Source organism: Oncorhynchus kisutch, linkage group LG11 (assembly GCF_002021735.2).
Source record: "Oncorhynchus kisutch isolate 150728-3 linkage group LG11, Okis_V2, whole genome shotgun sequence".
Classification (NCBI taxonomy): domain Eukaryota; kingdom Metazoa; phylum Chordata; class Actinopteri; order Salmoniformes; family Salmonidae; genus Oncorhynchus; species Oncorhynchus kisutch.
The window spans coordinates 72,892,275-73,180,632 of record NC_034184.2 but is presented as its reverse complement, the minus strand read 5'-3'; the positions used below and the strand labels follow the sequence as shown (position 1 = coordinate 73,180,632).

The 288,358-nt window shown below is 42.6% G+C and overlaps 5 protein-coding genes across 27 annotated transcripts in view; 2 read left to right on the top strand and 3 right to left on the bottom strand.

Moving 5' to 3' along the window:
- LOC109899284 (ras-responsive element-binding protein 1) overlaps window positions 1-38,574 on the top strand; it is a 71,482-nt gene extending 32,908 nt beyond the window's left edge. For 3 of the 5 annotated variants that reach the window (XM_020494357.2, XM_020494361.2, XM_020494362.2), the window contains 11 exons: window positions 15,200-15,328; window positions 15,439-15,671; window positions 18,213-18,302; window positions 20,070-20,233; window positions 28,483-28,627; window positions 28,718-28,860; window positions 31,237-31,426; window positions 32,340-35,058; window positions 35,394-35,579; window positions 36,112-36,912; window positions 37,023-38,574. In XM_020494357.2, coding sequence (XP_020349946.1) covers window positions 15,200-15,328; window positions 15,439-15,671; window positions 18,213-18,302; window positions 20,070-20,233; window positions 28,483-28,627; window positions 28,718-28,860; window positions 31,237-31,426; window positions 32,340-35,058; window positions 35,394-35,579; window positions 36,112-36,912; window positions 37,023-37,690 — 5,468 coding nt within the window. In that variant the 3' untranslated portion in view covers window positions 37,691-38,574. The remainder of the gene's footprint in view (window positions 1-15,199; window positions 15,329-15,438; window positions 15,672-18,212; window positions 18,303-20,069; window positions 20,234-28,482; window positions 28,628-28,717; window positions 28,861-31,236; window positions 31,427-32,339; window positions 35,059-35,393; window positions 35,580-36,111; window positions 36,913-37,022) is intronic. The other 2 variants (XM_020494358.2, XM_031836296.1) reach the window with 1 other exon arrangement.
- A 7,590-nt stretch (window positions 38,575-46,164) lies between these two features.
- Window positions 46,165-52,953, bottom strand: ssr1 (signal sequence receptor, alpha). 3 transcript variants are annotated; one of them, XM_020494363.2, is made up of 9 exons: window positions 52,751-52,930; window positions 51,818-51,951; window positions 51,619-51,709; window positions 51,012-51,274; window positions 50,628-50,704; window positions 49,394-49,472; window positions 48,599-48,692; window positions 48,044-48,058; window positions 46,165-47,609 (listed from the first exon to the last, which is right to left on the bottom strand). In XM_020494363.2, the coding sequence occupies exons 1-9, from the start codon at window positions 52,818-52,820 to the stop codon at window positions 47,542-47,544; spliced, it is 891 nt and encodes a 296-aa protein (XP_020349952.1). In that variant the 5' UTR covers window positions 52,821-52,930; the 3' UTR covers window positions 46,165-47,541. The 3 variants fall into 3 exon arrangements, with proteins under 3 accessions (XP_020349952.1, XP_020349953.1, XP_031692155.1); XM_031836295.1 differs by having other exon boundaries at window positions 46,706-47,609; window positions 47,957-48,058; window positions 52,751-52,931; XM_020494364.2 differs by lacking the exon at window positions 48,044-48,058 and having other exon boundaries at window positions 52,751-52,953.
- Window positions 52,954-57,403: 4,450 nt separating this feature from the next.
- Window positions 57,404-168,993, bottom strand: LOC109899286 (LIM zinc-binding domain-containing Nebulette). 14 transcript variants are annotated; one of them, XM_031836281.1, is made up of 82 exons: window positions 168,527-168,837; window positions 162,737-162,831; window positions 128,832-128,916; window positions 119,949-121,474; window positions 113,399-113,988; window positions 113,193-113,267; window positions 111,719-111,787; window positions 111,337-111,438; window positions 108,450-108,560; window positions 108,029-108,139; window positions 107,730-107,840; window positions 107,240-107,350; window positions 106,745-106,852; window positions 106,400-106,510; window positions 105,822-105,932; window positions 105,320-105,427; window positions 104,907-105,017; window positions 104,689-104,799; window positions 104,455-104,565; window positions 104,231-104,341; window positions 103,961-104,071; window positions 102,152-102,262; window positions 101,421-101,528; window positions 100,941-101,051; window positions 100,480-100,584; window positions 100,060-100,170; window positions 99,046-99,156; window positions 98,777-98,887; window positions 96,070-96,180; window positions 95,649-95,756; window positions 95,222-95,332; window positions 94,775-94,879; window positions 92,235-92,345; window positions 92,023-92,133; window positions 90,962-91,072; window positions 89,632-89,742; window positions 89,038-89,145; window positions 85,743-85,853; window positions 85,282-85,386; window positions 84,971-85,081; window positions 84,692-84,799; window positions 83,662-83,772; window positions 83,369-83,479; window positions 83,003-83,110; window positions 82,247-82,357; window positions 82,002-82,112; window positions 81,756-81,866; window positions 81,079-81,183; window positions 80,720-80,830; window positions 80,504-80,614; window positions 80,112-80,219; window positions 79,640-79,750; window positions 79,372-79,482; window positions 79,083-79,193; window positions 78,549-78,659; window positions 78,309-78,419; window positions 78,096-78,206; window positions 76,052-76,159; window positions 75,680-75,790; window positions 75,485-75,595; window positions 74,356-74,466; window positions 73,598-73,699; window positions 71,260-71,358; window positions 70,535-70,648; window positions 67,874-67,978; window positions 67,640-67,744; window positions 67,177-67,284; window positions 66,803-66,913; window positions 66,475-66,588; window positions 66,213-66,323; window positions 64,325-64,429; window positions 64,119-64,217; window positions 63,890-63,994; window positions 63,461-63,553; window positions 62,607-62,696; window positions 62,095-62,199; window positions 61,327-61,504; window positions 60,967-61,008; window positions 60,762-60,854; window positions 60,407-60,556; window positions 59,631-59,752; window positions 57,404-59,383 (listed from the first exon to the last, which is right to left on the bottom strand). In XM_031836281.1, the coding sequence occupies exons 5-82, from the start codon at window positions 113,975-113,977 to the stop codon at window positions 59,207-59,209; spliced, it is 8,985 nt and encodes a 2,994-aa protein (XP_031692141.1). In that variant the 5' UTR covers window positions 113,978-113,988; window positions 119,949-121,474; window positions 128,832-128,916; window positions 162,737-162,831; window positions 168,527-168,837; the 3' UTR covers window positions 57,404-59,206. The 14 variants fall into 14 exon arrangements, with proteins under 14 accessions (XP_031692141.1, XP_031692142.1, XP_031692143.1 ...); XM_031836282.1 differs by lacking the exon at window positions 62,607-62,696; XM_031836283.1 differs by lacking the exon at window positions 76,052-76,159.
- Window positions 168,994-178,222: 9,229 nt separating this feature from the next.
- On the bottom strand, window positions 178,223-189,484 carry hus1 (HUS1 checkpoint clamp component). Of its 3 annotated transcripts, XM_020494377.2 has the most exons (9): window positions 189,294-189,483; window positions 188,417-188,544; window positions 181,081-181,257; window positions 180,138-180,245; window positions 179,893-179,967; window positions 179,563-179,662; window positions 179,284-179,412; window positions 179,041-179,104; window positions 178,223-178,866 (listed from the first exon to the last, which is right to left on the bottom strand). In XM_020494377.2, the coding sequence occupies exons 1-8, from the start codon at window positions 189,343-189,345 to the stop codon at window positions 179,049-179,051; spliced, it is 825 nt and encodes a 274-aa protein (XP_020349966.1). In that variant the 5' UTR covers window positions 189,346-189,483; the 3' UTR covers window positions 178,223-178,866; window positions 179,041-179,048. The 3 variants fall into 3 exon arrangements, with proteins under 3 accessions (XP_020349966.1, XP_020349965.1, XP_031692140.1); XM_020494376.2 differs by lacking the exon at window positions 179,041-179,104 and having other exon boundaries at window positions 189,294-189,482; XM_031836280.1 differs by lacking the exons at window positions 179,041-179,104; window positions 188,417-188,544 and having other exon boundaries at window positions 189,294-189,484.
- Window positions 189,485-193,989: 4,505 nt separating this feature from the next.
- Window positions 193,990-228,157, top strand: LOC109899014 (receptor activity-modifying protein 3). 2 transcript variants are annotated; one of them, XM_020494052.2, is made up of 4 exons: window positions 193,990-194,320; window positions 210,803-210,832; window positions 211,247-211,409; window positions 226,735-228,157. In XM_020494052.2, the coding sequence occupies exons 1-4, from the start codon at window positions 194,227-194,229 to the stop codon at window positions 226,988-226,990; spliced, it is 543 nt and encodes a 180-aa protein (XP_020349641.1). In that variant the 5' UTR covers window positions 193,990-194,226; the 3' UTR covers window positions 226,991-228,157. The 2 variants fall into 2 exon arrangements, with proteins under 2 accessions (XP_020349641.1, XP_020349642.1); XM_020494053.2 differs by lacking the exon at window positions 193,990-194,320 and having other exon boundaries at window positions 210,625-210,832.
- Window positions 228,158-288,358: the final 60,201 nt, after the last annotated feature.

Sequence of the window (288,358 nt, the reverse complement as noted above, 5' to 3'; positions counted from 1 at the left end):
CTGCATTTTCCATCAACGACCCTACATTAACTTGAATTAGGCTATTGCATTTCTTAAACCTTACACTTGTGGGAATTGGCCTATAGTGCCTTCAGAAAGTATTCATACCTCTTGATTTATTCCACATTTTGTTGTTACAGCCTGAATTCTAAATTCTACACACGATACCCCAATAATGACAGTTATTGTAAATTTTATAGAAAATAAAATATGAAAATATTTCATTTACACCCGAGTCAATACTTTGTAGAAACACCTTTGGCGGAGATTACAGCTTTGAGTCATCTTGAGTATGTATATCAGCATTGTGCATCTGGATTTAGGGATTTTCTCCCATTCTTGCAGATTTTGTCAAGCTCTGTTAAGTTAGATGGGGAGCAGCAATCTTCAAGTCTTCCACAGATTTTCAATGGGATTCAAGTCTGTGGTTTGGCTGGGCCACTCTAGCAGACTTTCACATTCTTGTTATGAAGCCATTCAAGCGTTGCTTTGGCTGTATGCTTGGGGTCATTGTCCTGTTGGAACGTAAATCTTTGCCCCCAAAAGGACGTTTGCACTCTAAAGCAGATCCTTTTCAGTCTCCCAGTCCCTGCCCCATAGCATGATGCTGCCACAAATTTGCAAACATTTCTAAAAACATGTTTTCATTTTGTCATTAATGTGTATTTTGTGTAGATATGTGAGCAAAAAAATAGATTTATCAATGTTGAGTTCAGGCTGTAACAACAAAATGTGGAATGAGTCAAGGGGTACGAATACTTTCTGAAGGCACTATATGGATAGGGCTAAATTGAAATGTTCTTACAGATTAATTTTGAAAAGCATATGCATTATTACACAGAGAAAAAAAATCCTATTTGTCACATGCTTCGTAAACAACAAGTGTAGACAAACAGGGAAATGCTTAATTATGCGTCCTTCCCAACAATGCAGAAAGCAAAAAAAGAGAAAGAATAGAAAACTAACACAACGAATAAATACACAATGAGTAACAATAACTTGAGTATCACCGGGTACCAACACCGAGTCGATGTGCAGAGGTACGAGGTAATTGAGGTAGATATGTACATATAGGCAGGGATAAACTGACTAGGCAACAGGATTAGTAGCAGCAGCGTATGTGATGAGTCAAAAGAGTTCGTGCGAAGAGTCAATGCACATAGTCCTGGTAGCTATTGGTTAACTATTTAACTACACTGAACAAAAATATAAACGCAACATGTAAAGTGTTGGTCCCATGTTTTACGAGCTGAAATAAAAGATCCCATTTGCACAAAAAGCAAATTTCGCACAAATTTTCTGCACAAATTTGTTTATATTCCAGTTAGTGAGCATTTGTCCTTTGCCAAGACAATCCATCCACCTGACAGGTGTGGCATATCAAGACGCTGATTAAACAACATGATCATTACACAGGTAATTTAATAATCATGCCAGATAATTGAATATTAATTTCTTTACCATTCATTTCTTTACCATAGGCTGCGTCCAATGTCAGTAAGTCACACCGGCCTCACAACCGCAAACCACGCGTATGGTGTGTGGGCGAGCGGTTTACTGATTTCAACATTGTGAACAGAGTACCCCATGGTGGCGTTGGTTATGGTATGAGTAGGCATAAGCTACGGACAATGAGCACAATTGCATTTTATCGATCGTGACGAGATCCTGAGGCCCATTTTTTGGGGGTCGTATCTGTGATCAACAGATGTGTGTGTGTGTGTGTGTGTATATATATATATATATATATATATACACACACACATATATCTGTTGATCACACATCTGTTGATTATATATATAATTTATTTAAATGGACCGATTTGGCATGCTTGTATGCCATCAAAGCGGTATTTATTATAATACTCAACGTCTCATCTTTCCAAATACATTGATTCTCACATTCCCAGTGAGTCAGAAGTTTACATACACTCAATTACTATTTGGTAACATTGCCTTTAAATTGTTTAACTTGGGTCAAACGTTTCGGGTCGCCTTCCACAAGCTTCCCACAATAAGTTGGGTGAATTTTGTCCCATTCCTCCTGACAGAGCTAGTGTAACTGAGTCAGGTTTGTAGGCCTCCTTGCTCGCACATGCTGTTTCAGTTCTGCCCACAAATGTTCTATGGGATTGAGGTCCGGGCTTTGTGATGGCCACTCCAATACCTTGACTTTGTTGTCCTGAGGCCATTTTGCCACAACTTTGGAAGTATGCTTTGGGTCATTGTCCATTTGGAAGACACATTTGCGACTCATATTCCTTCCTCATGTTGTCCCTCCTGCAGCAAAGCACCCCCACAACATGATGCTGCTACCCCCATGCTTCACGGTTGGGATGGTGTTCTTCGACCTTGCAAGCCTCCCCCTTTTTCCTCCAAACCTAACGATGGTCATTATGGCCAAACAGTTCTATTTTTGTTTCATCAGAAGAGGAGATTTCTCCAAAAAGTACGATCTTTGTCCCCATGTGCAGTTGCAAACCGTAGTCTGGCTTTTTAATGACTGTTTTGGAGCAGTGGCTTCTTCCTTGCTGAGTGGCCTTTCAGGTTATGTCGACATAGGACTCATTTTACTGTGGATATAGACACTTTTGTACCTGTTTCCTCCAGCATCTTCACAAGGTATTTTGCTGTTGTTCTGGGATCGATTTGCACTTTTCGCACCAAAATACGTTCATCTCTAGGAGACAGAACGCGTCTCCTTCCTGAGCTGTTGGATGGCTGCGTGGTCCCATGGTGTTTATACTTGCATACTATTGTTAGTATAGATGAACGTGGTACCTTCAGGCATTTGGAAATTGCTCCCAAGGATGAACCAGACTTGTGGAGGTCTACAATTGTTGTTCTGAGGTCTTGAATCAAAATCAAATCAAATTTATTTATATAGCCCTTCGAACATCAGCTGATATCTCAAAGTGCTGTACAGAAACCCAGCCTAAAACCCCAAACAGCAAGCAATGCAGGTGTAGAAGCACGGTGGCTAGGAAAAACTCCCTAGAAAGGCCAAAACCTAGGAAGAAACCTAGAGAGGAAGAAGGCTATGTGGGGTGGCCAGTCCTCTTCTGGCTGTGCCGGGTGGAGATTATAACAGAACATGGCCAAGATGTTCAAATGTTCATAAATGACCAGCATGGTCGAATAATAATAATAATAAGGCAGAACAGTTGAAACTTGAAACCCAAATCCAGACAGATGTTCTGAAAGAGTTTCAAAATCTGGACCCCTACAAATCAGCTGGGCTAGACAATCTGGACCCTCTCTTCCTCAAATTATCCACCGCCATTGTTGCAACCCCTATTACTAGTCTGTTCAACCTCTTTCGTATCGTCTGAGATTCCTAAAGATTGGAAAGCGGTCGCGATCATACCCCTCTTTAAAGGGGGAGACACTCTAGACCCAAACTGTTAGACCTTTATCCATCCTGCCCAGCCTTTCTAAAGTCTTTGAAAGCCAAGTGAACAAACAGATCACCGACTATTTCGAATCCCACCGTACCTTCTCCGCTACGCAATCTGGTTTCTGAGCTGGTCACGGGTGCACCTCAGCCACGCTCAAGGTCCTAAACGATATAACCACCATCGATAAAATACAGTATTGTGCGGCCGTCTTCATCGACCTGGCCAATGCTTTCAACTCTGTCAATCACCGTATTCTTATCGGCAGATTCAACAGCATTGCTTTCTCTGAATGCCTCGCCATGTTCACCAACTACTTCTAGGAGTTCAGTGTGTCAAATCGGAGGGCTTGTTGTCCGTACCTCTGGCAGTCTCTATGGGGGTGCTACAGGGTTCAATTCTCGGGCCGACTATTTTCTCTGACTATATCAATGATGTCGCTCTTGCTGAGGGTGATTCTTTGATCTACCTCTACGCAGACGACACCATTCTGTATACATCTGGCCCTTCTTTGGAGACCTTGGTGTTAATACCTTGGTGTCTGGCTAGACTGTAAACTCTCCTTCCAGACTCACATTAAGCATCTCCAATCCCAAGTGAAATCTAGAATCGCCTTCCTATTTCGCAGCAAAGCCTCCTTCACTCATGCTGCCAAACATACCCTTGTAAAACTGACTTTACTACTAATCCTTGACTTCAGCGACATCATTTACAAAATAGCCTCCAACACTCTACTCAGACTGCATCCAATTTGCTATCACAGTGCCATCAGTTTTGTCACCAAAGCCCCATATGCTACTCACCATTGCGACCTGTAGGCTCTCATTGGCTGGTCCTCGCTACATATTCGTCTCCAAACCCACTGGCTCCAGGTCATCTATAAGTCTTTGCTAGGTAAATCTCTGTCTTATCTCAGCTCACTGGTCACCCACTTGTAGCACGCGCTCCAGCAGGTATATTTCACTGGTCACCCCCAAAGCCAACACCTACTTTTGCTGCCTTCCAGTTCTCTTCTGCCAATGACTGGAACAAATTGCAAAAATCACTGAAGTTGGAGACTTCTCTCTCTCTCTAACTTTAAGCGTCAGCTGTCAGAGCAGCTTACCGATCGCTGCAGCTGTACACAGGCCATCTGTAAATAGCCCATCCAACCAACTCCCTACCTCATCCCCATATTTGTTATTTTTTCTGCTCTTTTGCACACCAGTATTTCTACTTACACATCCTCATCAGCACATATCACTCCAGTGTAAATTGCTAAATTGTAATTACTTCACCACTATTGGCCTATTTATTGCCTTACCTCCTTACTACTTTTGCATACACTGTATACAGATTTTTCTATTGTGTTATTGACTGTATGTTTGTTTATCCCGTGTGTAACACTGTTGTTTTTGTCACACTGCTTTGCTTTATCTGGGCCAGGTCGCAGTTGTAAATGAGAACTTGTTCTCAACTGGCCTACCTGATGAAATAAATAAAAGAACGATAGGAGGGAAGGTTGACTTCTCTTGGTGTCAAGAGAGAGACCGTTAGGACGGCAGGTAGCCTAGTGGTTAGAGCGTTGGACTAGTAACCGGAAGGTTGCAAAATCGAATCCCCGAGCTGACAAGGTAAAAGTCTGTTGTTCTGCCCCTGAACAAGGCAGTTAACCCACTGTTCCTAGGCCGTCATTGAAAATAAGAATTTGTTCTTAACTGACTTGCCTAGTTAAATAAAGGTAAAATATATATATATTTTTTAAAGAATGGGAAGTTGACTTCTCTTGGTGTCAGGAGAGAGACAGGAGGGGGTAATAAATAGCCAACATGTGGTCATCGGATCTCTCCCTCCCCCTCCCCTTCTCTCCTTTCCCCCAAGTCCCTACCTAACCCAGTCTGTGAACTGACAAGCCAGCCTTGATAAAGATGGCTCCTCTCTCTCATACACGCACACAAAAACACTCTTCTACGTAAGACAACTCCCCACAACACCCGGCTGTAGCCACCAGTGGAATGCTTTGAAAAGGCATCCTTGCCACCTCCCTCTCTCTCCATCTCTCGCTCTCTCTCATATTTAACACAACGCTAGCTAGTTAGCGTGCTAACGTCGTGAGGGACCCAAAGGTGAACGGGTTATAAACAACACTGCTCTGTTAGTGCTGGGTGAGAGCAACCCCCTCCCCCCACTCCCAATGTTTGCTTTGAAGAGCATGTGTCAGTTTTGGCAGTTTGGCTCAGGGCCCATTGTCTCTCTATCTGCCTAGCTGGTAGAGGACTCAACTTCCTTATTTAATGTATTACTCATTGAACATAAAGCTGCAATATGTAACTTTTTGACGACCCGACCGAATTAACATAGAAATGTGAGTTGTAGATCTGTCATTCTCATTGAAAGCAAGTCTAAGAAGCGGTAATCTCTAGATCTGTTCTGTGTGCTATTTCTATTCTTCCCGTTCTTAAGTTTCGTTTTTGCGTCTTATACTTTCGGTTTTGTACACCAGCTTCAAACAGCTAAAAATACTATTTTGGGTTATTGAAAATATATATTCAGTTGTTTAGATTGTACAATGATTCTCTACACTAAAATTGCTTGTGTTGTCACAAACTGAAATTATGCGAACTATTAGGAAATGGCAGAAAGATTTCTGCATATTGCGTCTTAAACAATAGTTGTAGTTTTGAGTCTAATACAAGTAGCAAAGTTGCTCAAGGTGATGCAAAGTTAGCCCTGGTTTAAACAATGCCTTCGGAAAGTATTCATACCCCTTTACTTTTTCTACATTTTGTTACGTTACAGCATTATTCTAAAATAGATTTTTTTTTAAAGAACATCCTCAGAAATCTACACACAATATCCCATAATGACAAAGCGAAAACAGGTTTTAGAAATTTTTGCAAATGCATAACTTTTTTACATAAGTATTCAGACCCTTTGCTATGAGACTCTAAATTGAGCTCAGGTGCATCCTGTTTCCATTGACCATCCTTGAGATGTTTCTACAACTTGATTGTTGTCCACCTGTGGTATATTCAATTGATTGGACATGATTTTTAAAGGCACACACCTGTTTATGTAAGGTCCCACAGTTGGCAGTACATGTCAGAGCGAAAACCAAACCATGAGGTCGAAGGAATTGTCCTAGAGCTCCGAGAATGGATTGTGTCGAGGCACAGATCTGGGGAAGGGTACCAAAATAATTATGCAGTATTGAAGGTCCCCAAGAACACAGTGGCCTCCATCATTCTTAAATGGAAGAAGTTTGGAACCACAAAGACTCTTCCTAGAGCTGGCTGCCCGGCCAAACTGAGCAATCGGGGGAGAAGGGCCTTGGTCAGGGAGTAGACCAAGAACCCGATAGTCACTCTGACAGAGATCCAGAGTTTCTCTGTGGAGATGGGAGAACCTTCCAGAAAGACAACCATCTCTGCAGCATTCCACCAATAAGGCCTTTGTGGTAAAGTGGCCAGACGGAAGCCACTCCTCAGTAAAAGGCACATAACAGTCCGCTTCAAGTTTGCCAAAAGGCACCTAAAGACTCTCAGGGCATGAGAAACAAGATTCTCTGGTCTGATGAAACCAAGATTGAACTCTTTGGCCTGAATGCCAAGCGTCACATCTGAAGGAAACCTGGCACCATCCCTACGGTGAAGCATGGTGGTGGCAGCATCAAGCTGTGTGGGTGTTTTCAGCGGCAGGTACTGGGAGACTAGTCAGGATCGAGGCAAAGATGAACGGAGCAAAGTATTGAGAGATCCTTGATGCTCCAGAGCTGAAAATATCTGTGCAGCAACTCTCCCCATCCAACCTAATAGAGCTTGAGAGGATCTGCAGAGAAGAATGGGAGAAACTCCCCAAATACAGGTGTGCCAGGCTTGTAGCGTCATACCCAATAATATTTGAGGCCGTAATCGTTGCCAAAGGTGTTTCAACAAAGTCCTGAGTGAAGGGTCTGAATACTTATGTAAATGTGATATTTACATTTTATTTATTTATAAATTAGCAAACATTTCTAAAACCCTGTTCGTTTTGTCATTATGGGGTATTTGTGTGTAGATTTGCTGAGGATTTTTTATGTATTTAATAAGGTTTTGCAATAAGGCTGTAACCTAACAAAATAAGGAAAAAGTCAAGGGGTCTGAATACTTTCCGAAGGCACTAATTTTTTATAAAGTAAGGGAGACTGAATGGTGGCTTTAAATCTATGGAAACGTGTCACAAGTGATTTGTCACCAGCGTTTTGTCCTCACACTGGTGTCCCCTCTAGCCCAGCAGGAGGGCTGTGGTGCGACCACCCGTATGACCTTGTCAGCTGACTCATGCGGTTGCCAGAGTGGTGGCAGACTGACTGTGTGTGGAAGGGGATGGTGTTGGCGGTTGCTATATTTAAATCAATGTCTTTGGCTTCTGCAAGTTGATTGATTGAGAGTATTTTCACATAGGACTTGAAACCTAAAAAAAATGGCTACAGTTTCCAATAATCTATTGAAATAGTTGATTGCATAGCCTAATACTTCCATTAATCAATCCAACTTCATGAACTTAGCTGGCTATATAAGTAATATATATGAGCACCTTGTAATTAATTGAACACGATTATAAAGTTTTGCAAATAAAGTGTAACAACCAATACAGATGTGTTGTTCAGATTGAGGTTAAAAGAGTTACAGAAGTTGACAGGAGTTACAATGAAGAAAAGGAGAGAAGCCGAGAGAGCGAGTGTGAGAGGATGGAGGGAAGGACCCAGCCAGGCAGTCAGACAAAACAAGATGGAGAGAGAGGGAAGAAGAGGGAGAGCAAATGGAGGTGGGAGGAGTCTGAGAGGAAGGGAGTGCGAGCTGCAAGGGGCCCAACGATAGATGAGGGGAGGGGACAGGACAGGATAGGACAGGACAGGAGAAGAGAGGAGAGGCGTGGAGAGGCATTCTTGTTTGCTGCTCTTTGGCACAGTGTGGAGACTTTTCCATCCACACACACACACACAGTGTAGTGTCTGTGTGTAGGATGGGGGGGGGGTCAAAGCTGTAGTGAGAGTGATGGCTGGGAACAGATGTAGTAACAGCAGCCACTGCTGCCCCTCCTCCCCCGCACCATCTACACGCATGCACACACTCCTCTCCTGTAACACACAGCACTTTCTCTCCATGAGAGTGTGTTGGAATCTCCAAACAAGTGCAACACTCTCCTCCAGTTGCCTGCTTTGAAACATCACAACAGAAATCTGGAAACCTAGCACGGCCCTTGTGCAATCTCTCTCCTCTCCCCACACCTTTTTTTCCGCTTGGCCTTCTTTCGTTTCTCCAACTCCCCTCTGCATCGGTATCTCTTCTCTCCTCCTGTCTCTCCTCCCCCTCTTTCTTTCCTCCATCTATCCCTCTTTCATCCTTCCTCTCCTCTCCCCTCTCCCTCTTCTCGGTTCCCACCATCTGTTGCAGTTCATTTTAGCAGGCCATAAAAAGTGCTGCCCAAGCGTTTGATCCACCAATCAGAGTGCGGGATGGAGGGAGGGGGTAATACTCAGCTAATGAAAGAAAACAAATCCACGGCTAATCTTGAGATCTGTGGTTAACACACACACACCCCTTGGCCAACCCCCACTATTCAACATGACCATATTACTTAGTCTGTGCTTTGTATTGCTAGTTAGAGCTGCTACTCCATTAGCTACATACTACTCCACAATACTTTGGTAGTTGTAAACCAGTGGCTTTCATTATTTTTTTGCATTATTTAATAAGGTAGTGAGTTTTAATGACTCGGGTGGTCTGGGCATGGTGCTACTTGCAACACCAGGGAGTTTATGGTTTTTATATCCTGTGTGCGAGTGATTCCTCATGAAAACCCAGACAAAAACAATGTAATCCATAGAATAGTACTTTGGAGGAAGGATTGTTGACATATATTTGACATTTGTATCTAAAAGCATAATTAAGAAATAAGTGATCAAGTTGGCATATTTATAACATTTTGGCCTTACCCAGGCCTCCTTCAAGACTCCAGTGTTTCATCTGTAGGTGCTATAAGGCATTGTCATATGAAGCTTTACAGCTTGCTCTGTAATATGAGTACTAGTAGTGTTTTGTCCCCCAAAAATGATACAGTATGTAAGGAAAGTATTCAGGCCATTGACTTTTTCCACATTCTGTTTCGTTACAGCCTTATTCGAAAATGATTTACATAGTTCCCCCCATCAATCTACAGACAATACCCCATAATGACAAAGCAAAAACAGGTTTTTAGAAATGTTTGCGAAAGTATTATTTTTTTTTTAACTATCACATTTACATAAGTATTCAAACCCTTTACTCAGTACTTTGTTGAGGCACCTTTTGGCTTGAACAGCCTCAAGTCTTCTTGGGTAGGATGCTAGAAGTTTGGCACACCTGTATTTGGGGAGTTTCTCCCATTCCTCTCTGCAGATCCTCTCAAGCTCTGTCAGGTTGGATGGGGAGCGTTGTTGCACAGCTATTTTCAGGTCTCTCAGGGATTTTCGATTGGGTTCAAGTCCGGGCTCTGGCTGGGCCGGTCGGACATTCGGAGACTTGTCCGAGCATTGTCTTGGCTGTGTGCTTAGGTTCGTTGTCCTGCTGGAAGGTGAACCTTCGGATCAGTCTGAGGTCCTGAGCGCTCTGGAGTTGGTTTTCATCAACGATCACTCTGTACTTTGATCCGTTCATCTTTCCCTCGATCCTGACTAGTCTCCCAGTCCCTGCTGCTGAAAAACAGCATGATGCATGATGCTGCCACCACCATGTTTCACCGTAGGGATGGTGCCAGGTTTCCTCCAGACGTGACGCTTGGTATTCAGGCCAAAGAGTTCAATCTTGGTTTCATCAGACCAGACAATCTTGTTTCTCATGGTCTGAGAGTCTTTAGGTACCTTTTGGCAAGCTCCAAGCGGACTGTCATGTGCCTTTTACTGAGGAGTGGCTTCCGTCTGGCCACTCTACCATAAAGGCCTTATTGGTGGAGTGCTGCAGAGATGGTTGTCCTTCTGGAAGGTTCTCCCATCTCCACAGAGGAACTCTGGAGCTCTGTCAGAGTGATCATCGGGTCCTTGGTCACCTCCCTGACCAAGGCCCTTCTCCCCTGATTGCTCAGTTTGGTCGGGCGGCCAGCTCTAGGAAGTAAATAAGAATTTGTTCATAACTGACTTGCCTAGTTAAAGGTTATATAAAAAAATTTAAAAAGAAGAGTCTTGGTTCCAAATTTTGTCCATTTAAGAACAACGGAGGCTACTGTGTTCTTGGTGGATCTTCAGTGCTGCAGAATTGTTTTGGTACCCTTCCCCAGAACTGTGCCTCGACAAAATCCCACCAAAATCCCTCTGACAAAAGTCTCGGAGCTCTACGGACTGCGCTGACATGCACTGTCAACTGTGGGACCTTTTTATATATAGACGCGTGCACCTTTCCAAATTATGTCCAATCAAGTTGTAGAAACATCTCAAGGATGATCAATGGAAACAGGATGCACCTGAGCTCAATTTCGAGTCTCATAGCAAATGGTCTGAATTCTTACGTCTGTTATTTCTATTTTTATTTTATTTTAATACATTTATAAAAATTCTAAAAACCTGTTTTCTCTTTGTCACAATGGGGTATTGTGTGTAGATTGCTGAGGATTTGTATTTATTTAATCCATTTTGGAATAAGGCTGTAACGTAACAAAATGTAGAAAAAGTTAAGGGGTCTGAATACTTTCCGAAGCCACTGTATATGATGTTGAACATAATATACTCTACTGGCATATCAAAGTTCCAGTGTGGGATCTTTGCTAGTTTTAAAGTTATGATCCGATTTGTAAGCACTACTGACAGAGTGAACGTGAAAATGGATTCAAAATGGCGGTGATTTGCAAGATATTATTTTTATGTGTTTAACTAGATAAGTCAGTTAAGAACAAATTCTTATTTACAATGATGGCCTACTCCAGTCAAACCCTAATGACGCTGGGCCAATTGTGCGCTGCCCTATGGGACTCCCAATTATGGCCAGTTGTGATACAGCCTGGAGTCGAACCAGGGTCTGTAGTGACGCCTCTGAGATGCGGTGCCTTAGACCGCTGCGTGGAGCCCGGGAGCCCACGTGATGTGCAGTGATGCAAGTAAAGGACATAGTCTACTATTGGTTACATTGCCTACTATGCCAATTTCTCAGTTTAAAACAGTTATGGGCCATTTTATACAATCAGGGATCCCACTCTGGAACTTTGATATTCCTGTAGTGTAATTTATGTCAATGAAAAAAGGCAAAATATTTTGTACATGGGATGCAGTAGCTATAAGACTTGGAGTGAGACATGCACACACCCCACTCGCACTCTGACAGAAGGGTTTGTGACACTGCACCTGCTTAGGCCGTGTTGCTGTTTGTAATAGGGGTGTTGATGAGTAATCGTGTTTTCATTTAAGAAAATACATAGTGTTGGTATTCTGTGTTGGTATGCCTTCATCATAATAACTCCTTATTATACAGTACCAGTCAAAAGTTTGGACACACCTACTGATTCCAGAGTTTTTCTTTATTTTTACTATTTTCTACATTGGAGAATAATAGTGAAGACATCAAAACTATGAAATAACACAAATGGAATCATGTAGTAACAAAAAAGTGTAAAACAAATCCAAATATATTTTATATTTGAGATTCTTCAAATAGCCACCCTGACAGCTTTGCACACTCTTGTCATTCTCTCAACCAGATTCATGAGGTAGTTACCTGGAATGCATTTCAATTAACAGGTGTGCCTTGTTTAAAGTTAATTTGTGGAATTTCTTTCCTTCTTAATGCGTTTGAGCCAATCAGTTGTCTTTTGACAAGGTATGGGTGGTATACAGAAGATGGCCCTATTTGTTAAAAGACCACGTCCATATTATGGCAAGAACAGCTCAAATAAGCAAAGTGAAACGACAGTCCATCATTACTTTAAGACATGAAGGTCAGTCAATACAGAACATTTCAAGAACTTTGAAAGTTTCTTCAAGTGCAGTCGCAAAAACCATCAAGCGCTATGATGAAACTGGCTCTCATGAGGGCCTCCACAGGAAAGGAAGACCCAGAGTTACCTCTGCCGTAGAGGATAAGTTAATTTGAGTTACCATCCTCAGAAATTGCAGCTCAAATTACTGCTTCACAGAGTTCAAGTAACAGACACATCTCAACATCAACTGTTCAGAGGAGACTGTGTGAATCAGGCCTTCATGGTTAAATTGCTGCAGAGAAACCACTACTAAAGGTAACCAATAAGAAGAAGAGACTTGCTTAGGCCAAGAAACACGAGCAATGGACATTAAACCGGTGTAAGTGAACAGATGATCTCCGCATGTGTGGTTCCCACTGTGAAGCATGGAGGAGGAGTTGTGGGGGTGCTTTGCTGGTGACACTGTCTGTGATTTATTTAGAATTCAAGGCACAATTAATCATCATGGCTACCACAGCATTCTGCAGTGATACACCAACCCATCTGGTTTGCGCTTAGTGGGGCTATCATTTGTTTTTCAGCAGCACAATGACCCAAAACACCCTACACAGGCTGTGTAAGGGCTATTTGACCTGGCCTCCACAATCACCTGACCTCAACCCAATTGAGATGGTTTGGGATGAGTTGGACTGCAAAGTGAAGTGAAAGCAGCCAACAAGTGCTCAGCATATGTGGGAACTCCTTCAAGACTTTTTGAATAGCTTTCCAGGTGAAGCTGGTTGAGAGCATGCCAAGAGTGTGTAAAGCTGTCATCAAGGCAAAGAGTGGCTTCTTTGAAGAATCTCAACCAACACTTTTTTGGTTACTACATGATTCCATGTGTTATTTCATAGTTTTGAGGTCTTCACTATTTTACAATGTAGAAAATAGTAAAACTAAATAAAAACCCTTGAATGAGTAGAAAAAATTTACCACAGTAAATAAAAAAGTTAAATGTTGGCATTTCAATTCCCTGTGTACCAAAATTGAACCTTGACCCCACAACCGCAATACGTACCCATCCGTGGGTTTGGCGAACCATTACACCCTTAGTCTGTAATGTCACTTCTCTACTCCCTCCCGGGACTCACTAGAATAAACACAACCAGCCGTCACCAGTCTGTTCAAGCTCACCTCTTTCACCCACTCTCACCCCTCTCATCTCCTCCTTTTCCTCTCCTCCATCTCATCTCTCTACTTCTCCATTTCCAAGGCTTCCCCCCCTTCCCTTTCTCTCTATCACCCTCAACTCCTGTCCTCCATCCCTTTATTTCTCTACCTTTTTTATTCACTTTGGTTAGGGTGAGTTGTTTGGAAAGCCAATGTAGAGGAATGTAGACACTAAAACACACACACACACACACACTTCAACCCTCCCTCCATGAGGAGGAGGAAGTGGCCTGGACCGGAGAGGAGCTTCCTGTGGGGCTGTGAACGGGAATCTGCAATTAACGGGGTGGGGGGGGGGGGCTCTTATTTGGGCTCTCTCTCACCCCTCTTCTCTCCTCTTTCTTGCTTATTCTGTGTCTGTATCTCTCCTTCCCCCTTCTTTCTTTCCTTTTTCCATCTACCCCTCTCCTGCATCCTTCTCTTTTGTCCTCTCTCTCTGTCTGTCATTAGTCTGTTTTTCAGTCACTGTCTGTATTAGCTGGATCTCCTGTGATACTGTGTCATAGCATGTTAGCTGGGCCAGATAACAATAGTAGGCATAGTTAGGGATGTGTGCTGGATACAGGATGGGCCTGGGGGGATGGTACAGAAAGCGCCAGTCTAGCATGGAGTTAGAGATTAGCCCCCCCCCCCCCAAACCCTCCCATCGGAGACTGGCCCGGGTGCGGAGAGTGGATAGGGAAACCAAGGGCTTGAATCTGTGTGTGTTTGATTGGGTAGTGGCTGGGGGCCTATGGCTTTACTTGACCATGGACCATAGACACTATTGGTGGCCTGCTGTGATTGGTTTCTTGTTGTTATGCTGAGGATAGAAAGAAAGGGGAGGATATTTCATCCTCTTTCTCCCTCCCACCCGCCCTCTCTTGTCTCATACGAGACAGGTTTAATGTCATAAAACACAGGCTATCATGTCTAGCTAGTGACATCAACTCGGCCAGTATTCTTTCGCTCTCCCTATCACAATCCTCTTCCTCCTCCCCTCTGCATTAACCTTCAGCCCCCTCAACCCCTCTAGGCCCTCCTTCCACTCCATAGCCAACGTATGCGCTAGTGCACACTGAAGTGCACTGCATACTCACTTCATTTACCATCTGACTCCTCATGTTAACAAGTATGTACGTATGTGGCATCAGTATCTCTTTGCGCATGCCTTGTACTTTTTACATTTGTTGTAGTGAAAAATGCTAATGCTAGTAGCTAGCTACAGAACATTGTGCTAATGCTAGTAGCTAGCTACAGAACATTGTGCTAATGCTAGTAGCTAGGTACAGAACATTGTGCGAATGCTAGTAGCTAGCTACAGAACATTGTGCTACGCTTGTAGCTAGCTACAGAACATTGTGCTAACGTTAGTAGCTAGCTATGGAACATTGTGCTAATGCTAGTAGCTAGCTACGGAACATTGTGCTAACGCTAGTAGCTAGCTACGGAACATTGTGCTCCCGCGAGTAGCTAGCTACGGAACATTGTGCTCACGCTAGTAGCTAGCTACGGAGCATTGTGCTCATGTTAGTAGCTAGCTACGGAACGTTGTGCTCATCTTAGTAGCTAGCTACGTTATCCTTACATTTTTTTGGACTGGCAACATGTTGCTAGTAAACGTTAATGTAACTTGCTGAATTTAAATGGAATTGACCCCAACCCTGCAAAGTACCGACGCCTTCTTAGTTTTTGTGTATGTTGTGTTCCTGCAGTGATGGAGAGCGCCACAGAAGACAAGCGTCCGGGGGGAGGGGTGAGCGCTGAGTTGAGCACTGTAGAGACTGAGCACTCTGAGGGGCAGGAAACCCCCAACTCCACACACACACAGGACGAGCACACAGGTGAGGGTGGTGTATGTGCCTGTGTCCGTGTCCGAGTGTTCCTGTGTGTGTTGCAAAGCTGGTGTGTGTTAGTTTGCTTATACTAACTGCGGTTTCCTCACTCTTCCCAGGGAGTAATGGAGCTATGGAGGAAGGAGAGGAGGAAGATGAAAATGGAGAGAATATGACAGAGGGCGTGGACTTGTCATCCATCAATGCCATGCTGTCAACGGTGATGAACGCAGGCCAGCTCAACGGCGCCATGGAGCCCTCCTCAGCCCCTGCCTCAACACCTTCCATCTCAATTAGCAAGACCACCCCACCCAGACCCACTAGTGTCAATCGCAATGCCAGGAGAAACACGGTACAAACACACACACACACACACGTAAAAAAAAACGAGCCGAGGAACAGGGAGGAGACTGAGTCAGTGTGGCATCACATAGGAAATGTGTCAACTGGTTGAAGTAGAAGAGAACAGTACAGTAAAAGCTAGTTTTTCATTGATGGTAAACACCCATTTCTGCAGTAAGAATACGAATCACAACCCTCCCCTGTATCACTATCTGTAATATGTCATTAATGCGTGATATCCTCTCTGTGTGTGTGTGTGTGTGTGTGTGTGTGTGTGTGTGTGTGTGTGTGTGTGTGTGTGTCAGTACCGAGGGATGGGGGGGTGGGTTGTAGGGGCAGGTGAAGAAGCATCCCCCCGTCTCACTCCACAACTCTCGCGTCCCAGCTTCAAACGAATAGCGACAAATGGTCCTTGCCTCTCAATTCCCCTTTTGTCCCCCCGGCCATGGGTTACGTGGCTCCTATTAAAGCATGGGATTGGGGGCCATAATGCTCGGGTGTAGGACAAACAGTTGTCACTTATGACGCGAGCACACACACACACACAGCCTGGAAGAGCCATCCAGGACCAGAGTTGTAGGCCGACCTACCCCTGACATGCAGAGTGTACTTCACATCCCTTTACAGGAGTGAACAGGTGCTCACCTCTTGAGGAAACCGGCTTAAAGCCTATTACGTAATTTACCAGATTGTCAGCTCTAACATAGGCCACACACAGCTATAGCATCAACGCATGCTACCAGGTGAAGAGGTTGTCACTAGTGGCCAGCTTGCAGGGTCCACACTGTGCTGTGGTTTGGAAAGAGCAGCAGAAAAAAGGAAATGGGGTCACATATTTTGCTGAAAACCTAAAACTCAATTCAGTTCTCGTGCACTCGCTGTCCATCCTGCAGTCTAGACACACACACACACACACACACACACACACACACACACACACAGGAGAAGGAATGATTAAGGATGTTTCTTGACCTCTGTTGCCACACACTATACAGTGGAGTTGAGCACCAGATCACTTGAGTCAGTGTGTGGAGAGAAAATGTCTACAATGCACTGGATGCCAGCGAGACGAAGGGCTGTGAAACAGACTTGAGCCCAAGCCAGCGGTGCAAAGGAACTGAACAATTCCTTTACTAGGCCTCTCCAAGAGAGGAAAAGGAAGTGCTTCCTAGAGATTGTTTTTGAAGATTCTCTCTGTCTGTGTGTGAAAGAAAGTATGCATATTTGTGTGCAAGTCGGTTTTCTGTGTGCATGCATCTAATTTTGTTTCTGCCACCTTTACACTTATACAGTGTGTGCGTGCATGGGGCAATCCATGGCAGTCCAGTGCTATGTTCAGTCAGTCCGAGTTAATTATCAGCTGTAGTGTCAACAGGAGAGAGAGAGAGGAAGGTGGGACCTGGGGTGTAGGGTTACACTGAGCTCAAGGTGAAACATCCCCCTCACCATTCTCCACAAACAACATAACACGCATACATGCAAGAAGACAAACGCATCATACCGCACTCACTCGCACACACACACCCAGGCTACAGGCGAATGAGTGTCAGGGTCAAATCCAAAACTCGCTGGGACTAGCAGGTGCAATTCTCTGTCTAATTTCGACCGCAGAATACAGATCATCAATGGGGGGGGGGGGGGGGGGTCTGCCAGACAAAAGCAAAGTACATTTTTCACCTATATTATTTTGCCCTGACCATTCTGGTCTTTATTATCAAAAGAATATAAGTAATGACATTGCTGTATATCCCTCCACTCATGCAGAAGGATAGGATGGCAGACCCTATGGTGAATGAAGTCGCCATCAGTGCTTCAGGCCCCACCAACCACAGCCCAACTATACAATAGTTATGAAAGACCAAGTGTTTTTATGGTATAGACTGGTTGGTTGTTTAGCAACAAAACCGATGAAGGCGCAACTGTGGGGCGAAACAGATGGGGTTCGGCTTAGATTGTTAACTATTTCGTCTCCAATGTTTACTGAAAACGTCAATACATTTGCACAATGAGCAATTGTTTCTCAAATACATCGTTAAAGTTGTTGGTTAGCTAACTAGCGAATTTGAGCCATATTAGCATTGACATGAAATCAGTTAAAACACCTCAAAACAAGACATGGTATCAAGAAAAAGATTAAACAAGCTGAAATGAGCCGCTTACGATTCCCCACATGACAGTTCTTTGTCATCATTGCTAGCTATCTGGCCATGCAGAATTACAACAACACACAGACATTTGCCCCATTTGAAGCTTGCACATCGTTTTTTTTTACTTTGTCAGCCATCCCATCTATTGCCAACCCTCTCAAACTTCTCCCAACGATGAAAGCGTAATAATTTCTAACATACACAGCGATCCACAAAGTTTTTTTATTTTCATGCATCTTTTATACTTTCCAATATCAAATTTAGCCGCAGTGGAAAGTTCTTATCTCACCTGTCAATGGGATGAATCCCAACGCGCATAACCCAGATCCTCCATTGACACAGTATGCTCCCATCTTGCCTCTCTTATTAGTTGTAACTTGTAGTCTTGTGTGTCTGCTTTACAGGAAGCCAAAGACGTCAATACAGATTTCATCTGTCCGCTGTGTGACAAAGACTGTATGACCCAGCACCAGCTCACTATGCACATCCGACAGGTAACACTACTATTACCATTACTACTTCTGCTGCTACTTCTACTACTTCTGCTGCTACTCCTACTACCACCACCACCACCACTACTACCTCTACTTCTACTACTATTTCTGCTGCCACTCCTACTACCACCACCACCACTACTGCTTCTACGACTGCTACTTCTACTCCTACTACCACCACCACTAACTTCTGCTACTTTTACTCCTACTACTACTTCTGCTGCTACTTCTACTCCTACTACTACTACTAGTACCACCACCACTACTACTTCTGCTTCTATTTCTACTACTACTGCTGCTACTTCTACTCCTACTACTACTACTTCTACTACTACTTCTGCTGCTACTCCTACTCCTACTACCACCACCACTACTACTTCTGCTTCTACTACTACTACTACTGTTGCTACTTCTACTCCTCCTACCACCACTACTACTTCTGCTTCCACTAGCGCTACTACTACCGCTGCTACTACCACTACTACTACCACTGCTACTATCGCTACTGCTAATAGTACTGCTACCACTACTACTACCACTAATACTACTGCTACTACCACTACCGCTGCTACCACTACCGCTACTAGCACTACAACTACTGCTACTACTGCTGCTACCACTAATACTACTGCTACTACCACTACCGGTGCTACCATTACTACCGCTACTACTACGGCTAATACTGCTACTACTACTGCTACTACCGCTACTACTGCTGCTACTACCGCTGCTACTACCGCTACTACTACTGCTACTACTACTGCCACTACTATTACTGCTACTACTACTGCTACTGCTGCTACTACCACTGCTACTACTACTACTTCCACTACCACTGCTGCTACTACCGCTGCTACTACTGCTACTACCACTGCTACTACTGCTACTACCGCTATTACTACTGCTACTACCTCTATTACTACTGCTACTACTACTGCTACTACCGTTACTACCGCTACTATTACTACCGCTACTACCGCTACTACTGCTACTACCGCTACTACTGTTACTGCCACTACTACTGCTACTACCACTACCACTGCTACTACCACTGCTTCTACCGCCGCTACCACTACTACCACTGCTACTACTACTGCCACTACCGCTACTACTACTACTGCCACTACCGCTACTACCACTACTACAACTGCTACTACCACTACTACAACTGCTACTACCATTGCTACTACTGCTACTACTACTGCTACTACTACCGCTACTACTGCTGCTACTACTACTACTACTGCTGCTGCTGCTACTACTACTACTACTACTGCTGCTGCTGCTGCTACTACTACTACTACTACTACTGATACTACTACTGATACCGTTACTACTGCTGCTACCACTACTACTGCTACTACTGCTACCGCTACTACCACTACAGCCACTACTGCTACTACCACTACTACTACTACTACTACTACTACTACTACTACTACTACTACTACTACTACTTCTGCTGCTGCTGCTGCCGCTACTACTACTACTACTACTACTACTACTGCTGCTGCTGCCGCTACTACTGCTGCCACTACTACTGCTACTTCCACTACTGCTGTTACTACTACTGCTACTACCGCTACTACTGCTATCACCACTACTACTGCTACTACTTCTACTGATACTACTACTACTACTACTACTACTACTACTACTACTACTGCTACTACTACTACTTCCTCTCGCTCTCTGACATTCAGTAATGGAAGTAATAATGTATAATGTGTCGTAATAATATCTCTTTCGCTGTCTCTCCCCTCCCAGCACAACTCGGACAACGGGGCGACTGACCACTCATGCAGCATCTGTGGCAAGGCCCTGAGCTCAGCCAGCTCGCTGGACCGCCACATGCTAGTGCACAGCGGAGAGAGGCCCTACAAGTGCTCCTTCTGCGGCCAGACCTTCACCACCAACGGCAACATGCACAGGTCAGACACGCACACACACTCTGACTCATTCTCCACCTCGCTCAGTATTAAAGGGCTACCTACTAATGTTTAGGCATTGTGGTGGGGGCGGATGTGATTTCTGCATTTGGCGTTGTTTTTATTTTTGCGCATCACACAGAGGCTAGAAGAAAACGTCTCATTGCTAATGTGCGCCTGTACAGCACCTCACAAAATGGACATTAAGAAATTTAGTGGACAGTGTTAACTTCTTGGTGACGGGGCAGTATTTTCACGTCCGGATGAAATGCATGCCCAAATTCAACTGCCTGCTACTCATCCCCAGAAGATGAGATATGCATATTATTAGTGGATTTGGATAGAAAACACTCGGAAGTTTCTAAAACGGTTTGATTCATGTCTGTGAGTATAACAGAACGTATGTAGCAGGCGAAACCCCGAGGACATTCAGATTGTTTTGTTTGTTTGAGGTAACTCTCTTTTCAATGGGTTTTCATTGGGAATCCAGATTTCTAAGGGACCTTCTTGAAGTTCATCTCGCTTCCACTGGTTGTCAACAGTCTTTAGAAATTGGTTGAGGTTAATCCTTTGTGTAATGAAGAAGTACGGCCATCTTGAACGAGTGTCACTTGAAGTGTACTGTTAGAGGCGCATGACCAGAAAGCTAGCTACAGTTTGTTTTCTTCCTGTATTGAACACAGATCATCCCGTCTTCAATTTGATCGATTATTTACGTAAAAAAATACCTAAAGTTGTATTACATAAGTAGTTTGAAATGTTTTGGCAAAGTTTACAGGTAACTTTTGAGATATTTTTTAGTCACGTTGCGCAAGTTGGAACCAGTGTTTTTTTTGGATCAAACGCTCCAAATAAATTGACATTTTGGATATATATCGACGGAATTAATCGAACAAAAGGACCATTTGTGATGTTTATGGGACATATTGGAGTGCTAACAAAAGAAGCTCGTCAAAGATGAGGCATGATTTATATTTTAATTTCTGCGTTTTGTGTCGCGCCTGCAGGGTTGAAATATGGTTTCTCTCTGTTTACAGAGGTGCTATCTTCAGATAATAGCATATTTAGCTTTTTCTGAAAAGCCTTTTTGAAACCTGACATGTTGGCTGGATTCACAACAAGTGTAGCTTTAATTTGTTATCTTGCATGTGTGATTTAATGAAAGTTTGATATTTATAGTAATTTATTTGAATTTGGCGCTCTGCATTTTCCCTGGCTTTTGGGAGGTTAAGATTGTATGCCGTTGAAAGGCCCAGAGTATTACCAACACTAAAGCTTTGGTCTTTAAGCCTTTCTGTAAATGGTTCCCTACCCAGGTGTGATAGCAGCACCACCCAAACACATGTGGAGTACTGCTCCCACATAAAGCCAGCAAAATCCAAGCGTTAGCACCTGTCGCTAACTGCAGACACGCCCTTTAGAATAGCCCAGCAGTTGTTATAAAACAAAATAATCTGAAAACAAACAAATCTTTTTAGTGCTCAGTTTTCCCCGGAGATAAAGCATTTACAAAAATTATTACCGAAATATTCTGCTTTTACAAAATGTTATACTGTTTGTAAATGAACTAAAATGTCTTGCTCATGTTATATCTTTTAGAATTGACACGCTAACATTGGTCAGGGCAGACCGTTTGCCTGGAGGGGGATGGGGGACTGTGGCACAGAGATAAATATATAGGCGTTGTCGGGGGTTGGGATGCTCTGGGTAAGGTGTGTGTGTGTGTGTTGACGCTGTTTAGGCAAAGCAGAGTACAGGAAGTAGGAAAATGACTTTCCCCACTTCAACACACACACACAACAACAACTGTTAGGGCATCTGCTCCCAGCATACTTGACTGATGGCAGGGTTAAATACCGACTTCCTCTCTCTGCTCTCTTAGGGGTTTTATTGTGGGTGTGTGTGTTAGAATTGGGGGCTTGACGTTTAATTGATGTGTGATGTGAGAAGCTCCATCCCTTTTGAGTTGGCCAGCCCTACAACATAAGCTTCTGAAGTTATCCTGATAAAGTGGTGTTGTAAAATCTAAACGGTTGGCTGTTGAATCTATCTGCATGAGAGGGATGCACCAGGACAGTAGTCTGCCTGCTCCGTCGTTGGAGCGCTCATCTTTTCACCCTCGTGTGTATGGAATGAAGAGGTGTGGGCAGGAAGGAATGAGTGTAGGCCGAGTCAATCTGAGAGAATACGAGAGTGTGTTTATGTGTTGGTCTCTAGTGTTAAAGAATGCCACTGAATTCTGTGTAGAAGATACTAGGCGATACTAAGATTGTTGCATAAAAAAAATAAAGTTTTCTTTGCCTATTCGTGTTCTTTTTCACCATTCTGTTTAGCATTTTCTCAACACTCCAAAAAGAAGCAATGCTTTGGGGCAAGAAAATCAAAGCACGGGTGTATACATCAGCGAGATGTAACATTCAGAAATTGAGTCTCTATTCATCCTATCTGCGACCTTCCTTGTGAATGTTCCACGGTACTGAATTGATCCAGCCCTAGTCTGATGTGATGGAGCTGTCCATGTGGCTGGCAGGGGAGCAGCCATTTTGTTGCCAGAGCATCACATGAAATGGGGCCTGCTGTTGTGAGCCTGTTGCCAAGGAGAGGCATCCTAACCCTACGAAGGGCCTGGCGAATAGACTGATCCAGGGGGTAGTGGATGGGCACTCTGCTTAACTCTTTACAGGACAGTGAGGACACTAAAGGGTAGTGGGGAAGAGTGGGATAGAGAAGGTGCGATGGTAAGGAGAAGTGCCCTTGGTGTGACATTGCACAAGAGCAGGCGGCATCATTTTGATGCTACAGCGCCCCCTGTCCACCCACTGTGGTGATGCAGTGGATTTTTTTCAGTTTGGATGAGAAGGGAGCTGTTGAATCATCAACCCCCACTGTCAGTTTGAGTCTCTCTCTCGCTCTCTCGTAGACTTTGTTGACATGGCAAGTTAAATTACATACATTGTCAAAGTATACATATAACAAAAAATGGTGGGACCAACAGCAATAAGGCATTAATAGTAGTAGTGGAAATATTAATGAGAATAACAATACATTAAAGCAATAGTAGTAGTCCAGTCTCTCTCGCTCTTGATAATGACTTTTGTTGTAACATTGACACTGTTTGAGTTGTTTGATGTCTGAGTGCCTCTCAGTAAAATTACCTCTTCAGTCCTGAAAGTGTTTTTGCAATTTACAGACGACTGCATTATTGCAGGTGTGCGTCAAACCATCAACCAACTAGATAGACTGATGGGAAATGTTTTTTTAGGCAGGTGAATTTAGGAGGATGGCTGAGGTGACACAAAGACAAGTTGGTTTCATCCAATCACGCTGTGCTGACATGACAGCTTAGCTCTCTCGGGATTGGCTGACGCAGTGGTCAGAGTCCAGAGGATGCGGCTGCAGCCTGTCGGGTCCCCAGATGGGTGGCCAGCTCGCTGCCTGCCTGCTATTTCTAAACCAGGCACTGACGGCAGAGTGAAAGCTGAGACCTTTGCTGCCGACCCAACACTGGCTGACCTTTCCTCTCCCATGCTGGCGAATGAGCGCACACACACACGCGCACGCACACACACACACACACACACAAAGGCGTGCACACTCACACCACGGACATACAGTTTTACACAGACAAACACACTTATTGACGCGCACTCACATGCTCGCAGTCACACTCACACAAACACACGTATACACAGATATAGCTAGAATACAAATCCATGCATACACACACTATCAAAGTTACTTGCCAACAAGTTCACCCACACAATTGCACAATAATGTACCCACCTTTATTAAAGCAGATGCGCAGGGACAACTTGTGAAGTATGGGTGCACAGTCGCGCACACACAGAAATGTTAGTACACTCAGAGGCCCTATGACTGACTACTGATGTAGGGCTCTGTGGGCTAGGCCAGGTCTGTCAGGGATGTACTGATGTAGGGCTCTGTGGGCTAGGCCAGGTCTGTCAGGGATGTACTGATGTAGGGCTCTGGGCTAGGCCAGGTCTGTCAGGGATGTACTGATGTAGGGCTCTGTGGGCTAGCCCCAGGGATGTACTGATGTTGGGCTCTGTGGGCTAGTCCCAGGGATGTGCTGATGTTGGGCTCTGTTGGCTAGTCCCAGGGATGTGCTGATGTGTTTTCCAGGGTCCTAGTCCTCTTGTCCTCCCTCCCTTCTCACACACACACACACACACACACACACAAACACACACACACACACACACACACACACACACACACACACACACACGTGTCCTTAAATCAACTGATGGCATTTGACCTTTCACCAGAAAGAGTAGAGGGGGGAGGAGTTCTGTATGGTTTAGCCCCCCCATTCATTACTCTTCTCCTAGCTCTGCAGTTATCAGTGACCCCCTCTCAAAGTTTAAACTAATGTAATCAGCTTAAGAAGGACACACTCAAGTCACGTACACCTTTGCCTCTATCCCCCTCCCGCAGCTACATTGTCCCCTCCTTTTCCTCCTACATCCTTCTCCCCTCCCCCATAGATAACTCAACCTCCTGTCTTGAGTGTCAGGGATAGTCAGGCCTCATAATGCCTGTGTGACATTATCTCCTCTCTCTTCTCTTTTTCTAGCATCTTTCCATCTCACATCTCTATCCATTCGTCTGTCTTTCTCCCTCCCCTTTCTCTCTGTACACTCCTCCCCGTCCCTCTCTCTCTCTCCCTCCCTCCCCCTCTTGATCTCTGCCTCCATCTCCCTCTCTCCCTCCCTCCCATTCTCTCCTCCATTTGACTCCAGCCCGACAGCTGAATGTTGTGTTGTGAGGAGGAGAGACGGGAGGAGGAGAAGGGGGAGACAGAGATTAGCAGCAGGAACAACAAATGCTTCCAGAGGACTCTGTCTCAACAGGATTATTTTTGTGTTCCAATCATCCACCACAGTACTAATAAACATATTCTATGTCCAACTGTATTACTATATCTGAATGCCATGAATAGAGAAATAAATAGCTGAACTACCCCTGTAAACGTTACTAGAGAAGGCAAATTTGATAGACATAATATTACAGGGATGGAGATGACTGCCCTTCATGGTACCCTCGGCCCTTTTCCCTGGCCCGGAGTTAGGTCCTTACATGGACCTGCTGAGCCTGCTGGATAATTGGAGCAACTTAGACTATTACCGCCTTCCCTGCCCTCCTCCCAAGTGTGTGTGTTTGGTGTGCTCGCGGGCCAGAGTATGTGAGCGGAGCTGGATCAGCGAGGAGCGGAGCATGCACAATTTGACTAGTGCTTAACTTCACAAGCTCAGGACATGCCTGCCCAGCATGCATCTGTAGTCTACTTGTGTGCTGCTATAGCTCCTGTCATGAAGTTCATTAATATCTTCATAAAGAAACTAAAACACATGTGCAAAATCAAGGTTACTTACAAAGATGAGGAGGAGCAAGAGCGGGATTGCGGTGTCCACAACTATAGAATCATTGTAGAATCTGAAAAGACGCGTATCCTGAAAGCATAATGGTGTACTAGATTCACATGCTAACAGAAAGGAACGAGGTGGGTAGCTAACTAAGTGTGTCATTGTAGCAAAGTATTAATCAATCAAAATCAGATCTCTTAAGTTTCCTTCATTTTGGTTCTATTTTCTATACAATAGGCTATCATTGATTTTGGCCCAATAGGCCTGACCTCTTTCAAGGAGCTTTCTGTTTTGATAAGGTTATTTTACCTGAAAACCTTTAGGCCTACCTATATATTTAAAAAATAATAACTCTGCATCCCTACACAGCCTGGCAAGAGTGACCCGAAGGGTGTTCAGCATCCGCAGTGCCTGTGCAAGAGGGGAGAGGGTATTCTCCCCTGCTGACCGGCTCACATGAGCCTGAAGCCACAGACCAAACTTGTGTTTCTAAAAGTGAATTCAAAGGCATTTTTTATTTAATTCTAACTTAGTTTTACTATATGCACTATTAATAGACTAATGATTTAACACAACAAAATGTTGTTTAAATGCTGAGCGTTTAATGTCCCTGCCAGGCTAGTGTGTCGCACACGCAAGTGCTTCACAACGTATTTCTTTGTAGACTATAGCCTTGAAATAATAGGCTAGTAATATGGCCTAAATAATTCATTTTTGTTCCTTCTCAGGCTACATGTCTGGCTCCTGTACAGTGTTGATATGCTGTTTAATATGACATGTGGCCTATTTGAAATGATGAGCGCTTCTTACAGTCACCTTTTCCTGTTGTTTTAAGAAATACTTTTCATAAAAATTATATGGTTTGGTTTCAATACTTCAAAATCAAATGGTAGGTTCAGGTAGTCACAAAAATAGTGTTGCTTAAATGGGGATTCTAATGAATGGATGGAATTCAGAACAGCATTTTTTTTCTTCTGTGAGCGAGAAGCGGGATTTCCGACCGCTCAACCCCGCTCACATACTCTGGCGTGTGCGTGCGGAGATTATTGAGCCCAGCTCCCCAATCTGGCAACCCTCCAAGCTCTCTTCAGTAGATCTGAAGTTCTGGGAATTAAATAAGTGGTGTACATCAATCCAGCATTTGTTTTTAGGATCTTTACTGTAATACACCTTTCAAACCATTCTGGTGGCAGAATTTGTTGTAACTTCTCAAGGGATATGTTTTGTGTTGGACTGTGATGTTATGCCTTTTCATAGACTCCTGCTGGCTCATCTATTAGCACTGGGCAGAACATTTTGCCTGCATGTTATGTGGCTTAACAAGTGGATTATTTTGTTGTTCAGTTGCTTAGTAACCTGGGCCTATTGCCGATCAAAAGCCTGTGACTTGTCTTAATCAACCAATGGGATTTTGGTTCACTGAATCTCCGTCTATATATTTGGTTAATTCTCTGGCTGGGCAAAGAAGTGGAGGTGGTATAGCTCATCTATCACTGATCAGAAACATTTAGAAATGCAATAATGTGGCCTAAATGAAGAGTAGGCCTATTATTTTGCTCGATGGCGTATAGGCAACTCCAAAAGCCTGCTGAGGTTGTGAAGTATGAACTCAAGTAAGACCCAAATCATTTGGAAAATATAGACTGCTGTTATTTTCAATAGGTGTCATGATGAAGATACGCTCAATGTAAGAACCTACGCCTGCTCCCTAACAAGGCAGAGTGAGGGTAGGAAAGAGATGAAACATGATGAAAAGCTTCATGGGCTTGCCTTGGGCTCTGTTTCAAAATGTATATATTTGTTTATATGACCTCAGTTCCACACGTTGCCATGAAGTTGTGTGGGAAACATATTTGTTGTCTTATTATGTTTCATAATATTCTTAGCCTATTATAAAATGTGTGTTGACTGTGATCAGGCTAAGTGTGTCTCGTCTGTTTAATGAACATAATAACTATTGATTGCATGTGCATGCTGCAGCCAAATGGGCTGCACAGACCAGTAACAAATTAAACTCAAAATATTTGATTAGTCTTAGGTTTCTTAGGACCTGCCTAAACGTGATATCCAATTGGTAGTTAGTCTTGTCCCATCGCTTCAACTCCCATACGGACTCAGGAGAGGCGAATGTCGAGAGCCACACATCCTCCGAAACACGACCCGCCAAGCCGCAGTGCTTCTTGACACACTACCCGGTTAACCCGGAAGCCTGCCGCACCAATGAGTTGGAGGAAACAACAACTGGTGACCTGAAGTCAGCGTACATGCACCCCGGACGCCACAAGGAGTCGCTAGAGCACGATGGGACTAGGACATCCCAGCTGGCCAGACGCTCCCCTAACCCGGACGATGCTGGGCCAATTGTGCGCCGTCTCACGGGTCACCCGGTCGCAGCCGGCTGCAACACAGCCTGGGATCGAACCCAGATCTGTTGTGATGCCTCTAGCACTGCGATGCAGTGACTGAGACCACTGCGCCAGTCGGGAGCCCATGGATTTATTTTTTATGGTATATTCTCAATGGATTTATTAAAATGGACGCCCACCCACATCTTCACACCACTACTGCCACTCGTCCCCAGCATGCCGACACGCGCACAGGTCATATACAAAAGGCATGTTCAGGCAAGAATGTGGTAAAAATGTGTCTGTTTGTAAAGGGGTCATATTAAAAAATATGACCCTATATAATATATATATAGTGCCAGTCTTTTTCTGCTCTCCTGCCAACTCTTAATGGAATTGTCATGCCAAATAGCTTGCCAATGGAACCTGGCTATAGGAGTTGGCTTTAAAGCACAAACTGATCTGGGACCTGGCTACTTGTTCTGTTCTGATGTCTTTTCTCCTTCTCTCCTCCCTGCAGGCACATGAAGATCCACGACAAAGACCCAGCCGGCGTCATTCCTATTAGCCCCCCCTCGCCCACCAAGAGACGCCGCCCCTCCGCCAAGAGGAGGTCAGCCATGGACGAGGACACAGAGCGAGGCGACGAACTGCCCAACAAAAAGGTAATGCACACATACACACACACAGTCCACTCCACCGCATTACATTCCCAGTTAAGTCATTGTTATTGTTACCGGTGTGTGTGTGTCCAGGTGCTAGAGGAGAGTGTGTTGGAGGAACTGGGATCAGGCCAGGGGGATGATGAGGTGTTGCCGTGCCCGATCTGCTTCAAGACCTTTGGCTGCAAATACGACCTGGAAGTCCACATGGACACACACCCTGACACCACTCTCAGGTACTAGAGCCTAAAACACACACACACAGTGGAATTACATTGATGGCATAAACGCAATACAACACTCTGCGTGTAGTTGATGTAAGAGTTAATAAATTGTCACCAAAATATCGAGCAAATCAACAGTTAGAATTAATGACAGAATGTATGGTGATAAATCCTGTAACAGTAGTGGTTATAAAGCCCCCCCCCAATGTCAGGGTTCAATGCTAGGGTCACAGGCCACAGGTCACAGGTCTGCCCTCTCTCCACCCAGGTCCTAAAGACATGGTTCTCCATCACACTGCTAAAAGCCACCTCTGTGGCATATTACTCATTGGGAAGACATTTGCATTTAAAATAGTTTTAAACGCTTTGTTATCGTGGATTAACCCATCAAATCACCTTCAGACTAAATGTTTCACTTGACAGAGTTTAACTTCAAAGCACTGTGCTGCAAGGCCAATTTTGACCCCTCTCTTCAGGCCCTGAGGCCTAAAAAGTGGGAAAAGTCGGCAGGAAGGCTATCCCCGGAAAGGGCGGGAGGGATGGAGTTGGGGGTTTAATGAGTCAGAGGGGAGGCGTCGTGATGCAGTTGGCTGGACAACGGAAGGGGGGAGGGGAGCGGTTTTCCATGGACAAATCACGATCTCCAGATCACCATAGCGACTCAATTCCAAACTCAAACCCCAACTTGGGTTGAATGGATAGCCGCGCATAACTCACACATAGGAATGTATTTGTCTGAACTGAAAAGGAGACAGATGCAGCTTTCTGTAGTTGAGTTGGGCAGCAATCTGATTATTGTAGGAAGTGCTGCAAATTTAGCCCTAATCCCAGTTAATCACAAGAGTTGAGAGGGCCAGTTAATAGGATATGGCTGCACTGGCTGGCTTGGGTACCCCGGTGTACAACGATTTCTAAGAAGCTGAGAAACAACGCATTTGGCATGCAGTAACACACCGAAGAGACACACACACACTTTCATTCTATCCTATTGAGCCATTTACTTTTATCTTTGTATTGTTATATTTTATTTCTTCTTGTTGCGTTGTCGAGGAGGAACCTGCAAGTAAGCATTTCATTGGACGGTGTGTATACCATGTGTATCCCGTACATATGACTAATAAAACTTGAAACACAAACGTACACAGACTCACAAACGCACACCCTTTAGTTGCAGCAGAATTCTCTGGGCTTGAGCCAACCTCTGAGATTAGACGGCTCTCGCAGACCTGTGTGAGAGACCGAAAACACACAGTCTTTCTCACAGGTATACACAAGCAAGCACAGGCATACACAATGAATGTGTACACAGAGTACCCACCACATACCCACAGAGGTGTGAAACCACAGGGAATGGAGTAGGGGGCTGGGTGTGTGGGATGAGGGGTGGCTGGGCAGGTGTGTAGTGCTGGGGGACCATTTTCAATTTGAGAATACACGGAAAATAAATTCTGATCCATTCTAAATCAATTATATTTAATTACCACAAAAATTCCATGAGAAACGATAGAATGACAAACCAAATAAATACGTAGGCTACAGCAGCCTAGATGTAGGTCTTCTGTCTGGTGGTGGCAGGAATGATGAAGAACTGTAGGCTACATGTGTGCACTACGATGGCCCGCTGGAGGCTTGACAACTTTGGCCAATCAGAATGTTGAAAATAAAATCTAAATTCACCAACCCCCTCTTGCGCAGTGGAACCCCGAACGATATGTGAACACCTGGTTATGGTGACACCGTTCTGCGAAGGACACCCAAACCAGAGTGGCCACCGCAAAGCCTGACCCTCTCTGATTGCCTCATCTTTTTAAGTGGGAGAACTTGCACAATTGGTGGCTGACTAAATACTTTTTTGCCCCACTGTACATACATACATACATACACACCCCTCTGTGCGCTGCTCCTAATCTGCAGCTTTTTTTGCAATGAGAATGTGCAAGGAAGCATTTTGTCAACATCTACTTAGGCATAAATAATTTCCGTTTTTACGGATCACAGGTATCAACTGTGAATTTACGGATACGAGTACGAATATTATTATGGCCATGTCAGGACACCCCTAAATCCCAACCCTGTTCCTGGAGAGCTACCATCCCGTAGGTTTTCATTCTAATAATTAGCTGGTGTGTGTGTGTCTCCATGCGCACGCCTTGATAAAGCTGTGTGTAATCCCCCTCGGGCACCTCGTCACAGGGTGGCCGATAAGAGGGCTGGCCCTAGGAGACACTGAGCAGCTGTCCCTCTTAGCGCCTAACGAGGTCCGCTCCATCACTGCCACAGGACGTGCTGAGAGTTATCCACACACATGATTTAATTTAAGTGTGTTCTTACACCCAACTACAACACAGCACTACAACATAGTATCATATTTCTGTGTCTTGTCTCTAGGTGTGACCTGTGCTGCCTCTCCTTTCGGACCCACCGCGGCCTGCTGCGGCACAACGCCGGCATCCATAAGAAGATGCCCACGGACCCCGGCGGACGGCCCTTCATCCAGAACAACCCCTCCATCCCCTCTGGCTTCAACGACCTGGCCTTTATCGACTTCTCCTGCCGCAAGTTTTCTCATATCGCCCAGGTCAGAGGAGAAGTTATGGACAGAATAATGTTGCTGATGCTCCCAATGCTACTGATACTACTAATTAATATGATTATGAAACTGATACTACTAGTATGTTGGTCATCTCTCACACAAGCAGTTATGTAAAGTACTTAAGTAAAAATACTTAAGTATTAGTTTACTATTCATATTTGACAACTTTTACTCCATGCATTTTCCCTGACACTCAATAGTACTCATTACATTTTGAATGCTTAGCAGGACAGGAAAATATTCTAATTCACACATATATCAAGAGAACATCCCTGGTCGTCCCTACTGCCTCTGATCTGGCAGACTCACTAAACAGAGAACATCCCTGGTCACCCCTACTGTCTCTGATCTGTCAGACTCACTAAACAGAGAACATCCCTGGTCGTCCCTACTGCCTCTGATCTGGCAGACTCACTAAACAGAGAACATCCCTGGTCATCCCTACTGTCTCTGATCTGGCAGACTCACTAAACAGAGAACATCCCTGGTCATCCCTACTGTCTCTGATCTGGCAGACTCACTAAACAGAGAACATCCCTGGTCGTCCCTACTGCCTCTGATCTGTCAGACTCACTAAAACTAATGCTTTGTTTGTTAATTGTCTGAATGTTGTGCCCCTAGCTATCTGTAAAAAAAGAAAATTGTCGTTTGCTTAACAAAAGGAATTTGAAATTATTTATACTTTTTATACTTAAGTACATTTAAAACCAAATACTTTTAGACTTTTACTCAAGTAGTATTTTACTGGGTGACTTTCACTTTTATTTGAGTCATTTTCTATTAAGGTATCTTTACTTTTACTCAAGTATGACAATTAGGTACTTTTTCCTCCACTGCACACAGGGCCTCAGTCTGTTCTTCCACACTCTAACCTCATCTGTCTGTCTCTCTCCAACAGGTCTGGTGTGAAACCAATCTCCGCCGGTCCACCAGCAAGTTCCACCGTTTTGTGTGCGAGGCCTGCGACAAGGCCTTCCCCCTACACTCGGCCCTAGACCTGCACAAGACCACCATTCATCAGCAGCAGCAGCCGTCGCCTGTAGGGGGCGGCCAAGAGATCCCTGCGGTCCAGGAGAAGCCGACAACCCCGCCCCCTCAGCAGGCCAGCTTCCTGGAATCCCTGGGTCTGCAGCACATTTCCCAGGTCAAGCCTCAGCCTTCTGAGGATGAAGTCCGTCAAGCCCAGCTGGACAGTATCCGGGTCATCCAGGTGGGGCCTCCGGACTCCACCCTGCCCCAAGAGGCGGCTTCCACAGCTTCTGGATTTCTGGGCGGCCTGGGCTTGGTGGCTGCTTCGTCTCTGCAGGGCCTGTCCCAGAGGGAGGCCCTCAGTCTGTTCTCCCTGCAGCCCTTCCCCACGGGCTTCCTCTTCCAGCCGGACAGTAGCACTGCTGTCAAGCCTGTCTGTGGCGAGGCTGGCCTGATTGAGCTGTCTGACATCCAGCAGATCCTGAAGGTGGCCTTGGCCGCCCCCGGTCAGATGGGCCTCCTGCCGACACTGGCCAAGGCCCCGCACCAGGGAGTGTCCGGCCAGGCCCAGGCGGCCAGCTGCAAGCCCATGCCCCCGCTGAAGCCAAAGCCTATGGTGGCACCGCGTTCCAGCCCGGCTGCCTCCACGCCACCGCCGCTCCAGAGCACCCAGCAGGCTTCCCTGGGCTGCATCAGCCCCAGCCTGCCCCCGCCACCCAGCCAGCTGCTCAATATGCCCCAAGAGTCTTCATCATCATCATCATCCTCCTCTTCCTCGGGCAGCCAGGCCTCCCTGGAGAAGATGCAGATGGAGGCGGACTGCATGGGCGATGCCCTCATGCCCAACGACTTGATGGAGCTGCAGATCAAACAAGAGGAGGGCCAGGCGGCCGGGGGAAAGAAGGGGTCAGGAGGGGCCAACCGCGGGGGTGCTAAGGCATCCTACCCCTGCCGTTTCTGTGACCAGGTGTTTGCCTTCTCCGGGGTGCTGCAGGCGCACATGCGCTTCCACCTGGGCATACTACCGCACCAGTGCAACATCTGTGACTACGTCGCACCCGACAAGGCCACACTCATCCGCCACCTGCGCACGCACAGCGGCGAGCGCCCCTATGTGTGCCGCGTCTGCCACTACCCTTTCACCGTCAAGGCCAACTGCGAGCGCCACCTGCGCAAGAAGCACATGAAGAACACACGGAAAGAGATTGAGAAGAACATCAAGTACGTCTCGTCAACCACCACCCAGGATCCTTTGGAGCTGGTTGCTGCCGGCGACACCGCCTGCCGCTTCTGCGGTGAGGATCTAAAGAGCTACCGGGCTCTCCAGATCCACCTGCGCACCCACAACGGCTGCCAGCGCAAGCCCTTTGAGTGCCGGCGGTGCGGGGCGGCTTTCCTGGCCAAGAGGAACTGCATCCACCACATGCTCAAGCAGCACCCAGAGGTGCAGGAGCGGGAGATCGAGGAGCACATCGCCACCCTTCTCCCCGTCATCACAGCCTCCACCTCCAGGGCCAGTCCCAGCAACCCTCTGGCTCTCAACGGCCTCACGCCCAACCCCACTGCCACCCTGCAGCCGGTCAAGGTGGAGGATCTCAGCATCTACTCCTCCTCTGGTGACCTGGATCAGCCCTTGGACTTCTCCAACAAGAGCCGCGGGACAAGCAGCACTGCGGGGAGCCTGACCGGGTCTCCTGGGATCAAACTGGAGACGGTCAGCCCAGCAGCTTACGACTGCTCCATGGAACCTATTGACCTGTCCATCCCCAAGAACCCCAGCAAGAGGCTGAAGACAGACACCACCGCTGTTGCCCCGGTGAGCGTGGAGCGCAGAGAGATCAAAAAGGAGCTGCCCTTCCCCAGCGTACTGGACCACCTCCCCTCAGCCCTTCAGCTGGACAAGAGCACTGAGGAGAAGCTGACGACCCCCCAGTCTGGCTCTTACCAGCTCCCCCCAGTGACCCCCTCCCCGTTCCCCATTGGCACCACCACAGGCCGGGCACTCCGTCTCAAGCCCCTACTGCCCAAACCAGCCTCTACCTCCTCATCCTGCTCTCTGAAAGAGCTTCCCCCTTTGGCTTCCATCGCCCAGATCATCTCCTCTGTCTCGGGGGCTCCAGACCTACTCAAGAGGGAGCCAGATAACAAGGCTCCTGCTGCCCTCAACGGCCTCCAGACAGAACCGGACCGTCCAGCTGGGGGTGACAACAGCTCAGAAACATCGATGGAAGAGCTCCCCCTAGAGGGCTTGTCCAGAAAGCGCACTAGAAAGAAGCCAGTGAGCCAGGCCAAGACTATGGCACCTGCCTGTGTGTCCACGCTCGAGCAGAACACAGGCAGCGGCTTGGACCTGGAATCCAGTGGTGAGTTCGCCAGCGTGGAGAAGATGCTTGCCACCACCGACGCTAACAAGTTTAGCACCTACCTGCAGACGGGGGCGGCGGAGCTGGGAAGGCGAAACGAGGGGAGACAGAGCCCGGGAGAGGAGAAGGAAGAGAAAGAGTCACCACCTCAGTCTGTGCCGCCCCAGTCCAAAGGAGGGAAGAAGAATGCCTACTCCAACTCAGTGCAGAAGATGACCTGTCCCTTCTGCCCCCGGGTCTTCCCCTGGGCCAGCTCCCTGCAGAGACACATGCTCACACACACTGGTGAGCCATCGGGAAACACACACGTGCACACACACACATACACACACAGCTGGCTGAGACAGATTGGATAACTCCCCAAATACCCAACACACAGCTGTCATAATAAGTCATGTTGAAATACTGCGTAAATAGACAAGTCACAACGATGCAATGATACCTGGAAGATACTGTTCAGTAATGTAGAAAAACGTTATACAAGATAACTCATTCATTTCTTGGAATTATACTATTCATTTGACAGGTTTTTCTAAAGGGTCTAACTGCGTGCATTTTGCATATTTAAAACTTCCTGTGGGTCCACAACATGTCCCTAATACTTCTTATGTGACGTTCAGTCTTCTCTAATGTGCTGTCGGCTACAGGTCAGAAGCCCTTCCCCTGTCCCAAATGTGACGCCTTCTTCTCCACCAAGTCCAACTGTGAGCGCCACCTGCTGCGCAAGCACGGCGTGACCAACCGCTCTCTGCGCCGCAACGGCCAAGTATCCAAGAACGGCGATGAGGGTTCACACGACAGCGCAGGTACGAAACTGTATTGTACTGTATTATAGTATGCGGTATTGGAATATACGGTATTGTACTGTATTGTAGTATGCGGTATTGTAGTGTACGGTATTGTAATATTCGGTATTGTACTGTATTGTAGTATGCGGTATTGTAATATACAGTATTGTATTGTAATATATGGTATTGTAATATACAGTATTGTATTGTAATATATGGTATTGTAATATTCGGGTATTGTAGTATGCGGTATTCTAGTATGCGGTATTGTAATATACAGAATTGTACTATACATTATTATAATATATTTTACGGTATTGTACTGTACTGTATTGTAGTATACGGTATTGTACTATACAGTATTATAATATAATGTACGGTATTGTACTGTACGGTATTGTAGTATACGGTATTGTACTGTACGGTATTGTAGTATACGGTATTGTACTATACAGTATTGTACTGCACTGTACTGTAGTACTGTACTATACTGCTATTCTGTAATAATCCATTTGTAATTTGACGGTTCATTTTGTGTGTTTTTTTCTAGAGAGTTCCGAGAATGAGCAGACTGCAGGAGAGGTTTTGGATCTGAGCAGCATGGACCCTGATCAGAAAGGCGACGCATACGAGTCGCCAAATGCAGACCAAACACCAGACATTGCTGAGCAGCTGCTAGGGGAGATGGAACCGCAACCTAGCAACAACAAAACCAGCAACAATTATGAAAATGAAGACTATGATGACAATGATTCACAGAGCAACAAGAGCTTGGACCTCAACTTTGCCAGCAAGCTCATCGACTTCAAGTTCTCGTCGGATGGCGAGCAGCCTCAGACCTCCCTGGGCGGAGAAAGGGTGGTGGTGGCCGAGCCGGAGAGGGTGATGGACGTCCAGCAGCAGGACCAAGAGTCCTCCAAGTACACCTGCAAGAACTGCAAGAAGAACTTCCGCTACGCCGCCACCCTGGCTCGCCATGAGAAGGCTCACCTTTGTGAGAGTGCACCCCCCGAAGAGGCTTGTGGAACGGAGGGGACCGGGCCAGGCACAGAGCTCCCCAATGCTACTACAGCCACCACTGAGGAGGAGGATCAGGAGGAGGAGGGAGAGAAGGAGGCTCCGGAAAGCGAGGGAGCGGAAAGTGTGATGGACAGCGGCTCAGAGGAGGAGGAGAAAGAGAAGGAGGAGAGGAGCGATGAGGAGGGGGGCTTGGCAGAACCAAAGAACGGAGAAGGAGAGGTGGGAAGAGGGTCGGGAAGCAAAGCAGACAAGAGGAAGAAGATCTGTAACGTGTGCAGCAAACGCTTCTGGTCACTGCAGGATCTGACGAGACACATGCGCTCGCACACAGGTACTAGTTAATTCTATTGTTGTAGCTTTACTTTCTTTAAAGATATTCATACCTGGCCCTGCTCTTGTGTATGTGTGACTATTGATCTACCTGTTTATATTTTTATTAAGGCGAGAGACCCTACAAGTGCCAGACGTGTGAGCGCACCTTCACCCTGAAGCACAGCCTGGTGAGGCACCAGCGGATCCACCTGAAGCCGCGGGGCAGCGATGGAGCTGATGCCAACGGGGCAGAGGCCCCGGCCGGAGACTCGGCTAGCGAGGAGGGAGAATGCACCCCAACCAGCACATGTCCTCCTTCAGAGAATGAGAGCGAGGGCACTGGAGTGGCCAGGGAGGGAGCTGAGAAAGAGGCCCCTCTACCAGGCTCCACATCTCCGGACCAGTCCCTGTCCACCACTGAACCAGCCCAGTCTGAGTCAGCTACAGAGGCCGTGGCTGAGCTGCTCATTAAGCCAGCCTCGGAACCAGGCTCGGAACCTGTTCTGGACCCATCTGTAGAACAGGCCTCGGACAACGTCTCTGAAATAGCTGTAGAACTAGCTGCTGTAGAATCAGCCTCAATAACAGCTAGTAATACAGCCACTGAACCAGCAACAGAAACCCCCAAAGAATCCTCCACAGAGTCCCACACCCCACAGCCCTCTGATGTAACCCCAGAGAAAGACCCAGAGGGCCCATCGGAAGGCTTCATCCAAGGCCTACTGGAGATCCACACCAAGCCTCCCCGGGAGTTCACCCTACCTGCCGGCGAGGCTCCCTTGGTGGGCGTGGAGTGAGGGAGCCCCAGTCTCTGGTTCTCTTTACGCAGTGGACCACTGTATGTGCCACAGTGCCATAAGATAGAAGTACCCCTCCCCAATAATGCAAGACGATGAAATCAAGAAGAAACACCTTGTTTCTAAGTGCCTTACTACTTCTATTTTTGATTGTTTTTGCTATATCTTTATCTACATTTATCTACGGAGGATCTAATTTTATAGCTTTTTATGATGATTACATAATTGTTTTTGGAGTCTATATAGAAATGACCTTTGAATAAGCAATAAATGAAATCTCATTTACCATGACCGATTTATGACATGATCAAGTGTGTGACAGACGTAAAATAACTGTTATTGTGTATTTAAACCACAGTCGTACCTTAAAAACAATGCAGAGACTGAGTCAGTTCACAGCAGTGGAGATAGTCACTCATGTAACTGGAAACACCGCTAAAGCAGACAACTGTCAGGCTGTCATAAAGGTGTCCTGAAAAAAGACTGGCGTTGTTCTCTCTCCTTCGTCTTGATTTACTCCCTCATCCCTGATTACCAACGTCTACAGTCTCTCTTTTTGTTTGCAGAATACATGAATGAACTGTGACGTGATTTGGTGTGAGGGGACAGGTGACTCATAGAAAACAGACTTGACAATGGATAACCTGGCGCAACCGAGAACTCTGCTTTTGTCTTTGGTTTTTAACATGCCCTCTTCCCATAGGCTCTCTATCTTTTCAGAAGTAATATGGGCAATATTTGCCTGAACAGTGTGTTTTTTCAGAATCATTCTCATTTAATTCCATGTGCGTTGACCATGTTGCATTTGGAGTATTCTGTGTGTTATTCGTTCAGGTGTTGGTGGGGGGATATAAGGTTTTTGCATAAATTGAGCTTTTCCTGAACAAAAGGGCTTGATATGTGTATCTCCCCCATCTCTCACCGTCACCCTCTAGCGTTCCTAGAAACCTCTCTCGGAGGTCCCATGTTGTCTGTACTACCACCAGTGTGTCGAGCTTGTGTCCACTTTCCCCTCTTCCCTAGTGGCAACTCATTTTCTTGCCGCTAATTTAGACGTCTTCCAAAAGGACTGTCACTGTGTTCTTAAAGCCTTACCTGGGGTTCTGCTGGGTTATTTTATATGCAGAACTCACCTCGTGCTCTAGGTGGAACACTACTCAGTTTTGTCTACTTTAACTTTAGTCTCCCTGCTGCCTCCCGTTTGGGCAATACCCCCCTTCCACCACCCACCTCACCCCCTCCTTCCACCACCCACCACCCACCTCACCCCCCCCCCCCCCCTTCCACCACCCACCCCCCCCCCCCCCCTCCACCACCCACCTCACCCCCTCCTTCCACCACCCACCTCCCCCCCCTCCACCACCCACCTCAACCCCCCTTCCACCGCCCCCTTAGCCCAAGAGTATATTTCCGAGGTGGGACTCAAATGTCAATCATGTCACCTTGCAGGGCTGAATTTTATAGAAATGTATTTCCTTTTTTCCCTTCTAATTTTCTATAAAGAAACCTCAGAAGCAAACATATGAAACCTCATGGCGCACATATGAACTGTAAGACGCAGGCAGCATCGGCTGGAGGCTGACGGACAGCCACAGAGCAGAGCGCACTGGACTAGTCAGGCGCCGCCGGACAACTACCCATCTGGCACTAACATACAAACAAACCTACTACTACTACTACTACGACAATAAACGACTAAGCAATCAGAGAGAGAATGAACCGAAGTGAATTTCTGAGCTGTGTTTGGAACTTCAACGTAACACAGAGTATTAAGTGGGGGGGTGTTGACAGGTGGCGAAGCTCCAACTCCATGCAGAAGACTGTCCTTTAGTGGCTGTACCCCGGTATCTCCCCCATCCCAACCCTGCTCTCAGGCACTGGGAAAGTATTGGCAGACTAGAATGCAAAATGCAATCCTGTCCTCAAAAAACACTGTCAAGGGACTCTGCTTCTCTCATTTGTCCCTGTGTGGGTGTGTGATTATGAGTCCCATAAGAATGCACATGGACTGTTTTTATTGTATTTATTTGGAAACCCAGTGAGGGGTGAAGAGATGTGACTTGAGGAGAAGCCATTTATGATTACGACATTGATGCTGCAGAGAATAATGGATTCAAATCCACAAAATGGTCGCCCAGCATCGGCCTGGAACTTCGATTATCACTATTGATTCTAAAGCTTTATGTACACCATTGTACGTGTTTTATAGACTATGTGGATCTATTTTCGTTTCTTTTTTAGTTTGGCAAAGATTTTTTTTTTTCAGATATATAAATATGTATAAAACTGTGAAATTAATTGTGTATAATGGGTGAGTTTTAGGTTAGTTTTGCATGTAAACCTTTTGTTCAATTAAGGATTTTCTTTTTTTTCTCTCGCTCTCAGGGTCTTTATAAAATGCATATTCAATACTTCATTTTCCTGAGTTGCAAGAAGTTCTTCCAAGTCATGATTTTATTTGTAATGCTTAACTGTCAATCACTACATTTAGCACTTGATTGTGAACTCAAATCAGGAGAACAGAGAAAATGATGTGCGCAAAAAATGTGCTCAAATCCTCGTGGTTGAAAGCGTAGTCAAGACTATTTTCATCAGCATTCTTTTTGAATGGTATACACATAAACAAGGTGTTTTTCCTTATTTTTTTGGTCTCCTTTTGATTCTTAATTTTTATCCCTCACTTCAAATTTCTGTCACCCTTGACCATATTATCCTCTCTCGTTTTGAAGAGGAAATCAAGTCGTGACTCTGTAAAAAAAACAAAATGAAAGTGGCTGTCTGTGTCACTGTCTGACGTTCTGACCCGTTGTGAAAGGGAACTTGGCGTCGCTGCTACGGCCACACCAGAACTGACCAGATAAAAGGACCTGGATCAGAACCTTCAATGTTAGCTACACTGCTCCCTCCCTTCTGGTATTACGGCGCTTCAGAATCAGAAATGTAAGCTGTTCTGTATTGAAAAAATGAAAGCAATAAAGATATATTAAGGAAAGGTGTGAATCAAACTGGCCTGGTGGTGTTTTTTTTGTCTAGCCCAAACTGTTTGAGACACCTCACAATGATTTATGTATCACAAAAATATTGGTTGTGTCACAACCATGGTGTCAAGTATGTGTACAACCTGATTATTTGGCGTCAAGGTTCAAACTGAGTCAGGCCGAGGTACTATGTGTTGGGCTGGCCTGCTTACACATCCACCATAGTTGCTTGAACAGTGTTGGAAAGCATGTGAACAATGTGAAAATAAAATATCCAAGCCAGCCAGCATATTACAGTCGAGTTAGCCCTATCCTATTCTGTGAATCAAGCGTGTGTGTCTTGTAATCATTAATCCATGAATGTACGGCGCAAAGTGACCATACTCAGTCAGCATATTCACCCAAGCCCAAGTTGTTCCCAAAAATGTATTACTCTGTCTAGGGTCGTTCCACAAAATGAGTCCCTTTTTGGGTAGTGTAACTTTTTTGGGTAGGTCAACAAAATATTTTTCTTTCACCTAATTTTAACATTAATTCATGACCAGCATATGTTCAACTTAATAAAATGCATGTTTTCCCATCTCAATAGGCAAAATTAAAGAAATTATATTAAGTGCCTATTATTTAAGGTAACAGGGTTGACGCTTTTATCTTAAATCAGTCATGTGTGGAACACGGAGGGGCAAATTAATGCAAGCTTAACAATCAATTTTTTTGTGAAAACATTTCTAGCCTATCTGGGTAACAGGGTTGACGTGATATGCTTGACCCCCTCAGTTTTTTTACTACAAAACACCACGCACACCTCCAACTCAATCATGAAGTTTGCAGACGACACAACAGTAGTAGGACTGATTACCAACAATGACGAGACGGCCTACACGGAGGAGTCGAGGGCCTTGGAAGAGTGGTGCCAGGAAAATAACCTCTTAATCAATGTCAACAAAACAAAGGAGCTGATTGTGGACCGTAGTGAAGAAGGTGGAAAGCTTCCAAAGTTCCTCATCTTACACACATCACTGACGGTCTGAAATGGTCCACCCACAAAGACAGTGTGGTGGAAGCGCAACAGTGCCTTTTCAACCTCAGGCGGCTGAAGAAATTTGGCTTGGCCCCTAAAACCCTCACAAACTTTTACAGGTGCACAATTGAGAACATCGGACTGTATCACAACTGCACCGCCCGCAACCGCAGAGCTCTCCAGAGGGTGGTGCAGTCTGCCCAACGCATCACCAGGCGCAAACTACCTGCCCTCCAGGACACCTACAGCACCCGATGTCACAGGAAGGCAAAAAGGACATCAACCACCAGAGCCATGGCCTGTTCTCCCCGCTATCATCCAGAAGGCGAGGTCAGTACAGGTGCATCAAAGCGGGGACCGAGAGACTGAAAAACAGCTTCTATCTTAAGGCCATCAGACTGTTAAATAGCCATCACTAGCTGGCTTCCACCCGGTTACGCAACCCTGCACCTTAGAGGCTGCTGCCCTATATACATAGACTTGGAATCACTAGTTACTTTAATAATGTTTACATACTGCTTTACTCATCTCATATTAATATACTGTATTCTATTCAACTGTATTTGAGTCAATGCCACTCCAACATTGCTTGATCTAATATTTATATATTTCTTAATTCAATTATTTTACTTTTAGATGTGTGTGTATTGTTGTGAATCATTTTTAGATACTGCTGCGCTGTTAGATACTACTGCACTGTTGGAGATAGAAACACAAGCATTTCACTACACCAGCTAAATATGTATGTGACCAATCAAATTTGATTTGAAGAGTAGAACAGGGTTCACCTTTTGAGGGTTTCCCAAAGTCGGCCCTCAGGACCCCAAGGGGTGCACGTTTTGGTTTTTGCCCTAGCACTACACAGCTGATTTAAATAATCAACTAATCATCAAGCTTTGATCATTTGAATCAGCTGTGTAGTGTTAGAGCAAAAACCAAAACGTGCACCCCTTGGGGTCCTGAGGACCGAGTTTGGGAAACGCTGCCTTATAGGGGCAGGATGTTTGTCAGTTTTTTTTTACCTTCAAATGCAACACTAATCACGTTAAATAAATAATAAACTTACGGAATGACCTTCAAAGTAACAAACTAACGAGGGCTTTACAATGATGGTGAAAACTTGGGAAAAATCTTGGGGTAAAGTGGGTTCAAAATCTTCAGAGAAGTCGGTGCACAGAGGGACGCGTCAAAATGCTGAATTTTGGCACTTTAGCAAGTCTTTAATTCATATTAACAATATGATTTATTGAGTATTCCATGTGGTCTATATAAGGGCACTTTAATTTATAGCAGGCTTTTAAAATCCAATATTGGTGTACAATTTCTACTTAAAATATCAAAAAGGGACTCATTTCATGGAACAACCCTCTAACCTGAATTGTTTGGTGATTTCTTGGACTAACAACTAAACAAAAGCGATACTCCAGGTTTTCCAACTCAGATCCTGTAAATATATAAATTATATTTGTGTGGTTTAGATATCATGCATATTAAAATATGTACATATTTAAATTGTATTTCTTAAATACAGACAAGATATACGCAAATACACAACTCACTTTATACACACACACCATCCCACATGTCCAGAAAGATAAAGTACTGTTGTTGATGGGCAGAGGTGTTTCTTCGGGATGCGTTTGAGCGGATCATTTTGATCACTTTCAAAAGTGTTGCATTATGGGGATAAAAATTGTCCGACTTGCGTCTTCACATCGACTGCATGAAAAAATGTGCTCAAAGGTCATGAAGTTTTGACTGCAGTCGCTCTTCATCACCTTTATCCTGCAGTCATCACCTGCATGGTGGGAGGCTTTACTGTCAACCAATCATTAGAGGGTTTTTGTGTGACCCACGCAAACATGACTTGAGACGTGACTGAAACAGGAACTTTCCCACAATTCATGTATTTTTTATGTATTTAACCTTCACTTAACTAGGCAAGTCAGTTAAGAACAAATTCTTATTTATAATGACGGCCCAACCCGGACGACGCTGGGCCAATTGTGTGTCGCCCTATGGAGCTCCCACTCATGGCCGGATATGATGCAGCCTGGATTCAAACCAGGTACTGCAGTGATGCCTATGGCACTGAGATGCAGTGCCTTAGACCACTGCGCCACTCAGGAGCCCCTGAGTTTTGTCTACAGTCGGTTGCTTTCGCCTTACCACTCAAACGAGCCCACTCTCTGCCACAGTTTGAAGTGTGACCCTGCAGAGTCAGGATGATGGACAGATGCCCGGCCCCCTAACAACCAACCAGAGACCAGGGCCCCAGGTAGAAAGTTGGGGTTTCTCTCAGAGAAAGGTCTGTGAGATGGGGTGTTAGTCACCGACGGAATTCGTAACAATGTTCAGTGTCGGCTAGTGGGTGATGTCCTCCAGTACATCTAGAGGTATACATTTTTGTTGTAGTCCTGGACAAACACCTCAATCAGCTTAAGGGCTTGATGATAGTTGAATCAGATAAGCTTGTACCCCCAACAGTATACATTTTTATTTTTGCCCAGACAACACATCTAATTCAACTACCATCAAGCCCTTAAGTTGAATGAGGTGTTTGTACGGGGCTCCTACTCTGACTCTTTGAGGATACGGCCCCTGCCTTTACTGTTACTTCACTGTAGCTGGTGACTGGTCCCTGATCTTGCTTGGTCCGTGAATCTATAATTTAGTTTTATTATTTTTGGAAGAAAAAAATAACATAGCTGGGCATATTAATGTTATAAGAAATTTTACATTACTTTTCTCACAGCAAATTGTTTATAATAAGCCTTTAACGTTACATTCACTAATAAAATAGACAAAATTTCAACTCTTAGAGCCAGGCCCGGTAATCAATCAAAGATGTCACACTTTTAAAAGGTTATTTAATGTTTGAGCAATGCCAGAGCATTGCGGTTTGTTTGAATCCAGGCCCCTATGCAGTTCTTACTCTACTAATTATACACTAATCAATTACTTATTTAATTGATCAAATCGGTCACACACATGGTTAGCAGATGTTATTGCGAGTGTAGCGAAATACTTTTTCTTCTAGATCCAACAGTGCAGCAGTATCTAACAGGTCATATCTAACACATTCCACAACAAAACCTAATACACAAAATCTAGTAAAGGAAGGGGATAAGAACATAAGTATAAAATATATGGATGAGCAGTGACAGAGCGGCAAGATGCAATAGATAGTGAAGGTGTCCTGGAGGGCAGGAAGTTTGCGCCTGGTGATGCGTTGTGCAGACCACACGACCCTCTGGAGAGCCCTGCGGTTGTGGGCGGTGCAGTTGCCGTACCAGGCGGTGATACAGCCTGACAGGATGTTCTCGTGTACCTATCAAAGTTAGTGAGGGTTTTCGGGTGACAAGCCAAATTTTTTCAGCCTCCCGAGGTTGAAAAAGCGCTGTAGCATCTTCTTCACCACACTGTCTGTGTGCTTGGACCATTTCAGTTTGTCGATGATATGTACACCAAGGAACTTAACTTTCCAACTTTCCACTGCTGTCCCGTCGATGTGGATAGGGGGGGTGCTCTGCTTCCTGAAGTCCACAATCTCGTTTGTTTTGCTGACATTGAGAGGATATTTTCCTGGCACCACACTCCCGCGGGCCCTCACCTCCTCCCTGTAGGCAGTCTCGCCATTGTTGGTAATCAAGCCTACCACTGTTGCCGTCTGCAAACTTGATGATTGAGTTGGAGGTGTGCATGGCCACGCAGTCGTGGATGAACAGGAAGGGGCTGAGAACACACCCTTGTGGGGCCCCAGTGTTGAGGATCAGCAGAGTGGAGATGTTTCCTAACTTCACTCCCTGGGGGCGGCCCGTCAGGAAGTCCAGGACCCAGTTGCACAAGGCGGGGTCTCAAGCTTAATGATGAGTTTGGAGGGTACTATGGTGTTGAATGCTGAGCTGTAGTCAATGAACAGCATTCTTACATAGGTATTCCTCTTGTCCAGATGGGATAGGGCAGTGTGATGGCGATTGCATCGTTTCTGGACCTATTGGGGCGGTATGCAAATTGGAGTGGGTCTAGGGTGACAAGTAGGGTGGAGGTGATATGATCCTTGACTAGTCTCAAAGCACTTCACGATGGCAGAAGTGAGTATTACAGGGCGATTTAGTTCAGTTACATTAGTCTTCTTCGGAACAGGAACAATGGCGGCCATCTTGAAGCATGTGGGGACAGCAGACTGGGATAGGGAGAGATTGAATATGTACGTAAACACACCAGCCAGCTGGTCTGCGCATGCTCTGAGGACGAGTATAGGGATGCCGTCTGGGCCGGCAGCCTTGCAAGGGTTAACACGTTTAAATGTTTTACTCACATCGGCCATGGAGAAGGAGAGCCCAGTCTTTGGTAGTGGGCCGTGTCGGTGGCATCGTATTGTCCTCAAAGCGAGCAAAGAAGTTAATTTGTCCGGGAGCAAGACATAACATATGTATTAGTTCACACTGTAGTAAATAAAAACCGACATAGCATATTCTCATCTCCACTTTAATTTTTCTGTTTTCTACATCAAGATGTACCAGTCTCCAAAATGAACACTTCACTTACATACTCGGCAGAGAAAAAACAAATAATCATTCAAGTTTGCAACAATATCACAGAGAAAGAAATCTACTTGGGATCCATCCATTCTCAAATGGTCATTAAAAAGCTCAGTGAAAGAGGGGGAGGGGTGCGATTTATTTGCAAAAATGTTTTGTTTACATACATTTGACAGTCCAGAGACCATTTAATTGCCTAACTGTGTCAGTGCCTAACAGTTAGTCCAGAGACCATTTAATTGCCTAACTGTGTCAGTGCCTAACAGTTAGTCCAGAGACCATTTAATTGCCTAACTGTGTCAGTGCCTAACAGTTAGTCCAGAGTCCCTCTCATAAGTTACTATGAACAGGCTATGATACAGTAGTAAATGTACTGTGCTTCTAAAATGCACAAGTAGTAATCCCAGACAAGTCAAGAAATGCAGTATAAAAACCCATTAGCCAGGAATAAATGATCTTTGCAGTTCACTCATCTGTATTCCCCAGTAGATACTGTACACCAGTGCTGGACCTTTATTCAGATTGCAGTCTTACAAAAGTAAAAAAAATCTAATCCTGAATTCATACTTGTACTTGATGTAAATCGATTTTGGGAATATGAAGAATGCAAATGTAAAAATAAAAAAGGCACATTGAGGGAAAACTTTGACAGTCCACCATATCCTCATTATGTTCACAGAATCATCAAAGATGGTTGAACGTTGCAGTGCACTACCAATAACAAGACTTGAAGCCAGGCCTCCTCTGTGCCACCATGCAGAGGACAACAATGTGACAGAAACCCAAATGTGCAGATATTAAACGGTGCAAAACATAAAGTAAAAAGGGGCGTGTTATGAGTTTTCCAGGACACCAAAATTAACAATCACTATTCTGCCTCAAAAGATATTCACAGGTGAAAAATTATGACAAGGCAGTCGCAACAAAACAGAAACCTAGAACCAAAACCCAGAACTGTATCATCTCCCACTATCATCTACCCAGCTCTAAAACCAACCACTTCGGTCCACCATCCCCATCCTCCCTATGCTTCAAGACATGCATCTTCGCAAAAGCACACTCAAACTGCATAAAATGTTTCTTCATCACAACACCTCTGTGATAACGCTTCTTTTGACAGAACAATTAACAAATGGGACCGTTTTTTGTGATGTTTTGTCTAGTTTAGTGGTAGAAACCAGTCTCTTGTGAAGAGGACGGCACTTGGTTCCGTGGTGAGAGAAGACTGTTGCCTTTCCACGGCTAGCAAGGGGAGGTATGGCTGTGTCAGGTGCCAAGCGCGAGTGACAGAACTGGGCAGGGGCCTGGTCACTCGTCCGAACCAGCCGTGCGCTTTTGTGTCCTCTTGCGGGGAGACCGTTTGGGGGAGGCCTTGTCTAGGGAGAGGAGAGTTTTAGGAAATGTTTGGAAATGGTTTTAAACGTCACTCTTTGGATCAGATAAGCAGATCAACAAATACTTTTTTCATAGGCCAAGTCTAAAATCAACAACTAGCCGCACCCTGTAGCTCTTTAAGGATTGGATGAATTTAAGCAATATGGTTGAAGCTCCACAGACCTCGTTGTTATTACCCTATTGCTTATATCCAACTGATCCTTTCAGACCTATGAGGAGTATCTCAGGGTAGGAGCTAGGGATTTGAAGTCAGTGACCATAGCTATTACACCCAAGGCTAACATGAACCAATGATTGAGATTGCATATTCAGAAGCACTAATAATTACATTCACTGATGATTCAGAGGAAACGTAAGAATTTCGCTCAACCACTACTCTACAACTGCTCGCTCCTGAGAGAAATGGAAGCCTCACCTCGCCGACTCTGCACTGAAGACGCAAGGAAAAAGAGAGGGAGAGAGAAAAGTGTGAATGATCCCATGCAGAGAGAGAACAGCTAGTTTTGAAAACACCAGACAAACACAGAAAACTCAAGAAGCGCCTTTAGCTAAATACACCCTGAGATGAACAGGCATCTATGAAACACTATAAAGCTATAGAGAGAAACATAGCAAGGAGGGGGCATAGCAGCTAGGATGCGTGTTACTTCTGTCCTCTTAAACACACACATTTCATGAGACACTGTCACTTAAAATAGATTTTGAACTTGTACTCAAGCAGGCCAATCTAAGTTAGACCCATATATTTAACTTTACACTATTAGTAACTTAGGCAGAGCTGTTGAAGGTGCTGGCACCCCTGGAGCTAATGGCTAGCATAAACAGCTAGCTTCCCCGTGGCTACTAGCTAGCATAGTGTTCTTTGGTTAACGGCTAGCATAAACATCCTGTGACTAATGGCTAGCATAAACAGCTAACTCCCCCGTGGCCACTAGGTAGCATAATGTTGAGTGGTGTAGTGAGGACTTACTGATCTGATTAAGGGTCTCCTGGGGAATCCAGCTCATGTCCACGTCGTTGTGGCTGGACGTGCCCATCTCCACCTTAGCAGCTGGCCTCCTCCTCTGCACGGGACACACACACAAAAGGAAGTTACTAAACTGACTTCCACTAGACTTCTACAGAAACCAAACCCTAAAACAATCTTGTATACCATAAACCCCTTTTCAGCATTTTCCCCTCAGTCTTCTGAAATGCTCTAGCGTGGGTTAGAGACAAACTTCCTCCATTCAACATTGAAACATAATCCTCAAAACTATCCACCACCCCCATAACCTTTTCAACAGTCTTTTTTTCTTAATTTGACCCAGTAGTAGTAGTGGAGCACTAAATAGCTGAAACTGAACTCGCCAAAAGTCGTTAATTGGCACTTAGAGTCTCCCTCTTTCCCTGTCTACCTCAATGTTCATCAGAAAACTGGTGTATTATCTCAAATCCTTTTCTGGCACACATTGTGCTCACCCTGAAAGAACATCAACTCATTAAATAACAACCACCTGAACTGAGAGAATCCCACCATTGAATATGAACAGGCATCTCCTAATTAATTTCTCTCTGGACTGCTATCTACTGTCATCTCTGCATTAGATGACACTTAGTGCTGAATATTCTATGCAAATCTTGTCATGGAGCATTGCCTCAGCAGAAGTACATCTCTCTCTCTCTTTCGGTATTCGTATCATTATCAAGGAAATAACACAAACAAAGGAATGATATGCTTAATTCATCGTCTTTCCATCCAGTGGCGTGGGCATTGTAGCTTTACCTTTCTGGACTCCAGCAGCTGATGAAGGCCTACCACCACTAGCAGGCCCAGACCAGACAGGAACACATACATGAAGATCCTGAGGATGCAGAAGAGAGAGAAGAGTTAATTAAAACCTCTTGGTGCTAGGGGGCAGTATTTTCATTTTTGGAGTTTTTTTTTTCTCCTGTTTTAAACCGGGATATTTTGTCAGGAAAAGAAGCTAGAATATGCATATAATTGACAGCTTTCGATAGAAAACACTCTTAACGTTTCCAAAACTGTAAAGATATTGTCTGTGAGTATAACAGAACTGATGTTGCAGGCGAAAGCCTGAGAAAAATCAAATCCGGAAGTGCCCCAGGTTTTGAAAGTGCTGCGTTCCAATGACTCCCTATTTGGCTGCAAATGTACCATCAACGAGTTTACGCTTTCTACTTATTCCCCAAGGTGTCTACAGCATTGCGACGTAGTTTTACGCTTTTCTGTTGAAGAATAGCCGTAGGCGGCCATATTGCGTAAGTGGTCACATGGTGGCTCCGAGAGAGATTCTCGCATAAAATACAGAGGTAGCCATTACTCCAATCGGTCCTACTGAAAAACGAATTGTCCGGACAGATATATTATCGAATAGATATTAGAAAAACACCTTGAGGATGGATTCTAAACAACGTTTGCCATGTTTCTGTTGATATTATGGAGCTAATATGGAATATTTTTCGCCGTTGTGGTGACCGCAATTTCCGGGTGATTTCTCAGCCAAACATGAAGAACAAACGGGTCTGTTTCGCCTACAAAAATAATATTTTGGGGAAAAAAATGAACTTTGGCTATCTACCTGGGAGTCTCGTGAGTGAAAACAGCCGAAGTTTATCAAAGGTAAACAATTTAATTTGATTCCTGTTGCCTGCTGCTAGCAAGGCATAATGCTATGCTAGGCTATCGATAAACTTACAAATGCTTGTCTAGCGTTGGCTGTAAAGCATATTTTGAAAATCTGAGATGACAGGGAGATTAACAAAATATTTTATTTGTAATTTTCATGAATAGGAATATTTTTGGGGGATATTTATGTCCGTTGCGTTATGCTAATTAGTTTCAGGCGATGATTACGCTCCCGCATGCGGGTTTGGGAGTCACTAGAGGACACGCTGCACCAACACACCGCCCTGGTATGACAGCCATTCCAAATAGAATGGTTTCATTTAACACTTCTGAATGTCTTCCAACACAGGGCTAGTTCATATGGCCTCACGTCTCTCCATCCAGTCCATCCTCTCTCTCGGTGATGGTCACTGTCTGGTTGAACACAGCATCCTGGAATGTGTTACCCTGAAAGAGAGAGAGGAGTATGAGAGAGAGGTATGAGAGAGAGCGAGAGGATCAGATATCACCTCCAGTTGGTGAACTACGACCCCCCCTTTATCTTCTTCGGGTTAATCTGAAAGTTTAACCTCGCATGCAAATAGTGGGCAGACTTCAACCACACACCATGAGTTAAACTAATTTCCTAAGATAAAAACAATTGCCTAATGAAATATAGATAAGGAAACTGAGGAACCAAACCCATGACCATTCTTGACATGCAATCATTTGTGAAAAAGACAAAAAATGGCTGACTAAGCTGAGGCCCACTCACGTTGCTGTCTTTGTAGTTGAGGTTGATGACCAGGCCGAAGGGGCGCCCGCCCATGGGCTCAGCTGGGATGAAGGAGTACTCGAAGGTGGCCTGGCGCCCAGCTGGCACCACTATGCCCAGCTGCAGGGCTGTGAAGTTCTGGATGTAGAACTGGAAGTCCTGTGGGTAGCGAAAGGATGCGTCCAGGGACTCCACCACAAAGTTGTCACTTCCCTTGTTGGTGAAGCCCATCAGGAACTTCACAATGTCGTTGGCTGGGAAGTCTGGAGGCAAACGCCAGGAGGAAGAGCAACAAAAGACTATGAGTGGTGGCGTGATGGGGAATTTGAAGCATACACAAACTTGTCAGAATATTAAGAATTCCTTTTCATTCAAGTAATTTAGCACATACTTGTTCTTTGCAATAAATGCACTCATATGGAGGTTGAAACAACATATTATAGACTAAGCACTGTTGCTAAGTAAATCCATCTCCAAATACAAGTCTGTCTTAGCATTAAAGTGAAAAAAAACAGTTCAAAACAATCATAATGACAAAAATGAAGTGCAAATTCAACATGCAGATAGATATGTTGAGACGAGACCCAATCTGTGCCCGTACACCTACCGTCTCCCTTGACAAAGAGGATGGTGGTGTCAGCATTGGGGGAGGCATTCACTTCTCCTCCTACGGCTTCCTCCTCTTCTTTTTCTTCCGTCTAAAATATAAAAATTAGACACTATTTTTTTTGATGAAATAAGCAAGGACTGATAGGGCCCATGTTAAAAAAACTAGGAAGGCGGCTAAAAGTAGCCCAATCTCTTACCAATTCTGTGTTTTCATCATCTTCAACTTCGGCCTCATCATCCTCATCCTCTGTGTTCACATCAACATCATCCACAGCATCTTCATCAGCTGCCTCCTCATCCTCAGTAGCATCCTGGGCTGCCACCAATGGCCCTGGATTGATTGTAAGGAAGTACATTGATTAAAATCTCACCAAATCATTATTTTTTTTGTAAAACAAACTTGTGTCAAAATAAAATATGTTATTATTTCCACACCAGGGCGCTTAGTTACATAGTTAATATTGTATCAAGGGATTAAAACTGAGTTTGAACAAATATTTGATTAATTACAGTTACAGGCCTTAGGCCTAACAAACGTAATTACATTTTTTTTCTCCTGTTTCATATCGCAAGCTTCTAAGACACACAAGCAAAACACTGATATGATTGCCAGGCTTTGCCAACAATAGAGGGCTTCTGTGGCAAAGTTCTGAGGCTGCTTCTCCTAGCCCAATAATGGACGTAAAGGAGCCTAACGTTACTCCTTATTGTCCAAAGAACATACATGATCTGTTTATAGGCAAAATGGCCCTGGAAGCCAAATCAGCCAAAAACTCAACCTAAAGGTAAATCGAGTCTTAATTACGGTTCTAGAAGGCAAGTAGGCTGGTAAGGAAGGACACGTCAGTCTAGTTAGGTAGCACACCGTTAAGTATAAGCAAGACTCACTATTAAATAATATTTGCAAGGAATAGTTACTAAAAAAAAACGTGTAGCCAGTATCAAAATCAATAAAACTACTAATTGACAATGGAAGTAGCTACAATGTCCTACTAGCAGAAAATACCATTTGCACAAGAGCATGGAGTGGCCTTCCAAAGCTAACTTAACTAGCTACTGTAGCTAACTGTGACTGATGGCCAATGCGGTTTCTCTTCATCTAGTTAACCTAAATTCAATTCGGTACTCACCTTTCATGATAATCGTTGCCGGGAAAGCTAGTAATACCAGCAAAAGCACTTTAGGTAGAAATTGTACCATTTTGAAGCGAAATCCGTACGCCTCCTTCCCGGTGAAATATTGCTTCACTAAATCTTACAGCTCCTTCCGACTGCTAAATTGAAATGCGCTTGTCCACATCCGGGTAGCGTGCCAGATTCAAAATATACATGTTCCGTCAGAGACATTAGAAAAGGAGGAGATAAGAATCCCGGCTGGTCATCATTTTATTTCCATGAATTTACAAGCTGCAAAAAAAAAATCAAAAGGTACTCGATGATATTGCATATTAAACAACACAGTTCTTAAAGATCCTATTCTCATTGGAAACATGAGAAAGATATTTTTGCAAGAAAAGACTTGGGTCATGGAAGTAGATGGGATTTGAGTAGTCATTAAATGTGCCAAAGAGCTGATGCACCTAAAGAACCTTAGAGAAAAAATAGTTGATGAGAAAGCTTGACCGTTTTCTAAAGAAAATATAATCTATCTCAAGAAGAGGAGTGTATTTAAATCTTTACTAGAATTAGAACAGCTTTACACAGACCTGGCAAAGATCAAGAGCAAAATGGATTGAAGAGGGGGAAAGAAACACTCATTATTTTTTTTCACTTGAAAGAGAAACTACAAAAGAAAATCTATAACTGTACTCAAAATGAATGATGTGTTATGCAAAGATCCCATTACAATATCAACATTTGTCAATTCCTTTTATGAAAACCTTTACAACTCACAATTTCAGGAAGATGGTTGTGAAAGCTACATTTGGAAGATGGTTGTGAAAGACACATTATGTCCCTGTAATTGAGGATGATTTCCACTCAGTTTGCGATTCACCTGTGTCTATTGAAGAAATTAGAGAGGCTCTGAATTCAATGACAAATGGGAAATCACCTGGCCCTGATGGCATGTCAGTTGAATTCTATAGACAGTTTTGGGGGATACTAGAATACCCTATTTTTAATATGTTTCATGATTACATTGAAAAGGGTGAAATGATCTCCACTATGAAACAGGTCCTTATTTCACTGATTCAGAAACCTAATAAAGACCCTTCTGTCATTGACAATTGTAGACCAATTACTTGATTAAATATTGATTACAAATTGATTGCTCTGGTTTATGCCAAAATATTAAAGAAAGGAATAGATTAAAGAAAGGAATAGATATTATAAATGAGACTCAAACAGGATTTATGAAGGGCTGCCACATAAGCTCTAACATTTGTTTAGTCTAGGACCTTCAACATTATTCAGATGCAATTGATGCGGTTGTCTTATTTTTGGACTTCTGTAAAGCCTTTGACACAATTGAACATTAATTTCTCTTTCTGTCTCTTAAACTTTTTGGTTTCGGTGAACATTTTATCAAAGTAATTTGCATGTTTTACAAAGATATAAATAGTTCTGTGTTACGAAATCTTAATACATCCAAAAGATTTAGTATCAACAGAAGTGCACGACAGGGATGCCCAATTTCACCATTTTATTCATTTTGGTTGTGGAACTTCTATCTCTAGATATTCTAAATAATGCAAATCTGCATGGCTTAACCATTTCTAACAAAGAAATACAAATTTCCCAACTGGCTGATGATATTACTCTTTTTTTAAGAGACAAAGACCAGGTCGCCCATGCACTTAATACGATCACTGCATTTTCTATTGCCTCAGGACTAAAACTGAATGTTTCTAAATGTGAAATCTTATGTCTCTGATGACAAAGAAATAGAAAATATTCCTGTAAAAGACTGTGTTGAATATTTAGAAATACATCTGTCAAAAAAACACTTAGTCAGACAACATAGGAATTTCTCTCCGAAAATTAAGAAAACCAAGAATATATTTCATCATTGGCTACAAAGGGATCTTTCTATATTTGGGAGAGTGCTTCTGTCCAAGGCAGAGGGACTGTCTCGCTTTGTGTACCCCTCATTATCTTTATTTGTAAATCCCTCTACCTTGACTTCATCTGGAAAAATAAGTCACACAAACTAAATAAGTCAGTCCTTTCTAATAAAAGATCTGAAGGAGGTCTGTAAGTGTTGGATTTTGTTGACATGAATAACACTTTCAAGATCAATTGGTTGAAAAGATGTTTAGTCAATACTAAATCAATTTATTTGGTATTTCATTCCAAACAATGTGTTTAATACGTTGGGAGGTCTTCAATTTTTACTGAAATGTCCTGAAAGATTACCCACTAAATTGGCGAGGTTTCACCAACAAGCTTTAATGGCCTAGAAAATATGTTTCCTGCACAATTCTTCCCCACATAAAGCTATTTTGTGGAATAATTACAAGCCTGAGTCTGTAATACCTACAAGTTTCAAGCAGACCACCATAGTCCCTGTGCCCAAGGAAGCGAAGGTAACCTGCCTAAATGATTACCACCCCGTAGCACTCACGTTGGTAGCCATGAAGTGCTTTGAAAGGCTGGTCATGGCTCACATCAACAGCATCCTCCCGGATACCCTAGACCCACTCCAATTCGCATACCGCCCCGCATACCACCCCAGATCCACAGATGACGCAATCTCAATCACACTCCACACTGTCCTTTCCCACCTGGACAAAAGGAACACCTACGTGAGAATGCTATTCATTGACTACAGCTCAATGTTCAACACCATAGTGCACACAAATCTCATCACGAAGCTGAGGACCCTGGGACTAAATACCTCCCTCTGTAACTGGATCCTGGACTTCCTTACTGGCCGCCCCCAGGTGGTAAGGGTAGGCAACACGTCTGCCACGCTGATCCTCAACACTGGGGTCCGTCAGGGGTGTGTACTTAGTCCCCCCCTGTACTCCCTATTTACCCACGACTGCGTGGCCAAACATGACTCCAACACCATTATTAAGTTTGCTGATGTCACAACAGTGGTAGGCCTGATCACCGACAACAGCCTATAGGGAGGAGAACTGGCAGTGTGGTGACAGGACAACAACTTCTCCCTCAATGTGAGCAAGACAAAGGAGCTGATCATGGACTACAGGAAAAGGCGGGCCGAACAAGCCCCCATTAACATCGACGGGGGCTGTAGTGAAGTGGGTCGAGAGTTTCAAATTCCTTGGTGTTCACATCACCAACGAAATATCATGGTCCAAATACACCAAGACAGTCGTGAAGAGGGCAGGATAAAACCTTTTCCCCCTCAGGAGAAGGAAAAGATTTGGCATAGGTCCCCAGATCCTCAAAAAGTTCTACAGCTGCACCATCGAGAGCATCCTGACCGGTTGAATCACCGCCCGGTATGGCAACTGCTCGGCATCTGACCACAAGGCGCTACAGAAGGTAGTGCGTGTGGCCCAGTACATCACTGGGGCCAAGCTTCATGCCATCCAGGACCTATATAATAGGCGGTGTCAGAGGAAAGCCCAGAAACCCTACATTTGTTTTATACACTGCTGCTACTCACTGTTTGTTATCTATGCATAGTCACTTCACCCCTACCTACATGTACAAATGACCTCAACTACCCTGTATCCCTGCACACTGATTCAGTATAGAGAGCCTCGTTTTTATTGTTTTTTACTTTTTATTATTCAGGTAAATGTTTTCTTAACTCTTCTTGAACTGCACTGTTGGTTAAGGGCTTGTAAGTAAGCATTTCACAGTAAGGTCTACACCTGTTGTATTCGGTGCATGTGACAAAGTTTGATTTGGAATTGATTTGGAATTGATGTCTGTGCGCAGTGGGTGGGATAGTTTTATTTTTCAGTGGCACAAATACACTTGAATGACTTTTCAGTCCTGACTTAAATTAGCTTGAAAATCAGAAACAAAGTTGGAAGATCCCTTTCATCTTTGATTCTCAACCAAATTTACTGAGCTTGAGCAGTTTTGACAAAAACAATGGATATACACTGACTGTACAAAACATTAGGAACACCTTCCTAATATTGCATTTCACCCCCTTTTGCCCTCAGAACTGCCTCAGTTTATCGAGGCAAGGACTCTACAAGGTGTCGAAAGCATTTCACAGGGATGCTGGCCCATGTTGACTCAAATTCTTCCCACAATTGTGTCAAGTTAGATGTCTTTTGAGTGGTGTACTTTTCTTGGTACATACGCCAAGCTGTTGAGCATGAAAATTCCAGCAGCGTCGCAGTTCTTGACACACTCAAACCGGTGTGTCTATCACCTACTACCATACCTCGTTCAAATGCACTTAAATCTTTTGTCTTGCCCAATCATGCTCTGAATAGCACACATACATACACTATTCATGTCTCAAGGCTTAAAAACTTAAAAATCTTAAAAACTTAACTTAAAAATCCTTCTTTCTCCTCCACTTAATCTACAATAGATTTAACATGTGACATCAATAAGGAATCATAGCTTTCACCTGGATTCACCTGGTCAGTCTATGTCATGTTGCTAATGTTTGTACACTTAGTGTATGTTGCGCTCAGAGTTGTGCAAAGTTCATAGAATCTTATTCAAAATGATTCACAACTAATGGCTGCCAAAGGTGCTTCCAACTCTGGGCTGTGAAGACATACACAATCAAGACATTCATTTGGAAAATGTTATAATTGTTCTTTGACTTTAAACGTGTATAAGGTATAATCCTTTGTAACAAATTAAAATTAAAAAAGTTTGAATTAGCCAAATACAAAATCATTGTTGACAAAGCGTTTTTATTTTTAACACGTGACACTGCAGTTAATGACAAAAAAATTAAACAAATGGTTAACTCAGGAAAAAGTGGCATCTCACTAAAACTCTGTGATGGTGTATAAACTGAGTAAAACAATTTCTTTTACAGAGACATTTCAAAATGGAACTACTCGAAGCAATGAACCACTGGACAAAAAAAAATCTATGATGTTTCTTGCTGTCCCATTATTTTCTCAAGGCCAATAAATATTAAAATTTTATAACTTAGCCATTTCTGTTTATTAGCTACCACATTCCATGATAACATGTCATCTACAATAACATGTTAAAGAGATCCCCAGCTACCATGTATCCAGAAACTATGTCATTGAATGGCCACAGTAGGCCTAGTATTCAATAATCTTTGCACCCCTCAAGATATTACAGTATAAACCATTTATAACATGCACCAATACATGCACTGTCATTAGTGTCTGCAATCCTGAAGAGTAAAATAGGATCATTGTATACTTTATAGAAGCTTATACATCACAATACTGTTCACAATAGTTCAGAAATGTCAAGATTGCAATCCAACTTCATACACCGTTATTGGGTGTTACTTGAGACTGTGTACATAGCGAAATATGACAACCATGTTGCCAGTTAGCTCTAAGTTATGTGGACATAATCTAATCAAAGCCTGTGTGAGGCTTAACTGGTACATGACATGTAAATAACCCACTAAACTCACAGAAAGAGGTGAGATTGTGTGACTTGTTGACTATAGATTGTATCAACTATATTTACTTGTGGAGCTGGTTTAAACCAAGCCCTTATGTCCTCAGACAGAAACAGTACGAAGCGAAGTGTTAATGAGATAACAAAAGCTAAACAGCTAACTTTCTGGCAATCACTGTCAGGATTTTATTGAAACATAGATTTCTCCTCAACTCCTTCTCCCCTTCCCTCCTTTGTACATAAAACTCAGTTAGTGTGGATGTCTAAAAGTGAAACATAATAATAGAAATGAAATACAAAGGAGTATAAGAGCCCCATTCTGGTCCTGGAGGACTATGTTGGGCTCTATTCAAGCAAACCCGCAAAGCACTTTTCCAGGACAAGTCAAAAACATTATTGTTGTTGTGCTGCAAAACTGCACTTTTGGAATCATGAAGTCAACACAACACTGTTACCTGTGTGAAACGAAAAGACACTGCACTGCCTAACAAATTCAAATGTGCTTTCTATTGTGTGAAACATGTTTTCAACTGCATTCCATTGAATATGTCTTTTTGTCTGCTAATGTTGTCTATTTGAGGGTTGCAATTCTCTGATTGAATTATATAAACAATTTTCATGAACTCTGATCACGTGGGGCAAGCCACCAATGCCTTAAATGAAACCAAAAGCATAACGTACTACATGATTACTTTAAACATAATTTTCAGCGGATAGTGTGGCTATGATAGTTGGTGCCTGTAGTCTAGACAAGGTAAATTGAACAACTCATTCAATTGATGTATCTTACTGATGCAGCTCTCCAGGACCAAGCTTAAAACAGACACTTGCGGAATGGACTCTGCCTACACCATGGTAAGGCTAGCCCTTGGGTGCATCTCAATAATCTAGAGTAGCCTCCTTTCCTCATCTCCTCTTCTTCATCTGTACTGACATGAAAAGAACTGGACTGGTGAAAGTCAATTTCCCAGTAGGCATCCAATCCACCTTATCCCTTCCACCCCTATTCAATCACTGCAGATGGAGGAGAGGAGACAAGGGGAGAGGAAAGAAAACCACTTGAAGACTATTGAGATGAATCCCTTAGTTGAAGCACTCCACGTAGTTGGCGGGGAGCATGCCTGATTTGCCGGTCCTCTGCACGGTGCCGTACATCCAGCCCTCGTCGATGGGCTGAGCGTTGACGATGACGTCACCGTCGCGGAAGGACACCTCGTCGTGGTCCTGCGCTGAGTAGTCGTACAGCGCCCGGTACACTCTCTGAACGGGAGGAGTGGGAACAATGTTAATCATGTGGGTTTGTGTCTACAACATTAATAGTACAACATAAATATCACGGCACACAAGTAGTTGACTGTGTTAATATTTTTTTGTTTATTTTCGTCAACAAATATTTGACTGACATATTTTGGATAATTTCCTAATTGAATTGACCAATGGCATACAAATAAGATCCCGTAGGAATTCCAAAAAACGACAATAATAGACTGCTTGCATTGGAACTCACCATGGTGACAGATGGGGGGGACTGCACAGACCTCACAGAGGACATGCTGGTCTGGTGCATGTAGCCATACCCATGCTGCTGCTGCTGAGCACTCTGATGGTACGCCCCAGGTAGCACAGGAGCTTGTCGTCAAAGACAGACAGGAAGACACATAGACATTGATAACAACATTTTGAGACCTTTCATTTATTGCTCAAAACAGTTTTTTTGAGCAGGAATACCATCTCCTTTGAGTCGCACTGCGCATACTAGGTGATTGTTAGAACATCACAAAGAAATCTAAATGGAACCATGCCATCCCCAGTTGACCTGGAAATCAATCAAATAGTTACTGACTGTTAAGTACGTCTGTGGGCAGGGAAGAGAACTGTGAGTTAGAATTAAAACAGTTAAACATCACAACCATCGTCAAAACCCTCGGAGGCTTCCAAACATTGGATTAGGGACTCCTGTGTACCTCATGTCAATGGGCTGTTGGTCAGGATGTATAGAGAAGGGCGAGGGAGGCATTCTGTTGGTCAGACACGTGCTGGGAGAGGAGTTAGGTAAGAGGGGAATCAGGAGTCACACTGATAGTCAATGGGTGAATGAATGATGTCTACTCCTTCCACCATATGTGTGTGTATGTGTGTATGTGTGTGTGTGTACGTGTGTACGCACGTGCTTGTTATTGGTGTGTTGACTCACAAGTCCTAGCATCTGTATGAGCTAAAATGTCAAAAATCTCATTTCTAAGTGTCTATATGTTTACATTTTTCTGACTGAGCTCTGACTACCTCTGTCCTGGGACTGCAGTGCGGAGCTGCTGCTGCAGACAGACAGGCTTTTGTCCCACAGGTCAGAGGCAGAGGCCAGTGAACTCACGGACTGGGCCTGCGAGTGCACCGACTGCTGAGACTGCTGCCGGGTGAGGCGGCTCGCACGCTCTGATGCACAGCCACAAGAGGGCGACAGAGACAGTAGGAAAAACAACAGTGAGGAAAATAACAGAGCGAGGCAATGGAAAGAAAATAAACAGAGAACGTAAGGAGGAGGAAATGAATGTAGAATGTAGAAGAGATGAGTGGAGCAGGAGGAGGATACAGGAAAGTGTGGAGGGAGATGAAAGCATGTTGTAGGGTTTTGCAGTACCAGACAGTCTGTGGAGACTTTTAGACTGAATGTTATCCTCCACAGGGTCAAAGTCAAAGATTGAGCCTGGGTCCGTCCGCCACACCTTAAGGTCTTTGACAGGGGAAAGGTCAGGAAAAGGTCATTTAGACTTACAGAGAAAAGACAGGAAGACAACAGAAATCCACAGCTTAAGTCATGTAGATTACAGAGAGTAAACACATACAGTTTCGGGCCAGGTGAGTAGAGTCCAATGTGGAGCTTCCGTCTGCAGAGTGAGAAACTTGTCACAATGGATCTTTTCTGTTTCCACAAATGTAACGTGGACACATCTGGGCTTGGATCCTTGTTGTCACTGACACTAAACAACCCCTAATTGCTAGACACTAGACAGCAAATGTAACGTGGACACATCTGGGCTTGGATCCTTGTTGTCACTGACACTAAACAACCCCTAATTGCTAGACACTAGACAGCAAATGTAATTGAAAAACCTTGTTCAAAGGACATCACAAATTCCTCGGACTCTTTAAGGTCAAATCCTTTTTGAGGACGTGTGGTGCCTGCCATTGTGTGTGCTGCTCACCTACGATGATGCCTCCAGGTCTCCTGTCCATCTCCACCACCTGTGGGTGCACTCCCTTGTAGGCTGCCTCGCTCATCATCAGCTTGTTCCGGTGGTGCATTCTCTCCATGCTTTGGTCCTCCATCACTGGGGTGCAGCCTCGGCCCCTAGTCCGCTCAAAGTCCTCGTGGTATTTCGCCTGGCAAAGCAAATATGGGGGGCACCTTTTCAGCTTCACGATAACAAGTCAGAGTTTTATGTGGCAGCTTAATGAGAGGAACATTATTGATGTGCATTAACACATTTATGAAATTATGTCACACCAGGCAAATCCCCTGTCAAACGCATAAAAACACATGTGCCAATGCCCAATGCCCATACACACACACACACACACACACACACACACACACACACACACACACACACACACACACACACACACACACACACACACACACACACACACACACACACACACACACAAACACACACAACCACACACAACCAGTGTGCATTTTGGTCAGACAGAAAAGGGTGCATTTTGGTCAGTATGCAAAAAAACTCCACACAAGTAACCATGTACAAATATTTTTATTAGTAAAACACACACTCACAGACACGCTCACAAACACACGCTCATTAGGGCTCCATCATTAATGGTAACAGCCATGCTGTTAACTCTTTAGCTCTGTGGGTTAAAAGTGCAGCAGTCCCACCCGCAGTGTGCTTGACACGTGTTAACTCGCTCCATGGTCTACGCAATCGCCATGGTAACCTGAGCTCTACCATGGAGATATCGTTCTGGGACTTCCTGACACGCCTCAGTTCGGGCGTGTCCAACTCGTTGCAGGACCGGCCCTTCATCTCTTTCATCCCGCGCTGGTACTTCACCTGGAACACACAAAAGATAAGCATGGTCATCCTCACCAGCACACTCCCACCTGGGTTTTGTTGAATCTAAAATGTAGTGCCATTTCCACGACATAGGGCACAGCTTGCAGTCAGAGCCCACATACATGTTGCACAGGAGGTTACTGACCGATTTTAAATGTGACCCCACGGACCTCGGTGAAGACCTGATGCGGCCCACAGGCCAAAATGAGTTTGATGCCCCTGATATGAAAGCTCATCTGACCAGAATCAGTGGCACCTTAATCAGGGAGAACGGGCTGGTGGTAATGACTGGAGTGGAATTTGTGGAATGGTTTGATGTCATTCCATTTGCTACGTTTCAGTCATTATTATGAGTCATCCTCCCCTGATAGGTTGTCATTTCAGGTGCATCCTATGTGACTTGCCGAGCTGATGTTCTCCTGGTTCTGACGGACTCTCTCCAACTCTGGGGTGACTCCCACACTGGTGGCCTGCAGCTGCTTTTTATACTTCACCTGTGGTCACACGACATTCACACAACATTAAAACAACATTCACAAGTCAGAGTTTATCTGTCTCCACAACCATAAAACCAGTTTTCAACCAGAATATTACATTATTATGACGTCCCATGCCAGATTTAGCCTCCTAGGTATCATTAGTGATTGGCAGCTGGGTGAAAACAGTGTCCCAGTTCAGTTGCCATGGCTCCAGAGGTCCTGGGCTGCCTGGCTGGGACCCTGTGTCCCTCCCGTCTGCTCTGCTCCCTCAATGGGGGATTGTTCAGCAGGGTCCACTAATGGCTGTAATGACTTAGACTGGACCAGGACCAGTGTGAAAGGCTGTCTGTGTCAGGCGGGACAGGACAGAGTTTCAGACCAAAATAGTGTTCAATAACAAACCAAGGGCCTGTATCTTTTGAGGAGTTTAAATGTAATGCCAGGAGCAAATTCAATGGTAGGCATTGTATCAGTAACTAAATGGTTGTTCAGTGTGTCTGCCGTTTGTCATTTTTAGTTTGCAGCAATGAAGCTGTAGAAAACCCAAACAAAACCAGATGAAACCAGTTTTCAAAACAAGCCCTTCCTGTGAGGTCAAAGGTTCTCACCGAGCCATGTTTCTCAGGTCTCTCTCTCTCTCTTCCCCTCTATCTCTCTGTGCCACAATTCTCTCTGAACACATCGCGCTGCACGCTGGTCTCAAAACACTCTAATGTAAAGCTTCCAATCTCTTCTCAAATATAACCATTGGAACTATCTACCTAAATGATGGTTCTCACCGAGCTGATGTTCTCCTGGTTCCTGCGGACCCTCTCCGTGTCAAGGGTTTCCATGACTGCCGTCCCGCTCCCCACCCCCTCTCTGTATTTCACCTGGACATGGAACAGAGCCGTCACACAATCTTACAGTGGCACTGTTAACTTGCTCACCGTACAAAGGTCATAAAAATTATTCCCATCAACACTCATCATAATATTGAAAGTAAAATAAGAAAGCCAAGTACATAATAGAGCTAGGTTCAGATCTAGATACAGATCTAGGTTCAGATCTAGATACAGATCTAGGTTCAGATCTAGGTTCAGATCTAGGAACAGATCTAGGAACAGATCTAGGTACAGATCTAACTTACAGCAACATACTGTAGTTCATAAGATCCAAGGACTATATGTACAGTACATGGTTGTGTAGAACAAAGGATTACATCTTACATCACTGATTTTCTTTGTGTTCTCTCTGGCGAGGATGATTTCTGGCGTGTCGGTGACAGAAGACATCAGGCTTCTGTGCAGCTTTGAGTCCCAAGCATACCGACACTGGAGGTTTAGAGCAAAAGGGCAACTGTGTAGACAGATAATACTGCAAGTTCTAAAAGTGTGTGTGTGTGTGTGTGTGTGTGTGTGTGTGTGTGTGTGTGTGTGTGTGTACTGTGTCCCTCACTGAGCTGATGTTTCTCTGGTTGTTCTTCACTCTCTCCATCTCGGGGGTGTCGAACCCATACGAACCCTTCAGCTTCTCTGCTTCATCCTTGTACTTCTTCTGCATAAAGCCGAGAGATTGACACTCCATTAAAGCACATGTCCCATTCATTAGTGCAACATAAAGGGCTACTCATGGTGGCATGCAGTACTGAGAGGTAGCCCTACCTGACTGTAGACATCTTTCATGTAGGCGGCGTGCAGTAGTTCTGGTGTGTCCGTCACCGTACCGTACGAGCTTTCCCTCAGCTGGGCTGTCTGCTTGTAGGAGGCCTGAAAAAGTCCAACACAGACTAACACTTACAGTACACGAACAGACTTAGGTTAGCTTAGCAACAACAGGATATTAAAAGCATCATGACAGTAACACTGGTTTCCTGTTGCATAACGTTTGCTACTGTGTGCCCCAAGGAACACGATCAAGGTCTCAAATGAAGGTTTTGTTTTAGAGTGAAACTAAATAGACACAATATAGTCTGTAAAATTAATGTTTTATGAGGTGGTTTCATAAGACAGCGATGCAGACGGACGATGCTTAGACTCATCTATAAGTGATGAGGGAAGACCATACGTTGTCTGTGTGCGTTGCGGTTATGTAATGGAGCCCTGAGGCTGGACGGGTCCATCTGCTGCCTGTTATTTTACCTGATTATAATGACTGTGGAGCTGATTAGTATTACTGTGGGCAGGTCTGTAAAAGAGAGCAGGTGTTCTCAGATGGAAAAAACTGCCACAAAGCAGATGTGATACTTTACTGCTGCGTCACATTTGAAATATTGAGAATTTAAAATATGACAAATGTGACTGGTTCCATTTCAGCCTCTAACCCTTTGTCTCTCCTGTCTAGTTCAGAAGAGGCTGGTGGGAGCAGTTAAAGGAGGGTGGGCTCATTGTAATGGTTGGAAAGGAATTAATTAACGTGGTTTCCATGTGTTTGATGCCATTCCATTTGTAACATTCCAGCCATTACAATGAACCCATCCTCCTATAACTCACCACACCAGCCTCCTAGGGTCTACATATACCAAAGGCTTTGGATAGTTGTAAGCAATATGATGATGGCTCTACTTAGACTCCTATTAAGACTAAGCAGAGCTTCCACCATAATGCTTTTACCTATGCAGACCAAAGTTGTAGGGGCTAGGTAGAGAAATGGAGCTGGGCCTAACTAGTGATATGGGTTGGGCCCTACCTGGCTGGTTAACTAGTGGTATGGGTTGGGCCCTACCTGGCTGGTTAACTAGTGGTATGGTTTGGGCCCTACCTGGCTGGTTAACTAGTGGTATGGGTTGGGCCCTACCTGGATGGTTAACTAGTGGAATGGGTTGGGCCCTACCTGGCTGGTTAACTAGTGGTTTGGGTTGGGCCCTACCTGGCTGGTTAACTAGTGGTATTGGTTGGGCCCTACCTGGCTGGTTAACTAGTGGTATGGGTTGGGCCCTACCTGGCTGGTTAACTAGTGGTATGGTTTGGGCCCTACCTGGCTGGTTAACTAGTGGTATGGGTTGGGCCCTACCTGGCTGGTTAACTAGTGGTATGGGTTGGGCCCTACCTGGCTGGTTAACTAGTGGTATGGTTTGGGCCCTACCTGGCTGGTTAACTAGTGGTTTGGGTTGGGCCCTACCTGGCTGGTTAACTAGTGGTATGGGTTGGGCCCTACCTGGCTGGTTAACTAGTGGTATGGGTTGGGCCCTACCTGGCTGGTTAACTAGTGGTATGGGTTGGGCCCTACCTGGCTGGTTAACTAGTGGAATGGGTTGGGCCCTACCTGGCTGGTTAACTAGTGATTTGGGTTGGGCCCTACCTGGCTGGTTAACTAGTGGTATTGGTTGGGCCCTACCTGGCTGGTTAACTAGTGGTATGGGTTGGGCCCTACCTGGCTGGTTAACTAGTGGTATGGGTTGGGCCCTACCTGGCTGGTTAACTAGCGGTATGGGTTGGGCCCTACCTGGCTGGTTAACTAGTGGTATGGGTTGAGCCCTACCTGGCTGGTTAACTAGCGGTATGGGTTGGGCCCTACCTGGCTGGTTAACTAGTGGTATGGGTTGGGCCCTACCTGGCTGGTTAACTCTGTCGCCTTCTTGGCCCTCTGCATCTCCAACACGTCACCACTGATCTCCATGCCTTTACCCATGATGTCATTCTCCAGGTCCTTGCGGTACTCTTTCTAGAGGGACAGATTCAACACTGCTTAATTCTCACATAATGTAATGATGGTGTGATATTGTGCGTCACAAAAGTGAAGTGTGTGTGTGTGTAAATTCCAAGAAGTAAAAAAACTGTGAAAGTGAAAGATGAGTTTTGAATCAAAACTGTACCTCATTGAGGATGTGGCTGGCGTTTTTAGCCCGTATCAGTTCTGGTGTGTCCTCCAATCCCAGCCCTGAGAGCCCCCTCCCCTTCACCTCCAGTCCTTCCCTCCTGTACTCCTTCTGTAGGCACCAGCCATAGAAATATCATTACTAGAATGGACATTCCCAATCAAGGAAATGTTTTTGAATTCTAACTGAATGTATGTGTAGATGGTGCATTTCAGCAGATGACAAAATGGACTCAGACTTAAGACAACATTTGAAATATAGAGACATGTGATTTTGAGATGAACTATCCCTTTAAAATATCATAGAGGGCTATGTTGGCACAGACCTCACTCAGGACGTTGCTGGCGTGGCGGGCAGTCAGGTATCCAGGGGTCAGGTCAACATCCACTAGGGCCTTGCCCCGGATGTGGTCATCATATTCCTTCCTGTACTCTCTCTGATGTCAGTGGGGGAAAAAAGGCACGCCATCACCCTTCTGTCATTACCACACACACACACACACACACACACACACACACACACACACACACACACACACACACACACACACACACACACACACACACACACACACATACACATACACATACACACACACACATACACACACACACATACACACACACACACACACACACACACACACACACACACACCAGCATGTTACATCATTACAGTAAAGACAGGTGTGTCACCCACCTCGCTTTGCATTTTCTGAGCCTCCTTGGACACTCTGTAAGACTGTGTGTCCACAAACTCCATCTGGGACTTGCCTTTGTTTCTCTCATACTCTTCCTTGTATTTCACCTGTTAGGGAAGCACATCCATTAAACCACAAGAGGCAGAAACATCGACGATCGATAACGTGTGTGGGAGTTATAATATACAGTATAATATATGTACCTTACAGTACAGGGAGTGCATACATTTGTTGTGTGGGTATGTGATCACTGCAGGAGGGGAACCTACAACCTTGCTGCTAACGCCACCCTTATCCAACAGAGCCACACAGGCCAGTTAACTTTTTAAAAAACATCCGGGAGATCCACGCCGTTCCACCTCAGGCTCATTTAGATGTTTTGGCCCTCAGCGTTGAAACATTGTTTCAGTAAACCCCATGGTAGTATAGACCACAGCGTGAGGAGTCTCTTACTATACCCACCTGGCTGTGCAGTACCGCATTCTCCCTGTGGTGGAGCTGTTCTGCTGTGTCCAGTGCTATATGGTAGTGTCCCTTAGACTGCTCGTACTTCTTCTTGTACTCTATCTGAATAGACAGAGGACAGGTGTTTGTTAGAGCAGGGCTGGATCAAAAGCCTGCACAGTGCATATTCGGCGGCTCTCTAGGAGGGTTACTAGACGTTCTGATCTGTATCAGGGAGAGGGAAACATTTACGTTGCTCTGCAGCTTGCTGGCGTGTAGAGCGTGTTTCAGCTGTAGTAGGTTGGGCAGGTCCATGGATCCTTCGATCACCTGGTTCTGGTTGATCTTATACTTCACCTGTAGAGAACAAACCAACACAGATAGAAACCTTCCTGAAATGAGTGTTGTCCTTCACATGCGGGGGGTTGCAAGGCATGGTCGAGGAAGCAATGTGAGGATTCTGTGAGGTAAACAGAGGATTCACCTCACTCATCCCCACGGGAGTGGTACAACTGGCTTGGGGTCTATTCTCGTTTTAATTCAAGTCAACAAAAATGGCCCATTGTTTTTAGTGAGGATGCTTTCAATGTCAATTCACTTCCTGAATTGACTGAATTGAGATGACAGTAACACCAACCCTGGTAAATACACAGGAAATCTGTTCTCAAATCCTAAGACGTCTGACATGGGAACTTTCATCCTCACAGCGCAGGCTACAGCTTCTCATCCAAAGGGCCCCACTCTCTTTAGTTTCAACCAAACCCTCCATTTGCCTTTAAAAGGTTCCCATGGAAACTGCTAACACGGCAGCCTGAATTTTAGCTAAGTGCACGATGAAAGCAATAAAACATAGGAACCTCAATGGAACAAACCCAGGAGACTGGAGAGGAGCTGAGGGGGGTGTCCCATTGAGGTTCCATTTACAGGCTGTTTCTGAAGGGACATTGGAGGAGTGTACTGTAATACCCAACTACTGAGCCGAGCACAGCTGAGCTGCCACATTCAGTAGCCAAACGTTGTTGAACGTTGCAGATAGAAATGCTACAAATAGAGCCGGCGTGATTCCTTATTCTACATGTCAGAGAGGCATGTAGAAAAACATGACTGTTCTACATAGCTTATTTCTATCTGAAAGTTGTGTCCTGCTGAACATGCCCCAGGTTACGCATCCGCCATAATGGCCAGAACTGTGTTGGAAAGGACAATGTGGGAAGAAAATCAGAGTCAGCACAGCACAGTTAGGGCCGGTGCAATAGTGTGAAAAGGGTATATAGTTGAAGTCGGAAGTTTACATACACTTAGATTGGAGTCATCACAAACTCGTTTTTCAAACACTCTACAAGTTTCTTGTTAACAAACTATAGTTTTGGCAAGTTGGTTAGGACATCTATTTCGTGCATGACACAAGCAAGTCATTTTTCCAACAATTGTTTACAGACAGATTATTTCACTTATAATTCACTGTATCACAATTCCATTGGGTCAGAAGTTTACATACATTAAGTTGACTATGCCTATAAACAGCTTGGAAAATTCCAGAAAATTATGTCATGGCTTTAAAAGCTTCTGATAGGCTAATTGACAACAACTGAGCCAATTGAAGGTGTACCTGTGGATGTATTTCAAGGCCTACCTTCAAACTCAGTGCCTCTTTGCTTGACATCATGGGAAAATCCAAATAAATCACCCAAGACCTCAGAACAAAAATTGTAGACCTCCACAAGTCTGGTTCATCCTTGGGAGTAATTTCCAAATGCCTGAAGGTACCACGTTCATCTGTACAAACAATAGCACGCAAGTATAAACACCATGGGACCACACAACCGTCATAACGCTCAGGAAGGAGCTTCTCTCTCCTAGAGATGAAAATACTTTGGTGCAAAAAGTGCAAGTCAATCCCAGAACAACAGAAAAGGACCTTGTGAAGATGCTGGAGGAAACAGGTACAAAAGTATCTATATCCACAGTAAGACAAGTCCTATATCGACATAACCTGAAAGGCCGCTCAGCAAGGAAGAATCCACAGCTCCAAAACTGCCATAAAAAGCCAGACTACGGTTTGCAACTGTACATGGGGACAAAGACCTCTGGTCTGATGAAATAAAAATAGAACTTAATGACCATCGTTATGTTTGGAGGAAAAAGGGGGAGGCCTGCAAGCCGAAGAACACCATCCCAACCATGAAGCACGGGGGTGGCAGCATCATGTTGTGGGGGTGCTTTGCTGCAGGCGGGACTGGTGCACTTCCCAAAATAGATGGCATCATGAGGGAAGGAAAATTATGTGGATATATTGAAGCAACATCTCAAGACATCAGGAAGTTAAAGCTTGGTCGCAAATGGGTCTTCCAAATGGACAATGACCCCAAACATACTTCCAAAGTTGTGGCAAAATAGCCTTATAAGGACAACAAAGTCAAGGTATTGGAGTGGCCATCACAAAGCCCTGACCTCAATCCCATAGAAACTTTGTGGACAGAACTGAAAAAGCGTGTACGAGCAAGGAGGCCTACAAACCTGACTCAGTTACACCAGCTCTGTCAGGAGAAATGGGCCAAAATTCACCCAATTTATTGTGGGAAGCTTGTGGAAGACTATCGGAAACGTTTGACCCAAGTTAAACAATTTAAAGGCAATGCTACCAAATACTAATTGAGTGTATGTACACTTCTGACCCACTGGGAATGTGATGAAAGAAATAAAAGCTGAAATAAATCATTCTCTCTTCTATTATTCTGACATTTCACATTCTCAAATTAAAGTTGTGATCCTAACTGACCTAAAACAAGGAATTTTTACCGGGATTAAATGTCAGGAATTGTGTAAGGTGTATGTAAACTTCCAACTTCAACTGTAAGTGCACCACGTGACTGGGGTTTGTGTGGGGACGGACAGGGCGCGTTGGAGACCCACCTGGCTGGTGAGAGCGTGGGCAGCCTGTGTGTGTTTGAAGGACACACAGTTGCTGGGGTTGTACTGGGGCTTCTGACCCTTGAACTCCCTCTCAAACTTCTCCTTGTAGTGCACCTGATGTGTGTTATGTGTGTGTGTGTGTGTGTGTGTGTGTGTGTGTGTGTGTGTGTGTGTGTGTGTGTGTGTGTGTGTGTGTGTGAGAGGGAGAGAGTGAGACAGAGATATGTGAGTACACACAGCGACAGCAGAAATGAGGCACACACACCATTACCCCCTTATCCTCCCATCTTTCTCCCCCTCAGCATTCCACCTCCCCCTCCTCCCCATTCAGCTCTCCGCCCAGCAGTCATGACAAAGCACATCTGTGGTGCTAAACCAGGGGACCCAGCAGGTCTGGGACCAGGCCAGGCATGAATGTCCTTTCATTAAACAGTGGCCGAAGGACAGAACACTAAAAACTACATGGCCCCGTCTCAATAAAATTGTCTCCTTCCCTTGTCTCATTAACAGTGGCAGAAGGGTGTGTCAGAACAGTATCGAGATGCATGGTTTTGTCGCAATACACTTAAACCATCTCTTTTCATTGTATCCTTTCCTTAGCTCCTTCCCTTTATGGTTGGAGACAAACTAATTCTCCAGTCAATGATACACACACACACACACACACACACACACACACACACACACACACACACACACATATATGGAATGTTTTATTATCTTACCAAGCTAGCGAGTTTGGAGGCCACTTTGGCATGCTCGATATCAGATCTTCCCAGGACATCATTGTAGATTTCATGCTTAGTTTTACTCCTATAGGACACCTGTGAACCAGAGGAACCAGAGAAACAAGGGCAAGCAGAGATACACTATGAAAGGGCTTTGCTATTCAGTATATATTCTCTCCGTGTTATGTTCATGGGCTTCTCCCTAAATGAAACAGACTGTGTGTATGAGAGAGAGATCCCAGCTAGGGACCAGGACTGGGACTGTCGATGTGGTGGTAGAGCAGTGGAGGTGTTGAATATTTGATGAGTGCTGCTACCCACACACTGCCTCACCCACACAGCACAAGAAAAGTTGTGTGTCCCACTGTAAATGAACTGCTTAATAAAGCCTTCATAAACCCTTCATAAGAACTATAAAGATGTTTCATACATTATTCACAAGCAGTTATCATATGCTATATAAAGGGTGACAATAACATTTATGGCAGAACACATGATGTAAGGTCCTTTTATCACCATTATGTAGTCGGACTTTGCTTAGATATGAATCGTTAACATCTATCTAGTTCTGAATCTAAAGTGTGACCCTCGTCTAATCTTGGGACTAGAGTGAGGTAAATCAACACCATGTCCAACACCTTTTCATAAAAAAAACGAAAGACTAAAAAATATAATATATATACAGTTGAAGTCAGAAGTTTACATACACCTTAGCCAAATACATTTAAACTCAGTTTTTCACAATTCCTGACATTTAATCAGAGTAAAAATTCCTTGTCTAGGTCAGTTAGGATCAACACTTTTTTTTAAGAATGTGAAATGTCAGAATAATAGTAGAGAGAATTATCTATTTCAGCTTTTATTTCTTTCATCACATTCCCAGTGGGTCAGAAGTTTACATACACTCAATTAGTATTTGATAGCATTGCCTTACATTTGTTTAACTTGGGTCAAACGTTTTGGGTAGCCTTCCACAATAAATTGGGTGAATTTTGGCCCATTCCTCCTGACAGAGCTGGTGTAACTGAGTCAGGTGTGTAGGTCTCCTTGCTCACACACACTTTTTCAGTTTTGTCCACAAATGTTCTATAGGATTGAGGTCAGGGCTTTGTGATGGCCACTCCAATACCTTGACTTTGCTGTCCTTAAGCCATTTTGCCACAAATCTGGAAGTATGCTTGGGGTCATTGTCCATTTGGAAGACCCATTTGTGACCAAGCTTTAACTTCCTGACTGATGTCTTGAGATGTTGCTTCAATATATCCACATAATTTTCCTCTCTCATGATGCCATCTATTTTGTGAAGTGCACCAGTCCCTCCTCCAGCAAAGCACCCCCACCACATGATGCTGCCACCCCCGTGCTTCACGGGTTGGGATGGTGTTCTTCGGCTTGCAAGCCTCCACCTTTTTCCTCCAACATTATGGCCAAACAGGTCTATTTCTGTTTCATCAGACCAGAGGACATTTCTCCAAAAAGTACGATCTCCGTCCTTGTGTAGTTGCAAACCGTAATCTGTCTTTTTTTATGGCAGTTTTGGAGCAGTGGCTTCTTCCTTGCTGATCGGCCTTTCAGGTTATGTCAATATAGGACTCGTTTTACTGTGGATATAGATAGTTTTGTACCTGTTTCCTCCAGCATCTTCACAAGGTCCTTTGCTGTTGTTCTGGGATTGATTTGCACTTTTCGACACCAAAGTACGTTAATCTCTAGGAGACAGAATGCGTCTCCTTCCTGAGCGTTATGACGGCTGAGAGGTCCCATGGTGTTTATACTTGCGTACTATTGTTTGTACAGATGAATGTGGTACCTTCAGGCATTTGGAAATTGCTCCCAAGGATGAACCAGACTTGTGGAGGTCTACAATCTTTGTTCTGGGGTCTTGGCTGATTTCTTTTGATTTTCCCATGATGTCAAGCAAAGAGGCACTGAGTTTGAAGGTAGGCCTTGAAATACATCTACAGGTACACATCCAATTGACTCAAATTATGTCAATTAGCCTATCAGAAGCTTCTAAAGCCATGACATCATTTTCTGGAATTTTCCAAGCTGTTTAAAGGCACAGTGAACTTAATGTATGTAAACTTCTGACCCAATGGAATTGTGATACAGTGAATTGTAAGTTAAATAATCTGTCTGTAAACAATTGTTGGAAAAATTACCTGTGTCATGTACAAAGTAGATGTCCTAACCGACTTGCCAAAACTATAGTTTGTTTAACAAGTTTTAATGACTCCAACCTAAGTGTATGTAAACTTCCGACTTCAACTGTATATATTATATTGTATTTTCTGTAAATGCACTTCAGAAAAAGTTTGATTTGACAAGAACTCACGTCGCTGGCCAGTTCAGTGGCCTGTTTGGCGTTCAGGATATCAGGTCTGTCCGCCAACGTGGTGAAATTGTGGTGTTCCTGTTTTCCTGTCCTGTAGTTGACCTGAAGGCAGGGAGGAGGGAAGGAAGTGTTAGGATTATTTGCAGAGCGATTCATTTTTTCATCATAATTTGTGTACTGTAACATTCTGTGTCAAAATGCAATGTCTCCTCACTGGTTGATATTTCTGTAACAGAGAGATTAAGCCTAGTGATAGACATTAGAACGATCAATGGGAACAATCAGTCGGATCCTTTGGCCCACTTTTCCCTGGGTGATGTTGATGCATACTGACAACTCTCAAATGAGCAACGTGGCCAGAGGGCCCTCAGAATCCATTATGGGATATTGGCACACAAAAATCCCTGACCTCAACCAAGCATGCAGAATGTGGATCAAATCTGCATTTGTGTGCACTTCATTTTTCCATGGATTCATATTCACGTTGACTAAAACTTCAGACAAATGTATTTTATACAGCACAAGTGACAACAACTAGCTAGCCTAAACCAGAACATTTCCCATGATTGTAGCTTGTGTGACCTACAGCAATATAATAGTTACCGCTGCTGCCTTAGAGTACATGTAACCAGGTTCAAATCTGGCCAACTCCCTTCTAACAAACCCTCCTCCTTACTGTCCTGTCTCTCTTATTCACTATTTCTTCATTATAAACATAAAACAGTTTGTATCAGGGGAATTGCATTGTGGGTAATTACTTCGCTCTGCTGTTTGTTGACTTCCATAGCGTGGGAGACCTCTGGTAAGGTCTCCATGGTGGTGTAAGTGGACAGGCCTTTCTCCGCGTTGTACTTCTCCTTGTACAGTTTCTGGAGAGGACGACAGACCAGAGAGAAGGGCCAGAAAACCATTACTTATTCAACGTGCTGATTACATGAGACCCTGGAATGGATACACCACCCACCCACACACAGTACACAAGATTCCCATCTAAGCGTTAATCATTTAGCAGGAGGGTGAACGTTAACAATATGCAGCTAAAGAATAACAGCTCGTTATCCAGGTATGATACCTCTGGTATGAACCAGTCACAGGGCACTGAGAGGTGATGGGCGCCAGTGTTATAGCTCTTTGGGAAATGGAGTGATGGAAGAATAGATCAAGTGGGTTGTGTAGAAATACAAATCTGAATAATACACTAAGCATTTGTTGATCACCTCAAACCTCTGATCGGTGTTAGGGAGAGAGATACAGACAGAGACAGAGACCGGACTGAGAGACAGAGACATAGAGCGGACTGAGCCAGACCGAGACTGGGACAGAGAGAGACTGAGCCAGACAGAAACAGAGACAGACAGAGACAGAGAGACTGAGCCAATCAGAGAGAAACAGAGAGAAACAGAGACAGACAGTGGACTGAGACAAAGAGTGAGACAGAGAAAGACTGAGCCAATGAGAGAGAGACAGAGAGACAGAGCCAGACTGAGCCAGACAGAGACAGACTGAGCCTGACAGAGAGTGGACTGAGACAGACAGAGGAGGTGTGTCTGGGTCAGTGGGTCTGCCTGCAGAACAGTAGACATCACAGCTGTTCCCCTCAGCCTCACGCCTGGTTGGGCACCTTGATACCCACTCCCTTGTCCAATCCATTGGCACTGAAGAGTGTTAGGGGTAAGAGATTGGTTGGGCTGTGTGATCCACTCAAATTACAGGGCATTCCACCTGGACTTCTGTATGAGCACTGATCCAGCACATAGTTATGCTATCCTCCTTTAGCAGGTGTCTCAGACTTGATGATATTCAGGTATATCATAGCATCAAGCTGGACACAAAAAAACCAGACAGAAACATGGACTACAGCTGTGGACCAGATACTGGCATGCTTACATCACTCTGGTGCTTTGACACTTCTTTAGCAAATGCAGTCTCAATGGTCTGGGGCATCTGTGAGTACAGACTGTGGCCTGTGTCCTTCCTACCCTCTTCTTTGTAGCTTTTCTGAAACAAGAAGGGAACCTCATGGCACATACTGTTTGACAATATGTATTATAAACAACGCACCCACCCACCCACCCAGTATACCTGGCTGTAGAGCTGGGAGAGCTCTTTGGCATGCTGGATCTCACTGGTCTGGGGCATGAGGGAGTACAGAGAGTTGCCCATCTCCTTTTTCCCAGCTTCTTTGTATTTCCTCTGAAAACAACAACAACATTGTGAACTCTTCATGGCTCTGATGATCCTTCCTCTCAACTCCACCAAGAACCCATCTAGAAACAATCAGCTTTAGAAAAAACTCAGCATAGAAGCAACAACTGGAATATTTGAGCTATTTGATGCTGGCTGCAGTAGTTGATATGGTAAGTCTATGACTAACATAGAGCCATTCTGCAGGAGTGTGATTGAAGCTGCTGGTTTTTCATCACACAGTTAGTAGAACAACGCTGTGAGCCGCACCTGAGACATCTCTTGAGACATTTCTTTAGCAAACTTAGTCTCCATGGTTTCAGGCAGTAGTGCGTACAAGCAATTGGAATGTTCCTGGGTGTCACTTTTGTAATTTTGCTGAAAATCAAAAAGGATACCCCCCCCAAAACCCAACCAGAATGTTTGAAAAATATATACCATTCTATGTACACTTGAAGTCGGAAGTTTACATACACCTTAGCCAAATTCATTTAAACTCAGTTTTTCACAATTCCTGACATTTAATCAGAGTAAAAATGGTCAGTTAGGATCACCACTTTATTTTAAGAATGAGAAATGTTAGAATAATAGTAGAGAGAATGATTTATTTTCAGCTTTTATTTCTTTCATCACATTCCCAGTGGGTCAGAAGTTTACATACACTCAATTAGTATTTGGTAGCATTGCCTTTAAATGGTTTAACTTGGGTCAAACGTTTCAGGTAGCCTTCCACAAGCTTCCCACAATAAGTTGGGTGAATATTGTCCCATTCCTCCTGACAGAGCTGGTGTAACTGAGTCAGGTTTGTAGGCCTCCTTGCTCGTACACGCTTTTTCAGTTCTGCCCACAAATTTTCTATGGGATTGAGGTCAGAGCTTTGTGATGGCCACTCCAATACCTTGACTTTGCTGTCCTTAAGCCATAACTTTGGAAATATGCTTGGGGTCATTGTCCATTTGGAAGACCCATTTGCGACCAAGCTTTAACTTCCTGACTGATGTCTTGAGAGGTTACTTCACTATATCCACATCATTTTCCTTCTTCATGTTGTCATCTATTTTGTGAAGTTCACCAGTCCCTCCTGCAGCAAAGCACCCCCACAACATGATGATGCCATCCCCGTGATGATGCCATCCTTCACGGTTGGGATGGTGTTCTTCGGCTTGCAAGCCTCCACCTTTTTCCTCCAAACATAACAATGGTTATTATGGCCAAACAGTTCTATTTTTGTTTCATCAGACCAGAGGACATTTCTCCAAAAAGTATGACGTTTGTCCCCATGTGCAGTTGCAAACCGTAGTCTGGCTTTTTATTGGCGGTTTTGGAGCTGTGGATTCTTCCTTGCTGATCGGCCTTTCAGGTTATGTCAATATAGGACTCGTTTTACTGTGGATATAGATACTTTTTGTACCTGCTTCTTCCAGCATCTTCACAAGGTCCTTTGCTGTTGTTATGGGATTGACTTGCACTATTCGCACCAAAGTACATTCATCTCTAGGAGACTGAATGCTTCTCCTTCCTGAGCGGTATGATGGCTGCCTGGTCCCATGGTGTTTATACTTGCGTACTATTGTTTGTACAGATGGACGTGGTACCTTCAAGCATTTGGAAATTGCTCCCAAGGATGAACCAGACTTGTGGAGGTCTACAATTTTTGTTCTGAGGTCTTGGCTGATTTCTTTTGATTTTCCCAATGATGTCAAGCAAAGAGACACTGAGTTTGAAGGTAGGCTTTGAAATACATCCACAGGTACACCTCCAATTGTCTCAAATTATGTCAATTATCCTATCAGAAGCTTCTAAAGCCATGACATTATTTTTTGGAATTTTCCAAGCTGTTTAAAGGCACAGTCAACTTAGTGTTTGTAAACTTCTGACACACTGGAATTGCAATACAGTGAATTATAAGTGAAATAATCTGTCTGTAAACAATAGTTGGAAAAATTACTTGTGTCATGCACGAAGTAGATGTCCTAACCGACTTGCCAAAACTACAGTTTGTTAACAAGAAATTTGTGGAGTGGTTGAAAAACGAGTTTTAATGACGCCAAGCTAAGTGTATGTAAACTTCTGACTTCAACTGTATATCTTTTTCAAGAACACATACATTAAAATCTACAGTACATATCATCTGAAAATGCATATATTACACAGCATATATTTTCTTCATAAAATGTTTTGTAAAATATACCATTTATATATTTTCACACAAATAGAAATATAGAGTACATTTGATTTTTAAATGCATGTACAAAACGTATACTGCAAATACTCAGAGTCAAGACATATTGACACACGTGCGCGCCTAGTTTACCTCGCTCTGCATTTCTGAAATCTGTTTGGCAAACTCTATCTCCTTTGTCCCCGGCAGCTGGGAGAAAATGCTGCTGGATATCTCCTGTTTCCCTTTCTGTTTGTATTTATTCTGAAAGACACAACAAGTTCAGAACAAAACTGCCATTTTGATCTTGTATCAGTCCATTATCATAGCCTGTTGTACTACAGTAACATCCATCCATCCACCCACCTCACTCTGCAGTTCTGTCACTGTTTTAGCAAACTGAATCTCAGTGGTTTCTGGAAGCTGAGAGTACAGGCAGGTCAAACTCTCCTTTTTACTGCCTTCTTTGTACTTATTCTGGAGAAGAAGAGGTGTGTGTATGCTTCAATTTCAATGAAAAATGATTAAGAAATGCAGTTTTATTGGGAATGCTAATTCTGTAAAACTGAGGACACCTGAGACTGATAACATTGTTGACTTGTCTACCTCACTCTGTAACAGAGAAGCCTCTTTTGCGTGCTGGGTTTCCATAGTCTCTGGTAACAGGGCGTAGAGACAACTGGAGGCCTCTTTCTTCCCTGCTTCCTTATATTTAGTCTGCGATGCAATGAAAACAATCATGTTATTTCTGAATTTCCTTGTCAGCACACTAACTGTTATCAAATAGAGATGATATCTACCATATCTATTTATCAGCTGTGTTTTCCAACTCCGGTCCTCCAGCACCCCAACAGCACACATTTTTGTTGTAGCCCCAGACAAACTCACCTGATTCACCTAATTGAAGGTTTGATGAGTAGTTGACAAGTTGAATCAGGTGTGCTTGTCCTGTGCTACAACAAAAAATGTGTACTGTTGGGGTTACTGGAGGACTGGAGTTGGTAAATACTGCCATACAGTGTAGTCATTGGAACTTGCCGGAACATAACTTTTGTCTGTAATTATTATTGTTCAGTATACTTAAGACAGCAACTAAATAGAAAGGAAGTGGCAAAACAATCAAGAGCATCCAAGTCTAACCTCACTCTGAAGTTCGGTCACAGCCTTCACAAACTGGGTCTGTTTGGTCTCTGGTAGTTGAGAGTAAATGCAGGTAGAGATACTCTTCTTACCTTCCTCTTTGTACTTGTTCTAGGACACCAATGGGAAGAAACCAAGAATTGGACTCAGTTTGACTTTTGGATTTAGACACTGGGGATCTGTTGTTAGTCAGGTGTTATTGGGGGTGACTTAGAAATAATCAATAATATAATCAATAATAAAAACCTTCACTGTCACTAGTGTTAAGCCCAAGCTGTTTGTTCTTTACCTCGCTCTGTAGGTCAGAGACTTTGGCAGCAAACTGGGTCTCTGTAGTCTGGGGGAGCTGAGAGTACAGACTACTGGACTGGGTCAGTTTCACATTCTCCTTGTACTTGTTCTGGAAAGACAACCAATTGGAGCCCTCATTAAGCCCTAGGATGATATTTTCACTTAGCACAGCATTTATTTCAAAATGAGTAAGTACGGTTAAAAACACTGCCTTTATGTGTATCTTAGAATTGGTGGAATATAGTATGAGGCAAATAGACCTTTACCTCACTCTGTAGCTGGGAAGCCTCTTTGGCGTGCTGGGTCTCCAAAGTCTCTGGTAAGGTGGAGTAGAGAGAAGTGGAGGCCTCTTTCTTCCCTGCCTCCTTGTATTTAGACTAGAAGACAAAATACGACATGATATTATCCCACATAATAGGTAATGAGTAATTTCTTATATCAACATTGACATACAACTTATGAATTACAATGTGCTGAATAAAATGTTCCCTCTTTTCAACGACTTGCTAAATGCACTTTGCTTAAACTTTGCATAAACATTGTCACTGTATCTTATCACCGTCTCTTTCACCACTTAAGAAGAGAGCGTAGAGAGACATGCTTATCAATAAGGCAGGTTGTCTAGGTCTATTTAAGAGAGGAGATAGAGGAGGCATCTGCTGTGATACCACACAGGAGTGTGATGGAAGCTGCTGGTTTGTCATCACACAGTTAGTAGAACAACACTGTGAGCTGCACCTGAGACATTTCTTGAGACATTTCTTTAGCAAACTTGGTCCCCATGGTTTCAGGCAGTAGTGCGTACAAGCAATTGGACAGTTCCTGGGTGTCACTTTTGTAATTTTGCTGAAAGGTACAGAAAGTGTTGACAAAAATGAATAAAGTATTTTTGTCAGGATTGAAAATCAAGATGAAACTGTTTCAGTTGGTAATGAGTGAATGCAAGGAGACACAAACAAAGGATTCCTATAGTAAGATGATCAAAATGAAGAACTACATGTTTCAGCTAGACATTAGAAGGAATATTTTACAACATAACTTTTATGGAACAGGTATAGATAGACATTCTACATTGACTAATCAAAATGAAACAGTAAAGTCATCTGAGCAACAACAACAAAACACTTTACCTCACTTCGGAATTCTGATTGCTGCTTGGCAAATTGTGTGTCCACTGTTTCTGGCAGCAAGGAATACAGGCTGTTGGAAAGCTTCTGTTTACCATCCTCTTTGTATTTCACCTGAAAAACACATCTCTTTGATTTCTGTGGATCCAGGTAATGTGTCTTTTCAATGGATGTTTTTGCAAAAAGGCTTGTTGACATACATTTTTCATGATGCCTTACCTCACTATAAATATCACGGTGCTCTTTGGCTAGTTGGGTCTCTGTCGTTTCTGGAAGCAGGGAGTACAGAGAACTGGAGGACCCCTTTTTGCCACCTTGCTTGTATTTCAGCTAGAGAAGGAAAAACAACGTCTATGGTGATCATGATGATTACGATCAGAAAACACATTTATTCTGAGGGATACTAGAGGATCTGAATAGATGAATATATCTATATGAGCCATAACGTCTTAATGTATGGAATACTGTATCAGTGTAATAAACTATACCATAACCATATTTGTACACTACATATGAAAGTATACTGTATATAAGTGTACATGTGACGGTAGATGTGTAAAAGTACACTGTTAATCTACCTCACTCTGTAGCAGAGAAGCCTCTTTGGCGTGCTGGGTCTCCAAAGTCTCTGGTAAGGTGGCATAGAGAGATATTTGCTTCTTTACTGCCTCTCTATACTTTTTCTAAAACACAAAGTTATGTTTTTTTAGTTTCCAAGGTCTGCTACATCTTTACGTGCTTCCTAAAAGTTTCCCACTCAAATCTTGAAAAAGTCGGTTACATTTTACGTAGACCATCCGTCATGACATAACAGACCATCCGTCATGACATAACAGACCATCCGTCATGACATAACAGACCATCCGTCATGACATAACAGACCATCCGTCATGACATAACAGACCATCCGTCATGACATAACAGACCATCCGTCATTACATAACAGACCATCCGTCATTACATAACAGACCATCCGTCATGACACAACAGATGTCTTAAACAATCATGACAGTTGATGTCAGTTTATTAAAACGTACTTTACACTGTCATTACACAATACATTCGTTTGCGGCGCCATTTAGCTGGTATAAACATCGTTGGTGTCATAACAGTGTAAAATCAGTTGTCATAATCCGACACCAGCTGTCACGACTGTATTAATAATCTGTTGGGCAACATAAAACATGACACTGTTGTTTCGCCCATGATGAAGGGTTCAAGTAGTGTCACCAAAGTCTGTTATCTAAAGTCTTACCTCACTCTGGAGTTGAGAAACGGCTTTCAAAAACTGCGTCTCCTTGGTCTCTGCTAGTTGAGAATAAACGCTTGTCGAAAGACTCCTTTTCCCATCTTCTTTATACTTGTTCTGATGGACATAAAAAAAGCATTACACTTGTTCCTTTAGATGATGTAACCAAATGATGACATGGATTGCATTGGTGCAAATAAGCTTAGTAGACAGAATCACAGTAAGATGATTTGAAGTGTTCTAGCTAGCTACCTCACTTTGGAGCTCTGTAAGCTCTCGGGCAAACTGGATCTCTATTGTGTCAGGAAGTTGAGAATACAAGGAAGTTGACATGTCCTTTTTGCCTCCCTCTTTATAGATATTCTGTCAAAAAAAAGAAGTACTGAATGTTGTAAAAGCTCATTATCAGCCAGAAAAAGGCATGATGCAAAAAAGCACTGGTAGCATATAAAGCACTCGAATACAGACCCCATGAATTATGTGTGTGTGTGACTCACCTTGCTCTGTAGCTGGGAGGCCTCTTTGGCGTGCTGGGTCTCCAAAGTCTCTGGTAAGGTGGAGTAGAGAGAAGTGGAGGCCTGCTGCTTGCCTGCCTCCTTGTACTTGGCCTGCCGCCCACACACACACACATTAATTTGCAAATCTCAGTTCTAGAGTCAGTGGCAATTATTGACTGTCATTGAATGTCATTGGTGGTTGTTATCAGTTCCATACACATGGGCCTCGACTGTCCATCCTCCCTCTAAGTGTCTCCTCTTATCTCTCGACCTGCCTGTCTTTAAACTGACCCCCACAGCCCAAGCCAAAACCCTACCACCAACCTGCCTGTCTTTAAACAGACCCCACAGCCCAAGCCAATACCCTACCAAAATAGACCGTTCAACTTAGTCTCTGTTTAAAGTCTATGTTAAGGTCATCATTTATGGCTATATTTCTTCCCCTATCCAAACATTCTAATAGTCTACAACCCCTTTATTAAATGTTTACAATGCAGTAGTTTTGACTACAACCAGCACAGTAAAGGCTTTCAGAAGAAATCAAGAAGAGGAATAATTCCACACACAAGCTACAAGTCACAAGCTACCCAATCAAATCTAAAAGGTACATTTTTATATATATTTATTTTACCAAGATGGAGCAAGCTGTTACTGTTGGCCATGAAAAGCAAACGACATTTCAGGACAGCAGCTTAGTTTGTGTGAGTGGAGTTGCTTTTTTTATCACACATTTTAAAACAACCCTGTGAGCCCCACCTGAGACATTTCTTGAGTCATTTCTTTTGCGAACTTGGTCTCCATGGTTTCAGGCAGTAGTGCGTACAAGGTATCGGGCAGTTCCTCAATGTATCTTTTGTACTTTAACTGGAAAAGTACAAAACATATCCTCAAAGGTTTAAGAGCAAGTAATTTTTGGTTTTGAGAAATTGAAAGGTTGACATGGAAATACATGAAAGAAATTACTAACTAATTTCAGAATAGTAACTTTTTTTGTGACATTCGTAAAGAGAGGAAACAAATTCACAAGAACCTGACAACAACACACGCATAATTTTTTTTTGCAAACGAGAATAAACCAGAAATAGTCAAATAGTTGATTTAGTGGTAAAACAGATGCTGTACCTCACTCTGTATTTCTGACATCTGTTTGGCAAACTGAGTGTCTGCTGTTTCCGGGAGTAGAGAATAAAGGCTTGAGGAAATGCCTTCTTTACCCTCCTTTTTATACTTCACCTAGAACGAAGTCATAATGCATGTTTCATGTCCCTATTTCAATAGGCACATACGAAAACTATATTTAAATGCTTCTGTCTAATCAATACATTTAATTGTTGATCAGTAAAATGGAGGACATGAGAGGAGGCAAAATCCACAGTATTTGGCTGTTGTGTTGGCATGACTATACTATTTTGTACCTCGCTCAGCATTTCAGAGTGCTCTTTGGCTAAATGAGTCTCTGCCGTCTCGGGGAGAACAGAGTAAAGAGAAGTGGACATCTCCCTTTTCCCGGCATCCTTGTATTTGAGCTGGAATAGAGGAAGCAAAATCATTGATGTAGCATTTCTAGCTACAACACAATATTGAATTACCAGAAGTGAAATGTAATTAAACCTCAATTTTAACATACTTAATCATTAGAAAGAGTGTGGGACTAAATGGCGAATCCTAACATCTACTGAAGTCAAATTTGTAGATTTTGTAGATTTTCCACCATAATTTGCAAATAAATTCATAAAAAATCCTACAATATGATTTTCTGGATTTTTTTTCTCATTTTGTCTGTCATAGTTGAAGTGTACCTATGATGAAAATTACAGGCCTCTCTCATCTTTTTAAGTGGGAGAACTTGCACAACTGGTGGCTGACTAAATACTTTTTTGCCCCACTGTATCTATCAACAATGACAAGAATCGTACGTGTCTCATTTCAGCTTGTTTTATCTTGTTCTTGATACCATGTCTTGTTTTGAGGTGTTTTGACTGATGTCATGTTAATGCTAATAATACTAATATTAGCATTGACATGAAATGAGTCAAAACATCTCTAAATAAGACATGGTATCAAGAACAAGATATTATGACCAAAATTCGTTAGCTAGCTAACCAACAACTGTAACGATGTATTTGAGAGACAGGAAGTGCTCAATATGCTAATGTATTTATGTTTTCAATAAACATTGGAGATAAAATATAGTTTACATGTTGTCAACAAACTAAGACTACCCCATCTGTTTTGCCCCATAGTTGCGCATGTGTCGGTTTTGTTGCTAAACAACCAACCCGTCTATAGACATCAATGCATGAATAAGATAAAATAATTGTAAGTTAGGGTTCGCCCCTGCAGTAAGTGCTTATTTCATTAGCCGTGCCACTGATAAAGCAGAGATGTTCTATAAGTGTGGTGAGGGGACGTCAGTGTTCGTGCTCTAGGCCTACTGTACTGTACCTGGCTCTGAAGCTGGGAGACCTGCTTGGCATGTTGGATCTCCAGAGTCTCTGGCAACACAGAGTAGAGAGACTTTGCCTTATTCTTCCCTGCCTTCTTGTACTTAGTCTGAAAGAAAATCATTCAAACCAATGCAGATAAACCACATATACCGTGATTGACTTCAACTCCATATCAGAGGTTTATCTTCGGCAACAGCCATAAAATCTGGAAATTGCTTCTCTCACAAACATTGTCATTGTAGTACGAAAATCTATGTGAACCGGCTGCTCTTCTCACCTGACTTTGCAGTTCAGAAACATTTTTGACAAATTGGGTCTCCATGGTATCTGCTAGTACGGAATAGACGCTTTGGGACATGCCCTTCTTCCCACTCTGTTTGTACTTGAGCTAAAGAAAAGACAATGAATCCATGATGGCTTTTAACATGAACCTAAAATTATACTTCCACAAATGACACGATTAAGTCGTATTTAGTTACTCTGTGGATAACGCTGATATATTCATAAAGATTTGTAAGTATTCCTATCAAATTCGCAATGTTCCTATCAGCATTAATATTCATGTCTTTGAGGAAAATTTGTGCTCACCTCGCTCTGCATCTCTGTGAGCTCCCGAGCTCTCTCTGTCTCCATCGTCTCAGGGAGTTGAGAGTAAGCCGATCCAGAGAAGACTTTCTCACCTTTGTATTTGAGCTGGAAAACAAAGTAATGGATGTGAGTTGAGGTAGGCCTCTGTGCTTCAGCAAACAAAGTAAAGTAGGAGAGTTGCTGCTCAACAACAAAGACAGGAATAAAAAACGATGGCTTACCCTAAAGAAACATCCAATAGTGTAGTTATTTATGGTAAAGGCATTGGAGCACTCAAATAACACAGGTAGAGATTTGCTTCATCTTAGAACGCTCAGGCTTTATTCCATTAGATGGACAGGCACACTGATGTTTGAAACTGATTTAATGGATGTTTGTCAGTAACAGGAAGGGTTTCCTCTGAATTAGTTATGACAAAAAATGTAATGTACAGACATCAGATGGGCAGCCCATGTTCTTACCTCACTCTGTAGCTGGGAAGCCTCTTTGGCGTGCTGGGTCTCCAAAGTCTCTGGTAAGGTGGAGTAGAGAGAAGTGGAGGCCTCTTTCTTCCCTGCTTCTTTGTATTTTGTCTGGAAAACAACAGCAACAAAAGACAGTGGTGGAAAAAGTATCCAGTTGTCATACTTGAGTAAAAGTAAAGATACATTAATAGAACATGACTCAAATAAAAGTGAAAGTTATCCAGTAAAATACTACTTTAGTAAAAGTAAACGATTAAAACATTCCCTAACCAGAAACCGTGGATTGATGGCAGCATTCGTGTGAAACTGAAGGCGCGAACCACTGCTTTTAATCATAGCAAGGTGTCTGGTAACATGACTGAATACAAACAGTGCAGCTATTCCCTCCGCAAGGCTATCAAACAAGCTAAGCGCCAGTACAGAGACAAAGTAGAATCTCAATTCAACGGCTCAGACACAAGAGGCATGTGGCAGGGTCTACAGTCAATCACGGACTACAGGAAGAAACCCAGCCCAGTCACGGACCAGGATGTCTTGCTCCCAGGCAGACTAAATAACTTTTTTGCCCGCTTTGAGGACAATACAGTGCCACTGACACGGCCTGCAACGAAAACATGCGGTCTCTCCTTCACTGCAGCCGAAGTGAGTAAGACATTTAAACGTGTTAACCCTCGCAAGGCTGCAGGCCCAGACGGCATCCCCAGCCGCGCCCTCAGAGCATGCGCAGACCAGCTGGCCGGTGTGTTTACGGACATATTCAATCAATCCCTATACCAGTCTGCTGTTCCCACATGCTTCAAGAGGGCCACCATTGTTCCTGTTCCCAAGAAAGCTAAGGTAACTGAGCTAAACGACTACCGCCCCGTAGCACTCACATCCGTCATCATGAAGTGCTTTGAGAGACTAGTCAAGGACCATATCACCTCCACCCTACCCTAGACCCACTCCAATTTGCTTACCGCCCAAATAGGTCCACAGACGATGCAATCTCAACCACACTGCACACTGCCCTAACCCATCTGGACAAGAGGAATACCTATGTGAGAATGCTGTTCATCGACTACAGCTCGGCATTCAACACCATAGTACCCTCCAAGCTCGTCATCAAGCTCGAGACCCTGGGTCTCGACCCCGCCCTGTGCAACTGGGTACTGGACTTCCTGACGGGCCGCCCCCAGGTGGTGAGGGTAGGCAACAACATCTCCTCCCCGCTGATCCTCAACACTGGGGCCCCACAAGGGTGCGTTCTGAGCCCTCTCCTGTACTCCCTGTTCACCCACGACTGCGTGGCCACGCACGCCTCCAACTCAATCATCAAGTTTGCGGACGACACAAGAGTGGTAGGCTTGATTACCAACAACGACGAGACGGCCTACAGGGAGGAGGTGAGGGCCCTCGGAGTGTGGTGTCAGGAAAATAACCTCACACTCAACGTCAACAAAACTAAGGAGATGATTGTGGACTTCAGGAAACAGCAGAGGGAACACCCCCCCATCCACATCGATGGAACAGTAGTGGAGAGGGTAGCAAGTTTTAAGTTCCTCGGCATACACATCACAGACAAACTGAATTGGTCCACTCACACAGACAGCATCGTGAGGAAGGCGCAGCAGCGCCTCTTCAACCTCAGGAGGCTGAAGAAATTCGGCTTGTCACCAAAAGCACTCACAAACTTCTACAGATGCACAATCGAGAGCATCCTGGCGGGCTGTATCACCGCCTGGTATGGCAACTGCACCGCCCTCAACCGTAAGGCTCTCCAGAGGGTAGTGAGGTCTGCACAACGCATCACCGGGGGCAAACTACCTGCCCTCCAGGACACCTACACCACCCGATGCTACAGGAAGGCCATAAAGATCATCAAGGACATCAACCACCCGAGCCACTGCCTGTTCACCCCGCTGTCATCCAGAAGGCGAGGTCAGTACAGGTGCATCAAAGCTGGGACCGAGAGACTGAAAAACAGCTTCTATCTCAAGGCCATCAGACTGTTAAACAGCCACCACTAACATTGAGTGGCTACTGCCAACACACTGTCAACGACACTGACTCTACTCCAGCCACTTTAATAATGGGAATTGATGGGAAATGATGTAAATATATCACTAGCCACTTTAAACAATGCTACCTTATATAATGTTACTTACCCTACATTATTCATCTCATATGCATACGTAGATACTGTACTCTATATCATCGACTGCATCCTTATGTAATACATGTATCACTAGCCACTTTAACTATGCCACTTTGTTTACATACTCATCTCATATGTATATACTGTACTCGATACCATCTACTGTATCTTGCCTATGCTCCTCTGTACCATCACTCATTCATATATCCTTATGTACATATTTTTATGCCCTTACACTGTGTATAAGACAGTAGTTTTTTGGAATTGTTAGTTAGATTAGTTGTTCGTTATTACTGCATTGTCGGAACTAGAAGCACAAGCATTTCGCTACACTCGCATTAACATCTGCTAACCATGTGTATGTGACAAATAACATTTGACTTGATTTGATTTGATTTGGTTTGGTTTTAAATATACTTAAGTATCAAAAGTAAATGATCAAATATACTTAAGAATCAAAAGTAAAAGTAAAAATCATTTTGAAATCCTTATATTAAGCAAACCAGACGGCATCATTTTCTTGTTTTTTTATTTATTTACGGATAGCCAGCGGCATCCTCCAACACTCAGACATCATTTACAAACGAAGTATGCGTTTAGTGGGTCCAACAGATAAGAGGCTGTAGGGATGACCAGTTATGTTCTTTTGATAAGTGTGTGAATTAGACAATTGTATTGTCCTGCTCAGCATTCAAAATGTAATGAGAATGTTTGGCTATCAGGGAAAATGTATGGAGTAAAAAGTACATCATTTCCTTTAGGAATGTAGTGAAGTAAAAGTTGTCAAAACCATAAATAATAAAGTACAAATACCCCAAAAACCTACCTAGTAGTACTTTCAAGTATTTTTACTTTACACCACTGCTATTTTTGTAGACATAATGAAAATATACAGGTATTCTCTGACTAAAATAAATTTTGTTGTACATGAATATTGATAAAGCAAAAGGATAAATGTTTCTGTGTTTCTCTTGGAAAGGGAATTCCTCCTTCTCTGGCTTCAGTTATTGACCAAAAAGGCAACATCCAATTTTGAGCATCACATTTTGTACGAATCAATCGATTGATGTTAATGGGGGATTTACAGTAAAATAACTCAAGTTCGTACCATATTCAGCCCATGTTGATGTTTGGTGATTTTAAACAGATATTTACCTCGCTCTGCATTTCAGACATCTGCTTTGCAAACTGTGTCTCTGCTGTCTCGGGGAGCAGAGAGTAGAGGTTGATAGAGTTCTCCTCAGTATCTTCTTTATACTTGATCTGGTATAGTAGAAATGAAGATGACAGCTTATGAACCAGAGATAGTTGAGACCAAGCCTACAAAAGCATTATTTATTTAACTAGGCAAGTCAGTTAAGAACAAATTCTTATTTACAATGACGGCCTAACCCGGACGACGCTGGGCCAATTGTGCGCCGCCCTATGGGACTCCCAATCACGGGCGGTTGTGATACAGCCTGGAATCGAACCAGGGTCTGTCGTTTCGCCTCGAGCACTGCGCCATTCGGGAGCCCGAGTGGCGCATTACCAAACAGCAGTATGAAAACCTTGGTATAGTATGTGTTCGCTTCCCTTTTAGTTATTTAGATATATTGGATATGAAGAGGCGACATGAAACATTGACCAGCGCTGACCCACAACCAAAATACGCGGTAGCCTGAATTAAATTATTAATGTACATTTTTGGGGGGAGAATGCACATTGTACTCTCTGTGTATTCGTACAGCATGTACACACAGCATTTACCTCACTTCGCATTGCTGATTGTCGTTTCGCAAAATTTGTCTCAATTGTTTCGGGCAGCGTAGAATAAAAACTGGGGGAGGTGTCCTTTTTCAGTCCTTCCTTGTACTTTAGCTGGAATAAAGGAAACATCACATGAAAACATTGTTTTGAGATAAATTTAATAGCACATAAATAGCATTAATAAAGCACCTGGTTTCCACAGGTTTCCCTTTTCATTTCATCTGGACTCATGGGTAGACGTAACATACTGCAGTAAAAGTACATTTGGGACACTCCAATTAGTATGATATGTTACCCTTCGTATGGTATGTATTCATTTACAGATGTCCATCAGCCATTTCGTTTGATATGTTATGAATTGCAATTTGTAAAATATGTTACGGATTGAGGGGTAGGGGTTAGGGTTTGGGGTTAAGGTTCGGTTTAAGGTTAGGGTTATGAGTTAGGTTAAAAGGTTAAGATTATGGTTAGGGGAAGGGTTAGCTTACATGCTAAGTAGTAAGTGCTAAAGTTAACTGTGACGAGATTAGAACAAGCAACCTTTGGGTTGCTAGATGTTTGCATTATACACCCATCCCACCCACCTGCTGTTGTTTTTGCCTTAATTAAGTAACCTTCTGTCTTATGCAACCATACCAAACATAACATATCACACTAATTTCAGTGTCTTGAATTTACAGAGTATACCAAACATTAGGAAAACATTCCTAACGTTGAGTTTCACCCCCTTTTGCCCTCAGAACAGCCTCAATTTGTCAGGGCATTGACTCAACAAGGTGTCCAAAGTGTTCCACAGGGATGCTGGCCCATGTTGACTCCAATGCTTCCCACAGTTGTGCCACCTTTGAGTGGTTGACCATTCTTGATACACAAAGGAAACTGTTGAACGTCAAAAACCCAGCAGCGTTGCAGTTTTTGACACTCAAACCGGTGCGTCTGGTACCTACTACCATAGGTAGTTCAAAAACACTCAATGGCACACATACACAATCCATGTCTCAATTGTCTCAAGGCCTCAAAATCGTTCTTTAACCTGTCTCCTCCCCTTCATCTACACTGATTGAAGTGGATTTAACAAGTGACATCAATAAGGGATCATAGCTTTCACCTGGATTCACCTTGTCAGTCTGGGTCATGGAAAGAGCAGGTGTTCTTGATGTTTTGTATACTCAGTGTACATTTACTATGTATGTTACATCTCTTTCATGAAATCAGGCTGTTTGATTGTACTATCATCATTCTTTTCTACATGCTAAATAGTCTACATATATATTATATGTGTGAGATTATATGCAGGTAATTGTGAATACAGTATGTCTTTATACTCTACCTCACTCTGTAGCTGGGAAGCCTCTTTGGCATGCTGGGTCTCCATTGTTTCAGGTAAGGTGGAGTAGAGAGAACTAGAAACTCCCTTCCTCCCTGCTTCTTTGTACTTCATCTAAATTGAGGAAAAACAGATACAGCATTTTATTCAGAATTTATTTCCAATGACTTTATTCAAGGATCTGTATAATTGTAATGGGCAATGCCACACCGTAAAGAGGTTATCATGAATTTGACAGAAACTTACAGGCACCTCAGTGGCAAGTAAAATTCTGTATTTCATATTTCAGTAAACTTACTGTAATATAAATATGGTATCAAAGCAAGTACTGTGTAATGACACTAAGTACAATAACGTAAAATTGACTATATTATACTGTAAAATAGTAAATGCTGCCTTAATCGGAATGAATAAATAAATGAATGGATGAATGACATTCATTGAGGGTAAAGATTGTATTTCACAGTATTTTGCTGTAATCACAAGGGATTGGTGCAAGCAGGTTGGCTACTAGGTAAAGTGTTTACATGTTACAGCATTTGAATTCATATACAGTGTTTTATATCACTTACACTTCTAGAGGCCTTAAAAAAGGCTTCCAAACTAGCAGTGAAACAGACCAAAAGCTAATGGCAAAATGCTCAACCATTTAAGGCTCAACCACCCCAATCTGTCCCCTATACATTTTAAATGAATGGGGCACTATAAACACATAGGAGTTACATTGGTACAGTATTCTCACTCAGGGGTGCAACAAATAGCCTCTTACAAGGCAAGCCTCAAAATATGTTAACGAGCCAGAAACAACAATACCATGCACCCACTAATGGTCAAAAGGTTTTTGGGGCTTCAAAGATACGGTACGTTATTCTGTGGGGTGGAATTACAGTACCAATCGAAATACAGCAATTATTTCCTCACCCACAACATTTTCAGAGTAACTTACTGTTGATAATTCCCCAAATACTGTATAAATTACAGTTTTCCATTACAGTGCATCTTTCGAAATGGAACATACATGTAAGAACAATTTCCCTAAACTGTAAGGGATAATAGTGGCTAACCTCACTCTGAAGTTCAGATACAGCTTTCGCAAACTGTGTCTCGGTGGTTTCTGGAAGCTGAGAGTACACACTGGTGGAGATACGCCTTTTTCCTTCTTCTTTGTATTTATTCTGGAAAAAAGGAACGTTTTGTGATTAAATAATCATTCTACTTTTTGGGTGATTCTCCATCATTATACAAAACAGAAGTTATGAACTAAATGTCCAGCCACCTTGCTCTGCATCTCTGTCATTTCTCTGGCAAACTGTATCTCTGTGGTCTCTGGGAGTAGAGAGTAGAGGGAGGTTGAGATGTCCTTCTTTCCACTCTCTTTGTATTTGATCTGAGAAACAGAGAGAGAGATGAGTAAGTATTAACACTCGTTTAATGATCACAATCCAGGCACTTGTGTAGATATGAAAGTATTGGATACAATGCCTTCAGAAAGTATTCATACCCCTTGACTTTTTCCATATTTTGTTGCGTTACAGCCTGAATTCCAAATGGATTAAATAGATCATTTTCTCTCACCCATCTACATACAAAACCCCATAGTGACACAGTGAAAACGTTTTTTGAAAATGTTAGCAAATGTTTTGAAAATGAAAATGAAATATCTAATTTACATAAATATTCACACCCGAGTCAATACTTTGCAGAAGCACCTTTGGCAGCGATTACAGCCGTGAGTCTTTCTGGCAATGTTCCCTCTAATGTTTTGGGCACTGAGCTAATTTTTGGTCTTGTGAGTGGAAACTTGAATGTTGTGAGAATTTTGTGCAACTTCCGGCTCGCGTTTAGAGTAAACACTGAGGCTGTACCATTACAGTTTTAGCCAATAGGCTATCGTGGCTATTTGAGCATTATGTAGGCCTAACAACAAAACCAATAGCGCAAATCCCATAACATTTTCACATGGAAATATTTTAATATTTTACTTTTTATTTCTATGATATAGCCTACAGTAGCCTATACATTTTTACATTATGAAGGGCTTGACATTAATTCATGATTTTTTTAACTTAGTCTGTAACACCATGGGCCAAATAGGTGACTGTAAATTGCATTGTATTGTGTTGTATGATGCAAGAAATCCCTTTACAAAATAAAATGTATTATTATTACCATACAGAGAATTAGACTATGTAGGCTACCCCTCTGACTATTGGCTTATTTGCATATTCTAGCCTGACTCAAAATACAACACTGCCTCATTTAATTAAGACAAAAGTTTTTTACCTGACTCCCTTTTCAAAGACAGCTTGAAATGTTGCCTACACATTTTGTGCTCTTGTAGGAAGCAGTAACTTCCCATTGCTGCCCTAAACATATCTATAACTGGGCTAATAACTAGTTAACTAGCAAAGAATATCAACAAACGATGAAAATGAAAATGAAAGACTTTGTTGTGCTCTGGCTCTGCCTACAGCAAAATCATAGACTCAGTCTTGCAAAGCTAGATTTGTTTTGGTTTGTTGTATTGAAAAGGGGCTGATATAATGTCGATTTGATCACAAAAAAATCATTGATCTATATAGTGCAAACTAATGGGGTGAACTCAGTGAAGTTCAATCTCTTGCGTCTCTTCGCGTGGCCTGGCACAGCTTAGATGAAACTTTGCAATGTTCCCTCACTTGGATTGTGCAACATTTGCCCATTATTCTTTTTGAAATTCTTAAAGCTCTCTCAAATTGGTTGTTGATCATTGCTAGACAACCATTTTCAGGTATTGCCCTAGATTTTCAGGTAGATTTAAGTCAAAATTGTAATTTGGCCACTCAGGAACATTCCCTGTATTCTTGCCCCAAACATAACACTTTGTATTCAGGACAAAAATGGAATTGCTTTGCCACAATTTTTTTGCAGTATTACCTTAGTGCCTTACTGCAATCAGGATGCATGTTTTTGGAATATTTTTAGTCTTTACAGGCTTCCTTCTTTTTACTCTGTCAATTAGTTTAGTATTGTGGAGTAACTACAATGTTGTTGATCCATCCTCAGTTTTCTCCTATCATCACAGCCATTAAACTTTGTTGCTGTGTTAAAGTCACCTTTAGCCTCATGGTGAAATCCCAGAGCGGTTTTCTTCCTCTCCAGCAACTGAGTTAGGAAGGACGCCTGCATCTTTGTAGTGACTGGGTGTATTGATACACCATCCGAAGTCTAATTGATAACTTTACCATGTTCAAATGGATATTCAGTGTCAGCTTTTTGTTTTCTTTCACCCATCTACCAAATGTTGCCCTATTTTGCCAGGTATTGGAAAACCTCCCTGGTCTTTGTGGTTGAATCTGTGCTTGAAATTCACTTTGACTGAGGGACCTTACAGATAATTGTACTGTATGTGTGTGGTACAGAGATGGGGTAGTCAATCGAAAATGATGTTAAACACTATTATTGCACACAGAGTCCAACTTATTATGTGACTTGTTATTTAGGCTTGCCATAACAAAGGAGTTGAATGCATATTGCCTCAAGGCATTTCAGCTTTTCATTTTTTATTAATTTGTAAACATTTCTAAAAACAAAATTCCACTCTGACATTATGGGGTATTGTGTATAGATCAGTGACACAAAATCTGCATTTAATACATTTTAAATTCAGGGTGTAATGCAACAAAATGTGGAAAAAGTCAAGGGGTGTGAATTCCTTCTGAAGGAGAAATGTTTCTGAACCCGGATTATGTCTGAAGCCATCTGGAGTGGCAATGGAAGTTGCTACCAGAATGACTATAATGCAAATATATTAATGCCAGGAGCATTCATGCTCACCTCGCTCTGCATCTCTGTGAGCTCCCGAGCTCTCTCTGTCTCCATCGTCTCAGGGAGTTGAGAGTAAGCCGAGCCAGAGAAGACTTTCTCACCTTTGTATTTGAGCTGGAAAACAAAGTAATGGATGTGAGTTGAGGTAGGCCTCTGTGCTTCAGCAAACAAAGTAAAGTAGGACAACAAAGACAGGAATAAAAAACGATGGCTTACCCTAAAGAAACATCCAATAGTGTAGTTATTTATGGTAAAGGCATTGGAGCACTCAAATAACACAGGTAGAGATTTGCTTCATCTTAGAACGCTCAGGCTTTATTCCATTAGATGGACAGGCACACTGATGTTTGAAACTGATTTAATGGATGTTTGTCAGTAACAGGAAGGGTTTCCTCTGAATTAGTTATGACAAAAAATGTAATGTACAAACATCAGATGGGCAGCCCATGTTCTTACCTCACTCTGTAGCTGGGAAGCCTCTTTGGCGTGCTGGGTCTCCAAAGTCTCTGGTAAGGTGGAGTAGAGAGAAGTGGAGGCCTCTTTCTTCCCTGCTTCTTTGTATTTTGTCTGGAAAACAACAGCAACAAAAGACACTGCTACTTTTCGAGACATAAAAATAGACAGGTATTCTCTGACTAAAATATATATTTTTGTACATGAATATCGATAAAGTAAAAGGATAAATGTTTCTGTGTTTCTCTTGGAAAGGGAATTCCTCCTTCTCTGGCTTCAGTTATTGACCAAAAAGGCAACATCCAATTTTGAGAATCACATTTTGTATGAATCAATCAATTGATGTTAATTGGAGATTCACGGTAAATTACTGAAGTTTGAACTGTATTCAGCCCATGTTGATGTTTGGTGATTTTAAACAGATATTTACCTCGCTCTGCATTTCAGACATCTGCTTTGCAAACTGTGTCTCTGCTGTCTCAGGGAGCAGAGAGTAGAGGTTGATAGAGTTCTCCTCAGTATCTTCTTTATACTTGATCTGGTATAGTAGAAATGAAGATGACAGCTTATGAACCAGAGATAGTTGAGACCAAGCCTACAAAATCATTGCCAAACACCAGTGAGAATAATGTATGTGTTTGCTTCACACACAAAAGCCTGCCCAAAGGTTAATTTATAGTTGTTTTAGAAAAATTGGTTATGAAGCAACATTAAACAATTCTAATCACTGACCCACAAACCAAAATATGTGATCAAATTATTCATGATTTTTCTGAGATTGTAATGTTCTTGTAGTTATTATGCAAGAATGCACATTGTACATACATACATACATATACACACATATATACCTGGCTCTGCATTGCTGATTGTCGTTTCGCAAAATTTGTCTCAATTGTTTCGGGTAGCGTAGAATAAAAACTGGGGGAGGTGTCCTTTTTCAGTACTTCCCTGTACTTTAGCTGGAATAAAGAAAACATCACACGAAAACATTTTTTTCAGACACATTTAATTGCCAACTAATAGCCAATTATAAAGCACACTTTAACCTGCATATCTACCAGAGCATTCTGCAGTGATACGCCATCCCTTCTGGTTTGCGCTGGGACTATCATTTGTTTTTCAACAGGACAATGACCCAAAACACATGCCCAGGCTGTATACTTCTGTGATCGAAAAAGCCTTGGTCTCATGCATGTCAACATCAGAAGCCTCCCCCCTAAGTTTGTCTTACTCACTGCTTTAGCACACTCTGCTAACCCTGATGTCCTTGCTGTGTCTGAATCCTGGCTCAGGATGGCCACCAAAAATTCAGAGATTTCCATACCCAACTATAACATCTTCCGTCAAGATAGAACTGCCAAAGGGGGAGGAGTTGCAGTTTACTGCAGAGATAGCCTGCAAAGTTCTGTCATACTTTCCAGGTCCATACCCAAACAGTTCGAACTACTAATTTTGAAAATTACTCTCTCCAGAAATAAGTCTCTCACGGTTGCCGCCTGCTACCGACCCCCCTCAGCTCCCAGCTGTGCCCTGGACACCATTTGTGAATTGATCGCCCCCCATCTAGCTTCAGAGTTTGTTCTGTTAGGTGACCTAAACTGGGATATGCTTAACACCCCGCCAGTCCTACAATCTAAGCTAGATGCCCTCAATCTCACACAAATCATCAAGGAACCCACCAGGTACAACCCTAACTCTGTAAACAAGGGCACCCTCATAGACGTCATCCTGACCAACTGGCCCTCCAAATACACCTCCGCTGTCTTCAACCAGGATCTCAGCGATCACTGCCTCATTGCCTGTATCCGCTACGGAGCCGCAGTCAAACGACCACCCCTCATCACTGTCAAACGCTCCCTAAAACACTTCTGTGAGCAGGCCTTTCTAATCGACCTGGCCCGGGTATCCTGGAAGGACATTGACCTCATCCCGTCAGTTGAGGATGCCTGGTCATTCTTTAAAAGTAACTTCCTCACCATTTTAGATAAGCATGCTCCGTTCAAAAAATGCAGAACTAAGAACAGATACAGCCCTTGGTTCACCCCAGACCTGACTGCCCTCGACCAGCACAAAAACATCCTGTGGCGGACTGCAATAGCATCGAATAGTCCCCGTGATATGCAACTGTTCAGGGAAGTCCGGAACCAATACACGCAGTCATTCAGGAAAGCTAAGGCCAGCTTCTTCAGGCAGAAGTTTGCATCCTGTAGCTCCAACTCCAAAAAGTTCTGGGACACTGTGAAGTCCATGGAGAACAAGAGCACCTCCTCCCAGCTGCCCACTGCACTGAGGCTAGGTAACACGGTCAACAACACAGCTACAGGTCATAACTACTGAACACAACTCCTGACCATTACTGACCACAACTACTGTCCACAATCACACAACTACTGACCACAACCACAGAACCACAACTACTGACTACAACTGCTGACCACAACCATGCAACTACTGACGACAGCTACTAAAGTACTGACCAAAACTACTGATCACAACTACACAACTACTGGCCACAACCACACAACTACTGGCCACAACCACACAACTACTGACTACACAACTACTGAACCACACAATTACAGACCACAACTATTGAACACAACTCCTGGCCACAACTACTGACCACAACCATACAACTACTGACCACAACTAATGACCACAACAACACAATTACTGACCACAACTAATGACCAAAACTACTCACCACAACAACACAATTACTGACCACAACTAATAACCACAACACAATTACTGACCAGAACTAATGACCAAAACAACACAATTACTGACCACAACAATACAACTACTGACCAAAATTACTGACCACAACCACACAACTTTTGACTACAACCACACAACTGCTGACCACATCTAATGACCACAACCACAAAACTACTGACCACAACCACACAAATATTGACCACACAACTACTGACCAAAACCACACAACTACTGACCACAACCACAACTTCTTCCATTATCACAAAAATACTTGTAAGAAGTTAAAGCAAGCCCCACAACTTTATTTGTAATGTTACCATCTAGTTAACAACTGAAAACACTGCCAACCAGATTATGGAACACCCTGCCAACCAGTGTGAGAGAGTGCAGTACCTTTGTTAGCTTCAAGGCAAATCTGAAAAAGTGGCTAAAGGCAAACCAGTCATGTGAACATTAAAACATTCAGACTCTTAAGATGTCAGATACTGTAGAACAAAGGCACATTTAAACTCTGATGTAATATTAGCATTCTATTGTCTATTGTATTTTTCAATGTTTTATATATAGAGATATTTGAATAGTGTTTTGTATTGTAGCATTGTAATGATGTAATGATGTTGATTGTTTTCTGCCCAGGGACTACAGATGGAAACTTGCTATCTATCTAAATCTGGTGCAATGGCATATTGTACATGGCCCCTGACAAATAAACACATTTGAATTTAGTTCAACTATCACCAAGCTACTGCAAAATGCATTTAAATTACTAGTTGAATTACATGTAGTTCACTACTACATGTAGTTCAGTACTCCCCATTACTGTTTATACTCTACCTCACTCTGTAGCTGGGAAGCCTCTTTGGCATGCTGGGTCTCCATTGTTTCTGGTAAGGTGGAGTAGAGAGAACTAGAAACTCCCTTCCTCCCTGTTTCTTTGTACTTCATCTAAATTGAGGAAAAAAGATTCAGCATTTTATTCAGTGTTCATTTCCAATTACTTTGCTCAAGGATCTTTACCATTTTGATGGGCATTGCCTTAATTCCAAATGGAACAAATATGTACGAAAATTGTCCCTTAACTGTAAGGGATAATAGTTGCTAACCTCACTCTGAAGTTCAGATACAGCTTTCGCAAACTGTGTCTCGGTGGTTTCTGGAAGCTGAGAGTACACACTGGTGGAGATACGCCTTTTTCCTTCTTCTTTGTATTTATTCTGGAAAAAGGAAAAGTAGCTTATTATGATATATAATACATGACCAAAAGTAGTTGGACACCTGCTAATCGAACATCTCATTCCAAAATTATTGCCATTAATATGGAGTTGGTCCCCCCTTTGCTGCTATAACAGCCTCCACTCTTCTGGGAAGGCTTTCCACTAGATGTTGGAACATTGCTGCAGGGACTTGCTTCCATTCAGCCACTTAGTGAGTTCAGGCACTGATGTTGGGCGATTAGGCCTGGCTCGCAGTCGGCGTTCCAATTCATCCCAAAGGTGTTCGATGGGGTTGAAGTTGGGGCTCTGTGAAACCAGTCAAGTTCTTCCACACCGATCTCGACGAATCATTTCTGTATGGACCTCACTTTGTACAAAGGGGCATTGTCATGCTGAAACAGGAAAGGACGTTGCTTCCAGAGGCAGTTTGGAACTTAGTAGTAAGTGTTGCAACCGCGGACAGACGATTTTTACACGTTACGCACTTCAGCATTTGACGGTCCAGAGCTTATGTGGCCTACCAGCCGTTGTTGCTCCTAGACGTTTCCACTTCACAATAACAGCACTTACAGCTGACCGGGGCAGCTCTAGCAGGGCAGAAATTAGACAAACTGAATTGTTGGAAAAGTGGCATCCTATGACAGTACCACGTTGAACTTCACTGAGCTCTTCAGTAAGGCCATTCTACTGGCAATTTGTCTATGGATATTGCATGGGTGTGCACTAGATTTTATACACCTGTCAGCAACTAGTGTGGCTGAAAAAGCCGAATCCACTAACTTGAAGGGGTGTCCACATACTTTTGATTATATAGTGTATAATCTTTCTACTTTTTTGGGTGATTCTCCATCATTATACAGAAAAGCGCCCAAAACAGAAGTTATGAACTAAATGTCCAGCCACCTTGCTCTGCATCTCTGTCATTTCTCTGGCAAACTGTATCTCTGTGGTCTCTGGGAGTAGAGAGTAGAGGGAGGTTGAGTTGTCCTTCTTTCCACTCTCTTTGTACTTGATCTGAGAAACAGAGAGAGAGATGAGTAAGTATTAACACTCATTCAATGATCTCAAGCTAGGCACTTGTATAGATATGAAAGTATTGGATAGGTATAAGAAATATGGTATAAAATACACCTAGAAAGACAGAAAGGTAGAGCTGCTACCTTATTGCTTATACTTATCTATTTATTTTAGAACTACATCAAGTGCCCAGGGGAATTGTTTCTGAACTTGGCTTATGTCTGAAGAAATGTGGAGTGCCAATGGAAGTTGCAAACAGAATGACTATAACAACATTATGTTAATGCCAGGAGCATTCATGCTCACCTCGCTCTGCATCTCTGTGAGCTCCCGAGCTCTCTCTGTCTCCATCGTCTCAGGGAGTTGAGAGTAAGCCGAACCAGAGAAGACTTTCTCACCTTTGTATTTGAGCTGGAAAACAAAGTAATGGATGTGAGTTGAGGTAGGCCTCTGTGCTTCAGCAAACAAAGTAAAGTAGGAGAGCTGCTGCTCAACAACAAAGACAGGAATAAAAAACGATGGCTTACCCTAAAGAAACATCCAATAGTGTAGTTATTTATGGTAAAGGCATTGGAGCACTCAAATAACACAGGTAGAGATTTGCTTCATCTTAGAACGCTCAGGCTTTATTCCATTAGATGGACAGGCACACTGATGTTTGAAACTGATTTAATGGATGTTCGTCAGTAACAGGAAGGGTTTCCTCTGAATTTGTTATGACAAAAAATGTAATGTACAAACATCAGATGGGCAGCCCATGTTCTTACCTCACTCTGTAGCTGGGACGCCTCTTTGGCGTGCTGGGTCTCCAAAGTCTCTGGTAAGGTGGAGTAGAGAGAAGTGGAGGCCTCTTTCTTCCCTGCTTCTTTGTATTTTGTCTGGAAAACAACAGCAACAAAAAACAGTGGTGGAAAAAGTATCCAATTGTCATACTTGTACTTAAGTACTTTACACCACTGAAAAGACACTGCTACTTTTGTAGACATAATAAAAACATACAGGTAATCTCTGACTAAAAGGCTTTTTTTTGTCAGACGGATAAAGTTTTTTCTGTGTTTCTCTCTGAAAGGGAATTCCTCTTCTTCTCTGGCTTCAGTTATTGACGAAAGAAAATATCACATTTTGAGAATCATATTTTTCACAAATCAATGAATTGATGTCAACCGGAGATTTTCACGGTAAAATAACTCGAGTTTGAACTGTATTCTGCCCATGTTGATGTTTGGTGATTTTAAACAGATATTTACCTCGCTCTGCATTTCAGACATCTGCTTTGCAAACTGTGTCTCTGCTGTCTCAGGGAGCAGAGAGTAGAGGTTGATAGAGTTCTCCTCAGTATCTTCTCTATACTTGATCTGGTATAGTAGAAATGGAGAGACAGCTTATGAACCAGAGATAGTTGAGACCAGCCCACAAAATCATTGCCAAACACCAGTGAGAATAACTTATGTGTTTGCTTCACACACAAAAGCCTCCCCAAAGGTTCACTTATACATGTAGTTGTTTGGATAAATTGGATATGAAGCGACAAGAAAGATTTCTAATCACTGACCAACAAACAAAAATATTTGATAACCTGAAATCAAAATATTTATGACTTCTCTGAGATCGTACTCAGAGCAAATTTAAATAAACAATCAAATAACTATTTTACTCGTAGTCATTCTGCGAGAATGCACATTGTACATGTATTAAATTTGATTTATTTTTTACTTAACCAGGCAAGTCAGTTAATAACAAATTCTTATTTACTATGACGGCATACACCGGCCAAACCTAGACGACGCTGAGCCAATTGTGCGCCACCCTATGGGACTCCCAATCACGCCCGGTTGTGATACAGCTTGGATTCGAACCAGGGTGTCTGTAGTGACGCATCTAGCACTGACATGCAGTATCATAGACCGCTGTGCAACTCGGGAGCCCATACTGCATACTGTGTATTCTAACAGCATATACACACATATGTATTCTTTACCTCACTTCGCATTGCTGATTGTCGTTTCGCAAAATTTGTCTCAATTGTTTCGGGTAGCGTAGAATAAAAACTGGGGGAGGTGTCCTTTTTCAGTCCTTCCTTGTACTTTAGCTGGAATAAAGGAAACATCACATGAAAACATTGTTTTGAGTCTAATTGAATTCTACTCACATAGCCAATAATAAGGCAATAGCGGTTAGAGCGTTGGGCCAGTAACCGAAGTTTCGCAGGTTCAATTTCCCAAGCCGACAAAGTGAAAAATCTGCCGATGTGCCCTTGAGCAAAGCACTTAACCCTAATTTGCCCCAGGGGTGCTGTACTACTATGGCTGAAACTGTAAAACAACACATTTCACTGCACCTATCCAGTGTTTGTGACAATAAAAAACATATGTACTCTATATTTATAGATATGTTTTTTATGTACCATTTTTCTGTACCAGCTAAATAGTCAGAAATACTGAGTAATAGATAGCATATGTGTGAGATTGCAAGTATGTGTGAGTACAGTATAGCTTTATACCAGTGTTGAGAAAGAAACGCTGAAAATATAATTTACCAAGCTTGCAAGTACAGTACTAGTGAAATGTTTGGACACACCTACTCATTCCAAGGTTTTCTTTATTTTTACTATTTTCTACATTGTAGAATAATAGTGAAGACATCACAACTATGAAATAACACATATGGAATCATGTAGTAACCAAAAAAGTGTCAAACAAATCAAAGAAATATTTTGTATTTGAGATTCTTCAAAGTAGTCACCCTTTGCTGACAGCTTTGCACACTCTTGGCATTTTCTCAACCAGCTTCATGAGGTAGTCACCTGGAATGCATTTCAATTAACTGGTGTGCCTTGTTAAAAGTTAATTTGTGGAATTTCTTTCCTCCTTAATGCATTTGAGCCAATCTGTTGTGTTGTGACAAGGTAGGGTTGGTAAACAGAAGATAGCCCTATTTGGTAAAAGACCAAATCCATATTATGGCAAGAACAGCTCTAATAAGCAAGGAGAAACAACAGTCCATCATTATTTTAAGACATTCAATTTCTTCAAGTGCAATCGCAAAAACCATCAAGTGCTATGATGAAACTGGCTGTAATGAGGACCGCCACAGGAAAGGAAGAACCAGAGTTACCTCTGCCGCAGAGGATAAGTTCATTAGAGTTACCAGCTTCAGAAATTGCAGCCCAAATAAATGCTTCACAGAGTTCAAGTAATAGACACATCTCAACATCAACTGTGCAGAGGAGACTGTGTGAATCAGGCCTTCGTGGTCGAATTGCTGCAAAGAAACCACTTCTAAAGGACACCAATAAGAACAAGCAACTTGCTTGGGCCAAGAAACAAGAGTAATGGATGAGTAGGTGTTCTAAAACTTTCGACCGGTAGTGTACATGCGTCACGACTTCCACCGAAGTCGGTTCCTCTCCTTGTTCGGGCGGCGTTCGGCGGTCGACGTCACCGGTCTTCTAGCCATCGCCGATCCACCTTCCGTTTCCCATTTGTTTTGTCTTGTTTTCCCACACACCTGGTTTACATTCCCTCATTACGTGACATGTATATAACCCTCTGTTCCCACCATGTCTGTGTGTGGAATTGTTTGTTGTAAAGTGTTTGTGCATTGCTAACTGGTTTGCGACGGGTTATTTCAACCCGTATTTTGTTGTTTCTGGGTGCAGTTTGTTTTGCCTAATAAACTGCTCCGGTTGTTACCCATGTCTGCTCTCCTGCGCCTGACTTCCCTGCAGCCAGTTATGCACCTCTTACAACATGTAGTTCAGTACTCCCCATTACTGTTTATACTCTACCTCACTCTGTAGCTGGGAAGCCTCTTTGGCATGCTGGGTCTCCATTGTTTCTGGTAAGGTGGAGTAGAGAGAACTAGAAACTCCCTTCCTTCCTGCTTCTTTGTACTTCATCTAAATTGAGGAAAAAAGATTCAGCATTGTATTCATGTATTTATTTCCAATTAATTTACTCGAGGATCTGTATAATTTTGATGGGCATTGCCATCATTCCAAATGGAACAAAGATCTAAGAAAATTGTCCCTTAACTGTAAGGGATAATAGTTGCTAACCTCACTCTGAAGTTCAGATACAGCTTTCGCAAACTGTGTCTCTGTGGTTTCTGGAAGCTGAGAGTACACACTGGTGGAGATACGCCTTTTTCCTTCTTCTTTGTATTTATTCTGGGAAAAAGGAACGTTTTGTGATATATAATGATTCTACCTTTTTGGTTAATTCTCAATCATTACACAGAAAAGCGCCCAAAACAGAAGTTATGAACTAAATGTCCAGCCACCTCACTCTGCATCTCTGTCATTTCTCTGGCAAACTGTATCTCTGTGGTCTCTGGGAGTAGAGAGTAGAGGGAGGTTGAGTTGTCCTTCTTTCCACTCTCTTTGTATTTGATCTGAGAAACAGAGAGAGATGAGTCTGTATTAACACTCATTCAATGATCTCAAACTAGGCACTTGTGTAGATATGAAAGTATTGGATAGGTAAAATAAATATGGTGAAAATGAATATATAGTACCTCACTCCGTAACAGGGACGCTTCTTTGGCGTGCTGGATGTCCTTGGTCTCAGGGAGTAGAGAGTACAAAGAAGTGACCACCTCCCTCTTGCCCACTTCCTTGTACTTGGTCTGCAACACCACAAGAAAACTATCAATTCACATTGCAGGGCCCTTGTGCAGACAAGTGTAAAGTGAACTTTAACGAAAGTTAGATTTTGTTTGGAATGAATGTTCACCTCGCTCTGCATTTCAGACATCTGCTTGGCCAACTGGGTCTCTGTGGTCTCGGGAAGCAGAGAATACAGGCTTGTCGAGATCTTCTGCTTCCCCCCCTCTGTATACTTGAGCTGAAGGAGGAGACACGGAGATATGTGTTTCTTGATCCTGAATCTTCTTAAACATTCTCTGAAGTTCATGATACATTTCTGTAATACTTTCTAATAACTTAAATGAATTAGCATTTAAGTATTTATAAACTATAAATAAGTATTTCATTATTTGTAAACATGTACAATGAATAAGCATTATTATGTATAAGTATTTACAATGGATTATTCATGAACGGTATTATAAAGTTTAACACCAAATTCTTCTAATCATTCAGTGACTCATGTCTATGAGTCATAGGCCTTCTGTGCTGTGAAATTACCTCGCTCTGTAAGTCGGAGACCTCTTTTGCAAACTGGGTCTCTGGTGTCTCCGGGAGCAGAGAGTAGAGGCTAAAGGAGTTCTCCTTCCTGTCCTCTTTATACTTTTTCTACAAAATGGTGGAAAATAATTTGAGTCAACATGATTGAACTTAAAAAGATTGGAGGATAAATCAATAACATTTATTTATGAAGCCTTTTTTACATCACTCGATGCAACAAAGTGCTACAAATCCTTGTGAATCATCAAGAAATATACTCCTTCTGTTTTTTGTTGTTGATAAATTGGATAATGAAGAGGCGACGTGAAACATTTCCAACCGCTGATTCACAAATTAAAATACATGATAGATTTAATTTAATTATTCATGATTTATCTGAGATTCTACTCAGAGCAATTTATTTTTAAAAGAACCTTCCCTTTTTTATGTAGTCATTCTGTGAGAATGCACATTGTACTCCCTGTGTATTCTAACAGCATATACACACAGACATATTCTTTACCTCACTTCGCATTGCTGATTGTCGTTTCGCAAAATTAGTCTCAATTGTTTCGGGTAGCGTAGAATAAAAACTGGGGGAGGTGTCCTTTTTCAGTCCTTCCTTGTACTTTAGCTGGAATAAAGGAAACATTACATGAAAACATTGGTTACCTCAAATGAAAACTAGAGAAAACTAGAAACTCCCTTCTTGACTGCCTTCTTGTACTTTATCTGACACGAAAACAATAACAGATATCTCAGGACAAGCTAAAAAAAAAGACTTCCCTTTAAAAGGACCAAATATACAATAAAAAAAATGTACAATTGAAATGGGTCTACATAAGGCTTTCATAACACATTCATAACACATTCATAACACAAATATATAAGTATTTCATAAACGCTGACGTCAAATGCCAACAACCGCAAGTTGATCTTTTTTTTATTATGCTGTTTTTGACATATACAATTATGAAAGGCTTATGTCATTGCTTATGAATGTGATATGTATGGGCTATGACGTCCTTATGTAAGTAATAACGCTCAAGTAAAGTGTTACCTAACATTTGGCTTTGATTTTTGTGTTCTTGATGTCCATACCTCACTCTGGAGTTCTGACACAGCTTTAGCAAAATGGGTCTCAGGGGTCTCTGCTAGTTGAGAGTAAATGCAACTGGAGGAATTCCTTTTGCCACTTTCTTTGTATTTGTTCTGAAGGATGACAATGCAAAAATACTCAATTTTTTAAAACCCAGGCATAGACAATAAGCAAGCTTCAATCTGCACAACATGTAATATTGACTGAGGCTGAGCTTAACTTTAGACCACTTCTGAGGTACACAAAACATCTCACAAACTTTTATTTTGGGGTGTTCTAAACCTTGAAATAGCTCTGAGACTATAGTTGCAGTAAATGCTTCCCTGACTTTACAAATGAATACACACCTCGCTCTGCATCTCTGTCATTTCTCTGGCAAACTGGATCTCTGTGGTCTCTGGGAGTAGAGAGTAGAGGGAGGACAGAGTACCTTTGCTTAACTCTTTGTATTTCATCTGAAAAGGAAGACACAGAGAACAGCAACTAATGACAACGTTCTAATTGAATTCAGGCTCAACACTTCAACATTTTCTTTCAAATGTACTGAGTAGAGGGCATTGACTGTCTTGGGTTTAGGCGGGTATCACACTAAATACACTTTTAAAGGGCTAGAGCCTTTAATTCCATTCTTTTCAAAGGTGCGGACACACTAGGACCTATCCTACACCGTAACACGCCTCCCCTCGCCTCACATTTTCACTGTTGTCTATGGCTGTTGGTGTGACCTTGTGTTGTCATCAATGTCCATGTTGTTTGTAAATGTTGATTATAAATGATGATTGCCTTCACACTTAAGACACGTTCCTGAATAAGGCCAATGAAGTGACCTGAAGTTAGAATACCTCACTCTGTAGCAGAGAAGCCTCTTTGGCGTGTTGAATCTCCATGGTCTCTGGTAGCAGGGAATACATGGAAGTAGACAGCCTTCTCTTCCCTGCCTCCCTGTACTTGTTCTGCAACACAAGAGAAATAGCGTCAGTTGGTTTTTACTGCTTGACTCATTGTATTCTGGTCTCACCACTCTAGGCTGTGTTTAATACTGGCAGTGGTATATTGATCATGCCTGGGGTCATGGGATTTGAACGGTAGCTAACAGTCTGGCTGGGAAGTAGACTCAGTTCATTGCCCATCAGACCATGGAGGCTAGGTACCCGGATGTCTTCGCCACTGGCCATCTCGGGTTGGCCAATCAATAAAGGGAGAATGTTAAAGAATGTTTATACAGTGACCCCATGTGCGTAACACTAAAGCTACCATACGGTCGTTAAATCTTTCCTCCTCATGATGAGAAGAGGAAGCGAAGGAAGAAGAGGAAGAGGAGGGTGGTATTACCTCACTCTGGAACTCTTTCACTGTTTTAGAGAGCTGCATCTCAGTGGTGTCTGGAAGCAGCGAGTACAGGCTGCTGGAGATCTCCCTTTTCCCCTCCTCTCTGTACTTGCTCTGGAAAAGAAACAAGCACATTCCAAAAACGCTGCCATTCCTAGGCATATTGCGAGACCAGTGCTAAGTGAATGAATCTTCTTGGCACTGTGGTTGATGCGTCAGCCACTCAAGTGGATGATATCCGATTTGAATGTCGTTCGTTCTCAATGTTACCAAATGGTGTCAGAAGTGGGAAAATTTCTCACCTCACTCAGCATGTCCGAATGCTCCTTCGCAAACTGAGTCTCAAGGGTCTCCGGGAGCAGTGAGTAGAGAGAAGTGGATATCTCCGTCTTCACATTCCCTTTGTACTTGATCTGGAAAAAGACCAAGTTAGTATTGTATTAATATCTACTGTAATCCTTGTTATTTATCTGATGCCAAAGTGTTTCAGTGGCATTTAACATATTTACCAACTGAACGTATTCAACCTTAAGCCAGGTAAGTCTTCGAGCACACATTGTCTTTTACAATAACATCCTGTTTCGGAATTACTGTGAAGGGTGACTTCAAGCTCAAGATGATCAGGCTGGACATATGCAGCCAAGCAATTACACTCTATAACGCTTCTGTGTAGCTAAGTCAGCGAGGCTGAAATAACAACGAGGTTTGGTGTGATGTCACTACCTCACTCTGTAGCTCGGAGGCCTCTCTGGCGTGTTGGGTCGCCATTGTTTCTGGAAGCACTGAGTAGAGACACATTGCTGTTTCCAACTTTCCTTCCTCCTTGTACTTGGTCTAAAACATAACAGAGATGGAAAGACAATACAAATAATCCCTACTAGTATCCATGCTAAGACAAATGCACAAACACAAAACATACCTGTGTCATAGTTTATGAACATTGTCATTTTAGACTAAGTGCTTACGAGAAAAAACTACTTAAAATGATAAGGAAAGGGCCTCCCGGGTGGCGCAGTGGTCTAGAGACTCTGGGTTCACGCCCAGGCCCTGTCGCAGCCGGCCGCCGAGAGGTCCGGGAGGTTCGTGGGGCGACACAAATTGGCCTAGCGTCGTCCGGGTTAGGGAGGGTATGGCCGGTAGGAATATCCTTGTCTCATCGCGCACTAGCGACTCCTGTGACGGGCCGGGCGCAGTGCACACTAACCAGGTCGCCAGATGCACGGTGATTCCTCCGACACATTGGTGCAGCTGGCTTCCGGGTTGGATGTGCATTGTGTTAAGAAGCAGTACGACTTGGTTGGGTTGTGTTTCAGAGGAAACTTGGCTTTCGACCTTCGTCTCTCCCGAGCCCGTACGGGAGTTGTAGCGATGCAGTGGGGCAAAAAAGTATTTAGTCAGACACCAATTGTCCAAGTTCTCACACTTAAAAAGATGAGAGAGGCCTGTAATTTTCATCATAGGTACACTTCAACTATGACAGACAAAATGAGAAGAAAAAAATCCAGAAAATCACATTGTAGGATTTTTAATGAATTTATTTGCAAATTATGGTGGAAAATAAGTATTTGGTCAATAAACAAAAGTTTATCTCAATACTTTGTTATATACCCTTTGTTGGCAATGACAGAGGTCAAACGTTTTCTGTAAGTCTTCACAAGGTTTTCACACACTGTTGTTGGTATTTTGGCCCATTCCTCCATGCAGATCTCCTCTAGAGCAGTGATGTTTTGGGGCTGTTGCTGGGCAACACGGACTTTCAACTCCCTCCAAAGATTTTCTATGGGGTTGAGATCTGCAGACTGGCTAGGCCACTCCAGGACCTTGAAATGCTTCTCCTTCGTTGCCCGGGCGGTGTGTTTGGGATCAGTGTCATGCTGAAAGACCCAGCCACGTTTCATCTTCAATGCCCTTGCTAATGGAAGGAGGTTTTCACTCAAAATCTCACGATACATGGCCCCATTCATTCTTTCCTTTACACGGACCAGTCGTCCTGGCCCCTTTGCAGAAAAACAGCCCCAAAGCATGATGTTTCCACCCCCATGCTTCACAGTAGGTATGGTGTTCTTTGGATGCAACTCAGCATTCTTTGTCCACCAAACACGACGAGTTGAGTTTTTACCAAAAAGTTATATTTTGGTTTCATCTGACCATATGACATTCTCCCAATCTTCTTCTGGATCATCCAAATGCTCTCTAGCAAACTTCAGACGGGCCTGGACATGTACTGGCTTAAGCAGAGGGACACATCTGGCACTGCAGGATTTGAGTCCCTGGAGGCGTAGTGTGTTACTGATGGTAGGTAGTGTGTTACTTTGTTACTTTGGTCCCAGCTCTCTGCAGGTCATTCACTAGGTCCCCCCGTGTGGTTCTGGGATTTTTGCTCACCGTTCTTGTGATCATTTTGACCCCACGGCGTGAGATCTTGCTTGGAGCCCCAGATTGAGGGAGATTATCATTATTATGTCTTCCATTTCCTAATAATTGCTCCCACAGTTGATTTCTTCAAACCAAGCTGCTTACCTATTGCAGATTCAGTCTTCCCAGCCTGGTGCAGGTCTACAATTTTGTTTCTGGTGTCCTTTGACAGCTCTTTGGTCTTGGCTATAGTGGAGTTTGGAGTGTGACTGAGGTTGTGGACAGGTGTCTTTTATACTGATAACAAGTTCAAACAGGTGCCATTAATACAGGTAAAGAGTAGAGGACAGAGGAGCCTCTTAAAGAAGAAGTTACAGGTCTGTGAGAGCCAGAAATCTTGCTTGTTTGTAGGTGACCAAATACTTATTTTCCACCATAATTTGCAAATAAATTCATTAAAAATCCTACAATGTGATTTTCTGGATTTTTTTTCAAATTTTGTCTGTCATAGTTGAAGTGTACCTATGATGAAAATTACAGGCCTCTCTCATCTTTTTAAGAGGGAGAACTTGCACAATTGGTGGCTGACTAAATACTTTTTTGCCCCACTGTAGTAACTACTAACAATTGGATACCATGAAATTGGAGGTAAAGGGGGCACATCTTTTATTTTTTTATTAAAAAAAAATAACCAGAGGAAAGGATGCACTACTGTTTTAATGCTTTTAGGATGTTGGGCCAAGCGTAAAAAAATGTTTTTGCTTCTATCCATGTTTAAAAGACCAGCCAAGCCTTTTTCACAGTGAAAGGTCACATTATATGAATATATTAAGCTTGTGAGAGCTTAAGGTGAAGCATCCGTGTTGAATATTAATGTGAGTTTTATTCAGTCAAACTGTTGTTTGTCTGTTTATGTGCATGATGTATGTACACACATCTACACACATTCATATACATGTATGTGTGTTATGAATGTGTGTGTTGATAGAAGCGGAATGCACTTTAAACGTACAACTAGGGCCTGTTAACAATCGACAGGACAGTCTATCCACAAGTAGAGCACCAAAACAATACCTTTCTATCACAGGGCTGACAGACCCTGTGACTGGAATGACAAAGCTCAGTGCCGAGGAATGTGTTGTGTCTCTGCGGTTTGCCAAGGTGCCAAGGACAGGGGAGAGAGAGAGCGAGATAGGGGGAGGGGGAGAGCGAGAGAGATATAGACAGAGAATGACGTCAACAACACACAACTCACCTCAGAGATGAAAGCGTTGATGTTCTTGGAATGCTGAAACTCTACATCGGGGATGAAGAGGTTCTGGGCCTTGGATTTCTCATAGCCCTCCTTGTATTTCACCTACAGGGTAGCAGGTAGCAGTGTTATGTTTTGTTATTTTGTCTTTCTTAGGCCCACCACCACCCACAATATTATTTTAATAACATGGTCATGACAAACAGTAAAATACAGGTCGATACAAAGCATACCGTTTTCAGCATATCGTTATCTACACAGGCTGCTTTTCCTCCAAAACCTTTACAGGTGGCTACACCCCATTACTGGACACTGAGCCAATCCTGCCACATCCTCCCACAAAAACAACAGGCTGTAAAGAACAAAGAGGATGAATCCTACTTACGTCACTTGCCAGAACACTGCATCTCCTGGCAAAACCGGGTTCGGGCAAGACGGGCTTAGCAGCCGAGGCCTGACAGGAGAACAAAGCACATAGTTACAGTCTGCAGAGGGTTAAAACCTGTAGGATGACAGCTGATATGTTGGGCCTCATAATGGTTGAAAATAAGCTTATTGCAAGCTACAGTAATTAGGTAATGACACATTTATTTTACCAGGTAAATTGACTGATAACACATTTTCATTTACAGCAACGACCTGGGGAATAGTTACAAGGGAGAGGAGAGTGGATGAATGAGCCAGTTGGAAGCTAATAAACTAATAAGGCACTTTATATGGGTGACCGTGCACTAAGAGCTCATTACTAATGAATATAGTAACTTAAGTGTATGGGTCTGCTTGGCACGTTGTCTGACTGTACCGGTTGTGTTACAGTGTCTATTGTAGCTACAGCATGAAGCAGACAAAAGCTCAGCTAGACAATTGTTCCTCTGGCTGATACTGCTTATCAATGCTTTTCCATTTGGACACTGTACCAACCACTGGCATGGCATTACAATGGGGGCATATATTTGACCTTCTACATTTTACCAGCAAAAAGTCAGGCAAAAAAAAGCTTCTACATCTCCAGAACAGGGGGGAATAGAGAAGGTATTTCCATGTATTCAACTAGGGGACTCAGACACTGAAGAGAGAGGAAAAGAGAACACGAAATATAATAAAACTACGCGGAAGTAATATACTGTTGTGTCAGAATGTTAATTATTTATGTCCTGTTATGTCATGTTTCCACAAATAAATTTTTTCCTGCCAAAAGTATTCAAATAGCCAGAGTGCTTCTCCGTTCTTGTGTGAAATTGTATGGCCAGCAGTTGCTAAAAGTTTTATCTCCACTAAGTGGTGGGTGTCATAATTAGAGAGCACTTTGAGACATGTCGGAATTATTCTACATCACAGATGGTTAACAAGTAATTATGCAGATTCATGGTGCAAAATAATTGGTTTATTATGTTGACAGACAACAGGGAAACATTCAAATGGCCAATCACAAATCTCTTTAACCAGTCATCCCGCCCTCACGTTTTTTCTCCATATGACCAGAGGAAAAATGAGGGGGCGGGGTCTTCTGAATGATAAGCAGCTGAAATCCCAAATAACTATTTTAGGACACCTTCAGATGCCAGACTCACCTCTTTTTGAGCTTAGCTTCCATAGTAATCTCTATCTCCTAAGGGTGTTGAGCACAAAAAAGGGTCCAACCTCTCATTTCAGTCCAGATTAATTATCCCCAGATTGGCCAACAAGCCTCTTCATCTGTGGTGCTGTGGTGTAGGCATGACTAAATCCCTCAAGGGCTTTCCTCCAAATCCTTTACAGGTGGCTATAACCCATTACTGGACACTGCAGTGAATCCTGCCACAACTTCGCACAATTACAACAGGCTGTATTAGAGAACACAGAGGATGAATTCTACTTACGTCACTTGCTAGAACACTGCACCTCCTAGCGACATGCACACTGGGTCTGCGCAAGACGGGCTTAGCAGTCGGGGCCTGACAGGAGAACAAAGCAACATAGCTACAGTAGGTATAAATCCCCCCACAGCTTTAGAAAAGCATGCCCGTCTGTGCCAAGGTCATCAGAAAGACACACAGGCCGGGGCAACGCCAACTGGTGTTCTCACCTCGACTGCCCCTTCTGTGCCATGCTCGTCCACTGCTGCTTCTCCCAGCACCGTTTCCTCAGATGGTTCTTCCATCCAGGTGACTCGTCCTGTAGCACGCTTGACCACCACTGCTTCGCCCGACACGGTTTCCTCTGACGTTCCTTCCATCAAGGTGACTGTTTCCTCTGACATTCCTTCCATCAAGGTGACCGTTTCCTCTGACATTCCTTCCATCAAGGTGACCGTTTCCTCTGACATTCCTTCCATCAAGGTGACCGTTTCCTCTGACGTTCCTTCCATCAAGGTTACCGTTTCCTCTGACGTTCCTTCCATCAAGGTGACCGTTTCCTCTGACATTCCATCCATCAAGGTGACCGTTTCCTCCGACGTTCCATGCATCAAGGTGACCGTTTCCTCCGACGTTCCATGCATCAAGGTGACCGTTTCCTCCGACGTTCCATGCATCAAGGTGACCGTTTCCTCCGACGTTCCATGCATCAAGGTGACTGTTTCCACCAATGTTCCTTCCATCGAGGTGAGAGCTTTTCCTGACGTTTCTTCCATCAAGCTGCCCGTTTCCTCTGACGTTTCTTCCATCTAGGTGACTTCTGGGTAAAGAAAACAGTAAAACACACAAAATAGATGGTTTTGAGGCAGGTAATGTAAATGTGGCCAGCCTAAGAGTCAAAACGCTGTTCTGGAAGGATTTCGTTTTCTGCCTCAACTCTCCCTCTTGACTCTATGTTGGGTACTCCTTATCATCCCCACTTTCCCGATTTAGACCCCACTTAGGGCGTTATCAATGGTGATGCCGTACATGTGAATCAGAGGGCCAGTCTTAAGGGTGGGAGGGTGAGGAGGTTCAGGAAAGGTGTTGCACACTGGATGGAATGTCCCAATCCAGACGTGTCCTCTAATAACCAAAGTATTTTTGTTATTTGAGATAACAAGTGCAAGTCCAAAAAGGCAACACCGTCCTTAACCTTCAACCTTTAACCTTACAAAAAACCTTCACTAGCCTGACCTTAAGGGTAACCATGACAGAATGAAGAGACCAGTGGAGAGGAGTGAAAAGTTGAGGCCAATAAAGCAGATATGGAGGAGTTGGCATGAGAATAATATTACCAGAGAGCTTTACACTCCCGTCCTCCCACTCAGTCTCCAAACAAGCTGATTGGATGCAGGACACAATTAATTGGCATTAACATTCAATATCCCTCATTTAGACCTGACTATTACCATAATTGACCCCTAAATATAGGGCTTTAGGCACCAGTCCTGTGGGAGGTTTTCTCCTCTTATTATATGTAGTGGATAGGGTAGCATTGGGTTTGTATGGCACAAAGAAAGCTGGATAGCTTTAACTGGATAACAGACCCATTTGGAACCAAATCTTGATACCACAGTACACACTACAGTGAGGAAATTCAATTTGGCTCAGTGACTCATGTTGCAACAAGCAGCACTTGTTGTTATTATGTATCCTGCCAAGATGGAATATGAGGAAATTCACTTGTAGATGCAAAGTCGTCAGCATACAGTAAATTACAGTTCTCTAAAAGACAAAGAAAGCAAGTTGTTTCGCATTGCTCTCAATGCCCTGGCTTCTAGCCATTTAAATTACACAGAAAGTCAAAGAGATGGCAAATAAATATAACACATTAACATTCTAATCTGAAGAATTCCTGTTTTAAAACTAGATCCTGTGGAACCGCAGTGTGCCAGTCAATAGCTCTAGCAACATGTCTGCACTCCCTATTAGCAGAGAGGTCGTCCATAGGCAGTCAGTTAAAGAAGGCCCTATTCTTCCTGCATGCGGTCATGTGCCTGGGCTCTTATCTCAAAGGCACTGAGCAGAGCTGTGGTAGCACAGCCCTCACCTTTATTCAGCCCCAACACAAAAGAGCCTTCACCTTTTAGGTCAAACCACCCGCTGGCCGTATGTTTGACACCCCTGAGTTGTATAATGCTCTTTTCGTTGTGTAGATGGATGTGTGAATTTCAGGCTTGCTATACAATACTTTTCTTTCTCTGGTTTACCTGAGAGGAACTGAAACCAATGTGTTTACTTCTGAGTAAGTGTGTCAGGGGGAAAAAAGTTTGGGGTTTTGAACACACAAAAAGGACAAAACAATTCAACATTGTTTGTAAAGCATGCAATGGCTATTAGTAAAATTGTTGTGTGGTGGTATTATACATTTGGTATTTTAAACATGTCATGGTGTAATAATGTTATATGATGTACTGTTTTAGATGTAATGTAAGGGCCTTAATGTGTTTGGAACTCAGGAAGAGTAGCTGCTTGGCAGGAACTAATGGAGATCCATAATAAACCCCAGGAAGAGGGTTTTAATGTCAATTTATAGGATACTGTGAAGGGTTAAGTTTTTCTGACTGAAATCAGTCATCACCCTCATTACCTCATGCCCACCCACCTATGCACAACTTCTACTCTGCAATCAGTACAAACAAGATTCTAGGAAACAGCAAGAAATGTGCATGTTTTGGGGTACTCCACACAGTCGAGGCTATTACAGTGGAAAAACAGCCATATCTGTCATCCCTGTCCACCGTCTAATCTAATAGAAACAGACAATTCTGCCACGACTACCAGCAACGGTAGTCTGGGATGATATTGCCAGCTCATCAATATTCATTTACAGTTGAGAGTACTGTCAGTGACCTAAAGCTTTATTTATACGTTATTCATACGGCCCAGAGAAGCCAAGGGTGTGGACTGTAGCAATTCCACCATCAATTCCACCATCAATTAGTGTCAATCAATTAGAGTTCATTGAAATGTAGTACTATGGAGCAAATAACATCTTAGCAGTCCTTTAGGATTGGAGAGGAGAAGCCTTGTAGGTTTCTGGTTGGGTTCTCCTGTGACACACGACATTCCCGAGATAGATGAGCACCACATTGACTGTGAAAGTCATTCATTAGGCTTCTCGCCTAAATAGCACTGCAGGTCGCTATGGCAGATTATATGTTGGAGGTAATGTGGATCACAATATGCACTGCTCTTTAGAGGGTAATTTTTGAAGACAATGATGTTGCATGAAAACTGGGTTCAACCTGTATTTGTTTTCTTTTAAACACATTAGCTTCGCCAGATTGAGCTGGAATCAATGGAATGGTCCCAAATGTGCAACTCCCTACCATCTGGCACTCCAGGCAGGCTCAATTAAAATGCTCAACGTATTTAGAAGAAAACAAAACCTCAGGTTTGGACTTTACATTGTGGAGTGAGGTTTGGGCTGCAAGAATAGTGTGCCCGTCCTTACAGTAGCATGAACAGGGTGGCATGAGCCAAAATAGTTTTTTTAGTAGGGTGTCAGATGCTGGCTTAATAGGGCAGCCATCTGGCTGCTAAGTTCACTCAACCATTTCAAAGGGGGACCAAACAGCCAAAATCTCGAGATAAAATGTAAAAGTTTCGACCCATCATTGTCTCCTTTGAAGCTCTGTCAACATCGCTTGCAGAAAAATAAAAAATAAACATACCTGAGGGCCAATCATGTGGTCACTGCTGCACCTCACCTCGTGTGAACACTGTCGCTACTTTCCATTTAGTCACATTTTACATCAGAGCTACAAAAGCCTGTGCTTTTGATACATCACGTCAGCACTATTTATAAAGTACTGATTTTAAAATCCACTGCCTCGGTCCGTTAGCATTAAATTGGGGATGCAGTATGAGAACTAAAATCCTTGATTTACAGTAAGTCACCTTATGTTTGTTTTTTAACATGACCTTGACAATAGCTAAAATGTATTTATTCATCATTTACTCATCCTGTATTCGCACAGGTGGGGCGGCAGGTAGCCTAGTGGTTAGAGCGTTGGACTAGTAACCGGTAGGTTAGGAGGGAAACAGGGATGGGACAGCCTTTAGAGTGGGACTCGCACCCCTCCTATGGACCGCATTAACATAAACAACCAATCCCAAATAAAATTATATTTTCTGGTTAGATTAAAAGGAAAATGAGTCCCAAAATCAACGCAACAGAAAAGGGATTTCTATCCAGTTATTTTCAAATTAGGGATAATTCAAAACAGCTACTGCATATCCGTGTACAGTTGAAGTCGGAAGTTTACATACACTTTAGCCAAATACATTTTCACAATTCCTGACATTTAATCAAAGTAAAAATTCTTAGGGCTGTCTTAGGTCAGTTAGGATCACCACTTTATTTTAAGAACGTGAAATGTCAGAATAATAGCAGAGAAAATTATTTCTTTCAGCTTTTATTTCTTTCATCACATTCCCAGTGGGTGAGAAGTTAACATGCACTCAATTAGTATTTGGTAGCATTGCCTTAAATTGGGTCAAACGTTTTGGGTAGCCTTCCACGAGCTTACCACAATAAGTTGGGTGAATTTTGGCCCATTCCTCCTGACAGAGCTGGTGTAACTGAGTCAGGTGTGTAGGCCTCCTTGCTCGCACACGCTTTTTCAGTTCTGCCCACACATTTTCTATGGGATTGTAGGATAGGGCTTTGTGATGGCCACTCCAATACCTTGACTTTGTTGTTCCTAAGCCATTTTGCCACAACTTTGGAAGTCTGCTTGGGGTCATTGTCCATTTGGAAGAACCATTTGCAACCAAGCTTTAACTTCCTGACTGATGTCTTGAGATATTCCTTCAATATATCCACATCATTTTCTTCCCTCATGTGCACCAGTCCCTCCTGCAGCAACGCACCCTGACAACATGATGCTGCCACCCCCCTGCTTAACCGTTGAGATGGTGTTCTTCAGCTTGCAAGCCTCCCCCTTTTTCCTCCAAACAATGATGGTCATTATGGCCAAACAGTTCTATTTTTATTTCATCAACCGGAGGACATTTCTCCAAAAAGTACAATCTTTGTCCCCATGTGCAGTTGCAAACCGTAGTCTGGCTTTTTTATGGCGGTTTTGGAGCCGTGGCTTCTTCCTTGCTGAGTAGCCTTTCAGGTTATGCCAATATAGGACTTGTTGTACTGTGGATATAGATACTTTTGTACCTGGTTCCTCCAGCATCTTCACAACATCCTTTGCTGTTGTTCTGGGATTGATTTGCACTTTTCGCACCAAAGTACATTCGTCTCCTTCCTGAGAGGTATGACGGCTGCATGGTCCCATGCTGATTATACTTGCGTACTATTGTTTGTACAGATGAATGTGGTACCTTCAGGTGCTTGGAAATTGCTCCCAAGGATGAACCAGACCTGTGGAGGTCTACACTTTTTTCAGAGGTCTTGGCTGATTTCTTTTGATTTCAAACAAAGATTTGAAATCAATGATGTCAAACAAAGAGGCACTGAGTTTGAAGGTAAGCCTTGAAATACATCCACAGGTACACCTCCAATTGACTCAAATTATGTCAATTAGCCTATCAGAAGCTTCTGAAGCAATGACATCATTTTCTGGAATTTTACAAGCTGGTTAAAGGCACAGTCAACTTAGTGTATGTAAACTTCTGACCCACTGGAATTGTGATACAGTGAATTATAAGTGAAATAATCTGTCTGTAAACAATTGTTGGAAAAATGACTTGTATCATGCACAAAGTAGATGTCCTCACCGACTTGCCAAAACTATAGTTTGTTAACAAGAAATGTGTGGATTGTTTTAAAAACGAGGTTTAATGACAACCTAAGTATGTAAACTTCCGACTTCAACTGTATGTATGATGAAGTTGCTGATGCATATGGGAAGACTGTTTGTATAAATAACCCCATGCATGTTTTTCCATGTTATTTGGGATTTGATAACAGGGTAAGACTGGTAGGCGTGGTGCCGCTAAAAAGAGCCTGTAACAACCCAGATGTGGTTGAAAACCACACCAGAGGATTCTGGGCCAGTGCGGTAGAAGTGGGGGAGTGGGTGTGTATATTGGGGGGCCTCCACTCTGCATTCTTAGCGTCATACTAGCAATGATGCAGAAACAGGAGGCATTCAACCCTGTCTCAGTACTATACCATTCATATACAAGTCAACAGTGTACATGTTGTTCTGAAGCTAATATAGCATTAGTTGCTAACTAGCATTAGCAGCTAAACCTGAGGGTAATGTAGCATTAGCCACTAACTAGCATTAGCACCTAAACCTGAGGGTAATGTAGCATTAGCCGGTAACTAGCATTAGCACCTAAACCTTAGGGTAATGTAGCATTAGCAGAAGGATAGATGTCTCATGCTCTGGCACGATGCTTTTAGGCCCTGAAAACCTGCCAAAAGTGCTAGATGACACACACAGGCATTTAATAGATGTTATATAATAAAGATTTATTAGGCTGGTATTTGGATTAGACTAGCAGCATTGATATGCTCCTCTCTGATAGCACTTTTTAGAGTAAAAAACAACAAAACAACAAAGAATTTCCTATAGGGTTCAGAGTGTCCTCCTGGTAACAGAACCAAGCGTTGGTTTCAGAGTGCCCTCCACGTGTGCTCTGATGTGTTAGTTAATGAAGGAGGTAGGTGTATCCACGGTAATACTCTACGGGTGGGTTTACACAGCGGAATAATGTAATCACACAGTCAGACGAGTTGGCCCTGGGCAGTGAGTGGGGGTCGCTTACCTGGATCAGCAGTGGTTTAATGTGGCACATCTGGGACGATGGCGCCCGTAACCCTATCCTCCCCCTGGAGGACCTGCAGGCACTAAAATCAGATATGGTGAGAGCACATACAACAGGGGTGACAAACTCATTCCATGGAGGGCTGAGTGTCTGCTGGTTTTTGGTTTCTCCTTTCAGTGTGTCCAATTAAGACCTAGACAACCAGGTGAGGGGAGTTCCTAACTGATCAGTGACCTTATTTCATCAATATAGTACAAGGGAGGAGCGAAAACCCGGAGACACTCGGCCCTCCGTGGAATTAGTTAGACACATAACATACAGTATGTAGAAGAGTAAGGGCTGGATTCAATCCTTAAAATGTAAAGGTAATTTCTGACATATGCAGCGTTTACCATGAGTGAAGTCTCAGCGATGGTGGGAACATTACCTTTAACTGTTAATCGTGCTATGAAGCGGATCTTCAGCGCCAAGGACTGAATAGAGCCCCTAGTGTGTTGTATTTAAAGGGGACCCAAGACAATGTCATCAGTCTAAAGCAATGTCCTTTCCTTGTCTCCTTTCCTTTGAACTGATGTGAAAACACTTGACAGCAGGACCTCCATAGTAGGAATCCCCCATGTGGATTCACCCACACTGTCTTATGTAGCAGATAAAGGAAACGAGGAGAGGAGAGGAAGCCAAATTAGACTATTGAGATGCACCCGAGGTAGATTTCTCACCTGATAGGAGTGTTGAATTCGTTTGGCAGCACATTTGGTCTCAGCATACTCTTGAGTCGAGGGGTTGGGACAGGGATGTTCACTGGCACCACTTAACTGTTATATGTCATCTACATAAACTGAGGCTGGCCGTGTGAAGGCCCCTCGTGCACTTCCCAGTACTGTAGTGTGTGCATGTGTGGGTGTCATTATGGAAAGGTAGACATTCGGTACGTGTATTATTTCAATGTAGTCAGTCTGTGATACTGAAGAGAGATTATGAGTTGATAGGACCAGATAAGAGAAGAAAGAGAGAGAGGAGCATACTGTATGTTGAGTGTATGTTGAGTGTGTGTGTGTGTGTGTGTGTTGTGCAAACCCGTGATTTCGCTCAGTGACCAAAATGCACCCTCTGATTCACACACTCGTCCAGCTTTCACGCACCACTTCGCTCGCTCGCTCACTCGCACGCACGAGCACATGCGCGCACACACACACACGCACACACACACGCACACACAAACACACACACACAGTTCAGACACTTTCCTCTCCTCCATTCCTCCACATTACGTAACATTGACAGACACCCCACAACAGTACAAACAGGACACCCACACTAAGGTCAGGGGTGTGATGAGGTAACAAGGACAGGAAGAGGAAGGAGGGGTAACCATGGAGACCAGGGGATATAGAGGAAGTGACCACACAGAAGCATACATTACTGATCTGCTCCTGTGTCTTCCTCAGTCTCTGTTGCTCTGGTGTGTCAGATACAATGCTGAAGCCTCTGCCTTTGCTATCTTCAAAGTCCTTTTTGTATTTCACCTGAAACAAGAGACAGGGATGAGATTTGAAAAACGACTTAGTCGTAATACTTTGCCATTTGAAAATCCTTCCTTTCCACGGTGGTTCTAAGGTGCAACACAATAGTCTGACAAGTATTGTGATGAGAAAGAGAGCCTGCTGTTTTGAACTGAAGATACCAGGGTAAAAAGAGGCTGGTCTAAAACAAATTAAGTGTTTTGTTTGGAAATAAGCTGGTTAGTTTAGGTTTGTACTTGGTTCCATTTAATTTCTGAAAATATTTAAAAGGACAGTTGTTTTGTAGTCCCTCTCATCGCTAAAGAGCAAGACAACAATTCCGACAAAATTATTCTTGATTCAAAGCCGTTCATCTTGTAGATACCCACACTATACAATAGCTTTGTGTAGGGAACATATTAAACGCAAATTAGAATTCTAATTAAACCTTCATCTTTGACTATTGGAGTTTTGAGAGCTTTATTCTCCAACACTTTGAAGTCTCATATCATGACATAAGCTCTTACATAAAGTATTAATGTGGCACACCTGATCGTTATCTTATTGTGTGGAATAATTATACTTTGTCAAGGGCACACTAGGAATAATTCATACATCACTAGACTGCTAGCTATATAGGATTGTAAAGAAAAGCAAAGGAAAAGGGGGATGTACAACTGAATGCATTCAACTGAAATGTGTCTTAACCCAACCCTTCTGAATCAGAGAGGTGCGGGGGGGCTGCCTTTATCGATATCCACGTCATCGGCTACCGGGGAACAGTGGGTTAACGGCCTTGCGCAGAACAACAGATTGTCATCTCAGGGATTCGATCCAGCAACCTTTTGGTTACTGGCCCAACGCTCCTACCCGCTAGGCTACCGTTAGTCAAGGCTTCATGTCACTTTACCCCTACCTACATGTACATATTACAAATTATATTATCTTGTGTTAATACAAAAATCAAGAAATACAAAAATCTAAAATATGTACGTATAGTCCTGAATAAATCATGAATAAGGATGAGTGAGAGCATTAGAGGATCAAAGATCATACCCCCAAGACATGCTAACCTCTCACCATTACCAATAACATGGGAGGTTAGCATTTTATATCATACCCCCAAGACATGCTAAACTCTCACCATTACCAATAACAGGGGAGGTTAGCATTTTATATCATACCCCCAAGAGATGCTAACCTCTCACCATTACCAATAACATGGGAGGTTAGCATTTTATATCATACCCCCAAGACATGCTAAACTCTCACCATTACCAATAACAGGGGAGGTTAGCATTTTATATCATACCCCCAAGACATGCTAACCTCTCACCATTACCAATAACATGGGAGGTTAGCATAGGAGTGTTTAGAAACATATTCTATTCTTATTTACAATAAAAGTGACTCCAAAATACAATACATTATTTACCATTTATTTTATATGGTACAAAATCATCTGAAACACAACCAAAAACTACAATTGAGTCAGAATCCTGATGTAGTCATTGCACTTGCGCGCTAGGAATATGAGATCAAATACTAAACTTTTGACTACTTTATTTTGATTTCCCATCTTTATTTATAATAATCTTTATGGGTGTCATTTTGACCCCTACCTTTTGAGCAAATTAATTATTACATATTCAACAAAATCTCTTTCTCTGAGCAATTGTATTAGTATAAAATAATATGATTTCAACAACAAAAAAGTGCATACAGTATAGCTCAGTATTAGAATTCTTTATTTTATAGAGTCATTATTACTCATCATTATCAAGGGTGTTGTCACGAGTCCGACCGAGGGTGGTTTCCCTTCCCGGTCAGGTGGCGCTCGGCGGTCGTCGTCACCGGCCTATTAGCTGCCACTGATTGTCTTTCCTCCCCCTCCTTGTATGTTTATTGGTAGCACCTGTTTGTGATGATTAGTTTGTCTTTATTAGACAGCCGGCCCGCCTGGTTGTTGTGCGGGATTATTCATTGTAACCTTCGGCTCTGTAGTAGAGGAACGTGTTAGTTCCTGGTCGTGCATTTTTCAGTAGTCATTTTTCATTCCCTGTGTTTTGGGGCCGTTATTATTGTGAGCACCCTGTGGTGCGTTGGTGCAATTAAAGAGCACAGCATTGTACTCTCTGTCTCCTCCGTTTGACTCCACACCCATGACACCCGGAGTATTACAGGTGTCAATAAGTTTAGACCCTTCTGTATAATTCATACAAACACGAAAAGACAGAGCTAGGCTACTGAGCCCTACAATAATGAAGAGTGTAAACCTCATGGACAGAATGGGTTATTAATTTATCAGTTTACCCAAGAGGCTTTAATGTACACGTTTCAGCTGATTTCTCTCAAAGTAGCCAATCAGTGGCGATATTCTGTCCTTCATTATTAATAGTCTATTATTGCTACTGTTATGTAAGGCTCAACCTGTGATTTATGACTCATATCATTAGCATGTCAAATTAAAGCTAGAAAAACACAGGTTGATAAATATCCCAGACATTCATGTTTCTGACTGAGGGACTGGCAGAGGTTCTCAGACAGCACAAGGGAATGGCTGGGACGAGGGGCAGTTCGTTCCACTAAGCTTGCATACTTAGCAGGGCTGGAGAAAAAGCCTGCATATAGCTAGAAGCTCAACAAGAGCTAGGGTTGGCCACCCTGTTACACATCCAAAACCATATGAATTAAATCCAGCAGTCTTCTCAGCTCTGGGTTCTGCTGGTTGACTCACTGAAAAGTGTCAGATGTACAGCAGTGGAGGCTGCTGAGGAGAGGACGGATCATAATAATGGTTGGAATGGAGCGGCTTCAAACACAAACCATATGTTTGATGTATTTGATACCATTCCCGTCCTCCCCAATTAAGGTGCCACCAACCTCCTGTGATGTACAGATGTACATTATATAATATATCCATTATGCAGACGTTTCATAGTGTACTTTGATGGAAACAGACAGGTAGATACGTTAACAGAGCATCTCAATTGGTGTGAAGAGGCTTGTGTTTATTTGTGGCTCTAGGGCAGGTGCTGTACGTGGTAAACAACAGTAGAATGGATCTGGTGAGAAAGGCATTGCTTTGCTCCTCCGTGATAGTCGATAAGCACAGTCACTCACTCACACTGACCACCAGAGAGACAGAGAGAAAGAGAGAGAGAGAGAGAAAGAGAGACGCCGGGGTAAATTACTCTAGTAAATCTCTGATGGTAAATTACACTGTCAGGTAATAACAGTTATTTTTATTACAGCATCCATGGCTGGTGCCGAGAGAGCCGGCAATAATACACACAGACCTGGCTGTTGCTCTACACTGAGGATGTCCTCAGTCGGGTTTGAGGACAGGGATCGATATGAGTAGGTATCACCGACTGGGTTTGCAAAGAATTGTGGGCTGATTGTAGAGGGGGGCATGGCTACCTCATATGGTTTCTCTGACACATAGAATCTCAGACCATCTGGTAACAGAGGGGGCAACTGCACGGCCATTGTGGGGGTGCTTGGCCGCCAGACAATAATGAGCAGGGGCCAACATGATCTCAGTGACTGTGTCAGGGTCACTGAGCCAGTTAGGACAGCACTCTGAGGGGACAGAGAAGGAGGATTATCCCAGGCCAGTTAACAGACAAAAGCTGAAAGTGCATCAGGAGTGAAGGCACCGATGCCACAACACACTCATAGGACAAAACACAAATGAGGATGAACAATCAATGTGCAAGAGCTAGTTCTGTCATCTATATTTTGTGTGAGTGTGTGTGTGTGTGTGTGTGTGTGTGTGTGTGTGTGTGTGTGTGTGTGTGTGTGTGTGTGTGTGTGTGTGTGTGTGTGTGTGTGTGTGTGTGTGTGTGTGTGTGTGAGAGAGAGAGAGTGTGTGTCAGAGAGTGAGAGTGTGTGTGTGAGAGTGAGAGAGACAGAGATGCCCCTCTCCCTGGCCTGGGACATAGCCTGACTCCTTCTGGAGACCACTGAGTGGAAAGCTGTCCCTCAGTGAACCAACAATCTGCCGCCAAAACATGCTACCAAACATGACAGCTTCAGACGATGGTGATTTATAGTATGTTTTATGAAAATGTTCAGTTGCCAGACATGCCCCAAAATGTTGTCTATTTTGTACAGTATGTCTGCATTGTTGTTCAGGCTACAACAAAGGAGAAGAAGGAGAAAAAAAACAAGGGAAATCAAGCGTGAAAGGTGACATAAGAGTCAGACATTGTTGACCGACTCCTCTAGGGCATGGGCGTTCCACCAGAAAGGCTGACATGTTGTGTCTAGAAATGACCCAGATGTGAGCCAGTTTCAGGCTAAAAGCTAACAGTCATACCTAGAGAGCCTAACTTAGAGGGAGTGAGTGCTGTATGACTGTCCCCCTGACATAGAAGACAACTTGTTCTGACAGTGTCCTCTATACTACTTCATCTCTCCACCCTCACTTTTCTAGTGTAGGCCCAAGTTACAGCAAATATCACACCAAATGTTAGTCACCGAATTAAGGTTGTGTCTCGCTTCAGGAAACTAGGTGTATGTTGCACATCACTACTTCACAGGAGAGGTATTTGATTGTAAACATGTATTTTTTTAATCAAAATGCGTTTTTGGGCAGAAATGCCTTCTGGAAGTTTCATGTGCCTTAATAAAACACTTGTTTTCCGTAAATACAAATAAAAACATTAAATTATGAGTATAGGTGGTTTAGCCATGGAAAAAGACAGGAACCTTCCCGCTAGCCATGATTGGCTGAGATAATGGATGGGTTGATGGGAGATGAGTTTGTATTGGTCTGCCATGTAGCATGCTTCTGTCTATAATGTGAGCTGTTCAGTATGTGTTCAGTATGTGTTGATAGTCCTTTCTACTGTGCTGTTTTTGAAAGATATAACGTTAGCCATCGAGAACTACAAAAGTTTTGTTACTTTTCTCAACAACATTGATGCCCTGAATATAGCAGGCACTATTGGACAGTTGGAAAAAGTGATGGGCTACTTTCTGCACATGCCACGGTCAGTGTGAACCTGAGTGACTTGACACAACGCTGGCCAAACAAGATGTAGCTACAAACAAAACGGAGTCAAATGGTTCCAGTCTGCCGTGAGCGTTCATCCATGTATACGGGTAAGAGTCTAGCTACATTTATAGATATAAGTTTCAAATTTAGTCAGAAAGTCGTTTTCATTGCAAGTTAAAGCATACTGTTAGCTAACTAGAGAACGTTTGCCTTCCGGGTCGCTCACTAAAGTCACGTGTATCATCTGTGTAGTAATATTATTCAAATCAGAAAATCCATTTGCATTGCTAGTTATAGCCTAATGTTAGCTAGCTAACATTGAACTTGGTTGGTTAGCTTTAGCTACCTACAGAGTCATACTACAGCTTTGACAATGTTTGTATTGGTAGTAGTATGAGGTGGGATTATGTCGGTTTATTGTTTAGCTAGCTAGCTACATGTCTGAACAAAATACTCTACTTTGCCATGATGATATGATACATTACCCATCGAGTTAGCCAGGTATTTAAAAAAAAGAACGTTTTTTTTCAAGTTAGCCAGGTAGCGTATTTTTACCTGGAGTTTTTCCTTATTGTAGGCTACCACTAGTCTACATCTTTGGTTGTTTACTAAACTACTCACTCTGTTTAGCACATGGCCTCATATGTGAATCCTTAAAGAGATGGATGGGGCTAAGGCTTAAGAGGGTGTGAATGATACTGATTGGGTTTAGACAAAGAAGAGTTCTCCAGTAGGTGTACCAAACATTCAAGGGCCATTTTCTCAAAAGTGGGGTTACAATTGTATCAACTTTCAAAAGAAGAATTACTTTCCCATTGTTCCTCAACTGCAGTGTATGATATACCATTTTCTATCTCAGAGGTTCTACTGGTCACATAGAGACTCTGATATACCATTTTCTAGCTCAGAGTCTCTACCGATCCCCGCATTAGCCTCATGCTCCCTCTACTTTGTCTCCCTGCTTCTTCTCATATCCTGTCATCAAAATAATAAAAATACCTAAGGAGATCAGAATTCTGTTCTCCTTAAAAAAAACTTTAAAAAAAGATTGTGATGCACCGAAAAGAAACAGGTAGAAACAATTACTGGTGTAGTTCGAAATTAGGAGTAGGAATGTTAAAATAGATACTCCAACAACACATTTTTTTAAACACTTGATCCTATCTCTTTGGGGCCATGTAAATAGAACCATAGGTTAATCAGGGAAATCTCCAGTGGAGCTGGAGCCCTATCAGCCCCTTAGATTAGTTGCTTCAAGCTTAAATAACCAAATTACTGACGCGCCACCGCCTTTGAGAATGTGCTCCAAAAAACAGGCCAAAGAATGGATTGCTATTTTCCTATCCACTGGTTGTTACAGTGTGTGTGCGCAATAAACCCTAATGCACTGATACAGTTGGATGAATGTTGACATACAGTAAAGTGATTGTGTGTGGCTCAGTTGCAAGGAAATTACAATATCAGGATTGTAGGTTCGATTCTCACTGGGGCCACCTACACAAAAATGTATGCACGTACTACTGTAAGACACTAAGTATAAAAGCCTCTGCTAAATGGCAAGTATAAGTAACTAACAACCAAATGATCTGTAGTTATAGAGTACATCATTTGATCAGTGGCTATGGATACATGAGCCTATGTGAGAGTGGGGGAATGGAAGCTGCTGATGATTAATAGAAGTTATACGAGCCAATAATCTGTATGAAGAGGATGATGAGAGTACCTTGATGATTCTGATAGTCAGAAGTTCATCATTACAGAGAGAGCTGAGAGCCTTGCTTGTGAATACATATAACGCTATCCGTGTCTTCAGACACATGTTTGATGCCTTTAGATGATCTGCAGTGTTTATGACTGCAGAATGAAAGCAATACAGCTCTCTGTAGACTAGAGATTCAGGGTAAACCAAATCAGACAGATCCAGTGAGTGAGCTCCCCTCCCTCCCTCCCTCCCTCCCTCCCTCCCTCCCTCCCTCCCTCCCTCCCTCCCTCCCTCCCTCCCTCCCTCCCTCCCTCCCTCCCTCCCTCCCTCTCTTTGACGTTCCTGTCTCTTCCTTTTGGCTGTGTTCTGAGCCAAAGGACTGGCATGTGGACAGACACCCAGTGTGTCTGTGTTTCTTTGACAGATGGGCCCTGGCTATGTGTCCCTGTACAGGCGAGTTAGGGATCTGACAGCCAGATACAGGCAGAAAGGGAGGTATAGTAAAGGAGCATAACATGGGAGTGGTGTTTCGCTGCTGTGGCATATTACACCTCTGTGACGACATAGAAGTTTGGATCCTCTAGTTCCCTCATTTTTAACAATGTGTTTTCCAGCCCAGCACCTGAAAATGTGGTGAATTTGACGACATACACAAAAATTGAAGGCCATCTCACCTGGCTCTGCAATTCACTCTGATGTCTCAGTCTCAGGTTCTCTGGGGTGTCAGTCACAATGGTGAAGGACTGCTTGGGGTAGTGCCTGGAGAGAGAGAGGGTAGGGAGGTACATATGTGAATATTGAACTACTGCTATGAGAAGACGATTCCTCTCCTTTGCACAAATTATTTTGTCTTATAATCTAATGGCAAAGAATGGAGACATTTTCATGTTTACCATCCTTAACGTTAAAGTAGGAAGTCAGCTAATTGGTTCCCCAAAAGTTAGTGTCAAGTATATTTGAGTACAAGGTTGTCTCCTACATTTTGGTTATTCATAAAGGATCTAGCTTTTCAGACCCACAATTACAACAACTGAGTTCTATTGGCATATGGACAACTTTTAAGAACAATCATCAAGTAAAATGCTCCTAATAAACATTCCCCAAAAGCCCAGATATACACTGTGTTGAGAATAGAAAATGTAGAATGTGAATAGGACTTAACAGGCACAGGCAATACTTGCTAAAACAATTGCCTATTGAAAAGTCTAAAAGCTGAAAGTTCAGCTATGACCTGATGACAACATTGAAAAAGGGAAACTTTGAATGACCTGAACAAAGGTGACAAACATATCACTGTTACATGGGAAACACTAGGCTCTGCCCACAGCCTTTTGGTTTGAATGATGGAATGACAACTCAAAGCAAAAGAGCAAACTGCGCACACACACACGCACACACACACACACACACACGCACGCACGCACGCACGCACACACACACACACACACACACACACACACACACACACACACACACACACACACACACACACACACACACACACACACACACACACACACACACACACACACACACACACACACACACACACACGCACACGCACACAAACAAACAAACAAATAAACAAATCAAACACAAACATATTGGTCTTCTTGAGCTTCAAGATTGCATGTTTGGTCCAAGTAAAGTGCAAATTGGTTCAATAAAGCTTATTGTTAAATGAAGGTATGATGAAAACATAAAGTAAAAGTCTTTGGTTGGATAGGGTTCATGGAAATCACACCTAAACTATCCCTCTGATATGCCCCATGTCCAGTGAGGAAATAGGAGGCTGGATCTGTGTCTGTGTTTGAGAGGGTGCTGGGAAGGGATGAAGGGCCCTTGAATGTGTTTGCCTGGGAGGGATAGAGGGACAGAGGTAGGAAAGAATGGAGGGATGAAGGGATGAAGTGGTTGACCACACTTCATCCCTCACAGGCTGTGACTAAGGATGCCAGGGGGAGCTGACAAAGGTCCCCGACTGTACACATGGGAGTCTAGAGAGAACATCAAAAACAGAGAGATGGACAGAGTACTAAGAGAGAGAGAGGGCCAGATAGTGAGTGAAATGGACAGAGTACTGACAGAGAGGGCCAGATAGTGAGAGAGATGGACAGAGTACTGAGAGAGAGGGCCAGATAGTGAGAGAGATGGACAGAGTACTGAGAGAGGGCCAGATAGTGAGAGAAATGGACAGAGTACTGAGAGAGGGCCAGATAGTGAGAGAGATGGAGAGATAGTGAGAGCGATCAGTTGATTGTTGTAGATGACTGAGAAAGAGAGAGATGGAGGAGATCTCTTTCAGCACAGTTCCAACAGCTATGATGGATGCGTAACCAGGCCAGCTCCACTCAGTAGTGTGAAAAGCTCTTAGTAGTAGCTAAAGTTGTTGAGTATACATGTTGATTAGTTTTTTATGGTATGAATAATATTGGGTTAATTTATTTTTCATATTTTGAGACTGATTGAGATTTCCACAAATAAACCTAAAATAATATTTGTTCTAAGACATCAAAAACAAAAACTTACAATGGTAGATTGTAAACAACCATTCTCTTAACAACAACCACAAGGCTGGGGTTACACGGACCATGTTTTCCCATCTGTCTAACTTTCCTTATTTAAAACAGTCTGGCAGAACACCAAGCAAACACTTGTGTAAACAAGTATTGGAATGAAGTTTGTGAACGGGAAGGTAAGCAAAGCAGCTTATTTAAGTTGAACATGCAAAATACTGGAACATTGCTCACTAAATGTAGGGGTAAAGACAGGTACTGTTGGTGCCCACAGGTTCTTTACAGACGGGTTTCCCAGGTCTTAAAAACAGTAGAGCGACGTAGTCTCAATGGTCTAGCGATCAGTGCCGCTGCGCTCAGAACGCACACGTAACAGTGCCGGCGTGGGTTCAGATCTGACCCCCTGCTTACACTCCCTACTCCAGTCTTCAACTGGCTGTCCTATTATTATTTATTTTTTTATTTTAATTTTATTTTTTATACCCTGTTTTCTGCCCAATTTCGTGGTATCCAATTGTTTTTAGTAGCTACTATCTTGTCTCATCGCTACAACTCCCGTACGGGCTCGGGAGAGACGAAGGTTGAAAGTCATGCGTCCTCCGATACACAACCCAACCAAGCCGCACTGCTTCTTAACACAGTGCGCATCCAACCCGGAAGCCAGCCGCACCAATGTGTCGGAGGAAACACCGTGCACCTGGCAACCTTGGTTAGCATGCACTGCGCCCGGCCCGCCACAGGAGTCGCTGGTGCGCGATGAGACAAGGATACTCCTACCGGCCAACCTCTCCCTAACCCGGACGACGCTAGGCCAATTGTGCGTCGCCCCACGGACCTCCCGGTCGCGGCCGGTTACGACAGAGCCTGGGCGCGAACCCAGAGTCTCTGGTGGCACAGCTGGCGCTGCAGTACCCTTAACCACTGCGCCACCCGGAGGCCCCAACTGGCTGTCCTATTGATAAAATACCAACTCCTTAAAAGGCTGGAGAGCTGTCATTCAGAACAGTGCTGAGAGGATATTCAGCGGCACAGTTTGATCACTCCACTAAACTGGAGCTCTTGGTGTATAGAGGGGCTCTGCTTCCCATTCTCTTTCAGCCTCATTCCCTGCCATCTCTCTCGAAGGGTTTTGCTGCCAGTATACCCATCAACCTTTCTTTTGTGGTGTTCCTACTTACACGGTACAGAATTTGATCAATATGTTTTCCAGCTACCTGTCCAAAATACCAGACCCCTCAGTATGACCTCAGTATGACCCTACCGACCGCACAGAACACTCACTCAGCAAGAGCTGGGTTGTAAAGAAACACGACAGGCTTTGTCACTTTGTCGCCACTGTTCATAAGATTTCCACACTGGAGAGCAGAGAGCAGCTATAGGATGGGAGAGGGAATTTGAATAGATGTCTGTTAACAATGACGTTGTGGAAGCAACCATTTTGGACATTATTCTACCACTAAAGTACAAATTCAAGCCCCTGACTATTAGCATATCCACATTGCTCAATGTGTTAGACATTAAACAAAGATTGTGGGTGTGATAAGGGTACATTGTAAGTTATTCTGAGTAAGAAAGAACATTTGCTAAAATTGTCATCTCGTTGCATTTGAAATATGTTACTGTTCTTGTCTATCAGTGTATCAGTGTTTTGCTTCTTGACATGTTTTATGTTTTTGTGTGGACCCCAGGAAGAATAGATGCTGTTTCGGCAAAAGAGAATTGGGATTTGAATAAACCATTGAACCATTTCCCCTCTCATACGATCCTCAGAAAAACAAAGGGAGCAATGTGAGATGATGAGTCAAGACCTTCACTGGAGTACAGTATACTGACCTCACACTAACATTACAGAGCTTCACTGGAGTACAGTATACTCACCTCACACTAACATTACAGAGCTTCACTGGAGTACAGTATACTGACCTCACACTAATATTACAGAGCTTCACTGGAGTACAGTATACTGACCTCACACTAACATTACAGAGCTTCACTAGAGTACAGTATACTGACCTCACACAAACATTACAGAGCTTCACAAGAGTACACTATACTGACCTCACACTAATACAACTTCAGTAGGGTGCAGTATACTGACCTCACACTAACATTACAGAGCTTCACTAGAGTACAGTATACTGACCTCACACAAACATTACAGAGATTCACTAGAGTACAGTATACTGACCTCACACTAATAGAGCTTCACAGGAGTACAGTATACTGACCTCACACTAACATTACAGAGCTTCACCAGAGTACAGTATACTGACCTCACACTAATAGAGCTTCACAGGAGTACAGTATACTGACCTCACACTAACATTACAGAGCTTCACTAGAGTACAGTATACTGACCTCACACTAACATTACAGAGCTTCACCAGAGTACAGTATACTGACCTCACACTAACATTACAGAGCTTCACCAGAGTACAGTATACTGACCTCACACTAACAGAGCTTCACAGGAGTACAGGATATTGACCTCACACTAACATTACAGAGCTTCACCAGAGTACAGTATACTGACCTCACACTAACAGAGCTTCACTAGAGTACAGTCTACTGACCTCACACTAACAGAGCTTCACCAGAGTACAGTATACTGACCTCACACTAACATTACAGAGCTTCACCAGAGTACATTGTACTGACCTCACAATAACATTACAGAGCTTCACCAGAGTACAGTATACTGACCTCACAGTAACATTACAGAGCTTCACCAGAGTACAGTATACTGATCTCACACTAACGTTACAGAGCTTCACTGGAGAACAGTATACTGACCTCACACCAATAGAGCTTCACTAGAGTACAGTACACTGACCTTACACTAATAGAGCCTCACTCGAGTACAGTATACTGACCTCACACTAATAGAGCTTCACTAAAGTACAGTATATTGACCTCACACTAACATTACAGAGCTTCACTGAGTACAGTTTTCTGACCTCACACTAACATTACAGAGAGTCACCAGAGTACAGTCTACTGACCTCACACTAACATTACAGAGCTTCACCAGAGTACAGTATACTGACCTCACACTAACATTACAGAGCTTCACCAGAGTACAGTATACTGACCTCACACTAACAGAGCTTCACAGGAGTACAGGATATTGACCTCACACTAACATTACAGAGCTTCACCAGAGTACAGTATACTGACCTCACACTAACAGAGCTTCACTAGAGTACAGTCTACTGACCTCACACTAACAGAGCTTCACCAGAGTACAGTATACTGACCTCACACTAACATTACAGAGCTTCACCAGAGTACATTGTACTGACCTCACAATAACATTACAGAGCTTCACCAGAGTACAGTATACTGACCTCACAGTAACATTACAGAGCTTCACCAGAGTACAGTATACTGATCTCACACTAACGTTACAGAGCTTCACTGGAGAACAGTATACTGACCTCACACCAATAGAGCTTCACTAGAGTACAGTACACTGACCTTACACTAATAGAGCCTCACTCGAGTACAGTATACTGACCTCACACTAATAGAGCTTCACTAAAGTACAGTATACTGACCTCACACTAACATTACAGAGCTTCACCAGAGTACAGTATACTGACCTCACACTAACATTACAGAGCTTCACCAGAGTACAGTATACTGACCTCACACTAACAGAGCTTCACAGGAGTACAGGATATTGACCTCACACTAACATTACAGAGCTTCACCAGAGTACAGTATACTGACCTCACACTAACAGAGCTTCACTAGAGTACAGTCTACTGACCTCACACTAACAGAGCTTCACCAGAGTACAGTATACTGACCTCACACTAACATTACAGAGCTTCACCAGAGTACATTGTACTGACCTCACAATAACATTACAGAGCTTCACCAGAGTACAGTATACTGACCTCACAGTAACATTACAGAGCTTCACCAGAGTACAGTATACTGATCTCACACTAACGTTACAGAGCTTCACTGGAGAACAGTATACTGACCTCACACCAATAGAGCTTCACTAGAGTACAGTACACTGACCTTACACTAATAGAGCCTCACTCGAGTACAGTATACTGACCTCACACTAATAGAGCTTCACTAAAGTACAGTATATTGACCTCACACTAACATTACAGAGCTTCACTGAGTACAGTTTTCTGACCTCACACTAACATTACAGAGAGTCACCAGAGTACAGTCTACTGACCTCACACTAACATTACAGAGCTTCACTGGAGTACAGTTTTCTGACCTCACACTAACATTACAGAGCTTCACTAGAGTACAGTATACTGACCTCACACTAATAGAGCTTCACCAGAGTACAGTATACTGACCTCACACTAATAGAGCTTCACCAGAGTACAGTATACTGACCTCACACTAATAGAGCTTCACAGGAGTACAGGATATTGACCTCACACTAACATTACAGAGCTTCACCAGAGTACAGTATACTGACCTCACACTAACATTACAGAGCTTCACCAGAGTACAGTATACTGACCTCACACTAATAGAGCTTCACAGGAGTACAGGATATTGACCTCACACTAACATTACAGAGCTTCACCAGAGTACAGTATACTGACCTCACACTAACAGCTTCACCAGAGTACAGTATACTGACCTCACACTAACATTACAGAGCTTCACCAGAGTACAGTATACTGACCTCACACTAATAGAGCTTCACAGGAGTACAGGATATTGACCTCACACTAACATTACAGAGCTTCACCAGAGTACAGTATACTGACCTCACACTAACAGCTTCACCAGAGTACAGTATACTGACCTCACACTAACATTACAGAGCTTCACCAGAGTACATTGTACTGACCTCACAATAACATTACAGAGCTTCACCAGAGTACAGTATACTGACCTCACAGTAACATTACAGAGCTTCACCAGAGTACAGTATACTGACCTCACACTAACGTTACAGAGCTTCACTGGAGAACAGTATACTGACCTCACACCAATAGAGCTTCACTAGAGTACAGTACACTGACCTTACACTAATAGAGCCTCACTCGAGTACAGTATACTGACCTCACACTAATAGAGCTTCACTGGAGTACAGTATATTGACCTCACACTAACATTACAGAGAGTCACCAGTGTACAGTCTACTGACCTCACACTAACATTACAGAGCTTCACTGGAGTACAGTTTTCTGACCTCACACTAACATTACAGAGCTTCACTAGAGTACAGTATACTGACCTCACACTAACAGAGCTTCACTGGAGTACAGTATACTGACCTCACTAATCGAGCTTCACTAGAGTACAGTAACCTGACCTCACACTAATAGAGCTTCACTAGAGTACAGTATACTGACCTCACTAATCGAGCTTCACTAGAGTACAGTATACTAACCTCACACTAACATTACAGAGCTTCACTGGAGTACAGTTTTCTAACCTCACACTAACATTACAGAGCTTTACCAGAGTAAAATATACTGACCTCACACTAACATTACAGGGCTTCACTAGAGTACAGTATACTGACCTCACACTAACAGAGCTTCACTGGAGTACAGTATACTGACCTCACACGAATAGACCGTCACTAGAGTACAGTATATTGACCTAACACTAACATTACAGAGCTTCACTAGAGTACAGTATACTGACCTCACAGTAACATTACAGAGATTCACTAGAGTACAGTATACTGACCTCACATGGGCATTACAAAGTTTCACTAGAGTACAGTATATTGACCTCACATGGGCATTACAAAGTTTCACTAGAGTACAGTATATTGACCTCACACGAACATTACAAAGCTTCACTAGAGTACAGTATACTGACCTCACAGTAACATTACAGAGCTTCACTAGAGTACAGTATACTGACCTCCCACTAATAGACCGTCACTAGAGTACAGTATATTGACCTAACACGAACATTACAAAGCTTCACTAGAGTTCAGTATACTGACCTCACACTAGCATTACAGAGCTTCACTAGAGTACAGTATATTGACCTCACACGAACATTACAAAGCTTCACTAGAGTTCAGTATACTGACCTCACACTAGCATTACAGAGCTTCACTAGAGTACAGTATACTGACCTCACACAAACATTACAGAGCTTCACTAGAGTACAGTATACAGACCTCACACTAATACAACTTCACTAGGGTGCAGTATCCTGACCTCACACTAACATTACAGAGCTTCACTAGAGTACAGTATACTGACCTCACACAAACATTACAGAGATTCACTAGAGTACAGTATACAGACCGCACACTAATAGAGCTTCACTAGAGTACAGCATATTGTCCTACACTAACATTACAGAGCTTCACCAGAGTACAGTATACTGACCTCACACTAACATTACAATGCTTCACCAGAGTACAGTATACTGACCTCACACTAATAGAGCTTCACCAGAGCACAGTATACTGACCTCACACTAACATTACAGAGTTTCACTAGAGTATAGTATACTGACCTCACTAATAGAGCTTCACTAGAGTACAGTATACTGACCTCACACTAACATTACAATGCTTCACCGGAGTACAGTATACTGACCTCACACTAACATTACAGAGCTTCACCAGAGTACAGTATACTGACCTCACACTAACATTACAGAGCTTCACCAGAGTACAGTATACTGACCTCACACTAATAGAGCTTCACCAGAGCACAGTATACTGACCTCACACTAACATTACAATGCTTCACCAGAGTACAGTATACTGACCTCACACTAACATTACAGAGCTTCACCAGAGTACAGTATACTGACCTCACACTAACATTACAGAGATTCACTAGAGTACAGTATACTGACCTCACACTAACATTACAGAGATTCACTAGAGTACAGTATACTGACCTCACACTAACAGAGCTTCACCAGAGTACAGTATACTGACCTCACACTAACATTACAGAGATTCACTAGAGTACAGTATACTGACCTCACACTAACATTACAGAGATTCACTAGAGTACAGTATACTGACCTCACACTAACAGAGCTTCACCAGAGTACAGTATACTGACCTCACACTAACATTACAGAGATTCACTAGAGTACAGTATACTGACCTCACACTAACATTACAGAATCATCACTGTCTGAAAAGACATTGACAGGCATCCCCATGGGAGTACACAGTTAACCACAGCCTAGGTCAACTCAAACAAGATAGCCACCCAAAAGAGCCACTGCTTTTCAGTGTGATGTTGCAGATAAGACATATCTATGGAAGGCTTTACCACTGTTATTGTGTATTGGTGACCCTAATAAAGTCTGTCAGTATGTAACATCACTTTCCATACAACAATTACTTCCTGGAAACAATCTGTTGAGATCCCTTAACACGTCTCTAGGGGACTCCGAGCTACACAATACAGGGAGGATGAGGAACAAGAGGACCAATGAAGTGCATCGACTCTTCTGTTTCTGGTCCTCTATTTCCAGCTAATTTTCAACACTGGTAACACAAATGAGATGTCAGTAGTGTTGTTTAACTCCTGGCCTCGAGGTTCCAAGTACTGCTGCTTGTTCTTTTTATCACCACACACCTGGTGTCCCAGGTCTGAACCAGTCACTACACCACTCTGTTTATGTCACGGCTCTCAATCAGCTCCTCATTAGAGGTATGGCCCCTCAGGCCAGGAGTTGAAAAGTCCTGCCACAGGGCATCTAAAAGACGTCAAGAAAGACTTGGTCCCAGTGGTACTATTCCGGAAAACCAAACTTGTAGGTAGAGTGCCTTGAAAACAAGCATTCTCTCTCTCTGTCACAGGAGCGGAGGCTCATAGAAAGGTTTCATGTGCGGCTTTGGTTACCGTCTCTTGGGCATGGACAGCTAAAAGACCTGGGGAGAGGAGAGAGTGTATGTGTGGGTGGCCTGTGTGTATAAGTGAGTATGTGTGGGAGCTCTGTCCTCTACAGGTCCTCTGTTTAGCTGCCTCTACCTCCCCCTCTCCAGGCCTAGAGTTACACTTCAGTGGCCCCAGTCTCCATTGACAACGCTGGACACTTTGTTTGGGCGGCGCAACCCAATCCCCTGAAACAAAGGCCCACTCTGTGGGATGTCATACACTCGCTCGGCAGCCAAGGTAACTCTTCCTTGGCCAGAATAAAAAAGAAAGGTACAATAAGCTATTTATCCCTGGACTACAGAATTAAAAAACCTCCTGGAATGTGAGATCCCCCTTTTTTTCCCCTGTTTATATTTCATTTACTTTGAGGTTCTTACCGTGTTCATTTTTTCCCATCTGGTAGCAGAATGGAGACAACAATCAGTTTGACCTTGAAAGAAATATGTGATTGCCACAACAAAATGAGCACAAATAACCTCTGTTATATACGTGTTGCCACAACAGCTGAGCACAGGTAACCTCTTAATAAGGACCAACCTGGGTATAAAGACAGGAATATACAGGCCAAAGCACATCCACTCGCTATGCTAACAATGCTTTTACTTCCGCCACATCTGAAACAACTAAACAAAAAGATTGCTTTGTGTGTCCTTGCGTCGCAAAAACAGTCAAATATGAAAAAGTCATCAAATGTGGCATATCAAGAAACGCCAAGTTCCAACCACATTCAAACTTCTAGTTAAACCTCCCAGCATAGCCCCTGTCTGGGGAGCAAGGTGTGGCCTATAACATCAACTGCATGCCCTCTATACAAAAGATTGTAACATTTGGTTCTTGTTTTGTTTTGGTGTGCTTCAAATCAGGTCTCTAAGGTCTACTAATTCAAAGGGACAGATGTAGCAGGAGTTTTTCCAATAGGTGATGGGAAATGAAAACAAAGCTCCCCCAGCCATTCCACTTATTTCATGTATTCCAGTCCGAGCACATCTGATTCAGCCAATTCATGACTTGATGACCAGGGGACTCTAGTGTGTTAGTTCTGCAATAGATCAAATAAGTCTAACAACTGGGGGTAGTTGAGGAGAGGTTTGGGACACAGTATAGTATCTAATATAGGTATTTCAGTGAAAATCACAACTGTCACTTTCTCCTGCCTCATTACACAAGTTTCCAATTGGCTCATTCCACCCCTCTCCTCTCCACTGCGACTCTTTCCCAGGTTGTTATTCAGAAAGAGAACGTTCTCAAGCTGACCTTGTAAAATAACGTTGAATGCATAATGTGTTGGCTCAGGACAGATCCAGAGAAATGGGATCGTTAAGAGGAGGGAAAGATACGATGACTTGGCTTGCTGCCCTTTACTGTGGGAGGGATTCTTAACCCAGGAAACAGAGCAAAAGTCAGTTCAAACGAAGCATGAGGGCACACTGCTCACACACACACACACACACATATACTTTTCATGCTGGCTTGAACACAGACATATAGACATATATATATAAATAGCTCACTTTTTTAAAACATTTATTTGACCTTTATTTAACTAGGCAAGTCAGTTAAGAACAAATTCTTATTTTCAATGACGGCCTAGGAACAGTGGTATATAACCATCCAAATATGCACTAACTAGCATGACCTCTATCAAAAATGGACCCCCACACCAACGCCCGCACGGACACACACTCCAATACCTTGACTTTGTTGTCCTTAAGCCATTTTGCCACAACTTTGGAAGTATGCTTGGGGTCATTGTCCATTTGGAAGACACATTTGCAACCAAGCTTTAACTTTGTGACTGATGTCTTGAGATGTTGCTTCAATATATCCACATAATTTTCCTCCCTCATGATGCCATCTATTTTGTGAAGTGCACCAGTCTTTCCTGCAGCAAAGCACTCCCACATGATGATGCTGCCACCCCCTTTGTTTCAGGGTAGGGATGGTGTTCTTCGGCTTGCAAGCCTCCCCCTTTTTCCTCCAAACGATGGTCATTATGACCAAACAGTTCTATTTTTGTTTCATCAGATCAGAGGACATTTCTCCAAAAAATATGATCTTTGTCCCCATGTGCAGTTGCAAACCGTAGTCTGGCTTTTTATTGGTGGTTTTGGAGCAGTGGCGTCTTCCTTGCTGAGTGGCCTTTCAGGTTATGTTGATACAGGACTCGTTTTACTGTGGATATAGATACTTTTGTACCTGTTTCCTCCAGCATCTTCACAATGTCCTTTGCTGTTGTTCTGGGATGGATTTGCACCTTTCGCACCAAAGTACGTTCATCTCTAGGAGACAGAACACGTCTCCTTCCTGAGTGGTATGACGGCTGCGTGGTCCCATAGAGTTTATACTTGTGTACTATTGTTTGTACAGATGAACGTGGTACCTTCAGGCGTGTGGAAATTGCTCCCAAGGATGAACCAGACGTGGATGTCTACACGTGGAGGTCGTGGCTGATTTCATTTCACAATGATGTCAAGCAAAGAGGCACTGAGTTTGAAGGTAGGCCTTGAAATACATCCACAGGTATACCTCCTATTGACTCAAATTATGTCAATTAGCCCTTCAGAAGTTTCTAAAGCATGACATAATTTTCTGGAATTTTACAAGCTGTTTAAAGGCACAGTCAACTTAGTGTATGTAAACATCTGACCCACTGGAATTGTGATACAGTGAATTATAAGTGAAATAATCTGTCTGTAAACAATTGTTGGAAAAATTACTTGTGTCATGCACAAAGTAGATGTCCTAACCAACTTGCCAAAACTATAGTTTGTTAACAAGAAATGTGTGGAGTGGTTGAAAAAGGAGTTTTAATGACTCCAAGCTAAGTGTATGTAAACTTCCGACATCAACTGTAACTATTCAGACCCTTTGCTATGAGACTCAAAATTGATCTCAGGTGCATCCTGTGTCCATTGATCATCCATGAGATGTTTCTAAAACTTGATGGGAGTCCACCTGTGGTAAATTAAATTGATTGGACATGATTTGGAAAGGTCACACAGTTACCAGTGCATGTCAGAGCAAAAACCACGAGGTCGAAGTATTTGTCCATAGAGCTCCGAGAGATGATTGTATCGAGGCACAGATCTGGGGAAGGGTACCAAAAAATGTCTGCAGCATTGAAGATCCCCAAGAACATAGTGGCCTCCATCATTCTTAAATGGAAGAAGTTTGGAACCACCAAGACTCTTCCTAGAGCTGGCCCTCGGCCAAACTGAGCAATCGGGGGAGAATGGGCTTGGTCAGGGAGGTGACCAAGAACCCGATGGTTTCTCTGGCAGATCTCCAGAGTTCCTCTGTGGAGATGTTTTTTCTTTGTCATTATGGGGTATTGTCTGAAGATTTGATGAGGGACAAAAACAATTGAATCCATTTTAGAATAAGGCTGTAACGTAACAAAATGTGGAAAAAGTGAAGGGGTCTGAATACTTTCCAAATGCACTGCATATTGCTTATCCACAAGGGAAGATGTGGAAGCCAACAAGGCATTAACATGTCATTATGCCCAAGCTCTTATTTATGGTTTTAAAAGCTGGGTTGGATGGTACTTAGTGTTTAATGTGATCGATTGATAATCCTGACAGCGGAAGCAAAACTGGCAAAACTGGCCTCAAAGAGGAGATTATTACCATGGTTGCTTACCAACCCAGTTAATGGCCCAGATGTAAAATTGTATGAAGAGGCATACAGATAGTTGATTGCAGTGGTGATTTTAGCGTGTAAATCTTGGTGGGGCAAAATTTAAAAAATATATTGTTTTTGATGCATGCCAGCAAAGCCACGACACAACACTAAACAATACATTAATTGCACCAACAAACTGTTAGGGCCTACATAAAGCTGTCCCAACAGTAGTCCAAACACCTTACCACTGCTACACCTGGCTATCAGTGGAACCTTGTCTGGCAGCGAAACAGTTAATTCAGCCTCATTTACTGCCTTTAAAAAAACATAGCTGATATGGCAGACTTGCTTAAACAAATGTGGTTTCTACTGACAATTGAGATGTACAAACTATGGCATAAGGGGACGACGAGCGGATAAGAGGGAATCCGTAATTTCGCTAGGATGGACATAGTCAATATAATATTGAAGTCGGAAGTTTACATACACCTTAGCCAAATACATTTAAACTCACAATTGAAGACATTTAATCCTAGTAAAAAATCCCTGTTTTAGGTCAGTTAGGATCAACACTTTAGTTTAAGAATGTGAAATGTCAGAATAATAGTTGAGAGAATGATTTATTTCAGCTTTGATTTCTTTCATCACATTCCTAGTGGGTCCGAAGTTAACATATACTCAATTTGTATTTGGTAGCATTTCCTTTAAATAGTTTAACTTGGGTTAAACGTTTTGGGTAGCCTTGTGATACAGAATTGTGATACAGTGAATTATAAGTGAAATAATCTGTCTGTAAACAATTGTTGGAAAAATTACTTGTGTCATGCACAAAGTAGATGTCCTAACCGACTTGCCAAAACTATAGTTTGTTAACAAGACATTTTTGGAGTGGTTGAATAACGTGTTTTAATGACTCCAACCTAAGTGTATGTAAACTTCAACTGTAACTATTTGTTCAGCACCTTTGAAATGTACAGCGACAGAATTCAGAATATGGGCCGTTCTTACTGTGTTCTCTCTGTACACCAAGTCAGAAATGTAGGATAAATAAAGAGGGCATACAAGCAGACAATGAATGCTCTTCCAATATTCAATGATTACATTTCTCTAAAACAGGCTATAGGCTACATGTGGACCACCAAGTCAGAACAGTAGGTGAAATTAAGAGGGGAAAAGGTACCAAATTATTAGGGTGAGGCACATGGGCTACTAACAGCTTACTACAAAACATAGACTTAGTATTACTTTCTTAGCTACAGTATACATATTTCCCTGGCATATTACATAATTTATGCAGCAGAATACAATACATTTTTGGACTTGTTGTGCTGTGCTCACTTGAACAGGAAGGTGGTGCGGCGGTCCTTCGTCTGCAAATTGTGTCATCAAATTTTGTCAACAAAGTCTGGCATTCTCTGGATTTATGGTGCTTTCAAGACAACTGGGAACTCCAAAAAAATAAAAAAAAATAATGATGCCATCAGTGATCTTCAGGTTGTAGCTCTGGAAAGAGGCCCGAATTGCCAACTTGCAATTCTGAGTTGGATGACCGTTCAAAACATATTTTCCCAGTCAGGGCTCATTTTTCCCCGAGTTCCCAGTTGTCTTGAACTCACTGAAGTCAGATTTCCCAGTTCCGAGTTTCCAGTTGTTTTGAGCACGGCTGAAGTCATGCTAGATGTTTATTATTTTAAGCTTGGAAAAGAGACCCTTAAACCCAGACTTGGGACCACACACCCACTTCACTGAATAGCAGGCTAGTGATTGCTTGATTGATTCCTTCCAAACCACTCATTGTTGAATTTGCGATTTCCAACTTGTTGTGTAATGTTTATGTCCAATGGCCGATGAGCACCGATACATTTTAGTTATAATTTATCTTCATTATTTTCCTGAATGATGGGTCACCAATGGTTGATTGCCATTGTGCATACCCACTGGGTACACACTGAATCAACGTTGTTTCCACGTCATTTAAATAAAATTACGTTGCACCAACGTGGAATAGAAGTTGATTTGACATCTGTGCACAGTGGGTAGTCGCTGTAGAACTAAAGTATACTTTCAAATGAACACTAAGTGACGAATGATTGGGATGAAAATGGTCTCCCGTAGCAACGGCTCACACATACACGTCTCTTTCAACCCTGAGAATTCACTGGTGTGTATGCTGAATGGGACTATTTTAGAAACAAGTTTATTAGGCAGGGAAGGGGTGGAGTGGATTGGGGTGGGTCTTGTAAGTCTCTCTTGTACCTCTGCACACACAATAACATTTTTTCTTCTCTCAGCAGGGCAGAAAAACATGGCTGCCAACCAGGTGTGCGTGGTCTAATTAGAAGAGTCAGGGTCAATGTGGAGTGCTGTTGTTGACATCGGTACAGCTCACCCCCCCTTTCTCTCTCTCTCTCTCTCTCTCTCTCTCTCTCTCTCTCTCTCACTGTCTGTCTTTCCCTCTGTCTCCAGGTCATCCATCTATCAAGGATGGCTCATTTACTCGCCTCTCTCTCTCTGTGTTTTGGATGAATATGTGAGGAGAGTCTATGGGATACCAAGCTTCAGTCATGAATCAGCTTGCTACTCACTGTAAACAAATCTGGCAACCCATCTACCTCTGCCTCGAACACAACACCTTGGGTTTGCATCTCTCAATTGTCTAAGGTGTCTTCCTCTTTCCATATCTCCTCTTTCTTCTGCTTCATCAAATTACTGATAGAAAGAGATTTTAGATTTTCACTTGTCCAGTTCTTAAAGGAGCAGTAGGCAGCTTTTTGGGTGACCCTACCAAATTCATGTAGAAATGCGAGCCATTTTAATTTTAGCAACCAGGAAATAGCGGAGTGATTTCAGCCTATTGTACCTTTAAATATCAATGTACAGTAGATGGATGGAAGGAGACAAGGAGCAGAGGATACTGCCAAATGGAACCCCATTACTGATGAAAAGCAAAACTAACGTAGCTAAAGAGGACCCAACAATGTGCATTTTGACATTTGACCTTTAGCAATGTGCATATTTCTCATCTCCAACATGATTACTCTCTGTAGTGATCTAACAATGCATTACTCTCTGTTGTGATCTAACAATGCATTGCTCTCTGTCATAATCTAACAATGCATTACTCTCTGTCGTGATCTAACAATGCATTGCTCTCTGTCGTAATCTAACAATGCCTTGCTCTCTGTCGTGATCTAACAATGCGTTGCTCTCTGTCGTAATCTAACAATGCCTTGCTCTCTGTCGTGATCTAACAATGCATTGCTCTCTGTCGTAATCTAACAATGCATTACTCTCGTTGATAATTGGCACTGGATAAGTGTTATAGCTAATTACACAACGCACCACTTCCTTTTGATAATGTTATCAATTTCTACTTCAAGGCTTTGCGTGAGTGTGCGCTCATAACCCCTGGTGAATAAATAAATAAAAACAGCACTGAGTAAATTACAAAATGCTAAATGGGTCTTTGCATCCCCCTGGTAAGACAGAAACCGATCCCAAACTGCTTGATTTACATGACTGAAGCATTTTGTTCTCACATGCCTGTCAGACCTAAATATAACCCCTCGTGTCCTTTCAGACACCGTTTCCAATAATACACTCAGAGACATCCTGTTCACATCGAAAGTTTGCTTATTATTCGGGTGAAACGGCAGAGATTTACAATGCTCTGACTCTGGCGTATTGTGAGGACCGATGTGGAGGGCATTGTTTAAATGTTACTGTGGCATTAGAATGCTGTCTGTGGGTGACCCTCCCAGTCTGCAGTAGCACTAGGTTGGTCCTATTCTGCACTGTTTTGGTTTGGTTTCCTGAGCGAGAGAGAAAAAAATGTTGCTTTGATGTCCGGCGGCGGGGGTTGGTGGGGGTTCCAACTTCCTGTTACCTTGGCCTGGTGGGATATAACAGAGGGAGCCACAGACGACCATCCCCATCAATGTTCTTTTTTTGAACAAACACAAAGACAAATGCATGTCCACGACACCACTGTCCATAACTTGTTAAACAATGCTGAGTGAATTATCACCGACAGGCTGAATCTGGTGTTCTCCCTCTCTTGGCGGTTCTGTGAATGCATGCTGAGAGAACTTATTTCAATCCTAATGCTGTTATCTCCCATGTATGGCATATGACTTTCACATTCATCATTCAAAATGCCATGTCATTTTTCCACTGACCAGTCACCCTCTATAGGCACCTGATGGGAGAGGTGTTGATAAAACTGTGTGACTTCTAGCAGCTGAAATCAAACCTTCCAAGGACGTGTCGTCTAGTCCAGGTAAATCCATCCGTACAAGATGGTCTCTTTGTACTCTTTTCACAAGCGAACCCTTCTCGTCAGTTGTGTGATGCTTAGCCAAGGGGAAATAAACATAGGGTCAGCTCCAAGTGTTGTTATACAGGTTGCTGCACAAAGTATCGAAAGAATAGCATTGTCTGGACTTTTAAACTGGCAGCCATGTTCCTAACTGCCACCCAAAAACATGGACACTACAGCGAGTATTCTTCCTGCCCTGTTACACTACCTGTGTGGTATTTCACCAAGCAGGAGTGCAGGCTTACTCTTGAAAACACTGTATTGTGAAACAACTCTACATTGTCTGCTGTGATTGTACTTTATACAGTAGGAGCCATAATATAATGGACCTTAGTTATGTTTCAGCCTCTCTGTAGACTGTATATTACACTTAACATTTATTATCTTACCTCAGGTTTACAGCCAAAAATGTCCCAAATCAGGGTGGATCCATGGCACCAGTGTCAGACTGTGTATCTCCCCCTGTCTGTGTAAATGGTGGGGCACATGTCCACCCCGGGGGCCAATTCCCCACAACAGGCCTGTTCTGGAGCTATACTCTGTGCTAGTCCATATGTTCTACAACAGCCTCTCATCCCGGTAGTGACCCCAAAAACAGGCAGATCTCAGAACCTTCACTTATACAAATGAAGAAGAAGAAAGTCGCATACACTAGTTTCTCCTTGCTGTGTATTTACAGTATATGACTGAGCTGTCAGTTAAAGAGCCTTCATTCGGGTATGAACATACACTTAAATATCTTTACAGATATACTCAGTGGCAACATGTCTTTCAGGGCATTCTGTTTTGAGCCCCACATTTTTAGCAGAGCCTGTATTGCATGTTATTTTGGCATTAATACGTGTCACATATAAAATGTGAGATTTGGGTTTTCATAAGGTAGGGCTCTGCTCAATCAGTGGCCTGCCCCTGTGAAGGGACATGGGCTATAAAACTTTTCAAACACGCCCTCCTCTCCCTTCCTTTATAAAGCCTTGACGACAATATAACCTCCTGTTCCGAGGATGTGAGGACGACGGTCCGATGTCAGAATGGTTCAGATAATAACTACAGAACGAAGCCAACATCAGCGTAAGCTTTGGTTGCGAATGGTATGAACTTTGAACTCTTATTCACCACAGAAGTGATGCCTCCTAGCTGTTGAGTTAGCAACAGTAGCTGCAAACGCAGGTTAGGAAGGAACAGGCAGAGTATCCCGTCTACCACACAACGACGTTACTACAACGTATTCAATTTACCAGCAGATACATTCTTCAAAGGACTCGGTTGGCAACACGACCTTCCATCTACCACCAACCTACTGAAGCGCAGCTCAGAGTAAATATTTATTGCATTTTCCTTTTCCAAATGGGCGGTAATTTAGAATGCATAAGATATTGTATTTACGATAGCACAGCTTTGCTCTTTGTTCCTCAGTCTTCCCGCTCTTTCACTCAAACCCAGCCCCTTTTCTTTTGCGTAACAAGCTGTCATATTTGTAATCAAGATATGGTTCATTCTTTGTATATGTAATTCTGTGTGATTAGTTAGGTATTTAGTAAATAAATAATTAAACCCAATTTTGTATTGCTGGTTCAACTTGTTAGCCAGGGTTCGTGAAGATAACCGAGAATTTACAACTTTCAGATGAGACTGAATTAAGGTGACGATTAATATTGACTTCTATTGATGTAAAATATTACTAGGTTTTTAAGAGTTTATTTCGGAAGATAACAGCTCTATAAATATTATTTTGTGGTTTTGTTTTTGTGGACTCTCTAGTTAATTACATTTACATGATTAGCTCAATCATGTAATATTAATTACGGAGAAATTATTTTATAGAATAGCATGTCATATCACTTAATCCGGGATAGCCAAAGACACGACACATACATGGCATCTTTATTGTTTTCTTGAGTAGGGCAGCTCCAAAATGCAGGTGTTTCAGCCTAGCTCAATGCTTTCTGTGGTGGTGGGGCAAGCCAGCAGAAAATATGGTGCGTTGCGCCGTGATTGGCTCAGTGTTCTGACACTGATGGGGACAATACGTCACCGTCAAGTCTAAGTGTTGAGCTCGAAAATTCAAGCCCCATGGGTGCTGCCATAGAGTTACATTAGAAGTGCCCATCCAGGAAGGCTCAAGGTCATTGGCCACAGATAAAATGACGTCAAATCACGTTATATCGACAGTAGCTTTGATTGGACTGATCATGTCAACATCATATTTTCAAAATCTTAGCTAGCAGTCATCATGAATCAAGACGACAATCTACTGTCAAATCCTTTTTAATCCTTGTCATATGAAGAGAAATAATGCGTATCGTTGCTCATCGGCCATAAACATTACACAACCAGTTGTAAATCGCAAATTCAACAAAGAGTGGTTTGGAAGGAATCTGTGGTTAACTGCAAGCATTGCAAAGCAATCATTAGCCTGCTATTCAGTGGAGTGGCTGTGTGGTCCCAAGTCTAAGATTAAGGGTCTCTTTTCCTAGTTTAAAATTATAAACATTCAACATTGACCAATGCCCGTCAATGAAGCATGATCTGTGCCGTGCTCAAAACAACTGTTGACTCGGAACAAAATAATCTGACTTTAGTGTGTTCAAGACAACCTTTTGAACTTTCATCCAACTCGGAATTGTAAATCGGGAACTCGGGCCTCTTTCGAGAGCTACGACCTGAAAATCACTGACGTCATCATGATTCAACCTTTTTTTTCTTCTGAGTTCCCAGTTGTCTTGAAAGCACCATAAATCCAGAGAATGACAGACTTTGATGACAAAGTTTGATGACAAAATTTGCCCACGAAGGACTGCTGCACCACCTTCCTATTCAAGTGAGCACAGCACAACAAGGTGAGTCCAAAAATGTCTTGTATACAGCTGCATAAATGTGTATGTTGTATAGTGTCTCACACTAATAATTTGGTCTATTTTCTCCTCTTAATTTTGCCTACTGTTCTGACTTGGTGGTGCACATGTAGCATACAGTATAACCAGTTTTAGAGAAATGTAATCATTGAATATTGTAAGAACTTTCATTGTCTGCTTATATGCCATCGTTATTTATCTGACGGTTCTGACTTGGTCTACAGGGAGAACACTAAGAACGGCACATGACAAGGCTCTGCTGATAGCCAGGTGTAGCAGTGGTATAGTGCAATTGATGTATTGTTTCGTGTTGTGTCGTGTCTTTGCTGGCATGCATTCCACATTATTTTTTTTTTTTGCCCCACCTAGATTTACATGTTAAAATCGCAACTGGATATACTCTTATCGATAGACTTTGTTTATGGCCAGTACATAAAACATATATTCCCACAGATTTAATGAGAACCTATGGTGCATTTGGAGAAGCCATATTATGTTGTTTTTCAAAATCCTTAAAACAAATATTTTCTTAGGCTGCCCGGATTGACTATTTTCACTCTTCTTGAGGCAAACCAGGTAGAGTAAATCAAAAAGAAAAATATATGGCAAATAGAAATCAAAACTGGATGGTGTTTAGAGATAGATGGGAGGGGTTGAGTGAAGCTGAAGGATGGGACTAAAAACAAAAGAAAGAAGTCGAAGTGTTGTTGTCCATTAGTTTACTCAAATTAGGGGAGGGGTGATAGGGTTAGGGGAAAATAATAAAGGAAAATGTATTCAAATATATATTTACAAAAGGAAATTAGATCGGCAATTACATTGATGGAAGCCACAATATGTGCAATATTAAAGCTGATCTAACCCCCCAAAAAACAAATAATCAAATAATAATTAAAAAATTTAAAAAATTTAAAAACAGTTTAAGAAACTTACTTTACGGAAAAGTTTTAGAGAGCCAGGGAGATCTATTATCGTCTACACGGCTGTCGAGGTGATTAAAAGCTGTTTTGGGCTTTTTTTTAACTCAGCGATAAGACGTTAAAACTAAGACATTCACTGAATAATCCATTTTGCCCTTGGTGCTGGCTGAGTAGATCCTTTCCCTTAAAGCACAACACAACCTCAGCAGTTGTAGAGAGAGTGAGTGAGTGAGTGAGTGAGTGAGTGAGTGAGTGAGTGAGTGAGTGAGTGAGTGAGTGAGTGAGTGAGTGAGTGAGTGAGTGAGTGAGTGAGTGAGAGAGAGAGAGAGAGAGGCTCCAAGCAGGGTTCTTATCACTTAGCAATAACACTGATGGGAATTACATGAGAAATCTCTTTTAAGCCTTATAAGCATAATGCAAGGGTCAAATTAAATTGGTCAAATAAATTGGTGTCATTTGCTATTAAGGCTGCATCCTCATCATTGAAAAGCACCTTAGCTATTATATTAACAGAATAATTTGACCAAAAAATGCTATTCTATATACTTTCTATATGATGGAATTTAACATTCCACATTGTATATATGATTGTCTCTGTTCTCCTTTGAAAGCCACAGAGGAGGATTTCATTTATTCATATAGGCCTCCATGAGCAGTCTTATTCTAAATTACACCACTAGGTCTACCTGAGCAGCCGGTAAGGATGATGACCTGACATTAGCTTAGACATTCTTGGCCAAATCTTATATTCAGATCTGCACTACAGATGTAGAGATTCAAAAAGGCTTATGAAGTTTGAAATTTCCACTTAGAAATGTCAAACTTGATTTTCCTTACTGAAAAATTTAGCCTGGAGATCACAACATTAAATTAACCAACGTTTCCCATCAGAAACAAGCTGCAATGTTAAAGCCAGTGGTGGAAAATGTACCCATACATAAGTAAAGATACCTTAATAGTTCATAGAAAATGAGTCAAGTAAAAGTGAAAGTCACCCAGTAAAATACTACTTGAGTAAAAGTCTTTGGTTTTAAATATACTTAAGTATCAAAAGTATATGTAATTGCTAAAACATTCTTAAGTATCAAAAGTAAAAACACAAATCATTTCAAATTCCTTATATTAAGCAAACCAGACAGCACCATTTTCTTGTTTTTTATTTTATTTATGGATGGCCAGGACAACATTTCCAAATGAATTGTGTGTTTTGTGAGTCTGCCAGATCAGTGGCAGTAGGGATGACCAGGGATGTTCTCTTGATAAGCGTGTGAATTGTACCATTTTCCTGTCCTGCTAAGCATTCAAAATGTAACGAGTACTTTGGGTGTCAAGGAAAATGTATGGAGTAAAAAGTATGGAGTAAAAAGTACAATATTTTCTTTAGGAACGTAGTGAAGTAAAAGTTGTCAAAAATATATGAAAAGTGAAGTACCAATACCCCAAAAAACTACCTAAGTAGTACTTTAAAGTACTTTACACCAATGGTTAAAGCCCATCACATTGAAAGTACCATATATAAAGTCAAGCAGAAGCTTCAAGCTCAATAAAGAAATGGTCCTCAGAATCAGAGGCTATGCTACAAGACTGCTTGCTAGCACTGACTGGAATATGTTCCGGGACCTCCGTCACCGGCTTCATTAAGAAATGCATTGCCGACGTTGTCCCCACAGAGAAGGATCTCAGCATTCCTAATCAAAAGCCCTGGATTGACACAGAGGTTGGTGCTAAACTAAAGGACAGGGCAACCACACACAGGGCTGTCGCAGACAACTCTGAGGCTACGACTGAAGACATGAACAAGTACAAGAAGTACTGCTAATAACTCTGCAGAGCCATCAAAAAAGCAAAAGGACACTATAGGAACGAGGTGGAATCCTATTACACAGGCTCCAACGCCCGCCACATTTGGCAGGGGCTACAATCCATTACGGATTACAAAGGAAGAGCCAGCCATGATCTGCCCAACACTATTTCAATATTTTATGCACCATTCAACAAAAACAACACTGAGCTGTACATGGGGCCCCCCCGCCAACCCAGAGGACTGGGTGATCTCGCTTTCCGAGGCAGACACTCGCAAGGTCTTTGTTCCCAAGAACTCTAAGACTACCCCCATGTAACACTACAGCTCAACACCGAGCTTGGGACCCTGGGACTGAACACCTCCCTCTGCAACTGGATCCTGGACTTCCTGACAGGCCGATCCCAGGTGGTGAGGGTGGACAACAACACCTCAGCCACTCTGACTCTCAACATGGTGGCCCTACCGGGGTGTGTGCTTAGTCCCATCCTGTACTCCTTTTATATTTTTTGTACTTTTACCCCTTTTTCTCCCCAATTTCGTGATATCCAATTGATAGTTACAGTCTTGTCCCATCACTGCAACTCACGTATGGGAACTCGGGAGAGGCGAAGGTCGCACTGCTTCTTGACACACTGCTTGCACAACCCGGAAGCCAGCTGCACCAATGTGTCGGAGGAAACGCCGTACAACTTGTGACCGCAGTCAGCTTGCAGGAGCCCGGCCCGCCACAAGGAGTCACTAGAGCACGATGGGACAAGGACATCCCGGCCGGCCAAACCCTCCCCTAAACCAGATGACCCTGGGCCAATTGTGCGCCGCCTCATGGGTCTCTCGGTCACGGCCGGCTGTGACACAGTGCTTTAGACCGCTGTGCCACTCGGGAGGCCCTCTCCTCCTGTACTCGAGAGGCCCTCCCCTCCTGTTCACCCACGACTGTGTGGGCACGCACGACTCCAACACCATCATCAAGTTTGCTGACGACACGATGGTGGTAGGCCTAATTACCGGAGAAGATGAGACAGCCTATGGGGAGGAGGTCAGTGACCTGGCAGTGTGGTGCAAGGACAACCACCTCTTCCTCAATGTCAGTAAGACCAAGGAGTTGATTATGGACTACAGAAAAGGGGGGATAAGCACACCTCCATCCACATCGATGGAGCCAAAGTGGCCCGGGTCAAAAGCTTCAAGTTCCTCTACATCAAAATTACTAAGAACTTAAAATGCTCCACACACATGCACGCAGTCGTGAAGAGGGTGCTACAGCGCCTCTTCCCCCTCAAGAGGTTGAAAAGATTTGACATGGAACTATATATCCTCAAAAAGTTCTACAGCTGCACCATTGAAAGCATCTTGACTGGCTGCATCACTGCTTGGTGTGTCAAATGCACCGCCCTCGATCATATGGCGCTACAGAGGGTGATGCAGACAGCCCAGTACATCTCTGGGCCCGAGCTCCCTGCCATCCACGACCTCTATATCAGGCGGTGTGAAAGGAAGGAGGACCACGCGGGGACCCCAGCCAAGGATGGGGGGATGCAAACAGCTAGCTCCTCGAGATGACACCTCTTCTTGAACCTGGACAGCAGGAAGAGCTACGAGTGTGGCGTGCCTTCATCCTTTGCCAGTGAGGTAGCCACCGGGCGTCCCTGTGGCTTACTGATGTCATGCTGGGCTGAGGAGAGTGGTTCTTCCCCGGTCACCTCTGTAAGAGCCATTTGAAAGGAAACCATGGCACTTTTGGACTCAAGGAGTATGGTGACCCTGAACCGACCTGACTTCGCCCAGTCCCCGAACCTGACTGACACTGTGGCCATCACGTGCATACATGGTGAGACCAAGGACTACCTTACCATACTCCTCCACCTACAGACCACAAAGGGACAACACACGGGAACAGTGGGAGTTGTCCCAAACTTGCCTGTGCCGGTCCTTATCGGAAGGGATTTCCTGATGTTCCGCCAACTGTGGACCAGTATGTCCGGAGATGTGGGGAACGGAGGGAACCAGAAGGGAGGAGGAAGCCGGAGAAGTGGGAGGGACACCAGAAAGAGGGATTCCGGATGTGTGGATTCCAGGAAGTGGACCCGTAGGCATCAACCATTCCCCTCATGGAGGGGGACTCTGAAGCCAGACTGGAGGGAGAGGTGGCGAGTCTGGAAGACATGTTCCCAATGGACCATGAGGTGGCACCAGACCCGCCTCTCTAGCGGGCCGGTTTGGCACGGCCCAACTGGAGGATCCCAATTTAGCCAGCACTCTCCAGCAAGTGACCGTAGTGGACGGAAAGCCTGTGGAGGGGGTAAGTCAAATAACCTATGCCCATTTCTCTATAAAGAAGAAGTTGCTATATCAGGCCGTGGAGAAGAATGACGAATGTCTGGAGTTGTTGTTGGTTCCCCGTCCCTTTGCACAATTTTACTGGCCAGGGGTGAAGAAAGCAGTAGAAGAATACTTCTACTGCCCAGAGTGCCAGCGGGTGACTCTAAAACCCCATTTCACAGTCCCTTAATTTCCCTATCCATTATTAAAGTTCCTTTCAGCAGGATCGCAATGGACCTGGTGGGACCTCTGCCCAAGAGCAACCGAGGGCACCAATACATACTGGTGAATCTGGATTATGCCAACAGGTACCCGGAAGCCATTCCCCTGCACACCATGGCCACCAAGGGGGGCATATCGCAGGGAGAGGTGAGGGGAGAGGTTATGGAGGGGAGATATCTTGCAGCCCGCTGGCTCCACCCCCAAGCCTTATATGGACTTCCTGCCACAACAAGGCGAGGCTGTGGTTTGTTAACTTCTCTAGGATAGGGGACAGCATTCGGAATTTTGGATGAAAAGCATGCCCAAATTCAACTACCTGCTACTCATCCCCAGAAGATAAGATATGCATACTATTAGTAGATTTGGAAGAAAACACTCTGAAGTTTCTAAAACTGTTTGAATCATGTCTGTGAGTATAACAGAACTTATTTAGCAGGCGAAACCCGAGGACAAACCATTCAGATTTTTTTTTTGAGGTCACTCTCTTTTCAATGGGTTTTCATTGGGAATCCAGATTTCTAAGGGACCTTCTTGCAGTTCCTACCGCTTCCACTGTATGTCAACAGTATTTAGAAATTGGTTGAGGTTTTTCCTTTGTGTAATGAAGAAGTTCGGCCATCCAGAACGAGGGTAACTTGAAGTGTACTGTTAGATAGAGGCGCATGACCAGAAAGCTAGCTACAGTTTGTTTTCCTCCTGTATTGAACACAGATCATCCCGTCTTAAATGTTATCTATTATTTACGTTAACAAATACCTAAAGTTGTATTACGAAAGTAGTTTGAAATGTTTTGGCAAAGTTTACATCTAACTTCTGAGATATTTTGTAGTCAAGTTGGAACGCGCCAAATAAATAGACATTTTAGATATATATCGACGGAATTAATCGAACAAAAGGACCATTTGTGATGTTTATGGGACATATCGGAGTGCCAACAAAAGAAGCTCGTCAAAGGTAAGGCATGAATTATATTTTTATTTCTGCGTTTTGTGTCGCGCCTGCAGGGTTGAAATATGCTTCTCTCTCTTTGTACTATGGTGCTATCCTCAGATAATAGCATCATTTACTTTCGCCAAAAAGCCTTTTTGAAATCTGACATGTTGGCTGGATTTATAACAAGTGTAGCTTTAATTTGGTATCTTGCATGTGTGATTTAATGAAAGTTAGATTTTTATAGTAATTTATTTGAATTTGGCACTCTGCATTTTCACTGGCTTTTGGCCAGGTGGGACGCTACCGTCCCACATATCCCAGAGAGGTTTAACCAGGGAATGTTTGGAGATAAAGGAGGAAGCAGCCTGCACAAAGTGGCAGAGTAAGGAGAGAACAAAGTGCCTTATGAAGAGTGGGAGAAGAGAGAACAATATCTGTGTGATTACATGTTGTGACCTGGACTGTCGGACTACCCCCCTTGTGCACCGAACCGGATTGGCTGAGGACCCGAGTGTGATGATTACCCCTGGAGAACGGAACGGACAACGAGAACGGCGTGTGGACTGGGAAGTAATTGGTGAATTCTCCCTTCTTCCCCAGTGTACCAAAATACCTATTAAACTCCCTATTTGCATTCTAGTTGTGCTCCTGGTGCATGTTTTGTATTGAACTTGGTGACGTGGAAACTCCACTCCCTTGAGCCTGCTACAACATTTATTATGGTATTGGCACTGACCCTGGAACTGACCCTGTATATAGCTTACTTACTTTTCTTGTGTTCTTCTTATTTCTATTTCTCGTCTTTTTTGTCCTACTTTACTTGATTTTATAGTACTATACTGTATATTGATATTGATTATTGCATTGTCGGAAAATAACTTGCATGAAAGGCATTTCAACCCTACTTGTGCAAATGACAATATAAACATAAAACTAGAAATCTTTACTGATCTGAAAAGACAGTTTAGGTGATAGCAATATAGAAAACGATGGAACTGAATGACCTGGAAATCACTTTCACCTGTCCCGTTCTTTGATATTACTGTAGAAGAGGCAAGGAGATGAGGAGAAGATGCAGCGCATTTGACTATTTAAGATGCACCCTTTGTGTTAAGACAGCAGGTAAACCTTTGTGACAGAGAGGCTTATCAAATGACATGCTTTGATGCAACACATAACTAATGGTTTTGCTTTTGTTTCTTCAACTATTCATGCATAACATTCTTCTTCCATAAAATATACTCTGCTTTAGATCTATGCCTTTTCACAGCTTTTCAGTTCTGGGTCATCTCATAAAAGATTAGTCAGAGAGTTACATAAGTTTCCCTCATATTTCTTGTCTGCATGACAAATGACATTGTCTCTGTCTCTGTCAGACAAAAGAACATTGTCAACCCCTGTATGTGTTGAGTACAATGAAACGTCCTCTTATCTTGTGTATTTGAAATGCTACTTAACTTTTGGGGCATTTATCAAGTCCTTCAATAGCAGTCGTTACGAAATGTCACTACACGAAAGGCTCAGAAATGGGGTACATCTTTCCATCATCACTTTCTAATGAGCTGTCAGACGTCAGATAACATACTGTTAATTATTCTAACTGAAAAATAAATATGAATATAAATATTTGAAGGAAAATTGTATTTAAAAGATGGAAATGGCATGACTGACTATAAGCCTTCCTCTACACTGCAATACAAGAGCAGTTAAATATTAGTAATCAGCTTAAATATTAGTGATGAACTGGGCACACTGTCACACAGGTTTATTTAAAAAGAACCAGGAATGGCAGATTAAAAATGCCCTCTTCCCCTGACATATAATTGACCGTGTGCTTTCCCTTAACCTGCAGTGAGCTCAAAGCATTGTCTATCAAAAAGGGGCAATCTGCAGTTGTTACATCCATTTTTGGACTTATAAGTTAATGATATGTACTAGAGGTCAACCGATGAATCAGAATGGCCGATTAATTAGGTATTTTTGGGCGCCGATTTAAAAAAATATTATTTTTATACCTTTATTTAACTAGGCAAGTCAGTTAAGAAGACATTCTTATTTTCAATGACGGCCTAGGAACGGTGGGTTAACTGCCTTGTTCAGGGGCAGAACGACAGATTTTCACCTTGTCAGCTCGGGGGATCCAATCTTGCAACCTTACAGTTAACTAGTCCAACACAATAACGACCTGCCTCTCTCTCATTGCACTCCACAAGGAGACTGCCTATTACGCGAATGCAGTAAGCCAAGGTAAGTTGCTAGGTAGCATTAAACTTATCTTATAAAAAACAATCAATCATAATCACTAGTTAACTACACATGGTTGATGATATTACTAGATATTATCTAGCGTGTCCTGCGTTGCATATAATCTGACTGAGCATACAAGCATACAAATATCTAAGTATCTGACTGAGTGGTGGTAGGCAGAAGCAGGCACGTAAACATTCATTCAAACAGCACTTTTGTGCGTTTTGCCAGCAGCTCTTCGTTGTGCGCCAAGCATTGCGCTGTTTATGACTTCAAGCCTATCAACTCCCGAGATGAGGCTGGTGTAACCGAAGTGAAATGGCTAGCTAGTTAGCGCGCTAATAGCGTTTCAAACGTCACTTGCTCTGAGCCTTCTAGTAGTTGTTCCCCTTGCTCTGCATGGGTAACGGTGCTTCGATGGTGGCTGTTATCGTTGTGTTGCTGGTTCGAGCCCAGGGAGGAGCAAGGAGAGGGATGGAAGCTATACTGTTACACAATACTAAAGTGCCTATAAGAACATCCAATAGTCAAAGGTTAATGAAATACAAATGGTATAGAGGGAAATAGTCCTATAATTCCTATAATAACTACAACCTAAAACTTCTTACCTGGGAATATTGAAGACTCATATTAAAAGGAACCACCAGCTTTCATATGTTCTCATGTTCTGAGCAAGGAACTGAAACGTTAGCTTTCTTACATAGCACATATTGCACATTTACTTTCTTCTCCAACACTTTGTTTTTGCATTATTTAAACCAAATTGAACATGTTTCATTATTTACTTGAGGCTAAATTGATTTTATTGATGTATTATATTAAGTTAAAATAAATGTTCATTCAGTATTGTTGTAATTGTCATTATTACAAATAAAAGTAAAAATAATCAGCCGATTAAATCGGTATTGGCTTTTTTGGTCATCCAATAATCGTTATCGGTGTTGAAAAATCATAATAGGTCGACCTCTAATATGTACCCATTGATTCTTGAAGAACATAACTTAGAAATGCCTCACGAGCTTAGTTTAACTGTCATACTATATAGCCTCAAAACATTGTTAAAACTATAATTTTTATATCATGGATGGTCAGTCGTTGCATCCATAGCTCTGTCTATGAATTTGAGATTGGTTCCATTTCTCCAGCCCCATCGCTCAGCTTTTTACCAAAACAGGGGTGGGGAGTACGCTTTGTTATTGTTTCTACTGCTGATTGCCACTTTAAGCGGAGGTGAACGCTGCACAGAGTGACTCCAGGGTCTCACTTGATTCATCATACCACCCCAGGACTGACTGTACGTCGCTCAGTATAAGACTAAAATGTAAATGCAAGACACAATCTGTAAGATTTGAGAGTTTATTACAACTGTATTACTGTATCATGACCCAAAATCTGACAACATATGTGTGTATACAGGGAGATACTGGAGAATCCAAAAGTCTTCCTGTTTTCTCTTATGATACAGCGCATAGACACAGAGGTGCAACTTTGTAGATTCTGTCCTGAGACTCCGGAAGAGAAGCTTACCATGGAGGTCAAAGGCTAAGTAGCATTCCTTTCCCCAAAATGTTGAAAGAGAAACAGAGAGCAACATAGAAAGGGTGAGAGAAAGCAAAAGAGTGAGAGCGAACATGAGAGTGAGAGAGAGCAATAAAGAGAGAGATGAACACTGCACCAATGTGTAAATGAAGGTAGCACAGGACTGAAAATTAATTGCACTAAATAACACACAGAATCCTAAGAGGGTTGAGCATGTTGATGTTGGGAAGGCCTGAATCCCAGCACAATGCTGACAATGTGCTTTTCTAATCCTTCCGCAATTTTCTCTTTCATCTTCCCACTGTAAAAAGACGGGGCAATTGAGGAGCATGTGAGAGAGAGAGAGAGAGAGAGAGAGGCAGAGAGAGAGATAGAGGCAGAGTGAGATAGAGGCAGAGAGAGAGAGAGAGGCAGAGAGAGAGATAGAGAGAGAGAAAGAGAGAGAGAGAGAGAGAGAGAGAGAGAGAGAGAGAGAGAGAGAGAGAGAGAGAGAGAGAGAGAGAGAGAGAGAGAGAGAAAAAGAAGTCCCAAGAACATTGATTATTGTAAGAACCTTTGAGGAACTGACCCAAGGTTTGGAACCCGTGGGGGTGGGCTTAATTAAAAGAATGCACCACCCCAACACATTAAGGAACACCTTCCTTTCAGGGATACTGAATATCACTTAAGGAATTTGGGAAATTCCACATAGGGAATATAGTCAGAACACTAAGGGCTTCTAGAGGCTATGGAGAGGTGTAGTATCATAATGAAATAGGTGGCCTATTCTACAAGTCTATTAGCCAGTGAGAGGAAATGGTTTTATGGCCCTAAGGGGTCAGAGGTCATTTTCACCCAAAGGAGCCATTAATTAAATGCTATTGGGTGTGTGACAAGGGTAGGACAGAGTGTGTTCTGTTTGTAGACTTAGAGGCTGTGTTTCGGTAGGCTTTCCTGTAAACATTTATAATGCAGTCTTTTCTTGGGGATTACTCTAAACAAATGTGTTGAAGCAGCATGCAACAGACAAACAAGATATTTGCTGAAAACATTTTTGGGGCATTTCTACTGTGTGTGTGCGTGTGCTGATAATACAGCAAAATAGATCGTGTCTATGCTTTATATATTGTTCAAATGAAGGCTACATTGAAACCCTATCAATAACAACACAAGGACAGCAGATTAAATATACTTTAAAATGCTGTTGTTGAAATGCTGGAGGTGTTCCTCTTCAACATACTGCACTATACTTCCACACTAGCATCAGACCCTTGAACGGACCCACACTTGTTCAGGTAAGAGGGTTTACACACACCCCTTCCCTGCAGATCTGAACAAGAGCTCGGTAGAGGTAACCAAGCACATGAGCTGTGGTTTATGTAAGGGATAATCAACGAGGGGCTATGTGTTCTATGGAAAATAATGAACTACGTGGAAGGTGGGTTCCACAATGCGCTAGCGGAGTTGAAGGCGTGTTCCACAACGCCCGGAAAGCGTGTTCCACAACTAGCGGATTGGAAGTCATGTTCCACAAAGTGCTAGCGGAGTGGAAGGCGTGTTCCACAACACCCTAGCGGAGTGGAAGGCGTGTTCCACAACGCACTAGCGGAGTGGAAGGCGTGTTCCACAACACCCTAGCGGAGTGGAAGGCGTGTTCCACAACGCACTAGCGGAGTGGAAGGCGTGTTCCACAACGCACTAGCGGAGTGGAAGGCGTGTTCCACAACGCCCTAGCGTAGTGGAAGGCGTGTTCCACAACGCACTAGCGGAGTGGAAGGCGCGTTCCACAACGCACTAGCGGAGTGGAAGGCGCGTTCCACAACGCGCTAGCGGAGTGGAAGGCGTGTTCCACAACGCGCTAGCGGAGTGGAAGGCGTGTTCCACAACGCGCTAGCGGAGTGGAAGGCGTGTTCCACAACGCGCTAGCGGAGTGGAAGGCTAGCGGAGTGGAAGGCGTGTTCCACAATGCGCTAGCGGAGTGGAAGGCGTGCTCCACAACGCACTAGCGGAGTGGAAGGCGTGTTCCACAACGCGCTAGCGGAGTGGAAGGCGTGTTCTACAACGCGCTAGCGGAGTGGAAGGCGTGTTCTACAACGCACTAGCGGAGTGGAAGGCGTGTTCCACAACGCGCTAGCGGAGTGGAAGGCGTGTTCCACAATGAGCTAGCGGAGAGGAACTGACTTTCAATGGAGTTGCATTATTTTCTAGAGAACGCATAGAGCCCCGATTGATTATGTGCTTGGTTACCTCTAACGAGCTCTTGTTCACCACACAAACAGTTCTTGCTTGCTATTATGAAAATAACAAAACTTTTTTCAATTCGACTTTTGCTCTCAAAAGCAGCTCAAATAAAACTTTTAAAAAGGAACTATAGCCATAAAATTCTACTGTGTAAATACACTGTGTGTTATAACACTGTGTGTTATAGGGAAATAATGATCGCTCTAGAATGCCTTTCAAGCCAATCAGAAAAGAGTATTCAACAATAGCACGGTATAAATAGAACGAATAATGTATTATGTCCTGTGCTCTTAAATGTAAATTACAGTAATTGCACTTCTGTAAGTGTGTGTGTGTGTCTGTGTGTGTGTGTGTGTGTGTGTGTGTCTGTGTGTGTGTGTGTGTGTGTGTGTGTGTGTGTGTGTGTGTGTGTGTGTGTGTGTGTGTGTCTGTGTCTGTGTGTGTGTGTGTCTGTGTGTCTGTGTGTGTGTGTGTGTACACGCATGTACGTGCGTGTGTCCGTCCACGTTAATTAATCTTCTGTGCGCTACTGCAAGAGCCTCTAATAAGCCAAGGGACGTTTATCTGAGAAGTAAAGAGAAACGCAAAGCAGAAAACCAGGCAAAAGCGTTGGCCCTCCATCTGCTTTCATGCTGGGGGACAGAAATAGACTTGTTGTGCTCTCTTATAGAAGGCCCTACTTGCCATGTTGCTCTATGGATCAGGCCAGTCTCCAGCCTACACTTCAGATTTCTCATCTGAAAGCTTTGCCAGACACATCTGGATGTTATGAGTGTGTTTCAGATGTAACAAGCCTGACATTACTAGTAGATTAACCAGGCTTTGGAGATGAGGACAGACATGGGCCTCTCCTGTACTCTAACACTGTCTTGTCAGGAAATTCTCATCTGGACTCAACTCCCTTTTTCTATGTTCATGTGGAACTGGTGGGAATCGAACCTGGGTCTCGCGTACACCAGCCCAACAACATTAGACCAAGAAGATATCCTCATTGCCAAGAGCGAAATAGTATCAGGCAGGTCCACCTTATCACAAGAGCGGGATTCCAAATCACCTCCACTATAAATGCATTGCCCATTAATGCCCACTGCTCATACCCTACTTCTGCCACTTCATCAACAAAACTGTTTGAGACCACTGACTTAAGCCCTAAAACCAAAGCACATAAATAATTGAAGCAACAAATGTACTCACGCATTGCAGTAGGGCTTCTTATCGTAGCCTTTGTAGTTCTTCATGTTCAGGGTCATCTTACACACCTCGCAGTGGAAGCATCCTTTATGCCAATTCTGGAAAGGAAAACACAAATTATATTTCAATTCAGTTTGGCCTTCTGCTGGTGCTCAAATTTGAGAATTGTGAATGAATAAGTGCCTTCATTAGTTGAAAGGCATCCGAGACATAACTAATATTCCAGATTTCTATGACCACAACCAAGAGAAGTGATTCTAAACAATTAAGTGAAAAAGAAAATAAGAAAGGTTTCTGAATTCAACAAAGGTTACCGTATCAAAACAAATCAAATGTGCCGAATACAACAGGTGAAGACCTTACAGTGAAACGCTTACTTACAAGCCCTTAACAATTATTTTTCTTAACTGCATTGTTTATTAAGTTTTTAAAAAGATAAACATAAAAAATAAATAAAAAATTAAGAATTAAAGAGCAGCAGTAAAATAACAGTAGCGAGGATATTTACAGGGGGTACCGCTACAGAGTCAATGTGCAGGGCACAAGTTAGTCAAGGTAATTGAGGTAATATGTACATGTAGGTTGAGGTAAAGTGACTATGCATAGATAATAAACAGAGAAGCAGCAGCATAAAAGAAGGTGTGTGTGAAAGGGACAATGCAAATAGTCCAGGCAGACAATTGATTAGCTGTTCAGGAGTCTTATGGCTTGGGGGTAAAAGCTGTTAAGAAGCCTTTTGGACTTCGACTTGGTGCTCCGGTACCGCTTGTCGTGCGGTAGCAGAGAGAACAGTCTATGACTAGGGTGGCTGGAGTCTTTGACAATTTTTAGGGCCTTCCTCTGACACCGCCTGGTAGAGAGGTCCTGGATGGCAGGAAGCTTGGCTCCAGTGATGAAATGGGCCATACACATTACCCTCTGTAGTGCCTTGTGGTCGGAGGCCGAGCAGTTGCCGGACCAGGCAGTGATAAAACCAGTCAGGATGCTCTCGGTGCAGCTGTAGAACCTTTTGAGGATCTGAGGACCCATGCCAAATATTTTCAATCTCCTGAGGGGGAATAGGCTTTGTCGTGCCCTCTTCACGACTGTCTTAGTGTGTTTGGACCATGATAGTTTGTTGGTGATGTGGACACCAAGGAACCTGAAGCTCTCAATCTGCTCCACAACAGCCCCGTCGATGAGAATGGGGGCGTGCTTGGTTCTCCTTTTCCTGTAGCCCACAATCATTACCTTTGTCTTGATCACGTTGAGGGAGAGGTTGTTATCCTGGCACTACATGGCCAGGTCTCTGACCTCCTCCCTACCGGTTGTCTCATCGTTGTCAGATGATCAGGGCTACTGTTGAGTCGTCAGCAAACTTAATGAAGGTGTTGTTGTCGTTCCTGGCCATGCAGTCATGGGTGAACAGGGAGTACAGAAGGGGGCTGAGCACGCACCCCTGATGGGCCCCCGTGTTGAGGATCGGCATGGCAGATGTGTTGTACCTACTCTTACCCCCTGGGGGATGGCCCGTCAGGAAGTCCAGGATCCAATTGCAGAGGGAGGTGTTTAGTCCCAGGTTCCTTAGCTTAGTGATGAGCTTTGAGGGCACTATGGTGTTGAAAGCTGAGCTATAGTCAATTAATAGCATTCTCACGTAGGTGCTCCTTTTGTCCTGGTGGGAAAGGGCAGTGTGGAGTGCAATAGGGATTGCATCATCTGTGGATCTTTTGGGGCGGTATGTAAATTGGATGGGGTCTAGGGTTTCTGGGAAAAAAGGTTTTGATGTGAGCCATGGCCAGCCTTTCCAAGCACTTCATGGCTACATATGTGAGTGCTACGGGTCGGTAGTCATTTAGTCAGGTTACCTTAGTGTTCTTGGGCACAGGGACTATGGTGGTCTGCTTGAAACATGTTGGTATTACAGACTCAGTCAGGGACAGATTGAAAATGTCAGTGAAGGCACTTGCCAGTTGGTCAGTGCATAGTGCATACTTGGAGTACATGTCCTGGTAATTCGTCTGGCCCTGCGACCTTGTGAATGTTGACCTGTTTAAAGGACTTACTCACATTGGCTACGGAGAGTGTGATCATACAGTTGTCCGGAACAGCTGATGCTCTCATGCATGCTTCAGTCTTGCTTGTTTTGAAGTGAGTGTAGAAGTCATTTAGATCTGGTAGGCTTGAGTCACTGGGCAGCTCGCGGCTGTGCTTCCATTTGTAGTCTGTAATAGTTTGCAAGCCCTGCCACATCCGACGAGCGTCAGAGCCGGTGTAGTACAATTCAATCTCAGTCCTGTATTGTCACTTTGCCTGTTTGATGGTTCGTCGGAAGGCATAGAGAGTCCTGCTCCTTGAAAGTGGCAGCGCTACCCTTAAGCTCAATGCAGATGTTGCCTTTAAACCATGGCTTCTGGTTGGGGTATGTACGTATGGTCACTGTGGGGACCACGTAATTGATACACTTATTGATGAAGCCAGTGACTGATGTGGTGTACTCCTCAATGCCATCGGAAGAATCCCAGAACATATTCCAGTCTGTGCTAGAAAAACAGTCCTGTAGCTTAGCATCTGCATCATCTGACCACTTCCGTATTGAGCGAGTCACTAGTGCTTCCTGTTTTAATGTTTTGGCTTGTAAGCAGGAATCAGGAAAATTAAATTATGGTAAGATGTGCCAAATGGAGGGCAAGGGAGAGCTTTGTACGCAACTCTGTGTGTGAAGTAAAGGTGGTCTAGAGAGTTTTCCCCCCTCTGCTTGCACATTTAACATGCTGTTAGAAATTAGAGAAAAACGATTTAAGTTCCCGGCATTAAAGTCCCCGACCACTAGGAGCGCCACCTCTGAATGAGCATTTTCTGTTTTCTTATGGCCTTATACAGCTCATTGAGTGCAGTCTTAGCGCCAGCACCGGTTTGTGGTGGTAAATAGACAGCTACAAGGACATCTACTTTGTGCAAAACACAAGTAATTTTTCCAAAAATTGTTTACAGACAGATTATCTCACTTATAACTCACTGTATCACAATTCCAGTGGGTCAGAAGTTTATATACACTATGTTGACTGTGCCTTTAAACAGCTTGGAACATTCCAGAAAATGATGTCATGGCTTTAGAAGCTTCTGATAGGCTAATTGACATAATTTGAGTCAATTGGAGGTGTACCTGTGGATGTATTTCAAGGCCTACCTTCAAACTCAGTGCCTCTTTGCTTGACATCATGGGAAACTCAAAAGAAATCAGCCCAAGACCTCAGAAAAAGAATTGTGGACCTCCACAGGTTTGGTCATCTTTGGGAGCAATTTCCAAACGCCTGAAGGTACCACGTTCATCTGTACAAACAATAGTACGCAAGTATAAACACCATGGGACCACGCGCCGTCATACCGCTCAGGAAGGAGACACGTTCTGTCTCCTAGAGATGAACGTACTTTGGTGAGAAAAGTGCAAATCAATCCCAGAGCAACAGCAAAGGACCTTGTGAAGATGCTGGAGGAAACAGGTACAAAGTATCTATATCCACAGTAAAATGAGTCCTATATCGACATAACCTGAAAGGCCACTCAGCAAGGAAGAAGCCACGGCTTCAAAACTGCCATAAAAAAGACAGAATACGGTTTGCAACTGCACATGGGGACAAAGATCGTACTTTTTGGAGAAATGTCCTCTGGTCTGATGAAACAAAAATATAACTGTTTGGCCATAATAACCATTGTTATGTTTGGAGGAAAAAGGGTGACGTTTATATGTTTGGAGGCTAAAGGGGGACGCTTACAAGCTGAAGAACACCATCCCAACCGTGAAGCACGGGGGTGGCAGCATCATGTTGTGGGGGTGCTTTGCTGCAGGAGGGACTGGTGCACTTCACAAAATAGATGGCATCACGAGGCAGGAAAATTATGTGGATATATTGACGCAAAATCTCAAGACATCAGTCAGGAAGTTAAAGCTTGGTCGCAAATGGGTCTTCCAAATGGACAATGACCACAAACATACTCCAAAGTTGTGGCAAAATGGCTTAAGGAAAACAAAGTCAAGGTATTGACCTCAAACCTATAGAACATTTGTGGGCAGAACTGTAAAAGGGTGTGCGAGCCAGGAGGCCTACAAACCTGACTCAGTTACACCAGCTCTGTCAGGAGGAATGGGACAAACTTCCCCCAACTTATTGTGGGAAGCTTGTGGAAGGCTACCCAAAATGTTTGACCCAAGTTAAACAATTTAAAGGCAATGCTACCAAATACTAATTGAGTGTATGTAAACTTCTGACCCACTGGGAATGTGATGAAATAAATAAAAGCTGAAGTAAATCATTCTCTCTACTATTATTCTGACATTTCACATTCTTAAAATAAAGTGGTGATCCTAACTGACCTAAAACAGGGAATTTTTACTAGGATTAAATGTCAGGGATTGTGAAAAACTGAGTTTAAATGTAATTGGCTAAGGTGTATGTAACCTTCCGACTTCAACTGTATGTCCCCGATATCTCTGTCTCTTCTTCATGAGAATGATTTGGGTGTCTGAACTAAATCCTTTGCCTCCGACTCATTAAAGAAAAAATCTTCATCCAGTCCGACTCGTTAAAGAAAAAATCTTCATCCAGTACGAGGTGAGTAATCACTGTTCTGATATCCAGAAGCTATTTTCGGGCAGAAACATTACGTACAAAATAAGAAAAAAAACACACAATAGCAGAATTGGTTAGGCATCCGTAAAACGGCAGCCATCTCCTCCGGGAATTGCCCTGAGGTAATTGCTGATTCCAAATTGAGCAAATAATTTAACTAAGAATATGCCTCTATATGTGGCAGGCGTCAGAGCTGTACAATAGGCCATGCATTTGGTTGCAGATACGCCTGTGCTACAACTGTCCACTGGCGTTTCGGCCACAGATTTGCTTGGATAGGTGACAGAAAGTAGTCAATGTCCATGATGTGTTCCGTTTGATTGCTTGTGCATGATGTGATGTAATGTGTGATGTCCTTAGAAAGTGGGCCACATTGATACCATATGGCCATAAAGCAGGACCAGGGTTTGTGGTTTAGATAATGGGTAGGCCTGCAGGAAACGCAGGGCCCAGAGCTGAGTGGTCAAGATAAAAGCTATAGCGTTGGTTTAGCAGACATAAGATGCTCACTTCTAAGTTACCTTTTTACAATTAACCTGTAGTAGTAGTAGTAGTAGTAATTGTAGCCTAGTATAGACCTAGGTCTGATTTAGACATCAATAATACAAAGGCACTATTAAACGATCATGAACTAGTATTATTATATTCCACCATAAATCAGCATTCATATTTTGATCTAGTGAAAAGAAAAGATCACACTCAAGAAAATTCCACAGTCATTCCATATTGAGCAAATCTGAATAGCCTATGTCCTTCAGGGGATAAAGGCTAAACTTGCAGGCTATTCCGTCCCCTTGTCATGTCAATATGATTCATAGGCCTACACTCATAGCAACTTTTTTTTCTATCTATAACCTATCATAAGCTAAAAGGGTTGTTTGGCTGTCCCCATAGGAGAACCCCTTGAAGAACCCAAAAGGGTTATTCAATTGGGAAAGCCAAAGAACCCTGTTGGAACGATTTTTTCTTAGAGTGCATGCTACAATAGATAGGCTACTATAATACACCTATAAACTTTGGCATAATCTGGTCTTGTGTGTAGCAGTGCACTCACTCTTTTGTGACATTAGGCTATGTGGCCAAAGATAAGTTTGAAGTTTAAGTTTAAAAATCTACCAACAGACTCCTGAAATACAGCGCAGTCAATTCTGATATAGACAACTGCCTAAAATTGTGATCTGACCTTATCAAGGCAGTTGACTTTCTCTGTCGGATAGACAATTTTCCCACAGCGCGCGCACGGCGGGTTCATTTTCAAATATGCGTCTTTATTCCACACGACAATAAATCCAATATATTCGTGCGCAATAGTGGTTCAAAACCTGGCAACAGCTCTGTATCATATCCCGAGGTCAAGTCGGTAAAAATAAAGTAGCGCGTCTCTCTCTGAGTGGTGTGTCTCGCAAGTACGTTCGCACAGTCACTATGCTGTCCTGAGTGGATGCCGCATTAAAATTGCACAGACGTAAACTGTGGCTGCTTGTGTGACACAGCACCTACCACGATCCAAGCTGTTTGATTCAGAAACGAGACGACAGCGCCAAGCCAGGACCACATGATGTTCGTGCATTCGTAAAGAGCGAGCGAGCGAGAGAGAGAGAGAGACAGAGCGAAATGGGGATGGATGGAGAGAGAAAGACAGAGAGACGGAGAGAGATATCCTTTAGACCAAAATCCCATTCATTTAACATGCCTGCTTCTTTTTGCCTACATCTGAAAAGCATAGGGGATTAAAAAAACACTGCAAATTAGAATACACCTAAAGACCTAGTCATGATTCAGGCATTTTCACAGATCACATAACCTGTGTAAATGGTTCTCTGCTTTTTTGCAGGTAAATTCATGAACACTTCCATTGTTTAACACCTCTCTAATTTGAAAGGCTGTTGCTTTCAGGGGCAGTTTGGAACACGGTAGTGAGTGTTGCAAACGAGGACAGATTAATTTTACGTGCTATGCACTTCAGCACTCGGCGGTCCCATTCTGTAAGCTTGTGTGGCCTACCACTCCGCGGCTGAGCCGTTGTTGCTCCTAGACATTTCCACTTCACATATAACAGCACTTACAGTTGACCGGGGCAACTCTAGCAAGGCATAAATTTGATGAACTGACGTGTTGGAAAGGTGTCATCCTATGACGGTGGCACGTTGAAAGTCACTAAGCTCTTCAGTAAGGTCATTCTACAGCCAATGTTTGTCTAATCAGATTGCATGGCTGTTTGCTCGATTTTATACACCTGTTAGCAACGGGTGTGGCTGAAATACCCGAATGCACTCATTTGAAGTGTCCACATACTTTTGTATAGATAGTGTATGAATTATATTGTAACACTTACATGTAGACCTTTGTATCTGTAATTAAAAAGTTGTTCGTACAGTATGTCATCACTATTGTGTTGAATGATTAATTCCATTCAGTCATTTTGGATTCAAAAGGCCTATGTAATCACTCAAAGTTTGAATATAAACCAAATTTGACCACATTCACATTTTCTCAGAACACAAATAAATGTGCTTATATTAGTCTATAAGTACATATTTTAGGCTATAAATACATGATGTTATTGCTTTGTTTCCCCTGACCAGGCCCAGATCGGATCAGAAGGAATTTAGGCTACCTGCAGCTGTGGTTGTTATAGGCTGCAGTTGATCAGACTAAGGCACAGATTAATTGTACATGCGTCGACAAATCATGAGGCATTTCAATGTATACATTTTTGGGGGTGGCAGGTATAAACTTTCATATAAAACAGCTTGTTGCAACTCCCCAGTGAATTCACTTATATACTATACCAATTGATTTTACCACATATAGGCTGAATGATTTGCAAGGCATTGATAAAATGAAGCCTGACTTGCTGTAATGTTGTAAGTTAGGCTTACTGTACTTTTATATTCGTATGAGAGGGGTAGTAGGTCTAACTGTTCATTTTTTATAGGCTAACGTTACTTGATGAAGACATGCTGTTAGCAACATGCTGTTAGTGCTTTTGTCCTGAAGCTAAAATGTAATGAGTGTAGCAGCATACAGACGAGAAAATAAACCCTTTATGTCTGCACATGCTTGTGAATTATTGCATTATTCAAAATCGGCAGGTAGCCTGGCGGTTAAGAGCATTGGGCCAATAACCGAGCAGGTAAGGTGGAAAAATCTGCCGTTCTGCCCTTGAGCAAGGCAGTTAACCCCCAACAACAACACGAGCCGCAGACGTTGATTAAGGCAGCCCCATGCTCCTCTCTGATTCAGAAGAAGACACATTTAGGGTTGAATGCATTCAGTTGCACAACTGACTAAGTATCCCCTTTAATATGGTTTGGTTCAGTTTTTCAAATGTGTAATATGGTTAAAATCCTTAAGAGTCTATTGACGCACCCATGCGTCAATCTAAGTAACATAATTTTAAAAATCTCCATAAAAATACACCAGTTTGGGCCTCCCGCGTGGCGCAGTGGTTAAGGGCGCTGTACTGCAACGCCAGCTGTGCCATCAGAGACTCTGGGTTGGCGTCCAGGCTCTGTTGTAACCGGCCGCGACCGGGAGGTCCGTGGGATGACTCACAATTGGCCTAGCGTCGTTAGGGAGGTCTTGGCCGGTAGGGATGTCCTTGTCTCATCACGCACCAGCGACTCCTGTGGCGGGCCAGGCGCACTGCGCGCTAACCAAGGTTACCAGGTGCACAGTGTTTCCTCCGACACATTGGTGCGGCTGGCTTCCGGGTTGGATGTGCGCTGTGTTAAGAAGCAGTGCGGCTTGGTTGGGTTGTGTATCGGAGGACGCATGACTTTCAACCTCCGTCTCTCCCGAGCCCGTACGGGAGTTGTAGCGATGAGACAAGATAGTAGCTACTAAAACAATTGGATACCACGAAATTGGGGGTAAAAAACATAATACAAAATATGCCAGTTTAAGCTAGAGATATCAGTTTTTGGGCTACGTCTCAATCCACCTCACCGCCTATGTCTATGCCATCCTGAAAATCGGTTTTGTCACATACACATGGTTAGCAGATGTTAATGCGAGTGTAGCGAAATGCTTGTGTTTCTAATTCCGTCATTGCAGTAATATCCAACGAGTAATCTAACCTAACAATTTCACAACAACTACCTTTACAAGTGTAAAGGAATGAATAAGAATATGTACATAAAAAAATGTATGAATGAGTGATGGTATAGAACGGCATAGGCAAGATGCAGTGGATGGTATAGAGTACAGTATATACAGTGCCTTGCGAAAGTATTCGGCACCCTTGAACTTTGCGACCTTTTGCCACATTTCAGGCTTCAAACATAAAGATATAAAACTGTAATACTTTGTAGCGCCACCTTTTGCTGCGATTACAGCTGTAAGTCGCTTTGGGTATGTCTCTATCAGTTTTGCACATCGAGAGACTGAAATTTTTTCCAATTCCTCCTTGCAAAACAGCTCGAGCTCAGTGAGGTTGGATGGAGAGCATTTGTGAACAGCAGTTTTCAGTTCTTTCCACAGATTCTCGATTGGATTCAGGTCTGGACTTTGACTTGGCCATTCTAACACCTGGATATGTTTATTTTTGAACCATTCCATTGTAGATTTTGATTTATGTTTTGGATCATTATCTTGTTGGAAGACAAATCTCCGTCCCAGTCTCAGGTCTTTTGCAGACTCCATCAGGTTTTCTTCCAGAATGGTCCTGTATTTGGCTCCATCCATCTTCCCATCAATTTTAACCATCTTCCCTGTCCCTGCTGAAGAAAAGCAGGCCCAAACCATGATGCTGCCACCACCATGTTTGACAGTGGGGATGGTGTGTTGAGGGTGATGAGCTGTGTTGCTTTTACGCCAAACATAACGTTTTGCATTGTTTCCAAAAAGTTCAATTTTGGTTTCATCTGACCAGAGCACCTTCTTCCACATGTTTGGTGTGTCTCCCAGGTGGCTTGTGGCAAACTTTAAACAACACTTTTTATGGATATCTTTAAGAAATGGCTTTCTTCTTGCCACTCTTCCATAAAGGCCAGATTTGTGCAATATACGACTGATTGTTGTCCTATGGACAGAGTCTCCCACCTCAGCTGTAGATCTCTGCAGTTCATCCAGAGTGATCATGGGCCTCTTGGCTGCATCTCTGATCAGTCTTCTCCTTGTATGAGCTGAAAGTTTAGAGGGACGGCCAGGTCTTGGTAGATTTGCAGTGGTCTGATACTCCTTCCATTTCAATATTATCGCTTGCACAGTGCTCCTTGGGATGTTTAAAGCTTGGGAAATATTTTTGTATCCAAATACGGCTTTAAACTTCTTCACAACAGTATCTCGGACCTGCTTGGTGTGTTCCTTGTTCTTCATGATGCTCTCTGCGCTTTTAACGGACCTCTGAGACTATCACAGTGCAGGTGCATTTATACGGAGACTTGATTACACACAGGTGGATTGTATTTATCATCATTAGTCATTTAGGTCAACATTGGATCATTCAGAGATCCTCACTGAACTTCTGGAGAGAGTTTGCTGCACTGAAAGTAAAGGGGCTGAATAATTTTGCACGCCCAATTTTTCAGTTTTTGATTTGTTAAAAAAGTTTGAAATATCCAATAAATGTCGTTCCACTTCATGATTGTGTCCCACTTGTTGTTGATTCTTCACAAAAAAATACAGTTTTATATCTTTATGTTTAAAGCCTGAAATGTGGCAAAAGGTCGCAAAGTTCAAGGGGGCCGAATACTTTCGCAAGGCACTGGACATATGAGATGAGAAATGTAGGGTATGTAAACATGATATAAAGTGGCATTGTTTAAAGTGGCTAGTGATACATTACATCAAGATGGCAAGATGCAGTAGATGGTATAGAGTACAGTATATACATATGAGATGAGTAATGTAGGCTATGTAAACGTTTTATTAAGTGGCATTGTTTAATTGTGGCTAGTGATACATTTATTACATACATTTTTCCAGTGGCTGGAGTTGAGTCAGTATGTTGGCAGCTGCCACTCAATGTTAGTGATGGCTGTTTAACAGTCTGATGACCTTGAGATAGAAGCTTTTTTTCAGTCTCTCAGGTCCCTGCCTGCCTGTCTGCAGTGTCCAAACGGTTTGGCCTAAAATCCATTATCACGACTCTATGGAAAGGGGAGATTATCATGAACACGACCCCCACAAGTGACACGTCTGAAGGCAACCCATACAAACTAATGGAAGTATGGAGGTAGTTAGTTTGTGCCAACAAATATAAGGGATTAAATGTGTGAGCTTTCTTATATCTCCTAGATATAGGACAGACACTTCAAAACCTTATTCCTTATTCTACATTTGTGTACTATTTTTTTGTTGCCATCTACGAATGTGTTGTTCAGTGCATTTCTATGCGGTAGTAAAGGCCAAATTCATTATTTTATATATCTAATTGATCAGCGGTTGTCAAAGCTGAAATTAGTGCAACAGTCAGGCGTTTAAAGTATACTCAATTTTCGAAATATCACATAGTATAACACGTTATTCTTCCGCATACTCAAATCGAATACTATTTAGGATGCAAGTACGGGTATTCGGACATGACCAGGGTCTCAATTTACTGTTGAGAGTTAGAATAGTTGAATACACAATGTGTACGTTCGAAATTTGGTTGTGCATCAGCAGTTTCCCTTGTTTTGCCAGTCACAGAGAGAGAGAGATGGGAAGGAGAGAGACCAGACTAAGCAAATGAAATGCAACACAAGCTTAATTATTTAATTAAAGCACTGTTTAAAGCTGATGGATAGGCTACAATTGTTGTCAAAGGCCACTAAAACGAAGCACGTTGTGACTTGTTTATGTTGTGTCAAATACCAAGCATCATATGAACGGTTATCTTTGCATCAATTATCTTCACAATATTTAATTTAAAAAACATTCTCTTTGCAATCTTTTCATTTAAAAATGCTCATAATTCACAATCATAATCATTGTTTCCAACTGAGTGGCGATCGTTAATCTGTAGACCAGCATCACAACTGTATCAGCACAGGCACAACATTTCACATGTTCATTTGTGTAAAGAGAAAGAGACTGGCAGCCTTACATAACACATTCAGTGGGAAGAAGAAGATCAAAGGGTCCCATCCTAGAGTTTTTGTTCATATGATTGCAAGTTAGTCATGAACTATAGCTCCGCCCACATAGCCTGCACAACAACAGCTCTATAAATCCTGTGTCATACTCTTTTTGGCCAGACAGAATAAGATACATGGGCTGAGGACAACGAGGGCTATGTGCTTGCGGTCTCCACGGAGGACGTATGTAAAGTCATTGAAACCTATTAACCCTCGCAAGGCTGCCTGACCAGACGGCGTCCATAGCCGCGCCCACGGAGCATGAGCAGATCGGCAAGTTGTCGTGTTTTCAAACTCTCACTAGCTCAGGCCGTTATCCCCACCTGGTTCAAGATATCCACTATCATTCTCCTGCCCAAAAGAGGGAAAGTAACTGAACGACTAGCACTCACTTCCGTCATCATGCTGTGGTTCGAGAGGCTAATCAAAAATCACATCATCTCCTCCCTCCCCGACCCTCTCCAATTCACCTTCCGCCCTGACAGATCCACGGAAGATGTAAACACCATTGCAATGCACACTGCCCTCACCCACCTGGACAAAAGGAATGCATATGAACAGGAATGCCTGTTCTCTCCGCTTCTATCACTCAGACACGGGCAGTACAGGAGCATCATGGAAAAAAACCCGGAAAGAATGGCTAATAGCTTCTACCCCCAGGCCATTAAGCTGCTGAATAGGCATTGTTTAATTTACTTCTCTTTGACCTGCACTGTTGGAGCTTAAAAAAGGCCACTGTACCACGAAAATACATTTGCGACCCTGTACATGTTATAAAGAAACTCTACCAACCATCTACACATACTGAGACATAGGGGTGCCGTTTTGCTGGCTCGGATGCTTTCTCCGGTGAGATTAATGTGTCTTGCTATCGGCGGGAGTCTTTGTCAAACTATCAATATTAAGAGACCCCCCCCCCAAAATTGGACTTTTGTTCAAATTAGAGGAGCTCATGTCTTTAGCTTCCCAGTAGAGGAGGTCATGTCTCTGACTTCTTTTTAATTGGTCTATTGATTGTAACAGGCTGCACTTGTTTCAATTGTTTGGTGAGTGCATTAAGAGGCCAGACCAGAGCAGCAGTATCCCTAGGCATTCAAGATGTCAGAAGCAGAACTGTCTACTTAGATTTTTTTTTTATAGCCAATTTAAAATCAAGACAAAGCAAAAGTCTATCCCTATATTATTTTAAGCCGTCTGTCCCTAAGACTTTAATTTGTAATTTGACTCATCACCACTGGTGTAAAAGTACTTAAGTAAATATAATTTTAAGTACTACTTTAGTCGTTTTTTTTGGTTATCTATACTTTACGAAGCACACGTGCTTTGTAAATTATGTCCGAATGTTGGAGAATGTTGCCCTTAAATGAAAAAATATGAAAAAAAGAAAATGGTGCAGTCTGGTTTGCTTAATATAATACATTTGAAATGATTTATAATTTTACTAAGTATATTTTTGCAATTACATTTACCTTTTGTACTTGAGTATTTTAAACCAAATACTTTTTGACTTGTTTACTGGGTGACTTTTACTTTTGTCATTTTCTATTATGGTATATTTAATTTTACTCAAGTATGACAATTGGGTACTTTTTCCACCACTGCTCAGCACTCATTACACGGCACTGTAGCCCATGATAGCAATGCCAGGTTCAGAGACGGTAGAGATGATGTTCTCCATAAATATCACGGATGTGGTGCGCCCCCGAGTGGCTAATAATGGTAAAATCATTGCGACTGATACATTGTATACGTCAGTCTTAACGTGTCGTTCAATAGTTAAAATTACAGCATCTTCCTATTTGCGTGTCTCGGAAATAGTGTCGTAAAAATCAGGGAATTAATTTTACTGGTTCAGTCTGTCCTGCTATTAGATTCAACACAATAATGAGGTTTCAGCTTTTTGAGATATCCCATAATGCACTACCAATTTCTACAAATAACATAACAAATATTTCTCAAAATATTGCATCTATTTCAGCGAGCAATCATTATACTAACTGCAATGGTGGAACACATGTTTTCGTATAAGGTTTCTACAATGTCACTAACCATGATTAAAAACTATATTTGTTCATGTCTATATAAATACGTATTGCGCTATGAACAGCAATTGACTGGTCCGATTGTAGTGGGTACAAACGATTCATAATGTTCAGTCAGTTACGTAGAGTCCACATTTGTGACCCCAACCTGCTCACTACACAACTTGACTAGTCTTTTGGAAAACAGAAGATGTGTTTCTCGTAACTTGCATATACACATATCTATTATCACACATCTTGTAATACTTTCTAGTTGTAACTATTTTATTTTTATTTGACCTTTATTTAACTAGGCAAGTCAGTTAAGAACAAATTCTTATTTTCAATGACGGCCTAGGAACAGTGGGTTAACTGCCTGTTCAGGGGCAGAACGACAGATTTGTACCTTGTCAGCTCGTGGGTTTGAACTTGCAACCTTCCGGTTACTAGTCCAACCCTCTAACCATTATACAAAAATATTTGCCTGAACTCAATCTAACAAAATATAACTAGACCAAAAGCAATATATGACAACCCAACTAACGAAACACAACTCGGATTTCACTAATATTTACTGTCCAATGAACTCTTGTTTTATGGAATCATGAATATTCAGAATAATTCCCAGCGTACACCGCGTCCGTACAGTTGTGAATGCACATTTCTAAATTACCTGCAATAAACAGTATTTCACTCAAAGCGTGGATATATTACATTAATATACGATATTCTGCACACTACGTGAGAAATGTATAATCACAAACTATCACCCAAAGCATCGAATCCATGCTACCATATAAATAACTACCATCTTAATAATGTGCAACAAAACAAAAAAGTTTTCCTGGTTGGTCCGAACTCAGTAGAAATTACACTTGATTGGTTCAGTCAGTTTAAGAAATTCTGGTTTCTTCTCTGCACTCTCCCACTGTAGACTTTGGCTACCTTTTTGCTTGGCAAACATTCTTATGTTACCACTATCCAAACACATTAAATAGCATTAGAAAAGCATACAAGATACTGATCGCTGCAGCTGTACACAGCCCATCTGTAAATAGCCCATCCAACCAACAACCTACCTCATCCCCATATTTTTTTTCCAGTATTTCTACTTGCACATCCTCATCTGCACATAACATAAACTCACTCACATTTGTAAGGAATGGGGTTAGCGTATGTTATATCACTCCTGTGTAAATTGCTAAATTGTAATTACTTTGCCACTATTGGCCTATTTATTGCCATACCTCATTTGCACACACTGTATATAGATTTTTCTATTGTATTATTTACTGCGTTTCTTTATACCATGCATAACTCTTGTTGTTTTTGTCGCACTGCTTTTCCTTATCGTGGCCAGGTCGCAGTTGTAAATGAGAACTTGTTCTCAAATGGCCTACCTGGTTAAATAAAATAAATAAAAAACAAGCATTTCCCATTTTCCAGTAATCTCTGTGTGTATTTCTAAGGTCCTTCTGTGTGTCTAGCACCAACTATGTACGCATCCATCTAAAAACAACAATAGTCATATTCAAATGAATCTAGGGACCCAAAAAAAGACAAAAATGATTTCCTTTGCAAAATAATCCTGTGGTTATTTAATTTGTTGCACTATCGAACACAACCTAACTGCCGACAAACTATGCCTATGCTATTACAAGATACCATGCATTGTAGACTGGTAGCACATCTTTTGCAAGGGGTCATTTAAGTGTCCTTATCCTTCAATCTACCTCTATATTACTATATGCAATGACTTGAACACATTTTTCACTACAAATAACACAAGTGTTCTAACAATAAAATAAAACATGTTTTATTAACAGTACATACAATGCATGAAGGCTGAGCGTGTAGCTACATCTTGAGTGGAATTATTAAACTATGTACAGCAATACAGTAGCAACATACAAAGACAATACATTTAAGGCCTTGAGATTTGTAAGCGTATTAAATAAAATACTAAACTATAATATACAAACTTTGTTCGAGGTCTAAGTGTACACCTTTTACATTTTAAAGATGAAATTCCACTGAGAATAAGTTACACTTTTGGAAGTACATGACGGCAGTGTTGATTTACAAGCTTCTCAAATGAATGGAATGTGTAGTCTAGGATCACCCATCCCTCCTCCTGGAGAGCTACCCTCCTGCAAGCTTTCTCTCCAACCCTTAGCTAGCACACCTGATTCTACTGCTCATTAGCACCTAGATTAGCTGAACGAGGTGTGTTACGATTGGGTTGAATCAAAAGCATACCTACACACTAGCCCTTCAGTAGGAGGGATGGCCAATTTGATCCTGAAGAAAACAAACCTTCTCAGCTGACTTTTGTGTTAGACAACGTTTGTCTTGCTAGGCCACCGCTGGGATGAAGTATTGCAGAGACACGTCTTCATGTAGCAGAATCAAATGAATGATCCTCTTGTGGACAATATCTGGTGGGAATAATAGAATGCTCATCAGTGATCTGCAATCAGTGGATCTTTCTTATGACTCAGTCTTAACAATTGTTTTCCCTCACTCACACAATTCAATTCATGTCCACATCACTACTCATAATATAGTGATGAATCTGATAAAGCATCACAGAAGATGCAACAGTAACTCACTGGTACAGTCAAGGCTCTCTGTCTGTCATCAGATGGCATAGTCCAATCTTCACCGACCCTGGTCCTAAAGAGATACATGGTATGCACGTTTTGTGCGGAAAATCTGTTACTTTAGGGCTGGAACAAAAGCCTGCATCACCTTGTGGGTCTTTGGGACCAGGGTTGGTGACGTTGAAATTAGAGGAGCTGATTGATTGGTCAATATGGTTAATATTAGTAAAAAGTCCATGAGAGTTGACTCACTGCACATTGCCTTGCTGGGGTTGACCTGCTGGCCCATGAGGAACTGTTGCAGCTTGCGGATGTCCACGCGGGTGTGGGCCATGACCTCAGGGTCCCTGCTCTGACTGCGCCCCTGAGAACCATCGTCACCTGAGGGGGGCCAAGAGAGACGAGACTGAAATTAGTAAAAGCCCTGAGACAGGCTCCAGTTTGTTGCCATGGCTAACATGAGTTTTTTCAAAAAGGTTTTGCTACGGTGTGCCTTAATGCACACGACACAAGTAAAGGGGATGCACCTACCCCAGGGAGGATTACCCAGGTCTTTGAAGTGGGTGGTGACAGACACCAGGTCAGTTTCAATCTTCAGGTTCATCTCTCCATTCAGGTTGGCCTCCATCACCTAGGACAGAGGGCACCGCGACTTTGTATTGAAAGCTAATAATCCAATCTACAAACAGCTCTATTTTATGTTACTTTAAAAGGACATTATGACATACCGGTGACTTCCAAACAATGTTTTCCTTTATATTTAAAAGATTAAACATACACTGAAGATATTTTAACAAATATATCATAGTATGTTGGGGGCATGTGTAAAATTATCTGAGCTCATAGTAAACAGTCTCTTACCAGAAAGTTCGAGAGATTCTTCATTCGATCCACAACATTTTTCATAGTTTTCAGTGGAGGCAAATATATGCTCACCTGAAAAGCATTAGATATAGTTATCATTAGAACAAATTAAATAACAGTACACCTGACGTGTTAAACTGGCATTATTTTAGAGGACTTGCCTGGATGCCAGTCTGGTTCTGCTTTAGTCGGCTTCGGCAGAACGAGACTGGGATCCAGGCTAGAGTGGCTCTGGTACTCACGTCAAAGTCTGGCATTCTGGGCTCTTTGAAGTCGTGCCAAAGCCTTCTGGGTATCACGTCCACCGGGATGTCATGGGTGACAACACGACTGACGCTGGAAAGTGTTGGCTAACAAGGAAGAAGAGGGCAGGGAAAGATAAAATGACTGAACTTCTGACGTATCCAAACTTCTAGCCAGCCAGCCAGGAGAATGAGCTGCGTCTATGAAGTTTGGTTCCTCTCAAAGTTATTTCCTACCTGGAGAAATGTTCTTTGCCACTGCTGGGTTCTGAGAATATGAAAATATACTTATTCATGTCACTGATGGAGTGCTGAGGTTTAGAGGGTCTACACCAGAATTGAATGGTTATAGACAGAAGGTATGTAGTGTGTGCAATTAAGCTTTGAATGTGTTGAGTGCAGGGAAGCGATCACATGTGGCAGGCATTGATAAGCGGAGAGAGCCATGGATTAGTGATGGAAAGGGGTTGAGGTCAGGTCAGGTCACCTTAAGGGAGAAATAAAACTTTATGGCCGTATAACTAGTGTCCTGCCTAGCAGTAAAGAACAATGTTTGTACAGATGAGTAGGAGGTTAAACAGCTAAATATCAGTGCTTGTGTGAAAACGTTTTTGTCTAATACAGCTGTATTGATCCTCTGGGAAGAATAAACTTGGTTAAGCTTTCATAATGTCCGTTGAGTGTTTTACTCTGAGAATTAGAACCCAACACCACAAACATCTTGCTTTTAGGGGGGTTAAGACAGTTTCATTTATAGGTGTTAAGCATAAACCTGTTTGTTAGAAAAGTGTTACATACCGACTGCTTGGCATGTCAAAGTAGTCACTTACAAACATGGACAATATAGTCAACAGAATTACACATCATAATCAACACAGCCCGGTGAGTGTTGACAGTTTTCCCCTGAAGCAGACACATTGGATATAATTGCTGTAGCCCTTACCAGTTCTGCAACGAGAGTGAGACAAGGACAGTGCTTCTTGGTCAGTTTGATCTTCACACACTTGGCATTCTGAGAGGTTCTCAGAGCCCTGGAAAGGTTTTCGGGGGTCACCTCTAGGCAGATCTCATTAGCGTCAGGCGCCACACCTTCCAGCTGATACTCATCAAAGAAGTTGGCCTGGTCAAATACAACACAAATAGAGAATGGCTTGTTGGATAAGTATAGAGCAGACACCAGTGAACACAAGAGTCTCTTACAAGCCAGAATGTTGAATAAAATTATATTTAGAGTTACTTTACAGGTTATCCATGCTGTTAGTTTTGCTGTTAGGAGGTAGAGATGGGGTATCCACAGGAAAGTGTTTACCTGACTTTTTGCATCGCCAGTAGGTTCTGAGGTTTGAATTTAGCCGAATGTAACCGAACGTAGTTGACCAAAGCACGTTTCCTCGTAATCAGCTGGAAGTGGTTGTGAAATTTGCCAGCTAATTGCGTGGGACAATGTTCTGTCTGTGGTTTGGTTACGCTCAGCCATATCGTGCAAGTGTTTGTCGCGTGCGATAAATCGATATACAGACCAGCAGGTTGATAACGCTTCCCTGTGGATATTTTGTCCCAGAGTACCTCCAACATAAGGAAAAAAATCAGCAGACAACCGGTCAAGTGAGTTAAAATGAAGTTATCACCATTTCAACATTCTGACTTGTAATGATTGGAGAATGAACTGGATGAGCTTTGTTCAAGACTATCCTAACAACGGGATATTAAAAACTAATATCTTATGTTTCACCGAGTCGAGGCACCTAAAACCCTCACAAACTTTTACAGATGCACAATTGAGAGCATCCTGTTGGGCTGCATCACCACTTGGTACAGTAACTGCACCTTCTGCAACCGCAGGACCCTGCAGAGGGTGGTGCATTCTGCCCAACGCATCACCGGGGGCAAACTACCTGCTCTCCAGGACACCTACAGCGACCGCTGTTGCAGGAAGGCCAAAAAGACCCCGAGCCACTGCCTGTTCACCATGCTATTATCCAGAAGGCGAGGTTAGTACAGGCGCATCAAAGCTTGGACTGAGAAACCTTGGACTGAAAAACAGCTTCTATCTCAAGGCCATCAGACTGTTAAATAGCCACCACAAGCACATAGAGGGTGCTGCCTATATACATAGACTTGAAATCACTGGCCACTTAAATGGAACACGAGTCACTTTAATAATGTTTACATATCTTGCATTACTCATCTCATATGTTTATACTGTATTCTATAATATTCTACTGTATCTTAGTCTATGCCACACGTGTATGTGACCAATACAATTTGATTTGATATGAACGACATGGATAATATACAGTTGGCTGGGTATTCTGTGCATCGGCAAGACAGAACAGCTGCCTCCGATAAGACAAAGGGGTGGTGGTCTGTTTGTCAATAACAGCTGGTGCGCAAAATCTAATATTAAGGAACTCTCAAGGTTTTGCTCGCCTCATGATAAGCTGTAGACCACACTAAGAGAGTTTCCATCTATATTTTTCAGAGCTGTGTATTTACCACCACAAACCGATGCTGGCACTAAGACTGCACCCAACGAGCTGTATAAGTTCATTAGCAAACAAGAAAATGCTCATCCAGTGGCGGCGCTCCTAGTGGCAAGGGACATTTAGGCATGCATGAGAGCAACACCCGTTCTGCTTCATGAGGAATGCTTTTCCAACAGGCTTGAAGGAGTTCCCACATGTGCTGAGCACCTTTTGGCTGCTATTCCTTCACTCTGCGGTCCAACTCATCCCAAACCATTTCAATTGGGTTGAGGTCGGGTGATTGTGGAGGCCAGGTCATCTGATGCAGCACTAGCACTCTCCTTCTTGGTCAAATAGCCCTTACACAGGCTGGAGGTGTGTTTTGGGTCATTGTCCTGTTGAAAAAACAATAATAGTCCAACTAAGCGCAAACCAGATAGGATGGCGTATCGCTGTAGAAAGCTGTGGTTGCCATGCTGGTTAAGTGTGCCTTGAATTCTAAATAAATCACAGTGTCACCAGCAAAGCACCCCCACACCTCCTCTTCCATGCTTCACAGGAGAACCACACAGGTGGCGATGCATTTACCTACTCTGCGTCTTACAACAAAAATCTCAAATTTGGACTCATCAGACCAAAGAACAGATTTCCGCCGGTCTAATGTCCATTGCTCATCTCTTCTTATTATTGGTGTCCTTCAGTAGTGGTATCTTTGCAACAATTCGACGATGAAGGCCTGATTCACACAGTCTCCCCTGAACAGCTGATGTTGAGATGTGTCTGTTACTTGAACTCAGTTAAGCATTTATTTGAGCTGCAATTTCTGAGGCTGGTAACTAATGTACTTATCCTCTGCGGCAGAGGTAACTCTGGGTCTTCCTCTTCCTTTCCTGTGGCGGTCCACATGAGCCAGTTTCATCATCGCGCTTGATGGTTTTTGCGACTGCACTTGAAGAAACTTTCAAAGTTCTTGAAATGTTCCAGGTTGACTGATCTTACGCACACACACCTTTTATTTTATTTTAAATATACCTTTATTATTCCCCGCAAACTCTACCACCCCTCCTCCAATTGGAGTTAACTAATAAACAATAACACTTATTAGGCTTCTACCTTTAGTTTATTTTACAGTCTATTTTACAATCGTTATAATTTGTTTGTTTTTAGTCCTGGACTTCCTCTACTTCTGATGTCCATTCAGGTTGATTTCTATTTGTAACTGTGCAATTTCACAAAATTTCTGAACCTATATACATTTTACAGACCCCGTATGTTTTACATTTGTCATCATGTTATTAGTCCCATCCTTCAGCGCCATTCAACCCCTCCCATCTATCTCTTATCAACATCCATTTTGGATTTCTATTTGTCATATATTTTTCAACTGTGCTGTGATACTTCCCAAAAGTACTGAACTTTTCTATTCTCATAGCTTCTACAGACTGTAAATTAAAGATACAATTTTTTTCTAAAATAATAATTATATTATTGATCGATTGACTATGACTTTTCAAATCACCTAGTATTGCTATCTGCAGCGTTAGTTCTAGGTAAATGTTGCAGTACTTCAGCCATTCCTGTACCTGTGACCAAAAACGAGCTACACATGGACAGTATCAAAATAAATGATCTAATGACTTTGCCTCCTCGCAGCAAAATCTGCAGAGCTGGGAAGATTGTATCCCTCGTAAATATAACATTCTATTGGTTGCAAGAATTTTGTATAATAATTTAACATTAAAAATGTGAAGTTTTGAGTCCGGCGTTGTTTTGCGTGTCAATTCATAAACCATGTGCTATGGAATCGGTACATCGAAAATCTCTTCCAACTATTTTGCAATTTATATGGCACAGCTATCAATTTTTTGGACCTGAAATGAAATTGGTACATAGATTTTTATTTATCACAATTTTCTTTAACAATTTTTGGTCTTTAATGCAGGGCCGACAGACAAGTTCCTTACTTTTTCCCCCTTCCACTTGTCTTGTCCATTTTTGTGGTAATGCTGTAATTAGTTGGTTGTAATTTTGGGTAGAGCAGACATTTCCATATATCTGTGTTAGCTGCATGTGTGACATAACTCCACCAGTCCTATTTATGATATAATTTACAGAGATATTACCTTTTTTAAACATTATATTGAAAAATATATATTTTTTAATCAATTTGTATATTCGAGTTTAACCACAATATTTGTTGTATTATTTGTTCTGATTTTCAGGTAGATTAAACTGAAATTGTAACCAACTTTCTAAGGGTTGTTTAAAAAATAACAATATTTTGGAGATGATTTCATTTTCAAATAACCGAAAGTGAGCAGTTGTAATCTGAATAACGGAAAAAAGGCAATTTTTGAACATGGGTTGAGATTCTTAGTAATTTACTAGAGAACCATTTTGGATTTAAGTATAACTTTTGTATGACCGATGCCTTTAGTGAGAGGTCTAATGCTTTAATATTTAATAATTTCTGCCCTCTGAATTCATAATCGTTATATAAATAGGCCATTTTGTCTGGCTTGTCATTCCAAATAAAATTGAATATTTTGGGTTCATATTATTTAAAAATAATTTCACTAGGTGTAGGCAAAACCATAAGCAAATAGGTAAACTGTGATATGACTAAAGATTTGATCAGGGCGTTTTTTCCACAAATAGACAGGTATTTTCCTTTCCATGGTAGCCTTATCTATTTTTTGCTAACTTTCTATTAAAATGTATTGGAGTGAGATCATGTCTTTCGGGATATGTTAACCTGACTATATCCACATCAGACCATTTTATTGGTAAACTACACGGTAATGTAAAAGTAGCATTTTTTTGGTGATCTAATATGTAATATAGTACACATCATAATTTGGTTTTAATCCAGAGAGGTTAGAAAAAGTAGATCATAGACCCTCTGAGGCTGTGGAGGGATTCTAATGGTGGTTTTAAAATAAAGCATGAATCATCAGCGTACAATGACACCTTTGTTTTTAAGCCACGGATTTCAAATCCCTTAATATTATTGTTGGATCTAATTTTAAAAGCTAACATTTCAATGGCAATAATAAATAGACATGCCGATAGTGGACAACCTTGTTTTACTCCTCTTGACAATTTAAAACTTTCTGAGAAGTAGACATTATTTACTATTTTACACCTAGGGTTACTATACATAACTTTAACCCATTTTCTAAGAGATTCTACAAAATTGAAATATTCCAGGCATGTATATATAAACTCCAGTCGTACTTTATCAAAAGCCTATTCGGCATGTCTATTTATCTGATATCCCTCTAGTGGTGTGGGGGCTGTGCTTTGGCAAAGTGGGTGGGGTTATATCCTTCCTGTTTGGCCCTGTCCTGGGGTGTCCTCGGATGGGGCCACAGTGTCTCCTGACCCCTCCTGTCTCAGCCTCCAGTATTTATGCTGCAGTAGTTTATGTGTCGGGGGGCTGGGGTCAGTTTGTTATATCTGGAGTACTTCTCCTGTCCTATTCAGTGTCCTGTGTGAATCTAAGTGTGCGTTCTCTAATTCTCTCCTTCTCTCTTTCTTTCTCTCTCTCGGAGGACCTGAGCCCTAGGACCATGCCCCAGGACTACCTGACATGATGACTCCTTGCTGTCCCCAGTCCACCTGGCCATGCTGCTGTTCCAGTTTCAACTGACCTGAGCCCTAGGACCATGCCCCAGGACTACCTGACATGATGACTCCTTGCTGTCCCCAGTCTACCTGGCCATGCTGCTGCTCCAGTTTCAACTTCCACCTGACTGTGCTGCTGCTCTAGTTTCAACTGTTCTGCCTTATTATTATTCGACCATGCTGGTCATTTATGAACATTGAACATCTTGACCATGTTCTGTTATAATCTCCACCCGGCACAGCCAGAAGAGGACTGGCCACCCCACATAGCCTGGTTCCTCTCTAGGTTTCTTCCTAGGTATTGGCCTTTCTAGGGAGTTTTTCCTAGCCACCGTGCTTCTACACCTGCATTGCTTGCTGTTTGGGGTTTTGGGCTGGGTTTCTGTACAGCACTTTGGGATATCAGTTGATGTACGAAGGGCTATATAAATAAATTTGATTTGATTTGATTTATTCAAAATCAGCTATGAAAACCAGGCCAGGTTCCCCAATATGTCATAGTTTTCTATTGTTTACAGTACTTGTCTTATTTTACCTCCAATGTATCATACATGTCTGATTCAGATGAATAATATCTGACAATGCCTTTTTAATTCTATGCGCCAAGCATTTAGCTAGAATTTTTGCATCACAACACTGAAGTGTAAGAGGCCTCCAATTTTTTTAACGGACTGGATCTTTATATATACCACTTGGATCCTATTTCAGTAATAATGAAATCAGACCTTCTTGTGGCTTGTACGATAATCTACCATTTATATACACTACCATTCAAAAGTTTGGGGTCACTTAGAAATGTCTTTGTTTTTGAAAGAAAAGCAAAATGTTGGTCCTTTAAAATGACATCAAATTTATCAGAAATACAGTGTAGACATTGTTAATGTTGTGAATGACTATTGTAGCTGGAAATGGCAGATTTTTTTATGGAATATCTACATAGGCGTGCAGAGGCCCATTATCAGCAACCATCACTCCTGTGTTCCAATGGCACGTTGTGTTAGCTAATCCAAATGTTTCATTTTAAAAGGCTAATTGATCATTAGAAAACCCTTTTGCAATTATGTTAGCATAGCTGAAAACTGTTGTTCTGATTAAAGACGCAATAAAACTGGACTTCTTTAGACTAGTTGAGTATCTGGAGCATCAGCATTTGTGGGTTCGATTACAGGCTCAAAATGGCCAGAAACAAAGAAATGTCTTCTGAAATTCGTCAGTCTATTCTTGTTCTAAGAAATGATGGCTATTCCATGGAAGAAATTGCCAAGAAACTGAAGATCTCGTACAACGCTGTGTACTACTCCCTTCACAGAACAGCACAAACTGGCTCTAACCAGAATAGAAAGATGAGTGGGAGGCCCCAGTGCACAATTGAGCAAGAGGACAAGTACATTAGTGTTTCTAGTTTGAAAAACATACGCCTCACAAGTCCTCAACTGGCAGCTTCATTAAATTGTACATGCAAAACACCAGTCTCAACGTCAACAGTGAAGAGGCGACTCTGGGATGCTGGCCTTCTAGGCAGAGTTGCAAGGAAAAAGCCATATCTCAGACTGGCCAATAAAAAGAAAAGATTAAGATGGGCAAAAGAACAGACACTGGACAGAGGAAATCTGCCTAGAAGTCCAGCATCTAGGAGACTGAAAAGATTTGGCATGGGTCCTCTGATCTTGCATGGTCATTACCCCAACCTGTACCCCCGCACATTGACTTGGTACCGGTACCACCTGTATATAGCCTTGTTATTGTTACTCTTGTATTTTATTAACTTTAGTTTATTTAGTAAATACTTTAACTCTTATTTTCCTAAAACTGTATTGCTGGTTAAGGGCTTGTAAAGTAAGCATTTCACGACAAGGTTGTATTCGGAGAATGTGACAAAAACAATTTGATTTGATTGGAGTGGGACTGTTCCGGAATGCCGAACCGACATGTTAGAGAAGAGACGAAGTATTTCACTTTCGGAAAATAGTTTTTTTTCATATAATGGAAACAGACAGACTGACCTCTCCCTGGAGTTTCTGTTCTGCTCCATTCACATGCCAAATTTAAAATAATGGGCAACAGTGTACAATTCATAATCCATAGGCCTACATATAACAATTGAGAGTATTAAAAACATAATTGTGTGAGCTATCAAAGTACAACTCATTGGTAGAAATAGACATATTGTATTGCATGGGCATGTACCTGAGATAATTCACACCACATGCCGACTCCTCCGCTGGCTACCTTACCAGACAGTACAAAATATAGGTTGTTTGGAGTAAGTCGCAGGATGCATGTCTTCGTTAGTTTAGAGATGGTATTCACCACACCTGATGGGGAGAAGTTAAATGTAAAATGCTACGAAGTGTTGCATGTTCGACTCGCAAGAGAAAATTCACGAGGGGTTCTGTCCATCTCTAACCCTGTCCTTAAGCATAGAAGTTGCCTGTTTACCTCTTGGTCGGTTCAGGGTTCAATTGATAAACATGCAATCTCTCAAGTCGCGAGGTCATCTTCAAAATATCGTCTCGTTGAGCAAAGGATTTTTTCCACCGCTGCATTTAACTAACGTTAACCCTTTCCCCAACCTGAACACAATTACCCTTTCCTGCTACGTTAATTCACCTAACCTACTGCGTAAGTGTTCTATCACGAAAAGTCCATTCTGACAAAGGCCGTATCCCATATAACCAAAACCGAGTCAGAGAGTTTGGTCATGGTATATCCTCTTTGGCAAACGTTGTGTTTTATCAGTATCGGAGGTTTAGAACAGTTAGAACGATGAGGTTTAACGTTAGTTATACAAATCTTTGTATCAGTGTCTTTGGGCTAGTTTAGTAAACAGCCAACTTCTTTGCAGACAGCACCCGCACCAACCATATATTTTCTCTTGCAAGTGAAACACGCTTGCTAGCAAGTAACAGTAGTTGGTATAATTGTTCAACTTCATGTGAAGCCTAGAGAAGGACCTTGCTCAAATTGTTAGTCTAGCTGCTAACGTTATTAGCTAGCTAGCAATGAATGCTTAATACTAGCTAGCTACACAAGAGCATCATTATAGTATTAACGTTAGACTTACGTGTGAAATGGTTAAGGCAACCAACATCAATCATTTTTGCTCGGAACTTCATGATCAATTTTATTTTCACTGACAAAAATCTAATATTGTCTTTAGGGAGTAGCTTAGAGCAAAAAGCGTTGTTGTGACGTTCAATTTGGCCCGCGCGCCAATGACACAGCCCTGTTATACTTTCCCTGGGAAACAAGTGTTTTTCCTTTTCAGTTCCTATTTCATTTGTCTGCATTGAGACGTTTCTTCTTCTTCGATGAGATTTAACGGCGGTTGGCATCCAATAAATGTTGCACTACTGCCATCAACTAGACTGGAGTATAAGCCCCTTATACTTTGATTGGAAAAAAAAACTAATTAAAAACCCACCACCCTACTCCACTAAATCTATCTAGTTTTATCTCAGGCCAACAGCCTGAAAGGACGGGACACCACCACTCAACACACAATGTAACTCTTCTGACGTCAAATCTCGTACACCAAAATACTTCTCTGCAGCTGCCACCACAACCTATATTTTCTGCGATTTGCAGTACAGTTGATAACCATTGCTGTAAACACTAAAAATCCAAACTTACTGAAGCATATATCACTTGTTGGCCTATCCCTCTGTACTGGTTCAGATCTACTACTCACACCACTCCTCTCAGTATCTCTCCCCCTTCACCCATCTTCCTCTACTTCTTAACTACCTCAGTATATGACAACTTCTGCACTACTCTAACCCTGGTAACCTCAACTTGCCTCTCATCAGACATTTCTGATCCCCAGCCCCGTGAGCACCCCTACAATTAGCACATACCGCTTCTTTCCCAAATGCTACACATACAGTTGAAGTCGGAAGTTTACATACACCTTAGCCAAATACATTTAAACTCAGTTTTTCACAATTCCTGACACTTAATCATAGTAAACATTCCCTGTCTTAGGTCAGTTAGGATCAGCACTTTATTTTATGAATGTGAAATGTCAGAATAATAGTAACATTTTTATTTCCTTCATCATATTCCCAGTGGGAAAGAAGTTCACATACACTCAATTACTAGTTGATAGCATTGCCTTTAAATTGTTTAACTTGGGTCAAACAATTTGGGTAGCCTTCCACAAGCTTCCCATAATAAGTTGGGCGAATTTTGGCTCATTCTTCCTGACAGAGCTGGTGTAACTGAGTCAGGTTTGTAGGCCTCCTTGCTCACACACAATTTTTCAGTTCTGCCCACAAATTTTCTATAGGGTTGAGGTTAGGGCTTAGTGATGGCCACTCCAATACCATGACTTTGTTGTCCTTAAGCCATTTTGCCACAACTTTGGAAGTATGCTTGTGGTCATTGTCCATTTGGGAAGACCCATTTGCGACCAAGCTTTAACTTCCTGACTGATGTCTTGAGATGTTGCTTCAATATATCCACATAATTTTCCCTCTTCATCATGCCATCTATTTTGTGAAGTGCACCAGTCCCTCCAGCAGCAAAGCACTCCCACAACATGATGCTGCCACCCCCGTGCTTCACGGTTGGGATGGTGTTCTTCGTCTTGTAAGCATCCCCCTTTTTCCTCCAAACATAACGCTGGTCATTATGTTCAAACAGTTCTATTTTTGTTTCATCAGACCAGATGTGTAGTTGCATGTGTAGTTGCAAACCGTAGTCTGTCTTTTTTATGATGGTTTTGGAGCAGTGGCTTCTTTCTTGCTGAGTGGCCTTTCAAGTTATGTTGTTATAGGACTCGTTTTACTGTGGATATAGATACTTTTGTACCTGTTTCCTCCAGCATCTTCACAAGGTCCTCTGCTGTTGTTCTGGGATTGATTTGCACTTTTCTCACCAAAGTACGTTCATCTCTAGGAGACAGAACGCGTATCCTTCCTGAGCGGTATGACGGCGCGTGGTCCCATGGTGTTTATACTTGCGTACTATTGTTTGCACAGATGAACATGGTACCTTCAGGCGTTTGGAAATTGCTCCCAAGGATGAACCAAACCTGTGGAGGTCTACAATTGTTTTCTAAGGTCTTGGCTGATTTCTTTTGATTTTCCCATGATGTCAAGCAAATAGGCACTGAGTTTGAAGGTATGCCTTGAAATACATCCACAGGTACACCTCCAATTGACTAAAATTATTTCAATTAGCCTATCAGAAGCTTGTAAAGCCATGACATTTTCTGGAATTTTCTAAGCTGTTTAAAGGCACAGTCAACTTAGTGTCTGTAAACTTCTGACCCACTGGAATTGTGATACAGTGAATTATAAGTGAAATAATCTGTCTGTAAACAATTGTTGGAAAAATTACTTGTGTCATGCACAAAGTAGATGTCCTAACCGACTTGTTTGTTAACAAGAAATTTGTGGAGTGGTTGAAAAATGAGTTTTAATGATTCCAACCTAAGTGTATGTAAACTGTACCTTTGTCTCATGCCCTTCTGCACACTTCTCACACCTAGGAACCTCCCTCCTCCACACAGATGCCACATGCCTATAAGCTTGACACCCGTGACAACTAAATGTATTCAGTACAAAAGCTTGTACTTTTCACCTTTATTTAACTAGGCAAGTCAGTTAAGAACAAACTCTTATTTTCAATGACGGCCTAGGAACACTGGTTTAACTGTCTTGTTCATGGGCAGAATGACAGATGTTTACCTTGTCAGCTCGGGGATTCAATCGTGCAACCTTTTGGTTACTAGTCCAACGCTCTAACCACTAGGCTACCTGCCGCCCCTTGACAACTTGATAACTGATATATCCTAACATCACTTTGTCGGACAAAGACTCAACATCAGAACTCAAAAGAATAGAGAATTATCCTTTTTTGTTTCTCCACTCGCCACCCTGTCTGTTGCACCAAACAAGGAGCATCACATTGGTCCTCTTCATTGGTCCACTTTCACATTTACCGCTACCCTAGTAATCACTTCTTTCAATGGTACCCTTTTCTTGAGAGCAAAACGTTTCGCATCTCTTGTCCCCAGCCGTTTGATACAGAGCGCCTGTTCCCTCTGACCAACAGAAACAATGATCACAAAACCACTTCGGGTAACCTTCACCGATTTCACAGCACCTAACTCTGTTTCCATCCCTTAAAGTACAAATTGTCCGGCCAAAAGGCAAGGGTCCACTTTTTCCAAGAATTTTCACTCCTATTGTCAAAGACTCATCTGTATCCTAGGCCTTGGGCTCCGAGAACTTCACCTCACCTTCACCTCCGATACTTTACCCTCGTTCACTTCCATTTCTCCTCCTGTCTTAGATCCGGCATACTCTTCTTACACTTTCTACCATTCTTATTCAACAAACCATCTCCCTTTTTTCCTAAATTCTTTACAAGTTCAAGCTCACCCCCTTCCTCCCTCTCTCTCTTAGACCTCCTCAGCCTCTCTTTTTCCCTTCATTCCTCCTCTGTAATCCAAGTATACGTCTCCTTATGATAATACTGCACTTCTTTTTTTGATATTCTATGGTATTTTATTAGCATATTATGTAGTCTATGATAGTTTTCTAGAATATTAAAATAAATGATTTCTTAATGATTTAATAGTCTATTTTTTTAGCATGTTGCGTCTGTTTTAAATGGGTTCATATCATGGAATAAATGAATGAAAAATGCATTAAAATAATTCTCAGATCCTTTTGATTGAAATCTGCTGTCATTGTTCATTCTGTAGCCAATAAGACATTTTAGTTGCATGACCTATCATCTTTAAAAAGGCTGATAATAAATATGAAATAAAAGGGATGTTGATCAATCACTTCATGAATTTCATATAATTTCATCATATATTTGATCAATTATAGTTAATAGCCAACCTAACACCATCTGTCTCTTGACCCTGGTGGATATGTAAATGACTGTTGGCCTATGATAAAATTCTTTACAAGTTCAAGCTCACCCCCTTCCTCCCTCTCTCTCTTAGACCTCCTCAGCCTCTCTTTTTCCCTTCATTCCTCCTCCGTAATCCAAGTATACGTCTCCTTATGATAATACTGCACTTCTTTTTTTGATATTCCCAACATAAGCTATGGATTTAATCTTGCATGCATTACTTTGAATTATAGCATTTGACAGGTTAAAATGTTTGCATAATATTGTAGAAGATGGCCTAGATCAGGGATGGGCCACTTTGATGGGGGTGGGGGACACAAAAAAATCGGAACTCATCATGAGGGGCCACAGTGGCTTGTGGGTCTGTGTACCCACATCCATACCCACACATGCAGTCAGAGCCTTTTGGGGGCCCTAAGCAAAATGTTGTTTTTATTTTATACTAGGCTACTTTTCCTTAGGTATAGGTGGTACTTTATAACTTTCATGTATGGACATGTATATAAATATTAAAGCATTCAAAAACATTGCACAAGAATGAATAATCCTACATAAAATGAAATGTAATCATCTATAACGCATTTATAAAAGCTTACAATGTCTTATTCTTCAAATCAAATCAAATTGTTTTCGTCACATGCTTCGTAAACAGCAGGTGTGGACTAAGAGTTAAATGCTTACTTAACCACCTTTCCCAACAATGCCGAGAAAGCCATTAGAAAATGTAAATGAGTCATAGAATAAAATCGTTATCATATCATTCATATTAAATTGCCAATGTCATGCTTTCTAGCATATGGAATGAGATAGATCGTCCCCTTCCTCTCCCTTCCTCTCTCTCCTCCTTTCTCCCTCCCTTCTTCCCACCCTCCATCTGAAAGGATGCAAGGAAGCGCAGAAGTCATTTTAACAACGAGATGTGCAGGAAAGCACATGTGGAGGTTTGATCATAGGAGCCAGAATTGAGGAGGTGTTGCGGAGTTCGAAGTTTCAAACACGGGCTGACAATTTTGCGTGACGACAGACTCGTGAACCATGAAGGAACTTGCCCGCGCGTGCTTTCAGTGAATTTGGATAATTATGGTTTGCCACAGACATTCATCACCCACCTGAGATATCATTGAATGCTTCTGAATCGTGTGTGTGGGATCTTTATTCACGACGTGATGGATACAAATCCTTTGGCTGTGTTGAAACTTCTACTTGTTGGAATTTTGGGTGAGTATTCTATGGTATTTTATTAGCATATTATGTAGTCTATGATAGTTTTCTAGAATATTAAAATAAATTATTTCTTAATGATTTAATAGTCAATTTTTTTAGCATGTTGCGTCTATTTTAAATGGGTTCATATCATGGAATAAATGAATGAAAAATGCATTAAAATAATTCTCAGATCCTTTTGATTGAAATCTGCTGTCATTGTTCATTCTGTAGCCAATAAGACATTTTAGTTGCATGACCTATCATCTTTAAAAAGGCTGATAATAAATATGAAATAAAAGGGATGTTGATCAATCACTTCATGAATTTCATATAATTTCATCATATATTTGATCAATTATAGTTAATAGCCAACCTAACACCATCTGTCTCTTGACCCTGGTGGATATGTAAATGACTGTTGGCCTATGATAAAATGCCATTAGAATTCATTAAACAATATAAGAAGCTCCATACCAGTATGCTGTTAAAAAAATATTTCTTTAACGGAAAATTCCACCCCAAAATGTTATTTTGATATTTGTTTCATTAGTCCATTGTTGATATAGTCCCAAAATGTTTTGCATGTCAGCAATCAAGTTTTCAAGATATATAACTTTCATAATGCAGAAATACAGCCGGTATGATCGATTTTGCATCAAAGGAAGTTCTGTTTTACATCATATGATGCTAAATGCATCCTACCGGCTGTATTTCTGTATTTTGAAAGTCATATATCTTAAATTTTTCTTTAGCGGATGATGACGATGGATGTTGAAAGGAGCAAATGCAGCCTATACCATTGTCTATAATGACAAGCAATCATTAATATCTTTCAGTTACCACAAATTCATGTTTATATTTGTAACATATGTTACAAAGATAAACTTTGTTGTCCCTGTGATGAGATGAATTCTTCTTTGGGGAGGATTTTTTCTGGTTCTCTCATCAGGGGGAGACTTGGACAGGAACCCACCTCCATATACCCACTAGCTTATATTCAAAGCTGAGGCCCAAAGATTATGGGTCAGGGATATACTAAAGTCCCGCAAAATAGCCGATGTACAGTGGAAAATGCAAAGGCAGGTTTTGAGGTTTTTACAACCCAAATGGGACCTCTTACATGCATGCTCTTTCATGCTCTTACATGCATGCATGGTATCCTCAAAAACTGTATGGGGCACAGGGGGACTATGATTTATATGTTGTAAAATGTATTAACAAAAGATTATGTCATTACATCAGTGCTGCAGCACAATTAGCATGGCTCCACTGAGGAAGGTCTGTTTACTTGAATTAGCAGATAATAATGGTTAGGCTATAAAGGGGCATCGAAATTCCGTAACCAAGGAAAAAGCCTTAGACTCTTCAGTTCTGCAGGTTTTGGCTCCTGTATTTGCATGAGCAGTGTCTTTCGCCTTGAGTTGGCACTCAATCAATAGCACTGCTCTGTTAATGGGTCACCGCCTCCGATAATGTAATAGTGCTGATGAGCGACACCCACAGTTGGAAGCCAGACCTCTGGCTTGGCTTCCCACGGTCACAGCAAGAGGGCAGAGTTGGAACAGTGTTGCGGCTCAGCCAAGGATAGTGTAGAATGTTCTTTGTGTGTGTGTGTTTGTGTGCGTTTGTGTGTCTGTGTGTGTGTTTGTGTGTCTGTGTGTGTGTATTTATGCATGTTTGTGTTTGTGTGTGTGTGTTTTGTGTGTGTGTGTGTTTTGTGTGTGTTTTGTGTGTGTGTGTGTGTGTGTGTGTGTCAGTAGTTTGAATATGTGGGCCAGGAATAAATCCAGGTTTCGTTTGCATGTCTCTGTGTGATGTGGAAGTGGAGTACGCTCACTTGGATTGTGTGGACGTCTGGTAGAGAGTACTCTGTGTGAATTGAAACTGAGGTGAACCCTCATTGCCATTTTTCATACCTCAAAATGGGTTTTAAGTACACTGTAAAAACAAATCCTGTTGTTTTTACAGTAACTTACTGGCAGCAAATTACCTGTAAATTACTGCAAAAAAGGTACAGTATGTTACCATAAATTCCAAATAAATGTTGGTTGAACAGTACATTAATGTAAACTTTACAGTAATGTAAATCAAATCAAATGTCATTTGTCACATGCGCTGAAAATAACTTTACTGTGAAATGCTTACTTATGAGTATGTGGAGTGTATATATATATATCTCCCTCACTAGCTTTAAGCACCAACTGTCAGAGCAGCTCACAGATTACTGCACCTGTACATAGCCCACCTATAATTTAGCCCAAACAACTACCTCTTTCCCAACTGTATTTAATTTGTATTTATTTATTTATTTTGCTCCTTTGCACCCCATTATTTTTATTTCTACTTTGCACATTCTTCTATTGCAAAACTACCATTCCAGTGTTTTACTTGCTATATTGTATTTACTTTGCCACCATGGCCTTTTTTGCCTTTACCTCCCTTCTCACCTCATTTGCTCACATTGTATATAGACTTGTTTATACTGTATTATTGACTGTATGTTTGTTTTACTCCATGTGTAACTCTGTGTCGTTGTATCTGTCGAACTGCTTTGCTTTATCTTGGCCAGGTCGCAATTGTAAATGAGAACTTGTTCTCAACTTGCCTACCTGGTTAAATAAAGTTAAAATAAAAATAAATAAATAAATAAATATATAGACTAGTGAGTGTGCGTAGGGTCAGTGCAAGATAAGAGTCAGTGCAGATAGTTTTGGTACCATTAATTGACTATTTACCAGTCTGGCTATATAGCAGTGTTATGGCTTGGGGGTAGAAGGCATGTACTCTTAAATCAAAGTTTATTTTGAATTTACGGTAACATACTGTACGTATTTTTACAGTAACTTACAGGTAACTGGCTGCCAGTAAGTTACAGTAAAAACAACAGGACGTTTTTTTAACAGTGTACTGAAATGGAGTGCTGTGCTGTGTAAGTTTTCTGTGCCTGATTTCAAACTCTAAATGGGGTGGCCATACCTGTGTCCTCTGTCTCACTCACTCGCACACACACGTGCACACGCACACACACACACGCACATACTTTCTTCTCTTTTTCTCCCTTCCTATCACTCTTATACACAGCAGGTCACAGAGCCACTTTGGCAATGGGCTGCCCTCCTGCATGGCAAGGGTCATTGGCACTAAGACAGATTTTCTAAATGAGCATGGCTTACAAAAATGGTGACTTGCCATTAATTAACTCTTGCGCTGTGACTTACTAAGGCTGACACAGATTCCGCCTAGTCTTGGACTAAGAAGACATTTCGGAAGAGAAAACCGCCATTGAACTTGTTTTTTAAAGTCTAGGTCTAGGCTTAATCTGTGTCTGGAAATTAATGTGTTAGAGATAAGATTCAGTGGTGTAAAGTACTTAAGTACAAATCATTAAAGTACAATGTTTTTTTTTTTTTACTATTAATATTTTTGACAACTTTTACTTCACTACATTCCTAAGTAAAATAATGTTATTTTTACTCCATACATTTTCCCTGGCACCCAAAAGTACTTGTTACATTTTGAATGCTTAGCAGGACAGGAAAATGGTCGCTATCACTCACCTATCAAGAGAACATATCTGGCCATCGCTACTGCCTCTGATCTGGCGTACTCGCTAAACACACGTCTGAGTGTTGGCTATCCGTATAAAAAAAGTCTTAAAAATGCTGCCGTCTGGTTTGCTTAATGTAAGACATTTGAAATGATTTATACTTTTACTTTTTACTTTTACAGTTGTACGGGGAGACAGATATCAATGCTGGTTCTCATGGAAACCATAGCCTTGCCAGCTCAAGTGTTTGAAATCTCCCTAAACGACTTTCTTTTGACTTCCGGGTCCCTTGTACGTTAATACTTCTGCTGGATTTAAAGCATTGTCATTGTATTGTGTCGCCATGCAACTGCTAGAATGCCATTGGTATTTTATTTTTTACTTATTATTTCATTAAGTTCATGTGCTAATAGACTGCCCTGCAATACCAGTGTTGTTTAAAAATATATATCTGCCAGACATATTATGTGTGGTATTTGGAGAGAACTGAAGGCAGAAGGAGGCTGGAGGATATTCTTTCATTTTTCATGAATGGAATAGTTGACTTGAAGCAGTGACTTTCAACTAAATGCCTCAGTGACTTTACCCCACTCTATTTTCTGTTTGGTTTTCTCTCCCTCATATTGGAATGAGTTTAAATTTCAAGGGCTTTTATTGAGTGTCTCACAGGCCTCCACTCCAGCCAAATCACCACGTTGTCATTTTAACATTTTTTATCTGTAACCAACAGTCTGCATTGGTAATATTGACTGATCATGGTGATGTTGTCACACACCCATTGTATTTTCAGTTAACAAAAGGAAAGCGTTCCCATTTGGTTGTGAGATGACATTATCTAATCCTGTCTGAATATTATTGGAATGGTGCCAGGTATGATGTTCCAGAAACATCCTCAGCACGTTCAAGCAACATCTCCATGGCTTTTTGAGAATAATTGTCGCTGCAATGTTTTTTCAAATGGGACATTCTCAGAACAATTCCATCCTAGACAATTAGTTAGAGGAATGTTAGAGGAAAATGATCATTATGTGAACCCAAACATGTTTTTAAGCTAAAATAGAGAAAATACACCTCAGATATTTGGTCAGGTATCTGTGTTTACATGTGTCCCATTGTCTATACCTCCTACAATAACTTTCCTCTCCAAACAGGAATGGGTTAATGCTATAGCCTCTTTGGAATGTCCCTCCTTGCTTGGAGGGACCATCCCTCACATGATTTTAATTCAGGCTTTCTCTTTCCCCCGGCTATGTAGTGTTTATTTCGGTCCCTTTTCAACATGGCCATTCATGACAACCCCTTCCTGCTTTTGTTTGCGAAGTCCAGAGAGCCTCTCTCTGTCTTCAACATCCGTGTCAATCCTCAGTCGCCTTTTCCGCTCCACTTTCTCATCCAATCCCCATGGCCCGGTATCACAATCCCACTTTGGGATACCCTATGACTTTGGATTGAGGTTGTGGTTGCCAATCCACAACATCCACGTAATCTTGAGCCTTTGTCCCCTGGTCCACTTAGTGGTTCATTCCCTCAGTCAAAGCAGAAGTCATGCACAAGGTACAGATGTAGGGTCCTAATTTGAACCAGTTTGCTACAGCAGGAATATAATCTTGCAGCAACAGTAAATGGTCATTATTATTTGGATTATAATTAACTGACATTAACTGACAAGGGTTGATACTAGAAAAATCTAGTCAAAGTGGAAATTACAAACTTCATAAGCCTTTATAAACCTCATACATTACAAGTTTTACATTTGCAATGCAGGAACGTTTTCCTGCAACAGTGTGATCAAATTAAGATCCTAAATCTGTAGTCTAATACTTCAGAACCTCTTGGGGCTAAATGGAAGACATGTATTAGCAGTTAGCAATTAAGAATAATTTCATAATATGTACTTTTGTTCATTATTTAGGCGAATGACTGGGGCATTCTAGGGCATTTTGTGGTGTTAAGTCATTAGATGTTATCACGTCTGCCCAGTTTAATTTGAAGTAAAGTTGATTGAGTTGACTTAAAAGATCACGCCCACCATGCTCAGAGGTACATTTTCTATTTGGATTTATGCCTGTCTTCAACCAAGGTGTAGTGGCCTGATTGAAATGTGAATTATGTTGTCCAAGGGATTTGATATGTGTGATAAAAATAATCAAAGGGCTTTGATCAAAGCATTCATGATGAAGCCTGTTTAATGTGTATAAGTCATCTAAGAAGATCTTAGAAGACGATCATAACATCGATGTTGGTCATTAATGTTGGAAATGTATGTTTTACTGGTCCTCTTGAATTAGTTATCTACTCTTTTTGCAGCAATAGGTTTTGAACCTATGTAATTAGCGGGCAAAACTGGCTGCAATGATGTCTTAAGACTTCATGGTCAGGTTGTATACTGGTTTTAAAAGGACAACCAAAGTAGGACTTATTTCCTATGACATCTTGATGTCGTTATGAAAAATACATCTTTGCCTTGTCTTAACAGAGACCAGTTTGTTGTAAATCTAGTTATGTGGCAAATAACCAGCACAATTTTAAAATCACAGCAGAGGTAATTTCAACGTTCTCTTGCAAAGCTGAAATGACAGAATCCAGCCCTCCAATTCTCCCAAGTACAAATCAATAAATAAGACAGGTCTGGGAAAATTGCTACACTACTCTGGTAGCTTATCATTCTTTTATACCATTACTGCTCTCAACACAAAAGTGTGACAATGAAAAATGTGCATTTAAAGTATGTGACTTTAGACACTTTGTGACTTTAGGCATGGAACAGGATTTAAGTCCATTGACTGCCTCTATTGGGCTGTATGGGAGCACAAGTCTAACTTGTGAGTAAATTATGCATAAAAAATGTCAATAGGATATTTGAGTTATGTGCTGGTATAGTATTTGGCCTAGTAAGAATGCAAAGTTGGCCACATAACAGAAGTAAAATGTATTGCAATAGCTATAGTACAGTTCTAAAACATTTCATCTGGATTGATGCCATCTGCTTATTGTCATTGATTTGTTTTTCAACAAATCCCCCCCCCAATTTTCATCTAATGACTGAGAATGAATTGCAAGAGATATCAATCCTAGTCCACATAGAGAGTTTCTCTATCTATCCCAACATGGCCAGCACTAAATTACAGCCTTTTTAACCTTTAGAGCACAACCTTAGCAGGAAGAGGTGTGTACTTCAATGAGTGACAGACAAGCTTCAAATAGATTGTAGAATGACATTGGGGAACCTTGGCCAGTCGAAGTTAGTATCACAACTACATCCTCCCATTGTTGCTGTGACACAGGGTGCATGCTAGTTTCTGCGCCTGTGGTGAGAGTCAATTTATTAAAATCACAGTTAATGACAGCAATTTGGACAATGGCAAATTTGAGAGCAGACTATTTCAGTTACCTGCACTAATGGCTTCTATATTTTTGATGAAGTCTTCGAGGACCGAAATGTCAATATTATCAACCCAAATGAATCGATAAACGCCCTAGTTTGTTAAACAAGTGACAGTGGTACCTTTATCTTCGCCATTTTTGCTCTGTATTTTTTGCACCCAGACAACCTGTAGTCAAATATGATCTCATTTGAAACAAACACCCCCTTTTGCAATTGACTTAAATGAGCTCATTCTATGACATAATTTATTCATTGAGGGATTGCAAATGACCTCAGACCATAAGAGTGGTTTGAATGTAATGTAAGATGCAATGCAATGTATAATAGGAACCATGTACTTGATTAGAACTGTATCATGGACTTGACAAGTCCAACACCCCCCCCCCCCCCTCTCAATCTGTCTCTCTCTCTCTCACTATATGACACCTCCCCATGCATCCCAGCAGATCATTTGCCTTCATTGATATTTTCGTCTCCGCTGAACTGTTTGTTCCAAGTTAGCAGCCGCAGAGCTTGAGCAACTTCAAAGGACCACCTCAACTTGAAATTAATGGAAACGAAACATTGATGATGTTTAGCATCAACAGAAGCATACAGTGAGTTGAGATCGAGCCGAAGAGCCTTGCTCTCTGCAAAGAGACAGCCATAATGCCAAGGGAACAGGGAACTCTAGCGTTGTCCTTTTTTGACAGCTGAGGCTATACTTGAGAGGCTGAGTAAGTCTTCTCGCTCCATTTGTGACTCCAGTGCCCGGCGAAGCATGACGTCTTGACACCTGCAGATAGATGACCTCTGACCTATCGAACAGAGTACAGACTGGTTATTTTCTGATTACATTCGGTGTCTGGCCCTGTGTTAACCTCTAGCAGCCTCAAGGAAATTACTGGGAGATTAGTATCACATCTGAGAAATTAGCACTTTTAATTAAGCCTGGATATGGTCTCCGAGAAATTTCTCCCATTAAGAGTTCCTGGCTAATTACAAGGAATCTATCAAGAAGGATATAGAGCAGGGGTGTCAAACATATGGCCCGTGGATAGTTTGAGTAAAAACAAAAATCTCTATGAAATAATAATCTTCAAAAATGAGCTCGATATACTTTAAAATGACTAAAACCAAATGGAAACTGTGTAGAAATGAGAATGGACCTACATTCTTCACTGTGTCCAGCTCGCTAATATTCACAGTAATGAAGCTATACAGTGGATACAGGACGATGTCTTGCCAATTTTGATTGTAAGGAAACATAAAAAGGTTCAATGCGGCCCTCTGACCTCATTGAAGACTGAATGCGGCCCTCGGGGCAAAAATAGTTTGACACCACTGATGTAGTGGGACATATCATACTGACGATATGTTACCCACCCGGAACAGGAAAGGGCCTGCCATGCCGAAACAAGTAAGGGCCTTCCCCAAACTGTTGCCACAAAGTTGGAAGCACAAAATTGTCTAGAATGTCATTGTATGCTGTAGCATTAAGATTTCCATTCACTGGAACTACGGGGTCTAGCCTGAACCATGGAAAACAGCCCCAGACCATTATTCCTCCTCCACCAAACTGTACAGTTGGCAATATGCATTGGTGCAGGTAGCGTTTTCCTGGCATCCGCCAAACCAGATTTGTCCACTGGACTGCCAGGTGGTGAAGCGTGATTCATCACTCCAGAGAACGCGTTTCTACTGCTCCAGAGTCCAATGGCGGCGAGCTTTACCCCACTCCAGCCAACGCTTCACATTGCTCATGGTGATCTTAGGCTTGTGTGCGGCTGTTCCACCATGGAAACCCATTTCATGAAGCTCCCGACGAACAGTCCTTATGCTGACGTTGCTTCCAGAGGCAGTTTGGACCTTGGGTGTGAGTGTTGCAACCGAGGACAGACAATTTTTAGGCCCCACATGCTTCAGTACTTGCCGGTCCCGTTCTGTGAGCTTGTGTGGCCTACCACTTCGCAGCTGAGCCGTTGTTGCTCCTAGACATTTCCACTTCACAATAACAGCACTTACAGTTGACCGGGGCAGCTCCAGCAGGGAAGAAATATGTCAAAATTACTTGTTGGAAAGGTGGCATCCTATGACGGTGCCACGTTGAAAGTCATTGAGCTCTTCAGTAAGGCTATTCGACTGCCAATGTTTGTCTACTGAGATTTCATGGCTGTGTGCTCAATTTTATACGCCTATCAGCAACGGGTGTGGCTAAAATAGCCAAATCCACTAATTTGAAGGGGTGTCCACATGCTTTTGAATATATAGTGTATCTTGTTTACTGTCTACATTAGCCCTGCTACATACTCCATTTTTGCAGTAGCTGCATTTTCACCCTACTCCATCACACTCAGCGTAAAGTGTATTTCTGTGTATAGAATGTTTATACGACAGACAAGTTGGCAATTCAGGAACATGGCAACGCTACAAGGTGAAGCCATTTTGTATCTTTGCATTTCATGCTTCAGTCAACATTCTCTACCGACAAGTTCTTAATTGTTTCAACCACAAGACTATATCAGGCATATCGAGGGGTGAGGTGGGGGCATGCGGGGAGGTGTTGACAGTCACAGCATTGTTCCCATATGAAGATAAAACCCAATAAGAAGTGTTATGCTTGATGGCCCTGTACTTGTCACAATGCTATGCTTCTATTTTTATTTTCAGAACATAGCATGTTGGTTCTATAGCTTCCCTAATAGACTTATACAAAATGGATTATGTGGTTGCTAGGAAGCGACTAATTCAAATACTGTCTCTTCAATTTGAAACAGCATTTTCTTTTTCTTTTTTGTTTTTAGGCTCCAGAAGAATGTTTATTTTCGAGTCAGGATGCAAGTGAATTTCTCAGCTTTCTGAATGATATCCTTGTAGTGTGGAAGAGAGACTGACAAGGGTGTACTAGCTCCAGTCTTATAAAAGCTGTGTTTTAATTTCTCTATTTAATGGATGGATTTGGCCCTTTGACTCACTGCTGTACAAATGTAAACCAGGAATATTACTCAAGAGACACCTCATTGGTTAATGTGAGACGTCAGATTTCTAGTTGCTGCTTCTCATAAACCCTGTCATCCTATTGCCAAGTGAGAGGGAACAAGGCTGTAGTAAAAATGAAGGCACCCAAAGCAGCAGCAGACAGACACCACGCTGTCTTTGTCAAACTCACGCAATGGACGATAGCCTCAACTCACATATCCATTCTTCAGGTCATAAAGCTAGTGATCCAACTGTAAACAGAAGTGAACTTAATAGGGCTTAATGAAGCCTTCATAAACCCTTTATAAGTCCTATATAGATGTTTCAGACATCATTCATAAGCAGATATGAGATTCTATAGCTATGCAGTACAACGTGGCAAAAGGGTTATGCCACATTTGGCAAAGCACCAGACGTAAGGACCTTTTATATCACCCTTTATTTAGTATGACTTGTTCTAATCATTTGTGTATCATCTATTGAGTGCTTATGAATGCTCTATAAAGAAGTTATAACTTGTTCTTTTAAAGTGACACCATAAGAGAGGCGACAGGTAGCCTAATGGTTATAGCGTTGGACTACTAACCGAATGGTTGCTAGATCGAATCCCCAAGCTGATAAGTTAAAAATCAGTTGTTCTGCCCCTGAACAAGGACATCATTGTAAATAAGAATTTGTTCTTAACTAACTTGCATAGTTAAATAAAAGTAAGAAAATGATTTTTTTCTACTTTCCACAAGAACAGCCGTCAACTATTCAGTGTACCCAGTGTGACAGTCAAAGCTGCATTCAAACTGATCGTGGCAGGGGTTTGGCATTCCCCAGCCTCCGCTATCTACCTCAGGGAAGGCTGTGCTCTGACACTATCAAATGGTTATGCAGGCAGCTTAGCGGTGTGTTGTCGCCTTGGGCCGCTTGGTTTACCAGAGAGATTTCATATTCATGGTGTGTGCTCAGAGCTACCTCATGCTGGATTGACTGTTGGATGTTATTTTGGTCCTTGCCTATGTTTGCAAAACCATCGCTGAAGTGTGACACAGGAGGGAAAGAGTGAAATACCTTCCTCTTCCTTATTAACCTCTACAGATACAGTGCTTTCCATGACATTGAGTGTGTTATGAGTGTGTTATCAATGTGTTATCAGTTTGTTTTTAGTGTGTTATCAGTGTGTAATCAGTTTCAGTGTGTTATCAGCAGTGATGTAAAGTACTTAAGTAGAAATACTTGAAAGTACTACTTAAGTTGTTGTTTTGGGTATCTGTACTTTACTTTGCTATTTATATTTTTGACAACTTTATACTTTTTCTTCACTACATTCCTAAAGAAAACTATGTACTTTTACTCCGTACATTTTCCCTGACACCCCAAAGTACTTGTTACATTTTGAATCCTTAGCAGGTCAGGAACATTGTCTAATTCACACTTATCAAGAGAACATCCCTGGTCATCCCTACTGCCGCTGATCTCGCGTACTCACTAAACACATTTTGTTTGTAAATTATGTCTGAGGGTTGGAGCGTGCCCATCCGTAAATTGAAAAAACAAGAAAATGGTGCCGTCTGGTTTGCTTAATATAAGGAATTTGAAATGATTTCTACTTCTACTTTTACTTTTGATACTTTAGTTTATTTGAGCAATTACACTTACTTTTTATACTTAAGTATATTTAAAACCAAATACTTTTAGACTTTTACTCAAGTAGGGTTTTACTGGGTGACTTTTATTTTTACTTCAGTCATTTTCTATTGTGTTATTGTGTTATCAGTTTGTTATCAGTGTGTTATCAGTTTGTTATCAGTTTGTTATTCGTGTGTTATCAGTTTGTCATCAGTGTGTTATCAGTTTCAGTTTGTTATCAGTTTCAGTTTGTTATCCGTGTGTTATCAGTTTGTCATCATTGTGTTATCAGTGTGTTATCAGTTTGTCATCATTGTGTTATCAGTTTGTCATCATTGTGTTATCAGTTTGTTATCAGTTTGTTATCAGTGTGTTATCAGTTTGTTATCAGTTTGTTATCAGTTTGTTACTAGTGTGTTATCAGTTTGGTATCAGTTTGTCATCAGTGTGTTATCAGTTTCAGTTTGTTATCAGTTTCAGTTTGTTATCAGTTTCAGTCTGTTATCAGTGTGTTATCAGTGTGTTATCAGTTTCAGTTTGTTATCAGTGTGTTATCAGTTTCAGTTTGTTATCAGTTTGTCATCAGTTTGTTATCAGTTTCAGTTTGTTATCAGTGTGTTATCAGTGTGTTATCAGTGTGTTATCAGTGTGTTATCAGTTTCAGTTTGTTATCAGTGTGTTATCAGTTTCAGTTTGTTATCAGTGTGTTATCAGTGTGTTATCAGTTTGTTATCAGTGTGTTATCAGTTTATCAGTTTGCCATCAGTGTGTTATCCCTTTCAGTTTGTTATCAGTGTGTTATCAGTTAGTTATCAGTTTGTTATCAGTGTGTTATCAGTTTGTTATCAGTGTGTTATCCGTTTCAGTGTGTTATTAGTTTCAGTGTGATATCAGTGTGTTATCAGTTTGTTATCAGTTTCAGTTTGTTATCAGTGTGTTATCAGTTTCAGTTTGTTATCCGTGTGTTATTTGTGTTTCCCTTCCAGACTTTTCATACGAGATGCAAAGGCCCCCATAGCAATTTGCAGACCCGCTAGAAACTAAAACTGTCAATTGAAACCCATAATAGCCAAACTCTTTCAGCTGGGGAGAAAGTGAGCCTTGAGCCACCTATACAATTGTGTGGGAACACTGTGTGGGTATAAGGGAAGCTGAATGCCTTTGTGTTTGGGATGTACATAGTATTGAAGGTTTGTCAGGAGAGGGGGGGGGGATTGATTTGTGAAAACACTCATTGTGACGACTCTGTATTTGTGTCATGCCCCGATACCATTTGAACTTATCACACGTAGCGATCACAGACCCCTCTGCTTTGAACACATATCCTGCAGGAGGAAATTGCTAAATTTAGAGTAGTTATCCCCCGGGTGAGACTGAACTAAACAGCATAGTTTTTGTAATCACAGAGCAAGTAAAAACAACTGTGGGTTCACTCAGAATGCTTACACTGTATTTGTGGTTTCGAGTCAATATCCAATAATGACGAAGTCTACGAGACTGTCCGTTTTAATGTGATCAGCATCTTTGATACGTCATAGACATTCTGAGCGATTCCGCAGTGTGGTTTACCTATCTGTGATTGATTGGGCATAAAACTGGCACTTGAAGGAAAAAACAAGGAACATAGTAAGAAAATGGGGGGAGAGTGAGACAAAGAGCAATCGAGGTGAAAACTTAACGAATGTGTTTGTGAGAGAGAGAGAGAGAGAGTGTGTGTGTGTGTGTGTGCTCGTGTGTATTCTCTATTCAGTGATGCTCTGGTTTTGAAGAGGTGCAAAATAGGCTTCAAATTCCCACGTAACAGGATTGCTGCACAGACTCATTGAGGGAGTAACATGCAGCTGGGTCAGAGAGGGGGATAGAAGATTGATTATGTGTGTGTCCCACACTTGGCAGTGCCAGTGCCAAACAACCGACATGGCATGAGGTCTAATTGGAGGTTTCTCGCTGAACCATATCGCCTCTCCTCCCTCTCTGTCCTATGCTGTGGTAGTGTATGCACTCTAAGCAGTGTTTCTCAACCCTCTCCCCCCTCTCTATCCTGTGCTGTGGTAGTGTATGCACTCTAAGCAGCGTTTCTCAACCCTCTCCCCCCTCTCTATCCTGTGCTGTGGTAGTGTATGCACTCTAAGCAGCGTTTCTCAATCCTCTCCTCTGGGATCCCCGTTCTATGAATTTGAAAACCGAGCACCGCTACGGTCTTCCTGAGAGCTACAAGTACCATCTCCCGACAACCAGAAGGTGCTTCTGGATTATGTTGTGTTACGGTGCAGAGTGTTGTCAATTTCCACTCTGTCAAACAAGCACACCTGATTGAACTTGTCAGCTAATCCTCAAGCCCTTAGTCTAGTCGATTTAGGTGTGCTTGTCAGGTGTTCTAATCAGGTGTTCTAGTCAGGTGTTCTAATCAGGTGTTCTAGTCAGGTGTTGTAGTCAGGTGTTCTAATCGGGTGTTTTAGCCAGGTGTTGTAGTCAGGTGTTCTCGTCAGGTGTTCAAATCAGGTGTTCTCGTCAGGTGTTCTAATCAGGTGTTCTAATCAGGTGTTCTAGTCAGGTGTTCTAATCAGGTGTGGTAGTCAGGTGTGGTAGCCAGGTGTGGTAGCCATGTGTGGTAGTCAGCTGTGGTAGTCAGGTGTTCTAGTCAGGTGTGGTAGTCAGGTCTGATAGTCAGGTCTGATAGTTCAGGGCAACAACAACATTGTGAAACATATGGGGCTCCACAAGGAGAGGTTTGACAAACACTGTATTAAAAGCTCTGAGAAAATGTTTACCTCCTATCCTATCCATACGCTGAGAGTCAGATGCGACATTGCTGTATTAGTAATCACGGCAGGGGGTGGACTCTTGATGGAGTAAATATTCATCAGAGAGAGCCCCATCGGGGTGGGGGCACAGGTTCAGCCGAGAGGACGACAGGTGTCCTAAGAGACAGAAAGGAGCTCTGAGCAGTGCCAGTCACTATTTCTTTATCCTTCCCTTATCACTGAACTCTATCTGAGATACTGCCACAGACAGCCACCGCAGCACACAGTTAAGGGCTTTTCACACTAATGAGCCGATCCAAGCAGAAACAAAACAACAAAACAAGCCTGTTTACACATCCACCTTCGTTGCATGGTTTGGTTCAGGTCAGCACGATAGTGTGCAAAGGGATACTAGCTATAGCCATCTCCTCAGCTTCAACATTATATGAATGCTGTCTTCCAAATCAAATCAAATCAAATATTATTTGTCACATGCGCCGAATACAACAGGTGTAGACCTTACAGTGAAATTCTTACTTACAAGCCCTTAACCAACAATGCTTTAAGAAGTTAAGAAAAAAAATGTATGTGTTAAGTAAAAAATAGATAAGTAAAAAATGTAATATAAAAGTAACAAATAATTAAACAGCAGCATTAAAATAACAAGGGAGGCTATATACAGGGGGTACTGGTACAGAGTCAATGTGTGGGGGCACCCAGTTAGTTGAGGTAATTGAGGTGATATGTACATGTAGGTACTATGCATAGATTAAAAACAGAGAGTAGCAGCAGCGTAAAAGAGGGGTCTGGGTAGCCCTTTGATTTGCTGTTCAGGAGTCTTATGGCTTGGGGGTAGAAGCTGTTAAGAAGCCGTTTGGACCTAGACTTGGCGCTCCGGTACCGCTTGCCGTGTGGTAGCAGACAGAACAGTCTATGACTCGGTATAGAGGTCCTGGATGGCAGGAAGCTTGGCCCCAGTGATGTACTGGGACGTACACAGTACCTTCTGTAGTGCCTTGTGGTCAGAGGCCGACCAGTTGCCATACCAGGCAGTGATGCAACCAGTCAGGATGCTCTCGATGGTGCAGCTAGAACCTTTTGAGGATCTGAGGACCCATGCCAAATTTTTTCAGTCTCCTGAGGGGAAATAGGCTTTGTCGTGCCCTCTTCACGACTGTCTTGGTGTGTTTGGACTATGATAGTTTGTTGGTGATGTGGACACCAAGGAACTTGAAGCTCTCAACCTGTTCCACTACAGCCCCATCGATGAGAATGTGGGCGTGCTCGGTCCTTCTTTTTCTGTTGTCCACGATCATGTCCTTTGTCTTGATCACGTTGAGGGAGAGGTTGTTGTCCTGGCACCACATGACCAGGTCTCTGGCCTCCCTATAGGCTGTCTCATCGCTGTTGGTGATCAGGCTTACCACTGTGGTGTCATCTGCAAACTTGATGATAGTGTTGGAGTCGTGCATGGCCATGCAGTCATGGTCCTCCCCCCTGAATTTAGTGTGCGCTTGTGCATGACAACAGCAGCAGCAGCAACAACATCCGACATCAGACAGCTTGGCATTGTTCCAGAAAACTCTTTAACGAATTTGTTCTTCTCGCCATCATTTACTCAATTAACGATTCTCACACAACTGTTTCATAAACTGTGGATTCATGTTTCTTAATTTTTTTGTCAGCCAGAATGTGTTTAGAATGGGAAAGGTAAGGGCCAGCTGGTCAGAATTGTCAGTTTTATGTTCTATGTTATATGTTTCAGTTGTGTTTTGACAACAACGTTTAAAACTGTAATATGTAGCTTTTTTGGCGACCCGGCCAAATTCACGTAGAAAATTGTGTTCTAGATCTGTCATTTTCATTGAAAGCAAGTCTAAGAAGCGGAACATCTGTTCTATTTGCACTTTTTCTATGTTTCCCATTCTTAAGTTTTGTTTTTGCGTCTTTTACTTTCGGTTTTGCACACTAGCTTCAAACAGCTGAAAATACAATATTTTGGGTAATTTAAAATATATTTCAGAGTGATTTAGATGGTACAATGGTTCTCTACACTATACATTGCTTGTTTTGTCACAATTTTAAATTAGGCAAACTATTAGAATTTTAGAAACTAGGAAATGGCAGAGTAATTTCTGCATATTGCATCTTTAATGTTGGTACCAAAAAGTCATGCTTCAATGAGACTGTTGTCATGACTACTAACACTGTTTCAAGTCTCTGTGTGATTTTGTCTTTGACAGTGAACTCTTGGATGACAAGAGGATTGTCAGGTAAGCAAGGTTTGCTTACATCCTCCTTCTGAAGACATGAAACACTGTGGAACACAGCTTACAAATGCTGTACTTTTTATGTTTTTATAAGTCATTTTAACCCTGTGGTAACAATAATAGTCAAAATTGACAAAATTCAGATTTCCTGAATTTTTCCAGCCAGAGATGCCAGTCTGCAAGGAGCTGCCAGTCTGACAAACCCGGTGCCAGAAGTATATTCACTTCTGGGTTGTGTTCATGAGACAATGAAAAGAAAACTGACTAAAACAGAGAGGGACTATCTGGACACAAATTTTCATTTTCAGTTGTAGAACTTTTTCTGTTGCTTGACCTAATGAACACGATGCTAATGTTACTGTGGAACATTGAAGGTCATGTTTCTTTCTGTAATTTGGACCTTTTTATGTCCTGCAGCCACCGAGAATATCAATGTTGAGTCTGTACCACGAAGGCCTAGTGTGGCTCTGTGCAACGAGACCCAGCTGCTGTGGGAGATGGAGGTGTGTGGAGAGGGTTTCAAGCGAGAGATGGCTTACGTGGATCCCCAGAACTGGTGCAACTTAACACACTTCATCAGGTAAAAGACTCCCCTGCTGTCTCTTGCCCTTTCAGTCTTAGCAGAACAAGCCAGTGTCCTATCAATTCACTGATCCAGTTCTTAAAGGCACTCAGTATAATTTCTGAATAAATGTGTGTGAGAAGGGAAAAGTGGGATTAGTTCCAGCCAGAAAAACATGTGTAGCCCCACTCTATCTGTTGGTAAACTTTTTGCTTTTGGAGGCCGTCTAAGATTTGGATATTAAAGCCAAAATAAAACATATTTCCACTAAAATGCTCATTTCAGCACAATACTTATTGTACAATGTCTTGGGGAAGCTCAGAACAGTTTTCCTACTTAAAAAGTTGACTTAAGAAACCTACTGTAGGATAAATCAAAGAATACCGAATTGCAGTGTAGGTAGTCTAGTAAAATAAAATAAAAAGTGCCCACTCTGTGTGTGAATGCATGCATCTGGCTGTTTGTGTATGAACAGGCGATTGGCATCCAAATGCTAGTTGGCATTGCAGATCCAGGGGGCTGTTTGCCTGGCTGGGCCTGCCCAGTGATAATTTCCCCCTCACCAATGAGTGGCACCTGTGCCTGCTGGCTGACCCAGTATAGTTCTCTAACACGCTTCAACCGTCCACACACACAGATAAACACACACATGGACACACACATCCACAGGCATACTCATACACCCGTACAGTATTCAGACCCCCTGACCTTTTCCACATTTTGTTATGTTACAGCCTTATTCTAAAATGGATGAAATTGTTTAACCCCCCCATCAATCTACACACAATACCCCATAATGACAAAACAAAAAATGTTTTTTAGACATTTTTGCAAATGTAATAAAAAAAAATTAAAAAAATGAAACTATTCAGACCCTTTACTTAGAATGTTTTTGAAGCGACCTTTGGCAGCGATTACAGCCTCAAGTCTTCTTGGGTATGACGCTAAAAGCTTGGCACACCTGTATTTGGGGAGTTTGTCCCATTTTTCACCGCAGATCCTCTCAAGCTCTGTCAGGTCGGATGGGTACTGTTGCTCTACAGCTAGACCAGAGAATATTGTTTTTCATGGTCTGAGAGTCTTTTAGGTGCCTTTTGGCAAACTTTTGGCAAACTCCAAGTGGGCTGTCATGTGCCTTTTGCTGAGGAGTGGCTTCCGTCTGGCCACTACCATAAAGGCCAGATTGGTGGAGTGCTGCAGAGATGGTTGTCCTTCTGGAAGGTTCTCCCATTCCCACAGAGGAACTATGGAGCTCTGTGAGAGTGACCATCTGGTTCTTGGTCACCTCCCTATATTCTATATTTGAGATAGTGTCACGCCTTGGTCTTAGTATTTTGTGTTTTCTTTAATTATTTGTTCAGGCCAGGGTGTGACATGGGTTATTGTGTTGTCGTATTGTTTTTTTTTTGTAGGCATTGGGATTGTGGTTGATTAGGGGTGTGTCGAGTGTAGGCTTGGCTGCCTGAGGCGGTTCTCAATCAGCAGTCAGGTGCTTCTCGTTGCCTCTGATTGGGAACCGTATTTAGGTAGCCTGAGTTCGCTTTGTATTTGGTGGGTGATTGTTCCTGTCTCTGTGTAGTGTTCACCAGATAGGCTGTATTAGGTTTCACATCCGTTTTATTTTTTTTGTATTTATAAGTTATTTCATGTACCGTCACTTTTTTCATTAAAGACATGAGTAACCACCACGCTGCATTTCGGTCCGACTCTCTCTCAACAAACGAAGAACGCCGTTACAGAATCACCCACCACACACGGACCGAGCGGCGTGGTTACAGGCAGCGACCGCAGGAAAAGCGAAAGGAGGAATGGACATGGGAAGACGTATTGGATGGCAAGGGTTGTTACACTTGGGAGGAGATACTGGCTGGAAGAGATCGCCTCCCATGGGAACAGGTGGAGGCACTGAGGAGAGCAGAGGCAGCCGGAGATAAAAGCCGACGATATGAGGGAACACGGTTGGCAAGGAAACCCGAAAAGCAGCCCCAAAAATGTATTGGGGGGGGGGGGGCTCAGGGAGAGAGTGGCAGAGTCAGGAGTCAGACCTGAGCCAACTCTCCCTGTTAATCGTGAGGAGCAGCGATATAAGGACTTCTGGTCTTGGGAGAGGATATTAGACGGAAGAGGACCCTGGGCTCAGCCTGGTGAATATCGCCGCCCCAAGGAGGAAGCAGAGGCAGCAGGAGATAGGAGCCGGCGATACGAGGGAACACGGTTGGCAAGGAAGCCCGAGAAGCAACCCCACATTTTTTTTGGGGGGGGGGGCTTACAGGGAGTATGGCTATGCCAGGTAGGAGACCTGCGCAAACTCCCTGTGCTTTCCGGTGGGCTAAAGAGACCGGGCAGGCACCGTGTTATGCTAGTGAGCGCACGGTGTCTCCAGTGCGGGTGCATAGCCCGGTACGGTTCATACCAGCCCTTCGTATTTGCCGGGCTAGAGTGGGCATCGAGCCAGGTAAGCTTGGGCAGGCTCGGTGCTCAAGAGCTCCAGTGCGCCTGCACGGTCCGGTCTATCCAGAGCCACCTCCACACACCAGTCCTCCGGTAGCAGCTCCCCGCACCAGGCTTCCTGTGCGTGTCCTCGCTCCAGTATCACCAGTGCCCACACCACGCATCAGGCCTACAGTGCGCCTCGCCTCTCCTGCTCTGTCGGAGTCTCCCGCCTGTTCAGCGCAGCCAGCGTTTTCCTCCTCTCCTGCGCTGTCGGAGTCTCCTGTCTGTTCAGCGCAGCCAGCGTTTTCCTCCTCTCCTGCGCTGTCGGAGTCTCCCGCCTGTTCAGTGCTATCAGAGCCTTTCTTCTCTACAGCGCTGCCGGACCCTCCTGCCTGTTTGAAGCAGCCTGAGCTGCCAGTCTGCAGGGTGCTGTCAGCCTGCATGGAGCAGTTAGAGCTGTCAGTCTGCATGAAGCAGCCAGAGCTGTCAGTCTGCAAGGAGCTGCCAGTCTGCAAGGAGCTGTCAGCCTGCATGGAGCAGTCAGAGCTGTCAGTCTGCATGAAGCAGCCAGAGATGCCAGTCTGCAAGGAGCTGCCAGTCTGCAAGAAGCTGCCAGTCTGCAAGGAGCTGTCAGTCTGCACGGAGCTGTCAGCCTGCATGGAGCAGTCAGAGCTGTCAGTCTGCAAGGAGCTGCCAGTCTGCAGGGAGCTGTCAGTCTGCAAGGAGCTGTCAGTCTGCAAGGAGCTGCCAGTCTGCAAGGAGCTGTCAGCCTGCATGGAGCAGTCAGAGCTGTCAGTCTGCATGAAGCAGCCAGAGCTGTCAGTCTGCAAGGAGCTGCCAGTCTGCAAGGAGCTGCCAGTCTGCAAGGAGCTGCCAGTCTGCAAGGAGCTGCCAGTCTGCAAGGAGCTGTCAGCCTGCATGGAGCAGTCAGAGCTGTCAGTCTGCAAGGAGCTGCCAGTCTGCAGGGAGCTGTCAGTCTGCAAGGAGCGGTCAGTCTGCAAGGAGCTGTCAGCCTGCATGGAGCAGTCAGAGCTGTCAGTCTGCAAAGAGCTGCCATTCTGCAAGGAGCTGTCAGCCTGCATGGAGCAGTCAGAGCTGTCAGTCTGCATAGAGCAGCTAGATCCGCCAGTCAACCAGAATCTTCCAGATCTGCTAGTCAACCTGAATCTTCCAGATCCGCCAGCCAGCCAGGATCTACCAGAGCCTACTACCTACCTGAGCTTCATCTCAGTACTGGGCTTCCTCTCAGTACTGGGCTTGCTCTCAGTACTGGGCTTCCCCTCAGTTCCGGGCTGCCCCTCAGTTCCGGGCTGCCCCTCAGTTCCGGGCTGCCCCTCAGTTCCGGGCTGCCTCTCAGTCCCGAGCTGCCCCTCAGTCCCGAGCTGCCCCTCAGTCCCGAGCTGCCTCAGTCCCGAGCTGCCCCTCAGTCCCGAGCTGCCCCTCAGTCCCGAGCTGCCCCTCAGTCCCAAGCTGTCCCTCAGTCCCGAGATGCCCCTCAGTCACGAGCTGCTCCTCAGTTCTGTGGGGTTCTGGGTGAGGACTATTAGGCCATGGTCGGCGGCGAGGGTGGATTATCCCAGGACGCGAAGGGGAGGAACTATGACATTTATGGAGTGGGGTGGGCTTACAGGGAGTATGGCTATGCCAGGTAGGAGACCTGCGCAAACTCCCTGTGCTTTCCGGTGGGCTAAAGAGACCGGGCAGGCACCGTGTTATGCTAGTGAGCGCACAGTGTCTCCAGTGCGGGTGCATAGCCCGGTACGGTTCATACCAGCCCTTCGTATTTGCCGGGCTAGAGTGGGCATTGAGCCAGGTAAGCTTGGGCAGGCTCGGTGCTCAAGAGCTCCAGTGCGCCTGCACGGTCCGGTCTATCCAGAGCCACCTCCACACACCAGTCCTCCGGTAGCAGCTCCCTGCACTAGGCTTCCTGTGCGTGTCCTCGCTCCAGTATCACCAGTGCCCGCACCACGCATCAGGCCTACAGTGCGCCTCGCCTCTCCTGCTCTGTCGGAGTCTCCCGCCTGTTCAGCACAGCCAGAGCCTTCCTTCCCTCCTGCGCTGTCGGAGTCTCCCGCCTGTTCAGCGCAGCCAGCGTTTTCCTCCTCTCCTGCGCTGTCGGAGTCTCCTGTCTGTTCAGCGCAGCCAGCGTTTTCCTCCTCTCCTGCGCTGTCGGAGTCTCCCGCCTGTTCAGCGCTATCAGAGCCTTTCTTCTCTACAGCGCTGCCGGAGCCTCCTGCCTGTTTGAAGCAGCCTGAGCTGCCAGTCTGCAGGGTGCTGTCAGCCTGCATGGAGCAGTTAGAGCTGTCAGTCTGCATGAAGCAGCCAGAGATGTCAGTCTGCAAGGAGCTGCCAGTCTGCAAGGAGCTGTCAGCCTGCATGGAGCAGTCAGAGCTGTCAGTCTGCATGAAGCAGCCAGAGCTGCCAGTCTGCAAGGAGCTGCCAGTCTGCAAGGAGCTGCCAGTCTGCAAGGAGCTGTCAGTCTGCAAGGAGCTGTCAGCCTGCATGGAGCAGTCAGAGCTGTCAGTCTGCAAGGAGCTGCCAGTCTGCAGGGAGCTGTCAGTCTGCAAGGAGCTGTCAGTCTGCAAGGAGCTGCCAGTCTGCAAGGAGCTGTCAGCCTGCATGGAGCAGTCAGTCTGCAAGGAGCTGCCAGTCTGCAAGGAGCTGTCAGCCTGCATGGAGCAGTCAGAGCTGTCAGTCTGCATGAAGCAGCCAGAGCTGTCAGTCTGCAAGGAGCTGTCAGTCTGCAAGGAGCTGCCAGTCTGCAAGGAGCTGTCAGCCTGCATGGAGCAGTCAGAGCTGTCAGTCTGCAAGGAGCTGCCAGTCTGCAGGGAGCTGTCAGTCTGCAAGGATCGGTCAGTCTGCAAGGAGCTGTCAGTCTGCAAGGAGCTGTCAGCCTGCATGGAGCAGTCAGAGCTGTCAGTCTGCAAAGAGCTGCCAGTCTCCAAGGAGCTGTCAGCCTGCATGGAGCAGTCAGAGCTGTCAGTCTGCATAGAGCAGCTAGATCCGCCAGTCAACCAGAATCTTCCAGATCTGCTAGTCAACCTGAATCTTCCAGATCCGCCAGCCAGCCAGGATCTACCGGAGCCTACTACCTACCTGAGCTTCATCTCAGTACTGGGCTTCCTCCCACTACCCGGGGTTCCTCTCAGTACTGGGCTTCCCCTCAGTTCCGGGCTGCCCCTCAGTCCCGAGCTGCCCCTCAGTCCCGAGCTGTCCCTCAGTCCCGAGATGCCCCTCAGTCACGAGCTGCTCCTCAGTTCTGTGGGGTTCTGGGTGAGGACTATTAGGCCATGGTCGGCGGCGAGGGTGGATTATCCCAGGACGCGAAGGGGAGGAACTATGACATTTATGGAGTGGGGTGGGCTTACAGGGAGTATGGCTATGCCAGGTAGGAGACCTGCGCAAACTCCCTGTGCTTTCCGGTGGGCTAAAGAGACCGGGCAGGCACCGTGTTATGCTAGTGAGCGCACGGTGTCTCCAGTGCGGGTGCATAGCCCGGTACGGTTCATACCAGCCCTTCGTATTTGCCGGGCTAGAGTGGGCATCGAGCCAGGTAAGCTTGGGCAGGCTCGGTGCTCAAGAGCTCCAGTGTGCCTGCACGGTCCGGTCTATCCAGAGCCACCTCCACACACCAGTCCTCCGGTAGCAGCTCCCCGCAACAGGCTTCCTGTGCGTGTCCTCGCTCCAGTATCACCAGTGCCCGCACCACGCATCAGGCCTACAGTGCGCCTCGCTTCTCCTGCTCTGTCGGAGTCTCCTGTCTGTTCAGCGCAGCCAGCGTTTTCCTCCTCTCCTGCGCTGTCGGAGTCTCCCGCCTGTTCAGCGCTATCAGAGCCTTTCTTCTCTACAGCGCTGCCGGAGCCTCCTGCCTGTTTGAAGCAGCCTGAGCTACTAGTCTGCAGGGTTTTGTCAGCCTGCATGGAGCAGTTAGAGCTGTCAGTCTGCATGAAGCAGCCAGAGCTGTCAGTCTGCAAGGAGCTGCCAGTCTGCAAGGAGCTGTCAGCCTGCATGGAGCAGTCAGAGCTGTCAGTCTGCATGAAGCAGCCAGAGCTGCCAGTCTGCAAGGAGCTGCCAGTCTGCAAGGAGCTGCCAGTCTGCAAGGAGCTGTCAGTCTGCAAGGAGCTGTCAGCCTGCATGGAGCAGTCAGAGCTGTCAGTCTGCAAGGAGCTGCCAGTCTGCAAGGAGCTGTCAGTCTGCAAGGAGCTGTCAGTCTGCAAGGAGCTGCCAGTCTGCAAGGAGCTGTCAGCCTGCATGGAGCAGTCAGAGCTGTCAGTCTGCATGAAGCAGCCAGAGCTGTCAGTCTGCAAGGAGCTGCCAGTCTGCAAGGAGCTGCCAGTCTGCAAGGAGCTGCCAGTCTGCAAGGAGCTGTCAGCCTGCATGGAGCAGTCAGAGCTGTCAGTCTGCAAGGAGCTGCCAGTCTGCATGGAGCTGTCAGTCTGCAAGGAGCGGTCAGTCTGCAAGGAGCTGTCAGTCTGCAAGGAGCTGTCAGCCTGCATGGAGCAGTCAGCGCTGTCAGTCTGCAAAGAGCTGCCAGTCTGCAAGGAGCTGTCAGCCTGCATGGAGCAGTCAGAGCTGTCAGTCTGCATAGAGCAGCTAGATCCGCCAGTCAACCAGAATCTTCCAGATCTGCTAGTCAACCTGAATCTTCCAGATCCGCCAGCCAGCCAGGATCTACCGGAGCCTACTACCTACCTGAGCTTCATCTCAGTACTGGGCTTCCTCCCACTACCTGGGGTTCCTCTCAGTACTGGGCTTCCACTCAGTTCCGGGCTGCCCCTCAGTTCCGGGCTGCCCCTCAGTTCCGGGCTGCCCCTCAGTTCCGGGCTGCCTCTCAGTCCTGAGCTGCCCCTCAGTCCCGAGCTGCCCCTCAGTCCCGAGCTGCCTCAGTCCCGAGCTGCCCCTCAGTCCCGAGCTGCCCCTCAGTCCCGAGCTGCCCCTCAGTCCCGAGCTGCCCCTCAGTCCCGAGCTGTCCCTCAGTCCCGAGATGCCCCTCAGTCACGAGCTGCTCCTCAGTTCTGTGGGGTTCTGGGTGAGGACTATTAGGCCATGGTCGGCGGCGAGGGTGGATTATCCCAGGACGCGAAGGGGAGGACCTATGACATTTATGGAGTGGGGTCCACGTCCCGAGCCGGAGCCGCCGCCATGGACAGACGGCCACCCGGACTCTCCCTATGGTTTTGAGGTGCGTCCGGGAGTCCGCACCTTGGGGGGGGGGGGGGGTTCTGTCACGCCTTGGTCTTAGTATTTTGTGTTTTCTTTAATTATTTGTTCAGGCCAGGGTGTGACATGGGTTATTGTGTTGTCGTATTGTTTTTTTTTGTAGGCATTGGGATTGTGGTTGATTAGGGGTGTGTCGAGTGTAGGCTTGGCTGCCTGAGGCGGTTCTCAATCAGCAGTCAGGTGCTTCTCGTTGCCTCTGATTGGGAACCGTATTTAGGTAGCCTGAGTTCGCTTTGTATTTGGTGGGTGATTGTTCCTGTCTCTGTGTAGTGTTCACCAGATAGGCTGTATTAGGTTTCACATTCCGTTGTTTTTTTTTTGTTGTATTTATCGTTATTTCATGTACCGTCACTTTTTTCATTAAAGACATGAGTAACCACCACGCTGCATTTCGGTCCGACTCTCTCTCAACAAACGAAGAACGCCGTTACAGATAGCCACCCTTTGTCTTGATGACAGCTTTGCACACTCTTGGCATTCTCTCAACCAGCTTCATGAGGTAGTCACCTGGCATGCATTTCAATTAACAGGTCTGATTTGTTAAAAGTTCATTTGTGGACTTTATTTCATTCTTAATGTGTTGTGACAAGGTAAGGGTGGTATACAGAAGATAGCCCCATTTGGTAAAAGTCCATATTATGGCAAGAACAGCTCACATAAGGAAATAGAAACAGTAATCCATCATTACTTTAAGATATGAAGGTCAGTCAATCCAAAAAATGTCAAGAACTTTGAAAGTTTCTTAAACTGCAGTTGCAAGAAACATCAAGCGCTATGACGAAAATGGCTCTCATGAGGACCGCCACAGGAAATGAAGACCCAGATACTTTGAAGAATCTCAAATATAGAATATATTTTGATTTGTTTAACACTTTTTTGGTTACTACATTTTTTTTACATTTATTGAACCTTTATTTAACTAGGCAAGTCAGTTAAAAACAAATTCTTATTTTCAATGACTGCCTAGGAACAGTGGGGGAACTGCCTGTTCAGGGGCAGAACGACAGATTTGTACCTTGTCAGCTCGGGGATTTGAGCTTCCAACCTTCCGGTTACTAGCCCAACGCTCTAACCACTAGGCTACCCTGCCACCCCATGATTCCATATGTATTATTTCATAGTTTTGTTGTCTTCACTATTATTCTACAATGTACAACATAGTAAAAATAAAGAAAAACCCTGAAATGAGTAGGTGTGTCCAAACTTTGACTATTACTTTAGCTTCCATCTAAGTACCTCTCTATTACCAACTGGACAGATGTTTATGTGAGAGACAAATTATCTTTACAGGGTGTAACAGCCATTTCCACGAACCCTTCCCTCCCCATCTGTACCTTGTACAATACCTCATATTATGTCCAGTATCTCGTATTGTCAAGACATTGCTTAAGGTTTCTATTTTCAAGACATCTGTTACCAAACATACCAGCTTGAAGGTCCTACTGGCAGCCAGTAAAAGGGCTATCACTAGGAAATGGCTACAAAAAGACCCTCCCACAGTGACACAATGGATAGACATTGTAGAAGAAATATACCACATGGATGGTATGACCTTTGCTTTAAGAACTCAACAGGAGAGATGTCCAGAATACTGGGAAAAATGGGTTTTGTAATTGGAAAGGGTCTAATTCAAAGATGTCAATGTAACTAATACGATGATATGATGATGAAGGTATGACGTGCACTGTAACTGACAGATCTTTTTGGTTGTTCTTTTATTTTACTTTATTTTTTATTTCTTTGTGTTCCTACAATAAAAACAAAGTATAAAAAAAAACACACCAGCTTGAAAATGATATTTACAGTACTTGTTAACAAGTTATTCATGAGACATATGTGTTCTCATGGACATCCCCAGGGAATCTGTGGCGCTCTGTTTAGAGAGAGAGAAAGAAATAGATGGAGAGAAAGTGATGTTCTGCGCTGAGAGAAACAAAGCATGCAGCCATGTCAGCGAGGTGTAAGTTAGATGGAACTCTCTCCAAAGTGCACGGCCATCTACACATGTAAGATCTTCATTTGACCAGTTTCTCATAGCAGTATCCTGCAGCAATAGGAAATGTGAATTATTGTGTGGATTAGAATTAATGGACATTTTTTGTAGGGGTTAGGACATATCAAGTCTGCTATTTTTAAGGGGAAACTTTGAATATACTACAATTTTGCATTTCCTGCAACAACATGGTGATCAAATTAAGATCCTAAATCTGTATATTGATTCAAATGAGCAAATCTGAATCTCACCACGGGTACACAGTCAAGAGAATGGGACAGCCGAGGAGGCATGGACCAACTGCAGAACATCAGCAGAGACTGAATGCCAGGCACCGTGCCGTCCACTGCTAATGAATATTAACACAGGGATATTATCAACAGCAGGCCTAGGGACAATATCATCAGCAGGCTTGGTCTGCTTTCTAACTAACAGATGCTCCTTCAAGGTCAACAGTGCATGTTAGTGGCCACAAATGGCCATTTGCAAACGCAATGTGAATTTACTGTCTGTGTAATTTAGTAGAACAGAAAATTTGGTAATTACAGTACCAGTCACAGAGGACATACGGAGAGGAGAGTTGGAAATAAAATCAATTTAGCACAACTTGAAGGGAACCGTTTTTTTTCTCCAGGTCCCAGGTCAATCCCTTGGGATTGCTAGTGTATACCTGTCACGCCTTGGTCATAGTGTTTCGTGTTTTCGTTATATATTTTGGTCAGGCCAGGGTGTGACATGGGTTTGTGTGTTGTGTTTCGTATTGGGGTTTGTAGTATTTGGGATCGCGGCTGATTAGGGGTGTTGTATAGGCTTGGCTGCCTGAGGCGGTTCTCAATCAGCAGTCAGGTGATTCTCGTTGCCTCTGATTGGGAACCGTATTTAGGTAGCCTGAGTTTCGCTTTGTCTTTCGTGGGTGATTGTTCCTGTCTCTGTGTAGTGTCACCAGATAGGCTGTAATTAGGTTTCACGTTCCGTTTGTTGTTTTCGTATTTGTATTGTTATTTCATGTATCGTCACTTTTTTCATTAAAGATCATGATTAACCACCACGCTGCATTTCGGTCCGACTCTCTTTCGACAAACGAAGAACGCCGTTACAATACCACTTGAATGAAGAAGTAAAATGCAATTTTTGTCAAGTCCGCAAAACATAAACTCCGTCAGATTTTTGTCTAACGCCAACTCCGTCAGAGTGCTGAAAGATCTGATAAAAGGTTATGTTTTTATTGGGATTTTCAAATGAATCATTTTCCATATTTTAACAAATGTTTGTATTACAATTACATTTTTAGAGGCAAAAATATTTTAATCACTGTTCTGCAACATATGCTTAAACAATGTAATTATTTGCTGTGCTAGACCTAAGGGATAATGTTCGCTTTATAAATGTTGTTTCATGTACTAAATCTAGAAAAACTTGCCAAAATTCTAACAAAATTAGTCCTGGACCATTTAATAGTGGTCTAAAACAAAACAAAAAGAAGTTTGGAGATTTGTATGAAATTTTTGAATAATGTAGTGTTATAAAAAAACAATCAAGGCCTTTAAACACTTGTTGGACAATACTTGTAAAAATGAAATGCCTTTTAGGATGTCTGATGGAGTTGACATAAATCCAGCAAAACTGCGCTATGCCACTGTCTCCTGGGTCGAAAAAAAATGACCTCAACAACCATAATCCAAAACAATCCAGCAAAAATCCATCTTGGATGACACTGATAAATTTGTTGTAAAGTCTATGCAATTCACTGTACCATTTACAACGTGTATCCTGTGGACGTGACCAATAAACTTTGATTTGATTTATGTCCTCTCCTCCCTCAAGTATGCCTGTCTGTACATATCCTTTATTATATATTTTTTAAGACCGGTGCAGAATTTTTCTGCAGCATAGCTTCTTCTGACAACCTAATGGACTCATTGACTACACAATCAGACATAATGATCTTTTCTTATGTTTCTGACAAGCTGGACTCAAAACACTTTAAAACAGGATCCCATTGGATAATCAACACTTTAGAAAGCCTTTTTAGAACACTCATAAAGTCTTCATAAGCAATACATGGATACTTCACAAATTATTTATAAGCAATATTATCCAGCATAAACTGTTATATAAAAAGGTCCTAGCGTGTTGTTTGCTGATGAATGATGCATTTTTATGGACCTTATAAAGAGTATGAGGCTTCATTAAATACATTTTTTCCTTGAAAGTATTGTTTGTGGCCATTTCTGAACAATATTTGTGCAGGCAATGTTTGGCAGTGAAGTTGACCTGTAATGTTGGCATTGTGGTTTGGTTTTGTTTTGCGATTGGGAAGCTTTGAATTTTCCTTGCATGAAAATACATATGAGAAAACATTTCAAATATGCCTCAGCTCTTCTCGTGCACCAAATGTACAGCTGCTGGAAATAATGTAGTTTTTCCAGTTATTACTTTATCTGAAGCACAGCAGATTTTGAAAACAAATTTGCCAATGCTACAGAAGGCTAGTAAAGGCCCAGTGCACAACTTTTGTGTAATAAAAAAATATATATATGTATATCCTTTTTTAATTCACATTTTTCAGGGGGTGCTGCAGCACCCTCAGCACCACTACTTCTCCCAAGTGGGAGCAGTGGTCTAAGGCATCCCTACAGACCCTGGTTCGATTCCAGGCTGTATCACATCCGGCAGGGCATTGGGAGTCCCATAGGGTGGCTCATAATTGGCCCAGTGTTGTCTGGGTAGCCCATCATTGTAAATAAGAATTTGTTCTTAACTAGCTTGCCTAGTTAAATAAAGGTAAAATAAAAATAAATATGACTTCATTCGTCTAAAATGTACCCTTGTTAACCTAGAGTTCATGTCCGTGCCCCCGCATACATCTAATTAGCATAATAAAAACATCCCCATCAAAACCTGTTTAAGCTAGATATATCTGTTTTATTTGCATGGCTCCATCCACCACATCCACTGATGTCACCCTTCCGCATCTGCAGTTGAAAGGTGGCAGAGCTAGAGCTGTGTTTGTCAGACCATGAGACATCCTGAAAATTGGTCTTCTCATGAAAACGTCTGTAGTGTCCGAATGGTTTAGCCTACAAACTATTTTGACCCCTCTATGGAAAGATGAGACTCTCACAAACATGATGGTGTTGCTCTGGGACGCCCCCAAGCCTCACAAGAAGAGTCTGAAGCCAGGTACCAGTTTAAAAAATGAATGGAAGCATAGATGGAGATAGTTTTGTTCCTAAGATAAGGGGTTAAATACATGTAATTTAACATTTTAAAAAGTATATATATACATAGGACAGACACTTCAGAACAAACTTCCTTCAGATAATTTTTTTTCACTATCTGTTAATCCATGTATGAAGCTGTTATTAAATGTGTTTCTATGAGCTAATAAGGTCAAATTCAATGTGTCATCCCCCCAAAAATGTGTTTATAGTTTTGATACCTTAAGGGGTCCTAAAATTCCAAATCAAATAGCAAAATGATCTTTGGTATGACCATTTTAAAACAATTCCATATGTTAGCTTAGTAGAACCCCTTCCCCCAGCTTAGACTCTTAAGGATTTTTAAGCAAGAGACAATCAGCTTTTATAAGAATGTATCTGTCCTTTTAATGATGGGTAAGCTTTTGCCAGTTTTAAATTATAAAAGAAAATAACACAGCACGCAGCTAAATATATATGGTAACTTCACGTATTCTATCACTTTTCAGTCTGGGGTCAACATCTTGAACCATCGTTTTTTTACAATTATATACAAGCCAAAAAGCTATTCCAGAGTTACCATACAATTAATCCATTAAATTTACAGCAGCCTCCCTTATGTCCGTATGGAGACACAGTCTACACGCTTGACCGAGACTCATTCGATTTGCAGCACTTAGGCGGAGGTCGTCTGAAAGCAATGATGGGGATTGGCTGACGTCAAACCACACCGCTAGTATGAAAGGCGTAGGAGGGGAAACTGATGTTTGTTATATATAGAGCTAACCACTTTGGTCTTGACTAGTTTGACTTAATGTGGTCTGATAGGATCTGTTTTGCTAGGTAAGCATCATGGCTGGGACCCCATGTTACCCAGAGTGCTATTATATCAACTCTAATCACCCATTTAGCTCCTAACTGTGTACTGTAACAAGCCTGGGAAGTGCAGGTAATTTGTGTCATATTGGAAGAAAAACTGTGTGTGTTATAATGGGTTGCTTTTAGTGCAGTTTATAGGGCATAGTACATACAGAAATGCACCCTAATGAGGCAGCCTGTGTCCAACTCGTAGCTAATGATGTAAACTTGATGAGGAGGACACACATGGCATATGGCTACTCCATCAGTTTCCAAAGTGACATACTTTGAACAAAAACAATGTTACAAGGGCTTTATAACACGTTCATAAAGCATTCATAAGCACTACATAGATTCTTCAAAAATCCTCTATTTAAATGTGTCATACCATATAAATTAGGACATCCTTAAGCAGTGCTTAATGAATGCTCTATCAATTGTGGTTCATTTAAATGTAGATAAGTGAATTGTTTTGGCCCACAGTTAGCCATGATGATTAGCTAGCCAGCCAAAATGGTTTACAGTTACTGTAGCTAGCAATCACTTATACACTATTTTGCTAGCTACAGTAGCGCTACCGTGCCTCCAAAAATAACGTCTTCAAAAATGTACCATTGTGATTTACCATTGTGATGCACATCCATTCATATCGATTTTCTATGCATATTATGACTAAAGAGGCATGACTTGAGCCTCTTTCTTTATAGATTCACACCGGGCTGAAAAGGTTTTTTGCAGAGTAGGAATTTTAGGGATATACCCTCCCTGTTTATCAGTTTAGACATATCAGTTTAGACACATCCTATGTGTAAGATTCTGTATTTATTTTCTTAGTCGACCTTGTGTTCTGTTTCTTTGTGTTCTTGAACCTAGCCCTGTCTTTCATTTTTTTCCATTGATTTCACCTGGGTAAGTTACTCACCTGGTCTCATCAACTCCTTATTTAGTTCAGTTCATTCTGTTTGTGCCTTTGAGGTATTTTTAGTTTTGACTCTACTAAGCCTTTTCCTGGTTTGTTTGTGAGAACCAGTTATAGCCTTCAGTCCTAATTTTATTTCACCTCCCTATTTATGACCATTGCCTGCATGTGACCACGATTCCTGCCTTCGCAGAAGGCGAAATAAACACCTGTCATGCTCTGCGGGTGAATCCACACCTTTTTCTCCCTGATTATTCATTGCACTAAGTAGCTGTGCATATGGTAACAGCTAAGATGCAACATCTGCTAAGTAGACCCCTTATCTCTTCTCCCCTGAAATAGAAAATAAATACGGAGTCACAGAGAACATCATTTTCAATCTAATCCATGGCCCCAGATTCCCTGCCTTCTGATTGGCTAAACACTTTGTGCTCCTCTGCCATCTGGACCAGGGATTGGCCAGCCCTCCTCCTGGACAGCTACTTTTGTTCCAGCCCTGCCACAACACCTGAATCTACTGATCAGCTGCTCAGGGGCTGTTAGAGCAGGGCTGGAACAAAAGCCTACTGTACATGCCCAGGAGGAGGGTTGGCCAATCCCTCCTCTAGGCCGGGAGTACCATAGCCATATATTTACATCTCTATGGCTTTGGTGAGTACTAGCCCTTTCTCAACCTGACTGTTTATTTTAAACATTTGTGTTTCTCTGCTCTCTCCGCAGTGAGTACCACGTCTTCTCGCTGTGCACAGAGACCAACGCCGGGCGCATCAACTGCTACTGGCCCAACCCGCTGGTGGAGAGCTACATCATCCGCATCCACAAGCACTTCTTCTCCAACTGCACCCTGGAGAGGGTGATCCTGGTGGACCCGCCAGATGACACAGTCACCATCCTCATCCTCATCCCTGTCTTCCTCACCCTGGCTATGATCGCGCTGGTGGTGTGGTGCAGTAAGCGCAGCGACATCCTGGCTTAAGATGTTGGTTTGTTTGGTTCCCATGTGACTGTGCAATGTGACTGTCCAGAGACCTATGAACTTCTTTGAATGGAAATACTTTATTGATCCCCAGAGGGGAAATTGGATTAGACAGGTAGCCTGGGAAGACAGGTAGGGAACCTACGAAGGGAACTTTTGTTTGTTCATTGTGTCATTTCAGGATTATGGTGGATTGAATGGACCAAAAGAAGCTACTTAACGCCTTTGAGGGAGATGCATCCTATATCCATTTTGCTAGCTTGAGACGGTCCAAGCCCTTTTGAGAGATATACAAGGACTCAAGGCACAGAGCTACAAGACATTCAGGATTTTTGATGCTTGGTGTAAAAAGGGACAAACGCCCAGGGACTGCCTCATCATCATCACCTATCAGATGCCGTTTAAGCTTGTGGTTATATATTCTGAAGATTCTTCTCGATGGGAGAACACTGACAAGTTGACACCTGAACATGTACAATACTTTTCTGTACCAGTGCCGTCTACTGTAAAGACCCTGAGTTTTCCTTCCTTAATTGCCTGCCATTCTTTCGCAACAGCAGTGTTCCTGGCACCATGGCCTTCTTCACGCTTCCTCATCTGTTATGTGTTGTCACTATAAGTTCAAGCTGCAAAGACGGATACAACAATTTCTTTCCAAAAAATCTGATTTTTACCCAACCCTTATTTAATTTATCTTAACCACACCCCTAACCATATGCCTAACCAAAACCTTTATTTAAGACCAATGCTATTTTTCATGTTCATCATATAGGCAATTCTGACTTTGAAGCTTGGCCATAGAATGGGAACAAGCCCTATATGTGTCACTGAGACTAGAGAACTTGGTTTGTTTCTTGAAGTGAAATGGTTGTTTGACTTCTTTATTTATCTTGTCTCTGGGTTGTCATTGCAATGCCCCAAAAGTTATCACTGATCACACTGCTCATGTGGTGAAACCTCAGCAGGAATTCTGCTCACTCTAATTGTAATTTAATTTCACAGTTTAGTCGTTCTGAGAGGTATGGGCAATAGGAACATAAATCACTGTCAAGATTACGGACTCGTTTTGAGAGAATTTCGTTGTGCCAGAAAACTTTTGGTATTGAGGAGCTATTGAATGATCTACTGTAATGCTATTTAATGTTTGAATTAAATGACTTAGAATTAGTCAATGCTTTGGTTATTAATCAACATGTCTATAGGGCAATTTGTCCCTTTTTGTCCTCTGACGTTTTGAAACCATTCCTACCTCTACTTCAAACTACATCCATCTCGATGTAACTCCAATTCAATTGAAACTGTTACGGTTTTCTTCCGTCAAAGGAGAGTCAGACCAAAATGCAGCGTGGTTAATTCGATACATCTTTAATGAAGACGAAACACGAACAATACAAAAACGTAACGTGAAAACCGAAACAGCCTATTTGGTGAAAACTAATACAAAGACAGGAACAATCACCCATGAAACACTCAAAGAATATGGCTGCCTAAATATGGTTCCCAATCAGAGACAACGAGAATCACCTGCCTCTGATTGAGAACCGCCTCAGGCAACCATAGACTTTGCTAGAACACCCCACTAAGCCACAATCACAAAACCTACGAAAAAACCCCATACATAAACACAACACAAAATAAACGAAACACAAAATACTAAGACCAGGGCGTGACAGAAACATCCTTAGCACTGTGGTCATAACAAAATAATCTTGTTTTGACATTTCAGTGTGTAAATGTAGTTAAACAGTCAAATCCGCAAAAAATATCTGTTCTGACGTTTCGGTTAATTTCAAGGTAAAACTCCTCATTGCTTTATGATACATTACCATATGGGCAAAGCTACTAACAAGGCTGTATGAACATTTCGGAAGGGATTGGGGGGGGATGTTCATATTCCTCATCAGTGGTGTAATGTACATAAGTAAAAATACTTTAAAGTACTACTTCAGTTTTTTTTATGTATCTGTACTTTACTATTTATATTTGACAACTTTTACATTTACTTCACTAAAATAATGTACTTTTTACTCCATACATTTTCCCTGACACCCAAAAGTACTCGTTACATGTGGAATGCTTAGCAGGACAGGAAAATTGTCAAATTCACGTACTTATCAAGTGAACACGTGGACATCCCTACTGCCTCTGATCTGGCAGACTCACTAAACACATGCATTGTTTGTAAATGATTAGTGTTGGAGTGTACCCCTGGCTATTTGTACATTTTAAAAACAAGAAAATGGTGCCATCTGCTTTGCTTAGTAGAAGGAATATGACATTTTTACTTTTGGTACTTAAGTATATTTGACTAATTCCATTTACTTTTGATACTTAAGTATATTTAGAACCAAATACTTTTAGACTTTTACTCTAGTATTTTACTGGGTGACTTTCACTTTAGTAACTTTCTATTAAGGTATCTGTACTTTTACTCAAGACAATTGGGTACTTTGTCTACCACTGTTCCTCATATTCCAATTTAAGACAAAGTCACTTTATAAAATGGGGACTATTTCCTCATTATTATGCGATCAAAACAAACATATGAATCTAAAGATGTTGACATTCAGCTCTGATCATCAGGATGTCAAACGAGTGTAAAAAACATTAGGAACACCTTCTCGTTCCATGACATAGACTGACCAGGTGAATCCAGGGGAATGCCATGATCTCTTATTTATGTCACTTGTTAAATCCACTTCTGTCCGAGTAGATGAAGGGGAGGAGACAGGTTAAAGAAAGATTTTGAAGCCTTTAGACAATTGAGACATGAATTGTGTATGTGTGCCATTCAGAGAGTGAATGGGCAAGACAAAGTTTTAAGTGCCTTTGAACGGAGTTTGAGTGTGTCAACAACTGCAACGGTGCTTGGTTTTTCATGCTCAACAGTTTCCCATTGTGTATCAAGAATGGACCACCACCCTGTTGTAACTCTCCTGTGACGATCTGAAGGATCAGGTTACAGTGGGTCCGCTATACAGCGTGCTCTCTCTCGTAGAGGGGGAGAGCGGGAAGTCGGCTGTTTTATGGCGGTCGTAAAATACGCTGCCGCTATGCTCTGTGGTGTTCGAGATTGGAATGTAAATTGTGGAACACAGAGAGACACTTGGACATCAAAAGTTTGAATAGTTAAACAATATATTTTTGAGGACGTGGGAATGGTCCATGGGTATTTAAAGAACAATCCTGTCAAAGTTGTTTTATTTTGTGACATCAGGAAAGGCAGTAGGACAAGATAATGGTATCTATGGAAGTGCACATTCCTCAGTTATTCGTTTTCTACCTGAATGTTGTATAAAATTAATGAGTAAATATGAAACTATTTGTGAAAAGATGTAATGTGATGTTAGCCTTCTAAATGAGAAAAGTTATCTTCATATAAAAGGGTTTAACGAAGTCGGTGGCCATGCCCACGTGACCAGACATCTCATTAGGCATCATGGAACTGCCTCTTCTTCCACAGAGTATAAAACCCACTTCCGACAAAATTTACACAAGATCAGAAAACATGAAGCCGTACCTATGTTGAAATGGTTGGCAATTTAAACTAGAGTCAAGATAACGGCGGGATTAGGTCCCCACGTTGGAATGGCTGTCACTCGAGACCAAAACATGCCGGGTGAAGCTGTTGTGTGAAGTGGTTCAAACTACAACTCTATCAAAGGACAAGATCAGAAAACATGAAGCGGTAGCTGCATGTTGAAATGGTTGGCAACTCTGCAAGAGTTAAAAACGCAGGGATGAGGTCCCCACATTGAAATGGCAAATAAATCTACAAACTAAAGAACCATTTTTCAGACTGTTTAAATACTTTTGTCTGGTAAATGCATCCGATCCTAAGAACAGTCCCGTATAGTACTCTGAAGTATCCATTCTAACAACCTACGACTTTAATCTCTGGTGGACAAATCAGAGACTCTGTCGACTGACTATCCAGCAGGCTGACCGGCAATCGCAGAGAGGGACAACAAAGGCAGACACTCGTAAATATGTAAATTGCAATACTTTTCGAATGAGTGGTTGTTCATATTCAAAGTATTTGCAGTGTAGTAATCCTCTGAGTTTCCTTTAAGTGGTCCCCACCCCTTTCCTTTGTCTACCAAGCCATCATATCGGTTTTGTCCGCTAGAGACTTTTTCTTTGTATCATGTAGTAACCGATGTATGAACTATTTGTGTGTGTGTTTATGTCATTCTGTGATTGATTAAGTTAGTTAGTAAATAAATAAATAATTAAGACAATTTGTATGTCGCTGATTCATGATCTAGGCTAGGTTTCGTGCAGATATCCAAGGGTTTGCAACGTTCAGTAATGAGACTGATGAGGTAAAATTCGTTAATAAGCGACTGTTTGGATAAGATATGAAAATATCTGAAGAGTTATATTTGGGAAATTTAAACTCTATAAACAACATGTTCCCATGGTGCCCGGACTTCCTAGTAAATTAAAGTTACATGACAGCCCAAAGAACATCCAGCCACAACTGACACAACTGTGGGAACCATTGGAGTCAACATGGGCCAGCATCCCTATGGAACACTTTCGACACCTGGTTAAGTCCATGCCCAAACGAGTTGAGGCTGTTCTGAGGGCAAAAGGGGGTGGAGCGCAATATTAGGAAGGCATCCTAATGTTTTGTACACTCAGTGTACAATGAGAAATTATTATTATCATAATTTTGAGGGATAAACAAAGAGGGACAAGACAAGCATGATTTATATGACAAAAAACAGCCCGGCATTGTATGAGGGTTTAAGACGCAAACAAAAAGACAATTGTTCATGCCCTCAAGGATGACTTGCCAGTGCCTCTGCAGCACAAAAGTTGGACTGCAGGAAGGATGTACAATTGTTTCCCAGAGCCGGCGAAGAATTAAAGGAAATGGGCTGGCTATGATTTTAACCAAAAGAGGTACAGGAAGTGCAAAGAGTGCCATACTTCCTCATACATGCATTGTTATGACTGGGTCCGCCAACGGCACTGTTCAGCTCTGAGAGTTTGCCTGTCTCCACCCACCCCCCTTGGGACCCCCACCCCCACTCCACCCTCCAGTCGTTGATTACAATGTGTAGAAAATATGAATGGTTACAGTATGAAAGGTTACAGTAATGATTCATGAACATTTTAAGTTACACGTGAGGTCCATAAAGAGAGAGAACCACAGGGAGGAAGAGAGTCCAAAAGCTGCCAACTGCGGGGAAAAAAACGTGTGTGTGCGTGTAAGCACCCTATTCCCACGGAGTCCCTATAACATGCAAGACTCCTTGAGGCCTCCAGCAGACTCACTCACAACAGAGGCCCTGCTTTTCTTTCTCTCTCTCTCTCTCTCTCTCTCTCTCTCTCTCTCTCTCTCTCTCTCTCTCTCTCTCTCTCTCTCTCTCTCTCTCCTCCCCTTTCCCACACTAACTTGCTCCAGTGCATATGACCTTAACAGGACATCCCCTCCCCTAACTCCTCTCACCCCCTTACCCTTACCCTCCCCTATCCTTCAGCAGCACTCGAGTGGTCTGTAGTATTTAATCTGTCACTGATAAGCATTCTACAGACACAAACATGGCTTACAAACCTGCAAATCATCCTCTCAGGCACACTGGCCAGTCCACAGGGAGTCTCCAGAGCTCATTTCATAATGTAATTCATGAGCAGGGCTTTTTTTTGTTGGTTCGTTACCACAGCCTGCTCCATTTGGCATCTGGACTTATTCATGTGGATTTTGCAATGACTTGCATCATTTTATGATTGCGTTTCTAATGATATTCAATTGAATCATCCCAGCAAGTCTTTCGAATGTGCTCCCCCCCCCCCCAGAGTTAGCAGTGAGTCAAATGTCCTGATGTTCGAGTTAGATCTTTTCCGCCTTCTCTGTGATTTATTAACACACATTGTGGGAGTACCTACATAATTTATTAATTGTAAAATCCTCCGCTGGCACACAGCTCTCAATGATTTGTGTAATTCATTTCTACAGTACTGAATTTTAGTCTCTGGATTGCTTTGATCGTTATCAAGTTTTACATCTAGCGTTACATAAAGTTGCCCTCATGCCATGCAATTACTCTAATTTAATACACCTACATAGATCTCAGAAAATAATTACTCAACTGCACATATGGCAAATGTAGATAATGTATAGCTATAAAACAATTACTAAATTGTGTAGTGAGAGGAAAACTGGCCTAATATGAGTTAAGACTCGTATAGTTACTTTGAAGTTATATTCCATGTAGATGCATGGTATATGTGGGTAACTGTGGTGTACATTTGTATTTTCGTTGTTCCATCCTGACAGTACAAGTACAAAAGGCGAATTTTCTTAAAGCTCAATGCCCTCGAGCACTACCTTACTGTTTACCCAGCGTATTCCACTCTGCTGCGTGAGTTCACACTGAAGCTAAGCCCATGCTATTTTTTTGTTTCGTGGATGCAGAGACCACAGCTTTCCCTAGCAGAACACACTGACGATTTGTTATCGCTAAACTTCAGACTTCATGAATTTGGGGTTGTGGTGAAATATACAGTAGCTTGTATCCACGTTCCCATATGTCAAATATGGATGTAGCCAGCTGCGCAACTGTGGCATTTGATAGTCTTTCTCTTATGTAGAGCCTACTGACAGACGCTTTAATTGACAAAAAATAGACGTGTGAACTTTCAGTTCAATCAGATAGCTAGTCGTTGGAAAGTGAGATGAATTGCTGACATATTTTAACCAATGATGTGTATAAACCCTGGATTGCTGATGTTATGTAATGGCCAATGAGAGGCTTTGAATCCATCGGCCACCACATTGGTACTCCTCAGAAGGAGTAGTCCTCCATAGGAATTAATGGAATTCTACAGTATTTCAATAAAATGTCTCAAGGACAGAATTACACGTATTTAAGTATTTATTTGTTGTAGTGGGGACAGTAAAGTTGGTAGGATAGTAGGGGGTAACTCCCCCCCCCCCCCCCTGTAATTCAGATGAAGACCACAAGATGTCACCAAATTATTTACCCAACACATTCCCTGGCTGTCACTGTTCTTGTTGAACAAAACGATTGTGGTAAGTTGATCAATTTTCTTTACATTAAATAAAAGTTGTAGATGTATATTTAAAAAAATGTAATATAAGTAGGAACCCTAGATAATCCACTTGTTTAGAGAGTTAGAATTGTAGATACTTTTGTAATATATAGTAATATGTTGAATGAATGTGTTGGGAGCAACTCGCCCCCCTTTATGGTTATGAATGTGTTTGCGCGCACCACCGCTAACTAGCTAGCTGTTTCACATCCGTTACACTAACTTGCTAGCTAGCAACTTCACTAGCCGTAAATGCTAGCCAGCCAGTTATCATAAGCTGCTAGGAGTACTAGCTAGCAACCTTACTACCAGATCGTCTGAGGTAAAATACATACAAAAAATTACTTAATTTCAGTTGTAAATGTTTCCACTAGTGACTGATTGTTTTACAGTTAATGCAACTTTATAGCCTTTTAGCTATTATGCACAGCATTTTATGTCATATATCTATCTACATTTTTAAGAGAGTTTTCAATTGGCATCTCTCCCCCTGTTTTCAGTCACAGGTGGTGACTGGATTAGGTGTGAGCAGTGCAGGAGGTGGGCTCATGAGTTTGACTGGGGATAGCTTTATTTTATAGCAGAGCATAAGAAAGTTGCCACATCAATGTTACACTGAGCTAAATTAGTTAAGTTATTGTTATTAAATATGATTAATTATTCTCCATTCCAATATTATATATATATTTTTGTGAATTTAAAACTATTGAAAACCTTTTGCTCCTGAAAGTACTTTTAAAGACTGCTGGGATTTAATAGCTTGCATTATTCAAATCATATTTAGTGCAATTGTACATAATGGATTATATGGAAAAGTAACAAACAAAGAAAATGAATGTGCAGGTGAGTTAAAAAGTGGAACTTTACATCAAATCTCCTCATAGAGCAGATATTAATGGTGACGCATCCCCTTTTTTTAAAACAACATTTCATGAAATAACAAAAAAAAAGTGTCAACTGTAGCCATTTCCCTTTATAGTTTATTTGCCTAAGCATGACCTAAGCATGAATTTTTTCAAAATGTTGCTTCTTTGTGTCAGCAATTAGGCATTGTTCTTAGGGGGACTAGTTGCCCCCTAGTACCATACTGTTATGCTCAGATCACATAAAATCCTTTAAAAGTATGTGTTAAGGTATCTGAAATAGAATATACCTTTAAGAAATGAATGTAAGCATAAATACATTTATTTGTATAGCTTCCAAAGTCTTTTTTTTACAATGAAGTACCAAAGTGGCTTCAAAACAGCGTCCCGTTAGTCTTCTAGGGTTAATACATATCATTGGTTTCAACCGTTCTCACTTGCATTCAAAATGGTATACAACATACAAATAAATACAAAAGGTAGAGGAATACTAGCCCTTCTTAAATGAACGGGTGCAAACCTTGCAACAGTGCAATCTTCCCACTGCAGTACACGCGTAGTAAATGATTCCCCATGTTGACAGAGTCCTATGAGACAGCAGGTGAGGATAGAAGACCCCCCTGGGTCGCATCCCTCCATTACCGCCCTATAGATATCTCATGAAAGTGTGTTACCAAGTGACCGTGGAGTAAATTGGCTTGGCCATTATGCCAGCTAGTCTACCTGCACAGTAAGCCATACTAGTTCCCGAAGCAATAAGCTCCCTAGTTTGTTTGAAGACCATCTCACCTGTTTTTATTGTTTGATGATGGTTCAAGTAACCATAGAGAACACTGAGGCAGCTGTACACAATCCAAGTGCGGTCATAAAAACAGGCCATATAAGCCCTAAATATCCTGTCTACCAACTTGAAAACGGGCTTAAAAATGACTTAAAATATGTAATATGGAGTAGTAGATTAACCTGGGCCACATTAAGCCGGAACAAAGAGGAAACAATTTTAAAACAAAACTAATATGGACAAGACCTTATTGTGGCAATACTCAGTTTAAAAACACACCTTCCCCCATTCCATGCCTTCTGAATGGGACCCAGTTTTGTTTATCGGCCTGAAATATTACCTTGCCTTTCCCTGTCGAATGCCCAGATTCAATAAAACGCTAATAATTACGCTCTGTCACAATCACAAACCATATGAGGAAATCCTGATGAAATTTGCCATTTTAGGACCTTTTTAGAACTATACATGCCACCTGTAAGACCCTATGATCTTTGAACTGTACATGACACAGACAACATCCTGGTGTCATTATAATCCTTATAGTGTGCTCTAACATATGGAGTATGTGTAGATTCTGAAATACACATTTTCACATGAATTTATTCAACATGAAGAATATGAATATCTCAAAACCACTCTTTGATTGTGTTAATTTTAAGATATATTGTTTGGAACTGTTAGATTGTAAATAATTGTCATTTGTGAGATTAATAGCTTTTGTGTTTTCACAGATCATAGGGTCTTACAGGAGGTATGTATGCAGTGCCTTCAGAAAGTATTCACACCCCTTGACTTTTCCACATTTTGTTGCATTACAGCCTGAATTTAAAATGGATTAAATTGAGATTGTGTCACTGGCCTACACACAATACCCCAACATGTCAAAGTGGAATTATGTTTAGAAACAACTTAATAAAAAATGTAAAGCTGAAATGTCTTGAGTCAATAAGTATCCAACCCCTTTGTTATGGCAAGCCTAAATATGTTTAGGAGTAAGGATGTAAATTGGTGGGGCTCCCCAATTTTGTTATTGTTAGATGCATGCCAGCAAAGACACTACACAACACAACACTAAACAATACATGAATTGCACTTTAATGGCGACAAGCGGTGCCCATAAACTGTTAGGGCCTAAATAAAGCTGTCCCAACAGCAGAGCTTTCTTTCCAGCACAATGGAGTGAATCATTACCACTGCAACATCTGGCTATCAGCGGAGCCTTGTCTGGCAGCGAAACAATGAATTCAGCCTTGTTTACTGCCTTTTTAAACATGGTCTAGGTGTTCAGCACTTTTGAAATGTATGGCGACAGAATGCAGAACAATGGCTGCTCTACAGTATTTTCTTTGTACACCAAGTCAGAACTGTAGGATAAATAAAAGGCTCATATTTTTTTTCACCTTCATTTAACCAGGTAGGCAAGTTGAGAACAAGTTCTCATTTACAATTGCGACCTGGCCAAGACAAAGCAAAGCAGTTCGACACGTACAACAACACAGAGTTACACAGTAAAACAACCATACAGTCAATAATACAGTAGAAAAATAAGTCTATATACAATGTGAGCAAGTGAGGTGATAAGGGAGGTAAAGGCAAAAAAGGCCATGGTGGCGAAGTAAATACAATATAGCAAGTAAAACACTGGAATGGTTGATTTGCAGTGGAAGAATGTGCAAAGTAGAGATAGAAATAATGGGGTGCAAAGGAGCAAAATAAATAAATAAATACAGTAGGAAAAGAGGTAGTTGTTTGGGCTAAATTATAGATGGGCTATGTACAGGTGCAGTAATCTGTGAGCTGCTCTGACAGCTGGTGCTTAAAGCTAGTGAGGGAGATAAGTGTTTCCAGTTTCAGGGATTTTTGTAGTTCGTTCCAGTCATTGGCAGCAGAGAACTGGAAGGAGAGGCGGCCAGAGGAAGAATTGGTTTTGGGGGTGACCAGAGAGATATACCTACTGGAGCGCGTGCTACAGGTGGGTGCTGCTATGGTGACCAGCGAGCTGAGATAAGAGAGGACTTTACCTAGCAGGGTCTTGGAGATGACATGGAGCCAGTGGGTTTGGCGATGAGTATGAAGCGAGGGCCAGCCAACAAGAGCGTACAGGTCGCAGTGGTGGGTAGTATATGGGGCTTTGGTGACAAAACGGATGGCACTGTGATAGACTGCATCCAATTTATTGAGTAGGGTATTGGAGGCTATTTTGTAAATTACATCGCCGAAGTCGAGGATTGGTAGGATGGTCAGTTTTAGAAGGGTATGTTTGGAAGCGTGAGTGAAGGATGCTTTGTTGCGAAATAGGAAGCCAATTCTAGATTTAACGTTGGATTGGAGATGTTTGATGTGAGTCTGGAAGGAGAGTTTACAGTCTAACCAGACACCTTGGTGTTTGTAGTTGTCCACATATTCTAAGTCAGAGCCGTCCAGAGTAGTGATGTTGGACAGGCGGGTAGGTGCAGGCAGCAATCGGTTGAAGAGCATGCATTTAGTTTTACTTGTATTTAAGAGCAATTGAAGGCCACGGAAGGAGAGTTGTATGGCATTGAAGCTCGCCTGGAGGGTTGTTAACTTCTTCGATATAGGGGGCGCTCTTTTAATTTTTGGATAAAAAAACGTTCCCGTTTTAAACAACATATTTTGTCACGAAAAGATGCTCGACTATGCATATAATTGACAGCTTTGGAAAGAAAACACTCTGACGTTTCCAAAACTGCAAAGATATTATCTGTGAGTGCCACAGAACTGATGCTACAGGCGAAACCAAGATGAAATTTCAAACAGGAAATGCCCCAGATTTTGAAGGCGTGTTCCAATGTCTCCTTATATGGCTGTGAATGCGCCAGGAATGAGCTTACACTTTCTGTCGTTTCCCCAAGGTGTCTGCAGCATTGTGACGTATTTGTAGGCATATCATTGGAAGATTGACCATAAGAGACTACATTTACCAGGTGCTCGCTTGGTGTCCTCCGTCGTAATTATTGCGTAATCTCCAGCTGCGTGTATTTTTCCATTTGGTTCAGAGGAGAAACCAAACTGCCACGAATGATTTATCATCGAATAGATATGTGAAAAACACCTTGAGGATTGATTCTAAACAACGTTTGCCATGTTTCTGTCGATATTATGGAGTTAATTTGGAAAAAAGTTTGGCGTTGTAAATGACTGAATTTTCGTTTTGTTTCTTAGCCAAACGTGATGAACAAAATGGAGCGATTTCTCCTACACAAATAGTATTTTTGGAAAAACTGAACATTTGCTATCTAACTGAGAGTCTCCTCATTGAAAACATCCGAAGTTCTTCAAAGGTAAATTATTTTATTTGAATGCTTTTCTTGTTTTTGTGAAAATGTCGCCTGCTGAATGCTAGGCTTAATGCTATGCTAGCTATCAATACTCTTACACAAATGCTTATGTAGCTATGGTTGTTACGGATACCAGTATCCTGTGTGTGTATCCTGTGTGTGTGTATCCTGTGTTATTTTCTCTCCTTCTCCCCTCACAGGTGAAAATCATCACTCCCCAATCAGTCACCAATCCAATCATCAATCAGAAGACACACCTCCTCCTGTTTCCTACCCAATCACAGTTCCTTTCCCTTGGTTTAAAAACCCTGTCAGTAGTTTGCTCTAGAGCTCAATCTCTCTGTAAATGCCATGTCTGTAGGTCTCTCTGTTTCACTCTCTTTATGTATTGAGCTATCTTTTGTTTGAGCACCTCCATAGCACTTTGTCCTCACCTGTGAGTATTGTTTTTGGTTATGGTGTTTGTTTGTTTGCTGGTGGGAAAAGGGGAACCAAGACAAGTCGCCCATGGGCATACACTACCCGTAGGTAGACTTTGTTAAATACACTAGTTAGAACTGGGCGGACCACCCACTGTAATTTTGGTTAGTTAGCTGTTGTTAAAGTAGGCTAGTCTAGCTTAGGGGTGTTTTTGAATACTTATTGTTTCTTTCCTTGGGTCCAGCTCAGCCCCTTTTTCTGCTCCCCCCCATTACCGTGTGTTTTCAAATAAACCTTGAGTTTGACGGTAGATTTCACTTGTCCTGGTTATTTCGTTCACACTTTTACTTTGTCACTATTATAATTTATGTTACGGGTCTCATTACCATCCTCCCTAGACTGTCGGGCCAAAAGGGATTCGTAACAATGGTTGAAAAGCATATTTTGAAAATCTGAGATGACAGTGTTGTTAACAAAAGGCTAAGCTTGTGAGTGAATATATTTCATTTCATTTGCGATTTTCATGAATAGTTAACGTTGCGTTATGGTAATGCGCTTGAGGCCATGATTACGCTCCCGGATACGGGATTGCTCGACGCATAAGTTAAAACAGTGTCCAAAGAAGAGCCAGAAGTATACAGAATGGTGTCATCTGCGTACAGGTGGATCAGAGACTCACCAGCAGCAAGAGCAACATCATTGATGTATACAGAGAAGAGAGTCGGTCCAAGAATGGAACCCTGTGGCACCCCCATATAAGCAGACAATGAATCCTCTCACAATATTTGACATTTCTCAAACAGGTTATGGCCTACATGTGCAGCACCACCACCGTGTCAGAACAGTAATGTTAGACAAAATTAAGAAGTGAAAATAGACCAAATTATTAGGGTGAGGCACATGCGCTACTAACAGCTTACTGCACAACATACTTAGTATTACTTTCTTAGCTGCAGGATACATATCTCCCTTGCATATTCCATAATTTATGCAGAAGCATACAATACATTTTTGGACTCATCTTGGCTTGTGATGTGGTCACTTAAACATGAAGGTGGCACGGCGGTCCTTTGTGGGCAAATTTTGTCATCAATCTTAATCAAAGTCTGTCATTCTCCATTGAATAGCAGGCTACTGGATGCTTTGCAATGCTTGCTGTTAGCCACTGATTCCATCCAACGGCAGCTTGCTGGAGACCAGGTGCGGAGGCTGAGGCTGGAACGAGAGGGGTTGAGACAGGGCAAGCAGGTCCGGGGGGGGGGGGAGTAGTAGAGGGAGTAGTAGAGTTGGGAATCCAGGACAGTAGCAGGTTGATGAGACTTGGACAGGGACCAGAGTCAGAGCGGGCAGAACTGTAGCAGCGTCTGTGGCAGATATTTCTGCTATCACCCACTCCATGTTTTCATTTTAAACCAAACAAACTAAAAAATGTCAAGACTGGCTGTACTGTACACTACATTGCTTAGGGATGTTATAATATTTATTTTATTGTTGTTATACATGTCACTGAATGGTTTAGGGGACTGGTTTAACATTTGGCTGTTCAGGTTTTCCAGAGAGCCCCCTGCTCCTGATCCAGGGTGATTTGAGCGATGTGGCATGAAACCACAGGGATGCAGGTCGGAGCCCTGGTGAGCTCACAGAGACCTGGACGTCAAGAAGACGGAATTTTTCAGCGACACACTTCATTTTTCTTCTCAGGAATCTCCAAAGTACCACAGTAAACTCACCGCACCACAGCAATGTATACTGCGGAGCAAGAGCTGGGCCTGGAGATGCTGCCAGCTATTGTTGACACTTTCTAAACCAAGGAACATCTCATACCATTCTTCCTTTCATAGTCCCTAATGATGGTTTTGTTCTGCCTGACTGGCTTTTCCTCTGGCACTGGTTGAGCAAGCTTCAGCTCATTGGTCAATCACTGTGTCCGTAACCATTTCTTTCCTGTGTCCTCATGACCAGGTTCACACAACAGCCTGGTGTTATCCTGTCACCTTGCTTTGACACTCGTTCCAAGGCCACACACTTCAAGGTCTGTCTGGTGTCATTATTTGCCCTGAATAGAAAGTGTTGCAGCAGGTGGGTATTGTACTAGGTTAAAAGCACAGCACACATGTTGTCATTAACCAAGCTACCAAACCAGGTTATGTTAATCAACAAAAACCTTGCTCTGTGGGTCAGGGTGTGGGGAGTTTGCTGTTATACATTGTAGAGACTTTAAGGTTAATATCTGTTGCAGGTAAGGCTACCGGAGAAAAACACACACACACACACACACACACACATGGCCAAAAGTATGTGGACACGGCTTCAAATTAGTGGATTCGGCTATTTCAGCCACAGTCGTTGCTGACAGGTGTATAAAATCTCCATAAACAAACATTGGCAGTAGAATGGTCTGTACTGAGGAGCTAAGTGACTTTCAACGTGGCACCTTTCCAACAAGTCAGTTAGTCAAATGTCTGCCCTGCTGTTATTGTGAAGTGGGAACGTATAGGAGCAACAACGTTTCAGACGCGATGTGGTAGGCCACACAAGCTCACAGAATGGGCCCGGCAAGTGCTGAAATGCGTAGCATATAAAAAAAAGTCTGTCCTCGGTTGCAACACTCCAAACTGCCTCTGGAAGCAATGTCAGTACAAGAACTGTTCATCTTGAGCTTCGTGAAATGTGTTTCCATGACCGAGCATCCGCACATAAGCCTAAGATTACTTTGTACAATGCCAAGCGTAGGCTGGAGTGGTGTAAAGCTTGCCGCCATTGGACTCTGGATCAGTGGAAACGCGTTCTCTGGAGTGATGAATCACGCTTCATCATCTGGCAGTCTGAAGGATGAATCTGGGTTTGGCCGATGCCAGAAGAACGCTACCTGCCTTCCACCCAGGACAACGGAATGGATCCCAGCCTGCGACCCAAAACAAAGACGTCGTAACATCTTTCTGGCGTATGCCTTATGATTAACGAGACGTGGTGTGACCACAACAACATACAGGAATTCAAGTCCTTCTGTTCACCTGACTTAGAATTTCTCACAATCAAATGTCGTCCGCATTATCTACCAAGGGAATTCTCTTCAATTATAATCACAGCCGTATATATTCCCCCCCAAGCAGACACATCGATGGCCCTGAACAAACTTTATTTGACTCTTTGCAAACTGGAAACCACATATCCTGAGGCTGCATTCATTGTAGCTGGGGATTTTAACAAGGCTAATCTAAAAACAAGACTCCCTAAATTGTATCAGCATATCGATTGCGCAACCAGTGCTGGTAAAACCTTGGATCATTGCTATTCTAACTTCTGCAACGCATATAAGGCCCTCCCCCGCCCTCCTTTCGGAAAAGCTGACCACGACTCCATTTTGTTGCTTCCTGCCTACAGACAGAAACTAAAACAAGAAGCTCCCACGCTCAGGTCTGTTCAACGCTGGTCTGACCAATCTGATTCCACGCTTCAAGACTGCTTCGATCACGTGGATTGGGATATGTTCCGCATTGCGTCCAACAACAACATTGACCAATACGCTGATTCGGTGAGCGAGTTCATTAGAAAGTGCATTGATGATGTCGTTCCCATAGCAATGATTAAAACATTCCCAAACCAGAAACCGTGGATTGATGGCAGCATTCGCGTGAAACTGAAATCATAAACCACTGCTTTTAACCAGGGAAAGGTGACCGGAAACATGACCGAATACAAACAGTGTAGCTATTCCCTCCGCAAGGCAATCAAACAAGCTAAGCGTCAGTATAGAGACAAAGTAGAGTCACAATTCAACAGCTCAGACACAAGAGGTATGTGGCAGGGTCTACAGTCAATCACGGATTATAAAAAGAAAACCAGCCCCGTCATGGACGAGGATGTCTTGCTCCCAGGCAGACTAACCTGCGTACTCTCCTTCACTGCAGCCGACGTGAGGAAAACATTTAAACATGTTAACCCTCGCAAGGCTGCAGGCCTTGCAGCTGGCTGGTGTGTTTACGGACATATTCAATCAACCCTTATACCAGTCTGCTGTTCCCACATGCTTCAAGAGGGCCACCATTGTCTCTGTTCCCAAGAAAGCTAAGGTAACTGAGCTAAACGACTACCGCCCCATAGCACTCACTTCCGTCATCATGAAATGCTTTGAGAGACTAGTCAAGGACCATATCACCTTCACCCTACCTGACACCCTAGACCCACTCCAATTTGCTGACCGCCCAAATAGGTCCACACTGCACACTGCACTAACCCATCTGGACAAGAGGAACACCTATGTGAGAATGCTGTTCATCGACTACAGCTCAGCATTTAACATCATAGTACCCTCCAGACTCGTCATCAAGCTCGAGACCCTGGGACTCGACCCCGCCCTGTGCAACTGGGTACTGGAATTCCTGACGGGCCGCCCCCAGGTGGTGAGGGTAGGCAATAACATCTCCATCCCGCTGATCCTCAACACTGGGGCCCCACAAGGGTGTGTTCTGAGCCCTCTCCGGTACTCCCTGTTCACCCATGACTGCGTGGCCATGCACGCCTCCAACTCAATCATCAAGTTTGTGGACGACACTACAGTGGGAGGCTTGATTACCAACAGCGTTGAGACGGCCTACAGGGAGGAGGTGAGGGCCCTCGGAGTGTGGTGTCAGGAAAATAACCTCACACTCAACGTCAACAAAACAAAGGAGATGATTGTGGACTTCAGGAAACAGCAGAGGGAGCACCCCCCTATCCACATTGATGGGACAGTAGTGGAGAGGGTAGTAAGTTCCTCGGCGTACACATCACGGACAAACTGAATTGGTCCACCCACACAGACAGCGTCGTGAAGAAGGCGCAGCAGCGCCTCTTCAACCTCAGGAGGCTGAAGAAATTTGGCTTGTCACCAAAAGCACTCACAAACTTCTACAGATGCACAATCGAGAGCATCCTGTCGGGCTGTATCACCGCCTGGTACGGCAACTGCTCCACCCCCAACCGTAATGCTCTCCAGAGGGTAGTGAGGTCTGCACAACGCATCACCGGGGGCAAACTACCTGCCCTCCAGGACACCTACACCACCCGATGTCACAGGAAGGCCATGATGATCTTCAAGGACAACAACCACCCGAGCCACTGCCTGTTCACCCCGCTATCATCCAGAAGGCGAGGTCAGTACCTTGTACCTCGGACCTTGTAGTCATAGCAGATAATATTCTAATCTTTGGTGACTTTAATATTCACATGGAAAAGTCCACAGACCCACTCCAAAAGGCTTTCGGAGCCATCATCGACTCAGTGGGTTTTGTCCAACATGTCTCTGGACCCACTCACTGTCACAGTCATACGCTGGACCTAGTTTTGTCCCATGGAATAAATGTGGTGGATCTTAATGTTTTTCCTCATAATCCTGGACTATCGGACCACCATTTTATTACGTTTGCAATTGCAACAAATAATCTGCTTAGACCCCAACCAAGGAACATCAAAAGTCGTGCTATAAATTCACAGACAACACAAAGATTCCTTGATGCCCTTCCAGACTCCCTCTGTCTACCCAAGGACGCCAGAGGACAAAAATCAGTTAACCACCTAACTGAGGATCTCAATTTAACCTTGCGCAATACCCTAGATGCAGTTGCACCCCTAAAAACTAAAAAAATGTCTCATAAGAAACTAGCTCCCTGGTACACAGAAAATACCCGAGCTCTGAAGCAAGCTTCCAGAAAATTGGAACGGAAATGGCACCACACCAAACTGGAAGTCTTCCGACTAGCTTGGAAGGACGGTACCGTGCAGTACCGTAGAGCCCTTACTGCTGCTCGATCATCCTATTTTTCTAACTTAATTGAGGAAAATAAGAACAATCCGAAATTCCTTTTTAATACTGTCGCAAAGCTAACTAAAAAGCAGCATTCCCCAAGAGAGGATGACTTTCACTTTAGCAGTGATAAATTCATGAACTTCTTTGAGGAAAAGATTATGATTATTAGAAAGCAAATTACGGACTCCTCTTTAAACCTGCGTATTCCTCCAAACCTCAGTCCTGAGTCTGCACAACTCTGCCAGGACCTAGGATCAAGAGAGACGCTCAAGTGTTTTAGTACTATATCTCTTGACACAATGATGAAAATAATCATGGCCTCTAAACCTTCAAGCTGCATACTGGACCCTATTCCAACTAAACTACTGAAAGAGCTGCTTCCTGTGCTTGGCCCTCCTATGTTGAACATAATAAACGGCTCTCTATCCACTGGATGTGTACCAAACTCACTAAAAGTGGCAGTAATAAAGCCTCTCTTGAAAAAGCCAAACCTTGACCCAGAAAATATAAAAAACTATCGGCCTATATCGAATCTTCCATTCCTCTCAAAAATTTTAGAGAAGGCTGTTGCGCAGCAACTCACTGCCTTCCTGAAGACAAACAATGTATACGAAATGCTTCAGTCTGGTTTTAGACCCCATCATAGCACTGAGACGGCACTTGTGAATGTGGTAAATGACATTTTAATGGCATCGGACCGAGGCTCTGCATCTGTCCTCGTGCTCCTAGACCTTAGTGCTGCTTTTGATACCATCGATCACCACATTCTTTTGGAGAGATTGGAAACCCAAATTGGTCTACACGGACATGTTCTGGCCTGGTTTAGATCTTATCTGTCGGAAAGATATCAGTTTGTCTCTGTGAATGGTTTGTCCTCTGACAAATCAACTGTAAATTTCGGTGTTCCTCAAGGTTCCGTTTTAGGACCACTATTGTTTTCTCTATATATTTTACCTCTTGGGGATGTTATTCGAAAACATAATGTAAACTTTCACTGCTATGCGGATGACACACAGCTGTACATTTCAATGAAACATGGTGAAGCCCCAAAATTGCCCTCGCTAGAAGCATGTGTTTCAGACATAAGGAAGTGGATGGCTGCAAACTTTCTACTATTAAACTCGGACAAAACAGAGATGCTTGTTCTAGGTCCCAAGAAACAAAGAGATCTTCTGTTGAATCTGACAATTAATCTTAATGGTTGTACAGTCGTCTCAAATAAAACTGTGAAGGACCTCTGCGTTACTCTGGACCCTGATCTCTCTTTTGAAGAACATATCAAGACCATTTCGAGGACAGCTTTTTTTCATCTACGTAACATTGCAAAAATCAGAAACTTTCTGTCCGAAAATGATGCAGAAAAATTAATCCATGCTTTTGTCACTTCTAGGTTAAATCAAATCAAATCAAATCAAATTTATTTATATAGCCCTTCGTACATCAGCTGATATCTCAAAGTGCTGTACAGAAACCCAGCCTAAAACCCCAAACAGCAAGCAATGCAGGTGTAGAAGCACGGTGGCTAGGAAAAACTCCCTAGAAAGGCCAAAACCTAGGAAGAAACCTAGAGAGGAACCAGGCTATGTGGGGTGGCCAGTCCTCTTCTGGCTGTGGCGGGTGGAGATTATAACAGAACATGGCCAAGATGTTCAAATGTTCATAAATGACCAGCATGGTCGAATAATAATAAGGCAGAACAGTTGAAACTGGAGCAGCAGCACAGTCAGGTGGAAGTTGAAACTGGAGCAGCAGCATGGCCAGGTGGACTGGGGACAGCAAGGAGTCATCATGTCAGGTAGTCCTGGGGCATGGTCCTAGGGCTCAGGTCAGTTGAAACTGGAACAGCAGCATGGCCATCCAGGTTAGACTACTGCAATGCTCTATTTTCCGGCTACCCAGATAAAGCACTAAATAAACTTCAGTTAGTGCTAAATACGGCTGATAGAATCCTGACTAGAACCAAAAAATTTGATCATATTACTCCAGTGCTAGCCTCTCTACACTGGCTTCCTGTCAAAGCAAGGGCTGATTTCAAGGTTTTACTGCTAACCTACAAAGCATTACATGGGCTTGCTCCTACCTATCTCTCTGATTTGGTCCTGCCGTACATACCTACACGTACGCTACGGTCACAAGACGCAGGCCTCCTAATTGTCCCCCAATATCAGTGCCCGACCTCACTAATGCTCGTGGCTAAGCAAGTCCCCACAGCAATGCTCCAACATCTATAGGAAGGTCTCCCCAGAAGAATGGAGGCTTTTATAGCAAAGGGGGAACCAACTAGATACTAATGCCATGATTTTGGAATGAGCTGTTCGAAGAGCAGGTGTCCACATACTTTTGTCATGTAGTGTGTGTATTTAAACAGTACCAGTCGAAAGTTTGGACACACCTACTCATTCCATGTTTTTTCTTTATTTTTACTATTTTCTGCATTGTAGAATAATAGTGAAGACATCAACACTATAAAATAACACATGGAATCATGTACTAATCAAAAAAGTGTAAAACAAGCCAAATATATTTTATATCTGAGATTCTTCAAAGTAGCCACCCTTTGCCTTGATGACAGCTTTGCACACTATTGGTATTCTCTCAACCAGTTTCATGAGGTAGTCACCTGGAATATATTTCAATTCACAGGTGTGACTTGTTAAAAGTTCATTTGTGGAATATCTTTCATTCTTAATGCGTTTGAGCCAATCAGTTGTGTTGTGACAAGGTAGGGGTGGTATACAGAAGATAGCCCTATTGGGTAAAAGACCAAGTCCATATTATGGCAAGAACAGCTCAAATTAGCAAAGAGAAACAACAGTCCATCATTACTTTAAGACATGAAGGTCAGTCAATCTGGAAAATTTCAAGAACTTTGAAAGTTTCTTCAAGTGCAGGTGCAAAAACCATCAAGCGCTATGATGAAACTGGCTCTCATGAGGACTGCCAGAGAGAGGTAAGGAAGACGCAGTCACCTCTGCTGCAGAGGATTTTTTATTTATTTGTTTCATTTTTTATTTAACCTTTATTTAACTAGGCAATTCAGTTAAAAACAAATTCTTATTTACAATGACGGCCTACCAAATGGCAAAAGGCCTCCTGCGGGGACGGGTGCCCAGGATTAAAATAAATAAATACAATAGAAATATAGGACAAACAAACACACATCACAACAAGAGGGACAACACAACACTGCACCTAAGACAACAACATAGCAAGGCAGCAACACATGACAACACAGGTTAAGGGCAGAGAAAGCTAGTTGGACACTCGACCACACTTTGTGGTCGAGCATATAACACAAAATCCGGGGTGGGGCCAGCTGAGTATAAGACTGTATCATCTGCATATAAATGGATGAGAGAGCTTCCTACAATGTTGTTGATGTAAATTGAGAAGAACGTGGGGCCTAGGATTGAGCCCTGGGGTACTCCCTTGGTGACAGGCAGTGGCTGAGACAGCAGATTTTCGGACTTTATACACTGCACTCATTGAGAGAGGTAGTTAGCAAACCAGGCCAAAGACCCCTCAGAGACACCAATACTCCTTAGCTGGCCCACAAGAATGGAATGGTCTGCTGTATCAAAGCTTTGGCCAAGTCAATAAAACAGCAGCACAAATCAAATCAAATCAAATTTATTTATATAGCCCTTCGTACATCAGCTGATATCTCAAAGTGCTGTACAGAAACCCAGCCTAAAACCCCAAACAGCAAGCACCATTGTCCTTGATTCTAAGCACAATATTGCTTAGAATCAAGGACAATGGTGACATCATTGAGGACCTTTAAGGTTGCAGTGACACATCCATAACCTGAGTGGAAACCAGATTGCATACCCGAGAGAATACTATAGACATCAAGAAAGCCAGTCAGATGATTATTGACACATTTTTCCAACACGTTTGATAAACAGGGCAAAATAGAAATAGGCCTATAACAGTTAGGATCAGCTTGATCTCTCCCTTTAAATAAACAACAAACTGTGGCTGCCTTCCAAGCAATGGAAACCTTCCCAGGGAGAAGAGACAGGTTAGGCTTGGCGATGATAGGGGCAGCAACCTTAAGAAGAAAGGGTCTAAACTACCCAGATGTTTTTTGGGGGTCAAGTTTAAGGAGCTCCTTTAGCACCTCAGACTCAGTGAGAAACTTTGTAGCGGGGCAGGGGAAAAGGAGGGAGAAGCATCGGGATAGTCGCATTAGAAGTGGTGTGAAATGAGGAAATGTTGGACGGGCAAGGAGGCATGGCTGAGTCAAATAGAAATCCTGACTTAATGAAGTGGTGATTAAAGAGCTCAGCTATGTGCTTCTTGTCAGTAACAACCACATCATCAACATTAAGGGACATGGGCAGCTGTGAGGAGGAGGATTTATTCTCCAGGTCTTAGGTCTTTAACTGTTTTCCAGAACTTCTTGGGGTTAGACCCACAGAGAGAGAACTGCTCCTTAAAGTAAATAACCTTGGCCTTCCGGATAGCCTGAGTGCACGTATTTCTCATTTGCCTGAACAATAGCCAGTCAGCTTGAGTATGCGTGTGCCGAGCCTTTCGCCAAATGCAATTCTTGTGGTGGAGTAACTCTGCAAGATCACGGTCGAAACAGTGGCTGAACCTGTTTCTAATTCTCATTTTCTTTATGGCGGCGTGTTTGTTAACAATACCATTGAAAATATCAAAAAAGAAGGTCCAAGCATCTTCGACAGAGAGGTTAAAGCTGATTCTATGTCATTTTGCAGAGGCCAGTTCACTTGGATTAGCTAACACAACGTGCCGTTGGAAAACAGGAGGGATGGTTGCTGATAATGGCCCTCTGTACGCCTATGTAGATAATCCACAAATAATCTGCCGTTTACAGCTACAATAGTCATTTTGTCACACCCTGACCTTAGAGAGCCTTGTTATTTCTCTATTTGGTTAGGTTGGGGTGTGATTTGGGTGGGCATTCTAGTTTTTCTATTTCTTTGTTGGCCTGGTATGGTTCCCAATCAGAGGCAGCTGTCTATCGTTGTCTCTGATTGGGAGCTTTACGTTCGTTTTTTTGTATTTGTATTTTTTGTATTTTGTTGTTTTTTCGGTGTCATATATTTATTTATTTTTCGGTGACCCTTATGATCACTCGACTAAGCATGCCTCTCCTTAATGTCAATATGCCTTGTCCATTGCTGTTCTGGTTAGTGTTTATTGGCTTATTTCACTGTAGAGCCTCTAGCCCTGCTCACTATACCTTATCCAAACTTTCGGATCCACCACCCACACATGCAATGACATCACCTGGTTTCAATGATGTTTCTAGAGACAATATATCTCTCATCATCACTCAATACCTAGGTTTACCTCCACTGTATTCACATCCTACTATACCTTTGTCTGTACATTATACCTTGAAGCTATTTTATCGCCCCCAGAAACCTCCTTTTACTCTCTGTTCCAGACGTTCTAGACGACCAATTCTCATAGCCTTAGCCGTACCCTTATCCTACTCCTCCTCTGTTCCTCTGGGGGTGTAGAGGTGAATCCAGGCCCTGCAGTGCCTAGCTCCACTCCTATTCCCCAGGCGCTCTCTTTTGATGACTTCTGTAACCGTAATAGCCTTGGTTTCATGCATGTTAACATTAGAAGCCTCCTCCCTAAGTTTATTTTATTCACTGCTTTAGCACACTCTGCCATGTCTGAATCCTGGCTTAGGAAGACCACCAAAAATTCTGAAATCTTCATCCCTAACTACAACATTTTCAGCCAAGATAGAACGGCCAAAAGGGCGATGTTGTAATCTACTGCAAAGAAAGCCTGCAGAGTTCTGTCCTACTATCCAGGTCTGTACCCAAACAACTTGAACTTCTACTTTAAAAAATCCACCTCTCTAAAAACAAGTCTCTCACCGTTGCCGCCTGCTATAGACCACCCCCTGCCCCCAGCTGTTCTCTGGACACCAAATGTGAACTGATTGCCCCCCATCTATCTTCAGAGCTCGTGCTGCTAGGCATCCTAAACTGGAACATGCTTAACACCCCAGCCATCGTACAATCTAAGCTTGATGCCCTCAATCTCACACAAATTATCAATGAACCTACCAGGTACCACCCCAAAGCCGTAAACACGGGCACCCTCATAGATATCATCCTAACCAACTTGCCCTCTAAATACACCTCTGCTGTTTTCAACCAAGATCTCAGCGATCACTGCCTCATTGCCTGCATCCGTAATAGGTAAGCGGTCAAACGACCTCCACTCATCACTGTCAAACGCTCCCTGAAACACTTCAGCGAGCAGGCCTTTCTAATCGACCTGGCCGGGGTATCCTGGAAGGATATTGATCTCATCCCGTCAGTAGAGGATGCCTGGTTCTTTTTTTTAATGCCTTCCTCACCATCTTAACTAAGCATGCCCCATTCAAGAAATTTAGAACCAGGAACAGATATAGCCCTTGGTTCTCCCCAGACCTGACTACCCTTAACCAACACAAAAACATCCTATGGCGTTCTGCATTAGCATCGAACAGCCCCCGTGACATGCAACTTTTCAGGGAAGCTAGAAACCAATATACACAGGCAGTTAGAAAAGCCAAGGCTAGCTTTTTCATGCAGAAATTTGCTTCCTGCAACACAAACTCAAACAAGTTCTGGGACACTGTAAAGTCCATGGAGAATAAGAACACCTCCTCCCAGCTGCCCACTGCACTGAAGATAGGAAACACTGTCACCACCGATAAATCCTCTGTAATTGAACATTTTAATAAGCATTTTTCTCCAGCTGGCCATGCTTTCCACCTGGCTAGCCCTACCCCGGTAAACAGCACTGCACCCCTCACAGCAACTCGCCCAAGCCTTCCCCATTTCTCCTTCTCCCAAATCCAGTCAGCTGATTTTCTGAACGAGCTGCAAAAGCTGGACCCCTACAAATCAGCCGGGCTAGACAATCTGGACCCTTTTTTTCTAAAATTATCTGCCGAAATTGTTGCCACCCCTATTACTAGCCTGTTCAACCTCTCTTTTGTGTCATCTGAGATTCCCAAAGATTGGAAAGCAGCTGCGGGCATCCCCCTCTTCAAAAGGGGGGACACTCTTGACCCAAACTGTTACAGACCTATATCTATCCTACCCTGTCTTTCTAAGCCAAGTCAACAAACAGATTACCGACCATTTCGAATCCCACCATACCCTCTCCACTATGCAATCTGGTTTCAGAGCTTGTCATGGGTGCACCTCAGCCACTCTCAAGGTTCTAAACGATATTTTAACCGCCATCGATAAGAAACAATACTGTGCAGTCGTATTCATTGACCTGGCCAAGGCTTTCGACTCTGTCAATCACCACATCCTCATCGGCAGACTCAATAGCCTTGGTTTCTGAAATGATTGCCTCGCCTGGTTCACTCTGATAGAGTTTAGTGTGTCAAATCGGAGGGCCTGTTGTCCGGACCTCTGGCAGTCTCTATGGGGGTGCCACAGGGTTCAATTCTTGGACAGACTCTCTTCTCTGTATACATCAATGATGTCGCTCTTGCTGCTGGTGAGTCTCTGATCCACCTCTACGCAGACGACACCATTCTGTATACTTCTGGCCCTTCTTTGGACTCTGTGTTAACAACCCTCCAGGCGAGCTTCAAAGCCATACAACTGTCCTTCCGTGGCCTCCAACTGCTCTTAAATACAAGTAAAACTAAATGCATGCTCTTCAACCGATCGCTGCCTGCATCTGCCCGCCTGTCCAACATCACTACTCTGGACGGTTCTGACTTAGAATACGTGGACAACGACAAATACCTAGGTGTCTGGTTAGACTGTAAACTCTCCTTCCAGACTCACATCAAACATCTCCAATCCAAAGTTAAATCTAGAATTGGCCTCCTATTTCGCAACAAAGCATCCTTCACTCATGCTGTCAAACATACCCTTCTAAAAGTAGTGCATACATCCAGTGGAGAAACACTAAGTGGTTATGGTCAGTATATACAATCACTGGTAGGGCAAGTATGTGACTAAGTTGGACCTCTTAAAAGGTTACTGGCAGGTTCCGTTAACTTCACGTGCTTCTGAGATTTCTGCCTTTGTGACCCCAGACAACTTCCTACAGTACTCAGTCATGGCTTTTGGGATGCGAAATGCACCAGGCACTTTCCAATGACTGGTTAACTCCGTATTAGCTGGCGTTCCTAATTGTAGTGCATACCTTGATGACCTAGTGATTTATTCGTCTGAGTGGTCAGATCATGTTGACTCTCTAAGGGTAGTATGTGAACGGTTGGCAGCTGCTTCTCTAACCCTGAACTTGGCAAAGTGCGAGTTTGGGAAGGCTACTGTTACCTATCTCGGTAAAGAGGTTGGCCATGGACAGGTGCGCCCTGTTGATGCCAAGGTCTTGGCTATAACTGCATTCCCTGCACCTACCACCAGACGAGAGCTACGCCGCTTTTTAGGGATGGTTGGCTACTACCGTAGCTTCTGTAAAAATGGCTCTGCGGTAGTTGCTCCATTGACCGATTTGCTCAGGCCGGCTAGATCATTTGTGTGGTCCCCTGATTGTAAAAGAGCTTTTGAATCTGCGAAAGCACTCTTATGTAGTACCCCTGTACTTGCTGCTCCGGATTTTGAACAACCATTCAAACTTGAGGTAGATGCTAATTATAATTTGGAGATCCGCCACAAAAAGGGTTCTGATAATGTATTGGCAGATGCTTTGTCTCGTGTGTAATGATGATTTTTGTATGTTTTGTAAGGTTGACTTTGTTGTTGATCTTGTGAGTATTCATTGTAATACTGTGGTCGCAATCCCTAGGGTTGCTCTTTTAAGGGTGGGAGTGTTACGGATACAAGTATCCTGTGTGTGTATCCTGTGTGTGTGTTTCTTTTCGCTCCTTCTCCCCTCACAGGTGAAAATCATCACTCCCCAATCAGTCACCAATCATCAATCAGAAGACACACCTCCTCCTGTTTCCTACCCAATCACCGTTCCTTTCCCTTTGTTTAAAAACCCTGTCAGTTGTTTACTGTGGAGCTCAATCTCTCTGTAAATGCCATGTCTGTAGATCTCTCTGTTTCACTCTCTCTTTATGTATTGACCTCTCTTTTGTTTGAGCACCTCCATATCACTTTGTCCTCACCTGTGAGTATTGTTTTTGGTTATGGTGTTTGTTTGCTGGTGGGAAAAGGGGGAACCAAGACAAGTCGCCCATGGGCATATACTACCCGTAGGTAAACTTTGTTAAATACCCTAGTTAGAACTGGGCGGACCACCCACTGTATTTTTGGTTAGTTAGTTAGCTGTTGTTGAAATAGTCTAGTCTAGCTTAGGGGTGTTTTTGAATACTTATTATTTATTTCCTTGGGTCCAGCTCAGCCCCTTTTCCTGCTCCCCCCATTACCGTGTGTTTTCCAATAAACCCTGAGTTTGACGGTAGATTTCAGTTGTTGTGGTTTTTCGTTCTCACTTTTGCTTTGTCACCATTAGAATTTGTATGAGTTATGTTACGGGTCTCATTACCATCCCCCCCCCTAGACTGTCGGGCCAAAAGGGATTCGTAACACTGACCATCCTAACGATCCTCGACTTCGGCGATGTCATTTACAAAATAGCCTCCAATACCCTGACTTGATAAATTGGATGCAGTCTATCACAATGCCATCAGTTTTGTCACCAAAGCCTCATATACTACCCACCACTGCGACCTGTACGCTCTCGTTGGCTGGCCCTCGCTTCGTACTCGTCGCCAAACCCACTGGCTCCAGGTCATCTCCAAGACCCTGCTAGGTAAAGTCCTCTCTTATCTCAGCTCGCTGGTCACCATAGCAGCACCCACCTGTAGCCCGTGCTCCAGCAGGTATATCTCTCTGGTCACCCCCAAAACCAATTCTTCCTTTGGCCGCCTCTCCTTCCAGTTCTCTGCTGCCAATGACTGGAACTGGAAACACTTATCTCCCTCACTAGATTTAAGCACCAGCAGTCAGAGCAGGTCACAGATTACTGCACCTGTACATAGCCCATCTATAATTTAGCCCAAACAACTACCTCTCCCCCTACTGTATTTATTTCTCCTTCGCTCCCCATTATTTCTCTCTACCTTGCACATTCTTCCACTGCAAATCTACAATTCCAGTGTTTGACTTGCTATATTGTATTTACTTTCCCACCATGGCCTTTTTTTGCCTTATCTCACCTCATTTGCTCACATTGTTTATAGACTTATTTTTCTACTGTATTATTGACTGTATGTTTGTTTTACTCCATGTGTAACTCTGTATGTGTCGAACTACTTTACTTTATCTTGGCCAGGTCGCAATTGTAAATGAGAACTCTTTCTCAACTTGCCTACCTGGTTAAATAAAGGTAAAATAAAAATTTTTATAAAAGGAAAATGTACGCTTACAACGCTGCACCTTGGTCCAATCCATCCCTAAACGATCGTGACACTTTTACAACATTAACAATGTTTACACTGTATTTCTGATCAATTTGATATTTTAATGGACAAAAAATGTGTTTCTTTCGAAAACATGGACATTTCTAAGTGACCCCAAACTTTTGAACGGTAGTGTGTGTATATATATATATATATACACAGTTGAAGTCGGAAGTTTACATGCACTTAGGTTGGAGTCATTACAGGACCTCTACATTGTGCATGACACAAGTAATTTTTCCAACAATTGTTTACAGATTATTTCACTTATAATTCACTATCACAATTCCAGTGGGTCAGAAGTTTACATACACGAAGTTGACTGTGCCATTAAACAGCTTGGAACATTCCAGAATTGTCATGGCTTTAAAAGCTTCTGATAGGCTAATTGACATCATTTGAGTCAATTGGAGGTGTACCTGTGGATGTATTTCAAGGCCTACCTTCAAACTCAGTGCCTCTTTGCTTGACATCATGGGAAACTCAAAAGAAATCAGCCAAGACATCAGAAAACAAATTGTAGACTTCCACAAGTCTGGGACATCCTTGGGAGCAATTTCCAAACGCCTGAAGGTACCATGTTCATCTATACAAACAATAGTACGCGAGTATAAACACCATGGGAACACAGCCATCATACCGCTCAGGAAGGAGACCTGTTCTGTCTCCTAGAGATGAAAATACTTTGGTGCGAAAAGTACAAATCAATCCCAGAACAACAGCAAAGGACCTTGTGAAGATGCTGGAGGAAACAGGTACAAAAGTATCTATATCCACAGTAAAACGAGTCCTATATCGACATAACTTGAAAGGCCGCTCAGCAAGGAAGAAGCCACTGCTTGAAAATTGTCATAAAGCCAGACTACGGTTTGCAACTGCACATGGGGACAAAGATTGTACTTTTTGGAGAAATGTCCTCTGGTCTAATGAAACAAAAATAGAACTGTTTGGCTATAATGACCATTGTTATGTTTGGAGGAGAAAGGGGAGGCTTGCAAGCCGAAGAACACCATCCCAACCGTGAAGCATGGGGGTGGCAGCATCATGTTGTGGGGGTGCTTTGCTGCAGGAGGGACTGATGCACTTCACAAAATAGATGGCATCATGAGGGGGGAAAATGATGTGGATATATTGAAGCAACATGTTAAGACATCAGTCAGGAAGTTAAAGCTTGGTCGCAAATGGGTCTTCCAAATGGACAATGACCTCAAGCAACCTTCCAAAGTTGTGGAAAAAATGGCTTCACGACAACAAAGTCAAGGTATTGGAGTGGCCATCACAAAGCCCTGACTTCAATCCTATTGAAAATTTGTGGGCAGATCTGGAAAAGTGTGTGCTAGCAAGGAGGCCTACATACCTGACTCAGTTACACCAGCTCTGTCAGGAGGAATGGGCAAAATTCACCCAACTTATTGTGGAAGGCCACCCGAAACGTTTGACTAAAGTTAAACAATTTAAAGTCAATGCTACCAAATACAAATTGAGTGTGTGTGAACTTCTGACCCACTGGGAATGTGATGAAAGAAATAAAAGCTAAAATAAATGATTCTCTCTACTATTATTCTGACATTTCACATTCTTAAAATAAAGTGGTGATCCTAACTGACCTAAGACAGGGAATTTTTATTAGGTTTAAATGTCAGGAATTGTGAAAAACTGAGTTTAAATGTATTTGGCTAAGGTGTATGTAAACTTCAGACTTCAACTGTATATAAACAGTATATTTCATAGGTCATGCAATTAAAAATATAGTACAATGAAATAAATATGTATTATATAAAAATGTATTTTTCTTTTCAATGAAAAAGGAAATAGTAATAGGATTAGTGCCAGGTCCAAATGGCATTTACAACAATGGACCTCTTTGACTGACACAGTGCGTCTTCTAAAATCACTACGCCTGGACAGGGAGATCTACTATACTGGCAGCTTTATGCATTTATCGAAGCGTCCACCATTACCCTCATAACTGGCACACAGCACCCGTGGTATCCCTGCATCTATTCTCCAGTAATCGTGATTGATGCCGCCTTTATCACAACAGCCATTTCAGACGTTCTCTCTGGGGTTATGTTGTAAATCTGTTGTTCTGTGTAAGGGAAGGCTGTTGTGCAGTCCCAGTTGCCTACAGGAGGAATTCATCTCTCCTGCAGTTGTATGTGGAAGGGCCACGATTTGATTTGCGTTCACTTGTCAATGGTAATCACTGCTTTCCCTCATCTCTGACAGCAACTTCATTGGCCACTTTATCATCGTTGAGTGGAAAACCGGGTTCAAGTAGATGAAAAAGCAATCCAGAGAAATGTATTTGTTTCTTAGAAATAGGTTTAAAGATTTATAGTATATCCTCACCCCCCTTCAGAAATGGAAATGGAACGATTCCATCTTTGTGTGCGAAGATAACACATTAATTAAATGTAATAAGTCAAATCACATTTTATTTGTCACATGCTCCAAATACAACAGGTATAGCTAGACCTTACAGTGAAATGCTTACTTACAAGCCCTTAACCAACATTGCAGTTTCAAGAAAATCCCCCAAAAATGTAAGAGATAAGAATAACAAATAATTAAAGAGCAGAAGTAAATAACAAAAGTGGGGCTATAGTACCTCCTGTATATCTGCTCTTCCACCCACACATAATACCCCTTGCATGTAATCCCTATAGATATGTGCTCAATGTAATTTCACTTTTAAAAAACTATTAACACTGAATCATATATATTCACATTTGTTCATTTGGATCAAAGTGTGTTCTTACAGTCATGCTGTCGGTGGAATAGCAGATAGCTAGCTTGCCAATGCTTCGATGTAATAGAATATTGCTTCAAACACTTGGAGTATATTCAAAAACCAGACAAAATGTTTTAAAATTAAATGTAAAGCTCCTCAGTCAAGAATGCTGAGGAAATCATGAATACAAATGTGTTTCCAGGAGACAAAATGTTCTGGTCATATGTGCTGTATAATCCTTTTGGTTTGGACTAGATAGAAATGGTCAATTATTTTCAGTTTCTCTAATAGAGTTTTAATTTGTGTGCATGTGTGTGTGTGAGCTTTATGGAAACTCACCCCTGGCTAGTATGGATTGTTTAATTTTGATGTATTTATCATGCACAATATTTTATGTTGTGCATATATTATAATACAATTATAACATTTGAATCGGGAACACACCCATTTAACATCTGTATACATTATTGACCAATATCATGAGCACATAACCTGTGTGAACAACGTTTACTCGTAGTTACATTATTGTCACGCCCTAATCTGTTTCACCTGTCCTTGTGCTTGTCTTCACCCCCTCCAGGTGTCGCTCACCTTCCCCACTTTCCTCTCGGTATTTATACCTGTGTTTTCTGTCGGTCTGTTGCCAGTTTGTCTTGTTTGTTCAAGCCTACCAGCGGTTTGTGTCACAGCTCCTGCTTTTTCCAGTTTGTCGTCCTCCTGGTTTTTGACCCTGTCCTGACCCTGTCCTGACCCTGTACCTGCCTGACTACTCTGCCTGTCCCTGACCCTGGGCCTGCCTGCCATCCTGTACCTTGGCCTCTACTCTGGATTATCAACCCCTGCCTGCCTTGATCTGTCGTTTGCCTGCCCCGGTTGTTACATTAAACATGGTTACTTCACACAGTCTGCACTTGGGTCTTACCTTGATTCCTGATAATTATAGCTGGGAGTTGAATGGAAATGTTGTTTCTGTTAATTAAACATTCATGTGCTGATGAAGCAACATATTTTGTCAAAGTGAAATCTGTATTGGGATGATGTAACATCTTGACCTTGACACGTCAACATTGAGATAATATGATAAGAATATAAAAAACATTGTAGTAGGCAATGTCACACATGTATATTAACATACTGTACTTCTGTTTGGTACCAAGTCTGCTTCTGGCCAGATCCCTCTTCCTATCCATCTTCTTGGACACTGAGGTGGAGAAAAACACTATCCCCAATGGTATTGCAGTCAGTGGCAACCACCGCAGTCATCTGTCACCCATATCCCCACAACATGTCACGGTAGGCTCACACCATGGCCCGGACGCCATTCTGTATCCTCTAAGAAAGAACGAGCTGTCTGGCCACTCTTGGACAGCCAAGCGAGAGCATCACTCAAGTCTCCACCAGACAGGCACATACATTAAACAGTGTCAATACTTCACCAAGCTGCCATAGTGTCGTTTTCTATCATTCGAGGGCTTCTTTGTTTGTATATTTTGACAGGGGAAGTCTTAAAATTGCTGATAAGACATTACCAACAACTCTGTACAAAGTTTGTTGCAATGACATTTTCTTGTACAGTGAGTTTGTGTGCAAAATAGTCAGACTGAGGCGGACTGGGACAAAAATTCAGCCTGGCATTTTAGCCACACAAGCCCCCTTTTCCACATTTTGTTGTTCACAGCCTGAATTTAAAATGTATTAGATTTAGATGTTTTGTCACTGGCCTACACACAATACCCCATAATGTCAAAGTGGATTTAAAAAAATATATATATATTTTACAAATGAATTAACAATGAAAAGCAGAAACATCTTTGTGATGGCATGCCTAAAAAAGGAGTAAAAATGTGCTTAACAAGTTTGATAATAAGTTGGATCAACAACATTGTAGTTACTCCACAATACTAACCTAAATGATAGAGTGAAAAGAAGGAAGCCTGTACAGAATACAAATATTCCAAAATATGCATCCTGTTTGCAACAAAGCACTAAAGTAAAAATGTGACAAAGCAATGCTCTTTTTGTCCTGAATACAAAGTGTTTTGTTGGGGGCAAATCCAATACAACAGATTACTGATTAACACTCTCAATATGTTCAAGCATAGTGGGGGCTGCATCATGTTATGGGTAAGCTTGTAATAGTTAAGGGCCAGGGAATTTTTCAGGATAAAAAATAAACAGAATGGAACTAAGCACAGGCTACTTGAAAATCTATGGCAAGACCTGAAAATGGTTGTCGAGAAATGATCAACAACCAATTTGACAGAGCTTTCCAAAGAATTTTGGAAAGAATAATGGCAAATATTGTACAATCAAGGTGTGCAAAGCTCTTAGAGACTTACCCAGAAAGACTCTGAGCTGTAATCGCTGGAAAAGTTGCTTCTATAAAGTATTGAGTCAGGGGTGGGAATACTTACAGTATGTAAATTCAATATTTCTGTATTTCATTTCTAATGAATTTACTAAAATATCTAAAAACATATTTTGACTTTGTCATTTTCCCTTGCAATATAGCCTAACAAATTGTTGGATTGGCTTTTATAACACATAGGTAAGGTAATGCAATAGACATCTTTTGGACTCCTGAGTGGCACAGCGGTCTAAGGCACTGCATCTCAGTGGAAGCTGTGTCAATTATAGTACCTGGTTCGAATCCAGGCTGTATCACATCCAGCCATAATTGGGAGTCCCATAGGGCGACACACAATTGTCCCAGCGTCGTCCGGGTTTGGCCAGAGGAGGCCGTCATTGTAAATACGAATTTGTTCTTAACTGACTTGCGTTGTTAAAGAAATGTAAAAAACAGACATGTATAGGCTTACAGGGCTTTTTATTAAACACAAGTTCTAATTTATTACAATTGAAGGAATGCATAAATGCTAAATAATCCTAATTTGCTAACGGTGAAGTTACATATCCACCCCCGTTGGAGTCTGGAAAGTCCAGCCTAAAATTGTAGTCACTCATCACTGCTTGGCACATCACTGCTTGGCAGAAGGATACGCATACACGGCACTGTCAAACTAAAAACAATGCTGAAAATCTGTCCGCATCCACAGAAACTAGTCCAATCGCTCCATGACAAACAATTTCAATAAAGGAAAACAGAGAGAGAGGAAAAGAAACTGACACAGATGTACTGCCAGCTACTTCATGTTTTGGCTGCATATCACATGAGGTTGGTGGCACTTTAATTGGGAGAACAGTCTTGTGGTAACGACTGGAGCAGAATCAGTGGAATGGTATCAAATGCATCAAACACATGGTTTCCAGGCATTTGATGCCATTCCATTTGCTCTGTTCCGTTCTCCCCTCAGCAGCCTCCACTGCTGTATATGTAGCCTAATATTGAACACAGCGATGTGGGCACAGGGAACACATGACATGCTCTACAATTAGGTATTAGGTATTATAAGCCAATGGTCATCTACAGTATAATAACTGAACAGCTAGTTATCTGTTTTCCCCTCCCCACTCACACCACTCCCAGACAGTCTGAGCAAAATTCTTGCTTGAGAAATTTCTCTTCGCTAAGAAACAATTTTTGTTTCTTTTTGACCATTTTAATTGAAAACAATCTGAAGGCCAATGTCCTCTTGGTAAGCAACTCCAGTGTATATTTGGCCTTGTGTTTTAGTTTATTGCTGAAAGGTGAATTTGTCTCCCAGTGTCTGTTGGAAAGCAGACTGAACCAGGTTTATTTTGCCTGTGCTTAACTCTACTCCGTTTTCTTAAAAACTCCCAAGTCCTTGCCGATGACAAGCACACCCATGACATGATGCAGACACCACCATGCTTGAAAATATGAAGAGTGGTAGTCAGTGATGTGTTGTGCTGGATTTGCCCCAAACATAAAGAGTACATAAAGTTAATTTCTTTGCCACATTTTTTGCAGTTTTACTTTAGTGCCTTGATGCAAAGATATTGCACGCATATTTTTTTATATTTTTATTCTGTACAGGCTTCCTTCTTTTCACTCTGTCATTTAGGTTAGTATTGTGGAGTAACTACAATGTTATTGATCCATCCTAAATGTTCTCCTATCACAGCCATTAAATTCTATAATTGTTTTAAAGTCACGATTGGCCTCATTGTGAAATCCCTGAGCGGTTTACTTCCTCTCTGGAAACTAAATTAGGAAGGATGCCTGTATCTTTGTACTGACTGTGTGTATTGATGTATTGATGATTACAATTTTAGACAGGTAACTAGTAACTGTAATGGATTCCATTATGAAATGAACATACCCAACCATGCCAACAAAGAGAAACGAGAGCTTGTGTTGCAGTCTGAGACAGAATTGACAGATATCCCAGGAATGATTTTCTCTACTCTCCAAGAGAAGAAAGGGGGACACAATTCTCTGATCCTCCCTTACTTGAGACTGTTGTTAAACACTGATACCACATTCCCACTGAATTCAAATGGTGCTTGAATACAACTCTGCCTATTAGAGGGCTTACTTTGGGCAGTCACAATCACCCCTGCCGAGTCTGATATCGAACATTTATGCAGATATTCTCGATCAGGAAGGAACGGAAAATGCTAAACGAGATGGGACAACGTTGTGCTTGATGGCACAATCTGCAACTCAACAAAGAGATGAATCTGCTTGGGCAGGCTGACAGCGTTTTATCTTTTGTCTGTAATTCCATTTTCCACTGTTAGAAAGTTTGGTTGAACTCACGGAAAACAATGCAGATGCTATACTGCCTTGTTTGAGATTAGGGGGTCAGTCAATATACACTGAGTGAACAAAACATTAAGAACACCAGATTTTTCCATGACAGACTGACCAGGTGAAAGCTATGATCCCTTATTGATGTCAATTGTTAAATCCACTTCAATCAGTGTAGAAGAAGGGAAGGAGACAGGTTAAAGAAGGATTTTTAAACCTTGAGACATGATGGATTGTGTATGTGTACCATTCAAAGGGTGAATGGGCAAAATAAAAGATTTAAGTGCCTTTGATCGGAGTATGATAGTAGTTGCCAGGTGCACGAGTTTGTCTCAAGAACTGCAAAGCTGCTGGGTTTTTCACTCTCAACAGTTTCCTGTGTTTTTCAAGAAAGGTCCACCGCCCAAAGGACATCCAGCTAACAACTCCAGACATCCAACTTGACACAACTGTGGGAAGCATTGGAGTCAACATGGGCCGCTTTAGACACCTTGTAGAGTCCATGCCCCAACGAAATTAGGTTGTTCTGAGGGGGAAAAATGTGGATATTGGGAAGGTGTTCTAATGTTTTGTACACTCAGTGTATGTTCAACAGTTTAGCGATTTAATCTGATCAAACAGACTCAGTAATACAAATATATATATACATTCGACATTGTCCTTGCCTATTATAACGTGTGCACGGACATTTTGCTCGATATTATGGACAAATCTCATTCTGTAAAAATCAAACCCTTTCTCCTATCGTCTGTCGTAGTTTCACAAAAGTCCTTTAATGCATTGCTATGGTGACATCAGCGACTGAGGGGGAAATCACTTTCTTGACCTGCTTTTAAAAGCGTCACACAGCTGAAAGAGTTCTGTTGCAGTGAAACTCACAGGGTTGCGAGCGACCGGGAAACGTCCTTCCTTTGCATCCGGAGATGGGTGAAATAAGAATGGAAAATATGAGGGAGGGCCAGAAGCATAAACATGTTCTCTGTAAACGATCCTCATTTGGAGAACTTCCATGTGTAAATGACGATGTGTATGTTCGTCGCATGACGCAGTTTCCTAAGTCCCAGGCACTTAGATTATTAATGACCTTTGACCTCATAACCACTTGTGTGTCCATCCCTTATTCCCAGTTCACAATGAGCAAAGGGAGGCTGTTTCTAAGGCCAAACCTGAGTGCGAGCAAAAAACATATTGCTACTTAAGTCCCTACCTTTGTAAAATATGTCAAATACTTTCAAATAGTTGAGGTGTGCTAGATGTAGCTTGCCCAATACAATGGAACTATTGGAATTCCTGTAATTCTTTCAATGAAAATAAATAGAGTAACACCTTCGAGAGCCAGCTGTTGAGACAAGTAAACTGCTCTTTTGTTACATTTGATTGTCTCCCACACACACTCTTGGTCCAGAGTGAGACCCACTGCTGATGAAATAGCATTCCCCCTTAAGACTGAACACTGTCTGGTTAGACAGGCTACCACTGCAGTTGGGCACCTACACATCAAAGTCCTCAGAGCAGCCGCACCCATAGCATCAACCTCGCTAGACACAGGACACGTCCACATCTGCCAGATCGATAAGAACTCCAAAATGTATTTCATCCCTCTTTCTTTATTGGTGGGAAATATTTACTCTCACTGCTTGGAAAATTGAGAAAGTGTCTGCCTTACTGTGTGTTACACAATGGGGCTTTCTTTAACTCCTTGTACACATCTCTGCTGGTAGGCGATGGGAAGGATGTGCTGCTCTTATCTACTGATTGGGCTTTTAGCCTGTGGAAATTTGCTCTGTATACAGTATACAGCTGTTTTGGTTGACCTATGACCCGCATCCTGCTTCTGTTGCACGACGCGCAATAAAACACAATAGCCCCACAGCTGGTCGCGAGGGTTTCTGACGTACTGCTGCTGTTCTCAAGTAGGTTCACCCCTAATGGGCTAGCTCCCACAACAGCAATCCCACAACAAGCCCAATACAGGCAGGCCACAACAAGCCAACACCAGCCCTGCACAGGCTACACCACGCCAACCCAAGCACAGGCTACCCCACACCAAGTCCAGCACAGGCTAGCCCACACCAAGCCAAGCACCGGCTACACCACACCAAGCCCAGCACAGGCTACCCCACACCAAGCCCAGCACAGGCTACTCCACACCAAGCCCAGCACAGGCTACCCCACACCAAGTCAAGCACCGGCTACCCCACACCAAGCCAAGCACAGGCTAGCCCACACCAAGCCCAGCTACTTTATAATGTAGAGGCGGTGCCCATTAGAATATTTGGGGCATGGTTTGCAAATATCCATGTTCTTAATGTTCTTAAGTTAAAAAAAAAATGTAATAGCCGACACCATTCAAATCAAGGAGGGTCGGGAACTGAAAAGCCAATTATCTTGGAATCATCATTTGTCAGATATAACCATCAAGTTCTAATTTTGCAAGTTATTTTTGTGCAAATGTTACTGAGAGTGTTAAACCAGTTTAAGTGTTCTGTTGTGTGACATCAACCAAAAATACTTAATTAAGTGCATGTGACATATGAGAAACAATTAAGTTACATACAAGTACCAGTCAAAGGTTTGGACACACCTACTCATTCAAGGGTTTTTCTTTATTTGCACTATTTTCTACATTTTAGAATAATAGTGAAGACATCAAAACTAAGAAAGTAACGCATATGGAATCATGTAGTAACCAAAAAAGTGTTCAACAAATCAAAATATATTTTAGATTTTTCAAAGTAGTGTGCAAAGCTGTCATCAAGGCAAAGGGTGGCTACTTTGAAGAATCTCAAATATAAAATATATTTAGATTTTTTTAACACTTTTTTGGTTACTACATGATTCCATATGTGTTATTTCACAGTTTTGAAGTATTCATTATTATTCTATAATGTAGAAAATAGTAAAAATAAAGAAAAACCCTTGGCCATGGTATATTGGAGAAACGCCACAATCCCCTGACGTGCCTTAGTGATATTATAAACCGGGTTACCAATGTAATGTGGAGCTGATGAGCAAAGGCATATTGACCCTATGTGGGCAGCCTACATGGGTCCAAAGTTTTAACCCGCATTGGGCCCACATCGTGCCAATGTGGGCAGGTTTGCTGGGAAAAGGTGGCCTTATGTCAGACAAAGTGAGGGCTGCGCTCACCAGATATGGGCTGCATACACTGGGACACACTTGGCCAATGCCTTGGGGGCCAATGTGGAGCCGAAGAGCAAAGGCGCGTCAGCCCAATATGGGCAGCCTACGTGGAGCCAATATTTTACCCCTCTCGTGAAAGGAGGTCATGTGAACTTTACAGTGTTCTAGGTGTCAGTCAAAGCTGACGGACGGATTGCATCGATATTCAAGCGTGACTTCTGTCAACTTAGGTTGGACATCGGCTTGGTCATAGAGGGTTTGGTTTGTGTAATCTAAAACCATCTTTTGTGTCGATAACTATTTCGGTCCAATACCAGAGGAAATGGGCTACACTAAATGAGAAGCTTGTCTCTTTGGGGACGTCTGGAAATTGATGGAATTTTCCCCCGGACCTCCCTTTCTGACCTTCTCCGTCATAGCAGCCCTGGGGAGGGAGATGTGTGTGTAAGCTGTGTGTTTGTGTGTGTCCGACTGTGTGTGTGTGTGCATACGACCATATGTGTGTTTGCATGTGTGACGTGTATGTGTTTATTTAAGCAGCAACAGCCCATGCTAGGTCCCTACTAAGCGTTCCTCACTAAGCCCAAGGACGGGCCTCTGCGATGGGAGACAAAGTCTTGCCCCTCCTGGGGCCTGCCCCCACAGAGCAGCGCTCACATGGTGCCTAATCTTTATCGTCAAAGAACAATCCTTTTACAAAGTTAAACAATTATATTTTTCAGTTTCCCTCCCACCTTTAAATGAACAGGTAAGGTCCAATAGAGTGACATATGGACCCTGTAACGCCATGTGATCCCTTCAATACAGCTGAACTAGTGGGGTTTGAATATAGGCTGTGCTTACTATGCCCTTTGTGTGGAGGTTAGGCGTAAACCAATCCATACAACTAATTGAAACGTTGTGAGAGCCTCCTTCGCTCCAATACCTGGTGGAAATTGGGTTGTGGGCACATTACTGGGCGGGTTGTGGGCACATTACTGGGTTATGGGCACATTACTGGGTTGTGGGCACATTACTGGGTTGTGGGCACATTACTGGGTTGTGGGAACATTACTGGGTTGTGGGCACATTACTGGGTTGTGGGCACATTAGGGACAAAAGATCTGTGCTGAGAAAACATCAAGGCCATTTGCCACATTTACTTTTTGTAGAACTTCTTAATTAACTTTGCTATGGATTTCGTGTGTAGTAGCCTACTACTTGGGGTGTTGATGTTGAGTAAATCATCAAATTGCTTTATTTTGTGTTCTTATCGTGAAATAAGTGGACATGACAGTGTGACATGGTTAGAGTGTTGAGAAAAAAATAGTTGGTAGGTGAAGTCTCCAAGAATTTGTGAAATGTTTTCCTTTTTCTAAAACTTCTAATGGTATTACATAAGACATTGTGGGTGTATACAGTAGTCATCCAAAAAGCTCCTTAGAAAAAGCCTCCTTGCAGCATGCCTGCAGATGTGCATGCATAATGTGATAATGATAATATCAAAATATGACCATACTTTATCAGTCATATCATCAATGTTGCTATTTAGACCTACACTATATAGCATTTGCGAAGTCATCAACAGCTATTGTTTCATTTCAACCAGGGTTCAATTAAAATAGATAACACATATAGGCTTAGGGTTTCAAGCTTTGGTTGATTTCAAATGGCATCTTACAAGTTAATAATTAATATGTTGGATTCACATCTCCATCTCAACCTAAAATAATGTTTTCAACACAACCAAATATCAATATTGAAAGAGATGTATCTTCTGCTTGGATAGCTCCATCTGTATCACTGACTGAGTCTGGCTTTAAACCTAGTTTGTCTACAAATTAATAATTGATATTTTGACTCATGTCTCCATCTCAACCAAAAATCTATGTTAAAGAATAGGACTAAATCAAATTAAATCATACTTTATGTGCGCTTTAAATAAAGTTTGATCTGATTTAGTCAAATTCTTTAATTTCGATTTTTGGTTGAGACAGAGATGTGAAGCCAACATATAAATAAATAATTAACAAAGTTAGTGGCACAGAAGATACATTTCCTTTAAATGTTGATATTTGGTTGCATTGTCAACCAAACACAATTCAATATTACTTTTGTAATATGGTAAATAGCCTAAAGTTAAGGCTACAGTATCTTACAAACTAATGTAACAGTATTTATTCAACCTTAAAATGAGTAACACATCTATAGCCACATTTTGAGGTTACTGTAACTATAAATGTCTTGTTATGTAATATATATAATCATATTTACCATTTCGCAGACTCTTTTATCAAAAGAGACTTACAGTCATGCGTCCATACATAATGTAATAATAATAATTATCCTAGGAGTAGGGTAATAATGTAATAATAGAAAGCTTGCATTTTGAAGATAACATGCAAAGGTTGCAGGTTCTTTAGAGTTAATACAATCTGTGCAGAATCTTGAACAGCATTGATCACTTGCACTATGTACTTTAATGTAATCTCAACTGCAATCCAGGTCATTTGGTTGTGATATTCAATGAAGCACAGTGATAACACCTTAAGTTGATGTATAAATATAAAATATCTGACATTGTATTCCCATTTGAACATTATTGTGCGTTTAAATTGTTGAAAGCTCAGTGATAACACATATAGATGACAACTGCACCAAAAATCAAACATTGTTTTTCAATTAGAATTTTGTTGTGCTTTTAGATGAAGAAAAGTGATCTTGAGCAAAGTGATCGCAAAGTGATCGCGAGGTGATAACACATTGGAATTTCAACAAACTTCTGGCTGTCTTTTTAAGTGACTGAATAAAGGTTGAAATCTCATTGATCAACATCTCAACCAAATATTGCTCACATTTCCATGGTGAAATGACGTGGTGGGACCAAGTGGGATGTTGTGAAAGAGTTTTGTCATGCAGGTAAATAGAAAGCACACATCTGAAAAACATACAGGTAACAGACATTTTCTGTCTGCAAAACAGCATTGAAATGTAAAAAGAATATTGTATTGCTCACTACATTTCCAGCTGAAACAATCCCATACATTTCCTTTTGACAGTCTGTGAGAAGTAAACAGCATGAAGATGTGTTGCACACAATGCGATCGCTATTCTAAACTGGTTTCAGCATTAAATGCAGCCCTATCTATTTCAAATGTTATAGTTATTTTGGATAATTCTGTGAGGGATGTTTTACAGAAAATGGCAAACCATGCTTTACAAGTCAAGATCCAATTCTTCACCCCCCCCCCTAACAATTTTCCATTATAATGTGATTTCTTGACAAACTTGATTTTATCAAAACGAAATAATGCCAGTAAGATTAGCATTATGATGTCACACATGAGCATGTCCAAAACTAGATACAAGATGATAATTACATGGATTAAGAATCAGAGAAAATGTTTAGAGATTTCTTTAACGTTGATCTGAGCTTTGATAATGATTGGTTGATGTGACTCAGTGGTAAACGTCTCCCTCCCCCTCATACCCATCCCTGCCAGTTACCTCCCACACACACATACTGGTACCAACACGCCAAGCCTGATCTGGCCGTTCCTCCTGATTACACACACACGCGCGCACGCACATGCATGCACACACACACACACACACACACACACGAGATCTGCGGTGCAAAGACAGAGATAGTGGGAGTGAGACAAAATGGATGAGATGGAAATAGAGAAAAAAGACAAAGAGCCGGATTCGCCTTGACAACATTAGCACAGTATCCGTTGACTCAACTCCTTCCCGAGCGCATGTATGTCTTGTGCTGACCACAAAATATCTACCTGTTTATTTATTTAGTACCTTAAATCCAGGTACAGTGGCAAGAAAAGGTATGTGAACCCTTTGGAAATACCTGGATTTCTGCAAAAATTGGTCATAAAATTTGATCTGAACTTCATCTAGGTCACAACAATAGACACAGTCTGCTTAAACTAATAACACACAAACAATTATACGTTTTCTTATCTTTATTGAACACACCATGTAAACATTCACAGTGCAGGGTGGAAAAGTATGTGAACCTTTGGCAGCAATAACCTCAACCAAATGTTTTCTGTAGTTGCGGATCAGACCTGCACAATGGTCAATTTTGGACCATTCCTCTTTACAAAACTGTTTCAATACAGCAATGGTGTGAACTGCTCTCTTGAGGTCATGCCACAGCATCTCAAATCAGGTTGAGGTCAGGACTCTGACTGGGCCACTCCAGAAGGCGTATTTTCTTCTTTTGAAGCCATTACGTTGTTGATTTACTGTGTTTTGGGTCGTTGTCCTGTTGCATCACCCAACTTCTGTTGAGCTTCAATTGGCAGACAGATAGCCTAACATTCTCCTGCAAAATGTCTTGATAAACTTGGGAATTCATTTTTCCGTTGATGTTGGCAAGCTGTCCAGGCCCTTAGGCAGCAAAGCAGCTCCAAACCATGATGCTCCCTCTACCATACTTTACAGTTGGGATGAGTTTTGATGTTGGTGTGCTGTGCACTTTTTTTCTCCACACATAGTGTTGTGTGTTCCTTCCAAACAACTCAACTGTAGTTTCATCTGTCCATAGAATATTTAGCCAGTATTGCTAAACATCCAGGTGCACTTTTGCAAACTTCAGACGTGCAGCAATGTTTTTTTTGACAGCAGTGGCTTCTTCAGTGGTGTCCTCCCATGAACACCATTCTTGTTTAGTGTTTTACGTATCGTAGACTTGTCAACAACCTCACTGAGCATTCTGCACTGTGCTCTTGCAGTTATCTTTGCAGGACGGCCACTCCGTAGGAGAGCAGCAACAGTGCTGACCTTTCTCCATTTATAAACTATTTGTCTTACCGTGGACTGAGTAACATCAAGGCTTTTAGAGATACTTTTGTAACCCTTTTCAGCTCATTTACAAAATAGCCTCCAACACTCTACTCAACAAATTGGATGCGGTCTATCACAGTGCCATCTGTTTTGTCAACAAAGCCCCATATACTACCCACCACTGCGACCTGTATGCTCTCGTTGGCTGGCCCTCGCTTCATACTTGTCGCGAAACCCACTGGCTCCAGGTCATCTACAAGTTTCTGCTAGGTAAAGCCCCGCCTTATCTCAGCTCACTGGTCACCATAGCAGCATTCACCCGTAGCACGCGCTCCAGCAGGTATATCTCACTGGTCACACCCAAAGCCAATTCTTCCTTTGGCCGCCTCTCCTTCCAGTTCTCTGCTGCCAATGACTGGAACGAACTGCAAAAATCTCTGAAGCTGGAGACTCTTACCTCCCTCACTAGGTTTAAGCACCAGCTGTCAGAGCAGCTCACAGATCACTGCACCTGAACATAGCTCATCAGTAAATAGCCCATCCAATCTACCTCATCCCCATACTGTTATTTATTTATCTTGCTCCTTTGCACCCCAGTATCTCTACTTGCACATTAATCTTCTGCACACCCTACCATTCCAGTGTTTAATTGCAATATTGTAATTACTTCACCACCATGGCCTATTTATTGCCTTACCTCTCTTATCCTACCTCATTTGCACGTGCTGTTTATAGATTTTTCTACTGTATTATTAATTGTATGTTTGTTTATTCCATGTGTAACTCTGTGTTGTTGTATGTGCCAAACTGCTTTGCTTTATCTTGGCCAGGTCGTAGTTGCAAATGAGAACTTGTTCTCATCTAGCCTACTTGTTTAAATAAAGTTTAAATAAAAAATAAAAACAAATAAAAAATATCAGGCAATGCTTCTTGTGAATAGCAAACTCAAATTTTGTGAGTGTTTTTTATAGGGCAAGCCAGCTCTAAACAACATCTCCAATCTCGTCTCGTTGATTGGACTCCAGGTTAGCCTGGGGGTTCACATACTTTTTCCAACCTACACTGTGAATGTTTAAATTATCTATTCAATATAGTCAAGAAAAACACAATAATCGTGTGTTATTAGTTAAAGAACACTATGTTCATATATTGATGTGACTTAGATGAAGATCAGATCAAATTTGATGACCAATTTACGCAGAAATCCAGGTAATTCCAAAGGGTTCACATATTTTTTCATGCCACTGTAGGTTTTCAGGGAATTCAACTGAAAAGTTGAAATTTGAAGGTTTATTCTTGAACTTTTCTTCTATGTGTCTAATACAGGGACTACAGTCATTCTGTGTCAAGAGGATATGCAGTCCATTGACATGAGCTCTAGAGCTGTGCTACAGCTGGGATCTGAAGAGGAAAGAAACTCAAATGTCCAGACCATCTCTCTCACTCTCCTTTTGGACACGCATCCTGAACAGACCATCTCTCTCGCTCTCCTTTTGGATATGCATCCTGACCAATATCCTCTATGAGCTGCAGGCAATGTAAACATCACTGTGACTTAGATTCAATATCTTGGCCAGTTCTATTCAGAGTTCCAACCAGAAAATGTTTTTTGGGTCCTCAGTGGTCATTGACATTGTCATCTAAGCTAAATTGTCTGATAGCTGTTGTGCATACCCTTTTTCCCCCTTTTCACTTCAATACCTTTAGGGTTGTTCCTATTTTATATGTGACAGGGAAAATGTGTCAGAAGCCCTGCCGAAGGGACTGTTAGGACTGATACACCGCAGCTGTCAGCCTATCAGCATTCAGAGCTTGAACCACCCAATTTATAATTTGGCCATAATGCCTTGCAATTACACCAGCAGCACACCTCACAGTTACAACAATTTCCTCTTGCTCTGTCAAACACCCTCCTTCGGAGCTGCAGAGCTGGCAGGCTGAGACACCTGGCAACAGCAACAGATAAAGCTAAAGTCAAAACATGACAAAACTTCACCTCAGACATTTTAGCGCTGTCAGCGTCTCTGATTGGGGATCATACTTAGACAGCCTTTTTCCCACCTTTATTTTGTGGGATCTTGTTTTTGTGTAGTGCCTGTGAGCACTCCAATTGTTACGTCTCGTTTGCTGTTTATTGTTTTTGTTGGTGAGTTTCATTTTAATAAACATGTGGATCTCTATGCACGCTGCGCCTTGGTCCACTCATTTCAACGAACGTGACAATATTGTTTATTTGACGTGTTCTGCATCTGGGTCTTACCTTCATACCTGATACTCTGTCAAAGTGATAACCGTGCTGTCTGAAAAAGTAAAGGCACTTCCGTTTCCAAAACTCCATGTAGTAAAAGCATTTTGCTCCTGAGTGAGTAGAGAGCTCTGACATCAGCCAACTGCTCATCTTAAAGTTCACTGTGAATATATTGCTGATGCTGTAGGTCTTTTAATCTTCAGCTGCTCCACTCTTTGTTTGGAAAACAAGGTAGCAACAACACTTGCAATGTATTTCAGACTGAACTTTCCATGACAAGTTTAGGAAAATAAATCAAAAATCCATGAGACAATTTCCCCACCCTCCCTGTTTGAGGAACATAATAGCTGCGCTATAGTGTAAATAGGGCCCAAAATATAGTTGCTTCACCAAATTCATCAGCGAACATGTTGGCACGGACGCAACTGTGTCAAAGCCTCCAGCCCATAGGCAAAAGTGCAAAAAGCTCAAAACAGTCACAATAATTTGTTTAACAATAAACATCTTCGTGAACAACACGTAACACAAACAATTTCACACAAAGACATGAGGGGGAACAGAGGAATAACTACATGCAGTGTGATTGGGGAATGAAAACCAGGTGTGCAGGGAACAAGACAAAACAAATGGATCAATAAAAAACGGAGCGGCGATGGCTAGAAAGCCGGTGACGTCAACCGCCGAACGCCACCCGAATAAGGAGAGGAGTCTACTTCGGCGGATGTCATGACACTTCTAAAGCTACTCCCTCTGAAGTGTGGCCTCTGTGGCAAGTGCATTAGTCACCTTAGCTGGGAGAACTGATTATTTGAATCAGAAAGCAAGGAGAATTCTGTCCTTAATCATGATTGAATTTCTTCTGCCACATTTTGGACACTTTCCAGTATTAACTGAACTGTAACCCTTTGAAAGGAAGTGTGAGGTTTGGTTGGTAGTTGAAGGGTGTGAGTCAGGGTGATTATCAAGAGGACTTTCTCACACAAATAAGGAAATGACTGAAAGGCATCCATTATTTATTTAAGTCAGTAGAACAAATTCTTATTTTCAATGACAGCCTAGGAACAGTGGGTTAACTGCCTGTTCAGGGGCAGAACAACAGAACGACAGATTTGTACCTTGTCAGCTCGGGGATTCGAACTTGCAACCTTTCGGTTACTAGTCCAACGCTCTAACCACTAGGCTACCCTGCCGCCCCATTAGAACAATGGAGGATACGATTTTCATATGTAGAAATAAGAGTGAAAGGATGCAAAATCCATTTACACCATATGATGAGAGAAGAAAATAATAAGAGCTCTTCACCTTCCTGTATTTATTTAACCTTCATTTAACTAGGCAAGTCAGTTAAGAACAAATTACTATTTACAATGACCGCCTACAAAAAGGCAAAAAGGCAAAAATATATATATATATATAAAAATATAGGACAAAACGCATATCACAACAAGAGAGACAACACAACATAAAGAGAGTCGACAATATAGCAAGGCAGCAACACATGACAACGCAGCATTGTGGCAACCCAACATAACAACAACATGGTATGAACACAACATGGCAGCAGCACAACATGGTAGCAGCACAAAACATGGTACACACATTATTGGGCACAGAAAACAGCATGAAGGGCAAGAAGGTAGAGACAACAATACATCACGCAAAGCACCCACAGCTGTCAGTAAGAGTGTCCATGAGTCTTTGAATGAAGAGATTGACATAAATCTGTCCAGTTTGAGTGTTTGTTGCAGGTCGTTCCAGTCGCTAGCTGCAGCAAACTGAAAAGACGAGTGATGCAGAGATATGTGTGCTTTGGGGACCTTTAACAGAATGTGACTGGCAGAACTGGTGTTGTATGTGGAGGATGAGGGCTGCAGTAGATATCTCAGATAGGGGGAAGTGAGGCCTAAGAGGGTTTTATAAATAAGCATTAACCAGTGGGTCTTGCGATGGGTATACAGAGATGACCAGTTCACAGAGGAGTATAGAGTGCAGTGATATGTCCTATAAGGAGCATTGTTGGCAAATCTGACGACCGAATGGTAAAGAACATCTAGCCACTCGAGAGCACCCTTACCTGCCGATCTATAAATGACTTCTCCGTAATCCAGCAAGGGTATAATGGTCACCCGAATCAGGGTTAGTTTGGCAGCTGGGGTGAAAGAAGAGCGATTACATTAGAGGAAAACAAGTCTAGATTTAACTTTAGCACTGCAGCTTTGATACAGTATGTGCTGAGAGAAGGACAGTGTACCATCTAGCCATACTCCCAAGCACTTGTATGAGGTGACTACCTCAAGCTCTAAACCCTCAGAGGTAGTAATCACACCTGTGGGGAGAGGGGCATTATTCTTACCAAACCACATGACCTTTGTTTTGGAGGTGTTCAGAACAGGGTTAAGGGCATTAAGGGCAGAGGAAGTTTGTTGGACACTAAGAAAGCTTTGTTGTAGAACATTTAACACAAAATCCGGGGAGGGGCCAGCTGAGTGTAAGACTGTATCAACTGCTTATAAATGGATTGGAGCACTTCCTACTGCCTGAGCTATGTTGTTGATGTAATTGAGAAGAGCGTGGGGCCTAGGATCGAGCCCAGGGGTACTCCCTTGGTGACAGGCAGTGGCTGAGACAGCAGATGTTCTGACTTTATACACCGCACTCTTTGAGAGAGGTAGTTAGCAAACCAGGACAAAGACCCCTCGGAGACACCAATACTGCTTAGCCGGCCCACAACAATGGAATGGTGTACTGTATCAAATCCTTTGGCCAAGTCAATAAAAACAGCATCACAACGTGGATTAGAATCAAGGGCAATGGTGACATCATTGAGGACCTTTAAGGTTGCAGTTACACATCCATATCCTGAGCAGAAACCAGATTGCATACCAGAGAGAATACTATAGACATCAAGAAATCCAGTCAGTTGATTATTGACACATTTCTCCAACACTTTGTTAAACAGGGCAAAATAAAAATTGGCCTTTAACAGTTAGGATCAGCTTGATCTCCCCTTTAAATAAAGGACAAACCGTGGCTTCCAAGTAATGGGAACCTCCCCAGAGAGGAGAGACAGGTTAAAAAGTTTAGAGATTGTCTTGGCAATGATAGGCTTGGCAATGATAGGTAGCAACCTTGAAGAAGGTCTGACCCAGATGGTTTTTTGGGGTCAAGTTTAAGGAGTTCCTTTAGCACCTCGGACTCAGTGACCGCCTTCAGAGAGAAACTTTGTAGCATGGCAGGGGAAAAAGAGGGAGGAGCATCGGGGCTAGTCGCATTAGAAAGGTTGGGAAATTAGGAAATGTTGGACGGACAAGGAGGCATGGCTGAGTCAAATAGGAATCCCAACTTAATGAAGTGGTGATTAAAGCGCTCAGCCATGTTCTTCTTGTCAGTAACAACCACATCATCAACATTAAGGGACAAGGGGAGCTGTGAGGAGGAGGATTTATTCTCCAGGTCTTTAACCGTTTTCCAGAATTTCTTGGGGTTAGACCCACAGAGAGAGAACTGCTCCTTAAAGTAACTAACTTTGGCCTTCCGGATAGCCTGAGTGTACTTATTTCTCATTTGCCTGAACGAGAACCAGTCAGCCTGAGTATGCGTGTGCCGAGTTTAGACAAATGCAATTCTTGAGGTGGAGTAACTCTGCAAGATCACGGTCGAACCAGGGGCTGAACCTGTTTTTAATTATATTTTTCTTTTTGGGGCGTGTTTGTTAACAATATCACTGAAAATATAAAAAAGAAGGTCCCAGCGTCTTCGACAGAGCTGATTCTATACCATTTTACAGAGGCCAGTTCATGAAGGAAGGCTTTCTCATGAATGTTTTTTAGCAATCGTCTATGACAAATCAGAGCAGGTAATTTCACTGAGCAGTCATTATGAACACAGGCTGTAAAACAGTGATCACTAAGGTCATTACAGAAAACACCAGACCGATATCTATCAGGATTATTTGTGAGGATAACATTGAGGGGAGTAGCCTTTTCTGAGTGTTTGGAGTCATACCTTGTGGGATTGGTAATAAACTGAGAAAGATTTAGGGAGTCCCATTGCTTTAGGACTTGGTCCGGTGGTTTAAACATGTCCCTGTTTAGGTCACCTAGCAGGACAAATTCAGACTTAATGTAAGGGGCCAGGAGAGAGCTTAGGGCAGGTAGGGTACAGGCATGTGCTGATGGAGGAAGATATCACCCAGCAACAGTCATCAAAGAGCTATTTGAAACAAGAATGCTTAAAACCAGAAAATCTAATTGTTTGGGGACATACTTGGTGGAGACAACCGAGCACTGAAGGTGATCCTTGGTAAAGATTGCCACTCCCCCACCTTTGGAAGATCTGTCTTACCGAAAAAGGGTATAAGCAGAAAGGTTAACATCAGTATTCTAAACACTCTTCCTTAACCACGTCTCAGTAATGACAAACATATCTGGATTGGAGCTGTGAACCCACACTTTCAATTGATCCATTTTAGGTAATGAGCTTCTTGTGTTAACGTGCAGAAAACCCAGGCATTTATGAGAGCAGAAATCAGTGAAGCAGATATCAGAGCACAAGTCAGAATTGGGGCTAGCAACAGTAGATGGCCACGGTGTACATGCACATTTCCAGATATCATCAGCAGTAATACAATCAAGGCATGGCAGAGGACAGGGAGAGCTCTTAAGTGTTGATTTATGACATTTGAATGTGCATTAGATGGCAACAAGATCATATTGTACAGCAATTTCATCAGGTAACATGAATACAAAGCCAGTGAGAGGTGGTTAGAATAGGACAGGAGGTCAAAAGTCTGTGTAACCAATAGAGAGTCAGAGTCCCGAGTGTTCAAACAAACATGGTCTGTCCCATGGTTGGGTAAACAAGAAAGTTCATCATCTACAAAGCATGCAGGAGTCATGAGGCAAATAGCAAAATAGCAAAATGCACAAGAAAGAAAAATATATAAAATGACTTGGGGGCTAGCCATTGTAAGTTCAGAGTCACTCCCAACTGGAGTGTGTGCTGGAGGTGAGCGAAAGCTTGTGAGAGAGAGGGGAGTGTAGTGGGGGTACCTGTTCCAGACAGGGGGAGACAGGCCAGGGCAGATGGTGAACCAGGTGGAATCCAAGCAGCAGTGCAGCAGGCAACTCTAGTAGGTGTCACACCCACTTGGGAGAAGCTTTTATTTCTGGAGGCAGAATTCTTGTAGAAAATGCCAGTTGATGGTCTTTGAACAGGAGGAGGGGGCTTCAAAGGCCTCTGGATTTGGGTGGGGCAGGCTGTGAGGGACTCCTGCCACTTGTTGGGCCCAAAGGCCTTGACACCTCTCACTTCACATCAGTGCTAATTGAAGTTGTATCTGGTCTGTCCTAGCAAGCCTGGCATCCTTAACTCAGCATTCAGCATTCAGTCCCCACTCCCCATTCCTTCATGTTGATCCTTAAGTCTTAGCCTATTTTTCATGTGATACATGACAGTGTTATAAACACTTTCAAAGTACAGGACTATTGTTACACCTTGGATTTCTCAAATGCATTTGATGTCAATCTGTTATATGACCCAGTCTGTCAACCTGAATATGAGACAGCAGAAACTATTCTCAGATAGGACACATTGTTTTGCGGTCATGTACATCCATAGCATCATCCGTGCTTGAGACCACAAATACATGGATATCATTTCAAAGAGTCCTTTGAAGTGCACCAAGGGACATGCAGCCGAACGACACATATAGGGAGATTAGAAACGCGTGGAATGCATTGGAAATGTTGCAGTAGACAAGAGCACAAACAAACAAAACACAACATGGCTTATATCCCATCTGTGCTGCTAAGTGACGTTGAATTGAAGATTATCTCTGTTTTGACAACTGAAACCTGACCAAACAACCAGAGGGAGACAGCTGTGACTTATGCTTGGCTGCTATATGCTACCTAGGGGACAGCCTCCGTGTTATTTTCTCAGCTTGATATGCCTGATGATATTTTCAACACCAAGCAAATTGTACATTCCTTTGTTTTAGGGAAGCCTTTCAATCACACCAAGGGGGTCGCAGTCCGAAGACGTGATCTGGACCTTGAGAAAATAGGACCTGATGGTCATGTATATTTAGAGCTAAAATGCTTGTCTCTGTTAAAGGCCAGCACATGTACATAAAAGGTATCCACTGAAAGTGTTTTTCTGTGGTCACATTGCCATGAGAAGATGACTCTGGCTCTGTCAGAGAAAAAGACACTGAGGCTGTCAGTGCATCTAAGGATGACATTAAGCCTACATAATTGCAGGGCTTTTTTTTCACTAGAGGGTTAAATCATGGGAAGATAAAAATTGATAACAGCACCAGTAAGAATACAACTAAATGTTTTACTCAAACTAAGCAGGCTATTGAATGCATTAACCTTTCTGGGGCACTTTTGAGAGACAGGGTAAGACATAGATATGAAGAGAACTGTCATGGTGTGTCATACACAATTAGATTCATGCTGTTGATTAGGATGCAACACAAAACATCTCTTTGTCTTAATGAACCAGAAAATGAATGTCTGTTTTCAGATACAGGGCGGCAGGCTATACCCAGATGTTGCAGCTGTAACATGAACTAGGGGTCTGAGTCCTGGTATTATACTAATATCATTAAGGGTAATGAGGCCATATATTACTTAATGAAGTGAACTGAATTCAAATAGACCAGATGTACGTTCTTTATCTATGATGAACAATTGGTGTGAATATCAAGGTTGGAGTCAATTAATTTACAGTCATTTAGAAAGTTAACGAAATTGCAATTCCAATTTTTCCTCATTGAAAAGCATTGAAGAGAATTGGAATTGGAATTACAGAATTGCTGGAATTGAAATGGAATTGACCCCAACCCTGGTGAATATGCTAATGTCTGATGAGCAGATTGTTATACAACATCTGATGGATCAATTGTATTCCCATGTGTTGTAGCATGTTGTTGTATTACTCAAGTCTGAAGACTTTCCTATGAGTAGTATTGTAATGACTACCTTTATAGCAATACTAGATGCTGAGAAGATCCATGTTCATTGCACTCATTACACTCATTTCATTTTGAAACTTTTTATGGTTATGAGCAATGTGTTTGAACATATTCCCTATTCGTACAAACTACTTGTGAAATCCCTCCAGAGAAACAAGTCAATCTATGCAAGAATAAACTGTTTTCAAGACTGGTTAACAACTCCCATTTTGAAGAGTGCTCAAACGTAATTAGCATGAAGAACAACCAATGAACTTATTACCTTTCACCTTTGACACTGATTTGATGGAAATAAATATTCCATTCCACGAGATGCAGTGGAGCAGAAACTATACGCTACATTACATCAAATCCCACACCAGATGCCATGGGTCCACTGAAATATTAGCATTTTCTTCCCTTTCCACTCTAGATGTATCCTTTTTGTGTTCATTGTGTTGCAGCAACCTTGGTATACCAGCTCACAACCTAATCAAGACTGACAGTTTCAGGGACCAGGTTTTAAGTCCCGGTCGGGCTATCCGCCAAATGACAGTATGACAGTTCATATTACTTGCTGCTGATGTCATATCATAACAAAAACATTACAAACATCAGATGAATAGTTTAACTTCTTCCCTTTCTAGAAGCAGTAACAATCAGTCTTGTTGTACCCACAAGAGGCTCTGCGTTGGTCTCTCTGGTGCTTTCTGAGTCCCTTTATTACTTCTAGGGTGACTCATCTGGTTTTGCTCATACTGCTCATACTGCTCATACTGCGAGACTGCTTATCAAGCTTGTTTATAAGCGAAAAGTGCCCGGCATAATAAAATGGCAAGCAATTGCTCTTATATTGATCAAATAAACAGACTGGTTGCTGTTTGAATAAAGTACATGTGAAATGGGAAAAGACAGCATGTGACATTTGAAGAAACGTACAAAATAGTATGTTATTCATCATTCATAGATCTAGCAGCGTCAAGGCTCTACGCTGACCTATTTTTTTTTACAAGCACAATGAAAAATGAGGTAATAAAGATAAAATCCTTAATTTCTCTAGGCCCACTGGTGCTCCTAAATAGAAGTTCCAGTTCACACAGCAGAACATTTAGACACATACGCGAGTAAAATGGTCGCACTGTAGCCCTGATTATTCTTGCCATTTCAAGAAAATCAACCACCAATGGGGAAGGATGTGAATGCTTTCTTAGTCGGCTTGTTGTGATTGAAAAGAGCCGTGTGTCACGATCATTTGTGTTGTGCTACATTGTTAACTTCATGATTGTTAAAGGTCTTAAGGAAAGTTATGTAAGATGGAGGGTTCTAAATCTATTTGTCAGCCAATATATAACATAAAAAATGGCATCTTATGTTCACTGAGTTACACAATGCATTCAGAACACACAGTATACAGTGCCTTTGGAAAGTATACAGACAGCCTGACTTTTTCCACAATTTGTTAAGTTACAGCATTATTCTGAAATTGATTACATTTTATTTTTTTCTCATCAAGCTACACAAAATACCCCATAATGACAAAGCAAAAATGTATTAAAAATAAAAAAACGGTAGCAGCAATTAATCAAATCAAATCAAATATAGCCCTTTACATCAGCTGATATCTCAAAGTGCTGTACAGAAACTGCACATCCTACAGCTTTGAATCTTCATGGGTATGATGCTACAAGCTTGGCAGACCTGTATTTGGGGGGTTTCTCACATTCTTCTCTGCAGATCCCCTGTCAGGTTGGATGGGGAGCGTCGCTGCACAGCTATTTTCAGGTCTCTCCAGAGATGTTTGATCGTGTTCAAGTCCGAGCTCTGGCTGGGCCACTCAAGGATATTCAGAGACTTGTCCCAAAGCCACTCTTGCATTGTCTTGGCTGTGTGCTTAGGGTCCTGTTGGAAGGTGAACCTTCGCCCCAGTCTGAGGTCCTGGAGCAGGTTTTCATCAAGGATCTCTCTATACTTTGCTCCGTTCATCTTTGCCTTGATCTTGACTAGTCTCCCAGTCCCTGCCGCTGAAAAACATCCCCCACGGCATGATGCTGCCACCACCATGCTTCACCGTAGGGATGGTCCCAGGTTTCCTACAGAAGTGACGCTTGGCATTCGTCGGTCCAGACAATCTTGTTTCTCATGGTCTGAGAGTCTTTAGGTGCCTTTTGGCAAACCCCAAGCAGGCTGTCATGTGCCTTTTACTGAGGAGTGGCTTCCGTCTGGCCACTATACCATAAAGGCCTGATTGGTGGAGTGCTACAGAGATGGTTGTCCTTCTGGAAGGTTCTCCCATGTCCACAGAGGAACTCTAGAGCTCTGTCAGAGTGACCATCAGGTTCTTGGTCACTTCCCTGACCAAGGCCCTTCTCCCCCGATTGCTCAGTTTGGCCGGGCGGCCAGCTCTAGGAAGACCGCGGTTGTTCCAAACTTGTTGCATTTAAGAATGATGGAGGCCACTGTGTTCTTGAAGACCTTCAATTCTGCAGACATTTTTTGGCTCTACGGACAAATCCTTCGACCTCATGGTTTGGTTTTTGCTCTGACATGCACTGTCTACTGTGGTACCATATACAGACAGGTGTGTGCCTTTCCAAATCATGTCCAATCAATTGAATTTACCACTGGTGGACTCCAATCAAGTTGTATAAACATCTCAATGATGATCAATGGAAACAGGATGCACCTGAGCTCAATTTCGAGTCTCATAGCAAAGGGTATGAATACTAATGTAAATAAGGTATGTCTGTTTTTTATTTTTCAGAGATTTGCAGAAATGTCTAAAGACCTGTCTTCACTTTGACATTATGGGGTATTGTCTGTAGATTGATGAGGAGAAAAACTATTTATTCAATTTTAGAACAAGGCTGTAATGTAACAAAATGTGGAAAAAGTCAAGGGGTCTGAATACTTTCCGAAGGCACTGTATCTATCATTTGTACAGTCACCCCCGAAATCCTTGATAAAGATTAACAAAAAAGACTGTATAAAATAATTAAAACATATACTGAGCTAAATTGTACACTCAAATTAATTATTTTATACTAATACAATTGCTCAGAGAAAGAGATTTTGTTTAACAAGTATTACTTTTTTGTTTTCAAAAAGACGTGTCAGAATTATTGGCACCATTAAAAAAAAAGAAGCTTTTGTGCACCATCCCCTTGCAAGGATAATGGCACTGATGTCACGCCCTGGTCTAAGTATTTTGTGTTTTTCTTCATGTATTGGGTCAGGCCAGGGTGTGGCATGGGGTTTTTGTATTGTGGTGTGTTTTGTCTTGGGGTTTTGGTGTGTATGTATTGGGATTGTAGCTAGTGGGGTTATCTAGCAAAGTCTATGGCTGTCTGGAGTGGTTCTCAATCAGAGGCAGGTGTTTATTGTTGTCTCTGATTGGGAACCATATTTAGGCAGCCATATTCTTTGAGTTTGTCGTGGGTGATTGTCCTTAGTGTCGTTGTTCCTATCTCTTTGCTTATTTACACAAGTATAGGCTGTTTCGGTTTTCGTTACGTTCTTTGTTTTGTGTTTATTCGTGTTTCACGTTATTCATTAAACATGGATCGCAATCTACACGCTGCATTTTGGTCCGACTATCCTTCACACCTAGAAAACCGTAACAACTGAGCCTTTTTCTACAATGTTTTATAAGATTGGAGAACACATTGGGATGGCTCTTAGACCATTCCCCCATACAGAATCTTTCCATTTCCTTGATATTGTTCCGTCTGTGCTTAAAACCACAGGTTTTCAATGAGGTTCAAGTCTGGAGAATGAGATGGTCTTTGCAAAATGTTGATTTTGGGGTCAATTAATAATTTATTGTGGATTTTGATGTGTGCTTGGGGTCATTGCCTTGCTGGAAGATCCACTTGTGTTCAAGTTTCAGTGCAAGGCTCAACTTCTCCACTGTTATGTTGCCCTGGCTATCATGCTGTGAATAGCGTGACACGAACCCGTGCACATGCTCAGATACTGTGTGAGAGCGAAGTGTTGCATCTCACTCATCTCAAAATGTCCAGTGTTGCTCTTGGAAACATTATTTAGCTGAGTCTACCTTTAAGTTTAATGTGAACTAGAATGGCCTGATTTGGTTTAGCAAATGAGAAGCCTTTGTTACGTTATTGGGCCAATCTTGTGAACTCTGGTTTTGCTGTTGCAGGAGAGATTTTTTGGATTCTGCTCGAGGGGAGAGAAGAGACACGGACACTATCGTTGTTGAGCTTTTACATCTAATGGAATTCAAAACTTAATTAGCAAACAGAGGACATCTAGATAAATATCTATCCATCCAGTGGTATAGTGGTGACTGGAGAAGTGGGTATACTCTAATAAAAAATAAAAAAAAATCCCAAACGGCCAGCCTGGCGAAGGAAAGCCTTTGTGAAAAATTCTGCTTTCCTGTTCCTTTAAAATGTGTTTTTCTGTATTTGTTTTCAGGTTTTCACTCTCAAAATCACACTTTTTATAGAAAAACTACAAGAATTTGATGTTGTAAGTCCACCACAATGCTTAAAACCACATCAGGAGACCATTTTTGAGGTCTGGGAAAAATCTAAAAAACACATTTTTGGAGGGTGTATTTGCCTTTTAATTAAATATTGCATCTAGCAAGACAATGTTTGGCTAGCAGTGTTTGTTTAGCCTACTGTACAGCGTAGGACTACAGTGTAGGCTACATGTGATGGGAGAGTTTTATAAACAAATGCCATCCCGATTGATACAAATCATCATGATTTAATTCTGCCAGGTAGGCCTTCTTCACAGTCAACATTTCATTGGGAAGGTTTTTTGGGAAATACTTTAGAAATGTTCATTTAAACAGTGCATGATGACTGAATTGAACATTGCAAAGATTCAACCAAGACTTCAGACCAAAGTTTTTCACTACCTGGTTTGCTTACCCATTGTTGCCTTAGCTAGCATTTACTGGTAGATATCTTGAATGAAAACATATTTCCTACCCTACCAGCTACCAGTGTCATTAAATTATGTAAGCTGCTCCATGCAACAACCAGCTGAGATCTTCAATATGTTAAGAATATGTTACGAATTTGAAAAATGTATGATATGTTATGAATTCCAATTTGTTGTGACTAACATTAACATTAGCTAGGGGGCTAGGTGGCTAACCCTAACGTTAGCTAAGCTAGCGGTTAGGAGTTAAGGTTAGGGTTAAGGTTAGGGTTAAGGTTAGGTTAAAAGGTTAAGGTTAGGATTAGGGGAAGGGTTAGCTAACATGTTAAGTAGTTACAAAGTAGCTCAAAAGTAGTAATTCTTTATTATCAGGAAAAACCAGGTGACAGGAAATGTCTGGTTGGTATTTTTTATCTTCCTCCAACACTGTCTCAGGGAATGATGTGGTCATTGAAAAATGTTGTGGTGATGGGAGGACAACCAATATTTCTATTTCTATGGCTGTGGTTCTGTGTAATTGTAGCACGTCTTTGATCTTCCAATGCAGGTCAGAGTGTCATATAAGACATTCCCTGGTTCATACCCTGAAATTGATGTTAATTCTGAGTGCATTGCCTATTGAATGAGTGTCCATATGTTATTGTAAACAACAGAAATGTGTCTTTCGCTCCATTCTCAACTAGCCACCTTTCAGCTACAGGTCAAATTCTTTCGCTGCTGGGCTACCTACTGCCCCTGACTGTTGAGTTATTGACCATTTGTTCAAGAATAGTGTTAAGAATAGGCCCACTCCATTACTACTTTGAAGCGTGAGAAGAGTATGCAACAATATGACAGCTCTACTATGTGTTGATCCCAAGGGCCATGGCTACAAACATATTCTTAGAAAAGAGGTTCATCGTCCACCATCTGGTGCTTATTTAACAGGGCACTGTCACTGGCCTGTAAAACATAGTGGTGTTTCTACAATCTCCATCGTCCCCACTGGTCTCTCTCTCCCTCTCTGACTGATTTGTAAAACATAGTGGAGTTTCTAGTCTCCATCATTCTCACTGGCCTCTCTCTGTGTTTGATTTGTAAAACATAGTGGAGTTTCTACAGTCTCCATCATTCTCACTGGTCTCTCTCTCTCTCTCTCTCTCTCTCTCTCTCTCTCTCTCTCTCTCTCTCTCTCTCTGTTTGATTTGTAAAACATAATGGAGTTTCTACTGTCATATCAGCTCCATCACGATACTCATACTCCCCTCAACTCTGGGTCTCATCCCTGGCCTCGAACCCACATAACAAATCATAATTTCTTCTCAGCTTGTAAAGTAAATAGGACCCCTGTAACCTCCAGTGCTATGAGAGGAAAATCACACTGTCCTGTATATGATTAAGCTACTCAATCTCTTGGGAAGCAGGAAGCCAGTCGTGTGTGTGTGTGTGTGTGTGTGTGTGTGTGTGTGTGTGTGTGTGTGTGTGTGTGTGTGTGTGTGTGTGTGTGTGTGTGTGTGTGTGGGTTTAACTATTATTGTGGGGACCAGAAGGCCTCACAAAAATAGTAAACAAACTAAATTTGACCAACTGGGGACATTTTGTTGGTCCCCACAAGGTCGAATGCTATTTAGGGTTAAGATTAGTGTTAGGGTTAGAATTAGAATTAGGTTTAGGGTTAGGAGCTAGGTTTAGGGTCAGAATCAAGGTTATAGTACATAGTATGCTAAACATTGTTAAATGATGCCAGGCAGCAGGTAGCCTCGCGGTTAAGAGAGTTGGGCCAGTAATTGAAAGGTCACTTGTTTGAATCCCTGAGCCGACTAGGTGAAACATCTGTTGATGTGTCTTTGAGCAAGGCACTTAACCCCTATTGGCAACCCTGTTTTCAATATGACACCCTCCCCATGTGGGGATAATGGCACTGAGCCTTTATCTAGAATGTTTTATCAGATTGGAGAACACATTATTTAGCTGGGATCTTAGACTATTCCTCCATACAGAATTTTCCAGATCCTTGATATCCTTCGCCTGCACTTATGGACTGCCCTCTTCAATTCAAATCACAGGTTTACAATTGGGTTCAAGTCTGGAGACTAAGATGGCCATTGCAAAATGTTGATTTTGTGGTCAATTAACCCTTTCTTTGTGGACTGCGATGTGTGCGTGGGTTGATTTTATTGCTGGCAGATCCACTTGTGACCAAGTTTTAGCCTCCTAGCAGATGCAACCAGGTTTTTGGCTAAAATGTCCTGGTACTGAGTAAAGTTCATGATGCGGTTGACCTTAACAAGGGCCCCAGGACCAGTGGAAGGAAAATAGTCCCATAACATCAAAGATCCACCACCATATTTTACAGTTGGTATGGGGTTATTTTCTCCTTATCACATCCTTCTTTCAACTCCAAACCCACCACTGGTGTGTGTGGCCAAATTCCTGGAGTTTGCTAAACAGAATTTGCACTTCGATTGGAACCAGTGCTATGGTCAGATGACATGAACATAGAGCTCTTAGGCCACACACACCAGTGGTGGGTTTGGCATCAGAAGAAGGATGAAATAAACAGAAAAGATGACTTGTTAAACTAAATCTTGGAGTAATTGTATTAGTTTAAAATGAGAGAATTTGCCCTATTTTTTTTATAATACAATAATACAAATAGCTCAGTATTTGTATTATTTATTTATTCAAGGGTGCCAGCAATTTTCGGTCATGACTGTATATGGTCGTAAGAGGAGCTGTCAGAGCATCTACTTCACTGTCAAATGAATTTGTTAGCTTATAGTGGACAATATCTATCGATCTTTAACTCTGAAGTTGAGATCAGAAAATGTCAAAGCGGACAATCATTGTGGATTCTATTCAACCATGACACAGGTCGTCACCATGCGGACAACAACAAACAGAACAAACCACTAGACAGTGCAGCGGGGAGAGAAGAGAGGAGATAATCCAATCCATTCCAGTAACACAACATGGATGAAAACGCCCACACCACTGCATGGCAGCTACCCTACAGGGAAAACTTTGTGCTGTTTCCTGTCATTTCTTTCCACAGTTTAAATGACTTAATGTTCAATAGGCTCCCCAGGGGGGGGAAAAGAGGGACTCATTTTATCAACTCTTTGTATATCCTTTTTTTGTTGCGCTTGAGTGGTCAGTATTGTTATGGGAAGAGTCGGAGGGGGCCCGGCCAAACTGCGTCCACAGAGGTCAGGACTTGGTTCTGTGTCTTGCTCCTATAAGAAGTTTGTGTATGAAATCAAATCATGCGCATCGCTAGATATATCCATAAGCCTCATACCAAGCAACTGAAGTTGGACACCTT

What these genes read in the sequence shown, in the direction of transcription:
- LOC109899286 (XM_031836281.1), bottom strand. Translation starts at nt 113,977, where the DNA reads ATGGAAGAAACGTCAGAGGAAACGGGCAGCTTGATGGAAGAAACGTCA. An exon ending in AATCAGCAATGCAGAGCCAG is followed by an intron (nt 95,757 to 96,069) that starts GTATATATGTGT and finishes CTACTATACCAG; the next exon opens with ATCAAGTATAAAGAAGATAC. An exon ending in TGACCGAACTTCAGAGTGAG is followed by an intron (nt 78,660 to 79,082) that starts GTTAGACTTGGA and finishes ATTGCATCGCAG; the next exon opens with ACTAAATATAAGGAAGCAGG.
- ssr1 (XM_020494363.2), bottom strand. Translation starts at nt 52,820, where the DNA reads ATGGTACAATTTCTACCTAAAGTGCTTTTGCTGGTATTACTAGCTTTC. An exon ending in ATGATGAAAACACAGAATTG is followed by an intron (nt 51,710 to 51,817) that starts GTAAGAGATTGG and finishes TTTATATTTTAG; the next exon opens with ACGGAAGAAAAAGAAGAGGA. An exon ending in CCTCTTTGTCAAGGGAGACG is followed by an intron (nt 51,275 to 51,618) that starts GTAGGTGTACGG and finishes GTTTGCCTCCAG; the next exon opens with ACTTCCCAGCCAACGACATT.
- LOC109899014 (XM_020494052.2), top strand. Translation starts at nt 194,227, where the DNA reads ATGCTTCTGAATCGTGTGTGTGGGATCTTTATTCACGACGTGATGGAT. An exon ending in GATGACAAGAGGATTGTCAG is followed by an intron (nt 210,833 to 211,246) that starts GTAAGCAAGGTT and finishes TATGTCCTGCAG; the next exon opens with CCACCGAGAATATCAATGTT. An exon ending in AACTTAACACACTTCATCAG is followed by an intron (nt 211,410 to 226,734) that starts GTAAAAGACTCC and finishes CTCTCTCCGCAG; the next exon opens with TGAGTACCACGTCTTCTCGC.
- hus1 (XM_020494376.2), bottom strand. Translation starts at nt 189,345, where the DNA reads ATGAAGTTCCGAGCAAAAATGATTGATGTTGGTTGCCTTAACCATTTC. An exon ending in TGTGGTGTGAATTATCTCAG is followed by an intron (nt 181,258 to 188,416) that starts GTACATGCCCAT and finishes GTATTTGACCAG; the next exon opens with GCCAACTTCTTTGATGAGTA. An exon ending in TCACTCTCGTTGCAGAACTG is followed by an intron (nt 180,246 to 181,080) that starts GTAAGGGCTACA and finishes CTTCCTTGTTAG; the next exon opens with CCAACACTTTCCAGCGTCAG.